This window comes from Epargyreus clarus, unplaced genomic scaffold (assembly GCF_041222505.1).
Source record: "Epargyreus clarus isolate Ecla_fem2 unplaced genomic scaffold, WU_Ecla_fem_2.2 ptg000002l, whole genome shotgun sequence".
Taxonomy (NCBI): domain Eukaryota; kingdom Metazoa; phylum Arthropoda; class Insecta; order Lepidoptera; family Hesperiidae; genus Epargyreus; species Epargyreus clarus.
Genome location: NW_027332210.1, coordinates 5,636,224 through 5,924,581, shown reverse-complemented (window position 1 = coordinate 5,924,581; position 288,358 = coordinate 5,636,224). Strand labels below are relative to the sequence as shown.

At 36.1% G+C, this 288,358-nt stretch overlaps 2 protein-coding genes across 2 annotated transcripts; one reads left to right on the top strand and one right to left on the bottom strand.

Annotated features, from left to right (window-relative positions):
• The first annotated feature begins 70,434 nt into the window (after positions 1–70,434).
• LOC140746631 (5-hydroxytryptamine receptor 1) lies at positions 70,435–254,700 on the top strand. Its single transcript, XM_073078756.1, has 5 exons — positions 70,435–70,728; positions 134,436–134,467; positions 190,609–190,639; positions 251,528–252,935; positions 253,437–254,700. The coding sequence occupies exons 4-5, from the start codon at positions 251,970–251,972 to the stop codon at positions 254,178–254,180; spliced, it is 1,710 nt and encodes a 569-aa protein (XP_072934857.1). The 5' UTR covers positions 70,435–70,728; positions 134,436–134,467; positions 190,609–190,639; positions 251,528–251,969; the 3' UTR covers positions 254,181–254,700.
• On the bottom strand, positions 94,643–99,958 carry LOC140744548 (uncharacterized). The gene has a single exon (XM_073076182.1). The coding sequence runs from the start codon at positions 99,956–99,958 to the stop codon at positions 94,643–94,645; it is 5,316 nt and encodes a 1,771-aa protein (XP_072932283.1).
• Positions 254,701–288,358: the final 33,658 nt, after the last annotated feature.

Sequence of the window (288,358 nt, the reverse complement as noted above, 5' to 3'; positions counted from 1 at the left end):
CCTCCAAGCGCGATGCCCCAATCCAGCTCTGCCCTGAGAGAGCAGTTTTCGCTCCTCCCACACCATCTGGTGTTCACGACAGTATGCAACCACACATACCGCCGTCCTTCCCGGAGTCGCTTACTGGACGGTTCAAACTCCCACTCTTGCCGCCCGCAACCCTGGAAGCCCCCTTTTAGTCGCCTCTTACGACAGGCACGGGATACCGTAGCCCTATTCTAGTCCCGGAACTACAACACTTAATACCTTCTTACTAAAGTGATAAGTGTCATAACAGTGATAGCCTCTTAAGGCTACCGATAAAGTTAAAAAAAGAGTTTTTTTTTACATAATAACATGTAATTTTCTCATGTTTTCTTTGACCTTTACCGGTAAAGATTTATTTAATTAATGCCTAGGATTTAAACCGCCTGTGAAAGGCCTAATTTTAAACTAATAAGCTTCAATAAAAATCCAAATCCAAATCGAGACTGAAAGCCAAATCCATACAGTTTATTTCAAGTTCCTAACATACTCTTTTAGAACGTAATGGAGTATTCGTTATGAAATAAACTCCATAACTCACGTCTTTTAAACAGTTTAAAAAACAATAATACTTAATTCCCAGTTAGGTTACCTACATCTCAAAATTCCATTAATTCAAGTCATTAAAAGTTAACCCTATCTAAGTCTTTGCAATATCTCCGAAAACATTAACATAAAACAAAGATGAATGTTGAGTAATATCTCTCGTCTGATTAATGGTGGGTTTGTTATCAGCTGGTAGATGGACGTGACAAGATTTCTGAATCATTAAATGCTTTATTAAGTGACATTTTGGAAATAAAGTGACATGTTTATCGATCGGAACTTGGGAGAACATCATTAATGATTTTGTGAATAATTGTGCAAATATTTTATCGTCGTCAATTGTTTTTAAATTTACGCGTACATGTTTTTCAATTAAATGGTTTATTATGAGACATTTTGGAAATAAAGTGACATATTTATCGATCGAACGGAACTTGGGAGAGTATCATTAATGATTTCGTGAATTTTGTGAATAATTGTGCAAATATTTTATCATCCGCTATTGTTTTTTTACGCTTACATTTCCTTCAATTGTTTTGTGATTGTGGGTTGAAAATTGGAAGATATTTATGAATGAATTGGTGAATTTGGTAAATAAGCAACTAATGTGCAATGAACGTATAGGCTAAAAACTCAGTAAAACAAAAATACTTTTACTAAAGACTGTCAATCTAAAAAATGTCGGTATCCAAATGACGTTTCCAAACTGTCGATCATCTATTTATCATAGATCTAAAGTAGTAAAAACAGCCAAGTCCGTTCGTTCGACGAGCTACGCGAAGCGAATACGGCAGCAGAACAAACATTGTTCACAAACATTTGCACACGGCTTCAGCGGCAATGCAGTGCGCATTTAAATGAATTGGCTCTGGGGAACGGTATATTCGTCGCTTGACTACTCGCTTAATATCAGCCTTAAATCGGCTTTAGGCCGATTACCGCCGTTATTAATAATGCATTAATTAATAATGAATTAATGTTAAGAAACTGCATGCAATTGCGTACCGATCGTTGGTAGGAAAACGTACATACACTCGGATCATGATCATCATCATCAGCCCATTACTGTTCCACTGCTGGGCACGGGTCTCCTCTCAGAATGAGAAGTATGAAGCCATAGTCCACCGCGCTGGCCAAGTGCGTATTGGTAGACATCACATGCCTTTGAGTATTTTTTTTTATAAATCTCTCAGGATTCTCAGTTTCCTCACGATGTTTTTTTCACCGTTTGGCAAGTGATAATTAATTCCTAATACGCACATAACTTTGAAAAATCAGAGGTGCGTGCCTGGGATTTGAGCCTTGGAGCCCTCGATCGAGAGGCCGAGTTTCTTAACCACTAGGCTATCACTGCATACAGTCCGATAGTGAGTAGATTATACTTATATACTGTATACTCGCTTCCTACTTCAACTTTTTACAAAAAAAACTGAAGCTACGAGTAGCTGTATTCCTCGTGAATTCTCTGAGTCACTCCTTTATTTATCTACCAACTTTTGATCAGGCAATGCTAGCAATAAACCGAATCTCTTGGCAGCGAGATATCAAAAGCTTGTATAATAATAATAATAATAAATCTTTATTTGCTTAAATAAGGTACAGTAAATTAGGTGTAATAAATAATATGACTTCCACTTATTTAACCTTAAAGGCATGCAAAATTACAATTTTATAGTCGCTAATTTTTAATCAATTATACAAAATATACAAATTATTACAATCATGAATGTCAATTTACAAATTACATATTATTACAGCAATCATATCATATGTCCTAATCATAATGTCAATTTACCTTAGTCTACATAAACCTATTTTCCTAAAAATTCATCCACTGAGTAAAAAGGTTTCGTAATAAGCCAATTCTTTAAGTCCTATAATAATTTTAAGTTTAAGTATTGCAAAGAGCTTTCGATATAACGAGTTTTCGATGCACTTTAGTGTACTTACTTTGTAGTTAAGGGTAGATACTATCTTGTAACTACACTATTGTATAGTATTTAGACTTGCGACTGCGACACGATTCACGACAGAGATAAGTGGTCGTTGTAGAATCAATAATTTAGGCAGTCGCGCTACACGGTTTTATGTCGTGATGATCTGTCATTTTTTTTATAATATAGGAGTAGCAGATGAGCATGCAGTTCACCTGACGGTACATGACTACTACCGCTCATAGACGTCTGTAATCAACCGCACATATTAGATTAAATTCCTACCTGACGACAGCCATAGATACGCCGCTACCCCTGACGACTAAACTGGAATGCCTCAAAAAAGTATATCTCCCTTACCACACCTTTCAAACCAAAATACAGCAGCGCTTAACACTGTTGTTGCTGCCAGATCCAATCACCTGTGATGTCGTATGTCGTGAAGTCTGACGTATGTCGTGATCGTATCGTCGAAAAGCTCCTTTAATAAGCATAACATGGTAAAATATTTGCCTCATATACGTAATTAAGTAATTGTTTGCTAACTCTGAGTACAACGTAGACTTGAGTAAATGCCGCTTGGATTAATTAATTTTGGATTTAACTCGTATTTTAAAGTGTATTCCGAGAATCTGACTAGTATATTTACTATTTGAAAGAGAATGGGAGGAAACATTGTTTGGAAAACATGTAAAGAATTACAAACATTAAATTAAACTTAAAAAAATATTGAACCATATTTTTTATGCGGGTTGGCGTCCGCAGACTTCTTCCCCATGTGAATTTATATTCTACTTCATGTATACTTACTGTAGTGACTCTGGCTCTGTTAGCAATACTATTCAGCTTGCTAACGCACAACCGCACGTCCACTCGTGCCGACGGTCGCAAACACACTGACTCACAGCCGGCATTCAGCTAATGATCGTAGTGCCGTATGCGCTCGAGACAAATACCCACCTACCCACATACAATAGTTTACTATTCCTGTCATGTGTGGCTCACGCATCATGGATCTTTTTAGGCGTGTGGGTGAGACACGCGTAGACACGCGTGACAAATAATCCTAGGGGCAGTCTGATGCCGTAAAACTTAGCTATACATAATAATTAGCCAAGTACAAGTCAAAACACTAAATTCTCAGTTATTTTTCATTTTAGTACCTCTTATCATAAAATTTACGTTTATGCAGTGTAAACTTTTAAATTAAAAAATAATTAAAAAAACAACTGTTAAATTAATACATAAAGCGAAAAATAGCGGTTTCTTAACTAGGTAACTTAAACAAGATATTGTTAAAAGTATAATCGTTTTCAAACGAATAATTAAGAGTATCTTATTTGCCAGCCCTTAATCTAAACGGAATTACACGTCGGAATACGATTACATTGCTACGTTTTGAATTATTTCGAGCGTTATAAATATTCTATTGTCTTGTTATGCCGACTTTGAATGTAGCGTCGGAATATTTCGGAATATACCACGGACAGAATTTTCAAAATAATAAGTAATGGTTGGTGAATATATTGTATCATAGAGTTCCATTAAAGGGATGATGTGTTTGATATAATTTAAAATAGACTGCTTTCGGCGTTCGACTCTGGAGACTTTAGTGTACTTACTTTGTAGTACTAGTAGTAGTATTTGGACGTACCTATGCCACACCTCTTTCTGCCTAATAACAACAGTGTTAAGTACTACTGTGTTCCTATCTGAAGGGTGTGGTAAGTGAGACATACGAGTACTTATCCGAGGCGTTCCAACTTTGTCCACTGTGGTCAATTTCAGGTAGGAATCTAATCACATCTGGGGTTGATCATGGAAGTCCATTCCGGGCACTTACCATCAGGTAGACAATATGCTCGTTACCTACTTTTATATTATGGAAAAAAAAGAATATCAGAGTAACATAGTTATAAAAATGCTCCCATTATAGGATCAAAAGTAATCATCATTTTATTTGCTGCTAACAGCAAAAATATTAGAAAATGATGAAAATTAAATATTTAATAAATATCTGTTATTAGGCAGCAAAAAAAATATGTATAACTCAGTCCTCCTTGAATTTAAGTAGGTACAAATATTATAGCCTAATCTTATCTGCACTGGGATGGATTTAGCCGGGTTTATGAATATAAATCGGGTTGCAGAAGCTGGCTTTGAGTGTAACACTTAAAATACCTTATCAAGGATTCTAGTGCTCTGGTTTGGTTCTAGGAAATCTGCGTAATGCAGTGTGCACTTTAATATGTACTATATTTCGGTATTCTGAACTAGAAGATGCCTAAGTACCATTACACCTGATAATAACATTTGAACTGCTCACGATTTGATAAGTGTGCAGATATTTTTGTTGAAATTTATTGTAGGCTAAATTTACCGTTATTAATAATTATCAATCTATCCTTTGTTTTGTAGCGACTTCCCGCTACTCGTCAAGAGATGGCGCTGCTGAATCACGCTATCAAAGTTTTCTCAGAATCTTGCATATATACAAGCTCCGATCTGAGACTGTTGGAGCACGCCCGCTCCCCAGGCGTGATCACCTAGCTCGGCGGGAGGTCTCCCTTCGCCAAAGTTTGATTGTTGTTTGGTTTCAATAATTACACAGCAGCGTTGAACACCGTTGTTATTAGGGAGAAATAACTGTGCTGATGGTGCTTTCGGTGTCAAACTGCAAACAGTTATATTACCTAAAATGTATTACACAGATTATAAAAGTTTAGATTTAATACACATAAGAGCTTTTACAACCCAAATACCGTTCCACCGACGTGCAACGTAAGTAAATTATTTTTTGATGTGGAAACTCCACATCGAAACTCATTTTATTTAGAAAAGAGCAAAACAAAGCGAAATATTATTATATCATTAGTTCAGCACAACTTAACGTGACATCAATAAGGAATCGATAATCACTTCCGCAACGCAACGAGCTAAAGAGTATTTCAGTCATTAGTTCACTCAACACCTCCCTCGTTAGGTTCTCTTGTTCATCTTTCCGATAACTGAAATAACGGTGGAATAACGGTCATCAGAATAAACGTGAATGAACGAAATCGCCATTTATAGGTGCTTAAGGCATTCTGTTCATGGACTCTTAAGGACCGGCCACACAAGACGCGTTATTTCCGCGCGATAGGGCACTATAAGTGGCAGGACGGTCACCATACTGTACTTACGCTACATTACATAACATACTTTACATTACATATGCTAAGTGTTCCGGCTTAGATCCCCGGGCAGACAAATATCTGAAAGATAAATTTAGATATCTGTTTTGGGTCAAAATGTTTGTGAATTCGTCTTTATGTGTGCTTTGTATAGAAAGCGCCATTTTTCTAAAGTAAAGGGCGCCCCGTAGCACCGACTTGTGTTGTACTGAGTTAGTAGTAAGCGGTACACGCACGGCGTTATTTTGTAAGTAAATTATGAGTGGGAAATTAAACGCCTACACACTCTGTGTGACCGCTTACTCTTACTACAACACAAATCGGCACTAAAACGCGGCGTCAGGATTTGCTTCTAACGCTTTAAGCCCGATCGCGTGTAAATAACGCATTTTGTGTGGCCCGACCTTAATGTAATGACAGTTTCGCTTAGATCTTCATTATCGTCCCTTTATTTTTTATTCAATATTGGTTCCACCTTATAGTTCTATTATTTTCAAAATACAATAAATTTAAACAGCAAAATTTTAAGTCATCAAGTCATGATATGTATTAGCTAATCTTGAAAATGTATAACATAGGTTGTCTCACAAGAAGTATTATTTTGTAATTGTACTTTTTATCATAACAATTTTGAAACACCAAAATGTAATCTAAGAACGACAAATGAACATCAAGAAAATTGGATTTGCTTGTTACTTATATCAAACAGACCTAATAGGTAAATCATACAAATAAAACCGCTATCTAAATAGATGGATAAATCTATGGACGGATCGGGCTGAAATTTGGCATGTAGGTAGATCTTATGACGTAGGCATCCGCTAAGAAAGGATTTTGATCAATTCTACCCCCAAGGGGTTATATATAGAATAGGGGTTGAAAATATTACTTCGTAACGCGAGCGAAGCCGCGGGCAAAAGCTCGTATGATCATAATACGGTACCTCGTTGTAACTAACCTAATAAGACTTATACCGTAATAAGTACGTCCATAATAAGTAACCCTAGTAATAACAAATTCATAACAGATGGTAACCCTACACCGCGACCCTGTTCAACCCTCATCATAGTGGACACGGACGAATTGGCCGTACACTCGGGCTAACAAGTCTTGATGGTATAAAGTAATAGGTAGTTATATTCAGGGATGACTATATATGATGCCTTTTTATTAAAATAAATGCGCACTTAAATTTATACTTCTACTAGCTGACCCGGCAAACGCTGTGTTGCCATATAAATAAAAAAAAAATGTTAAGGTTGAACAACCCTTATCACTGAGGGGTATGAAAAATAGATAGTAGCCGATTCTCAGACGTACTGAATATGCGTATAAAATTTGGTGAAAATCCGTAAAGCCGTTTCGGAGGAGTACAGTAACTAACATTGTGACACGAGAATTTTATATTACTTTAATGTTATTGAACATAATTCGGATCGGCTGGAATCAATACAGAGACGGTTCACAAGGTTTTACTATAGCGAATCTATAAATTCGGAACCCTGAAGTGAACGCCTAAATAAATTTAATTTAATTATATTATTGGATAGATGTAAAATGCAGGATTTGCTATTCTTATATAAGTTGCTAGGCAGAGATAGCCTAGTGGTTAAGAAACTCGGCCTCTCGATCGAGGGGTCCGAGGTTCAAAACCCAGGCACCACTGATTTTTCTACGTTATGTGCGTATTAGAAATTCATTATCACTTGCTAAACGGTGAAGGAAAACATCTTGACGAAACCTGCATACACCTGAGAGATTTATAAAAAAAACCCATAGGTATGTGAAGTCTACCAATACGCACTTGGCCAGTGCGGTGGACTATGGCCTGATCCTTCTCATTATGAGAGGAGACCCGAGCCCAGAAGTGGGACAGTAATGTGTTGATGATGATATAAGATGCTTAGCAACTTGATAGATAACACTGAGCTTCTAGGCTACTTTATTTTCCATTCCATCGCGCTTACCTCGACATCCACGGCCGTTACCTAACATAACATTAAATGCAATTGTGGTGTACTACCACCGTTTGTCTTCTAAGGCGTACTGTACTTAATAAATCCGCTTTATTTAATAAATGCGAGATAGAAAACCGCCGGTCTCTCACTTTTTTTAATAAAACCTTCAAAAGGTACCCGACGACGTGGGAGCGACGCCGGGTTATGTGGGATTTTTACCGCACTAAAACCCTCCCGGTAGCCGTCCGCAGCGCTTGTTGGAGAACTCCGGGATCTCCAACAGAACACGACCGGAGTCCTGGGGGAAGCCTGGGGGAGCGTTCGCTCCTTCCCCGACATCTAGTGATTACGACGGTATGCGACCACACATACCGTCATCCTTCTCGGGGTAGCATACTGGACAGTTCAAGCTCCCACTCATGCCGCCCGAAACCCCGGAAGCCCCCTTTTAGTTGCCTCTTACGACAGGCAAGGGATACCGTAGCCCTATTCTAGTCCCGGAACTACAGGGACAAGATGAGATTCCTACCTAAGGTTGGCCACAGATGCGCCGCTTCACCTGAGGACTAAATTGAAATACCTCGGATAATATGTCTTTCTTACCACACTCACGACAGCGCTTAACACTGCTGATATTAGGCAGAAAGATCTGGGGGTCATGCTGGGAACCACAAAGGGTTCTACCACCTTCACAAAAAGTTCTACCATATTTACTGTAAACATTATATGAAAACTTTCAAGTAACTCAAATATTTATAAAAATGTATGTATAATAATGTATATATGAACGTGTATGAACACGTACAATATAGGAATTCTGAGAGCTTTTTCCGGAGCTTTAATAGCGAAAGCTGTCGTCGTGTTCAATGTCATTTATACACAACAAGTGTGAAATTATTCGCTGAAGACATTTTATTTTGGATTATGAAACAATGAACGATATTTTACTTTTATTGCGGTCTTTGAGTGTATTCGAATTGTTTTATGATCTCGAAATACATTTGGATGTCGTGACAATATTTTCCGGTGGTTATTTCAATTTCATAAAAATGTTTGTCGTTTGATATTAAATGCGAAGAGATAGTGTATTTTTGTATTATTAATTTAAATAGAGTAAGAATATTTAGGCGTCCAGTATTAAAAAAAAATGTTATTACAATTTATATTATGCTAGACTAGTTTTTACATGCGGCTTCGCCTGCGTTTTAAAAGAAAATAATATAACATACTAACATACATAAAACTGAAAATTCGTACCTTCAACTTTGCTAAAGATCATTACTTGATCAAAGGCATAGTTTACGATTCAATCCTTACTAATATCGATTAAAATAATCGATCTTTTGGGTTCAAAAGATCGATTCTCCGATTAATCGATCTTAGATCGCCATCCCTAGTTTCCATGAGATTTCCGGGATAAAAACTATCCTATGTCCTTTCTCCGGTCTCAGATTATCTTTGTACAAAATTTCATTAAAATCGGTTCAGTGGTTTGGGCGTGAAGAAGAGACATCCAGACAGACAGACAGACAGAGTTACTTTCGGATTTATAATATTAGTAAGGATGAAGGGTATGTCTATCAGAAGCCATTCTAATTCGCTGCTCTACATTACTTTCCTTATGAAGGGATCTTTGTTATAATCAATCATCTTTCCAGGCCATTCGTGACGACAAATCACTACATTATTAAATATTTAAGACAAACAAGCTTTTAAGAATACTTTTTGGAAATCCTTTGAATTGGTTCTTATATTATGGGGGTGAATAAATCATTGGTCCGTCATCTTGGGAGTCCATATTGGATTTAGAACGACGTCACTAAGCTTATCATGTATTTTCATCCAAACGAAACATGTATGGAAAATATTCGCCCAAACAGTTTTATCTTGTTTACAACACAACAACTTGTTTTTTTGTAACAATAAGTTACATAAATAGCTCACATACATACGAACACAAAGCACAATAAAATTTCGCAAAAAAACTATTTTGTAACATTATTAATAATAGAGTCAATATAAATGAGCCCTAAGGGTGTGATATACCGCCGCCTTATGTTCTGAGACCCTTTCCATCATTACAGAGTCGAGTAATGGACGTGTAATAATGGATGAGTCAGTTATAATCCACTAAGGTTCTGGCCCGAAATAACTTTCATACTTTTAGCCATCGACTCATGATCTAGATGAAGACGTGGTAATTTACTATTTTCCTCACCAGTTTAGTATTGTATAATTATGTTGTTCGTGAGTATGTGTTGTCTTTTAAAATAAAAAAAATACGCTTTAAGTATACACTCACAGCCCCTTACTAGGATTTTATATCGTGGGTGCCATAGACACACAAAGACGAATATAAATATATACAAACGCAAAGACCTAGAATAGATACCCAAATTCATTATTCAAAAGATATTTGTCTTGCCGGGGATTGAACCTGGAACACTTTGCGAGTCAAACCGCTATTTATTTTCATTCGGCGTTAAAGCAATCCATAATTATTTTAATACGCGCATAATTAAAAAAAAAATAAGCTCCGTCTCTACTATTCGGACCAATTCTTTTAAAGTCAAACAAAAATGCCATGTCAACTAGCTCTACACATCTTTCGGAAAATTTCGAGAAAGTTTTATAAGATGTGTCAAAACTCTGCAGTTTGCTAGTTTGGCTGATCAAGCCCTTATTTTTTTACCAAGCTAGACTACCCGAAAAGTATATCTCCCTAACCACCTTTACACCCTTCCCTCTAAAACAAAAAACGCTTCACTGTTGTTATTAGACTGAAATACGTGTGGCGGTGGTGCCGCTAGAGTCGAAGCACAGCGCGCTCTACCACTTTAAAAAAATATAGTCTTTGTTCAGCACTGGAATATAAATAGTTTGATAAAATAAAACACCCGATGATACTTTGCGTAATCGATCAATCAAAAATCATTGAAGGCTACATCAAACTTTGCATAAACCAATCACGACGTGTTCATACGATCAAACTTCAACAATAGATTCAGCTGTTTACGCTCGATGCTCTTACCGGATGCCTAATGGCAAAGTAGGGATGCCGATTCTTTCCGAAATCGATTCGAAGTCTGATAAATAGATTCACAAAAAAAACGAAGCATAAAGAATCGATTTTCCTAATATCCTATTTCGATTTGGTTTATCAGTTTGTATTGTCATTACAATTACAAATCAAACTATGGAAAATAAAGGGCCACTTTAATAAACGATCTTTTATAGTTTTTAAGAAGTTTTGTAATTATACTAACTATACTAAAAGCGGCGAAAGAAATTGATTAGAAATCCATCTAGTGAGTTTTTTAAGTAAGTGAAAAAGTAGATATCGACTAAAAAAATAGTTTTTTGGACCCAAAAATGGTTCATCGATTAATCGATCTCAGATCGCTATCCCTAATGGCAGAGGCTGTCAATCATGTCTGGTGCGGTTCGCTTTTCCACAGGGTCGCGTCATTTGCATCTGCAATGCATGGTCAACTTTGATGTGCATGCCAAATGCATACGTTTGAAATAAATGCAATTTACGAATTGAGCATGTGCATAATAGATTTAATTTATGCGTGGCGCGTTCTTCGAAAGAGATTCCAAGGTTTGGTTAAAATTATGACTGCTACGTGCAAACTGGTGTTAAGTTATTTACTATTGTCATGTACACTTGTAAACTCTTTGGAGTTACTTTAGTTACATGGAAAACATGGAATAATTTATGAATTCATAGTAAAAAGTAACGACACCTATGGTCTCATATTATGTTTTAATGAAGCGATTACTAAATAATTAATAATAATATCGCATATTTTAAAATCCTTCACCGAATAGTAAGGTAACATGAGGAAATCCGTATACAGTGTAGTGAGTCATAGATATAACACTAATAACGTCTTTATTAGTAGTATATCTATGTAGTGAGTCGATGTGTAAAATTTTAGATGATCGAAGTAGAAAATGAGCAAATAGTCACTGCCGCAGTGCTGCCCAATAAACATCTGTAACTTTAGTATGAGTTTGTTTGAAAACGAATTCGCTCATAGAGCGACCCCGTGGTCTGTATCGGAACTAAAATTCCGCAGTATACGTTTTCAAAAAGGAACTATCAAAATTAAATAAAAAATGTAAAAATTATTGCATTCTATTTATATGTGTATAATTAAATGTCGTTACAATTGACTATTCAGTTTTAAAAACTCATAATGCAAAATTATAGTTCGGATATGGTCCACGGGGGCGCTGTATGTCCAAATACGTAAACGGTGAACTTTTTTGAATAAACGTAAAAACCTATACTAAGGATAGATAACTCTATATAAAACATGGGTTCTACCTCAAACCGATCAAACATGCGCAGGTACCCCTGACATATAAGTACTTATAGTATGATCGACTCATTTATAACTAAAATTTAGTGTTTTAGAGTTTCCGCTATTCTTGTTATTTACACCTAGAAACGAAAGTAATAAATAACTTTGACAACAACACTTTCAAACTCTTTGAAAATATATTGTTCGTAAACAAATCAAGCTTGAACTAGTTGTATTCGATCCCGTGAATTACGGTGCCAATCTGTATTTCACGGCAATATCCGTCAGGGTGTTGTGCTTTGTATTAAAAACTGTCGCATATAAATCACTCCTCTTTTATTTTTAGACCTTTTTTGAGTTCAAAAGGGGGAAATCCCTTCAAAAGGTGCCCTGTGTCATGTTAGCGACAGCCAGTTTTGGCCCCCGTGGCCGTCCTCAGCTATGTGAAGGAGTCCGTTGAAGATCCCGGAGTCCTCTACGCAGCGCCGAGGACGGCCACCGGGGGGGGTTTTAGTGCGCTAAGAATCCCACATAGCCCCGTGCCGCTCCCACGGCATAGGGTACCATTTGAAGGTTCCCCCTCGTAAACAAAAAAAAAATCTCCACAACACACGAGTCCTCCAGCTCCCACACCATCTGGTGCTTTCGACGTTATGTGGCTACACATACCGTCTTCCTTCTCAGGGTTGCTTAGTAGACGGATCGAGATCCAACTCTTACCGCCCGCAACGCTGTTATGGCAGGCAGAATCTCTTTTCTCGTCCCGTTAAGAAGGGAATTTCATTTTTATATCTACCACTGACACCTTCGATCGAAGTTTGGCACCGTTTTTTATTATAACGCATCACAGATGCGTTGGTATAAAAGTCGGCCACAGGGACTTTAGGTAGGAACCCTAATCCTATCTGAGGTTGATTACAGATGTCCGTAGAGGGCAGTGGCCACTTGTCATCATGTGGACGATGCTCACTACTTCAATATTATATTAAAAGTAAAATAATTGTGGGTAAAATATGTTTTATAAAACACTGCTGGTAACAATAACATAATTATGAATCCGTATGGCTCGCTTACAAGCAGAGCACTGTGTGCGTGGTGGAATTCAATTACAAGTTCTGCATCTGCTACAGGTTCCAGTTTAAATAAGTTAACATGAGACGTAGCACGATTACATACTCGTATGATACCTACAGAGGCTTCCTTTTCTACGATAATATTTAGGATCTTACTGTATATTAAAAAAGGATTGTGTATTAAAAAAGGAAAAGCAGTAAGCTTCTTCTTATTAACGAAAATTATTCCTTGAAAAGCCCTCTATCAAAATGTTCTGATGCTATTTTTCTGTAAAATAAGCAGAAAAAAATTATAACTGAAATGTTAATCTATTTTTCTGAATTAAAGTTATAGAATTAAAAATATCGCTGTAGATAATTTAATTTGAGATCGTAATTGTTCTTACATTTTTCTCTGCGACGAATACTTTTCTCGATGAAGCGTGGAAAAGATTTGTAGCAAAATGGCGACCGAGGGACTAGACTTGCAACCGTATACATTAGGATTTAGCTTTATATTTACTCCCCCTTGCCACCAAAAGTATAAAATTTCGTCCTTCTAACTATTCCAATCCAATTGTAAAATTTTAATGGACTGTTAGAGGCACACTACGAGGCACTACACTACTAGGACAAGTAACTTATTCATTAAGGGATGCGTAAAGTATTATATACATTATCTCAATTAATATCCTCATACCTCATACAGTGAAGACGTAACCGCTATGTCTATTAAGATGCCGGTAATGGCGTAATATAATTATTTTAAATGGTAATTACATACATATTTTAATTATCTAAATATAAACTTGTACCTTGGAACCTATCCATAGGAATCTAGTAAATACTGTAATAGATAAACACCTGAAGGTTATTTTGCGGATTAATTTTGTGTAATGACGTTTACAGTACTACCTGACATGTATCATCGTGAGCGAATAACTGATAAACGATGATCGATTTTATCGCGATATGGAATTTATATTAAATCAGAAGCAACAATTTTATATTAAAAAATAGTTTACGTAAGCACTAGTGAAAATAGGCAGATGTCCTGTCAAACAAATAAAATAAATTGATTTAGAAAACTACGACACCTATTGGTTTTCATAAACCGCATGGCGGAGTGGTCATCGTACCGGTCTGACGCGCAGAGGGTCCCGGGTTCGATTCCCGGCCAGACAGATATCTAAATGGTGAATTTAGATCTGTTTCTGGGTCTAAGTGTTCGTGTGGTGTTCGGAATCTTTGAACCCGATTTCTATCCACTTTGAACGTTCAGTTTAATTCAAAATTTTAAAGAATTATCAAGAACCGATGACAATACACAATTTTAATAATTTTGTACCATTGTCCTTATCAATATCCGCAGCGCTTTTCGAACCTGATAAATGGAGCACCCCACGCTTTTTCCACAACTATACTATTTACTGTTCCTTAATTGATTCTTAGATTGAAAATTATTTTCTACTTTTTAGTTGATTTTATCATAAAAGCGTGTATTATAGTTTTTTGAACTATAATTATTTTTGTTATTATTTCAGTTACTCGGATCGTGCTCACGGCGAAACAGTGGTGTTGAATCGGGGAAAAATACCACGTCACGTGACTACTAAAATGTATCAATTTTGCGATAATAGGTATCTGATAAGTTATTATAAGTTTAATTTATTATTTAAATTACTTTTATTAAATTTTAATTTAATTAGTATTATATTTTTATTACTGTATGTTTAAATATTAATAAAAAAAACGTAGTAGGTAGCTTATTTTGAATTATAAATTTATGGTATCAGAATATAATCATAAAATAGTGGTGAAACATTTACCTTATAGTCAATAAATTACGTGTAATGAGGTGTATGACTATTAGTTTCGAGGATCGCTTGTGCGTTCCCAAATTAATTTCCTCTCATGTGTGGATACAATTAAATATAATTAATTAAGTGTGTATTAATTTAATATACGCTTTACGATAATATTAGTTCTTGGATATATTAAAACAGACATAAATACAATTTAGGTGTTAGTAGTTAGAGTGAGGGTTCAACTTTTTTATGGTATTTGGTGAATACCATTAAGGCTAACTGCCCTTTAGCTGCTACCTCATAACTGAAAATTGACAGTGATAGCTATTTCTGCCTAATAATAAAAGTGTTAAGCACTACTGAGTTCTGGTTTGAAGGGTTTGTTAAGACTAATATGGGTAAATCCATGGGCGGCAACGGTCACTTACCATCAAGCTCGTCGCCTACTCCTATATTATAAAAAAGTAGGGTTGAAAAAACACCTGCTCTACAAATGGTGGCGCAGTAATAATTTTGAAATATGTCGTTTAGGTTTGTAGACTGATGAATTGAGGAGAAAAAAAAACAGGGTGAAGGTGAAGAAAAACAAAAAGGGTGTAGTAAGGGAGACATACGTTACCGAGGCATTTCAGTTTAGTCCTCAGGCGCATCTGTGGCCGACCTCAGGTAGGAATATCTAATCCTACCTGGGGTAGATTGCAGATGTCCATGGGCGGCCGTAGCCACTTACCATCAGGCGGACTGCTTGCTCGTCTGCTACTCCTATATTATAAGAAAAACCTTTCATCCAAGCGGGCGCCCCAAGCGACCACTCAAAGTCACAACTCTCCTTAGAGAAAGACTCTTCATTAGAGAAAAATCCTCACTGAATAAAGTTTACGGACATACATAGAGAATAACAGAAGAAAACGACATTTTATAAGCCAAGGTCGTAGTTTCAAAAACATGTTTTCTTTACCTTAAAATATCAAAATATCACGAGCGACACGGCACACAAACAGCTTGTACCGCAGATCATCAATTTTTCACTGCATGATAATGGTTTCACTAATAGCGAGTAGACGATACAGTTTTAAAGCCTTATCTTGTGTCCGTATTTTGAGGTAGAGTAGATTTTTTCATTGTACATAGTCTATGATATTTACATAACTACACGCTTGTAATTTTTGATAGTTTTACACAACAAAGGCTTTACATTAGGAAATACAGTAAAAAGCAACAAAATTTACCTTTATTTAAATAACATTATAAAAATTAGGATAACCGAAAGCCGATAATTTTTGGTAGTGTTAGAAAATCATGGAAATTATTTTGAATTTTATGAACGAACACAGGAATCGAATATTATATTACTTTTCAGGGTTTATGTAAAAAATAGCTATTACACAAGAATAGCTGTATTTATATAAGGTTAAAAATACCATAAAATACTCTAAATACAATTTTATCCCAAGCGAAAAACTCGTTTCTATCTCATCGTTTATCGCGCACTGTGGAACAAGACACTTATAGTCTAGGTCACGTTTCAAGAAGTGGAAACGTACGAAATCCTTTTAGTATCACAAAATAAATCCTCAATATATCTTAGGAAGCGAGGCTAACAGGAATTGCAGTTAAATGCGATCTCCAACATTTACGGGCTACGTGCCTCGACTTGGCAATTTTGTACAGTTTCACTGCTTTATAGATGAAGGTCAGGAGTAAATGGAAATCGGAAAGGAACAAAGGAAAATGCGACAAAGCATGGCGATATATTCGTGTGTCGATTATTTTGACTTTTTTTTTAAATTATTTAATATAGAGTAGCAGACGAGCATGCAGTCCACCTGATGGGAAGTGACTACTGCCGCCCATGAACGTCTGTGCTTTACTCCAGTTAAGATTAGATTCCTACGAGTACCTGCGGTCGGTAAGCGATGCGCCGCTACCTCTGAGGAGTAAGAATGCCTCGGAAAAGTGTGTCCCCCTTACCACACCCTTCAAACCAGAACACAGCAGCGCTTGACACTGCTGTTATAAGGTAGAAATAAGTGTGGTGGTGCCGTCGAAGTCGGGTAGAGGATTCTACCATCTTAAACTTATAACAGTAAGCCGCAAGTTTTAAATATTCTGTGTACAGGGTGTATTTTAATTATTTTTATAAGAATGAAGTAGTAACTGAGCTTACAGTCCACCACACACCACCACCACCACCACCATTTGTAACCAACTCCATACAGAACAGGGGTTCCATCTGTAGTCGATCACAGATGTGTTTCCACGCTTAGGAATACTCTACAAAGACAAAGAAGTTCGTCTGATATGTTATTTCAAAATAAAAAAAAAAAAAATCAAAAATCCCTTATTTAAACAGAAATAAATAAATTTACAAGGTTTTGGGACTCTCCTGGTAATTTATGTAAACTATGGTAGGAGAGTCCGCTCTTATAACAATATTTTAATTAATATTATAATAATTAAATTAGCAGCCCTTATCCTCCAAAATGCTAGAAATAGGTGTGGCTGGTACATCCACGGTGGAATTATACTAAGTTCATCAACATTCATCAAATTCAAAAGTAGACGCCAAACATTTGTTCGAAAAACATGACATTTCAGATTCCAATCCCCATGAAACAACTGTCAAATTAAAAATTACAGGCTTTGGCTGACAAAATTAAACCATCATTCATTCTTCAAGCCGTTCCAAAACAAACATCAGTAAATTCGGAAAAATCCCGAAGTTTCGGACAACTTACGGATTCAATGCATACAGATACTGTCAGCTCCCGCACAAACCACAAAACGTTAACCAAAACTTTCATAGATAAAACGTAGCAATTTAACAAAACTTTTTATCTCCGCTTATCCAATGACATCACTTCAGCGAACTACTACAGGTACAAATAGCTTGCAATAAGTCAGTTGGGTATAAAACGGGTGCCGTAGATACGAAGATTGCCTCCATTTCCTTAGATTCAACTTTCTAACTTCAATCTTTCGGGTTTCAGCTTAATGGTTTAAAATTAATCGAAGGGTCCATCTAAATAGGTCAAGCAATATATTTTACATCCAAATTCTGTCTCGCTTTGAATTTGGATGATAGAGAAAAAATAAATCAGCAAAGAAGCATGCAAAATGTAGAAAGAATTTGAAGTGGGCAGAACCCTCTGTGGTTCCACTACAGAGGTACCACCACCACTACAGCTATTTCTGCCTAATAACAGCAGTGTTAAGCGCTTAAACAACCTGCCCTCCGTCAAATTACTTGGGGCCCCCATTCCATGGAGGCCCACAGTAAAATACCTAGGAGTTACCCTTGACCCGGGCCTCACCTTTAGACCCCACGTCTCTAAGGTCACCCATACCGCCCGCTCTTACATGAGCCGCCTCAACGCCATGATTGGCAGACACAGCAAGTTGTCAGCCAGGAATAAGCGAACGCTGTATAAGGTTTGCATTCGACCGGTGTTAACATACGCCTCTCCAGTCTTCGCTCACGCGAATCCCACCATCCTAGACAAACTCCAGGTCATACAAAATCTCTTTTGTCGTCGGGCACTTAATGCCCCCTGGTATGTCAGAAACGCTGACCTCCACCGCGACCTGGAGCTCGCTCCAATACAACAAGTCCTCAGACAATTCTCTGAAGCGTTCTTCGACCGCTCAGAAAACCATTCCAACCCCTTAATCAAGGGTGCAGCGGACTATGCTGCCCCTCTTCCTACCCGTTACAATTGCCGTCGGCCAAGAAATATCTTGACCGACGCTCCTAACAAACTCTCCACCGATGTGGAGAATCTTCTGGCCGCCCACAGGGGCGTACAACTCTCCATAGAGAATCGTCTTCCCGACGATTCTAATCTTATTCATGATACGTTGACACCTTCAGTGTCATCTATCCAGCGGTAGCTCTCTAGGGAGCGCCGCTAGCGCCTCTCGCTCCGCAAACGAGAGGTCGCTATCCGATGTCGGCTGTACGGTCCCCTAGGACGAATGCCTTTAAAAAATAAAGAAAAAAGTGTTAAGCGCTGCTGTGTTCTGGTTTGAAGGGTGTGGTAAGGGTGACATATTTGGCACGCATCAGTACTTATCACTGCTAAATATAAATTATTATTTATATTTTGATATAAGCGTGAAACTAACAATATGTTACACATTAAAATAAGGACGTGTGATATGTTGGTTAGTTAGTAAGACAAAATAAAAATCCTCCTTCTCTTTTTGGTATAAAATATGTCATACTGTTGCGTAAACAAGCTCAGTGAAAGCTTTTAAGAATGTTAGTATAAAAATAAAGACATAAAAATAGTATAATTTTATAAGTACGATCGCGGCGCCACACTAATTTCTGCCTTATTATAGCAGTGTTAAGCGCATCTGAAGGTGAAGGAGGTAGAACCCTTTGTTGTTCGACTCCGGCAGCACGACCGCCACACCTATTTCTGCCTAATAACAACAGTGTTAGGCGCTGCTGAATTCCGTTTTGAAGGGTGTGGTAAGGGAGATATACTTTACCGAGGCGTTCCAGCTTAGCCCTTAGGGGTAGCGGCGCATCTGTAGCCGACCTCAGGTAGGAATATCTAATCCTATCTAGGGTTGATTACAGATGTTCATGTGCGGCAGTAACCACTTACCATAAGGTGGACTGCATGCTCGTCTGCTACTCCTATATTATAACAAGTAATTAATTAACAAAATCAAAAACCCGACTGCACCAAAAAGGCTGAAGTAGAATTTCCAAAAGCAGTGAAATAGGCATTTCGTTATTTTTATCCAGAAAGCCACATACAAAGTTTCATAGTAGGTGTCTGCTTCAAAAACAAAAGATGTTCAAACAATATTATCCTATTTTATCCTCGTAGTGTTCATTTACGCTATATAATAAAGAACCTAAAAAATGTGTAAAATTCCAGCACGCTTAAGTTCAGCGGTTTCCCTTTGCGTCGGTCTCTGGTACAGCAACTCACTCATTTAGTCAGACAGTCATCTTGTGTATATACGAGTATATATGTACTAGCTGACCCGGCTTTTTTTTTTATAATATAAGAGTAGCAGACGAGCATACAGTCCACCTGATGGTAAGTGGCTACTGCCGCCCATGGACATCTGTAATCAACCTCAGATAGGATTAGATATTCCCACCTGAGGTTGGCCACAGATGCGCCGCCACCCCTGAGGACTAAGCTGGAACGCCTCGCAAAAGTCTTTCTCCCTTACCACACCCTTCAAACCGAAACACAGCAGCGCCTAACACAGCTGTTATTAGGCAGAAATAGGTGTGGCGGTGGTGGTGCCGGAGTCGAACCATAAAGGGTTCTACCACCTTCAAATAGATAGTGGCCGATTCTCAGACCTACTGAATATGTATATAAAATTAAGTGATAATCGGTGAAGCCGTTTCGGAGGAGTACGGTAACTAACACGAGAATTTTATATATAAGATATATTATATAACGTATGTGTAATCTACTCTTAATTTCCTGTATTTTGACACCCTACTCGATAGGTTTGGTTAACTTTTTTTAAAACGTGTTACTACTCGTATTTCGCGAAAAAATCCACCATTAAGGGTCTATAAAATATATAACTTCAGTAAACCAAGTTTCGGTCATTATTTTACCTCCTTAGAGGTAGAGTTTCATTATTTTTATCTAACAAGCCTGATGCAAAAGGAGATGTTTCATTTTCGGCCATCTCATGTACACTATATCTAAAAAACACGAATAATTTGTATAATTGAAGAAAAATACACATATATTTTGATAACCTAAAGTATTCCTGTTTAAAAATATTTAAAATAAGCATTCCTCATTGAAATATTAAATATGGCGGAATACTGTCAATGTCAAGTTTTCAAAACTGTCGATGTCGGTCAGGGAACCTATGTGTACCCCACACATAGGTTACTATACTCTTTGAATGTCGGTAATTCTGCATTTCGCTGTTTTTGTCGTAAAGTTATTGTTACCTTAGTACTTTACAACCTGGCTTTTGTTTTGGGTATCCCGTCATTATTTCTGAATTAAATTAATTATTTATATTAATAATAACAAAACCACCTTTTTAATAGTATCTGGTTTTATAGATGTAAGTGACATGTCAAATTAAAAAAGAAGAAGTTATCAATTTGATATGTGAAAAATTGGATATATACATATTATATAATAGTGGACTCCAATGTAAACGTTGAATAAATATGTACTGATGAGAAGATTCCATTTTAATCCTGAATATCTTTCTGCTCTGTGCTGCTTACGATTTTGGAGTGATTCTACCTTACTTGTTTACCCAGCTTATATTTTATGGACTCTTGTGATTTTCGTGCGATCGCTGTGGATTGTGTTAACAAGGATTCAATATCATCAGGTAAAATATACATCAGTTAGTTGTATTAATCGTGAAATAATCGTTAATAATTTTAAACTAGAGAAGCTAATCTTTTTACGTATCTCTTTTTTAGATAATTACATTAGCAAGACAAGGACATTCTTGGGATGACAAAATAATCAGTTATTATTGCAACTGCATCGCTGGGCAACGAACCGTACTCGTAGGTAGTTGCGCTCACATTATGACCATTGTTTGATGTTTGGGCTGAGCTCGTTACAGGATATTACAGAACCTGCTACATGATTGGATGAAAATATTGATAAGGGAAGATATTTAAAATGAATAAATAATGTATATAAGTGAAGAATAAGTAAAATATTATCAAATGTGTACTTAAAGTTGTTTTATTTACACACTTAAATGTTTTAACTAAAATATATTGGTATAGAAGTACATTTTGGTTTATTTTGGTATGTTTGTTTTAAGTAAAGATTTATGAAACTAAATATAATTAATGCTTATAAAATATAGGTATTGTTTCTCAATACATACCTATGTATTGAGAAACAATACCTATATTTTACCTATATTTATATGGGCGTAGATGTATAAATATTGTATTGTACCTACAATACAATATTTATACATCTACGCCCATTCGCGTAAAAATATATTAAAAAGTATATAATGTATATAGTAAGTTAAACTAGAATGACAGATGACATAATTACGGTAATCAATACCGCCATGATGTTTTTAAGTAACAAGTTTAAGTGTAAATTATTGTTTTTTAACAATTAAACGAACATGATTTGAAGAAAATGAACCCCTACGAATTGTTCTTTGCAAGTTTTCTTAGTTTTTAGTATAGTGTACAAAAGGTGGCCGGGAGCCCATACATTTTGAAACATCTCCTTTCATAGTATTTGCTTCAAAATTGACGATTGTTCAAATGAACTTCAAACCCTTATTTTACCCTCTACGGGGTTGATTTTTCGGAGGGCGATAAATAAGTGCGTCCTTGTTCCTATCCAGAAAGCCAAATACAAAATTTTATAGTAGTTGCTTCAAAATTAAAGGATTTCAAAAAAACTGTTTTACCGTATTTTACCCTCTTTAGGGTAGAATTTCCAAAAGGCTTTTCTTAGTACTTATTCACGCTATATAGAGAACCTATGTGCAAAATTTCAGAAGTGTAAGGTCCTTGGTTTAGGCTGTACGTTGATTTCTGAAAAATGAAAAAGTCATTTAGTTAGTCAGTCAGTCAGTCACCTTGCTGTTTTATATATATACAAATATGTTTTTATATACTCCGTTTAATTTCCTTTCATTTGATACCCTACACGATAGGTTCGGTTAACTTTTTTTTTTAATTGTGTTACTATTTCGCGCCAAAAATCCGCCATTTTGACTTTTTTTTACTAACACCTATCTAAGGACACTCGGGTCATTGAAAGAAATATAATGACACCTTAACTGTTGAAATTCATCCACCCGTTTGTTAGATCGGATCAAATAAAGAAAGACAAACATACAAGATACGCGCGAAAAACATAACCCTTCCTTGGCAGTCGGGTAAAAAAACTGGTTTAAGCTACTAGTCGTTTTTGAGTCCACTGCGCTGAACAAATGTTACTGTAGACTTCCATACATTCCAGAAGAAAGTGATAATTAATTTCTTATAAGCACGTAACTTTGAAAAATTTGAGGTGCTAGCCTGGGGGTTGAGCCTCGTTCCCCTAGAGCAGAATTTCATATCTTTAATAAAAGAGAAGTAAATCATAAAACGTAAAATACAGTTATTTTAAAATCATAGTCATAGGTGCGTCAATAATACATTTGTGTACATTGACACAAGCGCATAAATTTCCCATATTTTACATCCAAAAATATATGAAGGATATTACGCTATAATGTCTTACATTTATTTGGAGCTCGCCCAACTGTCAACTATGTGGGAATTACGTATGTAAATATTCGCAGCTGATTTAAACGATAATTTTAATGTACCGTCAGTAAAATTAATTGGCTTTTGGTATTCATATCTGTTTCGCTCGATTTAAAATCCCTAGACGAGATAAATTATAATAATATTTAATTTTGTTTGTGATATGCATGAGATATACGAGGTAAATATGTTGTTTCGTGTTTTGGCACTTTAAAAAGAATATGACGTAAAATATTTTGTTTATCAAATGCCTGACTGTAAGTGGTAACGGCAGTGACAGCCTAGTGGTTAAGAAACGCGGCCTGTCGATCGAGGGGTCCGAGGTTCAAATCCCAGGCATGCACCTCTGATTTTTCTGAATTATGTGCGTATTAGAAATTAATGATCACTTGCTAAAACGGTGAAGGAAAACATCGTGAGGAAACCTGCATTCCTGAGAGATTTATAAGAAAAAAAAAACTCAAAGGTGTGTGAGGTCTACCAATACGCACTTGCGCAGCGCGGTGGACTATGGCCTAATCCTTCTCATTTGAGAGGAGACTCGTGCCCAGCAGTGGGACAGTAATGGGTTGATGATGAAGTGGTCACTACCAGACTACAACCCATGGACATGTAATCAACCGTGGATAAGATTATAGTCCTGTCTGAGGTCGGTGATGGACACGTTGCTATTGAGGATTAAGTAGGAATGCCTTGTATAAATATATCTCTCTTACACACTTCAAACTAAGACACAACAGCGCTGATCACTTGTGTTATCAGGGGGGTTACCACCATCTCTTAAAACAATATTATTTTAATCATACATTGAAATTTCGTACCACGACCTCGTTAAAGTAAGATTGTTTTTATAACATTACAATAAGGAGTTTTGTATTATGTCGGTCGAAATTATTCATTATTTTTATTAAGGTATTTTTTTAAGGTAAATAGTATATGGTAAGGTAAATAATTTCAGTTGGTTTTATAAAATGGATAAGCGAAAATTGAATAAGGGTTTAAGTTTGTTCAACTGCGTATGACGGAATATTTTACTGTTTTAAGGAGGTTGTGGTACGAAACAAAATAATGTTGATGCAATATTGAAATAAAAGTTTCCTGAACGATGGTGGGTTTTTAAAGATGTTGGTAGGCCCCCAGACAGAAAGTACTGAATCATAAAATGAAAATAAAACTTTCTAAATTTGTCAAGTACATTTTAATGAAGTCGGCGTTTAACAGTAAACTGAACTACTCTTACTTTTAAAAATACTTTTACATAGAACATTGCTGAAGTACAACGTAAACGGTTACTATCACCAATACTATTAAAATAATGTTCTGAAGGTAGAACTTTTTGTGGTTCGACTCCCGCGGCACCTCCGCCACACCTATTACTGCCTCATAATAGCAGTGTTAAACTAAACGCTGCTGTGTTCTAGCTTGAAGGGTGTGGTAAGGGAGACATCTTTTTTCCGAGGCGTTCAGGCTTAATATTCAAGGGTAGCGGCGCACTTGTGGCCGACCTTAGGCCCTATATATTCTACATATTATATATTAGGTTCTATATATATCTAATCCTATCTGGGTTTGATTACAGATGTGCATGGGCGACAGTAGCCACTTACCATCAAGTGGGCTGCATGCTCGTCTGCTACTCCTATATTATAAAAAAAAACGAAACTTATTAAGAAAGAGATTCCGTTGAGAATTTGGTTAAAACTTTTATACTACCAAACTACAAAAGGAAACAAGTTTATTATTCGACTAACCCATTTATGTACGAAACAGTAACTTTAGTACAAGCACAGAAGTTTCGACTTCTTGAACAGTAGTTGTTTAAACAGCTTAAGTTGACGTAATTACCAAGTTTCAGTGGCAACTCGTAAAATGCATAGGGTTTTAGTGACTGCATTTCATTTGAAAATTAAGTTTATTACTTATATAACTTCACTGTTTATATTTATTTCACAAATAATCATTATTCAAAATTTGTAGTGATAGCCTAGTGGTTAAAAAACTTAGGATTATTCGAGGGTTCCGAGGTACACATCTGATACTTCAAAGTAATGTGTGTATTACAAATTAATTAGCACGTGGGGAAACGTGAAGTGCACGTGAGGAAACCTGCATACCTGAGAAATCTTAAAAAAGTTTTCAAAGGTACGAGTATGTGAAGTCTTTCAACACTCACTTGGCCCGTGCGGTTGACTATGGCCTAATCCTTCTGAGAGGAGACCCGTGCCTAGCAGTAGGACAGTAATGGGTTGATGATGAGTAGAAAATCATCGTGATATCGCTAGTGTCTCATATGTGTTTCCATCGCTATTTTTAAGGTGGTAGAACTCTTTGTGATCCGACTCACAGCAGCTCCACCGCTACTCGTATTTCTATCTAATAACAGCAGTGTAAAGCTCGCTGAGTTCTGGTTTGAGGGGTGTGGTAAGGGAGACTTTTTCCGAGGCGTTCCAGCTTACCCCTAGGGGTAGCGGCGCATCTGTGCCCGATCTCAGGTACGAACATCTAATCCTATCTGGGGTTGATTACAGATGTTCTTGGCGGTAGTAGCCACTTACCAACAGGTGAACTGCATGCTCGTCTGCTACTCCTATATTATAAAAAAAATAACGAATGTCAAACTATTGTCATTATGACGTAACGACACTAACGACGCACTGGAGGGGCAGTCGGCTAGTTATACTGTCATTTCGATATTGGAATTTCCATATGTAAACGTGGATAGCTGCTAAACCCTATCGTTATTGACAATCAATTTGTATTTGTCAGCCGAAAGATGATTGATTATAACAGATAGCCGTGTATGATGGCTAGACAACTTTTTTGCTTAGACAACATAGCACTATTGTATGTATCGTACAATATTTTTATATATACTTTATTGTACTTATGTTTATAAATATTTTAAAGTTTAATAAGTAAAGGAATAAAAAATAACTCATCATCATCATCAACAACCCATTACTGTCCCACTGTTGGGCACGGGTTTCCTCTCATAATGTGAAGGATTAGGCGATAGTCCACCGCGCTGGCCAAGTGCGTATTGGTAGACTTCACATACCTTTGAGATTTTTTTTTATAAATCTCTCAGGTATGCAGGTTTCCTTACGATGTTTTCCTTCACCGTCAAAAAACAATTAAATCGCATAAAATGGTTCGTTGTTCGACTCCAGAAGCATGATCTGCATATATACAAATAAATAAAATTGTAATGTCTGTTTGTAATGTTCATATTAACAATAATGCATGTAAGTTAATGCAGTACTTATGACACGATAACAATTATTAACATTTTTTGTCTGTTGGTTGGTCTGTCTATTTGTTCCGGCAAATCTCCGAAACGGCTGGACTGATTTTATAAGGAGTAAATTAGGTTCCTTTTTCACATAAAGAATCAGGATTCCGCGCAAAAAATAAGACCCTGAAATTTTCGGAGTATTTGCACTTGAAACGCGAGATCAACATTTTCATATAGAATCGCTAATTTAAAAATTAATTTTAATTACCAAAAGATTTTTCATTCACGAATTCCATTTAGACTCGTAGATATCTCCTTTCTTTTCAAAAGATAAGTATCATATCTTTTAGTGGAAAGTCTCGGTTCTTCGCTTAAAATATTTCCAGTCTATTCAGAAGTTGAATATTTAAGAGATTTACCTGAGGTTACCTAAGATAGTATGAACACAAGATGTTTTGTTAAGAAAAAACAGGTATTTTGGAAAATTGTAAGATAATATCGCTTGATTTTTTAATATAATTTTGATCAACACCTATAAAATAAATGTAGCAAACGATGTAAAGGATTCTGGGTTATATCCTCGGCGATAAAATATGTGTGATCTAGATTTTATTAAGAGGACGAAGATGATCACCTCTTATGTAAGTTACCAAACATCCTACCACCTAATTTCAGAATATATAGAATGACATGATGACAGTATTCAAAATCAAAGAATAAATGATTTAAGTAAAAACAATATTCTGAAAAGATTCTCAAAATGACAAGTATAAAATACTGTAGTCGGCCATCTTGTCTGAAACGCTAATCGGGCGCGAATGACGTCATATTTGGGTATGTCACTGAATGGCTTCAAATTTTGTATGGGATGTTCTAGTGTGACGTCACGAACGGACGCCATGACACCTGCGAGCGTTTTCGCGCTTAATTCAAAATAGATATAAAAAAGATGCTATTGTTTTCGTGATACAGAATTTATTTCCCAAATAATACGACTTTTGGAATCAATAGACATGTACGTACATTATAGAATTGGTTTTCAAAATTTGTCATCATGCCTATTTCTTCATGCTAAAAATTTGTGTGGAACCTCCTCGGTTGAATCATAGTGGCTCTACGGCTATCTGGGCATGGGTATTTATGCACTTTGTTCCTGTAGAGCACGACGGGGCAAAGCGCTAAGTGGACTCCGGTTGCGTTACTTTGGAGATCCCGGAGCCTTCTACGCAGCGTTGAGGACGGCCACCGGGGAGGTTTTAGTGCGGTAAAAGTCCTACATAACCCTGTGCCGATCCCACGGCACCGAGTGGTTTGAAGGTTTCCCCCTTGTTAATAAAAAAGGGTGTTTATGCACTTGCCACTAATTCTTATTTAGAACTATGTGATAAAAGAAGGAATTTTATAATGGGGTTATGAATGGAGAAAAGCTTTTGACGGGTTTTCCTCAATTAAATTGTGCGCTCTGTCGCCTATAAACATCTCGTGGAGCTGTCACTATTCCGGTCTTAAGCGTACGAGGTTCTGGGTTCGATCCCCACCCCAGATATATAAATAATTACTTTTGATTTCTGTACCATTAGTATGAGTTGTTACGGTTTCAAAAATGACTGTGTTTCAGCGCCCTTAGACTGTATCAGAACTGATTGGAAATGTATGGGAAATACGTAAACAAATACATAAAACAGACATTTTTGTAAAATCGTAAAAACTCATACTAAGGGTACTGTTCGTTCCTATAGTCGTCACAATTTAATAGGCCCATTTTGACACATGCCATGGCTAGGCTCTAAGCATGTGACATACAAATCGATAACCAAAGAAACCAATTTTTACGACAAATCGATTACAACCACACATCGTATTGTATAAATTACTTAATATTTTGCAAACAGAATATTTATTCTATATTTTTCTAAATCATCTAAATATTCAATAAATAAAATAAAATAAATTGTAGTGTATTTAATTTTTTTATCCTTTTTAGAAGATTAAATAAAGTATCGGTCGTAAACTGTATTTTTTTTCGTTTTATCATTCACTAAGAAACAAAGTTTTGATTATTTTATTGTTGTTATAGTTATTGGTAATTCTAAGTTTCGATTATAAAAATCAGTTTCTTTGGTTATCGATTTGTATGTCACATGCTTAGAGCCTAGCGATGGCATGTATCAAAATGGGCCTATTAAATTGTGACGACTATATAGGTATTTGTGTATTCGTGTTTGTATGTGTCCCTGGCAACCGAGACACATAGAATACTGTTGTGGTGAGCCTGTGAGTGTAAAAAGCATATCGACGGCGAATTGGCAATAACTCGTATCTCAATTTTTTACGAAAAAGCGATTTTTGCATATTTGGACTTAAAATGACGTATCACAGATCGTCCTTAAGACGCCAGGTCCTTAGGTTCAAAATTGAGCAAAATATTAAAGTGTGGCAATACGTTCTGTCTTTTTAAAGTAGCGTTTCTTCTTATTTAAAGTAGCGTTTCTCCTTACGTAAAGTAGCATTTTTTTTGAGTTACGAGTTATTGCCAATTCGTCGTCGATATATAACATTAATTATGTACGCATTTCCACTAAAACTCAAACAATGAGGTAATAATGATTATTTACAGTTACTGTGGGGAATTTTCATAGAATTTAATTTATGAGTGGAAATCGTAAATCGGGTAATATGTTCAGTATTACTGTATGAAATTTTAAATACATGAATAATTCATTTACACCGTATTTAATGTATACGCAGTATTAATATTATAACTTTTCGGAAATGATACTGACCCATATTAAATTTCGATTATCATATTGTTATTATATCCGAAGTTCAAATCCCCAGCACGTTACCTCTGATTCTTCATTTATGTTCGTATTTAAAAATTATTATCATTTGCTTTAACGGTAAAGGAAAAGATCGCGAGTTAACATGCATATCGGAGAAATCTAAAAGATATCTCAATGATATGTGAAGTCTACCAATTCGTCTACCAATGGCCTAATTATTCTCATTCTGAGAGGAGACCCGTGCCCTGTATTATTTTTATAATATCGGAATAGCAGATTAGTATGCAGTTCACCTGAAGGTAATTGGATACTGCCTTCCATATACATCTGTAATCATTCCCAGATAGGATTAAATATTTCTAACTGAGGTCGGCAAAAGATCCACCGCTACCCCTGAGGACTAAGCTTCGGAATAATATGTCTATCTTACCACACCCTTCTAACCAGAACACAGCAGCGCTTAACACTGTTTATATTTTGGAGAAATAAGTGTGGCGGTGGTCGAACCACAAAGGGATCTACCTTTAAGTTGTGGGACAGTAACGGACTGATGATAATATACCAATCCCTTACTAGTAATGAACCCACAACACTAATTAGAACAAATGAAAGCAAACTCCCAACGATAATAATTAGTAATTAGTATCTAATCCAAACTAATGTTGACAATACAAACAAAGCTAGTATTGCAAATGAGCGGACCAATGTCCTCACAAAATGTCACGGGGAGTTATATGACAACATGAAAGCAATTAGTATATACTCGTAGGCTACAAAACATTTATATTCTAACTTGTAATATAATAATTATACGAATTCTGAAGATAGAATACCCTGTGGTTGAACTCGGGCGGCACCACCGCCATACACCTTTCTGCCTAAAATCAGCAGTGTTAACCGCTGCTGTGTTCTGACTTCAAGGGTGTGATAAGGGAGATATACTTTTCCGAGGCACTCCAGCTTAGCCTTCTAAGCCGAGTTTCTTTGTACTGGTTCTATCAAATTTGAAACCTTCACCAGTTTGCAGTGAATGAGGTGGAGTATACTTAAAACCTGTCGGGTTATGGAAAACCCGTACCAAACAATGACACAAAAAGGTTTGTTAGCATCGAAAAAAACCACAAAGCTGTACAAAATCTTACTTAGTTAAAACCTAAAGAAACTTTTATTAAAGATGCCAAAATCAGTACTTTCATTTTATACATCAAGCATTTTATACACAAAGGGTTAAGTCGACGAAAGTTCGTAATTAAAAAGTATTTACCAAAGACGTTAATACACAATTAAATACATAAATCACAGTGGATTAAAACGAACTTAGTATATCAACAGTTGCAGACGAGGATTATTGGCCCAGGCGCCCAACTTTCAAACTTTAATCCATCTTCAGCTCAGTTTAATGAAATACGTTTTCGTCTTAAATATCCGTTCCTATAGGCTTGAGGGCTGTTGAACATTTGTCAGTATTTTTTTGTATCGGGTTGAGTCTTATATATTTTTATAATATTAAAGTAGCAGACGAACATTCAGTCCAACTGATGTTAAATGGCAACTGCCGCCCATGGGCATCAGTAATCAACCACAGATAAAATTAGATTCCTACTCGAGGTTGCGCCGCTACCCCTGAGGAGTAAACTGGTGTGCATCGACAAAGTATAACTCCCTTACCACACTCCTCAAACCAAAACACAGCAGCGTTTAAAACTGCTGGTTTAGGCATAAGTACGTGTAGGAGACACGTTATATGTATATATAGAGTCATAACGTGGAAGACTGGTGCCTTAGAAAAATAGTCATCAAATTTATATCATGAATGTATTTATATCTTCCGTAATGACCGTGAGACAGAGCGATTCCTAATAAAATATTGTATTGAAAATATGTATTTGTCTATCGCGACACGTTTAATGTCTGTAGATTAAAATAGGGTCTATTAGAGTATACGGTAGAAGACATTTGTCACATTGACGTTCTTGTCGCGAACGTGTAAGATGTGGAATGAGCTTCCTCCTGTGGTATTCCCGGAACGCTATGACATGCGGCTCTTAAAAAAAAGGTGTAAAAAGAGCTTTCATATATAGACGGCGATGGATTGACGACTCTTCTAGTGTTACAAATGTTACTCCACCACACTGCCTTCTTGCAGATAGTGAAGATTGTGAAATATAAAATTTGTTAGCACTATTCTGAAGGTGGTAAGTCCTTTTGTGGTTCGACTCCGGCGGCACCACCGCCACACCTATTTCTACCTAATAACAGCAGTGTTGCGCTTCTGGTTTCCGGTTTGAAGGGTGTGGTAAGGAAGACAAACTTTTCCAAGGCGTTCCAGCTTAGTCCTCAGGTAGCGGCGCATTTGTAGCCAACCTCAGGTAGGAGTCTAATCCTATCTGGGATTGATTACAGATGTCCATGGGCGGCAGTAGTCACTTACCATCAGGTGGGGACTCTATACTCATTTGCTACTCCTACGTTATAAAAAAAATCATATCTGTCTTATAACCTGTATAATGAGTTTCAGTTTTTCGAAGAACACTTATTCGGTGACCTCAAGGTATAGGGTCAAAATCTTACTGCAATTTTTCTTTTTCAAAGTCCATAATACACTTGTAGCAGTACGTATTTTAAATATTATTAAATATTCTTCAAAGATAACTTTAATGTCAAATGGTGTAACACCCCAAAATCCAGTTTCAGTAAAAAGTAGGTAAGACTTATTCGTACACTGAAAGTAATGAGATTTAATAACTGAAAGTTGTCAAAAGATAAAACATTTCGATATCTGATTTCAGTTCAATCTATAATGCTATCCGATCTTTTGTTACTTCGATTATCCTCCAGTAAAATTTTATGACGTAAAATTTTTATTTTTATATTCACATTCAATTTGCGATCTATGTGGAGATTTACAGTGCGGGAAGGTCTTTTTCTTGCTCTTTTAGGGTTCCGTGCCCAAAATGAAAAATAAAACGGTTAAATGATCACCTTGTCCTCTCATCCGTCCGTTCGTTCGTCCGTCCGTCTTTTTGTCTTTTTTTTTGTTTACGAGGGGGAAACGTACCCTATGCCGTGGGAGCGACACCGTTCGTCACCGTATTCTGTCTGTTTGTCTGTATGCCCGTTACCCATTTTTGCTCACCCATTTTTGAAACTCGTAAAGGTTGAAATGTTTTAAATGAATTTTAACCCTACGATCAAATATTACAAACTATACAAAATTAAAATTATAAGCCATGTTTTTGATATATTTTGAATAACAAAAAAGCGTAGTGTCTATAAAGTACAAACATATTATTTGCGATTCGTGCTTGACTATGACTACGTATCGTTCTACAATGTTAAGTTTGACCTTTATCATCTATCATTTACTTTGTACGGAATACTTAGTGCGCGCTCAACTCGCACTTGGCTTATTTTCATTTTCTTTGCTGCTTTAACTTTATAAAAAACAAGTAATTCAATAGTTTTTTGTAAAGCGTGTAACAGTGGCAACCCATCGGTCTTGTCTTGTCTGATTCTAGAACTAGATACATTATCGCGTGACAGTTCAACTGTAAACAAGGACGAAGTTGCTTAGGAAATTATATAATGGTAGAATTGTTATCATGGATTTTTGTTTCAGCTTAAACCAAAAACATTCAACTATAAGTTTTTTTTTTTATAATGTAAGAGTAGCAGACCAGCATGCGGTCCACCTGATGGTAAGTGGCTACTGCCGCCCATGGACATCTGTAATCAACCCCAGATCGGATTATATATTCCTGAGGTCGGCCACAGACCCATAGACCCACAGACAAAGTAGTAATAGATCTTAGACCTTAATTAGCCATGGGGAGAAAAAGAGTAACCCACGACTTATTACTAATTGTTAAATAGTTTTTCTGAAACGTTAAACGGGAACCAATCTATAATGGTGTCTGTATGAAGCGAGATTAATTTGTGAATATATTGACAATGTCCCTATATGTATGAATACGTGGGTATCTTATTTCATTGACTAGAACAGAAACTATTTAATAAAACTAAGAGTTTGGTTTGTTCCAAATCTCTTTTTTAATTAAAATTTCAGATAGACCCAGGCATGTTATCTTCATACAAATCTGTATCTAATATGGTGTTCGGGCTGCCCATAGACGTAACCAACTCCATACAGGTGTAGGTGTCTCTGACATTTCTACCTGATGTCAGTTACAGATGCGCTGCTACCCCTGAGAATAAGAGGAACTAAGGTCGTACGCCTCGGAAAAGTATGTCTCCCTTACCACACCCTTCAAACCGGAACACAGCAGCGCCTAACACTGCTGTTATAAGGCAGAAATAGGTGTGGCGGTGGTGTCGCCGGAGTCGAACCACAAAGGGTTTTCTACCACCTTTCTACTAAAACACAAAAACATCTCCAAGCTAGAAAGAAGTGTAGCGATGGTCGAACTTTACTAATATAGTTGTGCCAAAATGGGAAACTGCCGTGCTCTTTTTGTTCATTACACATAAATAAATAACCTAAACTACTCCACACTGAATACTACTCTACACTTAACTGTAGCGGTTAGAATCGCATTTGGAATGTCTGAAGTTATTTTAAAATGCAATTCAAAACAGAAATTCCAACGTACTTTATGTATTTTATATAGTGTTGGTACAAGTCACAAGTTATAAGAGTAGAAGAAATAATATTATTTACCACAAACATCAATCGTATCTCTTTGTTTCGAATTTTATTTTCCATTTCTACCACGCTTTTATTAGCTAGGGTTGTATCTATGTACCTGTGTATGTGTATATCTTTGAACTTGATTTTGCCCACTTTGAACGGTCCGATTAATTTAAAATTTAAAACATTGAACAAATTATCAAGAGCTGATGACAATACACGATTTTAATAATTTAATCCCATTCGCCTCATCAGCGTCGTCAGGAATCAGGATTAACGATTTTCCTTGTGCGATTTTAGCGTGGTTTTTTAACTATAATTATATAATTTATTGTTACAATCCGATTGGGACATCAACAGCTATAAACAATTTTGATGCATAAGCATAATAACTTAATATGTGATGAATAAGCATAGGGCAAGATGATATACAGCGCGGTTATTCTCTGAATATCACTATAATAATATTTTTTTTTATTCATACTTTTCGCATGGCTCATCAATATAAATTGGATAAAATGGAAATAAGGAGAGATATCGAAATATGTTTTCAAGCACATTCATTAGAAGCCCTGACAGAATGCCAACGGAGTAAGGGAGGTAATATTCCAGCGAAAAAAAGGTGACCGTCTATCACGGTCTCTAGCGACCGCCGACTGTCGTCACAAGCTACCGATCGTCAGTCGGCGCAGGCTGTAGCATAAAAAAGTCCTAACAATAATAAATCGTTTGTAACGGTGTAAAAAAAGGGGAGCTGATTTGACTTGCAAGCGGCGCTGGCGGTGGTCGAGGTGTGGAGCTGGAGGTGCATAAAACTGAATGGAGCTGGTGGTGCGGGTTCATTCTGTTCTTCTTTTGCGAAACATAACTACAAATTATTGAAATTATTAAATCAGTTAAAAAATATCGGAAGTTTATTTGTGCCACCCTTTACACGTTAATCACTAGTAACTTAGACCACAGGTATAACACATAATTCAGTTAACGCGATTAGCCCGACGGGGGAGCAGATGCAAACGAGTCTTCAATGTTTGAACTTAATTACTCGATTGCAACGTTAGCACGGCATGTAAATAATTGTAGCTACATAGTTCTGGTTAAGTAAATATGTAGTTTGACAAGCTAAAACAAGCTTTGAAATTCTGGCGTTTGTCTTTTATTTTATACCTTCGTTTTCACTACACGACACGACGTGTGGTGACGATTTTGAACATCGTGCTATGTTTTTAAAGAGCCTTTTTATATGAAACGACGCGGGAGTTAGATACGTTTTATCAGCTATTTTTTGGCTCTGTCTGTTACGTTGCGGTTACGATTTAATTACGTTTATTATGAAAGAGGTATGTACCTATTATGTAAACATTCACATCCGACGACACGTTCAGGGAACAGATGGTCGAAGACCCCACGCGGGTACATGAAATTAAGCGAAATAATGATACAATGATTGGACATTTATGTTAGCTACAATTGTAATAAAATGGTTCAGGCAATAATTTTTCTTTTTACATTTTTTTTCGATGTGCTACGGTCACTATCATGTCATTGATATGATGATGCATATTATGAACATACGTGAAGAAAAAATCCTCAAGTTCTTTATTGAAATGGATTATGAGTTACAGAAATCGTTGTGAAAAACGAACAAAAAAGCAATAGTATGAAGTCGTCGCGTAAGCCGTAGCTGTAAATCCTGTCGTGTCGTGTGTAATAAAAACCCCTTACTTATTTACATTAAATATTTGCGCTTGTACAATTTAGAACAATATTTATAGCATGTTAAATAAGTGTAGCTAAATATTATTGCTATCTATTTCTTACCTTAAAGAGCAGATCGAATAATCTGATAGGTAACAAATTTTGATGGTGGTCGAACCCTTTGCGGTTCGACTCCGGCGGCACCACGCCTCACCTATTTCTGTCTATTAAAATTAGTGTTAAGCACTGCTGTGTTCTGATTTAAAGGTTGTGGTAAGGGAGACATACTTTTCCGAGACGTTCCAGCTTAGTCCTCAAGGTTAGCGGCGCATCTGTGGTCGATCTCAGGAATATCTAATCCTACCTGGGGTTGATTACGGATGTCCATGGGCGGTAGTAGCCACTTACCATCAGTTGGACTGTATGTTCGTCTGCTACTCCTATATTATAAAAAAAAACATGTTTATGTCTGTTCGTCGTTCACCCATTACTGCCCTACTCTTGGGCACGGGCCTTCTCTCAGAGTGCGAGAGTTTAGGCTAAAGGCACTGGTGGTTTTACGTGATGGCTATTTATCCACACAAAATATTCACACGGACAAACATCTTTATTATCGTATAGATATAGACAGACAGATTAATTTAAGAAGCTAAATCTCATCTTGTAAACTCGACAGGAACAAATCTGTACCAAGTAGCACTACCATGAGTTTACAAAAGTATTACTCGCTAGCGACTGCGTAAAATAAATGTATGAAAAATTGTACAGCGCCTCTGGTGGTTACTCGTAGAACTAAAATCCGTAGTGTGAGCCACTACGTAACTCGATACGTAAAAACCCTATCGAAATCACATCGCTAGCGAATATCATTATGATCTATTGCCATACAAATTCGGTCCCATGAGTCATTAATTTCACAGACGTTGTCAAGAAATACCGTAACGATAGTAGTTATGTTATTCACTAGCAAAATGACAATAGTTTTCTATTTACAATTTCTATAGTGGCGTTTCTATGCCAACTCATGGTAGTGCTACTGTACCCAGTTACTATATGTCATACTATTTGTCATCACTTTTTATAATAAATCGTAATATTAATTTATGAGCATGTCATACGAACGGTAGCATACAAAAACTAAGTTAAAAATGTTTTACTACGTCATCGTAATAAATGAATGTGTTAAAATATTTATCAATATAGATACAAATAAATTGGGCGTCTGTGACTATGTGTAGACACAATTCGTAGGCATTAATTTTAAAATTATTTCCAACTACTATTTGTATACTTATATTTGTTATTTTTTAATAACTTAACCGATTTGAATTGAACTCGAAGATATTTTACCGAAAATGGTATTAAGGTACGTTCTTAAAAACATTTCTTGTAAAAACTAAAATACACACACACACGCACTTAAAAACTTCAACCCGTAAAATTCATGTAACACCCTTGTATGTCATATCACAAACAGAAGTCTTAATTACTCACGTAAATAATTGTTTGGCCGGGGATTAAACCCGAAACCCGGTTGAAGTCAAACCGGCATCTCCGCCCATCGGGTCACAATTACTGTAAACGTTTATAATAGTTTATAAAATCGTTATAGTCCGCGCCAAACTGCTGGTCCGCTCTGAAGTTGTTGCGAGCAGGTGTAGTCACACAAATTACCTACTATGGTGACGCGATTCATTTCTATATTCAGAGCGGACCAGCAGTTTTACGCGGACTATACCAATGTAATTATGTTACACAGATATTACTGAGATTATCGTTAACCATCCAATCATTACGTTACGTTAATAAACCAGTTAATCATTAATTGAACAATCAATTCTGGGTAATAACGTGTTAAGTTGCGTAATGATGCAGTAATGGGAAGCAATTGTACTATTAATTAGATCATTGACCGATAGGGCCCTTTGGGGGATGTTGGGGCCCCGTACACAATAATTTGGGGCCCCATAAATTACGCTCTTATTACGCTAGAGCTAAACGGCAAGCAATAATGAACATTACAATTTAGAAATATACGTAAAAACAGAAATAAATGAGCTTTATTTTCCGAGTAAACGAATATAATGGCCTGGGGCCCGTTAATTTCGGGGTCGGCTAAAACCTTTGACCTGATTATCTTAGTCCTAGGGTGTCATCGTGTCTATGATCGGCTTCAAATGTAGCCCTCGTCTTAAAGGGTTACAGATGTCCATGGGCGGTAGTGGTCACTTACCATCAGGTTGATTGCATATTCGTTTCCTACTTCAATCGTACTTATATCTTTATATATATATTTATATTTCTTACGTGCGTGTGTATGTCACTGAACTCCTCCTAAACGACTGGACTGATTTTGATGAAATTTGGTGTGTGTGTTCAAGGGGACTTGAGAATTAATTTTTAATTCGTAAGTAGTTATAGAATCGGAAACTATGCATTTGATCAAGTGATGATCTTTAGCAAAGTTGTTGTCCAAGAGCCCACGAGGGTTTGGGAGTTGGTAAGACCAATTTTCGACAGATGGCACCACTGTCATTCCAGTGCAGGTACAAATTTTCCGTTTTATGTACGTCATATTATTTGTTTAAAATGCGGGCGAAGCCGCGGGCACCACTAGTTATACAATATATTACTTAAGGATATTGTGTTCAGACCTTTTCTCAATAAATGTAGATGAATATGCAGATAGGCCATATCCCTCAATAGCTTCAAGAGTTATGGAACAATATATTATTTTATTTTCAATTTCTATTCTTTTTGTACCATTCATAGCACCAGGTGCATGATTTATATTATTACTTACCTTTGACCTTTATACGAGCGTAACTTAATACTGAGATATGGCTTATCATTAAAATTATATTGGAAAAAAATGATATATATTCGCCTGAAGAAACCTGCTAAGTGAAATGAAAAAAGATCTGACAATATTTTATAACATAGGAGTAGCAGACGAACATGCAGTCCATTTAGTGGTGAATGGCTACTGCCGCCCATGGACATCTGTAATTAACCTCAGATTAGATTAGATACGTACTAGATCAACTATAACAAGATCAGTTATAGATGCGCCTCCACCTGAGCACTGAAGTAGAAAAGAATATGTCCCTTACTACACTCTTTAAAGCAGAGCACAGCAGCGTTTAACACATCCTGTTATTTGGAAGAAATAGGTGAGGCAGTGGTGCCACCAGAGTCAAACCACCGAGGGTTCTACCTTTAGAGTTGGCCTAAGATGTCAGTGGCGGCAGTCACCACTTGGTAGACTACAATATGAATCGAAAGCTAGTCACTAATTATTTTAAAAAGGCAAAACAATGCAATACACAAGTATATTTAATACGTCGTAGGTATAACAAATCTGATAAATGCATTGAAGCTCGAAAGAAATATGAAGAAATTCCATAATCGGATTTAATGCCCATGTGGAAAAATCGAAGATTGTCGAAGCCGATTATAATGGACGGGGTTTGCGAAAGATCTTAAGAGATTTTCCTTTCCCGATGTAAGCTTTTAGTAAAGAAAATGGCCATCCCATCCTATATACCTAACTAAAATATATTTTAAGTAAAAATGTGTATGACTTTTTGTAATAACTAGCAGGTTGTAGTCAAAGAAAATATTTAAAAAGTTTTAATAAGGTTTTTGGTAGAAACTTAACGTAATTTTAACGTCGTAAAGTGTGTAATGGTAGACCACACATCCTTCTACTCGTAATTTGAGTATTTAAGACTCTCATGCGTGTAGGTTTCTTTATGATGTTTGAAGTAAGTGATAATTAATTTCTAAAATACATATAACTGAAATCTAAGACGTGTGCCCGGGATTCAAATCACACACCTCCAACTGAAACGTAAGGTTTTACCCACTAGACTATTACTGTTTATCGTGAGGTACCCCTTACATAATATAATATCCAATTCCACAATAATATCAGTCCAAAATCATCATTAAAAATATTTCGACGTGCAAGAATCTATAACAAAAATCTAACATAAATTTAAAGAAATCGATTCACTTTTTTCAAATTCCCGACGTTAGTCAACGGATCAGTCATCGCGCAGTTTTTCCGGAACATATTACAAACCATTGGCATGTAGCCATAAATTTCTCTAATTTTACACCGTTAGGTAACCGGCCATTGGAATCGCATTACGAATATGACATGTCTCTGTTTACGTTCTCGACAGGTTTACAATTAGCTGAGACGTTTTAGAAATAATATTCGTAAATAATGTGCTACGTCTTTGGTTTTTTTGAACTGTGAAAATTTTAGCGTTGGTCGAGGAATCTCAGTTTTTGACGTTACTAAATTAACGTCATTACATACCTACTACTTAAACATTTGTTAATCTATAACATATGAGATCTTGGCACGTAATTATGTTATATTGTCTTACAAAATAAATATTTTTAACAAAAAAAAGACATTCTTTAGTATTATTTTGTACCCTATTGATAGTGTCTATCTGATAGTGTCTCTAGCTGATAAGGATCAAACTTTGCGAAGTGTTGTTATATGATAAAATTAAAGAAAAGTCTTACGAGTATTTTCAGGAAAATAGGTGCTTTGATAATTTCACATACTAAGCATTTTTTTGTTGTAATTAATTATAGTCGGAACTTTTCAAATCAACCCACTCGTGATACAATTTTCACATACCAATTTTGATATAAAATAGTTTTCATTTATTAAACGGATTAAGTCCGACCCTAATTCATATCTTCTATAAAACTGTTCACACTCATAAAAATCATTGTATTTGGTTGAGCGATTACTGAGATTACTGTGTACGAACACGTGACACGCTATTTATAAATATTAATAAAAAACATTTAAATGTATAATAAGGGTTCACATTTTAATATGTAACGGGTACACACGATACCAATGGGTACTCTATGCAAATTACAAATAGTACAAAGTTCGGTGCGTAGATATAGTTAGTGTTGTGTGTCGTGATATGGAACCTAGAAAAGAAAAACGAACTAGACGTAGGGCTGATAATAATTTATTAGATGAATATCTACCACTAGTACTTGTCAAAGCTTTCTCCCCGCCACCGCAGTTTCTCCGTGTCCACGATCCATGCAATTGGGTCGAAATAGCGGCAATACAGAAATTAAAACCGCATATGGTGAGTACCCGTTTGAAATTAAAAATTTTCAATTAAGGCATAATATTAGGCTAAAGCCTTAAGGAAATCTCAGGTAGGAATCTAATCTTATCTGGGGTTGATTACAAATGTCCTTGGTCGGCAGTAGCCACTTACTATCAAATGGACTGCATGCTCGTCTATTTAAGTCCGTAGAAAATATCGACTTGGTTATTTCCATGGCTCCGTTATTAATAAAATGAGACTATTCAACATTTACTGATGATCACACATACCGCCATCCTTTCCGGGGTAGCTTACTGGACGGTTCCAACTCCCACTCTTGCCGCCTCTTACGACATGCACCGTACTGGCACCGTACAGGCACAGGCAGGGGATATCGTAGCCCTATTCTTGTCCCGGAACCACAGGGACAATTCAATATTTACCTACCAATTATTGATATGAAAATGTCTAGTATAAAGAAATTATCAAATAACAATCTTTGCTTAGTAAAACATTCGATAGATTGATTATTAACAATGAACGAAAATAAATTAAAACGTTTTTAATTACTATCGCTCACTATTTAAGACGGTTAATTATAGATTGAAATCACAATAAATTTATTTTCGAAACACAAATTAATGTTAGTAGCACAGAGCTATACTGTACGATTTCCATCCATTTCATGTACAATTTTCGCTCCAAAACCGCAAAGCCAGAAATCGTTACAAAACGTTAATCGATTTGTCGTTCAATCGAATGCTTGATATTGGCTTCGGGATTCAAATTCAGATGGAAACAATTACGGGTTAAGAAGGAAAACTGACGTGATCATAGAATTATAAACAAAATAGAATTCAGTGTCGCGTTTTCCGGTGTCGTGCCATGCCATGTCATGTCGAGCTATGCCAGCCATGAGCGTTATGGTCATAAGTACTAGAAGTGCGCAAAATATATCACTAAAGTGAATAGAGAGAGATATATCTTTTGAACTCAGTGATATATATCACTATTTTAGCTCAGTAACTCACTTTAGCTCAGTAGATCTGTAACGATACAAGCGACATTTTATATCAGTATTTCAGAGAATCAGACCAAAATGTTTTGACAACATTTTTGATTCCTATAATTAATACAAAACTGCTAAGAAATTATATATGAATTTCACAGCCAACACTATTTGTATATCCCTGTTTTCATATTCTTAGCAAAGAAAAAGATTTTAATTTAGTGTTTAATACGTAATGCATTTGACTCAAATCAGACTCAATTAGTCGGTCATTTGACTTATAACTCACTCTCGAGCGAGTATAGCTGTTGAGTTGAAGAAGATCTTATATCTGGAATCGTATGGACCTATGAACTCAATCATGTGACGCGGATATGAAGATATAATTCAAAATCGTCGGAGTTGATGAGTGATTAGCTCTTTGGTGAAGATATATATCTTTTGTGTCACTCACTCGCGAGCTACTCAATTCTAATAAGTACCGCTAGTAAGATTGAAATTTTGTACTCTCCCCGTATTTTTTTGGACAGATTGACTATATTTCGTTGTATGTATGATGACCTTTTTGTTCGTCGAGTCATTATAATATAGTTGTAATGTAATGTTGTAATGTATTTACTCGTATAAGAATGATTACTATTAAAAACTTCATTATTGACAAAAAATCGAAACTAAGCCCCCTCTACGAACTTTTCAAAAAATATTTATGTTTTCTCGTCTTATTTGTTACATTGCAACTACAAGAATGACATTGATGGAATTTATAAATCTCACGAAACAATAAAAAATTCTTATAATCTTCTTAATAATATTCTAATAATTGCATACTAATATTTTTTATTTTGGACTCTAATTTATATTTCAAATGTTTAAATTATTATTACTATTCTTAATTCTTAATTTACAACATGTCATTTCTATTGCTACTTATTTCTATGGGTATACAAGAGGAAGCCATTACAGTTCACGAGATTCCTTTATGCTATATAACCCTTTGTGCTGAAAGTCAAAATGGTCTGCTACGTTACTGAGGGTAGCGAGGGTCTGCCATTATATTGATCGAAGAACTCTGCAGTATTGGCACCATCGTCACATCGTAATTACTCTTTTATAGCTGTAATTAGGAAGATAAAAAAACAAGCTGTAAGATATAGTAGTTGATTACTGAACTTGACCTAACATTTTGGTTTTAATCGTCGTCAAACCATTATTGTCTCATTGCTGGACACTGATCTACTCTTAGAGTGAGTGAGGCTTAGGTCCACGGCGCTGGCCAAGTGCGAATTGGGACTTTTAGATTTTTTTAAAGAACTCTCCGGTCTGTAAAAAGCAAGTGATAATTTTAATACGCACATAACTTTCAAAAATCTGAAGTGTGTGCCTGGGTATGGACCTCGAACCATTGGGAGGCTGATTTTCAACTCCAGCTTCCCCGATGATCCGATCCACCAATTACACCCTACATATGACAGCAAATGGACAAATAAAGGCCGAACAGTTTGCAAAATTCAAAGCTGAAAACGCTATACTTAACGGATGAGAATTTTTGACAAGTATATTTATTTAGGACAGTATAATTCTCGGAGGTCACTTAGGGTTAGTCCACGTCAGCAAGACAAGAAGCATTAAATGTGTAATTTCACAAAATTCATATTGGATTGTTCGAGGCTCTTTCTACTGAGTCAGAGGGTCACCAAAATTGCTCTCAGAGCATAATTTGGTATTAAAATATTTTGAAAGGACATTACATCCTATCTTCATTTACCAGTTAATCTGTTTGTTACACACACAAGTCACATTTGTAGCAACTCCATATAGAGTCAGGGTCCCATTCAAAGCCGGACATGTGTTGCTACACCTGAAGGCTTAGATGATCGCCTCGTATGTACGGCAGCCGTCACACCTTTTCACCGATACGTAAAAACTACTTCACTATATAAATAGTTGAGTAGTTCTCCTAACCCCGGATAGGTCTGATCGAATCATTCCAAATTGGTTCTACCACCTTTTAAAGTGTGCCTGCCGTTGTACTTTTCTTCTATATTGATTATTTACAGAAAACCTAATTCCAGTATAATCTGATGTAATTAGTATTACAGATCTGGGTTGATATTAATTAAGTTCCGTTTGCTTTAGTAGACTGAGTAAACGTAATAATAAGAAAGTGCTCAAGTCTTTTGTCTGCCTCACATGTTCGCAAAAAAGAGAGACAAAACATAAAGCGCCATTTTGGCAATTTAGGCATTTAATGTCACTATAGTTCTGATACAATCCGCTAGGGGCGCTGATCGGAAATTGTATGAGCAATACGTAAACAAATACCAAAACAGTCATATTTGGCAAAACGTAAAAACTCGTGGTAAGGGTACTGATGGAAAGCAGTCGCCTATGGACGGTTGCAATTCGTGAGGAAACGCCAAATCATCGCCGACTTTGAAGAAGAGACACGTTTACACCTTTTTTGAAGAGTTCTTTGCGCTCCGAGAATACCTACCACAGGAGGAAGTTTAGCAATAAACATATAATTATTCTCTACGAACGATTAATTTCTGCATTCTAAAATCATTTGTCCTACTTTTGATGATTATTTCTATGAATGCAAATGAAAGACCCGATATTCCTAGAAAACCTTATGGAATGAGACATTAGGAGCATCAAACACATCAGTGGTTTAAATTAACACGACCTTAAGACAAGAGCTTACGCCAACGACCTCCAAGTGGTCGTTAGAAAAATAAACTAATTTGATACTCGCAAGTTTAGACTTTCTGAGCATTCAATATAATCGCGACATTTTTGACAATCTCACAACCTTTAAAAAAAGTAATCCTTCTTTGTACTAAATAAAATGTAATAAAATGAATTCCAAAACCTTTTCATTTTAATTTATAATAAAAAAAATGTTACTTTGTTGGGTTAATTAAATTTAAATTTTACATGATAAAATTAAAATATTAGGTATATACGGTATCCACTGCCTGTCGTAAGAGGCGACTAAAAGGGGGCTTCTGGGGTCGTGGGTGGCAAGAGTGGGAGCTCGAACCGCCCAGCAAACGGCCCCGGGAAGGACGGCGGTATGTGTGGTCGCATACCGTCGTACGCACCAGACGGTGCGGTAAGCAATAAGCTCACCTGGGCGGAGCCCGACGGGGCAATGCGCTAAGAGGACTCCGGTTGCGTTCCTTTGGAGATCCCGGAGTCCTCTACGCAGCGCTGAGGACGGCCACCGGGGGGGTTTTAGTGCGGTACAAGTCCCACATAACCCTGTGTCGCTCCCAAGGCATCGGGTACCTTTTGAAGGTTTCCCCCTCGTCATCAAAAAAAAAAAAAAGAGGTATATATTTTGCATATTAATATTATTGTTCATTTGTATACTTTTAACTTATTTGTAATATGTGAACACATCTAAATAACCAAAAAAAGTAAGTGAACTAAATTAAAGTCTCATTTATTCAAAATTGATTTGGGTACAACTCTTTCTGAATGTTTACAAGGTGCCACCGCTTTGGAAGGTGTTTCGGTATGAGGATAAAGTAGCGAAAGAAACACATGTGCAAATTGGCAATTTAAAAGTAAATAATAGTAAGTATATAATAATAAAAGTAAATAATAGTAAGTATATAATAACTATTTTGCATAAGTGGTACTTAAATAAAATATATTATTCGTGGTGGAGCTGGAGTTGTCACACCATATGCGTATTTATATTTTAATACTGATTTACATTATTTACCTTTTGAATTGAAATTAAATTTATAATCGACTTTAACCTTTTCTCAGGTAGCTCGATAATGTACTTACCGTTTTAAATTCAGTGAAATTTTAATCAAAACGATTAAGCAGGTGTTCCCCCATTATTTAAGAGTAATGTACTGTGCAAATAATTAAATATGCATTGAGACCAGCGGCACTGCCCTAAATAAATGTACCCGACCACCTACGTATTTGCTCTTCATTACTGCGTTTGAGGAGGTTATTTATATTATCTCAGTAAATACCATGTGAGCAGTTAGAGATATGCCCTAATTAATGTAGTGTAAAGTATGTCGGAGCGGTTGAAACTCGGCGTCTTAATCGAGGTGCCAGAATTATAGGCACGCACTTCTAATTTTTCAAGTATGTGCGTTATAGACATTAATTTTAACTTGCTATTAATATTCCTCCATCGCACCACTCGCCGAAGGATGAAGTTCCATCCACACCAACTGGACTCGTGGCGGTCCTCCACGGTTCGGTTTGCACGGACGTTCTTGCCACGGACGTGTAAGATGTGGAATGAGCTTCCTCCCGAGGTATTCCCGGAGCGCTATGACATGGGGCTCTTCAAAAAAGGTACAAAAAGAGCTCTCCTTCAAAGCCGACGATGCATTGGCGACTCCTCTGGTGCTGCAAATGTCCATAGGCGACGTTAACTACTTTCCATCAGGTAGCACGTCCGCTTTATCGTCAGGTTCAAATATATAAAAAACGCTTTCTACACTCACACTCACAGCCCCATACTAGGATTCCATGTATTGTGGGTGCTATGGACACACACAGAGACAAATACACAAACACCCAGACCCAGAAACAGAAGTCTAAATTCATCATTTAGAAATCTGTCCGGCCGGGGATCGAACCCGGGACCCTCTGCGCGTCAGACCGGCATGGTGACCGCTTCGCCACGCGGGTCGTCAAAAAAAAATAATAATAATAGTGAGTGAAAACAATCGAGGATATACGCCTGAGAATTCCTTAAACAAGTTCTTGCTCTCAAAAGTGTAAAATGTTTACGAATTCCAACTTCACCAGTACGGTATACTATACCTTAAAGCGCTTTAAATCTGAGGGAAGACCACTGCCCAGCAGTGGGACAGTTATAGGTTTCCGACTACACCCGATTGGCCGTCGGCCCGTGGAACGACACGGTCAATTGGAACACCATGTAATATTCAATAGTATTACATATGCGTCTACTTATATCATTGCCATCGTCATATTGTGCTGGTGTCGTCCCAATGAAGAAGAATCTATTTTCGGACCTCTAGTTGGTCTGATTTTCATAATACTGTTATATGACTACCTATTTCCTTTTTTATATTCGCAAAAAAGGTGCGATAAAACCAGCAAAATACAGGCAAACTGAACCTCTAAGAACAAAGTTTCGAATAAATGCCTGTACTTATTATACATTCTACATTAATGTTATTTCTTACCACCATTTTTTGATGAGCAAAGGTTACGCTGCGGTTGTTTTAAGAGGAAAAAACTCTATTAAAATTTTAAACAATAACCAACCTAATTCTCCTTAATGAGACAGTAAACAATTTTGTTGGAACAAACGGGATTATGTCGAAAACCGTCCAGAAAATAATTTTGCCGTCTTTTAAATGCCACGTAAAGTCCTGGGGAATATTTATGCACGAAAATGTTCCATTTCAAATGGTGCTATTTTGTTTAGAAGACCCCGTCTCCGCCTACACAAAAAGATCTGAATTAAAATTTTTTTTTGGTGCCAAAGTTAAAAATTTGATAATGAGACTAGAGGTACTCGTATTATCAAATTTTGAACTTCTTAATAAGTAATAACCTATCCAATGTTTCATTAAAATCCAATGTTTATAGTAAAGCAATCTTGTGTCATTAAGTTTAGCTAATATAAATATATGAAAATGTATTCAGTTTATCAAATTATTGCCTCAATAATTATTGCCTCACAATAATTTTTACTTACATAAAATTGTATTCAATTTTTAAATTTGTATTTTATTAGTTTTGCCGAGAAAATCTTCAAAAAGTAAGAATAATCAGCATTTCGTCTATAACCATAAATATAATAAATTAACCTCTTTTTCTTCTACAACTTCTAAAACATTGTTACAGCAACTAAGGTCCACATTCAAAAAAGTAATTGTTAAAGTATGGCGTTTCGTAAATAAGTGCTCATAAATAATAATAATTGGCAACAACATAAAAAATAGATACCTCGACGACGGCGACTGGTGAGAAAATTAAATATAATAACGACATAAAGTTTGTGGCATAAATTTCACTTTCCCAGGAGGGTAGGCAAGTGAGGCAAAACTTTACATATAAATTTATTAACCTTTAGAAATTGTCTCTGCGACCAGCCTCTTTCAAGGTTACTATCCTCATATCTTTTAAGGTCCTTTTTTATTCCGAAAGAATAAAATGGGACTTTGTTACTAAGCCAACAGCATCCTAAACCGGATTGTGCATAGGCTAGACTGCAGCTATGTGGGGCATTGCTGTGCTGTTTCTAGTGGAATGGCACGGCAATGAAACACATTATATTTTTGTATAAGATTAGATTATGTACTAACATAGGAAATAAGCATACTGTACTACTGTACTAACAAGTATGAGTCAACAGTCGCTCGAAATAAAAAGTTATTATATTATTATCTCTTGAACTGACACTCGAAATGTTTACAGGGTGTAGTATGAGCGCATAACAAGAAGTATTTTCGTGCTTTCCACCTGATAGCAAGTGTGTACTGTCGCCCATGGACATCTGTAATCAACCCTCGATAAGATTTCTACCTGACGTTAGCAATAGATTCGTCGGTGCTCCTGAGGACTAACTTGAACGCCTCGAATAAAAATATTTAAAACATAACAGCGCATTACATAGCGAAGTGTGGAATCGAACGACGAAGGGTTCTACCACCTTTAACTGTCATAATTATGTTAAAAATAAAAACCTGAAATGTCCATAAACCTTATCGCTGTATGTTTATCAAAAATATATTACGAATGATATTTAAAAGTATAAGTCACTAGTAGAATCTAAATATACCAAAAGTTGTTCAAATTCGAGCGGCCTTTCAAGCCTCTTCTCTTCAAGAGACCTCGTAATTCACGACGCTACTGAATGAAAAATTGACCCTACGATGTCGTTGGCCATATTTTTCATAATGAGGGTTCTTGCGCGTAACCAAAATCGATCTTTATTAGTCTTGATACTTCGTTCGCCGTAGCACTACAAATTGGCAGCCCATAGGAACGCATCGGTCAACTTTATGGCCCCATAAATTTTATTTAGCTAGACAGAGCGGCTAATAGTGTGTTTTTATCAGTTCCATACTCTAAATATAGTCCTTTTTACCGACTTTACCCTCTGGGTATTGCTGTTCGAGCATATGTAATATGTATGAATGTCTTATTATTTGATCCTACAGTTCAAATGGCCGTATTTTAGCATATGAGGTGTCGTTGGAATCGCCTAAATTGGGAAGTGACCATGGGCTTTTTTATATATTTAACCTAACGATAAGGCAGACGGGCTACCTCATGGAAATCAGTCACGGTCACCTATGGACATTTGCAACACCAAAGGAGTCGCCACTGCATCGCCGGCTTTGAAGGAGAGTTCTTTTTACACCCCTATTAAAGAGCCCCATGTCATAATCCTGAGGGAATACCTTAGGAGGAAGTTCATTCCAGGTTTTGCACGTACGCGTACTTGAAGTTTACTTCATGGTAAGTAATCACTAACGCCCATGGACATCTGTAGTCACCTCCATACAGAACAGAGACCTGAAGTCAACCAGATGAGATAGCAGTTCTGAGGACTAAGACGTCATCTCATATGTACTTAAGTTAGTCGGCATCTAGACCTCTCCACCGATGTCCCTGTAGTTTCGGGACCAGAATACGGCTATGGTATCCCCTGACTGTCGTAAGACCTTACTAAAAGGGGGCTTCCGGGGTTGCGGGTGGTAAAAGTGGGAGATCGAACCGCCCAGCCAGCGGCCCCGGGAAGGACGGCGAAATGTGTGGTCGCATACCGTTGTAGGCACAAGACGGTGTGGCGAGCGCCAAGCTCACTAGGGCGAAGCCCGGCAGGGCAACGCGCTCAGAGGGCACCGGTTGCGTTCCTTTGGAGATCCCGGAGCCCTCTACGCAGCGCCGAGGACAGCCACCGGGGGGATTTTAGTGCGGTAAGAATCCCACAACCCTGCGTCGCTCCCACCTTTAGGAGATCCTCCTTAGGAGATTCCCCCTCTTAAACAAAAAAAAATAAAAACCTGAACCTAACCGAAACGTAACAACTGCTTTCTGCTAGAAATAGGTGTGACAGTCGCTCTTCTTTAGTCGAATCATACTGTTCCTATCACAAAAACTGCCAAAACGTTATGCAATTTAAAATAATATGTTCAACCTTGTCTAGCAAGGTACTAAACATGTGTTTTACAAGAATATTAAATCCTTGCCTAATCCTGCTTGCTTAGCCTAACACCCAACTTGTTTATTTATACTAACTTGTTGGCTTTAGGCACAAATCACATAGGACATTCCACCAAAATGTAATACGAGTAAAATAGTTCAAACGGTGGTAAAATCATCTATGGTTCTTCGCCACCGTCACACCTATTTCAGCCTAATAACAGCAGTGTTAGGCGCTGCTGTGTTCCGTTTTTAAGGGTGTGGTAAGGGAGACATACTTTTCCGAGGCGTTGCAGCTTAGTCCTCAAGGGTAGCGGCGCATCTGTGGCCGATCTCAGGTAGGAATATCTAATCCTATCTGGGGTTTATTACAGAGGTCCATGGGCGGCAGTAGCCACTTACCATCAGGTGGACTGCATACTCGTCTGCTACTCCTGTATTATAAAAAAAAAACCTCTATGATTCGGCTCCGGCGGGACCACCGTCACACCTATTTCTGCCTAATACCAGCAGTGGTTAGTGCTGCTGTGTTCTTGTTTCAAGATTGTGGTAAGGGAGACATACTTTTCCGAGGCGTTGCAGCTTATTCCTCCAGAGGAAGCGGCGCATCTAATCTAATGTTATCCGGGTTTATTACAGATGTCCTTAGCCATTTACCATCAGGTGGACTGGATGTTCGTTTCATCATCATCATCTTCAACCCATTACTGTCTCACTGCTGCGCACGGGTCTCCTCTCAGAAGGAGAAGGATTTGGCCATAGTCCACCGCGCTGGCCAAGTGCGTATTGGTGAACTTCACATACCCTTTTTTATATAAGTTCTCGTGACTGTGATGTTCGTTTACTACTTCTATATTATCAGCAAAAACATACCTAAACCAGAAAGATAATGAGTGGATGACATAGTAAAGCCATATAAGATACATTTCATAAGGCATACACCTTTAGAAATTTGATAGTAAGTTTACTTATGCGATAGCACAGAACTATTTCAAGAAGTACAAGAGAAGTTACTACTGTTCCATTTAAACCAACGCTATCCCTACATCGTCGACATAGTTTCAGACACAAACTAGAGACAATGTATGTTGCTAACAATGTTTTGATTTATGAAAACCTTTGAACGGACGCTAATTTCAGGGATTTGTTGCTGTGATACATTGTTTGAAATATGTGTTTCGACCTTTTAGTTTTGTATTGGTTGATACAATTATGTCTTTTGTTTTACTGTTTTTTTGGAGTTTACTCCTTAAGAAACGATTTGAGTTATAAGGCCCGGTACGGAAATTTTATGAGGAGTAAAATCAAGTGTAACACGAAAAGTTGAGGCGTTACGTAGAAAGAGACAAACATATATATCTACACTTTACGCGCAACACCAGTGAAGTCACTGAATAGAAATGTCATAATTTTATTTTTTTGTACTAGTGACGTGAAGGAATGCGTTGTATCGGTAAAATAGGTTCACAGACTACATATTAAAAGTATTTTTAGCCACAAATAAAACATAGATAATTTAAAATAAGCCAAATACGAAGGTGCTAAACTCGGACATGTATACATGTCCGTGGACGGTTACGGTACATTTCGTTTCGGACATGTATACATGTCGCTGGGCGACAACGTATAATGATCCATTACAATCCCTCCTTTTTATTACAATCATCATATCCTCTCAAAAAGGAAGTAGCGTTTTTAACCAAAATATGAATCAAGAGTGCTTTTATTAATTTAAAATACAGTAAGTTCAAATCCCATATGAAAGTAATTGTTACAATAAAAATAATTAGCAATATATAAAACATTAAAACGTCATTAACTATTTTCTATTCGATATATATCATAATTATCGTTCTAAGGAGTAAACTCCAATCGTGCGTCGTAGCTGACACACACACACTTTTTTTATTTTAATTTAGTATCTTTGTTTATATTGTCTGAAATAAATGATTATTATGATTATGATTATTACTGAAGCAGTGATAGCTTAGTGGCTGAAACTCGGCCTTTCGCTAGAGGGGTCCTAGGTTCGAATACCAGGCACGTACTTATGATCATTCAAAATTATGTGCATGTTAACAATTAATTATCGTTTGCTTGTTGACAATGTATGTTTGCTAACAATGTTTTGATTTATGAAAACCTTTGTACAGGCGCTAATTTCAGGGATTTGTTGTTGTTGTGTACATTTTTTGAATAATACAGTTTTGATACAGTTAAATAAATTATTTTGTTGTACTATTTTCGTAATTAATAAATATACTTCGGGGAAGAAGAATATTTCACATATTTTACAAGCTTTATATAATTTGGTTTCTTACTTTTTTATTTATCCTAACGATAAGGCAGACGGACCAGAGGAGTCACCAATGCATCGCCGGCTTAACTTCATATGTATTTGAGGGTCAAATTTTGCAACTAAATTTTAAGCCATCAACCCCATCCGATTGAGCTGAAATTAAGCACACGCGTTTGGTTTTGATGACATTGCATCATTAGCTTTGGGACGTCATTATAAATCCAATATGATGGAGCAATTATTTTTTATGACATTGGTATCAAATGAAAAGATTTTCTGAAAAACACGAAAAACAAAAACTTTACTAAAAATGTTTTTGAAAACTTTTTTAATGAGAGATTTTTTGATAATCAATACCTAAGGGGATAATATAGAAAGTCGTCGCCGTAGGGATGCAGTCGCTAACAAAAGCTAGTTCATAATAAGACCAAGTAATTGTTAGAACCTACAATTGAAATTTGACCTAAAATAACAATACATAGTTCGAAGTGGTTCTAAGTCACATGAAATTTAATAAGAGACCTAATAACTTACGACATGAGCCCTACAAACCTTGTCAACAACTTGAACAACTTCAGTAAACAACATTAGCAATTAGTCAAGTTTAGTTTACTTCAGTTTCGTTAGTTTAGTTAACTTTACTAACAATAAACAAAGGATTTCGAGTTTCTGATGTCGTTAACTATTTTGATTGAGAGGGATCTTAGAGCCAAACTAAGTTAGTCATTAACTAACTTTGGTCTACTCGATTATGATATTTGCCGATTAAATCCAAAATCAAGTGGAACGTATCCTTCTTTGCTACTAAAGACATTGAAAGTAGTGTTTAAAACTCTGGTACTTTATCAACGGGTTCCAGGTTCGAATTCCAGGTAAATACTAAAACCCGCCCGATTTTTAAAAAGGTATATCTAAGTGAGATATACCGCGCTACCCCTGAAGACTAAGTTGGAATACCTCGGAAAAGTATATCTCTGTTACCACACTTTTCAAACCAGAGCACAGCAGCGCTTAATACTGCTGTTATTAGGCAGAAATAGTTGTGGCGTTGGTGCCGCTGGAATTCTACCACCTTTATTCTGATTTCAATGTAAAAGTTCACAAGAAATATAGAGGAACAAAGTTTACTTCAAAATGTATAGGGTTCCATAATAAAAGACAAAAATACGTGTTGTGAAATCGAGTTGTGCGGATAAACGAGCTCTCTCGCTAAATTTACCTCAATTTTATTTTTGCCCAGTTTTAACTCAGAATCGTTCAATGTTTGTATTCAATTGATATGTTGTTTTGACAAGCCCTGATGGATCTTTTAACGGTATTACGATTAATCTTATTCAATAACTGGATTGGTTTTGTGGCTTAAGGTCGATTACACACGCTCGATTTTACGACTAGCCGAGTTTGCAATGTCTTAAAAAGTAACAAAGTTTAAAATTTAGCAATTATAAATTATAGCAACTTAAAGACATCATTTAAAATCATAAGCAGTACCCTAACTAAATTACTAATAGTAAATTAATATCAAAAAGTATTTATTTTTAGTGAAAAGTCTGTAAAACCAATATATTTAATTAAACAAATTATTAAATTAAATTAAACGTTTCGGTAACCTTATATCTACAAGGAAGTAGTCTATTTTATTTGTTAGTCGTGTGCCGTCATCTTTTCATTTTCAGGGTCCCGTATATTCAATGAAAAATTGAATAATTTATATTATAATTCACGTGGTTTTAATAGTGTGGTGTAATTTTTTAAGCCGAATTCAGTATACGAATAATCATACAATTAAAATAGTTTTGGTAACCAATTATACGGAATTAACTTAGATAACAGAACTAAATCTTAACAACTGTAATTAGAAAATTAAAAATCAAACAATTAAGTGTAAGTATCATAGTAAACGAGATGACATGTTATAGTAACTGTAAATAAATTTAAAAAAATCGATTTAAAAATATGAAGGAATATAAACGAAACCTCTTTCATCATCTACCTCTCATCTACGAATGTAAAAAAGAGTAATATAACAATATCTCCGGAACTAAACGAAAATTCCTTTTTTAAACGAAAATATTTATTAAATTCTTATGGGAAACAGAGATGTCCGGAACCCTCTCGATAGTAATCTAACACATCCTTGATCGTTTCTTACTATTAATAGTTGCTTGTGATAAATCATTTTAAAGTGAATGCGTGGGTGTTCATGCGTAATGTTTGCGTTTTGTCATTTCAGTACGATTAGAAATGATAAATTTTCCAATTCGATATACCGGATTTTTTTTTGTAAGACAATATTGTCCATGACAAAGTGAGAAATACTAGTCCGATTTTTATAAGATTGTAGTAGATAAATGTGCATGCAATCCACCTGATTTTATGTGCCCACTGCCGCCCATGAACATTTGTAATTAACCCCAGATAAGATTAGATTCTCGCTTGAGGTAGGCTACAGATGCGTTGCTACCTCTGAGGACTATGTTATAATACCTGGGATAAATATGTTTTCCTTACTTCACTCTTCAAAAGGCAACGGAATTGCTTACCACTGCTATTGTTAGGTAGAAATAGAAGTGGTGGTGATGCCTTCAGAGTCGAACCACGGTTCTACACAGATTATAATGATTCTATCAATAGCAGGAGAGAAAGCTACTGAAATTTTCAACTTATTGCAACATATTCTACTACCACCCAGTCTCCAAATAAGTACAACAACAGCCTCAAAGGCTAGTATATAAACTTCCCTTCTACCGAACCCATTACGAATATACACAGTACCTTGTTACCTGCCTCGAGGTACAGAACAAATTGAAAAGTATGAATTTTGATTACAAGCGCTTTTGTGAAAACATTGCCGCCTGCCAGTTCCCGTATTGGCATTGTTTCGCTTACCTCCAAGCGAATTATAGGATTGCCATTTTTGTACAATTCGTGTCAGTAAAGATAAGAATCGAGATTGGCGACATGTGATTAATAAATTAGGGACAGTTTATTGGTACTTTAGTTATAGTACAAACGAAAACAACAAGAATATGCACTTAATTGCTAAATGTTAATTAACCAGTTCTTGAAAAAACCCTATATCATCGAGAATGGCTAAGTATCTATACAACTAATGCAAACTTCCCTACTAAGCCGAACCCATTACGAATATACATAGTACCTTGTAACCTGCCTCGAGGTACGGAACAAATTGAAAAGTATGAATTTTGATAACAAGCGCCTTTGTGAAAACATTGCCGCCTGCCAGGCCCCTGCTATTGGCTTTGTTTCGTTTACCTCCAAGCGAATTATAGGATTGCCATTTTATATTATCCGAGTCAGTAAAGATAATGATAAAAATGGTGGCATGTGCTTAATAAAATAGGGACAGTTAATTGGTAGTTTAGTTGTAGTACAAGAGAAAACTTATGAATATGCACTTAATTGCAATAAACATGAACCGATCCTTTAAAGCGTCCCAACTTAGACGAAGGCATTACGCAAAAACACTGTACCTTGTGATCCCGCTTCGAGGTACAGAACAAATTGAAAAGTATGAATTTTGATTACAAGCGCCTTTGTGAAAACATTGCCGCCTGCCAGGCCCCGTATTGGCATTATTTCGCTTACCTCCAAGCGAATTATAGGATTGCCATTTTGTAAAATCCGAGTCAGTAAAGATTAGAATCGAAATTGGCGGCATATCCTTAGTAGGTACTGACAGCATAAAATAGTTTATAAATAAAATTGTCTGTCTACGTAATAATTTTGTTTTGATAGTTTATGTATAAAAATAAATAAATAAATACGGATATCTCGAATATAGATAAATATAGGTGTTATATATCAACTATGACATACAGTAGTTTCTACGTATTGTCTTTTAAGTTGACTAGTAAATGTAAAGCTTTTGTATAAGAAAAGAAAATATAAAGCTTTTTTATAAGAAGCTAAGCCCTTTTTTTAATCGTAATTTAAAATATTTTTTTCGTCACACCGTCAATAGTAAAACAAAAAAATATGATTATTCTATAACGAATCGACGATACAATGTCCTTAATGTATATTATTTTTTCAATCTAATTTTGGAAAAGAGGTTTTTCCTTATTTGAATTGCTTTTACGGCGTAACGTGAAATGAACATTTTGTGCTTTTGATTTCTAAAAATTACACAGATTCTGAAAATCGCTTTTATTTTTATCGCTGATGTATAAATTGTTGCCTATAACGCGATAGAACCTAAATGCACCCGTAAATAAGCGCAATCTGATTTTGAATCTGAAAATGTATACAAGTAAATAATATGAGTATAATCAGTAGGTTAATTAATTTACATTAAAAATCTTAATGTTAAGGGCTTCTGTATGTACTAAATATGTTAAACGCACACATTTTCATCAATACATCTAATGACGTGCCTAGAAAAAAGTTCAACTAGATAATTTATATTTAAATAAAAATCTGTCTGTTTAAAATATAGTCTATGTTAACCGACAATTTAAACAAAGACAACGACATCCCATAATAAGGTTAAAATCCTTTGTGCTGTTCCGGCTACAGTGTCAATTAGTGAGGTACACATACATACTCATTAAATACTAGCTGACCCGGCAAACTTTGTACCACCTCAAAATCTATTTATCAAATATATTTCATATAAAATATAGCTTATGTTTGTTACTCGTGGATAATGTAGCTTTCGAATGGTGAAAGATTTTTTAAAATCGGTCCAGTAGTTTTTTAGCCTATTCATTACAAACAAAAATGCAAACAAATTTTCCTCTTCATAATATTACTGTACATGCCCTAAAAACATTACCCTCCGCAGTCCAACACACACATGGGTAAAGTAAAAATAGAAGCTCATAAACCTCACTTAACGGAGCCGTTCCGGGTGCAGTGTGAATTAATTAGGTACACATTTTGAAGCTGGTAGAATCCTTTGTGTGGTTCGACTCCGGCGGCACCACCGCCACACCTATTTCCACCTAATAACAGCAGTGTTAGGCGCTGCTGTGTACCGGTTTGAAGGGTGTGGTAAGGGAGACAGACTTTTCCTAGGCGTTCCAGCTTAGTCCTTAGGGGTAGCGGCGCATCTGTGGCCGACCTCAGGTAGGAATATCTAATCCTATCTGGGGTTGATTACAGATGTCCATGGGCGGCAGTAGCCACTTACCATCAGGTGGACTGCATGCTCGTCTGCTACTCCTATATTATAAAAAAAACACATGCTATATGCTATATGTAGCTAACATACATATGCTCGGAAATCATGTCTCTCCGCAGTCCAATAAAACATACAAGCACACTGTTAAGCGATAATTAAAAATTCGTAAACCTCAACCAAAAAATAAACTGTCATTTAAAAACCAAAATAGATAATAATTTTCGTTAAAACCACCTTTTAACGTCCAATAATAAGTGCTTAGCGCTAATGTCATTTAGTGCCACACTTAAGCCCTAATCGATGACCTAATTGTTCCGTGGGATCCCGGGGAGAACCTTTTAAAAGTAATTTAATTAATTTATTCCGTTAGAAATATATTAGCGCAAATCTAGGATATAGATAACGTAAAATGGAAAATACATTAGTGGGAATACGTCTCATTGGCTTTGATGGCAACAAAAAAATATTTTTGAGAAAACTAAGAAAATTCTGAATATATTTCTACATAAATATAAATTGTTAAAGGAACACTGGAAGGCCAGTTTTCGAACCAAAATTGCAGGCATTTATTGTAATTATGGGTGTTTTGTTTCATTTTAAAAATGTATATCTCTGTTTAAAGTACTCCATTTATGAACGTTTAAGCATACAAGCCTGTGTTTCTCATCTGGCGTGTGCTATCATTTACCTGAGCTGCTTCATGTGCTCTATTATTTATTAAGTAAGCATATTACGTAATGATACCCTAGTGCTTGTAAAACAGCCTCTCAATTGAAGGAAACCATGAAGACACCACCGCCACAAATATTTTTACCTGATAACATCAGTGTTAAGCGCTTATGTGTTCTGGTTTGAAGAGTGTTGTAAGCGAGACATACTTTTCCAAGGCGTTCTAGCTTTGTCCTCAAGGGTAGCGGTGCATCTGTGGAATTTAATCCTACCTGGGGTTGATTACTGATGTACAGTCCGGCAGTACCTACTTTCCATTAGGTGAACTGCATCGGTGGCTGAATCGTCTTCTACTCCTATATTATAAGACATAGTATCCTGAGATAGAAAATAATTTAAAACTAAAACATATTTGTTATTAAAATAATTATGTCTTTGTACTCAATTAAATTACAGAATATCTTACATGATTCGATTTACTGCATCACATATTTCATTAAATCTAAATTAGAAATGCCGAAACAATATTAAAGCGTACACCAAGAAATATTTTATAGTTGACGATAGCACTTGTGTGATTCTGACAGAGTAATTGAGTGTTATGTGTAAATTATTCGCCTTTGCTGTTGACAGATTTAGAGTAAAGGTTTATACACAACTACGCCAGATGATAATAATCAATCTAACCAATGTCTGCCAAAGATTGACATTTGACAAATGCTGCATAGGAAATTTCAATATTTCGTTACTTGGCTTATAAATTCTAATTGTAATCATTCTTCTTCTGTCATATGCCTAAGTATGTCTCCCTTTTCACATCCTTTAAACCAGAACACAATAATAAAGACAGAAATAGGTGTGGCAGTTGTGGTGCCGGATTCTTACCATAGAGCTTTCTATTACCTTCATTTAAACTGATTCCTTCTGATTTATTTACAGATGTGTTACTCCTGAGAAGTAAGGAAAACTTCGAATAAGTAAGTACTCGTATGTCTCCTTTATCATATTCTTTAAACCAGAACACAAACAGCGCTTAACACGGCTATTATAAGCAGAAACGGGTGCGGCGGTGGTGCCTTGAAGTCGAACCACAAAGAGTTCTAAGACCTACAACGGCGATGCCTTAAACGAACATCAAAAAATTTCGCACCTTTAAAAATAACACGCTAAAACATAATTTTAATTTGCATTTGAAGTAGCGCAATTTATTCGTTGAATTCACAGAACACGAGCACGAAAGCTCTGTATGCATAAAGCTTAATCAAATTCCACTTATCTAAAGCGCGGATGGAGCTTTCATTTAACGTTAGTTAGGATAATATTTCGTTAATGTGAAAATTTCGAGTATAAAGCGGTTTTGCGTTTCAGTGAGCATGCTGGTTGATTTTTTTTTTATAAAATAAATTAGCAGATGAGCATGCAATGCTCCTGTAAATGGCTACTGCCACCCGTGAATATTTTTAATCAACCCCAGATAGAATTAGATATTCCCACCTGAGGTCGGCCACAGAAGCGCCGTTACTTTTGAGGACTAAGCTGGAACGCCTCGGAAAAGTATGTCTCCCTTACCACACTCTTCAAACCATAACACAACAGCGCTTAACACTGCTGTTATAAGACAGAAGTAGGTGTGGCGGTGGTGCCACCGGAGTCGAACCACGAAGGGTTCTACCAACTTCGAACGTACGTATTTACGTATGTGGCTACCATTTTAGTACTCAGGAGTCGCAATTTACCTTACCACAAAGTTATTAAAGCAGTTTGACATCACTCTTTCAAGCAAATGTATGTAGTAGCCGTACGAGACATATAAACAGTTTCCTGGAGTGAGAACGCATCCGTGACCGACTTATGTGGGGCTCAGTTGCATAAAAGGTTGATTACAATTTCGATCTTTAGGGCTCGAGATGTCATGAGGGAACCCTCATCTCATAACACCACTGAGAACAGCTCCTCTCTTTTGGGACGTGGCCGGCGTTTAAAACAGCGGCGGCTTATTTGGTAAGAGTCCGACATTCAACTTTCCGCTCCCTCTGGCAAGGGAATCCATGATGATTTTTCCACGTTAATATAGGGATACTTTACTATGGGGGTAGTGACAGATGTCCATTGACAATTACAATTTGGTAGATATCATGCTCGTCTGCTACTTCCAGAAATATGTGTGACGATCTGTAGTGCAGAAAATAATACTTTTAATCTCCAATAAATTCGAGATATATCCGATCGTATCCCAAAACGGTGACCACGTCACACACATCTTACAACAATAGCAAGAGACAATGCGAACATTTCTAGAAATATATTCATTTCTGAAATTCAGTTCTTTGTCTTATGCAAGAATGCGAAAAATAAATACAAAACGATACATCAAAGTCACTACACATTGCTAGACTCTAGAGCATTAGCATGTTTCGGTGCAGTTGCTAATTCGTTTCATCTGTAGGTATGAACTAATGGTGATTTCAACGTGTGTTTTACATAAATTTCACACTCGCTCGCGTGCGAAAATGTTCTACGGCGTTTCATGTTAGGATAGCTATCATTGACGGTTGCTTAAGGACACTATTTTAATTACATGACAGTAATAATGTCATGTGTGGCGCTAGTGTGCTCAACTACTATGTGATGTTTATACAAAATGTTCTACGGCATTTCATGTTAGGATAGCTATCATTGGCGGTTGCTTAAGGACACTATTTTAATTACTAGACAGTAATAATGTCATGTGTGGCGCTAGTGTGCTCAACTACTATGTGATGTTTATACAAAATGTTCTACGGCGTTTCATGTTAGGATAGCTATCATTGATGGTTGCTTAAGGACACTATTTTAATTACTAGACAGTAATAATGTCATGTGTGGCGCTAGTGTGCTCAACTACTATGTGATGTTTATACAAAATGTTCTGCAGCGTTTCATATTAGAGTAGCTATGGTTGACGGCTGTTTAAGGGCCACGTTTTAATTATGCGATGTAAGTAAGATGAAAGTAAGTGTTAAGTGTGCTCAAATGCGCTGTAATGTTTATATAGAAACCGCAAGATGTTATGTCGGTTTTATCTAGGAATAATAGAGAGCGTTTAAGGTTTTCCACACTTATAATGTCATACTAGAATTTCCTAATGCCACGGGTGTCTTAAACATACACAAAGACAAACACATAAACACATAAGAGAAATTCAAATTAATTATTTCAGAGGACAGACTTAAACAATGATTGACCAGTCTCCAGCCATCACCCGGAACACTTGCGGCAGACCTTTATGGTGACCACGAACAAACAAATTGAGCTTCAGAATCTTTGAAAACTCTTTCCACTTGTCTATGCGTGTTGGTAACATCAGGTAGATAGTTAACAGGAAGCCATAGCTGAAAATTGTTCGACTTTAATTTGTTAGTCATCTCCTGCAGCACGAGGAAGAATAGCAATTATGCTACTCAAGATCAATAACACACGAATTACATTTAATTAATTAAAATCAACACTAAAATTTAATTAGCACTCAAATTTATAGCTTATTTTATCGTAAGCCTAAATCAAAATATGTTTGTGTCATTTAATTTACAAGCTTTTATGTACCTGCCTAATGAAATGGTGTAATTTAAATGTTTGATATTGTTTCACGTCATACTAACCCCATGGTCACCCTACACGATGTCCGATATTTGGCACGTCACCGCACAACGTCGGGCTATCGTAGGAATTACAGCGATGCAAATTACTATGCTGTTTGCACTTTATTTTATTACGGGGTAATGTAATTCCTGGGTAATATATTATTTTGAAGGTGGTACGAGTATAAGCCCGTCATTTGACTAGGGTGGCATTGAATAAAGGTTTTACTACTTAATAGCCGTTGTATTTTCTGTGGTTTTTAGGATGAAAATGGTAAAGAAATGATTTAGTTATAGGCGATAGAACTCTTTATGGTTCGACTCCAGCGCCGCCACCGCCACACCTTTTCGACAAGATGGAATGCCTTGAAAAAATATCCCTTATCACACCCTTCAAACTAGAACAAACTATACCTAACTAGAACAGCTGCGCTTGACACTGCTGTCAGGCCGAAATAGGTGTGGCAGTGGTATCCTCGAACGGTTAAACCATCTTGAAAGACTATGTAGTAGTTTAATTTAATTTATTTCTTCAACCTATCTTTAAGAAGTTGTATACTAAATTAAATGAGGCATTACCTCATAACACTTATTTATATTTTTATGACATCATATTTTTCACGGAAATCATAACACAGTTAAACAATATTTAAACAGAGGTTATTAGCAATTAATGTCATTGTAACAGTTGTCATATGTGTCACTGATGTCATTCTATATGTCGTATACGACATTTTGGCACATAAAACATTTTATCTAATGATTTTAAAATACTAGTATAAGTGACTAGTTGGCGTCCATTATGCTATATTTTTGTTCGCATGTTATAATGAGGTAGAAATGTGTCTCGTAACAGATTTTTGAGAAAAGTTATAAATAGCCGCGAATGTGATTTCATTATTTCGTTTGACTGTTAACAGTGGAGCCATTTTTTATTTTATATTTTTTAAACTTAGGGATTGCAATCCTATTGAGTTTGTGGTTTTTGACTAGAATCTAGAAATCTATTAAAATGTTATTAGAATATTATTTTCATTAGTTATTTTGTGCTATTTTCATGATGTGTTATTTTTATAATAATACGAGTAAGTTTTCATTTATATATCACTGGCTGGTGAGTCTTTATGACTTAGCATTTTTAATAATATAGGAATAGCAGACGAGCATGCAGTTTACCTGATGGTAAGTGGCTACTGCCGCCCATGGACATCTGTAATCAAGCTCTGATAAAATTGATTCCTACCTGAGGACGGCAACAGGTGCGCCGCTATTCCTTGAGGGCTAAGCTGGAACGCCTCGAAAAAATGTGTCTCCCTTGCTACACCCTTTAAACCAGAACGCAGCATTTGATACAACTGTTTTGAACAGAAATAACTAGGTGTGCCGCCGGAGTCAAACCACAGTGTTCTACCACCTTTAAAAAAAAGAAACTAAAACCTTGGAAAAAGTACGTGTAGTACATTTGATTTGTATTAAGTTCCGCGCATTAAACTCGTTAATAACCAAATTGAAGCAGGTACTATAGATTACACCCTTCATAATAGGTACTCAATCAATGTTGATCGAACCGAAGCTTTTAACGGAAAATGGTATTAATGAAGTATTTGATCCAAATTCGGCAAGGTAAATACATTATGCCGTACAATTGCGGAGATATTTTAGGTGTTCAAATTTTCATATTTTTACTGTTTTTCGGAAATAAATTCTAGACACAGAAAATTTTCATATTCTTCTTTCATAAAACAATTGCTTGAACATTTTCTTAAGTAGAAGACGTGCATACGGACCAGACGACGATCACAAATATGTTACTACACCAGATGACTAAGTTTTAACGCCTCGTGTAAGTATTTCTTACCTCATTGTAAGGTACCATGATTCAAACGAGAACACACTGCTCTCTTACGTCAAAAATATGTGTAGTGATGGTGTCTTCAAAAACTATTCAAATTCAAATCATTTATTGCCTGAAAATGGATAGGTACAATTGATCGACGGTAATAGAATAGATTCGCCAAATTCCACCTGTCAAGGCATGCAATTTATAAGTATTAACAATCCATTAAAAACTACCATTAAAAATGTATTACTTACATTTTCAAGTTCAATATTTTTAGATATATTTAGTGATTGATTTTCCACGACGCATATTCCTTCTCAATATACTCCTATCTGACTTAAGAAGCGTATGTTTCCGATAAAACCCTGAAACTGAACCCTTTTTGTATCCACAACTATCTTTACGCGTTGTCAGTAGGGATTCACTAAGCAAGATTTGTTGCAGCGTCGAATTCGAAATTTATGAAGCTTGGGTTAAGGAACTTTGTGCAAGAAACACGACCCTATGCTATTTAGTTTTCCCTTGCGAAAAGGAATCTGAAGACGTTTTTTCTATGTCCACGCCATTCTCACCCCTACTAAAAGGGTATGATGGGTGAATTTCATTTCACAAAGGTTTATATTCAATGCATCTGTGGATTTATGGGCGTGCTTATTGTTTCTGTCGTTAATGTCTTTTCGGGTCCTTCGTTTTAATTTAAATGTTAACGTAGACAGAGTCAAATAATCTTTCGAAATTGTGAGCACTTAGTGGTTCGACTCCGTAGGCGCCACCGCCTCACTTATTATTTCTGTAGGACTACCATGAGTTTACAAAAGTATTACTCGCTAGCGACTGCGTAAAATAAATGTATGAAAAATTGTACAGCGCCTCTGGTGGTTACTCGTAGAACTAAAATCCGTAGTGACGTAACTCGATACGTAAAAATCCTATCGAAATCAAATCGCTAGCGAATGTCATTATGATCTATTGCCATACAAATTCGGTCCCATGAGTCATTAATTTGACAGACGTTGTCAAGAAATACCGTAACGATAGTAGTTATGTTATTCACTAGCAAAATGACAATAGTTTTCTATTTACCATTTCTATAGTGGCGTTTCTATGCCAACTCATGGTAATGCTACTGCATCATAATAGCAGTGTTAAGCGCTGCTGTGTTCTGGTTTGCAAAGCGTGGTAAAGCTGACATACTTATCCGAGGCGTTTTAACTTAGTCAACGCGTATGTGGCAGACCTCAGTTAGTCCCTTAATATTTATTGGGGTTGTTTATAGATATCCTTGGGCGGCAGAAGCTATTTGTGCCGTAAAATAATGTTAAACATTATGTGTTAACATTTGAAAAGTACGGTTAAACAGAGACCCGTAGAAAATACAAGGCGTTTCAATTTAGTTCTTAATAGCCCTAAATAATTCGTGAAATGTAGCCGATCTCATATAAAACTTTCAAGCCCCTGTCAGAGGTAGATTTCATATATCTATTCGGTAACAGTGAATAGTCACCAGGGGGCCTACCATCTTTTAAAAACCATCATAGTTCAGGAAAGTTTCATTTCCTCCTTAAAACAGTAAAATATTCTGGCATACACAGTTGAACAAACTTAACCACTTATTAATTTTTCGCTTATCCATTGTATAAAACCAACTGAAATTGTCATATTTTGCATGAAAAGTTAAATTTCCTGCAAAAAAAAGTAAAAGTATGATTAAAATAATATTGTTTTGAGAGATGGTAGTAACCCCCCAGTGCATGCATCCTCGTTTGCTAATAAAGCCATGGGAATATGAAATGAGCTTCGGGTTTTTAACATTTCAACCAAAATATAAAAAAGAGACATCAACAAGTCTTATGTATCAGTATCACAGTGTGATAACTGAAGCGTAGTGCAATACAACACTCAGGAAGTGTTACCTTCGTAGTTCCACTGACGCATGACTACAACATAATAGCAGCAATGTAACACAACTCTTTTTATAATATAGAAGTAGCTAACACACAATCCACCTGATGGTAAGTGACCATTGCCGCTCATGGACATCAGTCTGAAATGGATTTATTTTATATTTGAGTCTAACGATAAAGCAGACGTGCTATAGTCCGCGCCAAACTAGTAGTCCGCTCTTAAGTTGTTGCGAGCAGGTGTGGTCATACAATTTGTTATGGCAACGCGATTCATTTCTATATTCAGAGCGGACTAGCAGTTTTACGCCTTTTACATGATGGAAAGTAGTCAACGTCGCATATGAAGATTTGCAAAACCAGAAGAGTTGCAGAGGATTACAGACTATCTTGGATTACAGATTATCTGGAATGGATACCGGATAATAATAGGCTTGTCTGAGGTTGGCCACAGACCCGTTGCTATACTTAGGACTAAGTTAAAACGCTTCGGATAAGTATGCTTCGTACTACACTTTTTCAGTTGAAGAGTTCAGTGTTAAGCGCTGCTGTGTTCTGGTTTGACGGGTGTGGTAGAGATACGTATATTGCAATGTAGTGTTCAGGGGTAGTAGTCGTCAAATTTCAATCTATAGGAGCCAAAAATAGATGATTGCTCCCGTTACTAAAAACTACTTAAATCATTTTATTTACAAAACAAAATATTTTGAAATTCAATTCAACCCTCATAGATAAAACAAAAGGCTCTTTCACATTTCTAATAGTATGCTGATAAAAGTACTGGGTACAAAGATTTAAACTAGAGCCTTCGCAGAAGATAAAAGCAAATTGGAAAATGGAAAATGAATCATGCATTTTGAGACAAAATGAAATGATTTCGATTTACGAGTATATATTCAGTGTAGTTATATTATACTACTTTTCACCCGCGACTTCAGTCATGTAGAGTCCGCGCCAAACTGCTAGTCCGCTCCGAATATATAAACAAGTCGCGTCGCAAGGGAAAAAATTATCGGTACGAAGACAGTGCGACACGCCCCCCCGCCCCCCGGCCGCTCCCCGGCCGCCGTCCGCTGCCCGCACTCGCCTACGGGTTCATAGCTGCGTTAGTGTGCCCTTACTGTTGCTAGGGATATATGCTTGTAGTTGTGTTTGACCGCATTGGCTCTCTGAAGGACACCTGCGCGCATTAACTTCAGAGCGGACTTGAAGTTCGGCGCGGATTAAACACAAGTAATTTAGTCTTCATCATCGTCATCAACAACCCATTACTGTCCCACTGCTGGTCTCCTCTCGTAATGAGAAGGATCAGGCCATACATAGTCCACCGCGCTGGCCAAGTACGTATTGGTGGACTCCACATACCTTTGAGTTTTTTTTTATAAATCTCAGGTATGCAGGTTTCCTCACGATGTTTTCCTTCACCGTTTAGCGAGTGATAATTATTTTTTAATACGCACATAACTTTGAAAAATCAGACCCCTCGGACCTCGGACCTCAGACTCGGACCCCTCGATCGAGAGGCCAAGTTTCTTAACCACTAGGCTATCACACCTTTTTTTGTCTTCAAAAATCTTCAAAAGAGGCAAATTATTTGCGTTCGGGATCAGCTAGTATATCTATTAACATGTAGTTATATTGCACTGCTTTATTTGATTTAACTCTTTTCAGAATCGAAATTTGTCAATATTTGATGGCAGAAATGTTTTTCGATCTTTTATAGGCAAACATTTTATAGATTGATTATTAATATGGGCGTACTATTAGAACTTCTATTAAACGTATTTTACGATATCCTCCCTATAAAATAAATAACTTCAACAAAAATAATCCAATGGAAAAGTAATAAAAACTTGAGCAAAAAGTTTATATTTTTTCTACAACATTTGAAGAATATCAATTTTCAAGATACAACTTAGGAAAATTGCGGCATTTTATGGAATGCGATTATAAAAATACAGAAGAAAAGTTCTATTTTTTTGCTGTATCTCAAATTTCTTTTTGTTCAGCACAATAGGACTGTGCCTATCTATAAAGTGTATTTTTACGAAGGGTCTCAGAAATGTGTGTATTGTAGATCGATTTGTAGATTTATTTTTATTGGAGAATTGTTTCTACATTGAACTTACTATAATTCCTCACGTCTGCTATTGTGTCATATCCAGGGCCGGATGTGAAGGTTAGAAGGCCCTCGGGCAACGAAAGACCAAAGGCCCTTAATTATTTTCCGAATAAAAGGAACAATTTATCTTCATCATGTCTTTCAAAAAAATATTGCCAACATATAATTTTTTTTTATTTTTGAAGGTGGAAGAATCCTTTGTGGTTCAACTCCGGTGGCACCACCGCCACACCTATCTCTGCCTCATATCAGCAGTGTTAAGCATTGCTGTGTTCCGGTTTGAAGGGTGTGGTAAAGGAGACATACTTTTCCGAGGCGTACCATCTTAGTCCTCAGGGGTAGCAGCGCATCTGTGGCTGACTTCAGTTAGGAATATCCAATCCTATCTGGGGTTGATTACAGATGCCCATGGGCGGCAGTACCCACTTACCATCAGGTGGACTGCATGCTAGTCTGCTACTCCCATATTATTAAAAAAAAAAACTAAAAATAACGCGTACGTCGTGCGACGTTCTTTCTTGGAGTTAGGGTGGTTTGATTTTTTCAGATTTGCACCTTGTAAAATTACGCCTGACGCTAGGAACGTAACATCACAAAACCCTTACATTATGATAAAGTAAACGTGTACGATAGCATGCGCTCTGTATGACAGCTAACTACAACTCGACGCTAAAGCGCGGTGACATGATCTAGGTACTCCTAGCGCTCTAACGCCCTCTCGCGCATAAGTTACGCGTTCTGTGTGGCCGGTTCTTATATACTCTTTTTAACACGCTTTTATTAGCTTGGGTTGTATGTATGTATGTGACTATGTGACGGAATCTTTGAACCCTAGTTCCATCCACTTTGAACGTTCAGTTTAATTCTAAATTTTAAAGAATTATCAAAAACTGATGACAATACACGATTTTAATAATTTTGTCCCATTGTCCTTATCAACATCCTCAGGATTAACGATTTTCGAGGCGAGATTGTTCGAGCGCCTTAGAGAAAGTTCATCGCAAAGTTACTTGATTGCAACAATTATTGCTTTTTAGTTTCAATAACAGTTATAGTGTGGTTTTTAGTATTGAAAATAACAATGTTATTACACCTCAGCCCCACACTAGGATTCCCTGTAACATGGGTGCCGTGGACACACAAATACGAATACACAAACACCCAGGCCCAGGACAGAAATCTAAATTCATTTAGATATGTGTCTGGCCAGGAATCGAACCCGGAACCCTCTACGCCCCGGACCGCTATGGTGACCGCTTCGCCACGCGGGTCATCAAATAAATCGCTGGTCGTTAAATGAAAAATACATTAAATTTTTATTCCAAAGCCAAATAATGAATGATTAAATGGTTGTATTAATAATAAACGACATCTAATCGAGTCGTGGAGGTGCGTGAGCTTCGGTCCAAATTAACTTGGAAATGACTTCATTTTTTTAACAGAGCAATATATTTATAGAAATGCCATTAGTTAAACTATAGTGACAATTTAAGCGCATGTTAATACTTTTACTTTACTCCGGTGGCTCGCTGACCCGAAGTGAGTCTTGGCCTCCGATACGAGAAGTCGCCATTTCTCCCGATCCTGTGCAATTTCTTGCCAGTTGTGTTGTTCTAGCTCCCTGAGGTCCCTGACTGCTTCATCTTTCCAGCGGTATTTAGGCCGTCCAACTGGTCTTCGCCCGTCAGGAACACCTAGGTATGCGCGCTTCGGGGCTCGATCTTCTCCCATTCTCTCTACGTGTCCGAGCCATCGGAGTCTACTTGATTTCGTTTCTCCTATGACGTTAGGCTCGGAGACCAGATGTTTTATCTCGCGATTCTTACGTTTTCTCCAACGGCCATCCTCTCCTCTTGTTGGGCCAAGAATAACTCTGAGTATCTTCCTCTCTGCTCTTAGGAGCTTATTCTCTTCTTTCTGCGTAAGTGTCCAAGTTTCGCAGCCATATGTCAAAGCGCATGTTAATACGCATTCAAAAAGCTGTACAAACAAAATTCTTGATATGTTTAAGATATCGAATTCTAGAATTCAACTCTACAATTAAGGTGGCAATTTAAGGTGGTAGAACCCTTTGTGGTTTGACTCCGGCGGCACCACCGCCACACCTATTTCTGCCTATTAACATAATGTTAAAGCTGCTGTATTCTGGTTTGAAGGGTGTGGTAAGGGAGGTACTTTTCCGAGGCGTTCCAGCTTAATCCTCAGGGATAGCGGCGTATCTGTGGTCGACCTCAGGTAGGTAGGACCTCAGGTAGTAGGACCTCAGGTCAATCCTATCTGGGGTTGATTATAGATGTCCATGGGCGACAGTAGCCACTTACCATCAGGTGGACTGCATGCTCTTCAGCTATTTCTATATTATTAAAAAATCATGTGACAGGCAAAGCAACGATGGAATCTCTATAGATATATTACTCTATGATCCCACAATCGTCTATCAGCGCTTTGATCACAATTCGATAATAAAGCTACTTGTTTATGAGTTAATATCGATATTGCATGTTCGGTGTTCAAATACACGTTAGGACTTTTTGTTTGATACGAAACATTTGTTTTGATGACCAGTTATAGACACATATTTGCGTATGTGTCGAGTTTGTTATTTACATTGATAAGCAAATACCTAAACAATTTTGTAGTTAAAATTATTTTTTGTTAACTTTAAATTCTGTTAAAAACTATGTAGATATTTTTTCCAAGATTTGCTGTGTCGGTAGAGGTTATTTAACATAAATAATTTATGTGTTCTGAAAACAAAAAAAAATAATCGTTTTTGTTTAATATATTGCTAATGTATAACGAGTAATCCTACATAAATAGGTACAGGCGCTTAAGTTTTAAAATTATATATATAGATAGCATATAAATAAAATGTATATTTCTTTCGTTAATACAAGACAATCATATTATAAATACAGTTTCTTGTAGGTAGGTAGATGTAGGAAATAAATAAATGGTAAACAGTATGAGGACAAAAAAGAAAAAAACAGACAAGCTGCTTTAAATTTCGAATTTAAAGCGTTCGAATTTTGAACAGTAGAGCGTTCTACAGGTGCGCTGCGCTAACTCAGCCGGCACGTCACGTTAACGTCACGTTACACCGGCAGTCGACCCGCGGGCTTCGTGCTGTGAGGATGTACGTGGGTTCCCACGGAGCGCGTATAACGCGGGCTACAATATGAGTTTCGTAAATTCAAATCTCGTGAGGTGAAGTGATGGCAATGCTAGTGTTTTAGTGCCACAGTTTTTTTTTAATTAGACGGAATTAAATAGTGAAAAACTCGTGAAAAATAAATGTATAATTGCGAAGTGTTGGTTCTATAAGTATATGGTCAGTCGGTTTTGTGAAAAACTATTTTGGACACGCTGAAAATTTTGGAAATTTCTGGAAACGAGATTTTGGCAACTTCCGACATTGAAATGTATGTAAACGAGTTATTATTTCTAATTTTAACGTATAATAATATATTACACAAACAATATGTATATCAACTAGGTAGCTTATATGGGTGAGAAATATTTAAAAACTATATTTTTTGAAACACTTGACAATGACAAAACAATGAAATTGCATGAATGAATTAATTTTTAAATGTCTTTTTCAAAAAACAAAAGCATTAAAAACAAACAATAAAATTGGATTAAGCATAAAAATAAATAAGTAGGTCTTGTATAATCAAGACCTAGATAGATCTCTTGATTATATTTTAAGTACCTACAAGTAAATTGACAATAAGTACATTACACATTACGAAGGTATTTTAAAATCACGGCACGCAATTGTTTGCTAATCAAACAAATTTAATGGAATTCAAATAAAATAATTATTTGCCTTTTTGTTACATCCGTGAGAATAGCAATTAGGAACAGTACTTATGTAAATAATAATTAATTTAAAAAATCCTTTTAAGAACACTATGCGTGTTAATGATCTAATTAACCGGATATTTAATAATCATAGTTTAAAAACTAAAAACCACGCTAAAATCGCACAAGGAAAATCGTTAATCCTGATTCCTCACGATCCTGATGAGAATGGGATAAAAATATTAAAATCGTATATTGTCGGTTCTTGATAATTGTTCAAAATTTTAAATTATTCGGACCATTCAAAGTAGGTAAAAATCGAGTTCAAAGATTCCGTTACATACATACAAGTCAAGCTAATAAAAAGCGTGGTAAAAACGGGATATTCATGTGCGCATACCCTAATCTACAATAGATCTATACGTTTTGTAACCCTCTAAACTTCACATCAGTATTTCTTTTATCCTAGATGCCAATCCTAATATGATAATATAATATTTGTTGACCTAAAAATACAAATGACACAACTATACCTTCATTTTACAATCGATACGGTAAAAGGAAGCCGTACTGAGTCTGAATCAATGTTCTGACTAGCATTCGTTTCGAGTTGTTCTCATAATCCATATGTTATATTTATTAGTGATATCTCTCATCTCATATAAGTGATATGAGAACCGCCAGTCACTGAGACGGCTCTGCTGATTAATGAAATCCTAGTGTTGTAAGACTACGGATTGTTGCCTTTGAAATGTCGTGCTGGCTCAATTTTTTATATATTATAGGAGTAGCAGACGAGCATACAGTCCACCTGATGGTTAGTGGCTACTGCCACCCATGTACATATGTATTCAATCCCATATAGTATTAGATTCTTACCTGATGTCGGCTACAAATGCGCGACTATTTCTGATGACTACACTGGACTTCCCCGGTAAACTTTTTCTCCCTTGCCACACCCTTCAAACCAGAATACAGCAGCACTTGACATTACTGTTGTTAGGCAGAAATAGGTGTGGGGGTGCCACCGTAGTCGAATCACAAAGGGTTTTACCACCTTCAAAAATTATTGGCTATTTCTTGGACAGCACCTCAAACCAACTCATCAATTCTCTTAGAATTGGATATTCGTACAAGCCTCTCCATAGCTTACAACGTTCCTGATAATCTTTGGTCACTGTCACGACGAGACCCAGACCATTTGGAGAAGTTGATAGTGGTTGCTCAAGTGGAAAACGTAGCAGAGGGAGGTCCAATGGACAGATTTGGTTATGATGGTCAAGATCCTCAGCCATGAGGAATCGAACGAAGAAGGAGTTTTGTGTGTTTGTGTGTGCGTGCGTGTGTATACGATATGCGAGCATGGGTGTAGCTTTCTTAGGAGGATAAAGGCTGTAGCATAGTGGACATTAGTAAAAAGGTCGGTTATCCTCTTCCCCTCATTTTGAAGAATAGATTGAGAATCCGGAAAAGAAGGAAGTAAAGAAAGGAATCCGGAATAAATGGTCTCTGAAAACAAAAAGAACCCTCCATTCTCCTGAAGATTACCCCTTAAAAATTCGTTGCATTTTTAAGGGATGACTTTTAGGGGTCTAAGGTCTGTTCGCCCTACGTTGAGTTACGTTGTCATTATTGAGAGAGGTCTATGAAGGTTTAGGTCCTTATCTACTATGCCTATTTTTTTTCCTCAAACATAAGTTAAAGTAATGCTTTAAAAAGTATGAGTTAAGTAAACATTCTAATAGCGATGTTCAGAGGATAGTCTTGGTCAATTGGTATTAGTAAACTTTACCTATCTACCATTTTAGAACTCTTTTTAGAACTATCAGGCATGCAGGTTTCCTCACGAAGTTTCCTTCATCGTAAAGCAAGTGATAATTTTTAATACGTCCATAAATTTGAAAAATCAGAGGTAAGTGCTTGGAATTCGAAGCTCAGACAGAAATGGACAGTAATAAATGGATCATGTGTAGTAGCGAAGGTGGTAGAACTCTTTGTGGTTCAACTCCGGCGGCACCACCGCCACACCTATTTCTAGCTAAAAACAGCAGTGTTAGGCTCTGCTGTGTTCCATTTTGAAGGGTGTGTTAAGGGAGACAGACTTTTCCGAGGCGTTCCAGCTTAGTCCTCAGGGGTAGCGGCATCTGTAGCCGACCTCAGGTAGGAGTATCTAATCTTATCTGGGGTTGATTACAGATTTCCATGGGCGGCAGTAGCCATTAACTATCATTTACAATCTGCTACTCCTATATTACAAAAAAAAAACATGATTTATAGTTGTAATTTAGCATTGGGCTTATATTATGTTTTGTTTATATACATATGTGTTACAACATACATAATTACATGATAGATTCGGTCTGAAACTTGTTAACACATTTAGACCCGGAATACCTAAATTCATCATTTTATCTATTTAGGAAACGAACTTTGTACCTCGCCGTGGCAGTCGGTTATAACCAAACTGGTCATTTATTAATGCATATATTTATGTATCTTCTTTGTTAAGGTGTATTTATAGATATTATACTATTTAGATATACCTTATGTTTAGGTATTTATCATGGGAGCAATGTCTGCATTATGATTTATATGAGCTTATACATCGCCGAATACTATTTCGCCACTGGGGACCATGGACATATGTAATCAACCCCACGTTAGATTCCTACCTACGGTCGGCCACATACGCACCGCTACTCCTTAGGGTCAAGCTGAAACGGCGCGGAAGAGTCTCCCTTACCACACCCTTTAAAATAGAACAAAGCAGCGATTAACGCTGCTTTTATTAGTCAGACATAGGTGTTGATGCCTCAAGAGTTGAAACACAAGGGGTTGTACCACCTTCAGATATCCCACATACACATTTCAAACCTCTTACCATGAGTTTTCAAAACATCCCATAATTTTACGTTACGTTTACTCGAACCATTATTCTGTTCTGTTTGCTTTAGTACACTGAGTAAACGTAACAATAAGTAATTGCTCAATTCTTTTTGTCTGCCTCACATGTTCGTAAACAAGAGAGACAAAACATAAAGCGCCATTTTGTCAATTTAGACATTTAATGTTACGTTACTAACACTATAGTTCTGATACAATCCGCTAGGGGCGCTGATTGGAAATTGTATGGGCAATACGTAAACAAATACCAAAACAGTCATATTTGTCAAAACGAAAAAACTCATGGTAAGGGTCATAGATTAGTAAAGATACTTCGCCGCTTTGAAATTGAATGAAGCCACAAATGGCTTATTAGTAAGTTCTTTTGTTGAATTCTTGACAAATAAAAACTTTTTATAGAAAAAATACGAATAAATAACTAATACTGCGTAATTTACATAATAAATAAATAATAATTACAAATATTTCAGGGACATTTTAGCACGGAGACGTGGCAAAACTTTTTTAAACAACTATTTCAATTCTCAAAACTGGGTACATTTTCTTGTTAGGAGTGAGTAATCTTTACTAATCTATGGTAAGGGTACAGAACTACAGTGTTTGATCCTATTACTATTTTACTACTTTTTACTTACGTAACGGAGGTTTCCCCGGTGTCGAACCTGAAGGTACATTCTTCATCCTTCAGGATTCAAAAAGCAACGTATTTTCCATGTTAGATCCTCGTTATTTATTAAGGGTAGCATTTCCAACCCTTGATTTATGTAGGGTTCATTTCATATAGACTGCGACGTAATGTCCTAACTATGACGTGGGTTGGTCAGTAAAATCAAGTATGTAGGAACTAGGGAGGTTACCAGTTTAGTACCTATATCACGGTGTACATACATAATAGTTATGTTTACATATACATAATAGTTATGTTTACAGAAGTGTTTTTATAATATAGGAGTAGCGGACGAGCATGCATCCACCTGATGGTAAGTGGCTACTGCCGCCCATGGACATCTGTAATCAAACTCAAATAGGATTAGGTATTCCTGCCTGAAGTCGGCTAAAGGTCGCTACCCCTGAGGACTAAGCTGGAACGCTTCGGAAAAGTATTATGATTTAATATTGTCAGATGAACTGTAGCTTCTTTAATATTTATTATTAAATAAATAGAATAAATAGTGCTTTCTAAGTTCATTCTCCTCCGTTAGATTTTTCTTTCTCGTGAGATTCAGCACTCATTAAATATTTGTCTGGCCTGGGATCGAACCCGGAGTCCTCTGCGTGTCAGATAGGTTTGGTGACCGCTCCGCTACTCCGCGCGCATATACCATCGACGCAATCCGGTTTTTTTTTTTACCTGAGATAGGTAATATTAGGAAAAATCAAAAATCAAAAATCAAAAAATCAAAAATTCAGAGTCGTTGAATTTTTTAGAGTTTTGCAGGCCAGTCAGACTGAAACACAGTTGCATTGCGGTGTATGTGTGGTGGTGTGAGTGTATACACATGTATACGTACATATGTGGTTTAATCTGACACTAATTTTCCTCTGCACTGCGTATACTTTTTTAAATTCTAAATACTTTCTAAGTCTTTGAATTCCCTAGGATTTTTCTATGCAAAATGTGGTAGAGTTGTTTGAGTACTGCACTTTTTGAAGGTGGTACAACCCTCTGAGGTTCAACTCCGATGGCACCACCGCCACACCTATTTCTGCCTAATAATATCAGTGTTAAATATTGCTGTAGGTTTCTAAGAATGGCAGTTGCCACTTACAATTAGGTGGATTGCATGGTCGCTTGCTACTTTCAAATTTAAAAAAAAAGCTTACAGAGGTAATGTCGCCGTAATGCAGTTAAGATTTTGTCGTTTTAATTTGAAAGCTGCGGACAGGTGAACCATACTTGGAGACGTTCCAACTTAGTATTCAGGTGTAAACAACCCATGTGATCGACTTCCGGTAGTCCTGTCATATAATTTTGATTAATGATCATAACATTGAAGAAATGAACGAGCGTCTTGATCTGATGTTAAGTGGTCACTACCCTTGGACTTTAGTAACCATTTTTTTTATTTAATATAGGAGTAGCAGACGAGTGTGTAGTCCACCTGATGATAAGTAGCTACTGCCGCCCATGGACATCTGTAATCAGCTCCAGATAGGATTACATATTCCTACTTGAGGTTGGATTATGCGCTACTACACCTGAGGACTAAGCTGGAACGCCTCGGAAAAGTATGTCTCCCTTACCACACCCTTCAAAGCAGAACACAGCAGCGCTTAACATTGCTGTTATGAGGCAGAAATAGTTGTGACGGTGGTGCCGCTGGAGTCAAAACACAAATGTTTTGTACCACTGAACCGAAACTCCATAAAGAATTGCGGTTCTACTTGAAGCTAATCAGAGATTCGTGGTTACTCCTGAGGTTTAAGATTGTCTCGTATGTAAGTCAATCTGCACCCACACTCTTCCACTGAAACAAAACTGCTTCTCACTAGAAGTAGGTGCAACGGTGGTACCGCCCACATCCAACCATAATGCTTCTTTCCATAACCTTTCAAATATGATACATATAATTATATAATTATACAAGGGGTACATACATATTATTATTAAAGGCTAATTATCGTCAAGTCAACCCATTATTGTCCTACTGCTGGGTACGGGTCTCCTCTCAGAATGAGAAGGATTAGGCCACCGCGCTGGCCAAGGGCGTATTGGCAGAATTCACATACCTTTGAGATATTTTTATTATATTTATTTAAATCTCTCGAGTATGCAGATTTCCTCACGATAAGCCTTCGCCGTTTTAAGACTAGTGATAATTAATTTCTAAGGGTTAATTATATTAAATCTTAATTATGATTAGCCTTTAGCTACTTGACACTAAAATTATATTTAAAGGTCGTTTGATACTTATAAAATACAAAAAAATGTACCCAGGAATTAAACCGAAGCAAATTTAGGAAATTTATTTGCTATCTTCCTGATTATTAGCTTTCGGGAATATAAAAGAAAACCATAAATCAAGCGTGCCTTTAATAAAAATTCGTCGAGTGTTCCGTACCACTAAAGGTTTATTTTTTTATTTTTTGCTATTTGTTATCATAGCAGATATAGAATGCATGGCGTAAATTTGAAGTGTCGAACTATTCCGGTTCAATAAACCGATAATCGCCTAAGAAACCGGTTTCTTGAAAGGGGATCCCTCAGTATTTATTTTTAAAGCAACCCTAGTAACACACATTCTGTTAAAAAATCAAATGTCCGTTTGTTACAGTCCAGTAGAGCCCTGCGACAAATGAAGACGGACAGATAACTAAGTAGGACTCAATAGGGTCTCGTTTCTACATTTCAGTCACGGAACCCTAAAACACATTTATTAAGATAAATCGTCATCTAACATAGTAACGAAATGAAAAATGTGATTTAGCTGACAACCAAGGGCGAACGTTTTGCCAATTTACGCAGTTTCCTGTCTTCGCACCGAAATAGATGTAATGTCATTGTCTATTTCGATTGTTGAATGGTTAAGCCTCGTTTGGTATATTGGTATAGTCCGCGCCAAACTCCTAGTCCGCTCTGAAGTTGTTGCGCGCCGGTTTAGTTAGCATAGACTCCGTAACGTAAGGGCACACTAACGCAGCTTTGTACCCGTGGGCGAGAGCGGGCAGCGGTCGGGTGCCGGGGGGGTCCCGCGCCGCCTTCGTCCCGCTAATATCTACAATTTGCTGTTGCGAGTGCGACGCGACTCGTTTCTATATTCGGAGCGGACTAACAGTTTGGCGCGGACTCTACTTACTATTTGTCGCAAAAACGCAACGTGCTGGTACTATATTTGCCGCAAAACGGTAAGGTTATACTATAATCGGAATCGAAATGCCTTTTAAATCTCATATTTATTTGAATTTGTTGATTTTTCCGGGTAACTGTTACTGCCGCAAAACAGCAATGCTATACTAAAGTTTACTTTCAACGTCCATAATTCACAACCAAAGAAACTATAAATAACCAAAAAGTACAGTTATTCTGTACTAAAAATATTTTTTATCCAATTTCCTTACAAATGATGTCTTTGTTGAAACATAAATAACAGTAATGATGAAATGAAATGAGATCATTGGACGTAATTAATGATCATTATTTATCCGAAGTTTCCCTTATTAATTAACTTGACAATAAAATGGGTTTTTGGTCTCGTGCACATTCAATTACACATTGGATTAACGCAATTGTACTTTATCGTATGAAACATTATCGTGGTTTACAATGTTTTATGTCTGTCATTTACCTACTTTGAAATCATAATATTTTGGAGTTATACATTCTTATAAACGAAATAAATTTCTATATCTTCTTCCTTGGATTGTATATTTTTTCTTAAACCACTAAAAATATACCTACTTAAGAAAAAATTAAACATTATATCTTAACCAACATAAATATATTACCTTATAGGTCTTATATCTCTTTTTTATCTTCACTTGGAAATTATAAAAGTCAAAAAAATTTTACGGTATAATTATAAAACCGTATTTATTAATCTAAACGCACGGCGGAGCGGTGGACAAATTTCAGCTGTTCCAACCGAAGGCACTAGCCTATGTGTATACTAAACGAAAGGTTTCAGCTAGTTTTTCCTCTATCATAAAAATATTTTTCAAAAAATCGAAACAAGATATCTTATTTGAGAATATAATCGTATTACATATTAACATACTTAACCTTTTACCCGGAAAATATTAACTGTTTTCGAATAATCGAAAATCTTGCCCGGAAGCGTCACAAAATGTCATAGCACCCTGACATTATTTACGTAATCGTTTCGTGTCCTTTCGAACAATTAGCGCTACGACTGAACTAATTAGCGCTCAACAACTAAAATGTATCATTTCACGAACTACAAGTACCGTGAGATTCTTATAGTAGAACTATTTCTGTTAGAAATAAAGTGTGTACATAACTGTGTTTTATGAATTTAATGTAGCCAAGACGCATGCAATACAATTTTTAATAGCAGAAGTAGGAATGAAGCATGCTGTCCACCTGATGGTAAGTAATATTTTTGGCTCACAGACTCGTAATCAACCCAAAATATGATTGTAATCCTACTCGAAGTCGGTCACAGATGGGTCGCTAGTGCTAACCTTGAGGATATAATTACAATGTCGTGTAGAGTCACCACGTCTTGGAATCATAACACAACGTTGATTCCTGCTAGATAGAGGCTCCGTAGTCGAACCAACTTAGGAGTCTAACCTAAAATAATCTAACATAACTTAACCTAACTTATTCATATTACCTGCAAGTACTTTTTGCGTAATTTTGTAGCAATCGCAACATCAACCTACATATGAAATAAGTGAAGAAAAAACCATCCAATGCTAAAAAAATAAATACAAAATGTTACTGTTATTTAAATTTGCTTCGTAACGCATACCACGTAACAACTCCAAAACGAAAAGTTTATTAACTTCAAATAAAACAGAAGTTCTAATGTGTCCCTTGCTGTCCGTGAAAACTATGTTGGAACAGCTTATATAAGTTTAGTGTCACACGTCTACCTCGCCTTCAAACTAGAACACGAAAGTTCGGGCTTTCTATTTTGAATAGAAATCTTTTGATATCTGATTTTGTAACTGTTTGGACGTGGAAAAGTATTTTTGGATATTCCTGACTTTAGCTATTGCAAAGATATCTCCTAGAAATGTGTAAGGTTTACGCCTTTATTATCCATTGAGGTTTCTGTAGAGTGGTCTGAGGCATGTAGCTTTTCTTACGAATTTTTTCTTCACCATTTTTGGTTCGTTGCTAACCTATTTCTTTCCATTGCTGGACACGGGTCACCTACCAGAGTTTAGAGGAGAGCCGAGGGCGCTGGCAAAGTCCGAATAGGTGGTCTTCTCACGCCTTTGAGAACATTTTTAAAATAAATCTCCTCACGATGTTTTTCTTTACCGTTTAATCTTGCTGTAATTTCTTATACATAATTTCTAAAATTCAAAAATGCATGCCTTGTCTTTGCATCCCGTATGTCCGATAGATGCCGAAATTTATACTACTCTGACACAATTTGAACAAAATTGCATAAATATAAACCAAAATACCTGGTATTTTGCAAATAAAACAGTTGCGGCATCCGTCAATCGTACTCAGGCCAACGAGGGTTGACCTCGTGTCATTCGCTCAGCGAATTGTGGTTCTATAATCTCCCTAGAGTTTGGTATTTATTTATCGTATTTATAACAGCAAATAACAACTGTTATAATTGTACACCACGGAAAGAACCCTTTGTGATTCTTCTCTGGAGACACCACCGCTACATCTATTTCTGCCTAATAACAGCAGTGTTAAACGCTGCTGTGTTCTGGTTAGAAGAGTGTGGTAAGGGAGACATACTTTTTCGAGGCGTTCCGAGGCGAAGAGAATGTATGTTTCATTGCGATATGTGTATTGGAACGCACGTTAGAGTCGTTGTTTTAAAACAGTCGAATTTTAACCACAAAAAGATACTAGAAAACAAAACTGCGCCAAAGAAGTCGACTTGGACTTCATATTAATGGAACGTATTAAATAATATGATAATGTTACTAAACACAAGGTTAAAGTATATAATTATGGAAACTCCAGGAAATTCTGAAACAAAAGGGCTCTTAACCACTGATTATAACGTTAACGTTAAGAATGTTGTACCTTGCGTGATAATTTCCACTGAATCATTATAATGATACACAAATACTCATTATGTCGTGATTAGTCACAGATTAAAATTCCCCGATTATCTATATAAAATTATAGCAAATTATTTCTTTGAACTAGAAAGTGTATCAAAACATGTTATTATCTAAGAATCAGATAAAGTAGCAATAATAAAAACGTAACAGGACTGATTTATCGCTTTATAAAATATCTGAATATAAATATTGATCACGCGATATCGAATATGTTATTATATTCGAATTTGTTAATAAGCATTACTTGATAGTAATTAAGAATTTGAAATATACTTATTTTATGGTTTAATTTATGCTGATTTTCGTTGTTTATTTTAAAATTGAGAATATTCATAAAACAACAATGTGAATAAAGGTTAAATATATTCTTTATATGTTTAAAATGTATAATATAATGTAAATGTATGTTTTAAAATTTTCCTTAAAAAAAAAACTCAATTTTTGTATTTATTTAATTAATTATTTTTTGTATATTTTTTTTGTATTTCTTTCTTTCAAATAACCTAAATAAATATAAGTATAAAACTGCCTTTCAGTCTTACATACTAACAAGAAGTCCTTTAAAAGCATTAATGATTTTGATGGATGGCTTTATTTAAACCAATGAACACGTTAGTGGTTTTGCGTGAAAACCTATCAGTCAGTTTCTCAGCTTTATAAAGGTAGTACATAGTTCCGAATACTTTTATTTCTGTATTTTTTTATAATATAAGAGTAGCAGACGAGCATGCAGTCCACCTAATGATTAGTGTCTATTTGCCGCCCATGAATGTCTGTAATCAACCCGAGATAGGATTAGATATTCCTACCTGCGGTCGTATATAGATGTGCTTCTACACCTGAGGACTGAGCTGGAACGCCTCGGAAAGTTATGTCTCTCTTACCACACCCTTCAAACCAGAAAACAGCAGCGTTTTATTTAGCAGTTATGAGGCAGAAATAGGTGTGGCGATGGTGCCGCCGGAGTCGAACCACAAAAGGTTCTAACACTTCCAACTTGTTCTTTTTTACCAAACTATGGATGATAATTTCTGAGCGTTATGCGGGATGTATGTATGTTTCATACTTTTCCACACACAGTCGCTCAAACGACTTGACGGATTTTAACATAATATGAGGTGTCGTTGTTTCGTATACATTTTGGGATCTTTAAGCACTTTTTATTACATACCTCTCAGGGTTTCCTCGCGATTGATCACCATCAAAGGGCCTCATAATCAACGTAACTAAGCTCTTGACATGCAATCGTGTGTGTGCATAACGTGTGTGCCTGGGATTCGAACTTCGGACTTTATGTATGAGATTGAATTTGAAACTACTAGACAGTCACAGCTAATAAATTTGCCGAATATTCACGTGTAATTCACGTGTTTATTCTACAAATATTTGACAAAACTTTCCTTGGAACTAGAATAGCTACATAATTACCTCATTTCTATTCAAGATGTAAGCAATAAAAACAATTCATTGAATACTGATCACAACCAATAATCATTAGCATCTCCATAAAATATAACCTTGAAGGATTCACAGTTGAAAAGTACTGTCGACGTCAAAAATAACAAAACCAAAGAGATAAATGTCCAGTACCCTTACCATGAGTTTTTACTTTTTGACAAATATGACTGTTTTGGTATTTGTTTACGTATTTGCCCATACAATTTCCAATCAGCGCCCCTAGCGGATTGTATCAGAACTATAGTAAAGTAGTAGTAAACTACAGTAACGTAACATTAAATGTCTAAATTGACAAATTGCGCTTTATGTTTTGTCTCTCTTTTTTGCGAACATGTGAGGTAGACAAAAAGACTTGAGCACTTACTTATTGTTACGTTTACTCAGTCTACTAAGCAAACGGAACAGAATAATAGATTGAGTAAACGTAACGTAAAATTGTGGAATGTTTTGAAAACTCATATTAAGGGGGTGCTGTTACGTGACACTTCAATGTACGTGACGGAATTTGATGGAAATTAAATTAACACAACATTGTTTATAAATTGAGTAAGCTTCTTTGCACTCTACACATTGTAAAGGGCAATAGCTGACAGCTTAAGTATTATTGGTGATTTTGTACAAAAATATAAATCCTTACTAATATTATAAATCCGAAAGTAACTCTGTCTGTCTGTCTGTCTGGTTGTCTCTTCTTTACGCCTAAACCACTGAACCGATTTGAATGAAATTTTGTACAAAGATAGTCTGAGACCCGAGAAAGGACATAAGGTAGTTTTTATCCCGGAAATCCCACGGGAAATAGGGATGGCGATCTAAGAACAATTAATCGGAGAATCTATTTTTTCAACCCAAAACATCGATTATTTTAATCGATATTAGTAAGGATTGAACCGTAAACTGCATTTGATCAAGTTTTTCTGATGTTTAACAAAGTTGAAGGTACGAATTTTCAGTTTTATGTATGTAAGTATGTTATATTATTTTCTTTTAAACGCGGGCGAAGCCGCGGACGAAAACTAGTTAATGATAAGTTTAAAATATGCAAAGTAATGATATTCTAGTCGAGTGTAATAGAAGAGAAAAAAGTGGAGAACCATTAATATAGAAGAAAGAATACTACTATTATAACTTCACAGCGAAAAAATACTTAAAGAATAAAATATTTGACCGCTAATACATTACATTTAAAATTGTTTATCAATCAACTGTTAATTCGCTCAATTTAAACAGATCAGTTTAAAAATTCAACTCTTCACAACTTGTTTACATTACTGATCCGTGTTTACAAAATTATCTTTACTCAGTATAATCAAGTGATGAATAGATTTGACGTGATTTAAATTATCTTTGTAGACCGTTTATCAATTTTGTTTGTGACTGTACCTATTGAGTAAGTAGAGCCTAGCAACATTATTATTATTTAAACATTTTAAACGGTTATTTGAACAGGTGTGTTTTATGTTTAAAACTTTTCACGTCGTTGTACGTCCTAACTAATATTGTAAACTAGTAGTGCCCGCGGGTTCGCCCACGTTTTAATAAAATAACTTGGCATGTAAGTATAACTGAAAATTTGTAGAAAATTGGTCGTACCAACTTAGAAACCTTCGTGGGCTCATGCACAACAACTTTGCTAAAGATCATCACATGCTCAAATGCACAGCTTACAATTCTAATAATAAGTACATACGGACAAACATTCATTTTTATATATATACTTACGAAAGTGACTCTGTTTTTTTGCTATTTCATGCCTTAACTACCAAACCGATTGTCACGAAATATTGTACACACATTGTCTGAGATAAAAAAAAACTATAGTCTCTCAATCTCTGATAGCAAGCGAAGCTGCGGGTAAAAACTTGTAGTATAACATGTGTTTTTTTGCTTTTTCTTATAAGACTTATAACCCTGATATGGGGCAAAGTCTAGAAATATTGCAATAAGCAGTGAGAATAAATGAACTAGGGGAACACCAAATATAATAATGAAATTATACCAGTGTAATATATTTTTCGCATATGAACAAAATTACGTAAGTAATAATTATTTGGCAAATGAGATATTATCATGTGACGCATAATATGCTTTACGTCATTCGCAATAAATTATGATTCTGATTTTATTTAAGCTGATTTCATATTACAGAATATAAATTTTATATCAGAAAATATTGTTACATAAATTAACATTAATTAGCTTGCCTGATAGGCGAAATTCGATCATTATTATTATGGATTTGTAAATTTTTAGTGATAATGTGAAAAAATCTAAGTTATGTGAAGTCTACCAATACGCACTAGGTCAGCGCGGTAGACTAAGGCTTAATCCTTCTCATTCTGAGAGGGGACCCGTGCTCAGCAGTGGGACAGTAAAGGGTTTATATGGTATGGTATGGTAATACAAATTAATTATAAATAATAAAATAAATGCACACTCCACCTAAAAATTCTGCAATAAATTGGGACACACAATATATCGAAGGCTATTTCCCAAAGTAAAAACCCAATAAAATTGGACATACAAATTACAAATCAATGTCACTTCTTAAGCTGTTTACTTGCATGATACTGAAATATAAATATCTATTGCTATCTGTTTACCTATCTGTCTGTGTGGGCAAATCTTGGAAATGGTGGAACCAATTTTCACGGACAAAAATAATAAAAAATGTTTAGAAGTCTTCTTACCGTAAAACCAAAAATATAATCATTCAAAAATTTGTTATTCATCTATTATCATATATTTAAACTGATCGCTTAAATATGTCGTACTATAGCAATGTACGATTTAATTATTACAAAAAATAGAGCCAAAAATTATTATAAAATAAATCCAAACTACTTAATCTACCCTTAATTGTCACTCTTACAATTTAGACGAATCCAAGGCTACCTCACAATGGACTTCTAAGATCTATGTGAGCGATACAGAAACAAATAGTTACAAGAGAATAAGTATAGTCGACGTAAAACTGCTAGTCTGCTCTGAATATAGAAATGAATCGCGTCGCCATAGCAAATTGTATGACTACACCTGCTCGCAACAACTTAAGGGCGGACTAGCAGTTTGGCGCGGACCATACCTTTATACATAAACAATTCAGGTACTTTAACACATTGATTTGAATATTGTTACATCATATTTTGATTATCTGTGACGCGAAAGGTTGTTATCGTGTTATATGTCTAGATCACTTATCAAAAGCGATATTGCCTGTTACGTGTTATTTAAAAGTGGTAATACCCCTTGTGATTCGAATTCGGAGGCACCGCCGTCACACCTATTTTTGCTCAATAACAGTAGCTTATGGCCTGTTGTATTTCTAGGGTTTCGTAAACCATTTTTAATACGAGGCATCCTAACGTAGTGTTCCATAGTAAAGGAAAGTAAAGCATTTGTGGCCGACCTCAATTAGTATTTTTATCCTATCTGGGATTGGTTATATATGTCCATGACCACAACTTCGTATTTTTTTTGTATCTATACTTAAACGATGAGGCAGACGGGCTACCTGATGGAAAGTAGTCACCGTCGCTTATGGACATTTGCAACACCAGAGGAGTCGCCTGTGCATCGCAGGCTTTGGAGGGGAGCTCTTTTTACACCTTTTTTGAAGAACCCAATGTCACCTTACCATTAGATGGGCTACATGGTCAAAACGCTACTCAGTTGCTACTCCGTTGAACTCTACCTTTCAAAACCTATTTTTTTATAAATAGAGTTTTCATAAATAAACCAAGCTAGAATTGTTTTGCAAAAATCTGATAAACGATACCGTTTACCCAATAACAATTTTATGGAAGGTAATGTCGATAACTGTGCAGTAAAGATTTATGGCAAGGGTTGCATGCTGCACGTAGGTGGGTCATGGGGCACGATGATTACGTAACTATATTACAGATAAGTATATTATAGTTAGGTCGACCTATTATTCACCTTTATACTTTTTGAATGCTTTCTACACTTATAGCCGACACTAGTAGTGTAGTGATTGAATGTGTAGTGTGTACCATGAATACATACAAAGACAAATAAACTAACACCCAGGCCCATAACAGATATGGTAATTCATAATTCAGATATCTGTCTAGCCGGGGATCGAACCCTTCGCGCTTTAGATTGGTATGCTCGGTATATTAAAAACTTCTTTGGGGTTATATACATAATATTATTTCCATGGGTGGCAGTAATGACTTATGTTACAGGCACATCGCATTGATCCATTTATATTGCTGGTTGTTAATACTTTACGTCACTTATTAAATACTTTTCTATTATATTTTTTAGAATGTGGAGTCTTGCTTTGAGTCATGAAATGTCAGCTGATATTTGCAATGTCTTTTATAATGGAGATATGATAAAATAATAGTGGATAAAGATGTAATAATGTAAATGTTGATGATTATGGAAGAATATATTGTATTTCTGGAATTCCTTCTGAGCGTTTTAATAGCTCAGAAGTGGGATTACTGCAAAAATATACTGTTTTTGCAACGCCCACGGATGATGGATGCTCAAAGGTCATGTTATTTTTGCTATTTTTTGTAAACGATTTAAAGAAATAATGTAGAATACACGATAATTGAAATTATAGTCGAATGAATTTATGAAGTAAATTAATACTGAAAGAATGTTGAAATATATGAATATGTTAAGATGGTGAATATTCTGTTTTAAAATGTTCGATACAAGTTTAATCGTTTTTTCGCTTCAACTGATTTTTATTTTGTTTTGAATTACGTGATGTATTTTTGCATTTTTCATAAAAATCGAGGCGTCATAATTTCGCAAATTTCACATTTCACATGTAAATAAACATTTAAAGACAGCGAAATTGGAAGTATGTTTACCAACAATCGTTGCTTAGCAACTGATAAGGGGAATATAACAAAAGCCTTTTTTCGTCGGTCCAATGTATTTAGAAATAATATTGTAAAATTTTATTTGTTTTATATCAATATTGCTTCTTCTATTCGGCACATTATGTCTGTTTTGAATTAAATATTGTGAATAGATATTTGAACTTGACTTTACTTTTAGTTCTCGCGATTAATCTTACAAATTTTAATTTTTAATTCGTATTCAAACGTATATTAAGTAAATTCATACGTCTTGTACTTAAAATGCTGTGTGAAATTCTATTTTGATGATATAAATGCATACCAGTCTCATATTACAATGAATTTTAAATTGAAGATACTCACATCGTTATACAAGCCAGCTGGTGCGGTGTGCATTATTGAATAGTTTCATAAATTAATTGAAATTGTATTTAAAACACCATAACAAAATCAGACCAAATGTTCTAACAACCTGACATTCCTATGGCATGGCTTATTCTTAGGGTTATTACTACTAAACTTATTTGGATATTTTTTTTGTCTTTGTCTGAGCGCAATAATATCAATGTTGTAAAAGTGCGTCGTATGTAATGAGGTTTAGAAATAGTGGTCATGGCGAAATAAAATATCATCCTTGACTTATTACCACCAATTCGAAATGGTGTCAGTATGAACCAGGATGATCGTTTTTATGAAAATACTGATAAGGCCCTATCTACAGCCTTATATATTTAACTTCTTTGAAATAAACCCCATAAACGATAAATAATGTAAAATTAATTAAACGAACAATTACATAGGATTCATGTGTAAGTTTCAGATAAAGGAAGACAAACAAAGTGAAGTTATCCATAAATGCACTTTAGATGGTCTTCGTAGCCAACTGCAGAAGTTAAAAAAGCCAGCGATGATGAACAACGAAGCCGAAGTATTTCCACACATAGTCCGAGAACTTGTTATGATCAGCATCGCGGCCGAAGTCTCTTTAGAAAAGATCGCAAGCCATTAATTACGGGAAATGTGTTAAGTCCCAACGTATCTACGTGATAATAAAAGAAGAGGGAAATCGACAGACTACTCATTATTATAATTTAAGGTCGAATAATAACGAAAATCTTAATCAAGATTGCTTTTGTTAAAGAAAAACTGTTAAAGCAAAATGAACAACTCGTGTCTACGTTACTGCACTTCAATAATCACCTTAAACGAAAAGTATTCGTTCCTTACAGAAGTGATACTAAAAGTACAGTGCTTTATAAATCAAAGTACCTACTCTTTTTCTACTGATTATTTTTGGAAGATTTTGCAAGTCCTTAAGAGATTATGGTTTCCTATTCCGCACAAAATAATGTTCCTGAAGAGTTTTATGAACGTGAAAATAAGAAGATATAGATAAGAGAATATAGAGAAGAGATAAACACAGCAGCACGTTATCAAAAATAGACTAAAGGACAATTAGACTAACGAAGTAAAATATAATAGATTAGATATATGAAATATGTAGTGTATTTATATGATATAAAATATGTAAGTAGTGAAAACATTTTAAGTTAGACTTTTGTCAAGGTGATCACAATAGTAAATCAGGAAAATCAAAATATAACCTAAGTTTAGAGTTGATACTGAATTCAAAGTGTACTTTATAACAAAGAATACTTGGTACTTCACTTGCTCGAAATGGTATAACGTACAGAATTATAGTATGTGTAATTAAACCTTTCCTGATCCTGTTTTCTCTTTTAAGTGATAATTAACATTTAAAGACAATAGATAGTTTATATCTTTTTATTATTTCAAATAACATATTGTACTAAATGTTATATGAATGATGAGGTAGTAATGTTTTATTTGAATGGAGCATATAATTACATTTTACTTTTATAAGATGAGTACAAATAATTATTATAATGATATATACGATACGTGTATATAACATACGTATATATTCATGCAATAATTTTAATGAAATTTATGATATTGAATAATGGGAAGTAACAGTGTAAGGATATCTATACTGTCTACATATCACATGAGCTTGGTCCATGAGAGAGCATGTTCCATGCATGAGTGTTATGTGACAAATTTAGTTATCTCTTAACTGAGTAATTAAAAGTAGATATCTTATTACAAAGCCGCAGGGATAGAATAGTGGTAACGATATATAATTTCATAGCATCATAAAATACGTATGTTTATGTATATGTTTTCATTTTATTGATGTGAAATTGAAATGAAAGTTAAGTTCAGACAAAAATGTAATTGTATGATCCTCTTTATTCAATAATATTGAAATAGTGATTTAATTTTAAATAATTGGAAGACCATATTTATACGAGTATAAAATAAGCGATGTAAACAGTTAACACGTTAAATTAATTGACACAAATTACCTATATACCTTGACACAAATATCATGCGATATTAGTTAACTTATTCCATGACTAAATAGACGAATCAAACTCCAGGCCATATTACAAAGTCTACGGATATTGGGCTAATTAAAATATAGTAGGGTTTTAGATATATTTAACTGTACAAAATATTCATCGTAGGCTTATGGAATATTTATTTTTAGAAGCAAGTGTTTTTATGACAATTAATACGAATTAACAACGGATTAATTAAAAAAAATAAGAAGATCAATGACATCAGTCTGTTTGGGGAACGAAAGGAATGGTATTTATGTTACAGTTCTATGATAAAGATTGCGATTGTGATTTATGAACAAAATTATCAATAATTGAATCATACGCATCACAGTCTCATTATGAATAGACCATAGAAAGTTATTGTAAATATTTTCTATAAATAATGTGCTTAAGACAAAATTACTGACATGCACGCAAAACCCATTGAAATTCCCTGAGCAAATCGGAACTTACTTGCAATAATAAAAATTAATTCCAGCTAAATTATATTTTATCTGAAACATAAGAAGACTTAATGTGAAAGTCAGTGCTAATGATGAAATAATTAAGAGAACAGTTTTCGAGGTATTTCAAGAAGGCGTTGATGGATATAAGGAGTCAGGACACAAGTTTAAAAAAAAGTTGAAGACATAGATTTTATGTTCAAGGCGGAAATAATGATTCTAGTGGAATATTAGAAATGAACTTTACCCCTTAAGATAGGGAAGAAAGATGGGGGTTCCCACGGATCTGTTTCCTCCGAAGAGTCAATCCATTGATAGAGGTACATCATACTCAACATCGATAGAGGCTGTTGCGACGTCAAGTAGACATTCTATACCTATTATAATAAAAATGAAGCAAACATACGATTAAGTAAAGGTTGATAATGAAACTGCAGAATGATGAACACAAATAGAATTGTTTAATTTTAATCAATTTTTGAAGGAGGTGGTTTTATGTTTGGCTATATATATTTTTGGAGTTCATGCTGGACCGGCAAAACCTCAGAGGTTCATGTCAACTGTATATTTTAACGAGTCAGAGACGCCAATAAGTTAACACACAGTAGATACTTCGTGAGAGTGTGTATTCCAGAAGGCGTTATAAAGCTGACTGACGTGGGGAACGGGGAGGAATCGAGCGAATGCGTTTTACGGAAATTGTTAGTAAGATACGAGCGAACCGATCCAATAAGATAATTTGCTGGAATGGAATATGTGTCATATAAATTAAATGTGATTGCTAATGCTTATTCTAATACTGTGAAAAATCAAAAACAATACCAACGGCTAAGATTTGGATTGAATGTAAAGATGCTGAAGGCTTGTATCTTCATCGAAAATAAAGTAAATTCAAGATAAGTCACCAACGAAGAATCAACAAAATACTTTGAAAAAATTGTTGGGGCTCGAAATTGTTTATATGAGCAAGAGAAGAAGCGGCATTTAAGAACTTTAAAAATAGATTTATAGGATTTAAGACTTCTTTGGATATGGAACCATTCTTTGGATATGAACTAAACTGGGAGATTTAATTTTTTTCAGGACCTATCAGAGTATGAGTTAGGTGTAATAATTACATATGCCATGAAGAACCGTTCTGAACAACACTAGTTATGGCTTCACGCACTCTAGAGAATAATAATGTATGAATAAATTGACAAAGAAGCTTTAACCTTTGGATTAAAGTAATCAGTATTAAACAAGATATTAATAGTTAATGCCGATTTTCACAAATAGATGGACAATTCTTGCAACATCGATGGGTACCTTAGTGAGTGTTTTGAGGACATTAAAAGAACGAACAGCTGACAATAATTCGCTGGAAAATAGATTTATTAAAAATTATCGATGGAAATAGTAAAGATGAAAAATTAATAGCTGAATACTTCTATATTACGGAAAGTCATGTAGGTCAAAGTCATTAAGATAGAGCAATTTGTAAGTGAATGTAAGCTGCATCGAGTGATGAGAAACAATCATCCGGAAAATTTAGAAAACATTAATCGTACTGGACAGACTTTGAAATATATTAATTTTGCGAAATTTTATATGAAGAACCATTTTTTTGTACTGGTACTGATAGCTACAACAAAAATAATCTCAGAGGGAATCACCTATTTGTGGTAACATTTTTTTTTAAATATTTGCCTTGGTCTTTCAATAAGCTTTAGTTTCAGAGAATGAACTACTTCTAACCTAATAAAGTGGACACACAACCATGCAGATGGACGGACGACATCGTACGATTGTCTTGAAGAGATTGGATGAGAACAGTGCGAGATCGGGACTTGTGTAAGACCAATGGAAAAGCTGACATCCAGCAGTGGATGGTGACGGGCTGAAGAGAAAAATAAACGAGCATTTGTTTTGGAAGAGTCTATTAAACAGGAATAATAATATTTCACAATCTTACGAGTACTGAGTCAAGCGGAGATTACCATTAATATTCTTCTACAAAAAAAAAACAGCGGTTGAGATGCTGAATGGTCGAAAGTATTGCACTGCGATCTCAGATAGGTATACTTCGAGATGCACAATCAAATAACGCTAACCAGCAGTCAGAAGTTTGATGTATTGAATAACGAGGGGACTCGTTACTTTGTCGGATGGCCGAATGTTACAGGCACATCGCATTGATCCATTTATATTGCTGGTTGTTAATACTTTACGTCACTTATTAAATACTTTTCTATTATATTTTTTAGAATGTGGAGTCTTGCTTTGAGTCATGAAATGTCAGCTGATATTTGCAATGTCTTTTATAATGGAGATATGATAAAATAATAGTGGATAAAGATGTAATAATGTAAATGTTGATGATTATGGAAGAATATATTGTATTTCTGGAATTCCTTCTGAGCGTTTTAATACTTATTACTGTAATCTCATAAAAAATAACTTAAACAGTAAATGCGTTATTCCCATAAAATTTAACATGAAAATCAAAATAAATGTTACTCCAGTGTAAATTGCCCCGTAACAAATGAAACGCGATGTTGAGAACGTTACGTATTTAAGCGCCCGTAATGGCTCCACTTGACAGAATTAGCCCATTTACTGGGCTTCTTATTTAATATACTTCTTGTGGACTTACTTAAATTTCTTGGGAATATTTTGCCTTTTTAGTCGATGCTACTGCTACTGCTACTGGACTGTATTTTGAAAGAACATCTTTTTTACCGAATTTTAACAATTTCTGCTAACTAGAAATTGACAAATTGCGATCTTTGGTTTGCCTACCAAATTTGGACTTTTTATTATTTATTATTGAAGGGTCTTAATCCTTTAGGTTTACAGTGTATCTGTTTAATATAAGGTGGGAAATTCCCATAAATTTATCATGAAAATCAAAATAAATGTTACCCCAGCACAAACTGCCCTGTAACAAATGAAACGCGATGTTGAGAACGTCACGTATTTAAGCGCTCGTAATGGCTCCACTTGACAGAATTAACTCATTTACTGGGCTTCTTATTTAATATACTTCTGAAAGACTCCACTATCTTGGGAATATTTTTCCGTTTTAGTCGATGCTACTGGACTGTATTTTGAAAGAACATCTTTTTTACCGAATTTTAACAATTTCTGCTAACTAGAAATTGACAAATTGCGATCTTTGGTTTGCCTACCAAATTTGGACTTTTTATTATTTATTAATGAAGGGTCTTAATCCTTTAGGTTTACAGTGTATCTGTTTAATGTAAGGTGGGAAATTCCCATAAATTTATCATGAAAATCAAAATAAATGTTACCCCAGCACAAACTGCCCCGTAACAAATGAAACGCGATGTTGAGAACGTCACGTATTTAAGCGCTCGTAATGGCTCCACTTGACAGAATTAGCCCATTTACTGGGCTTCTTATTTAATATACTTCTGAAAGACTTCACTTTCTTGGGAATATTTTCCTATTTTAAATGATACTGTGACACTATTTTAAAATAACGACAAAATGCTATGTATGAATGTTTGTATGTATGTCTCTTTAGCACGCTCTACAGAGAAAATGGGTTACCGGATTTTACACATTACCTGACGTTGGATTTTGTAAACTGTGGGAGTAACATTATTTTAGTGCGATAACAATCTTACATAATCCCTAGAAAGTTTTCTCAGTTAAAAGGTGGAAGTTATAAATATAAAATATAAAATAAATAACTTTAATTATTTATTTTCTTTTATGTTAATTGTGCAAGCATCTGTTACGAATAAATTACAATGTTCGTTTTCAGAAAGTTTCCATTGAAATACTAATTGCAGAAACGAAAAATTCCAATTAAGCATCCATTTAAATGTATATCAATTTGCGTATTAATTTCAGAAACTTTCATTGCTTTTTATTTAAAGGGCGAAAAAATTATATTGTCTTACGTATTGTGACTGAAATTTATTGGTCCTGTAATTTTCTTCACAAAAGTTTAAATTGATCCACGCTTCGTTCGGTTTATCTCAATGAATTATTAAAATCAGTTCGGAATAAAATTTGTCTTCGATTCTCTGATGGTCATTATTCATTAATAAGAGTTAGAATTGGTATTTTTTGGAAGGTTGAAGTAACAAACAAGCTTTCGTCAAAACAATTTCATTTCATATTAAGTGTTTTTTTTTAAATATAGGAGTAGCAGACGAGCATGCAGTCCACCTGATAGTAAGTGGCTACTGCCGCCCATGTACATATGTACATATGTAATTGTGACGTATCGGGAGAGGTGCCGGTCGACCGAAGAAAACCTTCCAATGTTCTTATCTTTCAAATGCGTATATTTCCATAGAAGCTCAGAATTCGACTGTACATAGTCCGCAAATCGGACCTATATTTATACCCCGAATTAAGGTACGGAACGCGCGACAGGTCTCACTAGTAATATGCCTCTGTAGGCCAATGGCGTGCGAGCATATACCTATCTCGCTTCACGCGTCTCTTTCTGTCTTTCGGACCTGTCGCGACGTGTCCAAGGATAATTCGGGGTTCACAAGGTTACAAGGTTATAATGGTGACACGTGTAACTGGCACGTGTAACTGACACGTGTAACTCTTTTCGTTACTATTTATATTTTAATTATTTCTAAAACTATTCTAACTAATAAAACAACCTATTCTATCAAATTACATTCTTATAAATATCCCTAATACCTAATATAGATTATCTTTTATTAAAACTCTTATTATACATAACTAATTCTAACGGGTTGAAGACGTCGCTAACAATCTCCCCCCAGTGTTCGGCGGTCCGGACACTCCATCCTCAGGTGGCGGCGTCTGGTTCACCACGATGAGTCGGGACACCGGTCGGCGCAGCGTTCCGCCCCTTGTTCGCACGTCGACGATGCGGATTCTCCCGTCAGGTCCAGGGAATGTCTTCTCGATTTGCCCCCGCGGCCATGTGTTGCGCGGGAGCGTGGCGTCGGCTATGATGACTATGTCACCCTCGCGGAAGTCCGTGTTCTTGCCCTTGTCGGTTCGCCGTGGCATGAGGGTAGGGAGGTACTCCCTCATCCACCTTCGCCAGAAGTGGTCCGCCATGTGTTGCACGGTTTTCCAGTCGGCTCTCCCCACGAGACAGGAGTCGTCGAACTCCCCGAGGACTGCAGCTCCGCACGATCTACCAATCAAAAAATGGTTGGGGGTTAAGGCTTCTTCGTCTCGAGGATCGGCGCTCAAGTGGGTGAGAGGGCGAGAATTGACCGTATGCTCAACTTCGGTCAGTAGCGTGTATAAGACTTCTTCAGGCGGGCTCTTCTCCCCGAGGACGGCGACCAGTGCGACCTTCACCGATCGCACCATTCGTTCCCATGCTCCCCCCATGTGAGGAGCTCCCGGAGGGATGAACTTCCATAATATGCCCTCCTGTTCAGCGGCCTTGATGAGCTCTTCGTTTTTTATGTTCTTAATTTCGTTCTTCAGCTCGTTATTAGCCCCAACGAAGTTCGTTCCGTTATCACTGAATATGACACGTGGGCTTCCCCGTCGAGCTGCCATCCGTCGTAGGGCCATGATCATTGAACTCGTGCTGAGGGACGCAGCTAATTCTAAATGTATTGCTCTGGTTGTCAGGCAGGTGAAGAGAGCACCCCAGCGTTTTTCACGTCGCCGGCCAATGGTCACGTGCATCGGCCCGAAGTAGTCAACTGCTGCGCAGGTGAAGGGAGGCTGGTTGTGTGCTAACCGTTCTCGTGGTAGGTCACCTGGTGGTGGCATCTGCGGCCTGGTCCTTCGCATTTTGCACCACTGGCACTTGTAGGCGACCTTCCTCACGGCCTCCCGGAGCGATAAGATCCAATATTTCTGTCGCAGCTCGTTGATGACAGTGGCGTGACTGCTGTGCAACAAATGCCGATGATAGTGCTCTATAATGAGCTGGGTCGTGTGCTCCCTCCCATCAAGGATCGGCAGTCCTTTTCCATTCGTTTCGATCTTCGATGTCCGGCTCCGGAGTCGAAGAATTCCGTCATCGTTCAGAGTGACGTCCACATTTCCCAACCGGCTGGAACGTTCGATTGGTTTATTTCGTTTCATGCTATTTATTTCGCGTTCGAATGCTTCATCTTGACTGTTTCTTATTAATGTCGCTTCTGCCTTCTTTAAATACTTGCGGTCGATACACAGGTGAGTTTCATTAGCCTTCTTTTCGGAGTTTTCTTTGTTGCATTTCCTTCGACACATGTCTATAAACATATGAACCCTGGCCGTCGTCCTCAGAAGGCGCCACCAATTACTGAACTTGCGAGGGTCGAGCAACTTCTCTTTTTCATTAACGGCGGCGATGGTGCAGGCACTCTTTTTCTTTATTTCAGAGTCATCTTCTTGTTTCAGTATCTTCTTTACGGGCCAGTCAGATTTCGGACCGTAAAGGAACGCGGGACCTCTAAACCATCTTGCCTCTTCGTTGAAGTCTCGTGGGGTGTTCCTAGTCGCATCATCAGCTGGGTTGTCCTTGGTGGATACCCACCTCCATTCGTTCGGCTTGGAGAGTTCTTCTATGGCGGCTAGTCTATGTGCAATGAACACCTTGAATCGTCGTGGGTCCGCCTTCAGCCATTGTAGAACGGTCGTGGAGTCCGACCAGAATACTCTACTGGTAACAGTGAGATCGGTTTCTTCGCATACGGACGCAGCCAGTCTTGCACCCAACAGAGCAGCTTGTAGTTCGAGGCGGGGAATCGATGTGGCTTTCACTGGGGCCACTCGCGCCTTCCCAGCCATCAGCCTGATGTTGACCTCCCCGTTGTCAGCTGTTGACCTCCAATACACGGCGGCGGCGTATGCGGTTTCACTGGCGTCGACGAAGGTGTGTACTTCGCCCGATCTCGTTGTTGGTGCTAGACATCGAGGTATCTTCAAGCAGCTCAAGGACTTGACGTTCCCAGCGTATTCTTCCCAGGCGCGATGCTGTTCCTCATTGACTTCTTCGTCCCACTGGACTCCGGTTCTCCAGAGGTCTTGTATGATTCTTTTCCCCATTATCAGGACTGGGGTAGCGAGTCCAAGCGGGTCGAAGGTAGACATTACTGCGCTGGTGACTTCTCTCTTCGTGGGCTTCTTGTTGCCATTCTTGACCTCCAATGGTGTGTTTCTGAGACCGACGTTGAAGGCTAATGCGTCTTCTTGTACGAGCCACCTCATACCTAATGTTTTCTCTTCTTCTTGGCCAAGTCTTTTTTCTTTAATATTCTCGTTCGCGTCTATCTTGGCTAAGGCTTCTTCTTTATTGCTGGCCCATTGCTTCAATATGAATCCAGCCTTCTTGTGCACTTGATTTACTTCGTCAGCAACGGATGCCGCCTCTTCCGTTGTAGAAAAGCTCTGTAGGTAATCATCCATATAATGGTTGCGGATGATTGCTCGGGCTGCCCTCGGATGTTCCTTTGCATGTTGCTCCGCGTTGATGTTCTTCACGTAGATAGCCGTTGCTGGAGAAGACGCGGCGCCGAAGATTACAGACTTCATTCTATATTCTTTGGGCTTCGATCCTCGGTCTTCACCTCGCCAAAGAAAGCGTAGGCTGTCGCGGTCTTCCTCTCTTATCTGGATTTGCAGGAACATTTCTTTCACGTCAGCGACGACTGCTACGGGCCCCTCTCGGAATCGTATTAATACCCCAAAGAGAGATTGGAGTAGGTCTGGACCTGGTAGCAGCGCGTCGTTCAGGCTCTTCCCTTCATGCTTAGCGGCGGCGTCGAATACTATTCGAATCTTCCCTTTCAATGGATGTTTCACGGCGAAATGAGGAAGATAGAAAGTCCGGCCCATTGTGATGTTCTCCGGTGCTTCTTCGGCGTACGCGCTCGTCAAGAGGTTACCTAGTTGCTTGCTATATTCTTCATTGAGGGTTGCGTCTCTGTCCAGTTTTCTTTCAACACCCAGCAGCCTGTTGCGAGCTTGAGTGTAGTTATTGGGCAACCTCTCGTCTTCAGATTTCCACAGAAGCCCGGACTCGTATCTTCCATCTGGTAACTGCCTTGTAGATTCTTTAAGTATCTTCAACGCTCGTTCATCTGCATCGTTGCTAGGACGTCGTTCTCTTATTCCAATTGAGTCTAATTCGAAGTGCTTCTTAATTAATTCTTCAAGTGATTCTTCTTTATTATTTATACGACAATGGTTGATGAAGTGAACTGAAGCTATCCCGGTGTGGCCCCCGTGAAGTACCAGGCTTGTGAGAGAAGCCACAGGTTCGCTTCGTTTCCCTTTCACGATCTTCCTTGAGACTATGAGGTCCCAGTTGTCCTGACCGATGAGCAGTGCGGGCCTTCCTTTTTCATATACCAATTCATTCTTTAAATTCTTCAGATGGTCGCATCGTTCAATAGATTTCCCATCTACATATTGAGGTGACAACTTCAGTTCTTCAACGGTGCGCACGCCTCTCAAGGCTCGTTTGTCCCTCCTGTGTATGCCTCTTATCTTCAGATCCATTTTCTGTGACTTTTCTTTGGTGATTATTTTCCCACCGACGGTTTCCAATATTAATTCTTTTTCTTCCCCCGTGGCCCCAATACGTGAGGCGATGGAGGCGTCCAGCAGGGAAACCGTTGAGCCCTCGTCTAGTAGTGCTAGTACGCGGGCTGATCCTTTGGGTCCGTAGATATCGACAGGCATCATCTTCAAATAAATTCTTGCCCCATCCGCTGCGGCGTAGACGGGACGAACATCTTCTATTTCCTTTGCTTGATTACAGGGGGACGGTGCGAGCTTCTGTTGTTGCGTAGACGGTGCTGTTGTGCGAGTCAGCTCCGAGTGCAACAACGTGTGGTGCGGTCTCTTACATTTTCTGCACGGCTGTGCTTTACAATTTGTTCGTACGTGTCTCAGTCGCAGACACTTGAAACATAAACGCTTCTGTTTCGCTATTTCCCATTTCTCATCGGTTGTTGCTTCCTTAAAATTCTTGCATTCGGTGAGCCAGTGTTCTCCATTGCAATGGAAGCAGTTCTTCTTATATGGTTCCGATGACGTTGCTACAATGTGCGTTTCTTCTTCGTCATCTTGCGTTGTGTGGACAGGGAATCTTCTTTGCCCGAACCTCTTCTTAATCAGTTCGGGCGGTGCAAACGATCCACACAAATCGGCTTCAGAATTGAGGAACTTCTTAAGTTTCACCAGTTCTGGTTCATCGTGGCCCATGCTGGCGTTGAAGTCGAACCATCGATACCGAAGTATGGGTGACAGCTTCTCAATGACGACTCTTGTGATCTCCGGTGAATATAAATACTGGACTTTCTTCAAAGCTTCTATCGTTGTAACGGCGTTGCTGACTTGACTCGCGAATGCGCAGATGTCCCTGGGTGCGTCGCTAATACGGGGTAAGTCCTTCATCCTTTCAACTTCTGCGAGAACTAGTTGCTCTGGTCTCCCGAAACGACGTTCTAACGCGGCGAGGATTTCTTGAGGTTCCGACGATGCGAAAAGCAGGCTTCGTATTGCTTCTCTGGCGGCTCCCTTTATTGTTCTTCTTAGGCGAGCCATGTTCTGTACGTCGTTAAACTGCTCCGCGCTGTCCATATATGACCTCTTGAAAGGCAGCCATTCTTCGTTAGATCCGTTGAAGTCGGGTAAGTCCCATACCTTATGAGCCGCAGGCGTTGGTTGCGTTGTGCGCGCGGCGACGATAATGGCGTCGGCGAGTTCTTTAAGTTCGCTCTTGTGTGAAGGTACTTCCTTTTCATTCGGGGCTTCCACGTAAGACGCGGTGTGTTGGACCCATTGTTCGATGTGCGAGTGACGTTCAGCTTCGAATTCGTTGTCTACTTCATCTTCGGAGTCGCATTGTGCAAGTTCCAGTTCGGTGCGTGCGAGGGCTGCGGCGGTCTCCGCGGCCGCTAGCTGCTTTTTCTGAAGTTCCACTTGTGCTCTGAGTTCTGCCTTCCGTGACCTTGAGGATCTGGTCGTCCGAGGGACCACGGTGTCTGAAGACGCGAACGGAGGGACGCTAGGCCTTCCAATGTTCTTCAGATGCGTGTGTGGTTCCTGGTGCGGGATGCTCGCGGGTGCGGGCATCGTAGTCGCGGGATTCGTGGACACGCTGCGTGCGGGCGCAGTCGCGGTCGGTGCGGTGCGCGTAGTTCTACTCGTCGTTGTGGTCGCGGTCGCGGTCGTAGTCGTAGTCGTAGTCGTCGCGCTCGGTGCCTCGGTTGCGGTGGCGTCGGCGGCGGCTGCGGTCGCGGCCGTCGCGGCGCGCGTTCTTCTTCCATGCGTTGAGGCGGATGCCGCGGTTGAGGAGGTGGCGATCGTGTGACGAGATGTGGACGTTGACGCAGTCACGGTGTCCGTAGGTGTGAAAATCGACCAGTCCGTTCTTGATTCTTCTGAGCTTCGTTCTTCCTGCTTGGAGCGTGACGGTGACCTTGAACGAACGGTAGGCATCTTCGGTTTTTTCTTCTCTTCCCTATCCGACGTAGAAGGACCAAACAATGTGACGTATCGGGAGAGGTGCCGGTCGACCGAAGAAAACCTTCCAATGTTCTTATCTTTCAAATGCGTATATTTCCATAGAAGCTCAGAATTCGACTGTACATAGTCCGCAAATCGGACCTATATTTATACCCCGAATTAAGGTACGGAACGCGCGACAGGTCTCACTAGTAATATGCCTCTGTAGGCCAATGGCGTGCGAGCATATACCTATCTCGCTTCACGCGTCTCTTTCTGTCTTTCGGACCTGTCGCGACGTGTCCAAGGATAATTCGGGGTTCACAAGGTTACAAGGTTATAATGGTGACACGTGTAACTGGCACGTGTAACTGACACGTGTAACTCTTTTCGTTACTATTTATATTTTAATTATTTCTAAAACTATTCTAACTAATAAAACAACCTATTCTATCAAATTACATTCTTATAAATATCCCTAATACCTAATATAGATTATCTTTTATTAAAACTCTTATTATACATAACTAATTCTAACGGGTTGAAGACGTCGCTAACAGTAATTGTAAACCCCAGATATTTTGGTCTCTTAGTCCAGAAATAAAAATAAAGTCTTTGTATATTTCGTATTCTTTCTGAGTGTTCCAAGTCATTCCAATAGTCTCCAATATACCTGTCTTAAAATACAAAATCTAGAAAATCTTTGTTTCAGTATTCTATAAATAAACAAATAAGACTGGATAACTGCTATTTTGTAATTGAAGGCAAGTTCAAATAAATACAAAGTACGTATAAAACTACTTATAGTGCTTATACAATTTTATTAAACTAATAGTAATAGTATCTTATTCGCAGAAGAAGTCAAAAGCTTACAAATAAAAAATTAAGTAACTGACAGTCTAATCACATCATTCGTCAGTTAATTAGTATGAAATAGAACATCTACACAGCTGCTTACAAAAATAAATACTTGGCCGGCGTAGATATATTACACTTTCAGCAAGCGTCGAGAAACGTACACAAATACTAAACAGAGGAAGGATCAATTGATTCTAGCTGCAAATTGTGTACAAGTACTCGTAAGAACGCAAAACGTTACATCAATACCTATCTAGGGATGTCATTCGGCTTGAGTAGGGAAAATAGATGCTTTTAACGTGGGAAGAAGTAAAATACGTTTTGCTGTAACTTAAATACATAATACATTACATACTGACGTAAATACACATGTAAATAACTCTAGCGTAACATACACATCGAGATTTGCAATATTATCGGCTATTATCGGCTATAATCGGCTAAATTCGGCTGTCTTCGGTATATGTCATTTGTGACGTTTTCGTCGGACACTAACAGGTCGATATATTTTAAGAGATGTTACAACACTTTTCTTGTTAAAGATACTAACGTTTTACTTTTTTGCTAAACTACATAGTGTTTACAACTCTATGTTATATAATATACTGCAAATTGTGATATCTAAAAACTAAGAGTTGTTGCAACACTTTTTTGTTAATATAAGTATCTTACATTCAAGTTTTTTGCTAAACTAGTGTTTACAACTCTATGTTGTATCAATTATTTTGCTTTCAACTGTTCTCGAGGCAATTTTAGTGACGACTGATAAATTACCGATATTTATGTCGGTAAGAAAAGAGAGAAGAGAAGAAAAGAGAGAAAGCAAGAAGCGAAAGAGCCTTATGATTATGCCCAATGCGTAATATTAACTGACTGATATATGTTGTTTCCAACGAAGTAAAGAATAATCAAACCTCTTACACTAACTTTTACCAGCCGGACCACATATAGCCTCTACTGGTGGCCCGCGGACCCCTAGAACCCAATTACTCTTCCGCGTTACTTTCTATTTTTTTCTTGATTAGAGACAAATTCATTCTTGACGACCTTTCTTTTTGTCGTCCCATTTTTAGCGGATATTCATGTTTCTACTTGACAACCTTTTTTTACGTCATCTAAATTTCAGAGACTACTTCCGGACCGTCATTATCTCATGTACTCGTAGCTACTATGGGGCCCTTGTTGAAAAAGGGTCGCCGACCGCCGTCTTACTTAGTGGGTATGCAATCACTTCATGGAAATAACTTACAGAAAGAATAATCAAAGCATTATATTATTTGTTTTTCTGTACAAACAGACCCATATTAAATTAATTGCCCACAACTGACTGTCATAATAACTAATATATGGTACATACATTAAGGAGAAGTCTATATGACGTCGATAAATTTATGGCTGAAACCGATTTGTCTATGGATTTGGGTCGGCCATTATTAAATCCATAGACACATTAGCCTGATTCTTCCATATCTATAGCACTTACAAGTACATTAGAAGTTGATCTATCGTCATTTATATTAACATTATTTCAATAGTCATGCCGGTTCATATAAAAATATATCATTTATCATAAAAATACATTTTTTTTATATAATATAGGAGTGGCAGATGAGCATGTAGTTCACCCGATGGTAAGTGGCTACTGCTGCCAATGGACATCTAATCAACCCAAAATAAGATTTGATTCCTACCTGAGGTCAGCTACAGACTAACTCTGTGGACTAAGCTGGAATGCCTCGGATAACTATACCCCTTTAAACCAGATAACAGCAGCGCTTAACACTGAAGTTATTATGTTAGGTATAAATTTAATCAACACTTTAAATCTAAACAAAGACCGTTTTTGCTTTGTGGCAGAAATAGCTTTTATGGTGATAATAACCTAAGCAGAGATGAATACGCCATTGTTTTATACATACAATGTCCGGTCTTAGTGTCAAGTTCATCTCCTGAAAACAGCATTGCTTAAGCCTTAATCGAACGACGGACAGTAACTTGCTTAAGTACTAAGCAGTAAGTATTTGCGTCAGTATTGATGAGTTTACTTGTCGTATAGTCGTCGACTTATTGTTCCACTGCTGGGCACGGGTCTTCTCTTTGTAAGATGTGTTTCGTATTTTTTTTTTTATAATATAGGAGTAGCAGACGAGCAAGCAGTCCACCTGATGGTAAGTGGCTACTGCCGCCCATGGACATCTGTAATCAAGCTGGAACGCCTCGGAAAAGTATGTCTCCCTTACCACACCCTTCAAAACGGAACACAGCAGCGTCTAACACTGCTGTTATAAGGCAGAAATAGGTGTGGCGGTGGTGCCGGAGTCGAACCACAAAGGGTTCTACCACCTTCAGAGTGAATTGGTAGACTTCACACACCTTTAAGAACTTTTTCCAAAGAATTTTGGACGTGTTTCATCACATTCTTCCTTTTTTTTTTTTATTTAATTCAAAAAATTGGTACACATAAGATACATTTAACTATAGTTTGCCAAACTGTACATACAGTTTGTTGGCAAAGTATATGCTCAGTTTATATACACATGTTTTGTACCCCCTTATATTATAAATATAAATACTATACCAAAACAAAAAACAAAACAAAAAAATAGAAGAAAACAAAAAGAAAAAAAAATAATAAAAATAAAGTAAATAAGTAATCTGGCTACTATCACATTTTCCGTCCTTCTTTCACCGTTATAGCAACTGATAATTATTTTTTTAATTGTATCATCGTACTTAGTATAATATTATAATACAGCGTAAGTTTATAATTAGCATAACATAATCACCACGTTATTACTTCACTAATTGGATACGGGTTTCGGCTTTTGAAGGGTGAGAAGTGTTTAAAACTGTAAAGCTGGCATGACTATGGTTCAACTCCGAAATTACCACCCCTTTGCCTATTTTTGCTTTATAACATCAATATTAAACGCTGCTGTACTCTACTTTATATGGAATATAGGGTATGGTACGGATAATTACCTTACAATATGTTTTCTTCAGTGGTTACAAACGACCTATTATTGATCGATTTGTCGTTTTAACGTAAGATCGTTTTAATATTTAACGTTGACTTACATTTGTAAAAATGTGATTAATGGTAAAATATTATAAAAATAATAGAAATTGTGTAACTTATACAAATATACCCATTTTTAAGCCTCTTTAAGGTAAAAAGCTGAAATAAATTGTAAATTAAATAAAAAAAAGTTACGTTTTTAATAAGATGTATTATTTACTAACATGGAAATGAAATTGGAATCTCTATTCAAATATGAAATAAAGAATGAATTTAATATACAGAAAACTACTTGTACAAGTTACTAGACATAGTTTGCAAGTGACACAAATCCCTGTGATATCATAGTTGCATCGCCGCACTAGATGAAAAATAACTTTGAGACGCTGAACGTTTCAATCTTGAGACCGACGTTGCATTGTGAGTCTGGAAAGCCTGGAAAACATAATACAAGAACGAGAGTAATATAACAATAGAATGGCACCGCATATCTACATTCATCTGAATTTTATCAAAGTACATTTTATGGATATTTTATTGAAAAGGAATATACTTGTGCTAGGTGATCTTTCTTAGAAGAGCCGAAAGTAAAATGTGATATTTTATATAAATACTTTTATAAATATAACTGTTCAAAACAATACTGATCTATGAAATGACATGCTGTATTATAAAAATGATTTTGTTCTGTAAATAACTTAAATTTTAAAATAAGTTCATTTCTGGTCATATTTTTATGTGCAGATCCATTTAGAGACAAAATAAATTTGGGCGCAGTAGATTAACAAATATGGTTATATTATGAACAGCTTTTTACTAAAATGTTTTAAGTGTAAATGCTGGTATCGCCCGCAAGTAACAGAAGTATAATATATTATGTATATCGCCACGACGCTGGAAGTGAAAGATAACTTGATGTTAAGGGTTTTCAGTCTTGAGACCATAATCGTTGCATTGTTGAATCCTTGAAAGCCCGAGGACCTAGGGCTGGCAACTCTATGTAACATTATAAATTGTTTGTTACTCTAACTTAGTAGTATCGTCATAGTATCGCTTACAAATCAGTATCAATGTCACAAAGTCGCGCCAGAAGGGAAAGATAATTTTGTGACGCTAAGCGGTTTCAGTCCCTGAGACCACAATTGTTGCATTGTTTGATATTCTTGAATGCCTGAGGGCTTAGGGCTGGCCACTTTATGTTAATAAGCCGTTTGTTATAATAACTTCCATAGTGTATTCATAGCATCGCCCACAAGTCAGTAGTATCAATGTCACATAGTCGCGCCAGAAGGGAAAGATAATTTTGTGATGCTAAGCGTTTGCAGTCCCTGAGACCACAATCGTTGCATTGTGGAATTCTCTGGAAAGCTTAAGGCTTAGGGCTGGCGACATTATTATTAAAATTTTATTTACTTTTGTTTTTCCTTTTTCTACGTCTTTATGATATCATTGAGAATAAATATTACTATTAATAGTAGGAGTTGTGCGGGTACTACCAGTTGGTCGACAGTTTTTAATTCAACTAACCAACAAGTAAAGGGACAAAGGTAAAGAATAGACTCCTACTTGAGCTTGGCTCACTAACCCTGAGAACTAAGTCGGAACGCCTCGGAAAAGTATGTCTCCCTTACCACGTCCTTAAATCTAGATCATAGATACTAAATTGGAGCCAAAATTATTTGTATGAAGAAAAGCATCTCAGCTCGTTAGTGACAACCCTAGATAATTATGAACTAGCGTCGTGACGGCATGTCATCAGCAGAATCTACACTTATTGTCTTACAGTTATTGTAATAAAGGTCGTTATTGTACACCCGAGAACAGATGACAGCCAGACATCTTTTGTGTTCAGTATTGTAAAGGGATTTATGAGTATTCTCTTGATTGCGAATACTCCTAAGTTAGTCCAATTTAGGGGTCCAATGTAGTCTAAGTTTGATTTAGTTTAATGCTCAGGACCAAAAACCCATTTTTTTGCCTCATGTAGGAGACTCGGATAGGATATTGACAATGTTTTACGATTGCTGTCATACATTTTGAAGGTGGTAGAACCCTTTGTGGTTCGACTCCGGCGGCACCACCGCCACACCTATTTCTACCTAGTAACAGCAGTGTTAGGCGCTGCTGTGTTCCGGTTTGAAGGGTGTGGTAAGGGAGACAGACTTTTTCGAGGCGTTCCAGCTTAGTCCTCAGGGGCAGCGGCGCATCTGTGGCCGACCTCAGGTGGGAATATCTAATCCTATTTGGGGTTGATTACAGATGTCCATGGGCGGCAGTAGCCACTTACCATCATGTGGACTGTATGCTCGTCTGATACTCCTATATTGTAAAAAAAATGCAGTATGTAAGAAAAAAAAGGCAAATTTATTTAAAGCTTTCTCTCAGACAACCTTTATGCAATACCGTTGTGAAGAGTTCTGGGTTCAATTCACGGCCAAGCAATATCTTAGTTATTAAAGTTATTAAAGTCATTAAAATCTCTATTCCGGGTCTGGATTAGCCTACTGTTAGTTGTTACATAACACTCATGACAGAAAATCCTTATATCCTCATATACATAGTTATGCCAATGAGCGTTTATTAATATTTTTTCTACAGTATAAAATCTATGAAGTACTTCTATCAACAAAACAGTAATAAAAAACAAATAGCTAGCCTACGTAATGTCCATATTGTTATCTTATGATAATATTTGTACTCACGCGTAATAAAACATTTGGATATCATATAAATATAATATTTGGTTAGCCAAGTACGATACGAATGTATTTATCATCAGTATCAATTCTGTCCCACTGCTGGGCAAGTCTAATAACAGCAATGTTAAGCGCTGCTGTGTTTTATTAGGAAGGGTGTGGCAAGGGAGACAGACTTTTCCGAAGCTTTCCAGCATAGTCCTCAGGGGTAGCGGCGCATCTGTGGCCGAACTGAGGTAGGAATTTCTAATCCGATCTAGGATTGATTACAGATGTCCTTGTGCGGCAGTAGCCACTTACCGACAATGGTTGGATGCTCGTCTGCTACATCTTTTCAAAAATGCTCGCCTTGGATTATACTTACCGACTTACTTACTTACTTACCGTCAAACAAAAAAAAAATTGGCTGGATGCTCGTCTGCTATACCTTTATTATAAAAAAAAAATCGGAGGTTTTCCGAGCAAGTTATATAACTGTCTCATTCTTTGGCATGCCCTGTTGGCCTAATGGCTTCACGAATTTGAATATATGAGGCCACTGCATATTTCGTCTAAATTATGACAGTGACATACATAGGCTATAATTTGAAGCAGTCGGGCTCTTTTGTTTTCATAATTGCTAGTTACAGAAGTATAATGCAAGTGGTTTGATTTAAGATGTTTTCTTTGTTAAATAAGTAGTAATAATTTCTACTAGTAATTAATACGCAAATGAAAATTCGAAAGTTCAAAAATGCTCGCCTTGGTATATACTTACCGACTTACTTACTTACTTACCGACAAACAAAAAGAAAATGGCTGGATGCTCGTCTGCTACACCTTTATTATAAAAAAAAAAAAACATTTCGGAGGTTTTCCGAGAAAGTTATATAACTGTCTCATTCCTTAGCATGCTCTGCTGCCGTAATGGCTTCACGAACTTGAATATATGAGGCCAGTGCATAATTCGTCTAAGTTATGACAGTGACATAGGCTCTAATTTGAAGCAGTCGGGCTCTTTTGTATTCATAATTGCTAGTTACAGAAGTATAATGCAAGTGGTTTGATTTAAGATGTTTTCTTTGTTAAAATAAGTAGTAATTAATTTCTAATTCGCAAATGACTTCGAAAATTCAAAAATGGTTGCCTTGGATTCTAATCCTGGACTGCCAGCCCGAATTTGAAAATAATGCCTAAATGCTACATATAATAAATAAATAAAGAAAAATAAAAATATTTTATTGATCTTAACACAGTCACATTTACAAGTCGCAAGAGCCCTGTACTTGGTTCTAGACCTGTGTTACAGGTACTCCGCTCATCCACCGGAACTTCATACAGTGTGTTATTCAACAAACATGACATAATTTTTTTTTGTTTTTTTTTTTTAAATTACAAATTTCAAGCCTTAACTAAATATGAGGGAATGAATGTATTTGGGTTTATGTGTATGTATGTGTATGTGTGTGTATGTGTGAGTGTGTGTGTGCGTGTGTTTAAACATATGTAAACGACTTATGCCATACAATTATAACTAGTTAAAACTTGTTTTAATGGTGAGGGAAAACATTATGAGGGAACCCATATGCCTGAGAGCTCTCTAAGTTTAGAAAAGTTTTAAGTATACTAATGAGCACTTAACTCTTACGAAAACTTGTATCCAGCAGTGGGACATTAAAACAATTATTATGTAACCATTAAATTTAATGGTCCATTAAGTTCCAAGGTAGAACCCTTCGTGATTCAACTCTGGAGTTCCCGCTATACTTATTTCTGCCAAATAACAGCAGTCGAATGAAGGGCATGCTAATCCGAGGCAAGTTTTATCTTATATATAAAATTCTCGTGTCACAATGTTAGTTACCGTACTCCTCCGAAACGACTTCACCGATTTTCACCAAATTTTATATGCATAATCCGTTAGTTCTGAGAATCGGGTACTATCTATTTTTCATACCCCTAAGTGATAAGGGTGGTTCACCCTTAAGACTTTTTTATTTATATGGCAACACAACGTTTGCTGGGTCAGCTAGTATAAACATATTTAATTTTATTTCATTCTGTAATAACAAAAATAAAATCGACTCTCGATACAATACAATCTGCACATCTTAACATCCATTATTAATAATTATTCATTATTAATAATTAATTATTATCTATTGAATGCTTTGCCTACTAAAGTATGAACGTATTTGACACTTCATTTAAAACCGGTTTTATTTATTATTTTTGTATTGACAATAATTTACTATGTAATTGACAATAAATAAATGAATTCACATTAAAATTCCTCAATATTTGATCTTTTGGTTGGCAAAATTTGGATGGTTAAGTATTCATCACAGGCGTAAGACTTGAAATCATGACAACTGAATTCGTGTTTTCAATTTCTACCTAATAACAGCAGTATTAGGCGCTGCTGTGTTCCGGTTTGAAGGGTGTGGTAAGGATGAATGATGGAGAAGGATAGATTTTGTGGTTTGAAAGGTGGTAGAACCCAGGAAGTACCTACCACCGTCACAATTTTTTCGAGTGTGAAGCAGTTCTTGCGTTTTAGAAGAGCGGGGACACCAATTTTTTTGTTATTAAAATGAGTTGTTTCGCTTATTTTCACAAGGCTTGAATTATGGTTTGGGTTAACCTATGGGTTTGACATTTGGGACATTTCTGGTACATAATGGGTCGATCAAGAGCGTCATAGAGCCGCGATTGGATATTGTACTATGAAGAAAATCTGTGGATACCGGTTGACTTACATATGAGGTGACACTTGTCCTCAGGAGTTGCAGTATTACTTATGATCCAAAAATTATGGGGTGAAAAAGAGGGTAAAAAGAGGTTAAGAGGAAGGAACCGAGGAAAAAATACTTCTTGGTGAATCATTGAGAAAAAAAGTAATGGTTTAGCAAATATCTTTTTCATATCGTCATCAATCCATTATTGTCCCACAGCTTTGCACGGTCTCCTCTAAGAATGAGAAGGATTGGGCCATAGTCCACCGCGCTGGCCAAGTGCGTATTGGTAGACTTCACATACCTTTGAGATTTTTTTTATATAAATCTCTCAGGCATGCAGGTTTCCTCACGATGTTTTTCTTCAACGTTTAAAGCAAGTGATTATTAATTTCTAATACGCACATAATTTTGAAAAATCAGAGGTAGGATTAGAACTCGATCAGCCTAGGATGTGAACCTCGGACCCCTCGTTCGAGAGGACGAGTTTCTAAACCATTAGGCTATCACTGCTTTTCATATACCGACAGATAATAGTTTTCAAAAAGAAATAATAATAAACAACATCACAATTACAACATTCTGACGTGTTACTCCATTGTTTCCGTAAAATGCATATTCATGTTGACGTCAAGTAAAGTAAAGAAACTGTGACCTGCTAGTAGAACGACTAACTAGACGATCTTTGAACTATAGGGAATTTTCTGGTAGAATACGTTATAAGAGGTATTCTACGATATGTTGATAAATCTTTCCCAAAAGGAGATATTTAAATTGCGGGTATTTTTTATAATACAGGTGTAGCAGACGAGCATGCAGCCCACCTGATCGTAGGTGTCTACTGCGGCCCATAGACATCTGTGATCAACTGTGATCATCTGTGATCGATAAGATTAGATACCTAATTTTTGTTTTTGTTTTCAAAGGCACCCGAGGCCGTGAGAGCGACGCCGGGTTATGTGGGGCTTTTACCGCACTAAAACCCCTTCGGTGGCCGTCCTCGGCGTTCGGTGGAGAACTCCGGGATCGCCAACGGAACACAACCGGAGTTCTCCTAACGCGATGCCCCTGTCAGGCTCTGCTCTGGAGCAAAGTAATTTACGCTCTCACATCTCCTGGTGACTACAGCGATTTGCGACCACACAAACCGCTGTCCTTGCTGGACGGTTCGAGCTCTCACTCTCACCGCCAGCAACCCCGGGAGCCCCTTTTAGTCGCCTCTTACGACAGGCAGGGGATACCGTAGCCCTATTCTGGTCCCGGGACCGCCACAGTTTCATCGCTATCCCTGAGCAATGGTACGTGCAATGTAATCGATCTACTAGTGCCTATAACCTATAGGCTTATTATAACCAACTTCAACAAGACTAGGTGTTCTTGAGAAACTTGAGGAAGGTCAAAGATATGCTACCCCTGTATACAAAGTTTACAGACTACAAGTTCTAAGTCTTACTACATACATATTTGTTATGGGTAATCAATTAGGGATGTTATGGTTATGAAATTTCGTATCTGGATACGGATACGAATACGATTTCGGATACGATTACCGATATGGAACTATTTCGGATTTTCCTATAGTTTCATTTTCAATTTAAAGGAGTTGTAAATGTAAATTGAATACAAATAGGCAATGACTTAAGTTTTTTATGTATTTTTCATTTATTATATAAATTGAACAGTCTTGGCTTAGTGGGGCAAAAACTTTTCTTCATAGTGTTATTTAGACTCCATCCTTATCCGAAATGATTACAAACTTTTATATCGAAGTCGGTTACCGTTTTAGATATATTTTTATTTCGGATATCCGACAGTTTCGGTTCCCTGATAATCATAGTCAAACCTATACACGTTGAAGTGCGTATAGCCCCGCGGCGTAAGACTAACCGACGTACAAAGTTATGCAACGTCGTGCGCGGTCGGGAGTAGCATGGGTGACCGCTAGTGGTTAAACAGACGCGCTTCCGATCTTCGGTTGGTAACCTGCAAGTTCTGGTTTTATTGAGGCGATACCTGTTGTTCCAACAATCCGCATTGGAGCAGTATGACGGGGTATTATCCAGGCTTTTCTCCTAGTTGTAACGGATATACTTATCTAACAGTCGTCCACCGCGCAAACCTACTGAATTGGTAGACTTCAGATACTTTAGAGCATTTTTTAAAATCGCTCGGATATGAAGGTTTTCTACGATATATTACTTCAATATTAAGTTAATAATTTATTTGTATTATGCACAGATATGTGTAATACCTCTAATTTTTTAAAGGTATATTTAATAAGCACAGATAAACATTTTATATATACAATTCTCGTGTCACAATGTTAGTAACCGTACTCCTCCGATTTTCACCAAATTTTATATGCACATTCAGTAGGTCTGAGAATCAGCTGCTATCTATTTTTCATACCCCTAAGTGATAAGCGTTGATCACCCTTAACATTTTTTATTTATATGGCAACACAACGATTGCCGGGACAGCTAGTAACTTAAAAAATTAGAGGTATCTTTTATTCCAATATCGGACCTATCGATCGATAGGCCGTTTTCCAATCTAGGCGCTCACTGTTCTGTCACTGCAATGCTGCAATAGCTCTAACAAAATTCATTTTAGTATACGTAAGGGTAAACTAAATAAAAAGACCTAAGTAATTCTAGCACCTGTCAAAAGTAATCTCACAAACATAACAGGAAAAACCCGCTTATACCCGATAGGTATGTTAAAGTGTATATTAAAGTGACAATTTATTGTTTCACTCAAATCGGGACATCGATTTTTTTATGTCAACTACTTGTTACAATGAATAGTCTCAAAAAAGTTTTTAAAAATTTAGTACTATTTAAACTATACAAATATTTTTTTAACTAATTTAGAAACTTGCGCAATATATTTTTTTGGTATTTTTATATTTGTAAGAGGAAAGCATTTGTTTTATTACAGAATTTTCAAGCCTGTATGTAATTTGTTGGACGTGGGGGACTAATCTTGCAACTGAATTTGGAACTAGATAACTCTAACCGGTACTGCATTTTTTAAAATTTGCCTAAAATGCTCAAGGATGTCGAACCAAATGTATTTTATGCATCCCCAAAATTTGATTAGCAAATGAAAGATTTTTCTGAGAGGAATACGAAAAATATAAAGACGTTACTACAAATTCAAGACGGCAATCAAAATTTTCTTATCCACCCTATAACATGGGTATCAGATGGAAGAGCTTGCTGAAAATTACATGAAAAAGTTAGCTTTAAAACATATCAATTTTAAATTAATATTTTTTAATATTTAGTTACTGCTATTGTCCTTTGTGAAAAGGGGACAATTATGTGTCCTGAGGTTATTTTCGAGGACAGCGGGAGGAATAATCGAAAAACGGGACTGTCCCGATCAAAACGGGATGCATAGTCACTTTAGTTATAAGCAATCTCATATCAAAACATGCGCCTTTGTCTATGATTCTGATAAGCGCTAATAAATACATGTGTTAATCTCAAGATAAACGTGTTCCTGCGTAAGATCATCTCGTATCATATGACTTGTTATCAACACGTCATTGAACTGAAATTGCATCACGGATTAGTAAAAATGTGTTAAAGAAATAAATTAATTAACCTGATCGTTTTTCGAACGCCTCGGAACAGTCTGTCTCCCTTACCACACCCTTCAAACCAGAACACAGCACCGCCTAACACTGCTGTTATTAGGTAGAAATAGGTGTGGCGGTGGTGCCGCCGGAGTCGAACCACAAAGGGTTCTACCACCTGTAAGTGTACTAAGCGTTTATCTATTACGCTTCAAACAAACGAACAGCGTTTGTTTTGTGGTATTTTTGAATATCATTCGAAGTATAATTCAATCGTATAAGTAGTATGACGTGTTACCTAAAAAGGTTATGTTATGTGATTTTTAACTTTTCGTGTTTAGAACAATGTTTTTGCGGTCTCTTTGGCAAAAAGTGCCATAATTAGCAAGTCACGCCGTTTTGTAAGATCTGCTTTGATAAAAAAATGTACTTTGTACATACATAATAAGGATAATTAAACACTAGTATAACTAAAATTATGTGTTACGGTAGAACATACCGGTTTACTATTAAAGAATTATAATCCAAGATCCTTATTAAATGAAATCGGTAGCGTTTCTTTACGTGGCGTGGCTTTATTTATTTTTCCTTTATAACAACAATGTAGCTGATGTGGTCTGATTTAAAGAGTATGGCGAGGAAAACACAGTTATACGAAGCGTCCCAATATAGATCTCAGGGTAGCAACTTTTCTGTAACCGATCTCAGATTTGTGATCTCAGGACGTTAGCATTCTTATTGGGATTGATTACATGTTCATACACTGTGGATTTCACATGTGGATACTTACATGTAAGGCAGTATTTGCTTTTTTGCTTAAAACCTGAAGATGTTTCTGAAGTAAGTAATTAAATAAAAGTAATTTCAAATTAAGCTGTCTACAAAATTTGCTAAACATAAATAATGTACATTTTAATATAAAATAAGCGGAAACTAAAAAAAACACCTATTCTAAATCATAAAAAACAATATTTCATTTAATATACACATACGTCACGTCATCAACCCATTATTGTCCCACTGTTGGGCAGCGGTCTTTTCTCAGAATAAGAAGAATTAGGCCATAGTCCACTGCGCTCGCAAGTGCGTATTGGTAGACATCACATACCTTTGAGATTGTTTTTGTATAAATCTCTCAGGCATGCAGGTTTCCTCACGATGTTTTCCTTAACCGTGTTAAGCAAGTGATTATTAATTTCTAATATGTACCTTTGAAAACTCAGAGGTCTAGGATTTGAACCTCGGATCCCTCCTTCGAGATGCCGAGTTTCTGAAGCATTAGACTACTGCTTTTTTTACACATACATATTTATATAACTTATATAAAATAACAAATCAAACAAACATACTATGCAATTTCCTACAGTCAACATTACCGTTGTCAGGTGGGTATCCATGATGTGAACAAGCCAGTCATTGTATCCGTCATCCATTCAGCGTTCACGTAATCTCCTCACGACTTCGTTTTGTATTCAAATGTGTTTACTGATGCAGCTTCCTGTAAGTATTGTCGTGATCGCTCATTACATTCATTCATTCACTCGTGCAGTTTTATGGAGTTGCAGAGAATGAAATTGTAAGATAATTTTATATCTTTCCTACAAAATGTTGAGGTGGAAATGACGTAAATTAAACTCGGCAAGTTTTTTTACGATTGCATTCATATTGAATTGAATGGAAAGTAGTGAAAATTTACCAGGTATTACTAGTATGTTACTATCTATAAAAACTTACGTTAACTATCGGATATCCGAAATAAACCTTGAAAATTGAATATGCGTAACAATAATTTTACGAAACTACCGAAAAATCAGAAAAAAAATTATATCTGTTACCGTAACCGAAAACGATTTAATATTTTTCATATATCTGTATCCAGACCCGAAATTTCGAATTATTTATTGAAAATAAAATAAAATCAAACAAAATTACTATGCAATTTCCTACAGTCAACGTTGTCAGGAAATCCATGACGTGAACAAGCTAGCGCATTGTATCCGTCATCCATTCAGCGTACACGTAATCTCCTCACGACTTCGTTTTGTATTCAAATGTGTTTACTGATGCAGCTTCCTGTAAGTATTGTCGTGATCGCTCATTACATTCATTCATTCACTCGTGCAGTTTTATGGAGTTGCAAAAGAATGATATTGTAAAAATTCTATATCGTTGCTAGAAAATGTTGAGATAGAAATGACGTTAAATAAATTCTGAACTTTTGTTGTGATTTTTTATAGTTGAAGTTACAAATGAGCTTGCAGTGCATCTGATAATAAGTAGTCACTGCCGCCCATGGACATCTGTATTCAACCCCAGATAGGATTAGATATTCCTACCTGAAGTCGGCCACAGATGCGCCGCTACCCCTGAAACGCCTCGGAAAAGTATGTCTTCCTTACCACACCCTTTAAAACGGAACACAGCAGCGCCTAAAACTGCTGTTATTAGGCAGAAATAGGTGTGGCGGTGGTGCCGCCGGAGTCGATCCACAGAAGGTTCTACCACCTTCGATATTTTTCCCATAAATATCTTTCAAGGGATCTTTTTCTGCGCAAAAAGAAAAACGACACGTAGGGGTGATAAGTTATTCAAATTTAATCTCTTATTTCGGATTTTTAATCTTTAATTTGCATCTCATTTTCTGTATAAAAGATAAAACATGGGCGTTGCCTTAATGAATTTTAATTATGTGATATAGCGATCATATAGTACATACCTATTCAATGTTAATTCCTCATATCGTAAAGATAATGCTATAATCTTTGAGTGTCTACATTCCTACGCTAACCCAAATAATTATTGAAAGGCCTCTTTAACGCACATACTGAACCATTTAAATTGTTTTAGTCTAAAATAAAAAATCAAATTAATTATATGGTTTTGTGATTTTTAAAGATGGATCCCTTGGGGGTCCGACTCCGTAGGTGCTCATGCTGCACCTATTTGTGGCTAATAATAATAATATGAGCTGCAGTGGACGAAGTTTAAATGCTTCGAAAGTATGCCTTCCTTACTACACCCTTTCAACCAAAACACAGCAGCTCTTCACTTGTTATTAGGCCGAAGTCTACCGCGTAAAGCCTGCTTGAGAGCAGGAGAGAAGGCTGAGGCCTTCTACAGTTTTAGAATATTAAAAGAGTGACAATTACCGACCTTAAAAAATTGCAAGAAATCTCAATCTCTTTGTTGTTATGTAGACGAATTAATTACACAGCGAAAATTAAGTTTTATTATATAGGTTATTCATATGCTTTATCAAAACATCAGAATATAAGCATACTTCATTTTATTCGACTTAGTCTGTATTTTTTGTTCTGAGATCCCCGGGTAAAATACACAAGATACGCTGTAGCCTCGAACGGAAGTTTATAGTGCATAAAATAGCCATGTTTTATAAAAGACTTTCTTTTTAGTTTCGTATACCGAACCTTAATGGAGGAAAACCAATATTAGCATTGCACTTTCCAATACTGTTTTTAATATCGTGCGGTGTAGTGCCAAGGAAAATGTTTTTAAATATTCATATTTAGAACATTTTTCTGTTTTATTTTTCTATATTGAAGCTGTTTTTGCGGCGTGTTCTTTATTTTTTGTTCTTTGATAATGGTGTTTTAAGTATTTTCTTTTTATACAGATAGTATGGAATGCGTTGCTTAAATAGAATGAAGAGGTACTTAAAAAGTAATTGAAATTAGTTATACAAATATAAATTATTATAACCCTTTGTAGTTCGACTTCGGCGGCATTACCGCCATATCTATTCTGCTTAATAATAGCAGTTTAAGCACTGCCGTGTTCTTGTTTCAAGGGTGTGGTAAGGGAGACATACTTGTCCGTAGCGTTCCAGCTTAGTCCTCAGGGGTAGCGGTGCATCAGTGGCTGTGGCCTCAGGTAGGAATTTAATCTTATCTAAGGGTAGATTACAGATCTATGGGCGGGAGTAACCACTTACCATCAGGTTCATTGCAAGCTCATCTTCTACTCCTATATTATATACAAAAAAAATCACAATGTATTTTGGTTCGATGACGACGGTACCTTTTCACACCTACATGCTATTATAAGGCAATCTTCAATAAACTCAACGAATCATTGGTGGCTAACCACGTTCGCTTACTCCTCCAATTTTACATTAAAACGACTATATACACATATTTTGATCGCTAATCGTAAATATACAACACTTGTTTTCGGCTACATTTCAGTGGAAGATAAAAAGAGATAATAAAAAATGAAAGTGGGCACGTAATTACGATACCGTTTACAATTCACGCTAACTCTTTACGATGCTTGTACAGAGCCGGATTTGGTGGTCTGGAGGCCCTAGCCAACGAAGAAGTGGAGGCCCCCAATTATTTTCTGAATAATTGTGGGCTCTCCGCATTTGTTCTGCTCTGCTCTGTGGAACAATTTTCAGGTAAGCCTTAAAATATTACCAACGTATAAAAGTATTTCAATAAAGAATGTCGTAATTACTACAAAAAAGATTGCTTGAAAAAATAAGGAAAAGTTGCGGACACGTTAAATTTGTTCTTTTTTTTCACTAATGTGGGATCCCTCTCTTGTAGAGGCCCTAGGGCAGTAGCCTCATCTTTCCTGAATCGTAGAGCCATCTGCCGTTCCCTAAATCCGGCCCTGCTTCCATATAAACATGTAGAGTTTTACGCGCCCATCAACGTAATTCTTTACAATGCCAGTTCCTTCGCGCCGTAAATTTTCACGACTTTCATTGCTTTGAGCTCGTAATCTGGTGCATTCTGATGGATGAATACTTACTATTTGTAATTATCTTTTGATGTGAAACATCTATAGCCGCACGTAAAACCGATTTCTGGCGTGGCGACGCATGCCGTGGCTACGCTATACGCTATACGATGGTATATATATACAGTCTATATGCAGTAGTGTGTACGGTGTGGCGACGCGTCGCCATGCGCAAGAATCGTAATATTTTATTTTATTATTATGACATATTTAGTTCCTATCACAATATGTTCTTTTCTGCATATTACTTTTACAAAATAATGTCGATGTTTCACATCTGCTATCCGTGACGGCTCACATTGTTTATTTATGCTGCTATTCATTTAAAAGATGCACCGTGAAGAACAAATAGTAAGGTTATCATTCATAATCATAAATTAATTTCAGCTCACTACTGGGAGTTACCTCTATTATTTTTAAGTTTGACTGTGTGTAATAAAGAGTATTATATCTTTATATTTATAGTGAAAAGGGTTAAGACCAAAGTCCAACTTAGGACTGAACGTGGTAGAACGTTGTGGTTCAACTCTGGAGGCACCACCGCTATACCTTTTCCTGCCCATAGATTAGTAAAGATTACTCACTCTTAACAAGAAAATGTACCCAGTTTTGAGAATTGAAATAGTTGCGTAAAAAAGTTTTGCCACGTCTCCGTGCTAAAATGTCCCTAAAATATTTGAAATAATTATTTATTTATTATGTAAATTACGCAGTATTAGTTATTTATTCGTACATTTTCTCTAAAAATGTTTTTATTTGTCAAGAATTCAAAAAAAGAACTTACTAATAAGCCGTTTGTGGCTTCATTCAATTTCAAGGCGGCGAAGTATCTTTACTAATCTATGTTCCTGCCTAATAACAGCAGTGTTCAATCAATGCGCTGTTGTGTTCCGGTTTGAAGGGTGTGTAAGAGACATTCCAACTTAATTCTCATGCCAACGTATCTGTGGTTGATCTCAAGTACGATCCTATATCTAGTTGATTACAAATTTGCGGCAGTAGCTACGTACCAGTGTGACTACACTATTATTTTAAAAACACTAATTATGACTTTTCAGTATTTAGAACTGGTTGAAATACTGATGATAAATAAAAGGAGTAAATTCAAAATTTAAAAGGTTGACGTTTCTGTCATAACACACATTGTACATACAGTCGGTATTCAGATTTCGTCACGGGACGTATAATATAATTTATATTTATTACGGGGGTCCTGGGGACCTATTTGGACGTCGCGAGTGTGTGTGCATCACGGTCGATCGGTCGCCGAAGGGAGCACCGCACAGTTCTACGGTATTTATACATATATTCACCTACACTATCGTCACTAGCGCACAAGGGTTCCAAATTATATCTCGGATTAGAAACCAGCGACCTAAAACTCTACATTTTGGTCACTTCGAGCCGGATTCGGGTTTCCGTGCTCGCAAGTATATTCTTGTGTGTTGGTGAACAGTAGTGTAGACATCGGTACACGTCCACGTCGTTTGTAAATACTTTGCCGGATTATAAGTATTTACAGCGGCTGGACAAATTCAAAAAAACTGTGTACTCTACAATTATTACGTAGGGATACACGTATTTATTTCGGTTACTATTTTATTTATGTACATCGGATACTACAAGAAACGTCAACGGTTTTAGGCGTTCTTTCGGACTATTATTAGTGTTTCGGTCGGGTTTGTATTGAGCATTCTCCTGTTTCGGGTTGTGTCGGTTGAAGGTGGTAGAACTCTACGTGGTTCGACTCCGGCAGCACCACCGCCACATCTATTTCTGCCATTACAGCAGTGTTTGGAGCTGCTGTATTTTGGTTTGAAAAAGGTGTGGTAAGGGAGATATACTTAATCGAGGCGTTCCAACTTAGTCCTCAAGAGTAACAGCGCACGTGTGGTCATTTACACCAGGTGGAGGTGGACTGCATGGTCGTTGTTTACTCTATTATTTCGGTCGGTTTTATTTCGGTTTGGATTTTTATTATTGCGGATTATAATTTACATTCGGTAATATTTTGTGCTTTCATATTTGTCAAGTCGGTTGACATATAATTTTGTGACAGCGTTCTATCGGTTTAAATTTAATTTAATTTTTTCTTATTTCATTTTTTTGAAATGGCTCCTAAATCTAAACAAAGGTTGAATAAATTAAAATACGATTTAGCAATCCATAATTTGGATTCTATTTACGATCTTTCTCAGCGGGAACCTAAATCTGAAATAGATAAAAATAATTTTAAAATACGGTATCATGATTTGGATCGTAATTATGAAGAATTTACGTCGATGTTTTTGGAGCTGCAATCGGAATTGGACGAAGGCTCTGATGTGGATTATTCGGACGATTTCAAAAAATATAATGGAATATATTATGATATCAAGAGGAAGTTTTTAGAAATATCATCTTCGGAGACTGAACATGGTTCGGAGTTCAGGTCAATGGATGATGGTGACAAGCGGAAGCGGGTGGTTTTACCACGGATACAGATTCCTACATTTTCGGGAAAAATAGAAGAATTTGTTTCATTTATGGATTTATTTAATTCTTTGATATGTGAAGATAATGCTTTATCTGATTCGGAGAAAATGTATTACTTATTAGGTTCATTGGCTGGAGAACCAAAGGTTTTATTGCAACACTTATCTATTTCGGGAGATAATTTTTCGGTTGCTATGGATCTATTGAACAATAGATATAATAATAAAAGATTGTTAGCAGATAAACTATTTTATAATTTGTTTCATATTTCACATGTCACCAAACATTTGAGTTCTATTAAATTATTTTTAAATACATTATTAGAAAACACGAAAGCGCTAGAAAAGATGAATTTTCCGGTTGATCAGTGGACACATTTATTATTTTACATTAATTTTCAAAAATTAGATAATAGTCTAAAAAAAGGTTTTGAAGAAAGGTTTACAGGAAAGGAGTTTCCGGAATTTAAGGATTTAATAAAGTTTTTGGAAAACGAACTTAGGATTTTGGAGTCAAGTGGTGATTCACATCGGACATGTGGCACTACTAAAACTCATGAGGCATTTCAGGAAAGTAGGCAGGTAGGCTGCAAATGTTGTAAAAAGGGAATACATCATCTTTCCAAATGTAATAAATTTTTATCTTTAAGGGTGGGTCTTAGGAAAGACTTTATTAAAGAAGATAAACTATGTTTTAGATGTTTTAACTCTCATAAGATAGCGGACTGTCAATCTTCATGGGTTTGCTTTAAGTGTAAGTCACCTAAACATCATCATCTTATTCATATGGATTTACCTCACTACCAGACAGCATCGGGCAGTGCAAGGTCGGCGGCGACACCTACTGTGACCGGTAACAGTAGGGCACATGCCTCTAATGTTGTCGCGGATAGGGTGGAGGATAATCCATATACTGCATCTGTTAGCGGATCTAACAGGGCAAATATTACGGTTTCGAATCAAGGTGGTGCTTCGTTGACTTCTAACATGATTGAAGGTAACATGTTTAATCGTACGGTTCTTTTGTCTACGGCCATGGTGCATATTAAGGATGAACATGGTCAATATCAAGAAGCGCGTGCATTATTAGACAACGGTAGTCAAGGCAGTTTTATTTCGGAGAGTTGTGCCAATAGATTAGGTTTAAGGCGGTTTAAAACAAATGCTTCTACAGTCACGGGGCTGAGTGGCATACCAGTGGATAGTGGTAGAAATGGGGTTAATATAACGATTCGACCGCGGTTTTCAGGTCGACCGTTATTGGTATCTACTGCTACTATTTTAAATAAAATAACTAATCAGTTGCCTAGTTTCAATTTACCTCAAGAGATTTGTAGTCATTTCAAAGGACTACCTCTTGCGGATGAATATTTTTACCTTAGTCGGGAGGTTGATATTTTAATCGGTGCGGATTTATTAGGAGAGGTTATGCTCGGGGATATTGTTAAAATAAATAATAATTTGCCTCACGCTATACAAACTATTTTTGGTTATGTATTGTCCGGGCCTTTTTCATACGCGGTAAATAATGATAAAGGTGCCCAGAATATTAACGTTTGCCAAACTTTCACGAATATAAAATCGGATAATTTGGTACATAAGGTTAGGGACACTAACGACAATTCTAGTGCCATTGCGGATTGGAGACATTTGGATCATAAAATTTATAATAAAAATAATAATCAACGGGATGATACACGGCGATATGCGTTAGGTTCGCCATATTTACCAGATACGCTTACGGTAAATAGTTCTTTTTCATCTGTGAGAAAACGGTTCTCCATCATGAAAAGACAGCGTGCGGTAAACAAATTTCGAAAAAAGTTGTAAATTTAATTTAGCGGTTTTACGGTTTTATTTTAGTTATATTTTTTATGGCTTTAGTTCATTTATTATTTTGTTTTATTGGTATTTCATTGTAGAATATTTTGTTTTTTGGTCAAATGGATTGACACATTTAATGGTTTCATTACCTACGGATAGGGTGAATGTCACCGGGCTATTTCACATTGCAAACGGATTTTGCTTTTCTTTATTTTAAAGATTTTGGGGTTTCGCGGTTAAGGAATCCTAAAGCCTTATGGTGTATATCTTTTTGAGGTTTTGTTTGTTCTTGTGCAAAGGTTGTACAATGAACATTAAGTGTCAACGATTTGATGAAGGAAGCCTTTCTTGTAGCATTAACTACATTTATTTCTCGGCGGAGTCTTTCACATGTCATTCGGTTCGACTGTGGGACAAATTATACAGGTGAAAGAAAACAATAGAGTGAAGAGATGTCAATTGGCGCAAGCTCTTTATCAAAAGATTTTGGAGAAGATGGAGAAGTCAATCTCTTTACTCGCTTCAAACTAGAAGTTAATGGATAAAACCTGGAGGATTATTTAAAATTGGAGATTTAGTTTTATTAAAAGAAGAGAACTTGCCTTCTTTAAAAATGGAAACTAGATCGGTTTTTGGAGTTACTGCCTGAGAAAGATTGTATTATTGGGATAAACTGAAAATAACATCGGTTATATTTATTCGGCCTATGGTTAAGTTTTGTAGGCTGCCTTCGGAATAGGGTTGTCACAAACTTGTTTGTGTTAATTTATGTTTATTATATGTTCGGTGTAAGCCTTTATTTTTTGGATTTTGGTTGATAAAGGCTTGGCCTTTCTCGGGCGGGGGTATGTTCAGTATTTAGAACTGGTTGAAATACTGATGATAAATAAAAGGAGTAAATTCAAAATTTAAAAGGTTGACGTTTCTGTCATAACACACATTGTACATACAGTCGGTATTCAGATTTCGTCACGGGACGTATAATATAATTTATATTTATTACGGGGGTCCTGGGGACCTATTTGGACGTCGCGAGTGTGTGTGCATCACGGTCGATCGGTCGCCGAAGGGAGCACCGCACAGTTCTACGGTATTTATACATATATTCACCTACACTATCGTCACTAGCGCACAAGGGTTCCAAATTATATTTCGGATTAGAAACCAGCGACCTAAAACTCTACAATGACATTAATTTAAACTTCATCTTTAACTTTTAATGTCACATGTGGGGTTAAATTTATTAACACATGATTGTAGCAAATAGATAGACCGACAAAAAAACATTTTCTATATAATATATACTATATAATAATATTAATTACTGATTTAGAATTCAATTTGGTCGTCACGAATCCAAACTTATTACAACAATTGAATTCTGGATAACGATAACAGATCTGTGTTTGATCGGTTTACGAGGAATAGGCCAAATCAATCTGAAGTTCGAAATAATATTTCTTGGAAATCTATGTCTTGTAAATAAATTATTGTAATGATAATTGAAGTTACCCAAAGGAACCTTCTGATAGAAACCAACATAAATGAATGAATTTAAAGTATCTGTCCAAGAAAAACATATTCTAGTATTGACATAATACTAAAAGATAAAGAAATACCCTTTTTTTGTTGACGAGAGGGAAACCTTCTAAACGATGACGGGTTATGTGGGACTTACCGCACTAAAACACCCCCGGTGACCGTCCACGGCGCTGCGTAGAGGACTCCGTGATCTCCTAAGCAACGCAACCGGAGTCCTATTAGTGCTTTGCCCTGTCAGGCTCCGTTCAGATGACCATGAAGCTCGCCACTCCTCGTGAGGCGTACGATGGTATGCGGTCACACATACCATCGTTCTTAGAGCTACACTCTTGCCGCCCGCAACCCCGAAAGCCCCCTTTTAGTCGCCTCTTACGACAGGCAGAGGATACTGTAGCCCTATTCTGGTCCCGGAACTACAGGGATAAAGAGATACAGGTAGACCTAAATGTGTGTTATATAACGATAAAACAAAGTGCCAATTGTTTCGATAAATGAGTATTATTATTTAAGTTGGGTATAGGAAGAATTTGCATCTGAAAATTTTATATAAAACTAGCTGACCCGGCAAACTTTGTACCGAATCAAAATCTGTTTATCAAATATATTTCATATAAAATATAGCCTATGTTACTCGTGGATAATGTAGCTTTCGAATGGTGAAATAATTTTTAAAATCGGTCCAGTAGTTTTTGAGCCTATTCATTACAATCAAACAAACAAACAAAGTTTTCTTCTTTATAATATTAGTATAGACAACACAGATATTATTTTTATGTGACCAAGAACATATATATAATCCTAACAGACAATTATTTAATGAAAAACTTTGACGGACCGAAATTCAATCTTAACTTTACAATGTCCTACATAGTAACCTACTACCGTAGCAACTAAAGTTTGTACATTATCCTTCAAAGTTAGAAAATAACACATCTATTTTCGTAGTACCTGAAGTCGGTAAAAGTTAACGGTGACGTTAAACTAAATAGCTTTTCAAGTGGAGTCACTTGGATGAAACTTCGAAAAGGGTTTTCGTGTGTTGCTTATAGTTTTCAGTTGTATTTGAATTTTATCGTCTTAAAGGTGGATAAGGGCTGAAATTGTAAGTGAATATATCTATTGTAGTGTCAAACTTACGCGGTATATCAATATTAGACATTCGTATGTTATAACGCTCGAAAGGTATTCTAAAAAACAATATATTCTTCTACAAAAATCAAAATTTACGGTAATATATCTTTATATACCAATTTCTAACAGTTCCTTTACAAAATACATTGTAAAAGTCAGATAGTATTTCATAACTCAAAGTAAGACTGAATATTCTAAAATTATATTAAAATAGGAAAAGTATTTAATTGTGACGTAAATTATAAATCAGCTATTATTTGGTCTATACAAGTTACATTATTTAAATCTATACTAATATTATAAAGAGCAAAACTTTGTTTGTTTGTTTGTTTGATTGTAATGAATAGGCTCAAAAACTACTGGACCGATTTTAAAAATTCTCTCACCATTCGAAAGCTCCATTATCCACGAGTAACATAGGCTATATTTTATATGAAATATATTTGAGGCGGTACAAAGTTTGCCGGGTCAGCTAGTATATTATAAATTCTGAAATATTATTAGTCTAGTATCATAATATATTGTCAAAAAAGATCGAAAAAGGCAACAGTGGCAAAAATGTTAGAAGATGATGGAAATTATTTTCTTGAATTTTATTGTGCTTCTGTTATTTACTAAAGAAATACTAATATTTCTTACTTACTTACTTACTAAGTTACTTAGTACTATATATAAGTTACTTGGTAAGTAACAGTTTTTGGTCAGCAAACTTTTCGGTCCTCTAAATAAATGGTTGAATGTTGGATTGGGATAACCCCATCTGGGGCAAGGTAATCTGGAAATTCTAGAAAATTCTAGGGTAATCTAGAAAAAATTGAACCGTTTTATACCAGGTTCTATACGTTGCAACGTCGAACGTGAACGTTTCTCGGTTTGAATTTCCTACAAAAGAATTTTCTATTATACGGATTATAAAGGAAAATTGTTATTGACGCAAGGAAGCAAATAAGCCTTTATGCGCGAACCTTTTATACACAACTCAAGTTTGCGTCATGATTTTATTTAATTGTGGTAATATTCTTTGTAGTTTGACTGCAGCCATTATAACTATTCTATTATATTTCTATTTATATCTGCATATTTTTACCCGCTACGGAGGGTATATTATTTCCATGTATGTATCTATGTATGTATAGTGACATAGTTTTTATTTACTTTTATTGTAATAAGTTATAACTTGCTTTGGTGGGGCTTTACTACTTAGCATTTAAAAACAGATTTTATTTCCAATTACATTTTTGACTGAAGTATTTTACGCTAAAAATAATACAAAAATAATTGTACAACTTTATTGAAGATTTTTTAATAAGCCATGTACAGAAGTAAATATTTAAAATACATGTTCCTATATTTCATAAATCCTGTTATTATTTTTTTCATTTTTTTTTCAAAATAATTTATTTCCGTGTAATCTCTATTCTGGTTAATGTACTCTAATATTTATGTAACCTTACTTAGGCCTCATAATAAAAACGATAAGTTTATTATGGAAAAATGTGTGTTGAAAAATTTCAGGTCAGAATCACACACCTTCATTTCACGCATTTTCGAAATCTGGTCCCTAACAAACAACGGATGAACAAAAATCTACGGAACCATTTAAAACTTAAAAACTTGGAACTCCGCACAAATTCCCTTATATCACCTTTACGTTCCACCCTTATTGAATGCGAGCTTTCTCAGCGTTCCGGTTTGTGACAAAAGTTCCTACGGATAGTAAAGGAAAATTGTTATTGACGCACGCCGACGCAACGGCGCAAATAAGCCTTTATACGCAAACCTGAAATTCACTTTGCGTCACGATTGTACTTAAGTTTGTCAGTACTTTTCGATTGTCGTAACATTACTGTATTATTACAATAGTTTGAAGGTGTTAGAACCCTTTGTGGTTCGACTACTACCACACCTATTTCTGCCTCATAACAGCAGTGTTAAACTCTTCTGGTTTGAAGTGTGTGGTAGCGGAAAAATACTTTTCCGAGGCATTCCAGCTTAGTCGTCAGCAGTACAGACGCACCTGTGGCCGACCGCAGGTAGGAATATCTAATCCTATCTGGGGTTGATTACAGATGTCCATGGGCGGCTGTAGCATCTAACCATCAGGTGGACGGCATGCTCGCCTGCTACTCCTATATTATAAAAAAAAAAAACAAATTCCATATTTCTTTTAACTGTAAAGTATTTAATCTACAGAATCTAATTATCGCGTGCTTTAGCGGTGCAGATACATCTCGTGAGAAAATCTACTCTAAGAGCTAAAGATAAAAGATTTTCAAAGCGTGAAGTGTAGCAAATCGCACTTGGATAGTGTGATACTATCCTAATCCTTCTTATTGTGACAGAAGCCTCTTGCCCAGCAGTGGGACGATAATGGGTTGGCAACAATGAAAGCAAACTACTCATTAGTAGCCAAATTTTCCAAAGCTATTATTAAAAATCCAATGTTAATCTTGTTATTCAAATCTTAATTAATTTGACACTTTTAGCTCAAAATTAGAAAAACTTTATTTTCGATGTAATTTATTCTCTTATCACAATGTTCTCATGTCACATTGTTAGTAACCGTACTCCTCCGAAACGGCTTTACCACCGATTTTCACCAAATTTTATGTGCATATTCGGTAGGTCTGAGAATCGGCTACTATGTATTTTTTATACACCTAAGTGAGAAGCTGTTCACCCTTAACATTTTTTTATTTATACGGCAACACAACGTTTGCCTGGTCAGCTAGTGATTCATAAAAATGTTAACATTTTTTACTTGATTTCCTGAATTAATATTTCGTATTTAACAACATTAAAAGATAAACATAGGAGACCAATTAAGGTTAATATTATCAGATTCAATTGTGTGGTGATATAACTGATATAGCTATCGGTTATAATCTTACTACATTTACCACTGTATGTTATTACATTTTACGCTTACACATCTACTCATGTTTTTTTAATAAAAAATTAGGCTTAGTAATAGGTTTTCACATTTACCCTTTGAGTGCGGGACCCTAAAAAAACACAAACGTTTTAATTATTTTATACTTACCGAGAAAATTTTCAAATGTAGAACCTAATAATATTAACCAAACACAGGCGATTCAATATATGAGTAGATATTGAACTTTTATTTGAATGTTAATCGAAATTAACGCTGGAGAGTTCAGATTAGGCAGTTTTAAAGTAAACCTTGATAACGCTGTTAAAACATTATTGTATAGCCTCAGTAACGATCTGAACTGGTATTCACTTTGAGTTAGTTCTTGTAAAGAAAGGTTTCAAAGCTGGAATTTAATGAGGAAAGTTTATATGTATGTATTAGAAGCGAATGAGGTTCTATTGATATGTGGCCGTTTCAAAAAAGAAAATATATTTAGTTGCCTGAAGTTTATCTTCCCATGCAATGCCTATGAGGAATATTTTCCTTGCTTCGGAGGAGTCTGTAATATCTCTCTTATAATAACTCTATCTTTTGAAATTGGTACAACGGCGACGCTAGCGGTACCACTGCCACACCTGTCTCTACTATCAACCGTGTTAAGCGCTGCCGTTTTCTGATTTAAAGGGTGTAACGGAGACATACTAAGGCATACCAGTTTTATTCTCAGGAGTCGTTACTCCTGAAGATAAAACTCAGTCGTTACTCCTGAGGTCGGCCACAGATGCACCGTTGTGCATCTGTGGCCGACCTCAGGTAGGAGTTTAATCCTGTCTGAGGTTGATTACAAATGCCCGTGGGCGGCAGTAGCCACTAAGCGTCAGTTGGACTACATGCTCGTCTGCTACTCGGATATTATAAAAAATGTCTATCTGCCTAGAGACATTTAACTCTAGTTAAATGTCTCTAGGCAGATAGACATTTTTTAGTGTTCTAACACAGTAGCTTTCATCATCATCATCATCAACAACCCATTACTGTCCCACTGCTGAGCACGAGTGAGTATTGGTAGACATCACATATCTTTGAGATTTTTTTTATAAATCTCTCAGATATGCAGGTTTCCTCACGATGTTTTCCGTCACCGTTTAGCAAGTGATAATAAATTTCTAATACGCACATAACTTTGAAAAATCAGAGGTGCGTGCCTGGGATTTGAACCTCGGACCCCTCGATCGGGAGGCCGAGTTTCTGAACCACTAGGCTATCACTGCTTACCCTACTATACAGTAGCTTTACTCTACTATAACTTATAGGCCAGAAAGGAGCCCCTTGGTAAACGCTTAATCCTTTAATACATTTCATTTGATGAAATGTACAAATTAAATAAAATTTTATTTGTAAGATATTTTATATACTTTTGAACGTAACTTCGTAGTAGTGCTTCGTAGACCTCCTGATCATTAACGAAGCAATTAATTGCAAAGCTAAGCGTTTATTATCTTAGCTATATTCATTACAGCACCCAGTATAAAACGGGGTTTAGTGTTCAAGTTTTAATTATCAAACTTATTGTATTAATTAATATGTCTATATTAAATGCAATTTAATATAGACATAACAAAAAACAATCATCTACCTGACGTGGCCGTTAAGGCCGATGGACATCTGTCATTAATCCCAAATAAAATATTTATTTATTTATTTAATCAAACTTACACCTAACAACATACGTTAGTCTAGTGAAACAAATATTAGTAATTAAAACATTGATAATTAAATTAAATATGAATTGGTAATAAATTACATAACATTAATACATTACATAAATTACATTAAATAAATAAATAACATTTCCAACTGAGGTCGGCTACAGATGACTTGCATCTCCAGAGGACTAAATTGGACGCCTTGGATAGGTATCTCGCCCGTACCCATCCTCAAACAGCAGCGCTTAACACTGCTCCAATAACAGCAGAAATAGGTGTGACAGCGTTACCTCCGACATAGAGTACTACCGCCTTTTGTTTACAATTTGTCACATAAACAGGTTATTGTACAAAGTAATATTCCAACTATTAATTGGGCCGCTAGGACAACGTTTTACTTATAAATAGAAATCTGTTTCACATCTATTTCTATGTGGTAATTGTAATTTGTGGTATTGTAATAACTATAGCTACAGCACAAAATAGAACGTACTTGAATTCTTAATAAATCTCCATTTATTCCTAATTGGTACTTTAGCTGTCGAGTACGTGGGGAATAGTAATTAAATATAATTAGTGTTCGTTAACGGATAGGTTCTTATGATATAAATGTAAAATATTTCTATCTAAAACTATTTTTGGTTTGTTTATTTTTTTCTAATGGCTTTTTAGGTAAAAACTCAGTACCTACTCGTATTTAAGTTTTTAATTTATTAAGCTGCGAATTATTAAAAATATAATAAACTAGTGGTGCCCGCGGCTTCGCCCGCATTTTAAAGAAATAATATGACAGTGGTGCCATCTGGCGAAAATTGGTCTTACCAACTCCCAAACCCTCGTGGGCTTCTTGGACAACAACTTTGCTAAAGATCATCACTTGATCAAATACATAGTTTCCGATTCTATAACTACTTACGAATTAAAAATTAATTAAAAACAACCTTTTCCCACGGACTAAATTGTGAATCTAAACCATTCTCAAGTCACCTTGAACACACACCACAAATTTCATCAAAATCAGTCCAGTCGTTTAGGAGGAGTTCAGTGACATACACACGCACATAAGAAATATATATATATAAAGATGTGTGTGAAGTCTACCAATTCGCAATTTGCCGGTGCGGTGATCTATGGCCTAGCACTCCACCACGAGAGGAGACCCATGCCCAGCAGTGGGACAATAATAGGTTAACGACAATCGCGATTCATATTTTCGTAGGAAAAAACCAATGAAAAGAAAGTCTATAAATAAAGAAGTAGGTAAGGCATTTTATGACTATTTACGTTATTTATGACATTCTTTTTTGATACCTGTTTTTATATATGAGTATATAATAATGCAAATTAGAAATAATTTGTATATATTATTTAATTATCTTTGTAATTTTACAAAAAATAATTAACATAGATCTTAACTGACTTTATTCATGAAAAGAAAAACAAATCCTACCTTTAACTCATAGAAATCTATTGTTTTAAACGCAAAACTTATGTTCATATTTATGACTACTATGAACTCAGATCAGCAAAAATAAATGAGTATGTAATGTAGGAAAACATAAACCGAAATACGTCTAGCTAAACTATTTTGTTATTACTATGAGGATCAAATATACTAAAATTTATCTTGGTGCCATTCAAAATGTTATTTATGTGAATTTTGATAAATCCTGTTGACTTTGACTCGACTTTGACTATGTTCTGATATTTTTTACTCGACTGCGCAGCGCATAATGTGATTACCCGCGTATGTATGTATGTTTGTTGAGTTTTTTTTCTTTGTTTCGCTCTAAATTTGTCCGTTTTTAGGGTTCCGTACTCAAAGGGTAAAAACGAAACCCTATTACTAAGACTTCGCTGTCTGTACGTCGGTCCATCTGTCACAGGGCTATATCTCCGGAACCGTAATAGATGGCACATGATTTTTTACAGAGGATGCATAACGGTGTCCGCTATAACAACAAATACTAAACATAAAATAAAATTGAATATTAAAGAGGGTCTCCATACAACAAACCGGTATTTTTCGGCATTTTTCGATCTAACTATATAAAAATTAAGTATTAATCTATTACGGTTCAGGAGACAGGCCGGTGACACAAGGACAGAGGGAGGCTTAGTAATAGGGTTCTTTAGATGCAGAACCCAAAAAACGTTCCAAATCACAACATTTTATTTTATCGTTTAAAATCCGCATTGTTTACAATAAAACGATAATGGGGACCAATTTATCATAGCTTACCGTATCAGTTCGTAAAGCTATAATCCTACGATTTATGCAATCACAAACCACGGTTCGTTCCTTGAAATATTAATGCAGATAAGGTATTCGTTTTATCGCGTAGTAGTAAACGATAAAAATAAAGAGTGATTTGTTAAATGGAAAAATATTTTTCCGTTGAACGGTATACAATGGTAATTATGCTTGACAATGTTTAAGTCTGGGTTCGATTGTCGACTATGTACGAGCGATATAGCTTAAATATGAAAATGATAAAGTTACAACAACGTGTCAGAGTTGTGTGAAGGAAATATTATGTTGCATTTATTCTTAATTTTCTCAAGTTTGTTCCAATTTAGCAGAGCTTATTCTGCAAAATAATGATAATCCACATACATTCACTCCTGTTATTACGCAGAAATAGTAAAAAAACATTGTAGTAGTCTAAGGGTATATTTTCGTAACAACACTTTTTAGTTAATTTATATTAATAAGGGTCTATTTAATTGCTGGTGAGTAGCAATGTAGCGGTAAACTGTATAAAACGAAAGAAGTATATTATATGTTTTTTAGAGAATAAGATGTCATGGAATGAATTGTCAGAGAAAATAAATAATGGAGTTGTAATCGAATCTTTTCTAATATAAAATAGTAATTCAGGAATAATGAGCTTATACAACAACATGTCAAAGTTGTGTGAAGGAATATTATGTTACATTTTTTCTTAATTTTATCAAGTTTGTTCCAATTTAGCAGAGCTTATTCTGCAAAATAATGATAATCTACATATTTTCACTCCTTTTATTACGCAGAAATAGTAAATAAGCATAGTAGTAGTTAGTTGAAACGAGACCTCTCAATCAGGTGGTTCGAGATTCGAACACGAGCACGCAACCCTAATTTTTCAAAAATATGTATTACCAAATAATTATCAATTGCACTCGTACTTAACGGAAAAGAAAACATCGTGACGTAACCTGCATACCTATAAAATCTTAAAAAAAATCAAAAGCATGTGAGGTCTACTAATTTCCCAGCAGTTGATAATGATGATGATCTGTGGCGGTGGTGCACACAGAATCGAACCGTAAAGGCTACTTTCACCTGTCGCTTATCTGTGACGGTGTGACAGGGACACCGGCGGAACAAGTCGGCATAGCATTTCCCATCTATTTCTGAGTTGCGTCCATGACATGTTCGCATGAATTATGTAATGCAGCGGCACTCAACCTTTCACGTTTTGACGTACAGAAAGTACGATAGAATTGTAACGAAAGCAATTTAATATATGTATATCTGTATTCTGAACTTTTCCTCAATTTGAAATTTTATTGCTGCTCTTTTTGTTTTTGTTACGGGGTTTTTTTTAAGAAAACAGCATTAATGTTTGATATTAAGAGTGTTGCTTAGTGTTTAATACAGTAAAGTTGATATAAATGTCAAAATGTGATTTCAATTTACGTATAAAAATAACTACAGGAAAGTCAATCAGTATAATTTATTAACCTCAATTGGCTACTGAATGCACTATTTTTAAAACTGAATGTACATAAATATCGGTAGAACTACAAGTATTAGATAAATATTTTAGGTTATTCAAATATCACTGAACAAACATCATACAACTCAAAAAATAATTTTGAAAATAACTGATTAATATTGTAATAGTATCTAAACATCCTATTTGGCGTTTCCAATATAATTATATTCTTGTTATTAAATAATAAAAATAAAATGTTTAAGTTTTCTCTAAAGAAAATTCTATATTTTTAACGAGGATATCGCTACCGACAGAGTTATTTATTATTGTTGCACGTGCATGACATTTGGGTTGCCGCCAAGAAAAGGTTGAGGACCGCTGTCGGAACATTTATGTGAACCACTGTCTGTCATCGATTGGATTATTTTAAAATATTCAGCCTTGTATCGACCGCGGTTGGTTTGAAGAAAGTGGTTATTATTCTCTAGAATTATTTATTAGTTATTCCGCATTTGTATTTCATGTTACGTCTTGTTGTAGTTTTGTCGTCTTAAAGTGGAAACCGTCTACTTTTTATTCTCTCTTGTTAAACAGTGAAAGAAAAACGTTGAAGACTGTGATAAATTGTCAAAGTGTCTACCAATTGCTGGGGAAGTATGCTGGATTCAAACACTTCTCACTCTGAATGGAGGTCTCTGCCCAGTGGGACAAAAATGGTTCTAATAGTTTTAATAATCTAGTGGTAATTTTTAAGTTGGTAGAACCCTTTGTGGTTCTACTCCGGCGGCACTACCGACACACATTTCTGCCTAATAACAGCAGTGTTAAGCAGCACTGATGTCTTTTGATTTGAAGGGTGTGGTAAGGAAGACATGCTTTTCCGAGGCGTTATAGCTTAATTAATGAGCTCGGGGGTATCAGGGGTGCATCTGGCATGATCGACCTCAGGTAAGAATATCTAATCCTGTCTGGGGTTGATTACTGATGTCCATGAGCGGCAGTAGCCACTTACCATTAAGTGGACTGCATGCTCGTCTGCTACTTTTAGAATATAAAAAAGTTAATTCAGTATCTCTTGCTTAAACAGTGAAAGAAAATGTCATTTTCATCATTTTACTATTAAATGTCTGTATTTCTTCAAATTTCAGTAGAAATGCATGGAAACGAAGTACTGTAGTGTATCTATTAATTGACTGTGTATGTTCTTTCTATTTTCAGGTACGATATCACGTGATTTTATAAGCGACTGCGTAAGTAATATTTTTTTTTAGAAAAATCCACTAATAGAGTAGCTTACAGTACAAATAAATGAAAATAAATGAAATGAAATCCTCTGTGGTGTACTCCTACGGTACACCGCAAATCCTATGTCTGTCTTATAACAGCAGTGTTAAGCGCTGCTGTAATCTGCTATGAAGGGTGTGGTAAGGGAGACATACTTATGCAAGACATTCCAGCTTAGTCCTTAGGAGCAGCGTGTATGTGGCTGACTTCAGGTAGGAATCTGTTTTTATCTGGGGTTGATTACAGATGTCCTAAGGCGGCAATGGCCACTTACCGTCAGGTAGATTGCATGCTCGTCTGGTACTCCTGTATTATAAAACATAGCAATATTTTTGAAGGTGGTAGAACCCTTTGTGGTTCGACTCCAGCAGCACCACCGCCACACCTATTTCTACCTAATAACAGCAGTGTTAAGCCCCGCTATGTTCCAGTTTTAAGGGTGTGGTAAGAGAGACTGACTTTTCCGAGGCGTTCCAGCTTAGTCCTCAGGGGTAACGGCGCATCTGTGGCCGACCTCAGGTAGGAATATCATATCCTATCTGGGGTTGATTACAGATGTCCATGGGCGGCAGTAGCCACTTACCATCAGGTGGACTGCATGCTGGTCTGCTACTCCAATATTATAAAAAAAAAAATAGATATTCCGGAGGTTATTCAATAGCAGTTAAAAGTACTTATCAGTAACTAAATACCGGTTCGATGAAAGGCAGAAATAAACTTCCTCTCATTTCTTTTACTTTCCTGAACTTAAATTTGTTTAAAATTCCTTCAATTGAATGATTTTAACAAGCAAGAAACGTAATTTTTGAATGGATTGAAATTTATTTTCTTGAATAGTTTTCCGGGTTTTACAACGTGAAATAATTATTGCATTTCAATTGGAAGTTATTTCTTGAATAGTTGTTGGATTTTTTGAATTAATTGCAAGTCGATTGAAATTTCTCTCAAATTAATAAATGCGAAGAATTGGCTTTGAAACGTTTAAATTATTAAAGATTTACTATTTACTATATATTTATATTATAAATCCGAAAATAACTCTGTCTGTCTGTCTGTATGTCTCTTCTTCACGCCTAAACCACTGAACCGATTTTAATGAATTTTGTACAAAGATAGTCTGATACCCGAGAAAGGACATAGGATAGTTTATTATCCCGGAAATCCCTCGGAAACTAGGGATGGCGATCTAAGATCGATTAATCGAAGAAACGATATTTTGGACCAAAAAGTCGATTATTTTAATCGATATTAGTAAGGATTGAATCGTAAACCATGCATTTGATCAAGTAATGATCTTTAGCAAAGTTGTTGTCCATAAGCCCACGAAGGTTTCAGAGTTGGTACGAGCAATATTCGCCAGATGGCGCCACTGTCATTCCAATGAAGGTACGAATTTTCAGTTTTATGTATGTTAGTATGTCATATTATTTACTTTTAAACGCGGGCGAAGCCGCTGGCAAAAACTAGTTAGTAATAAAACATTTCAACTAGTAATTCAGGTCAGAAATTAAGTCTTCAAATAGGATTTGATCAATTCTTTATGTACTTATTACATTTGATATAAGGTAGTTAACTATGGATTATAATATTCAATGTAGTACTCGATGCTGGAAGGTCTATGCCCCTAGACATTATAACTAGCGCCCTATAGGATATAGATCCTAGCTGAGGTCTGTCACAGATGCGTTGCTGTCCCTAGGACTAAGTTGGAATTACGACAATATCTGTCTACGCATTTAAGATGCCTGAGGCATATAATTCGTAGGACCAAAAGAGACTTAGAATATCATACAACAGCATATACTTACACATAAAATGAAAATCATGAAAATCAAATCCCAAAATGGTCTTTTATTATCCCAGCATCGTTATCCTATTACTATCCCACTGCTGGGCACAGAGGTGTGCTATCAGAGTGAGAGCAGATTAGCTTAGATAATCCATCGGTGGCCAAGTGCGGATTGGTAAACTTTTTAAAAACTCCTAGATAACATTGTCAAAGCTCTTAGTAACGTTTCTCACGATGTTTGATAGCGACAATTAACAATAAAATTAAAATCATTATAAGTGACAATTAATTTTTAATACGCACATGACTCATTAAAATCCATAATGCGTGTCCGGAATCGAATCTCGGACCCTTTGATTTAAACACCGAATTTGAAACTACTAGTCTATCATACTTTCCATTCAAAGCAAAATATTAAAATATTCTACAATTACTACTCTTCATTTCTTTTATAAAAATAAAACGATTGCTTTGTACAGCAATATAGGAACACACCTATTGTTTCGTTTGTTTGTTTGTAAGACTTACACAATGCATACAAAATATAGGTCGAGGGTTCTGATTAGGTTCTTATAATATGTTATTTATTTGCTTATTTAATTTTATTTCTTTGTTTTCTTTTTTATATAATAATTGGCCAAGTGCGAGTCGAACTCTCATACAGAGGGTCCCGTACCACCAAATTTTCATTTGTATTTTTTTTCGCTATTAGCTATTTGTTGTTAAAGCGGCAACTGTTATGCATACTCTGTAAAAATTTCAAGCGTCTATCTATTACGGTTCCACAGATAGAGTCTTGTGACAGACGGACAGACACCGGAGGCTTAGTAATAAGGTTCCGTTTTTACCTTTGGGTACGAGACCCTAAAAAGGAAAATTGAATTAATTATTCTTCTGAACAAATTGCGGTTTTAACAAAGCTACCGAAAGCTGAATAACTCAAATAGAAAATCAAAATTTATGAAGTAATATAATCCACAGTAGTTCTAAAACAATTGGTTTATGGGCTTTGAACAGTTATCCCTTATAGACCCTAAAACATACCCCGATTTTGACCTTTGATATTAGCTAAGGGTTGAGTTATTTAATAATAATAAGTATTTTACAGCATTTATAGCTTAGTGATTAACTCGACCTCTCAACGGGCAGTCCTAGGTTCAAATCCTAGGCACCTCTGATTTTAAAAAGGTATATGCTTATTATAATTTCACTAGCTGACCCGGCAAACTTGTTGTCATATTAAAAAAATGTTAAGTTGAACAACCCTTATCACTTTGGGGTATGTAAAATAGATAGAAGCCGATTCTCAGACCTACTGAATATGCATATAAAATTTGGTGAAAATTGGTAAAGCCGTTTCGGAGGAGTACGGTAACTAGCACTGTGACACGAGAATTTTATATATAGGATAATCTTATATATGTTATAACGATGAAGGAAAACATCACGATGATACCTACATGCCTGGATTTTTTTTACGAGACGACGACGAGCATGCATTCCACCTTATTGTAAGTGGCTACTCCCTATGGACATTTATACTCAACTCCAGATACGGTTAGATTCCCTCCTGAGGTCGACCACGCCGCTATCCATGAGGACTAAGCTGGAACGCCTCAGAAATGTATGTCTCCCTTACCACACCCTTCAATCCAGAACACAGCAGTGCTTGACACTGCTGTTATTAGGCAGAAATAAAAAAGTTCTCATAGGTGTGTAAAGTCTTGTCCCTGTAGTACCGGGACCAGAATAGGGCTGCGGTATCCCCTGCCTGTCGTAAGAGGCGACTAAAAGGGGCTTCCGGGGTTGCGGGCGGCAAGGGTGGGAGCTCAAACCGTCCAGCAAGCAACCCCGGGAAGGACAGCGGTTTTGTGTGGCCGCATGTCGCTGTAATCACCAAGGGATGTGAGAGGAGCGTAAATGGCTCCCCCAGGGCAGAGCCCGATAGAAGGGCATCGCGTTAGGAGGACTCCGGTTGTGTTCCTTTGGAGATCCCGGAGTTCTCCACCAAACGCTGAGGACGGCCACCGGGGGGGTTTTAGTGCGGTAAAAATCCCACATAACCCGGCGTCACTCCCATGCCTTCGGGTACCTTTTGAAGGTTTCCCCCTCGTTAACAAAAAAAAAGGTGTGTAAAGTCTGCCAATTCGCACTGGGCCAGTGTGGTGAACCGTGCCTAACAATAGGACTGTAATAGCTAGATAACGAAATCAATTTCCCTATATAATTATATCTATCTATCTCCATGTCAAATTACATTGTCATTGTAAAATGCAAAAGCAGTGATAGCCTAGTGGTTAAGAAACTCGGCCTCTCGATCGAGGGGTCCGAGGTTCAAATCCCAGGCACGCACCTCTAATTTTTCGAAATGATGTGCGTATTAGAAATTAATTATCATTTGCAAAACGGTGAAGGAAAACATCGTGAGGAAACCTGCATACCTGAGAGATTTATAAAAAAAAAAAAAAAAAAAATCTCAAAGGTATGTGAGTCTACCAATACGCACTTGGCCAGCGCGGTGGACTATGGCCTAATCCTTCTCATTCTGAGAGGAGACCCGTGCCCAGCAGTGGGCCAGTAATGGGTTGATGATGATGATCTCCATGTCTATATCCGAATCAGTCATCTGACATAGGAAACATACTATCCTTAGTAATTAATTGTATGTCTCGTATCTAAGGGCAGAGGTCATATTGTGACTGTAGATAAGGCAAACGCTTATAGTTTAATAGGTATATTAACCTATTAATTATTATGGTGCTCTTTGTCATTTTACTGAAGCGATGCGGTATTTTTGTACTGGGGTTCTTATGTAGTTTTTATATGTATAAATACCTTATAGAGGGTAAGTTAAAAAAATGCGCATTTTTAAACTTTGTAATAATCGACGATGATTGTTTGAGTATGTCGACATTATAATTTCTACAATCAATTTAATTATTAATATCAGAGACTTATAATTCAAGTACCTATATCCGAATTAGGTATACCTATATAGGGTATCGAAATATTTTAAGAATAAATTTAAATATTTTCGCGGAAAAATAGCGTATTATTATAATATATTCTAAAATAAATTTTATTACAAACATAAAGAATATTAACAACTTGATTTTTGTTTTAGTTTCGCAAAAATATAGTTATTGTGAAAATAGACTAGACAGAACATTCATAACTTTTGAATAGCTAAAGCTAAAAACCTTGTATTATCTTATAAATCTTATCTTAGTTTTATTCAACTTCAATCTATATTTTAATAAACCCTTACATCACTAAGACACACACCACTAATGGGTGGCATAAACTACGATCAACTTCAGAAAGAACTTTTATTATATTTGCATTTGACAGTTCTAAGAGCCTACTTAAATCCAGTATCGGTTTAAGAAATAAAAACAAGATACGATACTCATCCCACGGGAACTGTCGTGAGAAGAACGGGACCTCGCCGGACGCTAATAAGCGAGACTGACAAACCGGACTCAAGGAAGTCAATTATGATGTACGGTGGAAATCAGTGTAGCTGATCACGCAATCGTACAATCAAATACGGGAAATTATTCTGACACTATCGTATATCCGCGGCTTTGCTCGCCGTCAGAGGTCGATACTAGTTGAGTTTATTTATTCCTCGGTAAAAATATTTTTTGGGGTAACACGTGGGATAAAAGTTACCCTATGTCCTTTTCTGGAACCCTGACAACGTGAGTGCAAAATTTCATGATAATTTCGGTGTTTCGGTTTCGTGGTTTAGGTGTGGCAAACAAACTTACTTTCCAATTAATAATATCAAAATTAAGATACAGATATATGAAAATACATTTTTTGTAACATAATAATTATAGTTTAAAAACTAAAAACCACGCTAAAATGACACAAGGAAAATCTTTAATCCTTATTGCTGACGATCCTGATTAGGTAAATGGAGTAACATTATTAAATTCGTGTATTGTCATCGATTCTTGGTAAGTGTTCAAAATTTTTAATTAATCGGACCGTTCAAAGTGGGTAAAAATCGAGTTCAAAGAATCCGTTACATACATGCATACATACATACAACCCAAGCTAATAAAAGCGTGGTAAAAATAGCAAAGGAGCATGCAGTCCACCTGATGATAAGTGACTATTGCTGCCCATGATTATCTGTCATCAAACCCAGATAAGATAAGAACTCTACCTGCGGTCGGCCACAGATGTGTTACGATATCTGAGCCGCTACAGAGTTCGCTACGGTAGGGATCTTATGTTATCTGTGGTTGATTGCAGATTAACTACAAGATTAAGTTGGAATGCCTTATAAGTATAAGTAGATAAATATGTCTCCTTTATTACATCGTAGTGCTACTGGATTCGAACCACAAAAGGTTCTAGCCCCTTTAGTATACCTTTTGTTTTTCTTTACGAGGGGGAAACCTTCAAAAGGTAACCTATGCCGTTTGAGCAATACGGGGTTATGTGGGATACTTACCACACTAAAACCCCCCTGGTGGTCATCCTCGGCGTTGCGTTGAGGACTCCAGGAACACCAGAAAACGCAACTAGAGTCCTCTTAGCGTGTTGACCCGTCGGGCTCCATCCAGGTGAGCATGACGCTAGCCACACCATCTGGTGTGGGTGATAATATGTGATCACACATGCCGCCGTCCTTCCCGCTGGCTCAGCGGTTCGAGCTCCCACTCTTGCCACCCGCTACCCTGGAAACCCCCTTTTAGTCGCCTCTTACGACAGGCAGGGGATACTGTAGCGCTATTCTGGTCCCGGAAACCTTCAGTACACCTGCAACTTGGAGTTTTTCCATCAGCCACTAAATACCATACAAGTTAAGTAACTCCTGAAGCTCCAAGTCTAATGAAACAGGCGAGACTTAGCGTCTCGGAAGATAACCCTAACTCATCAATGCTAAACTTCAAACTTTAATAGTTCGTGTCGAATAGTTTTCGAATAGTTGAATAGTTTCTTGGGATAGGTTAAATCCTTGTGATATGTTGGCGCTTGTTTATTTGGATATTTGGGAATTATATTACGTACTTGGAAATAGTATTAGTAGTCATTTGGCCTTGATGCTAGGTGTGCGGAGTTTGAGTCTTTGAGTTTGAGTCCATTTGATTTTACGAAGTCGTTAAAGCTAGTAGGCCTTATGCGCGGTTTAAAAACCTTTACCTAGGGCCTCTAAACTGAATCTTTCTCACTAATCCACATTGGAGCAGTGATGCTGTGTTTTGGTGGAAGGGCGTGGAAGCCGAATTACATAATATGAGGCGATTGTTTTAGTCTTCGGGAGTGACAATACATCTCCTAATGGTTTTAGGAAATACTCCAGTTCTACTATATGAAGATGGAGACAGATATCCACTGACGGCAATGACCACTCACGAACAGAAGGACTGCATGCTCTTTTTCTGCTTCAATTTTATAACAAATTCTTTTAAAACATAAAAATATGTACCAATGTACACCAGATATCTAATAAATATCACTAAATATAGCGAAAACCAATAAAACCATAAACAAATAGCAATATAAATCAGATAAACGACAATAAAAACATATTGTGTAAGTTAGAATGTTGTTGGAAATCGTTTTCGCTTGACGTAACGGCTTACAGGTATTACAATGATATAGTTGCATTGATAAATATCATGTTTACTTAGTATTGGACAGTATAATACGTTAATAAAACCAACAATTTCAATTTGATAACTAATTTGATACTTATACGTCTTACTTTATATCTTACTTTATAAAAATTGTTACTTGTATTTTCATTATCAACAACCCATTACTGTCCCACTGCTGGGCACGGGTCTCCTCTCATAATGAGAAGGACTAGGCCATAGTCCACCGCGCTGGCCAAGTGCGTATTGGTAGACTTCACATACCTTTGAGATATTTTTTTTTATAAATCTCTCAGGTATGCAGTTTTGCTCACGATGTTTTCCTTCACCGTTGAGCAAGTGATAATTAATTTCTAATACGCACATAATTTTTAATACGCACATAACTTTGGAAAATCAGAGGTGCGTGCCTGGGATTTGAACCTCGGACCCCTCGATCGAGAGGCCAAGTTTCTTAACCACAGTTCAAAGATTAGTGTCATACCTAGGGTCAGCCACAGATGCGTTGTTACTTCTAAGGACTAAGTTGAAACGCCTCGCATAAGTGTTTTTTTTTTTATATTTGAACCTGACGATAAAGCAGACGTGCTACCTGATGGAAAGTAGTTAACGTCGCCTATGGACATTTGCAACACCAGAGGAGTCGCCATTGCATCGCCGGCTTTGAAGGAGAGCTCTTTTTGGACTTATTTTGAAGAGCCCCATGTCGTAGCGTTCTGGGAATACCCCCCGGGTCTAACTTACAAATCGGAGTTCAGTAGCGCTTAATACTGCTTAGTTATTAGGCAGAAAAACTTGTCCAAGAGCATCTGAGCACCTCATCTGACAAACAAAGCTTCTTTTTTTTTTCTCTCTTATCACTTATATGTATATTTATTTATTATATTTAAAACATATTTATGTATGTATGTATAAAATATGTATATTATTTATTTATCCGTAATGTATTATATTTAACACCTGCCGCAAATTCTCTCCAATCACCAAGGGTTGACTGGTAGAGAATGCCATTAGGCATTAAGTCTGCCCTGTTGTAATTTAACTTTGTGTTACTTTTACAATAAATATATAAATAAATAAATAAATAAATGTGGCGGTGGTACCGCCGAAATCGAAATAAAGAGGTTTCTACAATCTTCAGAGGCCGTTAAAGTTGACATATAAATATTTTATGGACATTTTTATGTTGTCCGCTGTAATTGGTTCCTAGATGCACCTATTTCTACACCGTTTAACGATGTGAAAATTGGCATGCTTAGGTAAATTGGCCAAATGCGAGTCTAACGTGAACGTCTAACGTCTTTTAAATATGACTCAGACTTGATCAATTTACTTAGTCATAACGTAGGGTCCACGAAAACATCGTGGTCGGAAGCTAGCCAGATAAATCACATAAACGATGAAACCCAGTAGAAAATAAATAGTTTTCGATTAGGGTAATGGTCGCCTTAATAGCTTACAGGAAATACGAATGAGTTTCTATAGTTTTTTGTACACTGAGGTTAACTACAACTTTTTGATCTATGTAAATCGCGTTATTAAACATCTGTCATGCTGTAAATTAATGATCACTTGTTTAAAAGCTGATGGAAAACATCGTGAGGAAACCTACATACCTCAGAATTTTTAAGAAGAAAAATCTGAGGTATGTGTAGGCTACTATTTTGTTCATTTGGCCAGCGCGGTGTACTATGGTTTAATCCTTCTCATTACGAGAGAAGACCTGTGCTCAGCACGGACAGTAATGAGTTGATGGTGATAATGCTGCTATGCTCTAATTTGAATGTGTGATAAGAAAAATATAAGCCATGCATTTCAGATAGATAGATGGTAGAAGGTAGTGTGGTGAGCGTCAAGCTGACCTGCGCGGAGCCCGACGGGGCACCGCGTTAAGAGGACTCCGGTTGGGTTCCGTTGGAGATCCCCGAGTCTTCTACGCAGCGCCGAGGACGGCCACCGGGGGGATTTAGTGCGGTAAGAGTCCCACATAACCCTGTGTCGCTCCTACGGCACCGGGTACCTTTTGAAGATTTCACCCTAGTAAACAAAAAAAAAAGAACCTTTCTGATTCCACCTGCGAATACCAACACCTATTTATTTCGTGAATCAGTTGCCTTGGAATGTCGTGAATACTTAGTGACTTAGCTGTTTTACATATATCAAGTGAAAATCTTAGTTCTCAGGGGTAGAAAGACTGCTGTAATTGGATCCGTTAGAACCACAATTGTCCATGGGCGGCAGTGACCACCTACCATTACATGGACTGCTTGCATTAGCTACTTTAATAACATTTCAGTTAGTGATGCGAAAATACTTGTATAATAAACCTCAGGCGATTTAAACAGTGCAGAACTGCAGATACAACTTTCGTACCACTGAAGACAAATCTGCATTTCAAACAAACCACCCAATTTACGTGTTTTGCAGTTTCAAAATTCAATTCAGCACTAACAAGCCTCTCTAAATAAATATTGTGGTGAAGAGACCAATATTTGCATTTTACTTTTGTCATCATAGCGTAGTGTAAAAATAAACTGGATAGTATGTTTTAGCGTTTATCTTTTTTATCTAATAGAATAAACAAACAAACCTGTGTTATGTAGTAACTGATAGTTATACAGGCTGAATTTTACAAACGGGCCTTCAGGGCCAAATCCGAAACTATAAAGATTAGCGAAATTTGTCACAAAAAAACATTACTTCCCAGAATTTGATCCTTATAAGCGACACTATCAGATATTATAATAATATAGCGGTGTAATTTTTTTCAAAATGAACTCGTTCTATTCCCGGCTCAGGAAAAAGGTATTTTAAAAAACTCAACTAACTCACTCCTAACTACTTTCAGCATTTTTCGCTAATCCTTATAGTTTCGGATTTGACCTTGAAGGCCTATTTGAAAAATTTACCCTGTATACCTATACGTGTGTATTAACGTAAAAGCAGTGATAGCCTAATGGTTAAGAAACTGCCTCTTGATCGGGGGTCCGAGGTTCAAATCCCAGGCACGCACCTCTCAAAGTTATGTGCGTATTACAAATTAATTATCATTTTACCAAACGGTAATGGTAAACATCGTGAGAAAACCTGCATACCTGAGAAGTAAAAAAAAAAGGTTTTTAAAGATTTGTGAAGTCTACCAATACGCACTTGGCCAGCGCGGTGGACTATGGCCTAATCCTTCTCATTCTGAAAGGAGTCCCGTGTCCAGCAGTGAGACAGTGATGGGTTGATGATGATTACCGTATTGTATAGAAAAAAATATTTTATCTCTTACGACGCGTCTTTAATATTTTTAGCGTGTCGCATGACATTTAGCCACTAACGGTCTCCCATGCCACTCCCGACCGCGCCTGATATTGCTTAATTTTATATATCCGATAAGATCTATATATGCCGTGGAGCGATTACGCTTCTAGCTTATAATAAGCTTAAATAATTAATAAATTAGTGCTGAATATTGTACTATATTGTGCATGTTTTCTGAAAATCAGTTATTTGGATATTATTAACGAGCGGTTTCACTTGCATTAATATGTGTTAATACTCTGGAGATTTTGAGGTCCCTAATTCTTTTTTAAGACCTCTTTTTCTTTTTTAAGAGTAATGGGTTGATGATGATTATGCTGCTATGCTCTAATTTGAATGTGTGATAGGAAAAAGATAAGCCATGCATTTCAAAAAGATCGATGGTAGAACCTTTATGATTCCGCCTGGGAATACCAAGTCAACATCAAATTATTTCGTGAATCAGTTGCTTTGGAATGTCGTGGATACTTACTGACTTACATGAGGTGATAATCTTAGTTCTCAGCGGTAGAAAGACATCTGCAATTAGATCAGGGAGAACCACAATTGTTCATGGATGGCAGTGACCACCTACCATCACATGGACTCCTTGCTTATTAGCTACTTCAATAACCTTTGACCCGCGTGGCGGAGCGGTCACCATACCGGTCTGACGCGCAAAGGGTCCCGGGTTCGATCCCCGGCCAGACAGATATCTAAACGATGAATTTTGATTTCTGTTTCTGGGTCTGGGTGTTTGTGTATTTGTCTATGTGTGTGTCCATGGCACCCAAGACACAGGGAATCCTAGTGCTGTGAGTGTAAAAAGCGTTTTAGCGTTAGTGATGCAAAAATACTTGTATAATAAACCTCAAGCGATTTAAACAGTGCAGAACTGCAGATACAACTTTCGTACCACTGAAGACAAATCTGCATTTCAAACAAACCACCCAATTTACGTGTTTTGCAGTTTCAAAATTCAATTCAGCACTAACAAGCCTCTCTAAATAAATATTGTGGTGAAGAGACCAATATTTGCATTTTACTTTTGTCATCATAGCGTAGTGTAAAAATAAACTGGATAGTTTGTTTTAGCGTTTATCTTTTTTATCTAATAGAATAAACAAACAAACCTGTGTTATATAGTAACTGATAGTTATACAGGCTGAATTTTTCAAACGGGCCTTCATGGCCAAATCCGAAACTATAAGGATTAGCAAAATTTGTCACATAACATTACTTCCCAGAATTTGATCCTCATAAGCGACACTATCAGATATTAGAATAATATAGCGGTGTAATTTTTTTCAAAATGAACTCGTTCGATTCCCGGAAAAAGATATTTTAAAAAACGAATGATGCAGTTTTAGTTTTTATCAAAATCGGCCTCGTAACTCCTTTCAGCATTTTTCGCTAATCCTTACAGTTTCGGATTTGGCCTTGAAGGCCTGTTTGAAAAATTCACCCTGTATATACGTGTGTATTAACGTAAAAGCAGTGATAGCCTAGTGGTTAAGAAACTCTGCCTCTTGATCGGAGGTCCGAGGTTCAAATCCCAGGCACCTCTGATTTTAAAAAGTTATGTACGTATTACAAATTAATTATCATTTTACTAAACGGTGATGGAAAACATTGTGAGGAAACTTGCATACCTGAGAAGTAAAAAGAAATGTTTTCAAAGGTATGTGAAGTCTACCAATTCGCACTTGGCCAGCGCGGTGGACTATGGCCTAATCCTTCTCATTCTGAAAGGAGTCCCGTGGCCAGCAGTGGGACAGTGATGGGTTGATGATGATTAACGTATTCTATAGAAAAAAAATATTTTATCTATTACGACGCGTCTTTAATATTTTTAGCGTGTCGCATGAAATTTAGCCACTAACGGTCTCCCATGCCACTCCCGACCGCGCCTGATATTGCTTAATTTTATATATCCGATAAGATCTATATATGCCGTGGAACGATCGCGCTTCTAACTTAAAATAAGCTAAAATAATTAATTAACTAGTGCTAAGTATTCAAGTATATTGTGCCCGTTTTCGAAAAATCAGTTATTTGGTAATTATTAACGAGCGGTTTCACTTGATATGTGTTAATACTCTGAAGATTTCGAGGATCCTAATTGTTTTTTAAGATAAAAGTAGTTATTCCTTATTAACATCAACTAACTGTCAGTTACAGTCCTGTCAAAATCGGACCAGCCCTTTAGGAGATGAGCCAAAACACACAGACAAAGAGACGCAATTTTAACAATGTTTTTTTTTAATATAATTATCGTATATACTTTCATTCGTATTTAGACTTCTTACAAATTTTTTCATTACAAACAGACATTAAAATTTATTTGTACATATTCATCATCTATATACATAACTAACATGTCTATTTTCAAATATGCAATGTTCGTTTAAAAAATTTGGTATTTACATATTTATTACATTACACTTTAATAAGCGCTAACATAAGAATGATGTACAAAATTTTATTAAAACTTGATTAAAAGTCGCCTGCAATAAATCAGCTGATATTGTCCTCTTGCAGCTTTTGTTCTAAAGTATTTATTGGCGACGTTGCCCCTTCAAAAATTTCATTGAAAATCTGCAAGATTGCTGAAAATTAATTTAACAATATTGGTCGCTTCGAGAAACTCAGATTCTAGAATGTTGTATGCAATTTACTTGATTTCATAAACATTTTTGTCTTTATGAGAGCACATATAACTTTTAAAATGAGACACTAAACTGAAATAAAATAAAAGATTCAAGAACTCTTAACTAAAACTATTAACATAAAATAATAAAAAAAGTATTGTAATGAAAACACGAGTTAGTCCGTCGCGAATTTATATTTGAAATATGTAAAATAATATTTCGCGTACAACAACCACATACATTACATATATGTATGTATTAATTCAACAAACTAACAAATCTAAACCACTATTCACAGTGTAGTGCAAATATGGTTTCAGCTTTAAATTATTTTGTTCAGAATTTCGTGTAAATGACATTGTGGACTACAGGTGTCGCTAATTGCACTTTTGCATGCTGCACAAACCAGTGATGGAATTTATGCTTTGCGAAATTGTGTGGGAAATGCATAGAATGGGTTAGTACGAGTCGTTATATTCATATGTTGAAACATTAAGCAATTGTTCATATAAAAACTACAATGCAATGACTGAGATTTTTATAGATATAGAAATGGATAGAATGTTTGTAAAATATAAAATGTCAAGGATTGTTTTAAAAAATGGTCGTTTAAATAACGGATTGTAAAAAATGTTTGTAAGAAGTATTCACAAATTAAAATGATTAATATCAAAATTGGATGATGTTTACAATTCTTATAGAAACTAAAATCCGACTCTTACTCTACGTCGAATCCAACGACACCTCATATGTTAAAATGCGACAAGCGGTTCGCGCTGTAGATTGTGCCAAAAAATATGACATACATAGTATGTATTACATAATCACATACACAGTACATACGTTGGAGAAACATTAACCTCCACAATAATAATTTTGTTACTAGATTGGAATGAATTCCAACCTACTTAGCGTTAACTATCAAAGTCTTTTGTATTACCAATTCGTAGTCTTTCTTAAAATTTTAAAATCTGTCTAATTTTTAGTAAAAGGCTGAATTACCCTTGCTATCCTTAGGGCGCTTCTGCGCTTAAACTCATCTGCATATTAATGTAGGATAAGAGAAGATACCCTGGCTTTTTTCCAAAATTTCGTTGAGATAGCGATAATTACGGTTACTTCGATCACAAAATACTCTTTAAAAATAATTAACTTAACTTCAACATTTAAGTACAACATTTACATTTACATTTAAGTTACAACAAAAATTTTTTTATTACATTTTACACATTACACTTTACTTTAAGTTATTTACAAACAAATCTTATGATCATCGTAGGGGTACCAGCTTAGTTTAAATAGATCAACAAATCTGTGATAGACTTTAGATAGACATTTCACCCTATTTTCATGACTGGCTTTTAACTTCGCTTGGAAAATTATGTTAGTAAATCGGAACATTAACCACACGACAGCTAGTTAATTAATTATAATTACCAAACAACCGACAAATATATAAAAATGATTTCTATCTAAAAAGTCTACGTGGTACCAATAGATATTATATCTATTAGGGAAATCTACTAGAAATCTAATTGGACCCATGTCGCTATGCCCTTATCAGATCAGATATAGGTAATTGTGACAAGCTTAGATATTAGCTACCGGAGTTTACGTAGTAGCTGATAACGATGTGAGTGTTTGTGTAAACTTTTATCTTCAAATTATCTTCATTGCTATATTTACCTAGGTTGGAGGAAAGAGACACAAGAATTAGTTTATATTTTATAAGATTGAACTCACAAATGTGCATGCAGTCCACCCGATGATAATAGGCTAATGTCGTCCCTGGACATCAGTAATCAACCCCAGATAAGATTCCTACGTGAAGTTGGTCACTGATGCGTTGCTCTTCATGTATGACTAGCTTTTACCCGCGGCTTCGCGGTTAGAGGTTTTTGATGTGAAACATCTATAGCCGCACGTAAAACCGATTTCTGGCGTGGCGACGCACGCTATACGATGGTATATATATACAGTCTATATGCAGTAGTGTGTACGGTGTGGCGACGCGTCGCCATGCGCAATCGAATTCAATAAATAGTCATCGTTATCTGGAAAATTATCGTAATATTTTATTTTATCATTATGACATATTTAGTTCCTATCACAATATGTTCTTTTCTGCATATTACTTTTACAAAATAATGTCGATGTTTCACATCTGCCAGGCGTCCCGTGACGGCTCATTTTTTTTTATGTATACAAAAGGTCCCTATGTCTTTTTCTAAACCCCTGACGACATGTGTAGAAAATTTCGTAACAATTGGTTATGTACTTAAGACATGAAAGTGGAAAACAAACAAACAAAACACATTCACATTTATAATATTAGTTAGGATGTATAATAGAGACTACATATTTAAATACGAGTATAATATGTTAGGGCTGTAATATATCTGTCGTAAGCGACTATTAGAGACCGTCAGCGGCGGTCGTCAGCACGGGTTGTCGGTTACATATACGTACAGTAAGCTACTCGTATTACTGTCGCTCGTATCGTATGGTATAATCCGCGCCAAACTGCTACTCCACTCTTGCTATGGCGACGCGACTCATTTCTATATTCTGAGCGGACTAGCAGTTTGGCGCGGACTATATCCTAATATTTTAGCTTTAAAGTGCAATATCTGCAATGGCCTGACCTATTTTAAGGATATTATACAAAATTTAGAGATATTTATAGAGAGTGATGATAGCTATATTTACCCTAAGTTGGATTAGTAATAAATATCCTTCGATAAATGTTGAGTATTTGAAATGATATTATAGAAAGTGACGATAACTATTTTATCTTAAATTGGATTAATAATAAATATCCTTCGATAAATGAAAATTCGCGCATGGAGAGGTGCTAGCCAAAGATCGTAAAGTAATAAATCTTACGGTCCTATAATTGTCCTATAATTACTTCGGCTCAAAAGGAATGACCTCTAACCACTGATGCCTGACACGATTTATTTGTTTCGGACCGTCAGATTTACGATGTACCTACTTCCGAGTTTAGAAACAAGTTTTTTTTTTTAATATAGGAGTAGCAGACGAGCATACAGTCCACCTTATGGTAAGTGGCTACTGCCGCCCATGGACATTTGTAATCAACCCCAGATAGGTTTAGATATTCCTACCTGAGGTCGGCCACAGATGCGCCGCTACTCCTGAGGTCGAAGCTGGAACGCCTCGGAAAAGTCTGTCTCCCTTAACCATACCCTTCAAACCGAAACACAGCAGCGCCTAGCACTGCTGTTATTATGTAGAAATAGGTGTGGCGGTGGTGCCGCCGGAGTCGAACCACAAAGGGTTCTACCACCTTCATGTATCCTTACAACAAATCTACCAAGGCTTTTTTATGTGACAAATGAGTATGCAATTCACCAATGGTAGGTAACGCCATAGAATAGGAGTTCTTTCTAACCATAACATATGTGCTGCCACTCCTGAGGACTTAGCTGGATTCTCGCTAAACACAAGCGGCATTCACATCCTTCCACGGAAGCGCCAGAACTGCTTCATGTTAGAAATAGGTATGGCGGCGATACCTTCTCGTTTACCTTTCAAGGTTTTTAGATGTATCGTAAAAGTCAATGAATGAGTTACTGACCATTTGAGATAATTGACGACCTGGCGCATCGGTGGCTTTGCACAAACGGTTCCATATTCGATTCCAAGACAGACAAAAATAAAGAATTAAGATTCCTGTTCTGTCTGTGTATTTGTTATCTAAACAGTTATATTGGTTATAGTAAGGATGTTAATTTCCTGTCGTGATTGCCATGGACTAATAAGTTCCGATAGCACACAGACAGAACAGGAATCTATTTTTTTAAATTTTGTCTGTAAGTATTATAATGTTTTACTGTCTTAGACCTAGTCATAAGACAATAACGCAAAACAAGGTTGTAGGTAATATAGGAATAGTGACTATCCATGCCAAAATGTAACTAAGTTGTAACCAAATGTAAAGTGTAATAAAAATAACAATTAAGTTCCTTAAAAGTTTAAATGTGCCTACCTTATTTGTAAACGATATAAACACTATTTTGTTATAAGTCTATATATAGGTCTTGTATAGCTTATAAAGGTCTGTGTTATTCAGGACTGCTGCGTACTTTAAACTTCGGCTCCCTGAAAATTTAATTAGAACCTTTCAAGTAATGCATTTTAGAGTGAATTTTAAAGTAGATTGATCCATAAGTGGGGATTGTTACTGAGTTATTTTAAAATAGTATGAAGGTGCTAATAATGCTTTCTACACTAACAGCCCTTGTACACACTAGCATTCCCTCTGTTGTGGGTACCATGAGTACATAGAAGAATACACAAATCCCTAGACCCAGAACGGAAATCTAAATTCATCATTTAGATGTCTGTCTGGTCGGGGATCTAATCCGGGCCCAATGCGCGTTAGACTCGTATGGTGACCGCTACGCAACGCGGGTGGTCAAAAACTCTTTTTGGTCGACTCGTGGGGCACCGCCGCTACGCTTATTTCTACCTTCTTACAACATTGCCTAACAATGATGTGTTCTGGATTGAAGAGTGTTGCAAAGGAAACTAGGGGGTAGGAACCAATGATCAATCTTAAGTAGTACTCAATCGTCTCTGGGGTTGATTAGGTGTTTATGGGCGGTAGTAGCCACTTACCATCAGGTGGACAGCATACTCATTAGCTACTTCTGCATAAATAAAAGACAAAATCATTGTGAACTAAGGTTTACAACTTCGAAATAAAATATTTTTTTTTTTAATAATATAAGAGTAGCAGACGAGCATGCAGTCCACCTGATGGTAAGTGGCTACTGCCGCTCATGGACATCTGTAATAAACCCCAGATAGGATTAGATATTCCTACCGGAGGTCGGCCACAGATGCGCCGCTACCCTTGAGGACTAAGTTGGAATGCCTCGGAAAAGTCTTTCTCCCTTACCACACCCTTCAAACCGGAACACAGCAGCACCTAACACTGCAGTTATTAGGTAGAAATAGGTGTGGCGGTGGTGCCGCCGGAGTCGAACCACAAAGGGTTCTACCACCTTCAAAATAAAATATGTATGGTTAGCTTTGTCTCTCGTCTTTGTTCGTGTGGACTTTAAATTATTCATTAAAAATGGAAAAATATTCGGAGTTATCCAAAAAACACTTACGTGACTGTGCAAAATACATGTTTCTACTGCGCTAACTTTATATTATATGTTTTAGGATAACAGCACGAGTATTTATTTATGAATATCAACAAGCATTTTCTCCGCATAGTATTACTATTGGGATTGTGTGCTCAGTAAATATAAAACGTATTAGTATGAACGGTAAATATTTTAGCAAGCAACAACTGAGTTTAAAGAAATGTTCAAACATTTACATTGCGAACGTCATTCGTTATTTACACACGATTTATGCAGATGGCGTGGTAGTCGCGTGAAAATACGTTTGAAAATAGTTGCTAGTTGGACCCATAATTCATGTATTTGAAGCTCTTTTAGACTTTCAAAAAAGGTAATGTAATTCAATTTGCATCTCACTTATTCAAAACTAGCTTTTTACCCGCGGCTTCGCTCGCATTTATTTTTTTAACCGACTTCGAAAAAGGAGGAGGTTACTCAATTCGACCGTATATATTTTTTTTTTTTTTTTATGTTTGTTCGGCGATTTTTTCGCGATGCCGCGACCGATCGATATGATTCATACACCATTATATGCGGCTAGTTTCACAGGGAGTCCCATTTCGAGGAAATTTGAAAATTTCCGCCAGTTTTCCCGGAAAAGTGGAAAAACCAGATTTCATATAAACTTGAATAAGTCGAGTATTTCTTAACCAATTTTAATTTTCTTTTTTTCATATGAAAGAGAGTTTCGTCGCGGTACTTTCCTACCTTAACATTAGTATGCTCTGATGATTAGAATTTAAGTTATGGGGTGGAACTCATCATCACTACCCCTACTTTTTACATATTTTATGACAACTTACCTTCTGCCCACTCAATTCTCATGAAACTTAAAATGAACATTGAGTATCTAGGTTAACATGATATGATGGAAAATTTGACCTTCAACTCTTCAACCCTGGTAATGCAGAAGTGCCTCCTGCCTCAACCATACAAGTTAGGCATTTGGAACTTATGGATATTTAATAAAATCGATAAGTTGAGATATATGATGGAAAATTTGACCTTCTACTCTTCAACTCTGATAATGCAGAGGTGCCTCCTGCCTCAACCATACAAGTTAGCCATTTGATGCTTATGAATATTCAATAAGGTTGATAGGTAGAGATATATGATGGAAAATTTGACCTTCTACTCTTCAACTCTGATAATGCAGAAGTGCCTCCTGCCTCAATCATACAAATTAGGCATTTGGAGCTTACGAATATATGATGAGGTCTTTGAGTAGAGGCATATAATGGAAGATATGACCTTCAATTCTTCAATCCTGATGATGCAGACGTGCCTCCCATGTAAAGTATATAGAATATACATTTGTTGTAATGAAGTTGCTAGACAGAGACATATGATGAAAAATTTGACCTTCAACTCCTTTTTCTTTTCTTAACTATTGAATTAATGTAAATTGGACCAGTTCACTCGCAGAGTTTTACCACCTAGTTTAATTTATTTACTTATCTGTTCCTACCTAACCTAGCCAATAATTAGTATCTCATAAAGCCTCGCCTATAGTGTTTCGTATTGAATTGGTTAGGTTAGGTTGGAACATATAAGACAATATAAAACTAAGCGAGAAGGGCGCGGCAGCGCCCTGCGAGCGGGTGGGTCCAATCCGTATGAATTCAGACCTTACCTTTATTCATGATCACCTTTATACAATTTTACATAATATTAATACAAACGTTAGCATATCATCACTAAAAAGGGTGAAAAAAAAAATTTTAACAAAAAAATAAAACCGACTTCTATGTCACTACAAAGTAAAAAATAATTGAAATAAATGTTGGTTTAGTACATATTTCTGAAGTCGGCGCTCATATTGGACACGCTGTTTACGCAGTTATCAAACTAAATATATTGAGCGCCGACTTCAGAAATATGTACTAAACCAACATTTATTTCAATTATTTTTTACTTTGTAGTGACATAGAAGTCGGTTTTATTTTTTTGTTAAATTTTTTTTTTTGTCGTTTTTGTCTCTTGAACGGTATTTTTTATATAATATATAATATATAATTTTATATAAAACTCAAGAGTTTCAATTTTCAATCTTTTGCTTGGATTTGAAAACGCACTACTGATATTCCAAGTTACACAATATCTTGGAAATGTATTATTAAATATGTTAGTTACCTATGTAATAATTTATTTTCCTACATATTCAAGTAGGTACAATAATACTCATGCATAAATAATACTAAGATATGTGAAGTCGGCAAATTTAGACACAGCGAGCCCTCGATCACCTATGAAAGACCCGTGCCCAGCAGTTGACCAATAATGTTCTTAATTATGACGTCATAAAAAACATAGGAAATATGTCCCCAGCTCGCTGCCAAATGATCATTTGCATACAAAATTCTTTAGTACAAAAATAGCAACCATTAACCAGTTTGTACATCAGACACACCTCCAAGGTCGGCAGATGACGGGAAATGATGTAATTACATTCGTTTTGCACTCTATATCGCACGAGAGGATCGAATGACCGTTCAACTTCCGTATCATAAAATTCATGTATTGACTATTATTTACCCGAACGTTTTTGAAATCTTTGGAAAAAAAAGCTTTTTTTCCAAAGATACTATCTACAATCATAGCCTGTGACATTGGTGCCATGGACAAAGACGAATACACAAACACCTAGACCCGGAAGATATCTTAATTCATCATTCAGATATCTGTCTGGCCCGGGATAGAACCCGGAACTCTGCGCGTCAGACCTGTAAAGTGACCGCTCCGCTACGTGGGTCATCAATCTTGAGGCTAGAAAGCTAACAACAACATATGTACAACTCCAGCGACACCATCATTTATTTCTGCCTAATAACAGCAGTGTTTGTAATCCTCCTGATAGTAAATGGTCTACCTACCATCTATGTATGTACTCGTACATACATATGTAACCAACGCTATAGAACGTGTTCTCCTTGAACCCGACCACAATTTTTATTTATTACAACACATTTACGAATTTCCTTCCTATCTTCGGTCGCTATTATTGAATGTATTTTAAATAGAATTAATGAAAATGAAATAATAAAATCAATCAATTTCCATTTCCAATAAAACAAAGTTTGATTAAAATAATTATTTTTCATCAAAGGGACACTTACTAAAATTCTCCATCGACTTACGCCTTTCCTTGTCGACAATTACGGAGAAGTGACGCAAAAGTTTCTTCATTATTTTGGAGAAGCCTTTGTTGTCCGGTGATGTAATCTGGAATTAAAAATTAACTTTCCGAGATAGGAACAGTTTGTAAATGTAGTAAACAGTTTCATTTTACGACATTTATACTTCCTTCCTTTATTAATAATGTCTTTTTGTATGTCCGTTTGTGCGCTTATAACTTTCATATGGAATTTAGCTATCTGCCTAGGTTTTCAGCATTTGGTTACGATTACGGTAACGATCGAGGGGTCCAAGGTTCAAATCCCAGGTCAAGCCGACATGCTAAAATGGTGAAGGAAGACATCGTGAGGAAACCTGCATTTTTGAGGGATTTATTTAAAAAAAAACTGAATGGTATGTGAAGTCTACCAATACGCACTTGGCCAGCGCGGTGGACTATGGCCTAATCCTTTTCATTGTGAGAGGAGACCCGTGCCCAGCAGTGGGACAGTAATGGGTTGATAATGAATGAATGATGATGACAATATTAGCGGTGATAATTTTGTACGTATAAAAGACTACTTCTTTTTGCCTTATAACAGCAGTGTGAAGCGCTGTTGTGTTCTGCTTTAAGATGTATGTCTCTTTCTTACCATAAATATTTTACTAGGCGTTCCTATTTACTCCCAGGGGGTAGTAAAATCGTAATCGATTTCATGTAGGATTCGATTTTCATTTAGGAGTTTGACTATTCTGCCTATGAAAATTATTACATTTGAACTTCATTACTCATTTGAATTTTCTAGATATAAAATAGTTGGAAAATTAATTCAATATTTCAAATTTCATTTTTAATTTGCCGTTGTACTAGTTGATATCTGGCATATCTATTTACACAATCTAACGTTAACCAACATTACTGATAAAACAACGGAATGAGAATCACATGAAATAGGTACATAGGTACGAGTACATGTTGCTTTACATAATGTTTCGTACCTAGTGTTAATTTCCAAGCGTGTTTTAACGTCACACCATATTTATTTGTACAACGAAATAGCGTGAAATCTACGATAAATTTGTTGACAAAAACATTTTGTGAGGTTAAATAATTGCCAAAAGCGAGTGGAACGCACATACAGGGTTCTGTACCACCAAATGTTCACTATTTTTAATTTTGTGGTTTTGTTATTTGCAGCCATAGATGTAAATGCATTGTGAAAATTTGAACTTTCTGTCTAATAAGGTATAGATAAAGCGACAAATGCCAAAAAATAGAGGTTTTTTGTATGGGAACCACCATTTATTCTTCAAGCTTTTATATTTTTAGTATTTCTTGTCGAAGGTGGTAGAACCCTTTGTGGTACGACTCCGGTGGCACCACCGCCCCACCTATTTCTGCCTAATAACAGCAGTGTTAGACGCTGCTCTGTTCTGGTTTGAAGGGTGTGGTAAGGGAGAATTACTTTTCCGAAGCGTTCCAGCTTAGTCCTCAGGGGTAGTGGTGCATCTGTGGCCGACCTCAGGTAGGAATGTCTAATCCTATCTGGGATTGATTACAGATGTCCATGGGCGGCAGTAAACACTTACCATCAAGTGGACTGCATGCTCGTCTGCTACTCCTATAAAAAAGCTGCTACCGTTATACATATTCTGTAAAAATCTCATGTTTCTATCTATTACGGTTCAAGAAACAGACTCCTGTGACAGACAGACAGCGGAGGCTTAGTAATTTTTAACCCATTGGGTACGGAACCCTACAAATTCGTCTTATAACCATGATTGATACCGTGGCTTTTCCCGTGTCCATGAATAATTTACGTGTCGATGACTGTAAAAATAACAGTTCTAACTTGTATTTAATATTTTCGTATCAATATTTATAAAGTAACAACTAAATTAAATTAGGTTTTGTATAAGTATTATATAGTTATCAAATACCTCGTGAAATAGTATCCTTAACATTATTATTTGATTCAGTACTATTTCCAAGTAACACATAATTAGATGAACATCCTATACACATATTTAAAAAAAAAATCAATTTGATTTTGTTAAGAGAAAAGATTTTCGTGTAATTTGATAAGGACTATTTTTAAGAATATTACCGTACTCTCAAAATGTATAAACTCTGTTTAAAAAACTAATATTTTTAAAGCCGGAAAAGCATGTTTTCTAGTAATACAGGAAAAGAGAAACTAAAATTAGAATAAACATAATAACCATGCTTGTAAAACTAAAGTAGACTAAAGAAATGTATAATTAGCATTTCAAAGTAACGCCTTACAAGTGCAACAGAGTTAATTACTTTATGAAGTTTTGCTTAGCTAATAAGGAGAATATGATACCGTGAAAATGTAAATAGAGCCAAGTTCGTGACTAAATAGCAACTTAAATGGTTAGGTAAAATTCTTTGTAGGAGTTTGTTTTACACGTAAGAGGTGTTTTTTTTTAGTTTACTAATAATTATTATATTATTACTAATTTATACCAATCGTGTTTCACGGTCGTAGATATACGATTTACGATGCGTGTCGATTTTGAGATTCGAAGCCATTTTTTCAAACTTCGTGAAAGATATGAAAAATAAAAAGTCGCAACGCACCATAATAATTACAAGCTCAAGTTAAATCCATCGCTACGTAGTTGTGCATGCTACCACAAACAATGTATTTCCGTCTGTGTATAACATGGGCCGTGGGAAGTCAGCATTATATATAAGTAATTATATATATTTATATGTAATACGAATGAATTGATACGAGTTTACGAATGTTTTAAACTAAAATACACAAAACGAGGTAATTATCTATATAATAAAGTATAATTACGTCACTTGTACTTGACAACATATTATGTACAGATAAAGTTAACTGACGTGTATCCACATTTATATGTATGAGCAATAATAATCGTGTATCAGTATTTAGCTTTAAAATCTATTATCATACATGATAAGGCAATGCTAACTACCATTGATTTTTAACCTATATTGCTACTAGCGAATTACACATTCTTGAACTTGGCCCGACGCACTGTCTTTCCCTTGTACTTTGTATGTACTGGAATAAAAAACTTAATATTATATCTTTCGAAGGCTATTTTTCATTTCTTTTAATTTTTATTTTTTCTTTTTACTTATTCGATCTTTTCAAATTTATGCATATAAGACGAAAACACGTTTCAATCAAATTAGTTATGAAAGTAATAAAGGATTGATGAAACTTATAAATACCTGAATCCAAACACATCTGTCTGAAAAGCCTAGTCAAGATAAAACAAAGAGCCGTAATGTGACAAGGCTAACCAAAATTAATGGGTCCCTTGGCTTAAGGTTGCAAAAAGACGTCTAATTATATTTTACACCGAAACATTCTTTCATAATGTTATTTTTTATATATTTTTATAATATAGGATTAGCAAACAAGTATGCAGTCCACCTGATGGTATGTGCCTACTGCTACCCAAGGATATCTGTAATCAACCCCAGATAGGATTAGATGTGCCACCACCCCTAGGACTGAACTGAAACGCCTCGGGAAAGTATGTCTCCCTTGCCATACTCTTCAAATCAGAAGACAGCAGCGTTTAACACTGCTGTTATGAGGTAGAAATAGGTGTGGCGGTGCGGTGGTGCAGCCGGAGTCAAACCACAAAGCGTTCTACCACCTTCAAACACACAAAGCAACACCCTTGGCTTCATACATAAATTTTCATACTAATCGAGGAACTTTGAGAATATTTTTCATAAAGAAAATGGCTTTATTCCGACCGGAAAAGTGGCATAAATGTACAAAACTTTTCCGAGCGATTTCGTACATGTTTTTTCAGTTATGAAGGAGCCGAGGTAAAGTGGCCTATGTATTGTACAATTTACATATGTAAGCAAAGTGAGTGAGTATGTGTACGTGACTTTACATACCTGAGAAAGGCGTGGGGATTTTATTACGTTTTCGATTCATTAACCGCTAGATCAAATAATACATGTAATAAAGTAATAAGCAAGACTTAACTTAGAGCACGGGACCGGGTGGAGTGGCGCCAATTAGGGGAGGCCTATGTCCAGCAGTGGACCTCAAAAGGCTGATAGATGAATGGATGGAAGCAAGAACTTTGTAACATCAAGCTTGGAAGAGAAATCTCCGACCTTCATTTATTATTATCCGAAAAAATAAACAACTTGAGATATGTATGTATGCGATAGCTACAATCCACATACTACATTAATAATAATACATTGGTATTTCCATAGACTTGGAATTTTTTCGCTATGACATCCTATATCTATGGGTATTTCCACCTTATTGAGACAGTGTTTAACGCTATTTTATCTATATATCGATCTCTAACAGACGTTTCAACTTAGTCCTCAGGGGTATCAACGTAAGCCTTGTCGATCTCAGGTAGGATTTCAATCTTCATCATCCTCAACCCATTCCTGTCCCACTGCTGGGCACGGGTCTCCTCTCGTAATGAGAAGGATTAGGTTATAGTCCACCGCGCTAGCCAAGTGCGTATTGGTAGACTTCACCAATACGAATTGGCAACACCTTTGAGATTTTTTTAAACTCTCAGATATGCAGGTTTCCTCACGATGTTTTCCTTCACCGTTTAGCAAGTGATAATTGCCTGGGATTTGAACCTGGGACCCCTCGATCGAGAGGCCGAGTTTCTTAACCACTAGGCTATCTCTACTAAGCTTTAATCCTACCTGGGGTCAGTTACAGATCTACAGCCAGTAGCAAGTAACCATCAGTTGGATTGCAGATTTGTCTTCTACTTCTATATTACAAAAAATATCTTTTTTCGTAAATGTATGAAAAATCTGGTTGTTTGTCGTTTTGCGAAATGTCATAACTGAAGGCATAAACCCACCCTGTCGTAAATATTCAGTCCTAGGGGCGCGTTGAGCATAATAATATAAAATCGCTAGTTTAAAGTCGTACTCATAAAACAATTTTCACAAATTAACGTTTATGTGCAAAAACATATGAATGTTTTTTTTTCATAATAAATAAATAATTTAATTTAAATACAGTTTACACGCGTAATTTTATTGGATTGTATATATATGTATAAGATCTTTTATTTTAAATATAGGTAATTTAGCTTTATTAAACCCTGAGTGGGTTATATAGCTATTTTATAAGCTTTCTGGTTAGACATAATGGAAACCTATTTCAATTTTTTTTAGAGCGAAAACCTATTTCTACGTGTTTAGAAAATTAACCCTTAGGGGATAAATGAGGGTTTAAAATTTTATAATTATGGTATGATGAGCATTTGCCCGCGGCTTCGCTCGCGTTATGAAGTAATATTTTCATCCCGTATTTTACCCCCTTGGGGGTAGATTTGATCAAAATCCTTTATTAACGGATGCCTACGTCATAACATCTACCAGCATGCCAAATTTCAGCCCGATCCGTCCAGTTGTTTGGGCTGTGCGTTGATAGATCACTACGTCAGTCAGTCACCTTTGAGTTATATATATTTAGATGGTATGATTTACGCGTATGATGACGCTAACAAAAGCTAGTTAGTCAAATGCACAAACACTAGTCTAGTTCTAGATTCCCGGTATAACTCATTTGTCAACATTTAACGTCTTGACATTGGTCGTCTTTCTGCGAAATGTCGTAAATAAGTTTGCTGAGTGACTCACGCATAACATGCTTGGTTATGGGCTGAAGCAAAAGTTACGACACGACTCCGTATTGTGGTCGTCTAAGTTGCGTCGCGTCGGGGAAAACGACGTACATAGAAAAAAAACACGACGTCATGAAATTGGTGGTGCAAACTTGCGTTATTTTTAATGGATTGCAGAGGGTAATGTTTTTTGAGAATGTGTATGTTGTTTTATTCCTTGGTACGCCATACAGCCCAAATGCCTTGACGGATTTCATCATGATAATATGAGGTGTCATTAGATACTTCGATATTGTGGGAATACATAGGCATTTTTTGGGCTTTTCGTTTTCATAATATCGTTTACGAAATCCATCAATTTCCTTATTTTATGAATTGAATCAGTAATTATGTAGTTTTACTCTTGAAGTATCAAGAATACATAGGCTTCCCTCACTAATTTTCAAGTCGTGATTTTTTGATACATTGTCGTATATTTTCACGACGCGACACCGCGACATTACACGATGTCGCAACGTGCAACGATACGACGTCGTGTCGTAATAAGTGCTCAGCCCTAAGCCCGCCTGGTTAAGGAAATTGTAGGGGTGTGTTGAACGTAAAATTAAAATGAAGGTAAGGTTTAACGATTTTCTTTATGGTTTCTGCTTATGGTGCTCTATAGTCTCGTTAATGCTAGAATAAAGCAGGTAGTTAAATTTGTAATAACTGAATTTTTATGTGTATAATTCGATTATTTTTTTTAGTTTAATTAGTATTTAATTTTATTGTTTCAAATATTGTATATAACCTTATTATTATCCTATAAATTGAGTACATAGTAGGAAAATTATGTTAAAACTCAATAATTAGGGTTTTCTGAGTATAAAATTGGAGTAAAATCTTGAGGATATTTATCCTTATTTTTCAGATATTTGTGCTATCAGCACATTATATTTATCCTATTACATTAAAAGAAAACAAAAAATAGAAGATATTTATAAAAAATGTCTTATTATAACGCTTCCTACATTCAAGCCGCCATCCCAAATAGGTTTGATTGAATCATGAAGATATATAATGACACATTACTAACACCCAAATCAAGAACAAAATTCTAAAAATGCAAATACAATATTTATATTACATTAAACGGGAATCGAACCGGGAACGGACATGTATGATTATAATGCCCATTGCAAGGCGGGTCTAACATGAAAAATATCTTCTCAGCTAATTTACGGACAAGATAAATTATGGTACATATTTCAAACTTTATATCTACGTTTTTTTCCTTTTTTTGATTTCGAAGGGACAACCTTCGAAAGATACCCAGTGCCGTGGGAGCGACACAGAGTTATGTGGGATTCTTACAGCACTAAAATCCCCCCGGTGGCCGTCCTCGGCGCTGCGTAAAGGACTCCGGGATCTCCAATCAAATCAAATCACTACAGGGACATACACTTTATATCTAACTAAAAGTCAGTTATCTATATTAAAGCCTCTAGTTCAAGGTAAAGTTCAAAGTAATTTACTTCAATCAGTGTATTTGGCTGTTGTCCAGACAAGACCACATGTTCGCCAAACTTCGGTTGCTATACAACTAATAACAGGAAGACATGTGTTGAGGTTCGTGACCGAGATTTAGGTATGGCTTACACGATTTTTTGTGGTTTAATAATATTATTCAGGTATTTTTGGAGTTTACTCCTTAAGAAACGATTTGAGTTATAAGGCCCGGTACGGAAATTTTATGAGGAGTAAAATCAAGTGTAACACGAAAAGTTGAGGCGTTACGTAGAAAGAGACAAACATATATATCTGTAGGATTGAACGTGTAAAAGAATGAGATGGAATACATTACACAGCGTATCTCATTCTCGGGGTCTCCTCTTTGCGCGATACTTCGTAGTCTCACTGTATAGTTCACTACCTCCAGTCTGAGAGTTGAATGTGTGCGTATGTTTGTACGTGTGTGTTGGGCGCCTGCGTATTACGAAGTTCTGCCACAACTTGTATACTGCTGCCGAGTACAGGGTATGCATGCTGTATAATAAATGCATATAGTAGCATCTATTGTATACATCTATATACAACGTACATAAACAGCAACCTAACCATCAAGTTTTAATGTTTTTATTATTATTATTATTTATATTATTTTGTAACATACTTTATGTAATACGCATTATTGAAGTATCTAATATAAATAATCCGAATAATTACAGATATATGTTTGTTTCTCTTATCATTTTAGCAGATGCGTTCATTTACCCTTTTTTTCTATTCGATATATATCATAATTATCGTTCGTAAGGAGTAAACTCCAATCGTGCGTCGTAGCTGACACACACACTTTTTTTTTTCATTTTATTGGTATACAAATAAATTAAAATATTTTTTTTTGCCTCATGCAAAGCCTGCTCATTCTTTGGCGTGCCTGTAGCTCAAACGGCTTAACCAATTTTAATATGTGAGGTGTCATAGGATTCTAAAAAAATTGTATTACATAGGCATATTTTTGAAGCAGTAGAGTATTTTATTTTTATAATAATTAGAGCCAATAAAACATATTTTTATATACTTTTTATGAAATTCAAATATCGTCATTGCTGTAAAAGTCTTCTGTAAACAATTTTAATAAAAAATTGAGACCTAAAGTACTAGTAAAGATATCCTTACCACCCGTGATTTGTATGATGATCAATTTATGTCCATGAAGTCGAAGCAAAAAGGGTTCCGCGTCCTTATAATATTGTTTATGATCATTTATTTATGTACCGTATAGATATCGTTTAGCTTTGTGAACAGATTTTTGTCACAAAATATAAATAACTATTTAATCAGTAGTTCATCACTGGCTGACTTCCAGAGATTATGAGATAGCGACAAAAGTGTTTGACAAAGTTTGGCCCAGAACGCGAGAGGCCAAAATTAATAATAAACGACCAAGGATCTTCTACAAAGTTGTTTCTGGTTCCGTAACTGTTATAGTTATTTAAATGTTGTAGGATAGAAATTAATTATCACTTGCTTAAACGATGAAGGAAAACATCGTGAGGAAACCTGCATACCTGAGAGATTTATAAAAAAAAAATCTTAAAGGTATGTGAAGTCTACCAATACGCACTTGGCCAGCGCGGTGGACTATGGCCTAATCCTTCTCATTCTGAGAGGAGACCCGTGCCCAGCAGTGGGACAGTAATGGGTTGATGATGATGATGATGATGATGATGAGGATAAAAGTTAAGGGCCATGTATGATCATCATATGAGAGGATTAATGATATTGATATTAAAATGCGAGTCAAACTCGTACGTAAACGGTTTCGTGCCAGCAAATGTTTAATATTGTTTTTTTCGTATTATTATGGTAGCTAAAAAGTGACAAAAAACCCCAAACCACAAAGAGCTAGTAGTGCCTTCACACAAATCGTCAACAGATGGCGTTACTAGTACTTCTGAATCAAGCTATCGAAGTTTTCGCAGTACATTTCATCTCCGCTCTACAATCTCCGAGCTAGGACTATCGGAGCACGGCTTTTTCCCAGGATTAACTTGCCGAACAGGAAATTTTCCTTTGCCAAAAGGTCTGATCTGAAATGACATCTTAAAATCTATTTTATTCACTATCCTCATCATTCTATTTCTAATATGAGTCTCGTATCCAATAGTGGAACAGTACTCAGTTAATTGGTGTTGTTCTTGATATGTTCGATTATGTTAAAATAATTACGGTACCCTAGAATTGGTTCCCGTATAATATTAGCGTCGGCCATCGCCGTGACAGCTGACCTGGAATGACGTTAGCGTGTCGACAGCTCAGGAGTGAAGAATCGAGGTGTAGTACAGAATAATGGCGTTCAACTATATATTACTCAACCGGTGACGTCAGTTCACATGATTTAGTAGTTAAGTTTAAACTTTAATACAGTGGTTTAAATATAAACGTAGCGTCTACACGTGTAGGTTATTAATAATCAATCTAGGATATATTCTTGGCTATCATAGATCGAAATTTGACAATCTTTAGTAGGTACTTAAACTGTCAAATTTCAATCTGTGGTGGGTCAAAGATTGGATAGATTGCGACCATAAGCATAGACTAAAATTTTAGTTTCTTACCAAATATAATTATTATATATAAAATTCTTGTGTCACATTGTTAGTTACCGTACTCCTCAGAAACTTTACCCATTTTCACCAATTTTTATATGCATATTCAGTAGGTCTAAGAATCGGCTACTATCTTCACTATCTATCGGCTACTTTTTCACCCTTAACATTTTTTTATTTATCACACAACGTTTGCCGGGTCAACTAGTAATAATATAATATTTTCTAATTCGAATACTTATAGGGAATCGGGCTAGTCAGTGCTGGCGCAATCACATTAATTTTTAAACCATGGACAAATATTACAACGACATAATGTATTTGACTCTATACTGATACAACAATATGAATTAACCGTTAATTGATATAAATGAAAAAATAATTATTATTTATGATCTCTAAGGTTCGTACGCAACAATTATACGAATCAAAGCTTGTTTGGAAGTTTGTCATGCTCATTAGTCTCAATAAACGAACCGACGGATGAATTGTTTGTAACAAGATATGTTATTGGCCATTGTAGGTTAGTAGTGTTGATGAGTTAAAATCGATATTGATAAGGAAGCAAAAGACATAAATTTATTTTTTGGACGTTAAAGGGTTAGTGTAAAGCGAATTTCAAGAGCATGGGGTTGGGGACGCACAGAAAATTTGTAACGGGAATAACCGTCTCAAATGAATTTTCTTCAATTTTAAACTCTTAATTTTTTGTCGAAGACGCGAGAATAACAAAGTTATTAACGCAAAATATTAAAATTTGGGACCAAATTTTCTTTTTCTATTAAGTTTTTAGAAGAAAATGTAATATATAGGTAAGCATATTGACTGAGGTGTTTTCAAGTAACATTTTTTAAGTGATAGAGAGCTTTTTAGCGTATCATTTTCACTATATATTTTTAAATAATATTTTTAAATACGACCGTCGCCGATCGTCGGAAATGGTCTTCGACTGTTACCGTCTGTCGTCAGCGTCGTCACGATTTCCGACACCAACTGTCGCACACGAATTACGTCACTGCTGTTCATGTCTTACCTCCCTAATAACTTCTATTTGACAAAAACTACATATACCATCTTAAATTACAGTATCAAGTGACCACAATTGTCCTTTCAATTGCTAATTGACACAGTTATCAAATTCTGCAAGTCAGCGCAATACTAAACAGCTGGGTATGACCTACTTCGAACAATGCTCCTGATATAATATTATGGAGAGCTGTAGCATTATCAGATGCCACTAGTATGCAGATTGCTTAAGCAATGTATATATTTATTAGACCTTTATCGAATATTTTTGGGTTCCCTTAGTCTGTTCTTAATAGCGGCGCATCTGTAATCGAGCTCATGTAGGAATATCTAATCCTATCTGGGGTACATTACATATGTTCATGGGCGGCAGTAGCCACTTACCATCAAGTGGACTGCATGCTCGTCTGCTACACCTATATTATGTAGAGAAAAAAACGACGATGACATAACTTCTCATTGAAGGGAAATAGTATTGTGTTGACGACAATAAAATAACAATACGGAATAGCATGGGAATTTAAATATAAACGGTAACAAAAGAGCATTAATATTTCATTCCATTGTAAAATAAGTTTGTTTTCTTAGCCGAAATCTAGCGTGGACGATGTTCTCAGCGCTTAATAAAACACATGTGTTATAATAACAAGTGGGTCAATACTGAGAAATTGTATAGTTTAGCCGCGCGGTTCCATTCGTGCAAACAGTCCGCGGATTTTAGATTTTACTCAGGAACCCTGCTAATTTTGGGTAATAAAATATTTTTCTTTAGGTTTCTCGGGCCTTAAAATTGTCTCTAATGTGAAATCAGCGTAATCCTAAAGAGTTTTTTAATTTATGCGTCGAAATTCTATCATAATAATTTTAGTAATTTCAATGCACATTTAGTATGTATGAAATAAAAATACGGCATGATCCTTTCATTTATTTCTTCACTCCTTTCCTTATTATTTACAAGATTAGTTTACTTGATAAACAGACATGTAAAAAAAATGTATGTATATAATAATAAATTAGCCCACAGATAAACAAACAGACAGCTTAAAAAAATAGGCCAAAATGTGACGAAAATATCGTTTTGCAATTGCAGATGAATTTTATTCGTATACACAAAAGGGCTTTCCAACTAAAACATTCTTCGTTCATCATAAGCTCTAAATTACTTGAACGTTGTGTCGTCGTTAATTTAAAAAAGCAATTAGAAAGCTTTATGTTCTAAAGTTGATTGTGATTTGTGAGTCGTTTTAACGGCTAACTTCTGCTCTCTTATAAAACTTTGACTATTTATCCCGTAGAATTGGTATTGGAAGTAATGATTTCATTTATAAAGATACTAGTAGGGCCGGAGGGTTCCAATTGCGTAAAAAAATCATGACATATATATAACTGAAAATGTGTACCTTCATTGAAATGATAGTGGCGCCATCTGAAGAAAATTGGTCGTACCAACTCAGAATCTTCGTGGGCTCATACAACAACTTTGCTACCGATAATCACATGATCAAGTGCATGGTTTACGATTGTATAAAGGACATACCTACAAACAAACATTCATTTTTATATATTATACTAGCTGACCCGGCAAACGTTGTGTTGCCATATAAATAAAAAAAATGTTAAGGTTGAACAACCCTTATCACTTACGGGTTTGAAAAATAGATAGAATATTTGAAACTGCGATGGTAGCGAAGTCTGCCGAATCCAATGTGAAACATTCCAAAATCAACAAGTACTTACGAATTAAAAATTAATTAAAAAAACCTTTTCCCACAGACTAAATTGTGAATCTAAACCATTCTCAAGTCCCCTTGAACACACACAACAAATTTCATCAAAATCAGTCCAGTCGTTTAGGAGGACTTCAGTGACATACACACGCACATAAGAAATATATATATAAAGATAGATACAGGTCTTAAGAAAGTTTGGTACAAAGGGCAAGCTCAAAAAACAGAAACAGATCTCAACAACTTTGATAAAATTGCTATACTACCAAATCTCAAACTTATTGTACTTTTTTTTGTTCACGAGAGGGAAACGTTCAAAAGTGCCGGTGCCGTGGGAGCGACACAGGGTTATGTGGGATTTTTACCTCACTAAAACTCCCCCGGTGGCCGTCATCAGCGCTTTTTGGAGAACTCCGGGACTTCCAACGGAACACAACCGGAGTCCTCCAAGCGCGACGCCCGGATCGGGCTCTGCCCTGGGGGAGCGTTCGCTCCTCCCACGACATCTGGTGATTACGACGGTATGCGACCACACATACCGCCGTCCTTCCCGGGGTAGCTTACTGGATGGTTCGAGCTCTTACTCATGCCGCCCGCAACCACGGGAGGCCCCTTTTAGTCGCCTCTTACGACAGGCAGGGGATACCGTAGCCCTATTCTAGTCCCGCAACTACAGGGACAAAGTCATAACGTACCTATAATACTTTTGCTAGTTCGAGGGTACAATTTCCAACTAACTCTTTGTTACACAAAGGGATTGACTTTTTTTGAAATGCCACCGATGGAAACTTTTAAAACGCTAGTGACCACTCTCTGTGTTAGTGGCACTCTCTTTGAAGCTCTTTTTTCGCTTTGTTGCGCATTTTTAAATATTTCAAAAAATATAATTTATTATAAAATTGAATCGACTGCAGCACTAACGCTGTATCCACTTCCGCTTTATAAGCGTAGTGTATTGTTGCTCAGTACCCAAACCATGAGTTTTTACGTTTTGACAAATATGACTGTTTTGGTATTTATATCAGTAACGTCTAACGTAACCTTAAATGTCTAAATTGACTGGAATTAATAGGTCAATGTGTGAAAGGACCATTAAAAAAAAAGATTTATACATTATAGATCTAACTAGTTTTCCACGTATTATGAGAGCTATGACAATAAAACATCGTATTATACAAACACTGTATAGAAACTATTTAATAAGTTCGCTATTTAGATGTACCTATAAGCGATTGAACATCTAACTCTGCATCCAGTACTGTGTTGATTATTATAATATACGCGATGAACACAATTTACATGATTTAGATATGCATGTGTGCAATTGTAAACTGTGCAAATCACCATGATTTGGTACGCTTCAGTAATTTGTTTGAGTGGATTTGTTTATCTTTTGGTCTGTGTTATATTATATTGAATCATCATCTACCCATTAGTATGCCACTTCTGGATATAGGTCTCCTAGAGATTTTTTTATAATATGGGAGTAGCAGCATGCAGTCCACGTGATGGTAAATGGCTACTGCCGCCCATGGACATCTGTAATCAACCCCAGATAGGATTAGATATTCCTACCTGAGGTCGGCCACAGATGCGCCGCTACCCCTGAGGACTAAGCTGCAAAGCCTCGGAATAGTCTGTCTCCCTTACCACACCCTTCAAACCGGAACACAGCAGCGCCTAACACTGCTGTTATTAGATAAATGAGGGTGTGGCGGTGGTGGCGCCGGAGTCGAACCACAAAGGGTTCTACCACATTCTAAAGTCGAGTGAGAGTGAGTCGAGTTTGAAGTTTAGTCCAAAGACTACCGCGCTGACCAAATGCGAAATGGTAGACTTCAAGTTTCTTTAAAGTCGGTTTAGTACTTATAATATTAAGACACATACAATGTTTTTCTCCACGTTTATAGCGAGTAATAATTTTTAATACGCACATAACTTTAATAATTCCGTGGCCCTTGCCTAAGATTCGAATAACAGATACTCTGATTGAAAGATCAAGAATTTAACACTCCTAACTGAAATACTATTCAAAATATTGAATATTGAACATAATTTTGTCATTATATTAGACCATAACTTCTTGGAAATACCAAACTGTCTCAGTTTCGATCTTGGTCTAGATCTAAAATGTCTCAGACATAATAGATACGTCCGTAAATAACCCGTCCAGCTAATTAGTGCCAAGTAATTGACGTCGCAAGTACTGGAACGACGTATCAGTCACGAGAGACATTACGTTGTTTTTATGAAATGAAATGAATCGATACGAAAAGATACGGAACGGAACGGGACGGGATGTATTGGAATGAAATACGGATGGATAAGACGGAACGAAACGGATGGAAATGAATGGATATGGAACTAAACGAATTATTGGAAGGATTCTAATAAAACCATTTTGTCGTATGAATTTAACATATTCTATTTCTACATATATATAGTTTTAAGGTTATTAAAAAGTTGTCTTCTTTTTTGAATAATATCAATTTCTTATTCTGTAAAATATTGGCCATTTCACCATTATTGTTCCATGTACATTAATATCCAAAACGTGTTCAATCTAATTGCTTCCATGTCCTATATTGCTTGCGACATCACGACGTTGTAATGTTTATTTGTTAATTTACAAAAACAAACTAATTAGATTTTTTTCTATTAAAGAATTAATTAATTGGTAGTCGATTCCTAAAGCTATCTACGAGGTAACAAGCAAGCATCCAATTTTATACCTGATACGAGTCTTCTATGAATGGATTCCAAAATTTGAAGTATTCTCCACCACGCCACTACAAAATGGAAATTGTTTCAAAGCAAACACAAAAATTTCAGTAAAATTGAATCTACCGGGAAAAATATTCACATGGATTTTGGGGGTTTATTTGTTTTGATATTCTTGTTCGTTAGATATTCGTACATATTTATCAACTAAAGGGAGAATATGTTATTTCAACTTAGTTCTTCATTGATAACACAAATGATTTATTTCGTGGGGTTTTTAGTTTGAAGAGTTTGTTAACTAATAATTAACACAATATTAATATATATTTTAACAATAGCCAATCTATTCTTATTTTGACTCCTAGCAGGTACTCGAAATTTGACAACTCCTAGTAGGTAATTTGAAATTGTCAACATTTTTACAAGGTACATTGATTATGAATAAAGGATTTTTTGGATTGCAACGCTCATATCGGTGGACAGCAGTGTACTACATCCACAAATTAAAATACAGTATCACGACGAAAATAGGTATGAGCTTCTAAATCCGAACTGAGTGCTATTAATCTCAATCACACTCAATTTTATCTCAGAGTATAACACATTTTTTTTTACAAAAAAATACAACCGACTTCTACGTCACTACAAAGTAAAAAATAATTGAAATAAATGTTAGTTTAGTACATAGTACGTAGTATTTTGTTGGATACCGGCATAAACAGCGTCTTCAATATGAGCGCATAAAACTTACAAACGCACTAGCCGCCCCTCCGATTTGTGAATGTTCACCAACGTTTTCTTTCAATGTTCTTTTTTCCAACAAAAAAATATCATCCAAATCGGTTCACAAACGACGAAGTTATCCCCGAACCTATGCCCCGAACAAACATAAAAAAGAAAAAAAATATATATATACGGTCGAATTGAGAAACCTCCTCCTTTTTTGCAGTCGGTTAAAAATTATGTAAAATAGACGTAACAAAGATATTAGGTGGATCGCAAATAACCTTCATTTAAAATACTTAATTAAAATGATTATGAGATGAATACTGATGTAACGCGTCGGGTACAAGTTGTTAAAATCCCTTGAGGGCTTATTCGAACTTCGAGTAGCTTGGTTGAGTTGAAAATTTTCATAGCTTTGATAAACTATGATTAATTTGAATTGCAGATTTTATTTTAAAAACATGGACGGTTATGCAAGTAATTAAAACTTGGGAACGTAATACTCAGTAACCATAAACACAGTATAAGCCTCTATACAGTATTCTATCTTCATACAAACGCACGGAACTCTACGCGCCTCGATTTCGGTATGCACTCGGTATGCGAACAGATGCGAAAGTGATGAGCGATCGGTGTGACGGTTTTTAGACAGTGTTTTTTTACTTAAATAGTTATATAACGTCTGTACTAGTAGGTACCATCATGATTTGTTTCTGGGTTTTAAATATTGGTATTTTTATTTTTTTTTTGAGAAAAAAACCTGGAATTATGAATATAAATAAATAAATGCATAGGACGACGGAAAACGACATAGATACGAATGATAATTTAGCAAAAGCTATTCTCGTTGAATAAAATAAATTATAACTACACTTTTTATAGGTACTAATTTGTAACTTATTTATTATAACTTTTTAATTGACTTATTATTTCCCACTAAAACATAATGTCAGTCGATCTCTCGTCTACTAAGAAGTGGCTATGTAAAATGTAAAATATAATATTTACAATAAAAAAACTAGAAGAAAGTCAGACGTAATTAAAATACTGTAGGCGCGGAGCCCTAATGCGAACTCTCGCCCAGTGCCTCTGTAGGTATATAATTCAAGGACAGGGCCGAGTTACAATACTGTATAGATTCTTATACTGTGTCATAAATATGTGCCACAAAAAGATCTCAGGTTCAATTTCCCGTGAAGTGAATATATCTAAGTTATAACTTTATATATTGGCTTGCTAAGAGTCTAGGTGTTTAAATATATGCTTTGTGTGTGTTCAGTGTCCCTATGATACAGTGTATCTATGAATGTGAAGAGCGTTGGGGAAAACTAAGCAGAATTATGTAAGAGGTTCCAAATCTTTTTAGAGGTGCTTCGCTTGCGCTATATCTACTTTGATTGTATTCTACCTATGATTGAGTTACTATATGCCAATTTAGGTTAAAACTAAGACACTTATGTGAAGCGTTCTGAGATCTCATGTATAGTAAATCTGTGATCCATTTCTGAGACTCTGTTTATTTTGAGTTGGCTGTGCACACCTATTATTTCTAGCGTGATGTTCTGCATATCACCTAGTTCTGCATTTTGATGGAAGGGAGGGAATGTCGGCTAACTTTCATATGAAGCGATCATCTTAGACTTCAGGAGTACAAACACATTTGTGATCAGCTTCAGGTAGAACTCCCGTACTATATGAATTTGATTACAATGACACAATGATCCATGAACGACACTGAGTACGTACTATATTTTTGCATTATTTTTTGGTACTTCGGTCATATAAAATATCCACAGGCGACAGTCTCCATTCCAAATTAGGTACATTATGCTATCTTTATAAAAATCTGTGAAATTTACGAGCACTTAGCACTTTAATTAAAGTAATAAACGTGTTTATATTTTGATAATGTGCTGTAATAACGGAACGCGTGGGAGTAGTAAGAATTTCTGAAACATTTCACGTAGAACGTTTGGTTGGATATTAAGTTATTACTGGAAAGTAAAGTATGATACACGCTATAGTGTGAAAGTTTTTACGTCCTAATATCATGAAATGTTGTATTTAAGGAACTAGAATTTGAATTGTGACAATTTATTTTATAAACTAAAGAGACCCGTCGCGACATTTGATTACAATATTGAAGTTTTTACATGGATTCCTAACACTTTTGGAAAAATTCTATAGCCTATGTTCATTGCGGATAGTCAAGGATTCTACTGGTAAAATAATTTTTCAAATCGGTCCTGGACCGAAACGACTGGTAGTTTCGGAGCCTATTCGATACAAACAAACACTCAAACTTTTCCTCTTTATAATTGATATTGATTGGTCACTAATCTATATTATGTGGCTGATATACGATAGACTAGTAAGTCATCCAGGCTTTATTTACAATATAGGAGTAGCAAATGAGCACGCACGGGACCTGATAGTAAGTGGCTAGTGCCCTCCCTTGGACATCTGCAATTAACCCCAAAGACCAGCTTCCCACCTGAGGTTGGCCACAGATCGACCATTACCCCTTAGGCTTAGGACTAAGCTGTAACGCCTCGTAAAAGTATGTCTCCCTTACCACATCCTTCAAACCTGAACAAAGCAGCGCTCAACACCGCTGTTATGGGGCAGAAATAGGTGTGACGGTATTGGCACCGAAGTCGAACCACAGAGGGTTGTACCATTTATACTCGTGCTCAGCAATGGTACATAAAAGGGTTGTAAAGCACTTAGCAACTGCTACGAATCCGTCAACAATTTAGCGTAGTTTCAAAACCCGGGTAAACCGACGTTGAAACCCGGGTAACTGTGGCCGGTTGAAAATGGTCTCCGGATATCCGGGTTGCGGTGGACGATGCGGGGAAATGGGCTCCGGGAAACTAAACCTCTAATGTTAAATAAATTACTCGTTAGTTAAGCTACGATTATGGAGCAATTCGTTAAGAATTAACATTCACGTAATTCGAAGTCACATTTAGTTGAGTTTTTGTGAATGGTTAGAATGTGTTATTATCTAAATATATATTCTACAGAATATAAATATAATACATAATGAGTAGTGTATTAAATAAAATTATTACATTAACTGACTGACAATGTATAGTTTAAACAGGTATAAAAATAGGTCATATATCATTCGTCGTTCGGATTACTGTGTAAGCAAACGTACTTTTACGTGTCCCGCTGTTTTTAAGTGATTTATGTGCATTTTTTTACGAAATTCGTTATAAATTGCATATCGTTAGAATCGTAATTGTGAGTAAATTAAAACAACAGTAACAGTATTGCAAAAAGTGTCAAACTGTGAGTGCAACAGGCAAAATCATACTCAAAACTTTCCGTTTCTCAGTGCAAAAATCGTGTTCGAGTACAGTGACTTGGCTCAAAAACAATAGAACTTAATATATACCAACAACTATAGCTTAGAAATATTACAAGCAAAGTTTTAACTAACATCGTTTTTCGGACCTCATCGTAGTCTGCTCCGTGGTGTTGTGGCTTCAGAGTGAACATTGCTTTCGAGCGCAACTGAGTTCAAACCTCTAACATTACAATTTTTTTTTTTATTTATTTTTTTTTTTTTTTTGTATTATTATTTTTATATTTCCTGCTATCTTGTTACAATTTTATTTCTTATTTTATTTTAATTTTTATTCATTACATTTTTTTCTTGGCAAATTTAAAAACACGTTTAAAATTTTTTATTTTTATTTTTATTTTATTTTTTTTGGAACAAGTGCAACTAAATTAAGCTAATAGTGTCTTGGACTATATACAAGAGACATTCAGACTTTACCGCTATTATGTCCACCGGTGCTTGGGGATGTTGCAACCAGAACACAGCTACCGAAGAATATATTGAATGTGTAACTTGTCGTAAAAAAATTCATTTGGCCTGTCTAAACACCGCAGAGAATAAAGTTGATGACAACACTGTTACCAACTGGGTATGCCCGCTCTGTAATATACAGCGTCCCAAATATGGTAAAAACGACAGTACCCCTGTGTCTTCCAACTCGAATATAACAATCAGACCATCAAAAAGGCAAGCCTTGTACTCGCCTCCCACTGCCGTGTCAACTTCAGCATCAGTAAATGACATTCACAATATTGTACAAGAAATTGTTAAAAATGAGATGGAATCCTTAATTACAAAACTTCATACAACTATAAGCTCTATTATATGCACGGAGCTAAGATCTGTAACAGAAGAAATCAAAGGAGTTAAAAATTCGATAGAGTTCCTGAATTCCAAAGTAGAAGCTATATCCAAAGAGCACAGTGAATCCACAACTGTTTTAGCTGACCTGCAAGAGCAAAATTCTAACTTAACCTCCACAGTCGATGACTTAAAGCATCGTATTAATATTTTGGAACAAAACGCCCGCTCAAACAACATCGAGATACAATGTGTGCCTGAAAGGAATAATGAGAATGTAATGAGTGTTATTCTACAGCTAGGAAATATGATTAATTGTAAAATCAGCCCAGATAACATCTCACACTGCACAAGAGTCGCGAAAATAAACAGAAACAATAGCAGGCCGCGGTCTATAGTGGCTCAATTTACCAACTCCAAAATTAGAGACGAGTACTTGGCCGCAGTTATCAACTTTAACAAAAATAAGACTGTTCATAACAAGTTGAACACTTCGCATCTAGATTTTAATGGTGCTAGATCACCAATATATGTTGTGGAACACTTATCTTCTGCGAACAAAGCTCTGTATGCGGCCGCCAGGACTACAGCAAAAGAAAAAGGGTACAAGTACGTGTGGGTGCGCCGTGGACGTATTCATATAAGAAAGAGCGACGATACTGATTACATAATTATAAAAGACACTGACACTTTGAAGAAACTTAAATAATTATATCTTATTATATTTCGTTGTTACTACTTACTACTTTAATATAATCAACTACTGTTATTTTACTCTCAATTTTTCTCAAATTTTTCTCAAATTTTATGTATGGTATAAGCACTAATCCTGTTACAAACGTTCAATTATCTATATACTATCAAAATGTTCGTGGCCTTAGAACAAAAACTCATAATTGTTATTGTAATATTTTAAACTGCAACAATGATATAATAATATTAACCGAGACATGGTTAAATGGTAATATCTTGAGTTCTGAGTTGTTTGATGAAAGATATACAGTTTACAGAAGGGATAGGAATGACTCGTGTTTTCAGTCCAAGGTGGATGGTGGTGGAGTTTAAATAGGGGTTTTAAAATCACTAAAATCCACCAAAATTACCTTATCGAACAGTAAATGTGAAGAATTATGGATTACGGTGGAATTAAATACTGTCAATAAGCCTTGTTTAATTACCTTCTGCGCGGTATATCTTCCACCACCAGTTAGGAGATCGGAGTTGGAATACTTCGCAGACAATGTGTCAAAAATGTCAGAGCGTCTTAAGTCTCACATTTGCGTTGTAGGAGACTTTAATTTAAGTAATATTAACTGGGTAAGAGCAACTCAATCTGAAGCTTACCAAACTACTCCTTTGTATCAATACTTTATTGACTTCTTGAACATAAACAATTTAAGACAATATAACCTTATAACCAACTATATGGATAGAACTCTAGATTTAGTGCTGGTAGATTATCCATCTTGCAGTGTATCTCGTGCTATTGATGTTTTATGTCCCGAGGATCCACTGCATCCGTCGTTAATAATCACTTTACCTTTAGTAGACGAGCCTAGCTTACCTTATAACTTAGACAACAGAAAATTGAACTTTCGTAAGGTTGATTACCCGTTAGTAAATGAAAAATTAGGCACTATAAATTGGGAGGACTTATTTTCTGGTTTAACAGATGTCAACGAAATGGTTGCCATTTTATACCACAACATACGAAACATTATAAACACGTTTGTACCTCTAACTAAAGTGACCAAAAGAAAGTATCCACCTTGGTTCTCACGAGATCTAATTAGACGATTAAATGAAAAAAATAAATATAGAATCAAATACAAAAAATATAAAAATCCATTAGACCTAATCTCCTATCGTTTACTAGCCGAACGCTGCTCTAAACTCACTACTAAATGCTATCATGATTATTTAAGCAAAACAGAGAACATAATTTCTACAAACCCTAAATACTTTTGGTCATACGTGAAGGAGAAGAGAGGCGGTACTAGCACATACCCAGCATTTATGACTGATGGTGTAAAAAGTTGTAGCAATAACAACGATATATGTAATATGTTTGCGTCTCACTTCTGTTCCGTATACAATTCACATTCCAAATCAAGCTTCAATGTACCCAAAGCGGACTACCTCAGTTCAAGAGCTGGTACACATAGTGATATTTTCTCCCCAATACATATCAGCCAAGATGAAATACTCAAAGCTCTTAAAACTTTAGATATTAATAAGAGTGCTGGATCTGATGGAATTCCTCCTATTTTTATTGTTAACTGCGCATCCAATCTTTCAACTCCATTGTACATTATTTGCAACTCGTCGATCCGATCTGGGATTTTCCCCTCTGTATGGAAAACTGGGAAGGTCGTACCCATATATAAATCGGGCGATGCTCACCTTGTGAGTAACTACAGACCTATTTCTATTTTACCCACATTAGGCAAGGTATTTGAATCTCTTGTATGTCCGTACATACAAAGACACTTTGAGAAATACGTATCTGATTGCCAGCATGGTTTCTTAAGAGGCAGATCCACACATACTAATTTGGTGACTTACGTTGAGGAGTTAGCTGAACAGGTAGACAATCACAAGCAAGTAGACGCATTATACACTGATTTCAGTAAGGCATTCGACAGGATCGTTCACGATATCTTAATAAATAAATTAGTATTGTACGGCTTTGTGGGAACATTTCAAAAGTGGCTGATTTCTTACTTGAAAGATCGTTCGTCGTTCGTGGTTCTTAATGGTTTTACTTCCAAACCATTTCCAATATTGTCAGGTGTCCCGCAAGGATCTCATTTGGGTCCAGTGCTATTTAATATATTTATTAATGATCTTCCCCAGTACTTCTTGTATTCGTCCCCTTTATTGTTTGCCGACGACCTCAAATTATACAAAACTATTGAAACATGGGAAGACGTGGCTTTATTTCAGGCAGACATCAATTCTCTTGCCAAATGGACGTCTGATAATGGAATGGAACTAAATGTGGATAAATGCTTTCACATCAAGTTCACCAGAAAAATTAACTTAATTCCATCTCGTTACCATATTAACAACACAACGATCAGCGAAGTGAACACAATCAGGGACTTGGGTGTCGTAATTGACAGCAAACTTACCTTCAACCCACACATCGACGTAACTATTAAAAAAGCATCAAAAATGTTAGGCTTCGTTATGAGAAATGGAGAATTATTTAAAATGGCAACCACCAAAGTGACTCTGTACAACAGTTTAGTGAGATCGATTTTGGAGTACGGTAGTGTGGTTTGGCGTCCGCACTATGCGACGCATACACTACGTCTGGAAAGAGTACAGAAGCGGTTTATGAGGCATCTGTCATACTTCAGTGGTAAGACGAAGCGTGAATTTTCATATTCCAACATGCTCAATTATTTTAAAATGGAAGATTTAGAAAGTCGAAGAAGAAATGCGGATTTAGTTTTTTTGTTCAAACTTATAAATAACCATTTATATGTTCCTCAACTTCTGCCAAAACTGTCTTTTAGAGTTCCTGTGAGAATGCCTCGTAAACCTCTTCAGCCGTTCGTCATTCCATTTCGAAGAACTGTGCTGGGTTCCAATTCACCTATATGTAGAATGGTCCGTATATACAATGGATGCAGTGGGTCTCCAGATATGGATATTAACCATGTGTCTCTGGATAAATTTAAAAAAATGCTTAAGACTGTAGATTAGTCATTCGTAGATTAAAAATATATATTGGTCAATTCTTAGATTAATTAATGAGTATAAATACAAACTGTACTTTTGTTTATTGTTATAATGACGTCTTACTTTTTTGTATGCTTACAAGGAGTCTTTGATACTCACCTATAAGTGATTATGCATTTATTGTTAACTGTATTCCTAGTTCTTAAGTTATGGTGGCGCATGCAAATGTAATAATCGTTGGTGATGTTAATAAATAAATAAATAAATAAATACTCTAAACAGGTAATTTTTACATGGTCATTGATTAAGTAACATATACTTATTGTAAAATTACAGTAAATGATTATTTTATCCTCTTTGATAGGTAAGGGGATCAAAGCATGTAATGAAATTAAAATTGATTGCCTGTAATTTGTAAATTACAGTCACTTATTAAGGAGAAACGACAATTTCTCTTTTTTTTAAAACATACATATTGACGTTATATTACAAAAAATCAATATATTTAGTTGGATAACGATGTAAAAAGCGTGTCTAATATGAGCGCCGCCTTCAGAAATATGTACTAAACCAACATTTATTTCAATTATTTTTTACTTTGTAGTGACATAGAAGTCGGTTATATTTTTTGTTAAAAAAAATTTTTCACCCTTTTTAGTGATGACATAAAAACATTCATATTAATATAATATAAAATTGTATAAACGTGATCATGAATTAAGGTAAGGTCTGAATTGAATTTACATTGATTGGAACCGCCCGCTCGCAGGGCGCTGCCGCGCCCTGCTCGCTTAGTTTTATATTATCTTATATGTTCCAACCTAACCTAACTAAATAGTCAATGATGAACTGACTTTGCAATTCCATTCGAACCTACACCAAATATCTTCAAACACAACTCAATTATTCCCATCGGTTGAGGAGTTACATATTTTGTCTCCGAGCCACATTATCAGACCCTTAAATAGTCAATGATGAACTGGCTTTGCAATTTCATTAGAACCTACACCAAATATCTTTAAACACAACTCAATTATTCCCATCGGTTGAGGAGTTACATATTTTGACTCCGAGCCACATTATCAGACCCTTAAATAGTCAATGATGAACTGGCTTTGCAATTTCATTAGAACCTACACCAAATATCTTTAAACACAACTCAATTATTCCCATCGGTTGAGGAGTTACATATTTTGTCTCCGAGCCACATTATCAGACCCTTAAATAGTCAATGATGAAGTGGCTTTGCAATTTCATTAGAACCTACACCAAATATCTTCAAACACAACTCAATTATTTCCATCGGTTGAGGAGTTACATATTTTGTCTCCGAGCCACATTATAAGACCCTTAAATAGTCAATGATAAACTGGTTTTGCAATATCATTAGAACCTACACCAAATATCGTCAAACAAAACTCAATTATACCCATCGGTTGAGAACTTACATATTTTGTCTCCAGAACCCACTCTGATCCTCATCATATTTAAATGGGAACAACTTGTAGCAATTGTCCACACACGAAATTAAAGGCATTAAAATAGGTTCATAAACGGCGAAGTTATGGCTGTTATATTTACATGGGTGGAGGAGTTCCCCTCATTTTCTCCAGAACCCATCGATGGATTCTAACCATATTTAAATAGGACCAATTTCCAGCTCGTCCCTACACAATAAAAAAATAATTATTAAAATCGGTCCACTAACGGCGGAGTAATTCGTGTACATACATAAAAAAAAAATACCGGCCTAATTGATAACCACCTCCTTTTTGAAGTCGGTTTTTCTTTATCATAATTTTATTTCATGAACTTACACGTGTATGTAACTAAATGAAATTAAATTGTTTCTGTTGCATCATTGCGTAGAATGCGGACATTCTATATTTATTTTTCACGAAACAAAATATGGTCCAGAACATTAGCCTGCTACGTATTTTCTGATTAAAAATTCACTTTCCGCTCTCCGCCCGTTTCGTACATGTTTTGAACTAAATTACCTTGGTCAAGAAAATGGTACAAAACACAAACATAGCGGGTATATCTACAGTAATATTATAAAGAGGAAAACTTTGTTTGGTTGTACTGAATAGACTCAAAAACTAGTGGACAGATTTTTAAATTCTTTCACCACTCGAAAGCTACATTATCTACGAGTAACATATGCTATATTTTTTTATGAAATATATTTGATAAATAGATTTTGAGGCGGTACAAAGTTTGCCGGGTCAGCTAGTGTGGTATATTTTGCAACGTTTTATTTATTTTTGATTTTATTAATGAAGCATGGACGCCTTCTTTTCCTAAAATTATAATATTAGAAATAAACAATTCTCTACAAAAGTAAAAGCAGACTTGTTTTTTTGTTTGTGACAATAATTCAAAATATCAGTTATTTTAGAGAAATGAATTTGATTTATATGTTCATTCAGCTCAGCTGGCATTTAATTAGACAATCCTTGTATAAAATAGGAGTATTTATTTTATGATGTAGGTAAACGTTTAGTGAATTAATTAACAAAAAAGTGATATATTTTTTTTTGTTTTGAATTTGTGGTTTAACGCTGTCTGCATATTAGAGTTTAAATTTATTATACGATCAAACCTAACGGAGTAACAGTTTAAAAAAACGTGACGTCAGCACCGCTGACGTCATAATTATTGTTATGATGTTGATGAATGACTCGATGAAACCTTCGAAAGCAAACCACACGAGAATTGTTGAGCTTCGTTTATTCTTCGGGCAGCATAACGACGTCCTAAGGAGGTCCACACTGTTCCACAGCTCGAGCAGTAATGTCCCGATGTCGCCAGTACGGCCCTTTTTATAGGACCGGCGCACGTGCACTTGTTTTCCTATTTAAAATGCAGGTAGTTTTACCTCAGGTGTTTAATCATTTCATTTTATAATAGGGGAACTGCCGTATTTGCTCCGACACGGCCATTCTGACAGGCGGCGCGTGCTCTGCGCCTGCCTGCGTTGCGAAGTTCAAACTCTGAAAGAAAATAATTTCTTTGAGGCAGGTATCTGTAAGCAACACATGTTGCCATTACAGATTACAGATGGTGTTATAAAAGCGGCACATTAAGACATTTCCCATGCACCTGTCTTGTAAATAAATATGGGTAGTTTTTATGAGTTCTATCCACAGAACTGTCATAATGTTTAGGTTATTTAAAGTTTCTCGGCGATCTGTGGTGAATACGTGTCTACCACGGGCTCCACAAGGGGTCCCAATGGTATCTCATGGTTCCTTTGTGGATACATCATGGACCCATGGTTAGCACAGGGGTAACGCGTGGATAGCTCAGAGGTATCACTCTCCAGATTATGGTGTGTACGTGTCTGGTCACGGTTATACCCGGCTATCCATCAGTGTCTCAAGGTTCTCTTGTGGATACATCAAGGACCCGCGGTATAGCTCAGGGGTAACACATGACCAGCTCAGAGGTACCACTCTCAAGACGGTGTGACGCGGCATTGAAAACCCATTTTTAGCACAAGCGTAGCACATGACTAATTCAGAGATAACACTTTCGTAGATATTCAGAGAAAGCAAATAAATTGTTTTCGACTCACACTTTGTTCAGATGATGAATGCTTCTTGTCGTGGACCACTGACTACGTGTTTCCTCGACCATTCACTTGTAGTAGGTATTCTTTAATCCGTTGAGTGCTCCTTGTCCTGGACCACTTGGATTACGTGCTTCCTTCACCATTTACTTGTAGTAGGTATCTGTAAACACATTTCAATAAATCGTTAGAACACTCAATAATAATGAAGAAGCTAAAACTTTTTTTTTTTTTTCTTTCTTTTTTTTTTTCTTTTTATTTTCTTTTCAAAGCTGTTATTACTGGTGACTCTCTCCGACTCGGCCATCATGACAAGTCACACGTCCTCGTGTGCTGTTCCTGTAAGTCAGATAAACAAATTGAATGTTAAAATTTCCACTCGGCTAGTCCTGATTAACTCTTATTAATCATTAAGGTTATTCGCCACCGAACACTACGGTATCGTATCTCCACATCACAAACACCTTTAATGAGCAGTTAGAAATAACGAGGGTACCCGCAACTTCATTCAAACACTAAATAATTCTTATCAAACAGTGATCACATTTTAGTGATTAAATTCTTAAACCGTGAAGTACCTCAAGTATGTTAATCTTTTAAGCGCACAAAGTCACTTACCGAAACTGCACTTACTAACTCACCACCTTGGTTTTACCACTGTCAAAAAGTGTCCTGCCTTATGACCACCCGTATCATTGGCCACTCAATCTGTTCGCGGTCAACACAAGTCCAATGTCGTTGAAATACCACCAATAAGCACCTATACTAGTTTCTTATCCTGTGAACACTCAAACATTAGGTGAACATTAAAAAAATGAAATAAATTGAAACAATAGACCACACAAGTATCAAACGTGTCGCCCGTATGCAATAATGAAGCGGATCATGGGCCACTTTTCTGGGACGCCCACTACCGATGTGCCAGGTAGTAGGTGTGAAGTGCCTATTGTAATAGCAGCTCGTAATGTGGTGCTATCTAGTGATGATCCTGGTGTGACAGGTGGAAGGATGCCGCAGCTGATGAGGATGTAGGCGAGATTGGAGCTTGTTCCGATCCCAATTCTGATAACGGAGTAACAGTTTAAAAAAACGTGACGTCAGCACCGCTGACGTCATAATTATTGTTATGATGTTGATGAATGACTCGATGAAACCTTCGAAAGCAAACCACACGAGAATTGTTGAGCTTCGTTTATTCTTCGGGCAGCATAACGACGTCCTAAGGAGGTCCACACTGTTCCACAGCTCGAGCAGTAATGTCCCGATGTCGCCAGTACGGCCCTTTTTATAGGACCGGCGCACGTGCACTTGTTTTCCTATTTAAAATGCAGGTAGTTTTACCTCAGGTGTTTAATCATTTCATTTTATAATAGGGGAACTGCCGTATTTGCTCCGACAAACCTAATAGAAAAGGTCTAACGTATTTGAGGTACGTTGCAAAATCTACCTTCAAAATCTAATAGTTTCTTCTACCTCCTTAAAATTTAGTAACAAAATAACATTACCCGCTTCGCTTATAAATTACACCGTACTTTATAAAGCGGTTCTTCCCTGTTGTATTATCTCTCGACGCGCCCTCGAACGCCCTCCACGTTCTAGAGTGGTTCGTAGTGCTCGAAAGGAATTAAACTTCATATAGTTACCGTGAGTATAAAGTATAATGACTATTTGTGATAAAGGTTATGACTGTATCTAATTTAAAGTGAGTGATGTGTTTATACGTAGTAAATATGTGATATCTTATATATAAAATTCTCGTGTCACAATGTTAGTTACCGTACTCCTGCGAAACGGCTTTACCGATTTTCACCAAATTTTATATGCATATTCAGTAAGTCTGAGAATCGGATACTATCTATTTTTCATGCCCCTAAGTGATAAGGTTAACACCCTTAACATTTTTTTATTTATATGGCAACACAACGTTTTGATCTTTTAGATTTCTGGTGTTTATTATTGCTAGATTTTATGCTAGGTGGTACAACCGGTTTGAAGATGGTAGAACCCTTTGTGGTTCGACTCCGGCGGCACCACCGCCACACCTATTTCTACGTAATAACAGCAGTGATTATAGATGTCCATGGGCGGCAGTAGCCACTTACCATCAGGTGGACTGCATGCTCGTCTGCTACTCTTATATTATAAAAAAAACATGGGTGTCCCTGCAATCCTGGGACTAGATTAGGCTACGGTATCCCCGGCCTGTCGCAGGAGGCGACTAAAAAGGTGCATTGCACAGCAAGAGTTAGAGCTCGAATCCATTAAACGACCCCTGGAAAGGACGGCGGTATGTGTGATCGCATACCGTCGTAAACACCAGATGTGCAGAAGGAACGTAAATTGCTCCCCACAGAGCAGAGCCAGATGGAATTTCACCTACATTTCATTTATGCATTGTTATAAAAAAATATCTCTCTACACATCCAAAATTGCCTTTTGCACCTCTGCTTATCTGACTTTTATGAAAGGGCTTAATCAATTTTGGGTACATTTACGTGAAATTAAAAACAAAATGTGATTACGAAAATTTGTTATTTATATACAAATTCTGCCATCTATTTCATTTTTCATGGAAATTTAAATACAAAGATCACCTGGTCGGTTACAAACATATTATCGTAACAATATATTAGGTAACAAATATTTTATTGTTATTATAAGAATACATTATTCGTAATAAATATGCATATGGTAGTAATTTTGTAGATTTACATCGAATTTCATAAATACCTGTAAAATAACACCTGAATTCAATGGTAGCGTTGGTGAAATCTAGGTCGAGATTGGTCGCATATCAAATTTACTTTTGCGTAAACATTTATTATTTAAAAGTATTTTATTCAATATATTATTATATTTTTAAATACGTGAAATATGTTCGTTAGATCAATATTGGTATTGATAATCCAATATACAGAATATTAAATACCTAGTTGTAGTTGTAGTAGAATGTTACAATATATTATGTAGTAATATACTTTACAATATTACAGTATATTCGATTACCAATAGCATAGTCGTTTTGTACAATATGGGAGTAGCAGACGAGCATGCAGTCCACCTGATGGTAAGTGGCTACTGCCACCCACGGACATCTGTAATCAACCTCATATAGAAGCATTCCTATCTAAATATTCCTACCTAAGGTCGGGATATCTAATCCTATATACCACAGATGCGCTGTTACCCCTGACTGACCTGGAACGCATAGGGAAAGTATATCTCCCTTACCACACTCTTCAAACCAGAACACATCAGTGCTTAACACTGCTGTTGTTAGGCAGAAATAGGTGTAATGTCAAAGTCGAAACATGAAGTTGTACCTTTGTGGCAACTTCCCGCTTCTCGTCAATAGATGACCTCACGTGTCGCGTCATCACGCCATCGAACTTTTCACAACATCTCCTTTAAATACAAGTTCTGAACTGAGACTGTCGGAGCACGGCCGCTCCCCGGCCATGATCACCTAGCTAGCTAGCTAGATATCCCATTTCCAAACCTTTAAATATAAATAATTTGTATATAAACAATAGTTTAAATATTACGAACAATTAAGAAAAGTCTTTCGTGTTTACCTAACGAACGAATTCTGTATTTTGTACTAAGTGCAAGCCATTCTTAAGATGCCGCCATCAAAATAACGACACGCAATTACTTTGAGACAAGCGTATGGAATTTCCTGCCCTGTTATTAATAAAGTCATATATCGTACGTTATATGTGCAGGTGCGTGTATGTCATCTGTCTTCGTTCCTTTGTTGTAGGCTGCGATATATAAGCAACTTTTCGCACCTTCGAACATGGTTGTTCATATTTTGACGCGGTACGCCAGATATTTTTAGGCATAAAGAAATTTCATTGAGTTGAGTGATTTTTTAGCAGCAGTGCTTAACGTTCAGTTTTATTTGTACTATGTAATGGCAATATTGTTTGTACCTGAGCCGACATAAGACATAGACTTTTTTATAATATAGGAGTAGCAGACGAGCATGCAGTCCACCTGATGGTAAGTGGCTACTGCCGCCCATGGATATCTGTAATCAACCCCAGATAGGATTAGATATTCCTACCTGAGGTCGGCCACAGACTAAGCTGGAACGCCTCGGAAAACTCTGTCTCCCTTACCACACCCTTCAAAACGGAACACAGCAGCGCTTAACACTGCTGTTGTTGGTTAGAAATAGGTGTGGTGGTGGTGCCGCCGGAGTCGAACCACATACCTAATACTGTCGTTGAATTCGTCTAAGTTGTGGCAGTGAAATTGGCTATTTCACTGCTATTGGCTATTTTCTGGCTATTTTCAATTAATCATTTTTAAACAGTCCGATATTTTATGTTTATACTAATTAGTAGTTAAGGTTATTATTTAAAAGCAGTGATAGCCTTAGTGGTTAAGGAACACGGCCGCTCGATCGAGGAGTCCGAGGTTCAAATCCCAGGCACGCACCTCTGTTTTTTAATTTTATGTGCGTATTAGAAATTAATTATCACTTGTTTAAACGGTGAAGGAAAACATCGTGAGGAATGCATACCTGAGAGCTTTATAAAAAAAAAACTTAAAGGTATGTGAAGTCATCCAATACGCACTTGGCCAGCGCGGTGGACTATGGCCTAATCCTTCTCATTCTGAGAGGAGACCCATGCCCAGCAGTGGGACAGTAATGGGTTGTTCATGATGAAGGTTATTTGAATTAATTAAGACACGTTCTGTTTCATCATGGACGAACTCAAATTAAACTTCAAAGTAAATCGTAATTCAAATATATACATTATACATGGGTACGTTGATACAATGTCGCTTGAACATAAGAAGCCATTATCCACATATGCGATGCCTTCCGTATTCTGCGCCCTAAAAACTTCGCAATACTTTGTCATATCCCAAAAAAGCCAATATCGGTTACCGTTCCTCATAACTTCAAACGATACATCACTCGCTCGAGCGGTTCATGTAAAATTCAGAAGTTTGCGGCCTATCTTCATATTCTTGTAAGTTTAGAAGCGACCTTTTTAATATTAGAAGTGTGTTTGTGTTGCAACATTTTATGAGAACCGATGACGATGTAGGTGAAAACTGACATGGGGTTGAGAGTAAGCGATTAAAGTCATAAACTGAGATAGATTTAAGTCCACTATCAATAGTCAACCTTTTTTTTAACGAGGGGAAACCTTCAAAAGGTACTCGACGACGTGGGAGCGACGCCGGGTAATGTGGGATTTTTACCGCACTAAAACCCCCCCGGTGGGCGTCCTCAACGCTTGGTGGAGAACTTCGGGAACTCCGACGGAACGCAACCGGAGTCCTCCAAGCGCGATGCCCCGATCGGGCTCTGTCCTGGGGGAGCAGTTTTCGCTCCTCCCACACCATCTGGTGTTCACGACGGTATGCGACCACACATACCGCCGTCATTCCCGGGGTAGCTTACTGGACGGTTCGAGCTCCCACTGTTGCCGCCCGCAACCCCGGAAGCCCCCTTTTAGTCGCCTCTTACAACAGGCAGGATACCGTAGCCCTGTTCTAGTCCCGGAACTATAGGGACAATCAATAATCAACCTATACAATTTTTGCCTACCAAAAATGGATACTTCACAAATTTTAATATGCAGGAATTGTGAAATTTCATAAATTTAGGAGGCAAATCATTGGATAGATTAATATTAAATAACGTGCATAAGGGCGTCAAAGCGGTTATTAGTTCGATCCCCAGTCAGACAGATATCTGGATGATGAATTTAGATATCTGTTCTGAGTCTGGGTGTTTGAGTACTTTGTTTATGGAACCACGATATGTGGGGGCTGTAAGTCTAAAAAGGGTTTATATTTTAACTAGCAGACCCGGCAAACGTTGAGTTGCCATATAAATAAAAAAGTTAAGAGTGAACAACCCTTATCACTTAGGGGTATGAAAAATAGATAGTAGCCGATTCTCAGACCTACTGAATATGCATATAAAATTTGATGAAAATTGGTAAAGCCGTTTCGGTGGAGTACGGCAACTAACATTGTGACACGATAATTTTATATATATTTGGTCAGAGTGGTACCAGTGGTTCCACTACCAATTAAAACTGGTTTGCTATATTAAGTTTTATTTTAACTCCATTCCATTCCTCCATCGCACCACTCGACGGATGAAGTTCTATCCATATCAGTTGGACTTGTGGCGGTCCTTCACGTTTCGGTTTGCTCGGACGTCCTTGCCACGAACATGTAAGATGTGGAATGAGCCTCCTCTTAAGTTATTCCCAGAGCGCTATGACGTGGGGCTCTTCAAAAAAGGTGCAAAGCTCTCCTTCAAAGCCGGCGATGCATTGGCGACTTCTCTGGTGTTGTACGTCCATAGGCGGCGATGACTACTTTCCATCAGGTAGCAGGTCTGCTTAATCGTTAGGTTCAACAATAAAAAAAAAACTTGTTGTCATATGTTGTCATAGTGTGTTATCTTCCTAAGTAGATGCAACTGCATACATAGTACCTTATAGTTAGAAAGGTGAGCTCTTTCATAATACATCTGCTTCATATAAAATTCAGCAACTTTGCGCCAATCTCCATATTCTCGCAAAGTTCTAAGGTTAAAAATATAACCATATTTTTGAGAAAATATTTTTAAAGACAAAAGTTAGCTAGAGTTGACGTTAGCTTCTTTGACCTTCACATACATTTTCAATCGTGTCGGTAGCATCGTATCGTGAACAACACCTGTGTTTATCAACGTTCGATGTCCTTCAATATTTGATGTCTTAGATAGATTTTTTTTTTGGATAAAGTCGTCTTTAGTACTCCTAAGAAGCTCTTTGAGTAAAATATGTATCATAGTTAGTTCAGGTTTCATTTATTATTAAATTTAAATGAATATAAAAACTCTATCGAACACATAGGATAGGCTTCCGTTTTCCGTCAAATGGTAACATACTCGTACTTCCATTCGTCCGTTCTTATAAACTATCGCGTGTATACACTACATTTTTCACTACTCATTATTCATGTGTATATCTGAGTCACTCAATTCGCTAAACAGACAATTTTAATTATCGTGTTATTCCCTAGAAGGAAAAACAAACTTCTCCAGAGTGGAATCTTCCATTTTGTAAAAACTTGAAAAGCATTAAAAAGGTTATTTTTTTGCAGGTGAAGACAAAGCAGTGGCGAATGTGAAGTGGTGAGTGAAGAACAAAACTTCTCCATTTTCCTCCAAAATTTGCGTTTATTTAGATTTTTTTATCGGGCCTATAATTTCTTGATGATACGTATATTATACGATGGTTGGCAAAGAGAGAAAAACATAAAACTACTTATTTCAATAAAACCATCAAAGTATAACCATTACACCGGTACAGTCCGCGCAAAACTGCTAGTCCGCTCTGAAGTTGTTGCGAGCAGGTGTACTCATACAATTTGCTATGGCGACGCGATTCATTTTTATATTCAGAGCGGACTAGCAGTTTTACGCGGACTATAATACCCTAAACTACAGATTCAATAGGCTTCTGCAAATTGATAATGTAACGATCTTAGAACGCTACTATTTGCTTAGTATGTAAATGTATTTAATATTTGACGTAGAACCTATCAATGCATAAATTATCACAGCTTTCAACAGAGGCTTAGGCCAGGCCAGTGTTTCTCAAAGTTACAACTGCGAAATCCTGATGAGAAAAAAATAGCAGTAAAGTTGCCCCAACAGTGTGGTAATGGTATTAAATTAAAAGAGACAAAGTTATTTAAAGATCCCTATTTGAGGATAATACTTATAACAGTTTATTTACTTCATATACTAGTACAACATACAAACATTCACGCAATGATATGCATTAATTGAAATTATAGTGTGCTGCATTACCACTTTAGTTATATATAAACGTTTTATTTATAAGTTTAGTCCAGTAAATTCGGGCTTACACACTTCATCATCAACCCATTACTGTCCCACTGCTGGGCACGGGTCTCCTCTCAGAATGAGAAGGATTAGGCCATAGTCCACCGCGCTGGCCAAGTGCGTATTGGTAGACTTCACATACCTTTAAGATTTTTTTTATCAATCTCTCAGGTATGCAGGTTTCCTCACGATTTTTTCCTTCACCGTTTAAGCAAGTGATAATTAATTTTTAATACGCACATAAATTTTAAAATCAGAGGTGCGTGCCCAGGATTTGAACCTCGGACCCCTCGATCGAGAGGCCGCGTTTCTTAACCACTAGACGATCACTGCTATATTTTCCATTTTATATCGTGCTATTTTGATCACTTGGCTCTTTCCACACGAGAAACTTAGCTGCGTCTCTAATATTACCTCCAGAACCCCTAAGGACACTTGTTTGAGAAACAATGGTCTAGGCTATTAGCGCCCGTTGAATAATTCGAGCCTTAACCGAGACTAAGCCGTCATCGATCTCTAAAGGTACTCGTATTTGACGCACGGAATTATTGAAAGGAAAGTGATTCAGCCATTTTCCTATATTTCAACATTCTGACAGTGTTGGTTCACTTAAATTTGTTTATTTTGTTCAAAATAAAAAGGTTCGATCTTGGGTAGAATTAAAATGAGTACTGCTTCTATCTTGCAAGTACTTTATAACGTCTTTTTCACCCATATTTGTCTATGACGCACCCAAATAATTCTGAATACCTAAATACATTATATTATCCTGTTGCTAAATGTGTCTACTCGATGTTTTTTCTGTCACTATTTTATTTCTCTTATTAATGTTTATTTTCTGTTTCTGGGGGATCATAGTTTTACAGCCACTGACCAGCTATGATTGATTAAATTTGAATGTATCAATAAACTCTTGCAATCATTTTTTCTACCTTTTTCGTATCAAGTAGGTATTTATCATCAGTATATATTTTATCATCATTGTTATGTACAACATATTTATTTATATTGTTTTTAAGTATTTTATCTTTAAAGCTGCAAAGATCTGTACCCTTAGTATGAGTGTTTACGTTTTTACAAAAATGACTGTTTTTCTATTTGTTTAAGTATGTATGGGAAATCCATACATTTCCAATCAGTTCTGATATAGTGCGCTAGGGGCGCTGATTGGAAATGTATGGGCAAATACGTAAACAAATACAAAAACAGTATTTTTTTAAACGTTAAAACTCATAGTGAGGGGAATGAATATTCACAAATACTTTTTTTGTATCCAATAGTTGTGTTTACGTTTATTTTCACTTATTGTACGGTAATGAAAGTGAGTAGGTACCTATTATATCTTATCGCCTAATCAGTATTGCATATGAGTGGTTTGCTTATCAACAATTATGAATCGGCAAAATGAGGTTATTTCGAGGAAATCTGGTTCGAATTATTGTTTGTTCGCGATGTTTGTTTAAAGGTAGAACGGTATGGGGTTCGACTCCGGAGGCACCACCGCCACACCTATTTCTGCCCAACAGAAGTGTTAAGCGCAGCTGTGTTCCGCTTTGAAGGGAGAGGGAAACATTCAATCATGGCCATTACAGACCTATTCAAAGAACACACTTATTTTCCAAAACCGTAATGTAAATCTTGTAACAAAATGTAACAATATGTAACTTATCGGATCATGTAGGCAATTTTGAGTGAAAATTCGAAAACATGAAAAACATGGCCATGTTTCTGAAAAATAAAATGAAAAGTAAAATAAAAAATACGATACAATTCAATATTTAAAAACTAGTAAATTGAAAGTAAAAGTTAATAAATCACAGTGCTATTCATCCCTCTTAACGGACTTTAATCCGAACGAACTTTAATTTAATAAAAGTGCTATTCATCCCTCTTAACGAACTTTAATCCATGCAGAACAATTAGAGGTCCGGTCTTAAATTTAAGGCACACACCTCTAATTCCTTACTCTGAGACAGACTAATAAATAATGTGCAAATAGCGTAGGAAACACGCTGTAAGATAAAGTAATGTTATTTCGTAGGCCTTACGTAGGCCGACTCTGTGGCCTTAACCCTTCTCATTCTGAGAAAAGACCCGTACCCAAAAGATAATACTGGACTGATAATGAATAAGCTTATTTCGCTAAAAGTAGTTTGTTGTATTGGCTAAACACTTGATCGTTCGAAATAAAAAAAAATAAGGGTCAACTAATACTAATGATGTTTGAATTATAAATAAGCAATCTTTTTTTTTTGTTAACGAGGGGGAAACCTTCAAAAGGTACCCGGTGCCGAGGGAGCGACACAGGGTTATGTGAGACTCTTACCGCACTAAAACCCCCCCGGTGGCCGTCCTCAGCGCTGCGTAGAGGACTCCGGGATCTCCAAAGGAACGCAACCGGAGTCCTCTTAGCGCTGTGCCACGTCGGGCTCCGCCCAGGTGAGCTTGACGCTCACCACTCCGTCTGGTGTGCACGACGGTATGCGACCACATATACCGCCGTCCTTCCCGGGGTCGCTAGCCGGACGGTTTGAGCTCCCACTCTTGCCGTCCGCAACCCCGGAAGCCCCTTTTTAGTCGCCTCTTACGACAGGCAGAGGATACCGTAGCCCTATGCTGGCCCCGGAACTACAGGGACAATAAATAAGCATTCTAGTAAATGTTTATCTTAAATGCTCTAAGTCTATCATTGCAGTAAAGGTTCGCCAATGTACCCCCAGTTTATACATTTTTAGACAGAGTAGCTCAAAATTAACACAAATACGCGAATAATCAAACTCAGAGACAGAAATTTTATAAAAACTAACATTATCAACAAAATAAACTGGAGAACTTTTTTATAAATATTCGTAATAAATGTGTAATTTTAGGCAGGAAACGCACGAGCGACGATATCTCCCAGAACTAAAAAGCTGCAAATATATTTATTCCCATTCGAAACTTAACTTTAGCACAATTTTTGAAGGTGGTAGAACCCTTTGTGGTTCGACTCCGGCGGCACCACCGCCACACCTATTTCTACCTAATAACAGCAGTGTTAGGCGCTGCTGTGTTCCGGTTTGAAGGGTGTGGTAAGGGAGACAGACTTTTTCGAGGCGTTCCAGCTTAGTCCTCAGGGGTAGCAGCGCATCTGTGGCTGACCTCAGGTAGGAATATCTAATCCTATCTGGGGTTGATTACAGATGTCGATGGGCGGCAGTAGCCACTTACCATCTGGTGGACTGCATGCTCGTCTGCTACTCCTACAATATTAAAAAAAAATCGCATAAATGATACAGTGTGACATCCCCCTTATCCCAGTGGCGCAGCGGTCGGTCAAGCGAATTGCTCACATCGACTGCCTTTTTCATTCGCGCCCTTTCAAGCCTAGCCTTTGAAGCATTAACTCGTTCTTTTGTACAGCTAATAGCCTTGACAGCTTATATTGTACTGGCATGCAAAATATTATAATCTGTATGAAACAATCATTTTAAGCTCACGTGATACATGTTCTTGGAAAATACTGAACCATTTTTTATGTAACTTACACGATATAAATTTGACGCAGAATAACATTCGATATTTAAATGGGAGGTAACACAAGTGAAACCCTAAATCATTTTATGATACCCACGACACATGTATGCGGCTGTGGGTAATTGAAAGCGCCTTTTTAACCAAGCCAAGGAAGGGTTATGTTTTTCGCGCGTATCTTTTATGTTTGTATTTATTTATACTCTGATCTAACAATCGGCTGGATGAATTTCGTCAGTTAAGGTGTCATTATATTCGTCTCAAACACCCAAGTTTCTTAGATGGATCTCAGAAAAAAGTAACACGTTTGTTAATATCTAGGTTTAAATATAAAGACCACCTAAAACATTTCAAGTGAAAATCTTCTCATTTCTGTTACAAAGAAAGATAATTAATTAAATTAATTTAACCTGAATTGAAAGCTCTTAATGTAACGCTAAGGATTCGGTTAACTCTTGTTGAACTTCTACAGCGATCGGTCAAGTATTGCCCTTACGTCGACTGCCCTTTCAAGAGTACTAGTAGTCGCTCTTGATCATCTTGTGTGACTTCAGTACAATTAAGTACTCGTGGTATTAAGTCAATTTTCTAGTAACTTATTAAGTATGTCGATCTATAGGAGTAGAACATTCTATTCGCGGAATTAAATTGTAAAATTCGATTACGATAAATATGTAGGACAATTTTCGAAAGGCCTAATACATGAGCCAAAAGATTTTTGGGCACAATAAGGTTTAAAATAAATATAAAAAACTGCTCAAACATTTCAGGTGAAAATCGTCTCATTTCTACTACGAACAAAGATAACACGTTCTTTAATATCTAGGTTTAAATATAAAGACCATCTAAAACATTTCAAGTTAAAATCGTCTCATTTCTGCTACGAACAAAGATAATTAATTAAATTAGTTAAACCTGAACTGAAAGCTCTCAATGTAACGCTAAGGATACGGTTAACGCTTGTTGAACTTCTACAGTGATCGGTCAAGTATTGCCCTTACGTCGACTGCCCTTTCAAGAGTACTATTAGTCGCTCTTGTGTGACTTTAGTACTCCTAAGTACTCGTGCTATTAAGTCAATTGTCTACTAACTAATTGAGTCTTCGCATCTATGGAACATTCTATGCACGGACTTAAATTGCAAAACTGGATTATGATAATTTTTTAGGATTTTTTTTACATAGATTCGCGGATTGAGGATCTTAAAAAAAATATGTGTGATTAATTATTTGTTAACTTAATAAGTCTAAGGTGTATGCGATAATCTATTAATGGACTTAAATAAAATAATGTAAATTTGATCATAAAAATATAAAAGGTTATTATTAAAATGGAAAATATTCACAAATAATATTATAGTACTCGATGCCAATTTACGGCTTTTAATAATTGAACACCATATTTATGTATACAAGTAACAAATTTAAATCAACTCAGGTACCTTGCATACCTGTTATGAACAAAGGGAATTAATTCATTAATCCCGAATTGAAAGTCCTCATTGTAACTTTGAAGTTACGGTAACAGTCGAACTTCGCGAGAACGACCAGTCAATTGAATTGCCCTTTCAAGTATACTAGTAGCTCTACTAACTGGGAATGGAATAAGATGGCTTTAGTTAATAACGAATAAAACTTTGTAATAATTATAGTTAAAAACTAAAAACCACCTAACATCGCGCAAGGTAAATCGTTAATCCTGATGATCCTAATGAGCGAAATGGGACAAAATTATTAATATCTTGTATTGTCATCGGTTCTTGATAAGTGTTCAAAATTTTAAATTAATCGAACCTTTCAAAGTAGGTAAAAATCGAGTTAAAAAATCCGTTACATACATACATACCTACATACTCAAGCTAATAGAAGCGTGGTAATAATCCACTAACATGAAATATGACGGGACTATTTTTTCGAAAATTGAAATCCGAAACTATAAGTATTAGCGAAAAATGCTGAAAGAAATTTCGATAGGACGTGCATTTCAATTAAAACTAATACTAAATCCTGACATGGTATAAAAATATTTCCCTAGTCGGGAATCGAATAAGTTTATTTTGAATCAAAATACTTCTGTATTATTGTGCTGTCAAATAAAATTGCTTATAAAGATCAAATTCAGGAAAGTAATGATAAACAAAAAATACTGAAATCGATGCCAGACACGTTTTTACCTACCTCGGTAAAATTAGATATATAATTATGGAAAACTTTTTACGCATAAAATTGCTAATCCGCTCTGAATATAGAAATGAATCGCGTCGCCGTAGCAAATTGTATGACTACCTACACCTGCTCGCAACAACTTCAGAGCGGACTAGCAGTTTAGCGCGGACTATTCATAACTGAGTTAATTTAAATTGGTTAAGATACTACTGTAAATTTCAATTAAAATATTTTTATTAAGTAGTTGATTAAACGCTCTCGACCTGAGAGCTCTTAGTTACTCCAAAATTACTAGTAACGGCACTTGAACTTCCATAGCTGGTCAAGTAATTTGCCCTTTCAAGTATACTAGTAGAGTCGTGACTTTGTGAAAGAGCCGATCCCTAGATTAAGTTTGATACCGCGAAACTGTTAATTTTATTCGTAATTGTTAACTTATACTTGTGTATTTAAAGGTGGTAGAACAATGTGGTTCGACTTCTACACCACCGTCATAGCTATTACTGAAGGGTGTGGTAAGTGAAACATAGTTTTCCGAAACATTTTAATTAAGTCCTTGGGATTGATTGCAAATGTCCATGGGCGGCAATGACTGACGGCAGATTATATGTCTATCTGAGGTCGGCCACAGGTGCTCCTCTACCCCTGAGAACTAAATTGGAATGCCCCGGAAAAGATTTTGTCCCTTACCACACCTTCCAAACCAGAACCCACCAGCGCTTAACACTGCTATTATAAGGCAAAAATAAGTGTGCCGGTGGTGCCGCCGGAGTCGAACTACAAAATTCTAACTTCAAATTCTCCAAAATAAGTAACGTTTTCCCTTATGCGTCATATAGTACATATTCCTTGTAGCATCCACATCCATTTTATTGTTCCCAACTGAAGAGGCCATAAAAGGTACGAGTAATTGACGTGTTATTGATTCGACATTCTGCTGTCTCGTAAACCCTTGTTACTGCGTTACTGTAGGACAGTGTGGGATAAATAAAATAAATCTCTGTTGTGAGTTTTATAAACTGAAAAATCTTAGGGGAGTAGTTGGAGATAACAACTGACGGCTTATCTTTAGTCGTATCAGTGTATTCAAAATTCAAATCTCAGGCAGGTCATTTGAGAGAATTTTGTCTATAAATGTTCTGGGTCTATTTGCATTGTTTTGTGTATGATACCGGAACTTCCCATGGGATATATGTGAAAAACAGGGGTAGTGATGATGAGTTCCACCCCATAACTCAAAGTTCTAATCATCAGATCATACCCATGTCAAGGTAGGAGAGTACCGCAATGAAACACCCTGTCATAAGGAAAAAAGGAAAATTGAAATTGGTTAAGTAATACTCGAGGTTTTTCCAATATATCGGGAAAACTGGCGACAATTTTCAAATTTCTCCTAAATGGAACCCCCTGTGAATCTAGTCGCACACAATTGTATTTGAATCACGTCGATAGGTCGTGACATCGCGAAATAATCGCTAGACATCCATAAAAAAATATGCGTCGAATATCGATACCCTCTTCCTTTAGGAAATCGGTTAAAAATGTATGGTGTTTCACCCATTGCCCACTATACAGGGTGAATTTTTCAAACGGGCCTTCGGGTACTTCAAATACTTCTAAGAAAAAAATTATTTCCTCATGTTGTAAAATTACAATATCTATTACCTTTAAACGAGAAAATTTTATTTATAATATATATTTAATCTGAAACTCGTAAACGGCTCCATTTTTTTCCTGAACTTTAGAACGCAGGGTTTTACGGGGACGATTAATTGATCTAACTTTTATTTCTGTTTACGAGGAGGAAACTTTCAAAAGGTACCCGGTATCTAGCTAGGTTTCATTTTAATAAAGCGTCGTTTAAAAAATACCGAGCAAGGATGACCATCCCGTCACTACCCGCTTGGTCATACTTATAATATTTCAACTAAACTTATAGCAACTATCAGAAAAAGGCAAAAATTAGTTCAAAATATTAATACAATATTTATTCCACTCAATCAAAAGCGGGTAACGCCGTGGGCGGCAGTTATCCTATGATCGCTTACATCAAACGCTCTCTAAATTTAGTTACGGAGTGATGATCGACGCCCTTTGTTTATGCTCAATATGCTTGAGCGGATTTTGTTGGGTTTTGATGAAAGATATGGACGCATTGAACGCTATTTTCGAGTTCTTATTATGAGATAAGCGTTTTGTCATGGCTGTAGCCTTTAACGCTTTAATTATAGTATTTAATTATTCATCAAAGAGATGTAACTGATATGAAGAATGATGAATTATCAGATAAGAAGGTGTAAAATACAGATGGATAGATTTTTCTACAATAAACTCGTAATAGTGATTGTTTATATGTTGCCATGTGGTTACCTGACTGTTAACGGTAATGATTTGTTTTTCGAATATACGAGTATGTATGTATGTGTTTCTTTAGCACACCTCTAGGCCCAAATGGCCCAAAGTTTTACATAGTAGATTTCGTTGGGTTCTTCTTAATTATAAATAATTAACGTAACATAGTAGGTACATTACTTCTCTTTTCAATTATTTATTTTTGAGAAGTCTGTTTTGTTTCCATCATAATTACTAGTAAGTATAACGACATCTTTCTTACATAAAAGTAATGAAAACTAACAACTACTAACTACTAACTCTAACTCTACCACTACTAACTACTAACTCCACTAACTACTAACTCTACCTCCAAAAAGAAACGAACAATCTTGTAATTAACCCACTATCAAACAGTAACACTTATCTCATAAAAATATTAGCAAATGTACCATAAATTACTTGATAGAACAAAACTACACTCCATATGAGCGCGGTGTTCGCTCGCCCGGAGATAATGTGAGTGGATGTGTTCAATCAAAACATTTGCACTTAACACATTTATAGTTTCTATTTTGAATATGTTTTATAGAATAATCTATAGATTTTATTATTTAAAAGTATCTATCGTCGTCAACCCATTACTGTCCCAGTGCTGGGCATGAATATCCTCTCAGAATGAGAAGGATTAGGCCATAGTCCACCGCGCTGATCAAATGCGTATTAGTAGACTTTCCATACCTTCGAGATTTGAATTTATAAATCTCTGAAATATTTAGATTATGAGCAAATGTTTTCCTTCACCGTTGTCGCAAGTGGTAATTCATTTCTAATACGTACAAAGAGATATAGGCACCCGCAATGCGTCTCTGTGGATTTTAATAGACATTAGTCTAGTATTTAGGTTTTCTCTGAGGAATAATAGGTCTAAAAAATCTGTCATATTGTTTTCCATAACTTATTAGTAACAAATGAGAACACAGTCTACCTAATGGTACAGTTCGAGACATACTGCTAGTCCGCTCTGAAGTTGTTGCTAGCAGGTGTAGTCATACAATTTGCTATGGTGACGCGATTCATTTCTACATGTGCGTGTACTCGGCCTAATTGTACCTGAGTTAACACTGCCGCTTCTGGAATCTGTAACCGACTTAAAGTGTAACGGTGGCACCTCCAGGGCTGAGGGTTCTACCATCATTTGTTATTTACCTTTATGATTATCTAATTCAGTACTAACTTAAAAAATAATTGGCCAAGTGCAAGTTGAACCCGCACCCGGAGGGTTCCGTACCAACATTTTATTTTTTATTTCTAGTATTTGTTATTATAACGACCATGGAAGTACCGTCCCGTCTTTACCCTTTGGGTACGGAACCCTAAAAATTAGTTCACCCGTTCAATATTTGACAGTTTATTCGCATTGAAAGCAGTAAAGTGGCAATGTAATATTTTATTCCTCACAATCCCGCCTCTATAGCCTGACCTGTTACTGTATAGTAACAGTTCACTGATCTGTGCCGAGGGGATCACAGAATTGAGTAATGGGAAAATTGCTGACACGAAGCTTGCCTCGCGGTGTGATTGAGCGAACGTCATTACGCAAGGAAACTGTACTAGGTGAGAAGTACATTGTCTACGTATGTACTTGTGCTAGAACTAGAGAATTATAAAATAAAGAAAAGTCAGTCTATTAAAAAAAGTCTGACTATTACGGTGGTAGAGCCCTCTGTAGTTCGACACCGGCGGCACCACCGGCACACCTATTTCTGCCTAATAACAGCAGTGTTAGGCGTTGCTGTGTTCCGTTTTGAAGGGTGTGGTAAGGGAGACATACTTTTCCGAGGCGTTCCAACTTAGTCCTCAGGGGTAGCGGCGCATCTGTGGCCGATCTCAAGTAGGAATATTTAATCCTGTCTGGGGTTGATTACAGATGTGAATGGGCCGCAGTAGCTATTAGGTGGACTGCATGCTCGTCTACTACTCTTATTATTATAAAAAAAGCAATCTTATCATAACATCAGTGTTAGGCGCTGTTGTGTTCTGACTTGAAAGTGTGGTAAGGGAGACATACTTTTCCGAGACGTTCGAGCTTAGCCCTCAAGGGTAACGACACAACTGTATTCGACATCAAGTAGGAATCTAATCTTATCTGGGGTTGATTATACATTTCCATGGGCGACAGTAGCAACTTACCATCACGTAGTCACCTATATTATAACGAAACAATTCAGACGCTTTTAAATCTAATAAATATAAAATCATAGTTTAGACATGTGCCTGACCGAAGATTGAACCTGGGATTTGCGTCGCATATCGTATCGTAATTATCAAGTTTTAATTACTAGCAAACTGTTCTTTTTAAAATAAAATCTGCAATTTAAATTCATCATAGTTGATCAAAGCCATGAAAATTTTCAACTCAACCGAGCTACTCGAAGTTCGAATAAGCCCTCAGGCCTCAAGGGATTTTAACAACTTGTAACCGACGCGTTACATCAGTGTTCTCATAATCATTTTAATTAAGTATTTTAAATGAAGGCTCTTTGTGATCCATCTAATATCTTTGTTATATCTATTTTACATAATTTTGTGTTAAACTCTGAGATAAAATTTAATGTGATTGAGATTAATACATCAACATTCATCGTATTCATTTTAATTATGCACTTAAAGTACCAGAAATTAATTATAAAAATAATAAACTTACCATATAAAAATTCAGCCTGTGTCATTCCCATAATTTAGCCGAATCCAACGGTACTTCCTATGTTTAAATCCCTCAAACTGTTTCGGCTGTGGGCATGCCAAATAATGAAATAATTATCATTATCATCAATTTTATCATCATTACTGTCCCACTGCACGGGTCTGCTCTCAGAATAAGAAGGATTGAGACATAGGCCACCACGCTGGCCAAGTGCAAAATGGTAGACTTCACATTCCTTTGAAAACTTTTTTAAGATTTCTCAGGTATGCAAGGATGACGGTATGTATGATGCTGCCGTCGTAAACACTAGATGGTGTGGGTGGGGCGAAAACTGCTCAGGGCATCGCGCTTGGAGGACTCCGGTTGTGTTCCGTCGGAGATCCCCGAGTTTGCCGACAAGCGTTGAGAACGGCCACTGGGGGTTTTAGTGCGGTAAAAATCCCCACATAACCCGGCGTCGCTTCCACGTCGTCGGATACCTTCTGAAGGTTTCCCCATCGTAAAGAAAAACGGTTCCTTCACGACGTTTAAGTAAGTGAATTATCACTTTAATTCGAGAATTAATTATCAATTTAATTAATTCGTAAATATTGACATACATACATTCATATCTACATACAAACATACGCTCCAAAACCATCCGCAGTCTGGTAAAATCTAAAAACTAATAGATTACCTAAGAAAAGTTATTTTGCAAGACAGACGCTTATGTCAACAAAGTAGTGAGTATAGTAATCTTATCTGATTTTTCTTATCTATTAGTATAATTATGTGTTTAACGTCAATATTGCGTACGCATGTATTAAGTGTACTATGCACGTCATATAAACATTGTGTGATTAATATCGATACGTAGTAGGTATACGGTAAACGGTTCAGGAGATAGAGCCCTGTGACAATACCGACAGACAGACAGACGGCGAGATGGACAGACGGACAGGCAGCGGAGGCTTAGTAATAGGGTTCCGTTTTTACCCATTAGGTACGGAACCCTAAAAACAGACAACGCTTCTAAAATTACATTAAAGCGTTGTTTGCACGTGTTATATAATATCCGAGTAGCAGACGAGCATGCAGTCCACACCATGTTAAGCGTATACTGCCGCCATAGATTAGTAAAGATTACTCACTCCTAACAAGAAAATGTACCCAGTTTTAAGAATTAAAATAGTTGCGTAAAAAAGTTTTGTCACGTCCCGTGCTAAAATGTCCCTAAAATATTTGAAATAATTATTTATTTGTTTTGTAAATTACGCAGTATTAGTTATTTATTCGTATATTTTCTCTAAAATTGTTTTTATCTGTCAAGAATACAAAAAAGAACTTTCTAATAATCCGTTTGTGGCTTCATTCAATTTCAAGGGGGTGAAGTATCTTTACTAATCTATGACTGCCGCCTATGAATTCCACACATCTGTAATCAACCTCAGATAAGAATCGTTTCCTTGCGACCTATGTAGCGGAGTCAGATTCCGGCCTGTAACGTAGAAGGATCGGATTCGATTTCCAGCTAGGGAAACATTTAGGCAATAAATATTTTATATTCATATTCTGGGTGTGCCATGTCCCCATCTGTGCCCATGTCAATGAGTTTAGATTATAATCCACGCTGATATAAAACTGATAATTAGCATTTACGTGTAAAACGTTTATTTTTAGTTACATTTTTTGTTAGAAGACTGCAATACATTTTCGTCCAAGGCCATGCCATTCAAAATCCAGTATTTATTAAACACTTCATACGAGATCGTAATGGCTCTCATGATATCAAAGTTTAATCAATCTGTATGAAAGTTAAACTGTGAATAAACGTTTTAATATTTACATTTAAACCTGTAGAAGTTTTATTTTTAAAAACTTTTTTGTAATATATTGTATTGTAACTAATGGTTATGCAGTCCATCTGATAGTAAATGGCTATTGTCGGCCATGAGCCTCTGTAATCAACCCCAGATAAGATTAAAATTCTATCTAAGGTCGGCCACAGATGCGCCGCTACTCTTAAGGACTAAGCTGGGACGTCTCCGGAAAAGTATGTCTCCCTTACAACACTTTTCAAACTGCTGTTATAAGGTAGAAATAGTTGTGGCGATAGTGTCTCCGGAGTTGAACCACTAAGAGCTCGATCTCATTCGAGATTTGAAGGCTTTATAGTTCGACTCTGGCACCACCGCCACAACAATTTCTGTCTAATAACAACTTTGTTAAGTGCTGCTGTGTTCTGGTTCAAAGAGTGTGGTAAGGGAGACATACTTTTCCGAGGCGTTCCAGCTTAGTCCTTAGGATATCGGCGCATCTGTCGCTGACCTCATGTAGGAATATCTAATGCTATTTGGAATTGATTACAGCCGTCCAGGGGTGGCAGTAGTCATTTACCATCAGGTGGACTGCGTGCTCGACTGCTACTCCTTGTTATAAAAAAGTCTACTACGCTTGTTAATTGCAGATTCACAGACTGACTGACTGACTTACAGACATTTTTGAAACCTTATACAAAATTCATATCCAGGTTTCCTCATGTTTTCCTTCACGGAATTTGTCTCATAAAAATTCGCTCCAAAAATGTAATACATTTTCCATTGCTCCCAAAATGTAAATCACATAAGCAAGATAAGGAAAACGTCTGGGAACAATTTATTGAAATACAATTTTAACAGCTCCTTCGTAGGGATGGCGATCTGAGATCGATTAATCGAAATCGATCTTTTGGGCCAAAAAAAAACGATTATTTTTGATCTCGTAATGGATTGATTTAGCGAATCGATCTTTCATCCTATTTAATCGAAAGTCGATCATTTCGAAGTTGATTGGATGTGTTATAAACATTTTTTGCTGACGGATATGTATTTCTTTTTTTCGCTATCTTCGCCCTTTTTTTTAAAAAAAGGTCGAAGATCGATTTTTAGAGAATCGATTCCTTGGCCCTCGATTTTTGTGAATCGATTTATTACACTTCGATTCGAATCGAATATTTTTCGGAAAGAATCGCCATCCCTACTTCGTCGGAACTCAATAAGGAATCAAAAGCAAAATGACTTAAGGGCCTTATTCCTAAAATAGGTTTATTGCCTCTCGAGTACTGTTTGAATACTTTATTCCCTTTTATCTCGTGTACAATTCGATTGCTTTTAGTACAATCAATTTAGTCTGGTGTGGATTTTTAGGGTTCCGTAACCAAAGGGTGAAAACGGGATGCCATTATGGAGCCTTCGCTGTAGATACGTCTGTCTGTCTAGCCGTCTGGCCGTCTGTCATAACTCATAAGGCTATATATCTTGAACCGTTATAGATAGACACTAAATTGAAATTACACTGGGTACCTATATTACCATTACCTACATTACTATCACCGCTGTAACAAAAAAAAAATTTAACAAAAAAATAAAACCGACTTCTATGTCACTACAAAGTAAAAAATAATTGAAATAAATGTTGGTTTAGTACATATTTCTGAAGTTGGCGCTCAATATATTTCGTTTGATAACGGCGTAAACAGCGTGTCCAATATGAGCGCCGACTTCAGAAATATGTACTAAACCAACATTTATTTCAATTATTTTTTACTTTGTAGTGACATAGAAGTCGGTTTTATTTTTTTGTTAAAAATTTTTTTTTCACCCTTTTTAGTGATGATATGCTAACGTTTGTATTAATATTATGTAAAATTGTATAAAGGTGATCATGAATAAAGGTAAGGTCTGAATTCATACGGATTGGACCCACCCGCTCGCAGGGCGCTACCGCGCCCTTCTCGCTTAGTTTTACATTGTCTTATATGTTCCAACCTAACCTAACCAATTCAATACGAAACACTATAGGCGAGGCTATATGAGATACTATATACTACTATATTATTGGCTAGATTAGGTTGGAACAGAAAAGTAAATAAATCAAACTAGGTGGTAAAACTCTGCGAGTGAGTCGGTCAAATTTACCTTAAATTAATAGTTAAGAAAAACTACAACGTATTCATTAATCATATTTTATATTTGTAAGAAGTAATTGTCAAGTTGAAGAGTTGAGGTCATTTATTTCATTACATGTACCTGGTTAGGACCTGTAAAATATGTGTGAAAGCACTAAATAGCTTATTCATGTGGTTTAGGCTGGAGGTACCTCTGCATCATCAGATCTAAGGAGTTGAAGGTCAAATTTTTCATCATATATCTCTGTCTAGCAACTTCATTACAACAAATGTCTATTCTATATACTTTAGATAGGAGGCACATCTGCATCATCAGGATTGAAGAATTGAAGGTCATATCTTCCATCATATGTCTCTACTTAAAGACCTTATCATACATTCGTAAGCTCCAAATGCCTAACTTGTATGGTTGAGGCAGGAGGCACTTCTGCATTATCAGGGTTGAAGAGTTGAAGGGAAAATTTTCCATCATATACCTCTACCTATCAACCTTATTGAATATTCATAAGCATCAAATGCCTAACTTGTATGGTTGAGGCAGGAGGCACCTCTGCATCATCAGAGTTGAAGAGTAGAAGGTCAAATTTTCCATCATATATCTCAGCTTATCGACTTTATTAAATATCCATAAGTTCCAAATGCCTAACTTATGTGGTTGAGGCAGGAGGTACTTCTGCATTACCAGGGTTAAAGAGTTGAAGGTCAAATTTTCCATCATATCATGTTAACCTAGATACTCAATGTTCATTTTAAGTTTCATGAGAATTGAGTGGGCAGAAGGTAAGTTGTCATAAAATATGTAAAAAGCAGGGGTAGTGATGATGAGTTCCACCCCATAACTTAAATTCTAATCATCAGAGTATACTAACGTTAAGGTAGGAAAGTACCGCAACGAACCACCCTTTCATATGAAAAAAAGAAAATTGAAATTGGTTAAGAAATACTCGACTTATTGAAGTTTATATGAAATCTGGTTTTTCCAATTTTCCGGGAAAACTGGCGGAAATTTTCAAATTTCCTCGAAATGGGACCCCTTGTGAAACTAGCCGCATACAATGGTGTATGAATCATATCGATCGGTCGCGGCATCGCGAAAAAATCGCCGAACAAACATAAAAAAAAAATATATATATATATACGGTCGAATTGAGTAACCTCCTCCTTTTTCGAAGTCGGTTAAAAATAAAAATAAAGATAAGACCAGACTTCACACAAAAACAGCTATTTTTGGATATTTTTCCGTTTATCTAATGAAGCTTAAAAGGTAGACACTTGTAATTTGCAATGAATGTTTTTTTTTGTAGTTGATGTGATAACGATTTCTTAAAAAAATTATACGGAACCCTTCGTGTGTAAGTTCGAATCGCACTTGGCGAATTTCAGGGCCAAATGCGAAACTATAAGGATTAGTGAAAAATACTGAAGGTAGTTACGAGGCCGATTTTAATAAAAACTATAATCGCATCATTAATTTTTTTTAAATGTCTTATTCCTTAGCCGGGAATGGAACGAGTTCATTTTGAAAAAAAATACACCAATCAAATTGTGGGAAGTGATGTTATGTGACAAATTAAAGGAAAAGCCTCAATTTTAAGAAATTACATATTTTTTTTCTTATTAATTTAGTAGTTAAGTTCCAGCCATTCATCAATTTAAACATTTCGCGTAATAATGATGAAGCACACACCTACTTGATGTCAAGTGCTTCTAGCTAACTAGGAAAACCATACTGGTTGGACCACCTTTCGAACTGTGAGTTTAGAATTAATTTGATACAATTAAAAAAATAAATTTTTAACATTTAAAAAAATGCCTTTATCACTTATGTCATTTTACTTTCATCGAAGACCCGAAATGGTTCGACATAATCGAATACTTTATGTAAAAATATACCAGAACATAAAACATGCATTAGGAGCGTTGAAAAAAGGCGTACCGGCCGTACGGACGTTTTTTAATACATTACATAAATTATAATGTAATTTATAGCGTGCTATCGATGCGATATATCACGTTATATTCAGTACGCTATTAACATCAATAGGATGATGTGTAAAGTAGGAATGGCGATTCTTTACAAAAAAGTTCGATTCTTGAGTCGATTCTTATCGAAGTGTGACAAATCGATTCATGTATTCATTCATTTGGTAATGTTCAATCAATTTCGAAAAAATCGAAGTTTGATTTTCTAGGATGAAAGTTTGATTCATTGATCGATCAATTACTGGAGATCGATTAAAATAATCGACTTTTGGTCCAAAAAATTGTTTTTTCGATTAATCGATATCAGACCGCCATCTCTAGTGTAAAGGACTTTTTTCTTTTTATAACATAGGAGTAGCAAGCAAGCATGTAATCCACCTAATGGTAAGTGGCTACTCCCCATGGACATCTGTGATCAATCCCAGATAGGATTAGATTCCTACCTGAGGTCAGCCACGGATGCGCCGCAACTGCTGGGGAGTTAGCCGGTACGCTTCGGAAAAGTATGTCTCCCTTATCACACCCTTTAAACCATAGCGTTGAAGAAAAACATCGTTAGGAAACTTGTATGTCTGACTTCTTGAAGAACCATTTGTCTTGTACCCGTGAGAGATGCAACTTCTCAATGGCAACTGTGTATGATGTCTACCAATCTACCCTTTGCCAGTGTGGTAGAACCTGGACCCATTCTTCTGAGAAGAGATCCGTGCCCAACAGTGGGACAGTAATGGGTTGACGCCAACTATTAATAATTGTATTATTTGTATTTATTAGTAATAACAAATTGTAGACAAAATTAAATAAAACCTGTTTAATCATATAAATATATTTTATAGCTCCTAAGTATATTCAGAAAACGTAATTGCAAATTTCAAACGTGCAGGAAATACATAAATATAAAAGATACATAAATAAATATGTAAGATATACTAATATAGATAAGATATACATACTAGCAGAACCCGCGGCTTCGCTCGCGTAAGAAATATAATATGACATACAAATAACTGTAATTGTAAATTTGTAACTTTAACAATTTTAACGGTAAAGTAACATTAATAAAAAGTTTTTTTTTATTAATTAAATATTACTATTATTATATTGTATTATTGTAATTACGTATACTAAAAGCTGTGATAGCCTAGTGGTTAAGAAACTCGGCCTCTTGATCGAGGGTCCGAGGTTCAAATACCAGGCACGCACCTCTGACTTGTCAAAGTCGTGCGCGAATTAGAAATTAATTATCATTTGCTTAAACGGTGAAGGAAAACATAGTGAGGAAATCTGCATACCTGCGAAATCTTATAATAAAAAAGTTATCAGAGATATGCGAAGTCTAGCACTCGTCTAGCGCGGTGGACTATGGCCTAATCCTTCTCACTCTGATAGGAGACCCGTACCCAATGGGACAGTAATGGATTGATAATGAAAATTAAACTCAGTTTTATATTTGCAAACAGCAAAATGTAGCACAACATTCTCAGTGGCAATCTTGTCTGTTTCTATTTTGAATTTGTGGTTTGGATCAGGCAAAACGTGGATGGATTGCGGTTTCAAAAACGCTGCATTTAACTCACGTACTCCTAAAATAACGAATAAATAATGAGATGTTAGAAATAACGTGGTGGTTATCTAACCAAATGGTTGGTTAAATTAAAAATGAAATTCCTGGTATTATAAGTTTTTGTGCGATTTGAATTGCGAGTCGTAATTTGGTATAGGAGTGAATCCGTTTTATATCTACCATTTTTAATCCTTACTTCCTTACTAATATTATAAATCCGAAAGTAACTCTGCCTGCCTGTCTGACTGTCTGTCTGTCTGGTTGTCACTTCTTCACGCCCAAACCCACTGCCCAAGCCACTGAACCGATTTTAATGAAATATTGTACAAAGATAGTCTGAGACCCGAGAAAGGACATAGGATAGTTTTTATCCCGGAAATCCCACGGAAACTAGGGATGGCGATCTAAGATCGATTAATTGGAGAATCGATCTTTTGGACCCAAAACATCGATTATGTTAATCGATATTGGTAAGGATTGAATCGTAAACTATGCATTTATATGCAACTATTTTCTTTTAAGCGCGGGCGAAGCCGCGGGCAAAAACTAATGCAATATACGTTCAATAAACAAGCAGTTCACCTGATAGTAATTGGCCATTGCCACCGATCATAAACCCATTACTGTCCCACTGCTGGGCACGAGTCTCCTCTCAGAATGAGAAGGATTAAACCATAGTCCACTACGTTGGCCAAGTGCGAATTGGTAGACGTCATATACCTTTCAAAACTATTTTTAAGATTTGTCAAGTATGCAGCTTTCCTCACGACGTTTTCCTTCATCGCTTAAGCAAGTGATCATTAGTTTCTAATATGCACATAACTTTGAAAAATTAGAGACGATGATGATGAGTCATGATCAACAGGCCGAGTTTCTTATCCACTAGGCTATCACTGCTTCTCCCCAATAGATATCTGTAATTACCCCAGAAATGATTCCTAATCGTGGCCAGTAATACACATTTATACGTTTGAGGTTATGACTGCCTCGTACTAGCAATTTCCCTTTCTACACCCGTAAAACCAGAATATAACAGGACTTAATACTGCTGTTATAAATGACGAAAATACGTGTGGCAGGGTGCCGGAGATCCACAAAGGATTCTAAAAAATGTGAAAGCAAAAAATGTATTTTTAAATGTTTTTATTTCTTGTAATATCATTTTTATTTCTCGTTTAATTAACACTTTATATCGCTTTTATTCCTTTAAAAAAAATGACTTGGAATGACTCGGAAAAGTACGTCTCCCTTACCACACTCTTCAAATCAGAACACAGCAGCGCTTAACACTACTGTTATTAGGCAGAAATAGGTGTGGCGGTGGTGCTGCTGTAGTCGAACCACAATTGGTTCTACCACCTTATCATTATCATTAAAAACGGTGCAGAAATCAGTTGGTCTAAACAAAAACATAGTAGTGAAGATGAACACGAAAATCCATCTCAGAGTTACGGAGAATGAAAATTTGTTTATCCAATCAATTACTGTGTCAGATATTCTAGTCTATAATCCATTATCGCTGAACCACTAAAATTTAGTTGCGAATTATTCTCGTAGTGTTTATAAAGTACTATCGTTTAAGAGGATTATTTTAGATTGTATATAAATATTTACGATTATCTCTTTACTGTGGAAAATCACGTATATATTTTAGATATTTGAATATTAAATACCTTAATAGTGAAGTTCTAAAGAATAGTTTGAAAAACTTCAAAGGAATTGTGTCTTAAATAAAGTTATAGTTTTACGAGTGTTTTATTAATTTTCAGAATTCGAAAATGTGTTTTGAAAATTTATATAATGTATCACATCACTTCAAACGATTCAAATGAAAATTAATTTCATATTCGGCTAGGGTATTGAAATCTTTATAATTCCAAAACATCTTGGAATAAAGACCTTGGGATAAGCTTATTGGTGCAAAATATGAGTTTTTTAGAATAAGGCTTATATAATACAAGGGCTTATATAATACAATTAGGGCTCTTACGTACGAGCGACACTACACCGGTAACCGTTGCGTTTGTCGTCAACGACCAATAACGAAACACGATATTAAAACCGGTTAAAGCCGGTTGTGTTTTGTTTTGTTGTGTGTTGTTCGGTGGCTAGCGATATGTGGCTACAGTTGACTACTGTCGTTACCGGTTAAAGGATTTTTATAATATAGGAGTAGCAGACGAGCATGTAGTCCACCTGGTGGTAAGTACTGCCGCCCATGGACATTTGTAATAAACCCCAGATAAGATTAGTTTCCTATCTGAGGTCAACCACAAATGCGCCACTACCCCTTAGGATTAAGTTGGAATGCTTCGGATAATTATGTCTCTCTACCACACCCCTCAAATCAAAACACAACAGCGCTTAACATTGCTGTTATTAGGCGGAAATAGGTGTGGCGGTGGTGTCGCTTGTCGAACCATTGAGGGTACCACCTTAAAGATTATTAGCTAACAGTCGCACGTGTGTTACCTCCTTTATATAACACGATAAGTATCAAAATAGTCATTACTTACGAATAGACGTCATTTCGCAATTGGGATTCCCCTTACAACGCATAAAGTATTTTCGCATTATCTGTTTCATAGAAATTCTACGTACAATATAATGGTTTAAATATATCTTAGCACAGAAATAACATAATATCCTGCATTTATGATTAAAGTTCAAGGATTTTGAAGAACAAATCTGATGCATGAGTGAGTGCATAGTCCTCATTAAGTTTTTGCTGAGCATAATTATAAATTCCACGAATATTATTATGAAGTACTAAATATGCAATACTGCAATAAAATACGTATTATATATAATTTATTATGTAATAGTTTAATTATAGTTATGAAGTTAGTTATTACGAAGCACAAGAACTGCTTTTCACTAGAAATAGGTGTGACGGTGGTACTACAGTGATGGTACAGAAAAAACTTTAGTTGGATGTAACAATATTTCTAATTATAGCATAGATTAGTAAAGATTACTCACTCCTAACAAGAAAATGTAAACAGTTTTGACAATTGAAATTGTCAGTCATCTATTTTCGTGTTTGAAAAATAAAAAAAGAGATTTTTAGAGCATTTACGAATGAACCATTTTTCTCCGCTTACGAATGAACTTTTTCGTGGATGTGCAAGTGGTGGTGCAAAAACAACACGAAGTTTTTGCACCACCTAATTGCACATGACGGCATTGTTCCGAGTAAATTACACCAGGACAGTCGGAGACGTAATGGGAAAACAGTCAACCATTTTACGTATGTGTCAGCCATTTAATGGCTTCCGTCAATTACAAGGCGTTAAGATATCTATACTTATCTATAAATTAAAGTTAAATATTTTTGGGATGAAAATTATGATATTTCCTATAAAGTTTTCAAGTACCTTTCTTTAAAAAAAATATCTAAATAAAGTCAGTAATGTAATATGTACAGACCTATGTCTTAACGCAATTCTAGTGAGTACTAACAAAACTTAGATCAATTGACGTGCTCATAAGAGGAGATGCATTAGTATAAATGACCTCTGACGTCACAATGTTAACAATGGGTAGCGTCAATAACGATAATGGGCTCTCCTTTAATGGGACGACACGACACCGTAAAGAACGACATCGCCATATTCTCGGTGCCGACTGTCGTCAATGACGAATCGGCAACGGCATGCCGTTGTCGTGCTGGTATCTTCATATACGTGTTGTGTACACGAGTATGTTTTCATGTGTGAGGATATTAACCTTTAATTAGGAGTGCCAGTTACGTCATTAGTCGCGTGAGGTCGTTAGCGACCCCAATATCACCACCACCATCACCAACCCCTTACTGTCCCATTGCTGGGCACGGGTCTCCTCTCATAATGACCACAATATATTGCTCATTAAATCGAAATACATAAATAAAATAAGTAAATATTTACTTCATTCATATTTAATTGACAAATTAACTACAGAAAATAGCAAGAACTAAATTAATTGTCTTTTACTTATAAGTTAAATAGTTAAGATTCAAAGCTATGCCGTGCCGGTGTCGTCTCGTCCTAATGAAGATCCCAACGACTTCAAGTGAACGAACGGCACTTTAATTACCTGTTGTTTTTACAAAGTTTTGTCGTGTTGATTGGCGTCGAGATGTCGTGGGTTTTTATAAAACGTCAACAAATACAAGATTATAATATCAAAGTAAATTAAGAAGCAATATTTTATATGTATCATTTGGTATATACACGTGTATGTATTTTTATTAATACATATACACATTTTTGACAATAGCTATAAAAAAATTATTTGACAAAAAAATTAAAACCGACTTCTATGTCACTACAAAGTGAAAAATAAATATTAGTTTAGTACATATTTCCTTAACTAACATTGTGACAAGAGAATTTTATATATAAGATATCGTATTACTATTTATGGCCAACTGTTCCCTTCCCTCCCTCTATAATTGGACAAGCTGCAGCATTTGATTAATCTGAAATAAAATTTTGATAGCACATATGTCCCTTGTATATTTTAACCCGACTGCTTGGGAGGATGTTTTGAGCGTATGTAATATTATGTATCTATTATTACCCGCTTCAGTTATTTATAACTTTTTTATAATAATTACTAGATATAAAAGGAATTATAAGCCTTATTTTATTAAATTTGCGCTAAAAATATACAATTAAAGATTATACTTTTTATCGTAAAAAGTCAATATATTATTAAAATAACCAGCTTAAATTGAATTATTTAAATTAACTTTGCTTAAACTCACAAATAGCAACAGTCAATATTCATTAACAACAGAATTGTTAAAGATGAAATCCCTTATATTCAATTTTCTCGTTGAAAAGCATTCAAGCCACCATAACCCCATATCAATTCAAAGCCAAAACTTTATCAGTAACATTTAAACCTCTTTGTGCACCATCCTTAAACTCCTACGGGATCCATAATAACCGTATCACGATATCTAGCCATTGTATTCCCTATCAGGTAGAAGTTGCTATGATCCCGCCAAGTTAAATCCCCAGGGATTACGACCCCGGGTACATATTAACTTGTATGATCCTGAGGGATCGAAAGTCAAATCTCTTATTATACCTATGGGGGATTTCTGAAATAATTCAATAAAGCTTTCTGTGGTTTGTTTTGATTTTCAATTTTACATAAAGTACAAACTCTACTTTACGTTTTACTTCTAAATTCATATAATTATACATATAACCTGAGATAATCGCAGCTCTTAAGGAGAATATTCGACTGGAATGGAAAGTGTTACCGGCGGAAAACTTAAGGAAAGTCGTGGAAAATATGATAAAACGGGCGCAAATTTGTATCAACGCTGGTGGAAGACACTTGACAGATATGATATTTTTTAAGTGACAAAGAAAAGTTACAGGTCCTGGTAAAGATTTCTGATACTCAAAATCACTTTTTTTATTCAGTAGAAAAGTTATTCAAAAACAAAATAGGGTAATTAATGTTGCGCCAACTTGTATAACCTCCATTATATATTTTGACTATTGAGGACGGTAATGTTTTTCGAGCGTATGTATGTTGGATCTTTGGCACGTTTTGCAGCCCAAACGTTTCGACGGATTTTAACATCTGATATTTCGTTGGATTTATCTTAATTATGAAAGCGGCATACCCTTTATACCCTATTTTTGTTTCAATTGCCGTTTCGTCTATTATATCTGTTGTCGATTCCTTGGAACAAGAATCCCACAAGATCGATCACAAAATATATTACCTTGATTGTCCTCCTATAGCTCTACTTTAGCCTAAAACTCCAATGTATCACTTCTCACTGGTGCATCCATCCATCCATCAACTTTTAAGGTCTACTGCTGGACATATACCTCCCCTAATTGGCGTACTTCCAGTTTACCGGTCCAGTGCCCTTTGCAACTCGCCGTCTTCTTTAGGTCATTAGTACTTGTACTGGTTATGAAGCAGAAATAGGTACAATATTAATTCAACCATCATCATCAACCCATTATGGTCCCACTGCTCAGAATGAGAATACAAATACCTTTAAGATTTTTTTTATAAAATCTTTCAGGTGTGCAGGTTTCCTCGCGATGTTTTCCTTCACCGTTTAAGCAAGTGATAATTAATTTCTAATACGCACATAACTTTTGACAAAATCAGAGGTGCGTGCCTGGGATTTGAACCTCGGACTCTTCGATCGAGAGACCGCGTTTCTTAACCACTACGCTATCACTGCTGTTATCGGTCAACCTGGTTATAAAGCTGAAATAGGTATTAATTCAACCAGTTACAAATAAATCCTGTGGTAACCTCGTTCCTTTGAAAAACGGTTTAAATAGGAATTAGTTTATAAAATACAATGAATTTAGGTAATATTTTATAGCTAATGATTACGCGACTTAATAATTTGTAAGCCAAATGGCGACGTCTCGGGCCTCCTTTAAATATTTGGGTCAACCAGCAGGGTGGGTTCAAGTAAGTCGAAAGTACGGTGACTATTTTACATGGGATTTTTGGGACATGACAAACGGGAAATCTTTGATAAAATATTGTTTTGGAAAAGAGTAAGACATAACGATACTATACTATTTCCATTTCTTTATTTTCTCGATGACAGTTCTTTGTAGTGTTGTGACCAAATAAGCATTGATATCGATCGCATATATTTATTATATGTATTTCGAACAAAGACAAATATAACAAAGCTTACGCTTAGAACTCATCGAATGACATCGATTCATCAAATTTTGATTAAAATAAATAAATAAAGATTACCTGTCGCAATAATGGAAATAGTATAGTTATTCACATAATGTGCTTCCTATTCATTCTGCCAAATTAGTTTTTTTTTTTTTTATAAATAAAAAATGTTCAAAACAAAAATATTTATTTTCGTTTCAATATTCTATTGAAATGTGGGATCTAAAAGCAAAATTTAAATTAATACGAAGCAATATGAATTAGAATATGAGTTCTGAAGTATAATTGACATATACATAACAGATAATTTTTCACATTGTAATTTTTTCTTTATTTTTGGAAAGTGAAACAAAACTTCGTAAAACAATAACTTGTTCTTATCAAAATACATGTAATTTGTTAAATAGTGTGAAATAAACATGTTTATAAACAACAAAATAAGAATACGAAACCAGGTTCTTTTTTGCGAAAAACACATAAAATACACCAAAAAAGCAATTGAGAGGTAAATTTGGAAAATCCGTTGATTAGCAAATACGTGGTTATAATATCGGAGCCCAGCTGACTAGGATTATGGAGTAATTAAGCTTTAGCTAACAGGTTAATAAATTAAGTATCTTTTCTCAAGTACAAATTTTATTCAGAAACCCCGAGATAATTATAAATTTTGAGCGCTTTGTTATTCCAAAATTTTATTAATAGTAACTAATCATATGAGGGCAGTTAAGTAGGTGATGTAAGAGACGAGATATTTATCTCTAAGTGATATGTGAAAATAAGACGCTTTCTACACTTGCAGCCCTACACTAGGATTTTCCGTGTCGTAGAAGCTATCGACAAACCCAGAACAGAAATCTTAATTCATCAATAAGATATCTGTCTGACCGGAGATCGAATCTGGAAACCTCCGCACGTCAGACCGGTATGGTCCGCTCCACAACGCGGGTCTTCAAACGTCTCAAGTACTCGTCATTTCAAGTTTTTAAAGGTGGCAGAACTTCCGTATTATTCCGTAAGATTCCGTCAAATCAATAAATAATACAACAAGTGTTCTGATTTTAAGGTTATGGTAGAGAAACTTAGGTATACGAGGCGTTCCATCTTAGTCCTCAGGGGTAACAACGCTGTGGCCAAGATCAGGTAGAAATCGAATCTCATCTGGATCTATTACATAAGTAGTCAACGCCGCCCGTCCGCCAGAGAGACTAATAAGTGACCACACTTATTACTTCAAAAATTAAAAACTGTGTATTTTGATCGTAATGACCCTCATCCAGATTTACAAGATCGTTTTTGTACAATTGATTTATCGTTCAGTACCATTTTATAGTTGCTTTTAGTATGCATTCAAACTTATCTTCTTATTCTTCAAATACCAGACTGTCAAACAATTCAAATAAGTAAAAGCCAGTATAGCCACATTGGAAATAGCTAAATCCTCACTGAATACCCAGATTTAGTCAGCCGGCTATTTCTGAACCCCGGCCGGCAATTTGAATGTCAGCGATGGATTCAGAAGAATCGCTTATAAATTGTCTCTTTTAACTTGTCTGTTTGAAATATTGTTAGTGTCTTCAGATTGATAACGTTTTTGCGTTTCATACGTCCGTTGAAAAACGTCACTTTTAAGCCGGTCATGAGCTACTATCCCATGTGTGATAGTTGCGTAAGCTACCATACCTATAAGCGTCCAATATGATTGTCAACATCGATTAACTGCGCGTTTTTATAGATGCATGAGCTACAAAAGTTACTAGGAACTTTTGACAAGCGCGTTAACCAGTACTTCGATGCGGAATCTACTGACCGTCGAAATCTATCGAATAATTGTGTACTGTTTTTGATGTATCACACTGTATTTCCATGAATTTGCCTCTGTTTTAGAAGTTATGCACGTATTAAAAAAAAAGAAATTATATTTGTTATACCGGTGAAGAAATACATAGCAATGAAACATATTAATAGTTTTGTAAAGAAATAGAAGGTATGTAAAGTCTACCAATCTCCACTTCATCAGCGCTGTGTACTAAACTCTTTTCATTCTAAGAAGATACCCAAAAAAAGATTGAAGTCGAAGTAGGGAGGAAGCCTCATTGTACTAATGGTATCCGACGGTTCAACCGCTCTCCGTCTATTGACATCTTTATAACATTAGGTTCAAGGGCAGAATTACACTATTATTCATCGTTAAACTTCGGCAGTGAACTTGAGAAGTAAGTACTACCAATCTATTCATTGGCAACTATTTGTGTTGAGTAATAATTTAAAACACAAAGGATTTATAATATACGCATCTAAATAATAATTATAATATTTTTAAACATATTTTTATTGTTATAAAAAACTTTAAAACAAACTTTATATTTACACTAATGATATTGTTTAAATAATATTTAGGTATAAAATAAATATAAACACATTTTATTTTACACTTGGTAAATAATAAAAGCAAATCTTTGATCAGCTTCCTATGACCATTATACTTGGAATATAGCGATGTTGCTTAGATATAGCTAATAGCTATCTCTAGGGTTTAATTACACCCGTTCCATTAGACACGATACTGACGATATCTGACGGATAATCCAATAAAACCTCCCGTCGGTCCACGAAATGAAATATTACGTTCCCCGCAGATGGAACCTCACATACGTTGGTATCTTACCTATGCTATGAAAGAATACTCTTTTTTGTTTTGAATGTGGGTGAAATTTGAAGCAATTATTTGTTTTACTTTTCCGGTACACTTACTACTAACTATCCTTAGGGTTTAATTACGTCCGTTCTATCAGACTCGATACAACTGACGGACAAACCAATAAAACCTCCTGTCGGTCCACGAAATGAAATATTACGTTCCCCGCAGATGGAACCGCAAATAGCCTGATCGCCGCGTTAATGAACCGTTCTTGTTTGTTCTCGTTTGTGCTAATCAATGTGGATGTGTTCTTGTGTTCTTTTTAGAGTCCATTCCCGATTTTGCTATTTTTAAACTAACTGTTTTCAATAATTTGTATCGTTTTAAAGTACATTGAGAAAGATTTACTGTTTACCTGAGGACTGACATCATTTATATTTTCCAATTATAGTTTCCAGTACAGTTAGTGTCCAGTTAGTGTCCAAGTATTTAGTAGATTGTTTTATGAAATAATAGTTAAAATAGTAATTATTTATCATTATGATTTTCAACTTTAAAAAACTCAACAAACAAACAGAAAAAAATACACATGCCAAATTCACATTATTTTTTTAGTTTGATCGAAACATTTCCTAATTTTCCAGCCATCATTTTACTTACATACTACTAACATTTACATTTTAAATTAATTTCTTAACTAGCCAACCAAAGTAAATACATACAAGGTTCAACTCCACACGAGTTGCGGACAAAGTAATAAAATCGATCGTCGCAATGAAATATCACGTTTTCCGCAGATTTATCCGCAATACCCTGGCGTTAATGTCCCGTTCTTATTTGTCGGTTAAGTGGTAATGAATGTGAGTAATTTCTTATCTTCACCTTTTATTGTCCAACCGCGTCGTCACTATACTAATAATTTTCATTAGCTTTCTCTAGTATTGTTAGATGGTTGATTAGTATTTGTAGTTGTGACATTAATCCTATCAAACTTGTATTAGTATAACATAGTGTTGGTTAAAGATCTATACGGAGTTTCATCATCGTCAAAACATTACTATCCCACTACTGGACACGGGTCTCTTCTCAAAGTAAGAAAGGATTTGGTAGACTTCACACACCTTTGAGAACTTCTAAGAACTTACAGCTGTGTAAATTTCTCCACCATAATGTTCCTTTACCTTTGCAGCTAGTCATAATTACAAAATCCGAGGTGCGGCTGGGTTCGAACCGTGGACCCCTCGATTGAGAGACCGAGTTTCAACCACTAGCCTATCATTGCCTTAGATTGGGTAATCAATTTATAACAAAAACATTGTGCATGCTACATTGTAAGACATAACGTGTAACGACCCGTTTTATACCGGCAGTATAAACGTGGAAGAACGGAGCTTAAATTTCGTCCGTAACTGCAACAAAGTTCTCTGTGATCTATAACAGAGCGCATTTTATTTTATCCTCCTAAAACTTCACTTCGGGATAATACTGGCCTTCTGTATTCGGTATTACTTTTTCCATTTTTCTAGTAGTTTCAAATGTATAAATAGTTTCAAATTCTTCATACATAAAAATCCAAAAAAGATCCATAAAAATGACAATTGACAGTATTATTTCGCTAACAATGCACAAAGAATAGAAAAACGTTTCCAGTTTTTGTCTAAAAGCGGTTTGAACAAATTAAAGGTGAAGCAAATTAGATAATAATTATTCAGAGCTGTACAAAGTCTGTGACACAGAAATATATTTTTATTCTGTCCGCCCGACACTTCACACTTATAATTAAATCGACAACAGACGTGAACTAAACTTTCCGTTCCTTGAATTAAGTATCTTCCGAGTCTTGTTATCCGTATCAAACTGGTAATTTAAACTGGTATAATTAGAAATACTTAATTCGCGCCTGCAACCACAAAGCTGGCCACAATTCGTGAAATAGCGTTCATACTATCCGCCCGACACTTAACACTTATAATTAGACCGAAAAACTGGACTAAACGTTATTAATTTCGAACAGGTAATTTGACTGATATAAGCTAGTCACGATGCGTTAAATAGCGTTCATTCTATCCACGGACACTTGACACTTTTAATTAGACCGAAAGTAGACGTGGACTATTATTCGTTTCTTGAATTAAGTATTTTCCGAGTCTCGTTATTCGATTGGAACAGGTAATTTAACTGACATACCTTAAAATACTTCATTCGCGTCTGCAACCACGAAGCTAACCCACGATCCGTGAAATAGCGTTTATTCTCCAGACATTTTACTGCTTTTGTTACTATCACATAAAAATAAATAAAAACCTTTTTTATTAAGTACAGTACTTATACTAATTACCTGTTTGACACCAGCTGCTATAAACATAAAATAACCAACTCTAAAATTTCTCATATGAAACTGGAACACACTTGCCTGTCATCCATAAAACAGCTGTTGCTCTGAAAAAATTAAATAATAAAAATGTTTAAACATAAAATAATACCCGACGCTCGTTAGTCGTTTCACTCCGGTCGGGACATAAACTAACAAAGCTTGGAATTTTTTGTCTGCGACACAGTTTATGATCGATGGAATAGCATTATTCTGCTTACCAGACTCTCATCAGTTTTCGTAATTGTAATAAGATAGAAAATATGTTTTTTTTCTAATATTACTATAGTAGTAGGCTTCATATACCGGCCGTCGGGACCACGGACGAATACTCTTTACCCACAGCCCCGACAAAAGGCTTCCAGAGGAACACCATGGAACTTTAGCCGGTAGGAATCCGGTATATCCTCTCCGCTGCGGGTGAGAAGAACCATTGCAGGGTTTCCCCTCATAGGAAAAAGGCTTCATCTACCAAAAGTATATGGGAAAATTACTTAGATTAAAGTTTTTGTCAGTCAAAAAAGCAGTGATAGCCTAGTGGTTAAGAAACTCGGCCTCTCGATCGAGGGGTCCGAGGTTCAAATCCCAGGCACGCACCTCTGACTTTTCAAATTTATGTGCGTATTAGAAATTAATTATCACTTGCTAAACGGTGAAGGAAAACATCGTGAGGAAACCTGCATACCTGAGAGATTTATAAAAAAAAAAAGAAAAATCTCAAAGATATGTGAAGTCTACCAATACGCACTTGGCCAGCGCGGTGGACTATGGCCTAATCCTTCTCATTCTGAGAGGAGACCCGTGCCCAGCAGTGGGACAGTAATGGGTTGTTGATGATGAAAGTTTTTGTCTACAATTACAACAACTACTTAGTAAACGACGAAATAGCGCTTAATCTGTATACCCGTCTCTCAAAAAATTTTGTCGAAGTGACAAAACAAAAAGAAAATCATTTGGATATAAAATAACAGAATAAATTTTGCCTTCGCAATTGCAACAGAGTTGTCTGCGATCCACGAATACTGTTTTCATTCTATCCACCCGACACCACTGTTGTCACATTGACAATGGAGCGCGAATAAATAAACGTTTCCCGTTTTTTGGGTTACTACCGCCCTTTGTTTAGAGGTGTTAGGTATTTTAATAGTTATTTTCTGAAAACCTTTTTCAATTGTTAAACAAAATGCAACGATAACGAAAAATCACTTTTTAAAAAAAATGTCTAAGTTTTGAACTATTTAACATAGCTACTTAAAATTTTCTATTAATCGTTATACCTCATCTAAAGTAAAAATACGTAGAAGTATTATGTTGTACTTTATCACGAAGATAATCTAATAATTTGTATATATTTTTAGCTATAATTGTTCTTTGTATTATTAAAATCCTACTATACTATGTGTAGAGTTTTAGGTCGCTGGTTTCTAATCCGAAATATAATTTGGAACCCTTGTGCGCTAGAAACAATAATGTAGGTGATTAAATGTATAAATACCGTAGAGTGGTGCGGTGCTCCCTTCGGCGACCGATCGACCGTGATGCACACACACTCGCGACTTCCAAATAGGTCCCCAGGAACCCCGTAATAAATATAAATTATATTATACACGTCCCGTGACGAAATCTGAATACCGACTGTCTGTACCATGTGTGTTATGACAGAAACGTCAACCTTTTAAATTTTGAATTTACTCCTTTTATTTATCATCAGTATTTCGACCAGTTCTAAATACTGAACACTATGTTATATTTCAAAATAAAAAATATGTGAAATCTATGAACTCACGCTAGAATATTATGGTTCAAAGCAACAGCATGACTTTTAATATTACAGATTATGTTATCTTAAATGTATAGAGCCGCCTCGCATCCGGAGTGAAGTCATAAATATCCCAGATTTTCTTTACAGGCACTATCATTGGTCCATTATCTATATGGCTTTAGGAAGCTACATAGTTTCAAACTATTCATCATATTTTGGAGTTACGTATATTACTTAATTGTATCACAATATTCCAATAAGTAGACACCCAGACATAAATAACTAAGAGTTCAACTACATTAGGCTGCAGTATATCATATTGTACACCTAAAGACCTACCGATAGGTATATAAATTTAGATGATCTGTTCCAAATTACATCATCATCTACCTACTTACGAGTATTATTGTCTCATTGCTTGGCACGAGTCTCTACTCAGAGTAAAAGACTTTAACTCATACGAGTATTTGAAATGATTTACAAAACTCTCAGGCAAGTAAGTTTATCTCACTTACTACCTCACTGCATGCTGTTTTTCTTCTTCAATGTTACAAGAATAAGTAATGAATTTAACAATGTTTTTGTATTAAGAAAATATTTAAACAAAACAATATTCCTCATTATTATAGTAACATGATGCCATCTTTACCCAGAAAATCCGGATAGCCTATTTAAATAGCCTATTTGAATATATTTTAATAATGAGCCAAAATATATTTGTTGAGAATGAGAATCATTGACCTCGAAGTTTGTAACCGTCAGAATTGGCGTTCCGAATGGATTTATCAAGTTTCCGTGCCAATAGATTTGGGGTCTGTATTGTAAGATTTGTGACTTCAATTTCATTCGGGAAAACCAAAAAAACAGCGATACTGTTTTATTTAAAATGTTTTGTTTTTACATCTGTATACGCTCTACCTGATGGTGTTTGGCTACTGTTGCCTATGAACGTCTGTAATTAAGACTAAATAGGTTTTGCCACTAATTTGTACTATTTATATTGTAGTTGTATTGACTTTCAAAAAGTGCCCTGTAAAGAACCTATTTTGAATTAAAAAAATGATTTGATTTGATTCTCATTGAACTTAGATAATATGCAACCTTCGAAGACTACTTTGAAATCTTTCAATGTCTCTCACTAATTTCATTCAAAATATTTAAAAAACCCTGAATCATGAACTTATTTAATAGAAACAGTTATGGCGATGGAGCCGCCGAATGTAAAAAAATCAATAAGCTACTCTCATATTAATTTTCTTTATAATATATTTGATTTTAATTCTAAAGCCGCTACCATAATTTGATAGCACATTTTTTCTTTTTCTTAGTTTTTGAATTTCTCCCTGACTAATCAATAAAACTCCCAAAACATAAGCTTTCTTTATAATGTACTAGTATAAATACGTAATAAATAAAACGTATTCAGTTCAGACGTTCTGTTCCATAATTCCACACAAAGAAAATACTTACGTAGCCCCCAACCCTTCAATACAAAGGCGTATTTTATTCTTTTCCGTGTCAAAATCTTATATCGAAGTGCCGTTAGCCGGTTCAAAAGTATATTGAGCTATTACAATTGCTAATAGGGACTGCTAGCCGAATTAGGGTTGCTACTCGACCTATTTTTTTATTAATATAGAAGTAGGGAATAAGCATGCGATCCACCTGATGGTAAGTAGCTACTGCCGTACATAAACATCTGTAAATAATCTCAGATAAAATTAAGAGTCCTACTAGAGGTCAGTCACAAATACTTTGCTATTCCTGAGTAAGTTGGCTCCCCTTGGACAAATATGTCTCCATTAAAAGTGAGTACAGCAGGGCTAAACACTGCTGTTATTAGGCAGAAATAGGTCTGACGGTGGTGCCTTTGTAGTCGAACCACAAAACTCAGGGTGCCATAATTTCATCGGTAATTCAAAAGTCGGGACTTTGAATGATCCCTACCTGACATACTTATGAGTTACTCATAATATACAAATATCTAATAAGTCTTAGTGTGTATTATAATAAAATTGCGAAAAACGCCTTTTCCTGCATTTCCCAAATTAGCTGTATATTTTTACAAAACCACAACTTTTCTTTAAAATAAGCTGGCAACCCTAAGCTCGATATCGCTCGATGTAACACTTTGATATGTATGCGATGTGTACGGTTTAGCATTTTCATTTCATATTGAAATATAGATGCTTAATATAACGGAATAAAAGACGATCATGAATCTGAAATTATCGCAATCAATATTTATGTCCTACTAAGAGTAGTTCTGCAGGGGCTATACAATTATGTACATATACTCGAAAAACATTCCCCTCTGCAGCTTTACGCATTGCAGCCAAAGCATTTTAAACAGAATTAGGGTTACATTGGCGCAGAATTGAAACCATGACTCTTTAACCCAGCAAAACGTTAAAACTGAAAAGATTCCACGAAAAAACCGAACAAAATTCGATACAATTACAAAGTTCTAGGTTTACAAAGAACTTTTTCGAAGCGGAGCACAGTAATAAATGTAGGACACATCTGTCGCCGGCGATATTGCTTTCTGATACCGTCACATATCCAATGTTTTAGTATTTGGTACATTATTACTTCTGTTATATACTTTTACATTTTTATTAATGCACGAGCTTTTACCCGCGGCTTCGCTCGCGTTACGAAGTAATATTTTCGTCCCCTATTTTATCCCCTTGGGGTTAGAATTGATCAAAACGTAGGCATCCGCTAAGAAAGGCTTAGCGGATGCCTACGTCATAACATCTACCTGCATGCCAAATTTTAGCCCGATCCGTCCAGTGGTTTGGGCTGTGCGTTGATAGATCACTATGTCAATCGGTCACCTTTGAGTTATATATATTTAGATAGTTTTCTTAAGTAGTGCGTTTTTTTGGGATGTTGTAGTAGCAAAAAAGATTAGGACCAACAAAATGGTCTCTTATGCTCATAGACATCTGTATTAGACCTTAATAAAGATTTGAACTTAACCATGTTGCCTATAGATGCATTGCTACCCTTGTGAACCTAATGGAACACCTTGAATAAGTGACTCACCCTTACCACACCCTTTGAGCCAAAACATAACACCAATATCTCAGTATAAGACTAATATATTATTATGTATGGTCTTAAGAACGGAAGCCTTACAGGAATCAACCACCTTTTACGCAATTATGTTAATGTAGGGGAGAAATGGATAATGGAATACTTGTTAAGGTTTCATTACTTTCGTAGACATATATATATATATATTTTATAATATAAGAGTAGCAGACCCTGATGGTAAGTGGCTACTGCCGCCCATGGACATTTGTACTCAACCCCAGATAGGATTGGATACTCCTACCTGAGGTCGGCCACAGATGCGCCGCTACCCCTGAGGACTAAGCTGGAATGCCTCGGAAAAGTCTGTCTCCCTTACCACACCCTTCAAACCGGAACACAGCAACGCCTAACACTGTTGTTATAAGGTAGAACTAGGTGTGGCGGTGGTGCCGCCGGAGTCGAACCACAAAGGGTTCTACCACCTTCGAAATAAATATTTATGTCCATAGTAAGAAAACCGTGCAGATACTGGTCGCTTTTAGAAGAATATTATATTATATAGAACAATACGATTTTGTCCGCCAAGGTTTTTTATAATATGGGACTAGCAAATATTCCTACCTGGAGTCTGCAACAGGTGCACCGCTACCCCTGAGGACTAAGCTGGAACGCCTTGGAAAACTATGTCGCCCTTACCACACCCTTCAAACCAGAACACAGCAGATCTCAACACTGCTGTTATGAGGCAGGTGTGGCGGTGGTGCCGGAGTCGAACCACAAAGGGTTCTACCAATTTAATAAATAACGTGAACCACATAAAAAAGTCTTAATTACAAAGTATAGCATTTCTATTTACCTATCGCTGGTTATCTACAATTTGTGATCGAATAGTACATCAATTGATTGTTTAAGCTATCTTTTTTTAATAAATACATTTTAATATTGAATACATTTAGTACATTAAGACTGGTATTCAATTTGATATTCGTACAATAATTGTTACCATTCTATGTTACCTACAGAAAACTTGAATTCAATTACATCATGTTTCAGAATACATAAAACAAGAGTTTGAAATTTAAATATGAGTAGCTCCAGACAGATTTATATCGGTCTGGGACGAAGTAACAGAATAGACGTCTACTAAATAATATTTGTTCTTACGTCGTTGGGTCTAACATGAAACTATAGCGTGGAACATACGAGTATTATTATAATGAAATAACGAGATGGAATTCGAAGGCATATCTTTCTCTTCATCTATACATACGAGTATATTAAGCCTTAAATTATAAATATAGGCCTTCTCTAATTGGCACTGCTTCGATCAATCCCATGCTTTCTGAATCCAACTGTTTCCCAGGGTCTTCCACATATGCTGCTTTTTTTATCGCTCCCTTTTCAAAGTTTATTATTAGTCCTTTAAATAACGTCACAAGCCCATTAACACTTTAAATCTCTTATTTCCAAACCTTTGTTGATTAGGTTATTAATATGATATGACGATAATCAATTTTATTGTGAGATATTCAGTCATATTTTATTAGAAACCTCAAAAATACAAAGCAATATCTCTCGGATTCCTGATAAGGTCTCCAGTTAATAAATCAACTTGAAATCTCTACTTAGACTTAGCTTTATACTGGATGAAACTGGTGTAATGAATAAATTAGTATTTCTTTCGGAGTCTGATTTATTAGCTCCTCTATGATGTACATGCACGTACATAGGGGATAAATTTCAAACAATAGCACTGTATCAGAGGCGAGACGAGCTTTTTTACCAAGAAAATGGCTTTTTTTATCAAATGTGGAATACTTCTAAATATATTTTTTTTCCTGGAAACATTGTTTTATTCAGTGGAAACTTTGTTTACTTGTAAACCACTCAAAAATTAATCTTTACGAACAAACCAGAACTCAGCAGAACATGACATGACAGAACATGACAGAAATCGATGTTATGGTACCGTCTCTATAGGTCAAAATCAATGAGTTCTACCATTTATAACTCCCGTTTTTTAAATTAAAACCTTCTAAATTTTCCCTATCAAACATCGAAATTTGATAATCTGTAGTATGATTATCATTGTTAAAAATTAGAGCGTTTAGTAGGCAAAACGTTTAGATTTATTAATAATGTACGAGTACGTAATATGTATATGTAAGTAAACAATTTTCAAAAGACAATACTAATTTAAGGTGTAACTAAGTTTAACTTAATCAAAAGTTTCTTTCTCAGGAAATATGTTACAATTCGAGTACATTTCTTCCATAACAACAGTAACACGCGATAAATTAATTAGGAGTTCTTTCCCATGTCCCATATTGCAGGTAAAGTTCAAACAATGGGGAAATTCCGCTGAGATGGGGTTGTTGCGGGAAGTTCCCATTATGATCAACTTGGAGTTCCCGACCGCGATGTGGCCGCGTCTTCAACTTGTAATGGATCGAAGAGACAAGTTTCGCTCAAACTTGCGATTAAAATTTAACATACTGGACGTATAACTTTTCCTATTGAACTGAAACCAAAAGGTATAACTTAAACAAAAGCAAATGAGCTTGTAGTCGGATCTTATGTCATCGATTCTGGACATTGCAATAAATAGTTGAATCATCATCATCATTCCAATATTGTCCCACTCTCGGACCCAGATCCTCTCTGAATGAAGTTTTAGGCAATCGTCACTCTAGTCAAGTGCTTATTCGTTGGCTTCATACACATTTGGAAACCTTTTACCATAATTCTCAGTGCTCTTTCACCGTCAAAGTATACGATAAATCCATTACTCACATAACTATCAACATAAATCTGAGGTACTTGAGTAAATCATCTCGAAGTAAAAACCCAAAATTAACTCAAAAGTTATATGCGTATTATAATCTCCACTCCAAGTTTTTAGCCAACCCTTTCAAAACCAAACTTCTAAAGCCCCACATGAAGCCAATCATAGAAGTGACGTTGTGAAGATATAAGTTAGACAGCCTCGTTTAAGTTAGTCCGTTTTTCTTCACATTCAATTCTAGAGACGACACAAAAATACTAATTTCAAGCAATGGGTTGATGACAGTGATGTATTACTTGGAAAAGACGTGTGCGCTTGGGATGCCCATTAATTTATTTTCATTGATGATAATAGATACATTGTAGAAAAACTAAAACACGAAAGAACTTATTGTGATTCAATTTCGGAGGCAATATACTACTAGTTTTAAAAGGGTGGTAAGGGGGGAGCACTTATTCAAGGTGTTCCAACTTACTTTTTAGGAGTAGCAACACTGTGGCTGATCGTCTTCTGAACTCTGATAAATGTAATCGTTTCTGTGGTTAACACAGGCGCCTATGTTGCAATGGCTATCTGCCGTCAGATGGACTGCATGCTCACTACTTTTACATTAATAAAAAAAACGAGATAATAACCGTAGTTTTCCCTCGATTTTTCTCAATGTGACAAACTAAATAATAATATTACAATAAGCTTCAGCAGTATCTGTAAACCTATTTTACTTCTGTATAATCCCAAGTTGGAATATCAGTCAAACAACAGAACCTTAGGAGACGAATAAAGTATCAAAAAGGAGGCCTCAAAGGAACCTTTAAAAACAGAATAAGATGCTACGTCCATCTTATGAAGAGTACTTGAAAATAAAACCGTTATTCACCCTTTGAATAATTCAGCCGTTATGTACAATTCTGAGGGTTGTTATTGCGTATGTAAATAAAGAATGCGGTTCTGGCCCTACAAAGGGCTAACTGGCCCTTTAAATGTTGCGGCCGGCTGTGGCCTTTCAGAAAGGGCTCAGCGTTCTACCAAATGCATTTTAATGAGGACTTTTTTGTAAATCCATGCTACATTTTTAACATTTTAACGTAGTAGTGAGATTTCATCTCGTGTAATAAGGAATTCTGTTTTGACCCCGTAAGATGCCTGTTAGCGCTTTTTGTGTTGTTTGGTGTTGCTTGTTGGAGTAACGGTTCAGCTCTCATTATCTTTTTTATTATATAACAGCAGCAAACAAGCGTACAGTAGAGTAGCAGACGAGCCTACAGTCCACCTGATGGTAAGTGGCTCCTGCATCCCATAAACATCTGTAATCAATTCCAAATAAGATTAGATTCTTACTTGAGGTCGGCCACTGACGCGCTACCTTCGAGGACGAAGCTGGATTGTCTCGGAAAGGTATGTCTCCCTTACCACACCCTTGAAACAAAAACACTGTAGCGCTTAACTGCTGTTATTCAGAAAAAATAAGTGTGACGGTGTTTTCGCTGAACCACAGTGGGTTCTACCACATTCAAGCTGATCAATGCAGCTTTTCAAGACAATCAAAAATGGGGTTTTCAAAAACTTCAAAATATTTAGACAGTGCTAATTTCTGCGGAATGAATGCGTATGAAAGTAAAGAATTCGACCGTACTCCCACAAAGAGCCAGTTAACGCCAGCTATGCAGTCTTTTAGGATGGCTTTGGCGTTTATTTCAAACATGCCTGCAAAAGTTACCCTGTTTTAAAATTAAAAGCATTGAGGAATATTTCAGTGTTCGTGTAAAATTCTAGGGATTGTTGTTGTGTTGTCGTTGTTGACAATTCAATAATGTCCCATTGCTAGGTACGGCTTTCTTCTCAAAGTGGGAAAATTTAGGATATAAGAGTTAATATTATTTAAATAATGAAATTCAGTTACCTAGCTAGCAACGTAACGATGGTAAAATTGATATTTTGATTTTAATCGATATACAATTATTAAATTCGATGTAACGAGTATTATTGAAGTAATGAAATGAATATTTGCTTTCGCGTTAGTAATTTGGTAATTTTATATAGCAATACAAATAGGTTAGGTAAAAACGATCGTCAAAAATAAATTAAATAAATTTTGAATGATCGATTTATGGAAAATGTCGCGATGAATCTCTCGATGTTATAAGTTATTAATATTATACTAAAATATCAATATTCTTTCAACTAAAATTTAACTTTTAACCCTACACCCTTTTATACCAATGTTTAAGCTTCGAAATAAGTGGCGGATATACTCGATAAATAATTCAAGTGATGTAAAATTTGGAGCGTTGTTATCATGTATGTAAATAAAGAATTGGGTCGTGATCCCCCAGTTACGGGTCTTAATGTTGTGGTTGGGTTTGAGGTCTGTTTGGATGGGTCCAAGGGCAACGCGCAAATGTGGGTGGCAAGGGAATTCGAAAGAGAATGTGAATTAAAAATAAGTACGAAGATAGCGTTCCGGGATGAGAAAATATGCTCTTTGAAAATTACATTAAAATTTGATGTTCTCTGTATTATAGTTGATTTTTATTATGGTTTATTGTTTCGTTTACATCGACTTAGAGCGTGTCAGACACACGACGTAACAGACAAAAAATATTGTCATATACTCATGCAATATATATTTCTTTATTAATATTTATCTACTGGAAGACAGCCGCGTGCACACTGTCTATTCAAATATTGCTACAAATATGATTTTATCTGACACGTTCAAAGTTTGAAGATAGAAACAAGGCCTTATCGATTCGTCTTTTTTCCCATAAAAAAATATTTACCGCCATTCCTTACACTATGCGTCAGACTTATTAAAAACCCAAATAAATCATTACTGACAGTTAGTTAATGATGTTTTATATGGACACATATTTTCAATTACCTAAAAACAGTTGAAATAGATGAGCATGGTAAAATTCATAAAAATTCTAGAGCAAAATTGTTCAAAGCTTTCCACGATAAGTTAATAGTTCGTATTTTTCACCTGACTAAAACAGATTTTGCTTTAGCGAAACTTCCTTTCCGTACATTTTTAACTGACACTCTGAAAAGAAACGAGTTTTATATCACCAGCTATTTCTGTCTTAGCTCAGCTGTGTTTTGTGGCTTGGTTATGAATTTACACCCGATTGCTTACAGTTGTCATAGAAATTGCTAATTTTTGTCATAAGTTTTTGTCCCCTATTTTTGTTTTATAATAAAAGATTAGTAAACGAGCGAGCAGTACACCTCATGGTAAGTGATTGCTGCTGCCCATGGACATATGTAATCAACCCAGATAGGATTAGATATTCCTATCTGAGGTCGGCCACAGATGCGCCGCTATTCCTGAGGATTAAGCTGGAACGCCTCGGAACGGTATGTCTCCCTTACCACACGCTTCGAACCAAAACACGGCAGCGTTTAACACTGCTGTTATGAGACAGAAGTAGGTGTGGCCATGGTGCCGCCAGAACCACAAATTTGTTCTACCTCCTTTAAATTATTGGTTTTTGTTATTAGGCAAAAAACGTGTGTCGGTGGTAACATCGAAGTCGAACCAATAAAGGTCCTACCATCTTAAGACAGATGTTATTATTCTATATTTTTATCTTTCTTATTGTTCTTCTTGTTCTAAATCATTCTTGTTATCTTTCTTGTTGTTCTAAATTTTGTCACAGATTTTGCTATTGTTAATCAGTTATTTATAGCTATTATTAGTGCTAAAGCTCTTAACGCGATTGGCGTCACTTATGACCTAAATAGACCATTGAAAATTAATTTTGGTTATGTAGATACATGCATAAATAGGCGATAGAATGATTAAATGAACAAGGGTAGTGTCATAGAATTTGTGTAAGAATTTTTGACAGAATTTCCATTATGGAATGGTACGTATTTTACCTACCTGTAGAGGGTAATGTTTTCCGATAGTATTTATGTAGATATATCTTATTCTTTGGCAAGCCCTGTAAACCAAACGGCTTAACGGACTTTAATACATGAGGTGTCGTTGTATTCGTCTTAATTATGAAAGTGACAAGTAATATTTTTAAGCAGTCAGTTTCTAGTTTTATCTTTTTTTATTTGTTTTTCTTCACTTCTCTTTACGCTTTGTTCTTTTAACATTACAACAAATCTTTCGTACCTATTTCTAACCGACTTTACAAAGAAACGAGTGTTACAATAGGTATCGCTATATTTCTGTCTAAGAAACAATTTTGTTTTATGTTCGAGTTTGTGGTGCGATGCTTATGAAATTTACACATAATTCGCTACACATTTTAGTCACAGATATTAATTGTTGTATTTAAATGAATTTTTATTTTATGTAACAAATGAATATTCATGGTTCTTAAGAAAATTTCTTTTGTGTAATATATCTACAAATTATTGTCCAGTCTGCATTTAAGTCCAAGTGAGGTCACTGCCCCTTTTTTGTTTACGAGGGGGGAAACCTTCAAAAAGTAATTTATGCCGTAGTAGTGACACGGGGTTATGTGGGATTCTTACTGGATTTGGATATCTGTTCTCATCAGTGTTTGTATGAGTCCCTGGTACCCATAACACATATCCATGGCTCCGGGACAAGAATAGGGCTACGGTATCTCCTGCCTGTCGTAAGAGGCGACTAAAGCTTCACACAGAAGCAAGAAGCTTCTGGGGTCGCGGGTGGCAAGAGTGGGAGCTGGAACCGATCAGCCAACGACTCCGGGAAGGGCGGCGTTATGTGTGGTCGCATACCGTCGTACACACCAGACGGTGTGGCGAGCGTCAAGCTCACCTGGGCAGAGCCCGACGGGGCAACGCGCTAAGAGGACTCCGGTTGCGTTCCTTTGGAGATCAAGATGTCCTCTACGCAGCGCCGAGGACGGCCACCGGCGGGGTTTAGTGCGGTAAGAGGCCCACATAACCCTGTGTCGTTCTCATGGCATCGGGTACCTTTTGAAGGTTTCCCCCTCGTGAACACAAAAGTAAAAATGGTACCCACAACAGAATTAATCCTAATGTAGGCATGTGTGTGTAAGAAGTGTCTTTACCGCTAGTTCGTATATTACTTAATTATCACTTAAAATTATTACACAACACATAACACATAAGTTATAATAAGAAGCATCTTCACACCGACGCGAATTTCAAAATTGCTCCTAAATTTCAAATTGCGTATAATCTGTCTTTGTATCATAATATTATGAGAATATTCAGAATTTTCATGCAAAATTTCAGGCATGAGGCTCGTGAAAGGATTAAGCTTACTGAAGCAATCAACTTTATGTAGGTACAAAAGCTTCTGTATATGCGATGGAATATTAGTGATAAATTGTGGACGTGGTGTTTTTGAAAATGTGTGCGTAAGTATGTAATTATGTGATGTAGGTGTGTGTGAGTAGGTGGTTATGTAGATACATAAGCTTTTGTATATGTGATGGAATATCGCTTCTTTGCAAGAATAATAGCATAAGTAAAAAAGGTAATTTTCCAGGAGAGCCAGTTTAAAATTAAACAATGTTTTTGTTTCGAAACCTTTTATTTAAATGAGAATTAAAATAATGATGAATACTTATAAGTAGTTATTTATATAACCACTGTTAGGACACATTAAAATAGGAAATATTTGGGATTAAATTGTATCTTTAATAGAAAAATGAATTTTGAGTTGTGCCATTATTCTTGCAAAGCAGCGATATTAGTGATAAATTGTGGACGTGGTGTTTTTGAGAATGTGTGAATATGTGCTTATGTGATGTAGGTGTGTGTGTGTAGGTGCTTATTTGTGTGTGTGTGTGTGTTAGATTAATGAAGGTGGTAGAACCCACAACATCTGCCTAAACACAGCATTTTTAAGCGCTGTTGTGTTCTGGTTTAAAGGGAGTGGTAAGGGAGATATACTTTTCCGAGGCATTCCACCTTAGACCTCAGGGGTAGCGCTGCATCTGTGGCCGACCTCAGATAGGAATCTAATCATATCTGGGGTTGATTACAGATGTCCTAGGGCTTTCTTAAACTCTCGTATATTGTTAAAAATAAAGAATCCGACCTTAGAGAAATGAATGGTTATTATAGTTGTTTTTTTATGAAATTGCAGTAAATGTAGTAAAGGAGCACATAGTTCACCTGATGGCCATAGGCACCTATACACCTATACCTAATGATCAATATAGAAAAAAAATAAGTCCTACCTAAAGTTAGCCAGAAGCTTCGGTAGAAGGACTGAACTTATATGAGGATGTTGAAAATATGTGCACTCTTTCAAGTGTGAACATGCCCTATACTTATGAAAACATAAGGTAAACTCCACACAAAGCAAATGGTAGAGTCGTGTTTCGTGTAGCTAAGCTTATAAGCCGCAGATTAGCAATGTCAAGTACATACATGTACGGTTATATATGTAGATACCTATCTATAAAAATAACATTCTATAATATTCCTTGTACTCGGAAAGGTTTTTGTCGAAAATATGACAACACGTGTGGCGGAGCGGTCACCATACCGGTCTGACGCGCCAAGGGTTCCAGGTTCGATCCCCGGCCAAACAGATATCTAAATGATGAATTTAGAAATCTGTTTTGGGTATAGGTATTTGTGTATTCGTCTTTATGTGACGGTCACCCATCCAATTTTTGGCCACGACGTCGCTCAAATGTACATAGATCTGTTGTGATTTACAACTGTTTTGCGCAAGTCTAGGAGTGCGAATGAGGTGCCTTATTATAAGTTAGGTTTCTTAGGGTGGATTGCATCGAAAGCCTGTTTAAAGTTTGCGTTAAAGTCATAGATGTATTACCTAAAATGTCATTGGTTAAAGATAAACATAACAATGACTAAGACGGTAGCCATTCTGTGTTGCACCAATTTATATATTATTCATGTTATTTGTATCACTGTCACCACAATTTTAGTCAACGTTGACACATACGGAAGTTGATAACTTTAATCGATCGAAATCGAGCGGTTAAAGTTAAGTATTAGTTATGACGTAATTTCACCCTCAACCTAAAATTGTGCAACTATTGGAGTTTACTCCTTAAGAAACGATTTGAGTTATAAGGCCCGGTACGGAAATTTTATGAGGAGTAAAATCAAGTGTAACACGAAAAGTTGAGGCGTTACGTAGAAAGAGACAAACATATATATCTGTAGGATTGAACGTGTAAAATAATGAGATGGAATACATTACACAGCGTATCTCATTCTCGGGGTCTCCTCTTTGCGCGATACTTCGTAGTCTCACTGTATAGTTCACTACCTCCAGTCTGAGAGTTGAATGTGTGCGTATGTTTGTACGTGTGTGTTGCGCGCCTGCGTATTACGAAGTTCTGCCACAACTTGTATACTGCTGCCGAGTACAGGGTATGCATGCTGTATAATAAATGCATATAGTAGCATCTATTGTATACAACTATACCTATATACTATATCTATATACAACGTACATAAACAGCAACCTAACCATCAAGTTTTAATGTTTTGATTTTAAAGTTTTCTTGTACTTCTATGCATTGATACGTGTATTTTTATGTACTATTAAACAAATCATCAAGTGATTAAAGTTGAAAAAATATTTGAAAATATGCAAGAAATTGATTTAGATGATAATGAAGAAGAATCCAAAAAACACATGGATGCGGTTAATTGGTAAGCTTATCGTTTACATTTATGAATAATATACATTTTAAATACGAACAGCTAGATCTTTTATTTAGTGTTTTTATTATTATTATTTTTAATCAATTGATTAAATATATTTGAAGTAATATAAATAATCCGAATAATTACAGATATATGTTTGTTTCTCTTATCATTTTAGCAGATGCGTTCATTTACCCTTTTTTTCTATTCGATATATATCATAATTATCGTTCGTAAGGAGTAAACTCCAATCGTGCGTCGTAGCTGACATACACACACTTTTTTTGTTTTTTTTACCAAGGATTTGACCGTTAGTTAGGCTTTTGTAAATGTTAAAGTTACATGATGCAACTCACCCTTACTGTCAAAATCATCCTTACAAAACATGACGTACTACGTCTTGCAAATGTTGACAAACATTACACCATTATCCTGAAACTAAACCACCCATTGTAGCAAACCCGCGACTAAGCCACAAACACAACCTGCTACGTAAATAGCCAATCTTATTTACATAATATAAGCTCGCCTAAGCCCTCTGCCCTTTGACTTTTCGAGATTAGGATGAACCGTCCCGTATGTCCTCGCTTGAATAATTTAATACCGAAACTAAGGCAATTTCAGTTCTCACAAAACATCTAAAGGGAATTATTAAAAAACACGGCAGCGTAGTGCATGATATGAAAGTTACAAGAGTTGCGACTCAACGAATTAGAATTTAGGTTTACACTGACAAATCAAATCAAATCAATTTTTTTTATTCAAAATAGGTTCTTTACAGAGCACTTTTTGAATGTCAGTAAAATGATCACCACTTCATAAGGTGTTTTGTTATGGAGAAGAAGAACCCCTTGATATCCAAAAAATTAAATAGCCCCCTCTGACTTTTGCACTTTTAAGTGCTGCCGCAGCGCAAGTACTGTGGGTAGCGCAGGTACTTGTTCCTGTAGTCCCGGGACTAGAATAGGGCTACCGTATCCCCTGCCTGTTGCGGGCGGCAAGAGTGGGAGCTCGAACCGTCCAGCAAGCAACCCCGGAAAGGACGGCGGTATGTGTGGTCGCATCCCGTCGTGCTCCCCCAGGGCGGAGCCCGATCGGGGAATCGCGCTTGGAGGACTCCAGTTGCGTTCCGTCGGAGATCCCGGAGTTCTCAAACAAGCGTTGAGGACACCAGGGGGTTTAAACCCACATAACCCGGCGTCGCTCCCACGTCGTCGGGTACCTTTTAAAGGTTTCCCCCTCGTAAACAAAAAAAGCACCAAAATTTGTAACATTTCAATGGACAAGCATTATTTTTTTGATATACCTATTGGTGGCGGATTATTGCGAGGTTATATTCGTGAATTTCCCGCAAAACGACGCCTATAACTATTAACTATTTACAACTCCAAAGGCTACTCTTACCCATAAAATACTTAAGTAGCGTATAAGAAGAAACCTTGATATTTTTCGTTCCAGCTAGGGTTGCCTCATTCGTAAGAAAAAATGCATTTCTTACAAAATTGCAAAATAAATCCTATAGGAAAAATTATAGTACCTACTAAATTATTCTATACTCGTTATCTTATTTTAATTAAGACTATACACATCTTTGATGACGTTTTTTCGCCCAAATAGCGATTTCGGAGCAGGGCATTTAAAATTTAATTTACCGATAAAAATATTGTTCGTAGAAATAATTTTCTGTAAAATATAACTAAGTACTATAATTGACTCAAATATTAGTGGTATTCAATATCTATAAATATTACTAGCTAACCTGGCAAACGTTGTATTGCCATATAAACAAAAAAATGTTAAGGGCGAACACCCTTAACACTTAGGGGTATGAAAATGCGTATAAATATAAGATACTAAATATGCGTATACAATTTGGTGAAAATCGGTAAAACCGTTTCGAAGAAGTACGGTGACTAACATTGTGACACGAGAATTTTATATATAAGATTATATTGGTGGCAACCCTACGTCCAAGCCCTTAATTTTAGACGTCTACCAGTAAAAAACATAAGCGTTGAGTACTCAAACGTTTCGTACTAATTACACATCAAAGAAAATCCTCTATTAAGTTTTTGTGCTCATTTCCATTAATTTTTTCCCTCTTAAGTGTACTTTGAAGATTCCGGCGATGTCTTTAAATCTTATTTGTGCCACTTTGATTAATTACTGTTTGCTAATTAAATTGATAAAATAACGACACTTTGATCGAAAAGAAATTTCTGTTCAGAAAGAAAAAATGTTTGTTTAGATAGGAGGAAGACCAGTTCTCGGAAAATGGTAAAAACCACGGAGTTTATTTTTCTACCTTATGTATTATCTGTGAGCGTTTACGTCATAATTATACTAGTTTGTATTTGATATAGAGCACCAAAAATTGTACATTTCACTTTAATTTTACACACATTAATTTCATACTTTTTATTCTGACAACATAATAATCTGTGAATATTAAAACTGGCTTCCAGTAACGGTTCAAAAAAACCTTGTTTACCAATAGATTGGACAGACGGACAAACGTACGGACGATAATACGAACGGACAGGTAGTTGGATTTACGCAAAGTAATATTGATAAGGGGCTTCCATACAGGACCCTAACAACCGCCTCCTATGCACGCGGGACAAACATGGTGAAATTAATCTTTTTATTTTTTATTTTTACAATATAGGAGTAGCAGATGTTATTGGAGGATTTGGGAGTAGTAGGATTGCAGAGCATGCAATCCACCTGATGGTAAGTGGCTACTGCCGCCCATGGACATCTGTAATCAACCCCAGATAGGATTAGAATTTCCTACCTGAGTTCGGCCTCAGATGCGCCGCTACGCCTGAGGACTAAGCTGGAACGCTTCGGGAAAGTATGTCTCCCTTACCACCCGCACCGCACGGGTAGTACAGCCAAAATAGATTTAATATCTAAATTTAAATCAAATAAATTGAAACCCAATTTTAATCGCAGAATGGGTTTCCATTGTATACCTAATAATGGGTGAATTAATTGTAATGGAAATTAAATCACTCATTCAAATACTAATAATGGTGTTTGGAGCACAATATGGAAATGCGATAACAATAATCACAATTGATTATCAAATCAAAATTATTATCGTTCAGTTATTAAATTTCGCGAGTCATTTTATTGTTCAGTTGAGCAAACGATCTCATTTCCAATAATTGTTTATAAGATATCCATTTCATTTACTTGTGATAGGAAAAGGAAGTTAAATCTACCATAATTAAATTTATTATAACTATCACTTGCCTGAACGATGAAGGAAGAGTTTATGAGGATACCTACACGCTTGAGAGGTCTTTAAAAAGTTCTCAAAATTGTGTGAAGACTAACCTTACCTTTTTTATCTTCGACCTTCAAAAGGTACCCGACAACGTGGAAGCGACGCCTGGTTATGGGGGATTTTTACCGCACTAAACCCCCCCCCCAGGTGGCCGTCCTCAGCGTTTGTTGAACTCCGGGATCTCCGACGGAACACAACCGAAGTCTTCCAAGCGCGATGCCCAGATCGGGCTCTGCCCTTGGGGAGCGCTCGCTCCTCCCACAACATCTGGTGATTTCGACGGTATGCGACAACACATACCGCCGTCCTTCTCGGGGTAGCTTACTGGACGGTTCGAGCTCCCACTCTTGCCGCCCGCAATCCCGCAAGCCCCTTTTTAGTCGCCTCTTACGACAAGCAGGGGATACCGTAGAACTATTCTAGTCCCGGAACTACAATGACAAACCTAACCTAACCTATACGCATTTGGGTGTGGTGGACTATAGTCTAAGCTCAGCTCTCAGTCTGAGACATTTGTCCAACAGAAGGCAATAATTCTAATTATGTGTTGACGAATATAAGGCATAATATATGATCTATCCGATGGTACGAACTAATTTCAATGTCTGTAAAAAATATTACAAAATCATATTATCATTCGCTACGTATTGTATTATATCTTATTATATCGTATTATACCTATAAATCGACAATAAAAATAAAAATATAACTAACTAATTAGGTACTGTTTAAGTTACAAAAATCGTACCACCCTTTATATTTTATTCTCTCACAGTGCGCTAAAATAGCCACGTAAAGACTTTCAATTTAAATATGGCTTGCACAAAGGTCTGAACAATTTACGATACGCAAATCAAAAGTTTTAATCACATCCAAACTTATTGAATAAGGTTTACCGGACCATGATTCAATCACGAAGCGGTTTCCGATATTTGAAAACCCTTTTAAATACATACTTCCGTACCTAAATAATCATTTACAATTTGACGGTTCATATAGACATTGTTAGATATTGTCGTGTACAGTCTGTGACTGGATGGGTAACCACTAGTGCTGCCATACTTCGGAAGGCACTGTAAGTCGATAGTACCGATTGTTATCAGTGGATAGCCATCAAATCTTGTCTTAGGTAGGTTAAGGGTGTCCCTGTAGTCCCGGGACTAGAATAGGGCTACGGTATCCTCTGCCTGTCGTAAGAGGCGACTAAAAGGGGGATTCCAGGGTTGCAGGCGGCAAGAGTGGGAGCTCGAAACGTCCAGCAAGCGACCCCGGGAAGGACGGCGGTATGTGTGGACGCATACCGTCGTAAACACTACATGGTGTGGGAGGAGCGAAAACTGCTCCCCCAGGGCAGAGTCCGAACGGGGCATCGCGCTTGGAGGACTACGGTTGTGTTCTGTCGGAGATCCCGGAGTTCTCCACCAAGCGTTGAGGGCGGCCACCGGGGGGGTTTTAGTGCTGTAAAAATCCCACATAACCCGGCGTCGCTCCCACGTCATCGGGTACCTTTTGAAGGTTTCCCCCTTGTAAACAAAAAAAAGGTAGGTTAAGGGGCCTTATGGGGTAGGATTGAAAATATCTGGCATGAGTCGTATCTGAGATGGTTCGAAGTAGTCGAATATGCTTTTTACCACCCTTAGTAGCAGTACATCGTAAATAACGTGTTTAAACACATTTTTAAAAAAAGCATTTGAAATTTACGTTTTAAATAAACTTATCCGAATTTTCAAGAAAAGTTTATTGCAACAATCCCAAATAAAGTTCATGAACATGTGTGAAAAATTGTTGTAACTACTGTGTTACCAGAAATTTTCACCGCAAAAATTTTCAAGTCAACAAATTTTAAATACAGATTAAAACTAAAGCGATGTTATCATAATTAAAACTTGAGGATCAAACTCATGTACATCTGTACAACGTTGCTATGAGAGAGTTTTCAACAAAACAGGGGGTTCATTAAAAGTTGGGAAATGCTGGAGTACTGACGAAATGAATAAATTATGATTCTTATAAAAAGAAACAGTAAGATTCCAACAGGAAGAGATAATAAAACAGAAAAGAATAAAACAAACAAAAGAAAAACAATTTATTTGTGTAAGCAATATAGTACTGACGTTTATTCCACACATGACTATAATAAAAGGTGGTAGAATCATTTGTGGTTCGAATCCGGCGGCACCACCGCCTCACCTATTTCTACCTAATAACAGCAGTGTTAGGCGCTGCTGTGTTCCGGTTTGAAGGGTGTGGCAAGGGAGACAGACTTTTCCGAGGCGTTCCAGCTTAGTCCTCAGGGGTAGCGGCGCATCTATAGCCGACCTCAGGTAGGAATATCTAATCCTATCTGGAGTTGATTACATATGTGCATGGGCGGCAGTCGCCACTTACCATCAGGTGGACTGTATGCTCGTCTGCTACTCCTATATTATATTAAAAAAAACATAAAGCTGTATTATAAATATGTATATGTATCTCTCGATCTTTGGCACACCCTGCAGCTCAAAACGCTTGACGGAAGTGCTGTGGAAGCAACATAGGATATGGGTTTATCTATATAAAATAGGAGTAGCAGACGAGCATGAGCATTCCACCTGATGGCTACTGCCGCCCATGGGCATGTGTTATCAACCCCAGATAGGATTAGATATTTCTACCTGAGGTCTAAGCTGGAAAGCCTTGGATAAGTATGTCTTACCACATCCTTCAAACCAGAACACAGCAGCGCTTAACACTGCTGTTATGAGGTAGATAGAGGTGTAGCGGTGGTGCCGCCGGAGTCGAACCACAAAGGGTTCTACCACCTTCAAAAAAGTTCTTGTATTAAGGAAGTCGGGATCTTTGTTTTCATGATAATTCTCTTGTTATAATTAAGCAAAATATATTTCTTTATAATCAATTTCAATAAACGAATACAGTTTAAGTTACTTTTAGATCGACTTAAAGGATTTAAGGATATTTTAAGAATTTTACACCATATTGCTTTTGTTTTACTCGGGTAACAATAGAGGGCGTTATACGACTACATAGTAACATAATGATTTCATTGTTATAGCATCCATATACTTATAATGCTCTTTATTCTAAAAATATGCAGCAGTTATTGAAAAAATATTCCCTCTGGCTTCTGATGGAGCCATCCCTGAATATCAATCATCATTTGAATAACCACGAATAGCTCCTATCGTCATATTTATCTTTCTCGGTCGCTTGAATTATTTGCTTTACTACGCTTTTCTTTTGACTTTGTTTGAATTTTTTGATATTTTCTTAACAAAATTTATGTAGAAAATGAGACTGCGGTCTATATAATAGCAAGTTGTTACTGCCGCCTGTGGAAATATGTATTACCAATTTCATATAGAAGAAGATCTGCTTAAAGTCAGTGATAGATGCCTTGCCACTCCTGAGGACTAACATGGTAGCCGCACATAAGTCAATGAGCATCCACACCTTTCTACCGACTTCTGAACAGCTTCATACTAGAAATAGGTGTGGCGGTGGTAGTTCGCTGTCGAGCCGTACTGATCCTGTCTTCCCTTCTTCTTCTTCTTAGTCGTTCCTTCATAGCTGTGTGCTGCATATCCAACCAGTGTGCTCGTTCGCATGCTTTTCTAAAGCACTCCGTAACAGACATCTTGGTGAGGCCTTTGATTTGGTCAGACCACATAGTTGGTGATCTTCCCCGAGACTTCCCCGATACTTTTTTTTATCGTCTTCCATTCTATTTGATATTAATATTCTTAAATAAATCAAAAACAAGGAATAGGATTCATATTATTATTTATTAATTTTTTTTCATACAGTACATTTCAATACGGAATCACAGTTGTCATATATTTACGACTTTTATCAAAAACGTGGCACAATCATAAAAATAATTCAGTACTTGACCGACAAAAATAACTTTCCTTTCATACAAACATTTATCAATTGTCCATTGAATCTTTTAGGAAATGAAATTCGAGATTACTTCTTGCCGGAGGGTGGTCTGTGATGTATTGCATTTTGTTGAATAAATTCTATTTTGTCGAATAAATACTGTTTTGTCGAATAAATTCTGTTTGTATTTCCCCTTCGTGGCCTTTTTTGTTTGTGGAACGTTGTCCTATTGATAAATTTCATCTCGAAAGTTTACTTAGAGAATACGTTGCTATATTTAGACCTTTGAGGAACCGGATGGTACCAAAATACTCGTATTTAATAAGGGTTCATAGGTCAATGTATACTTCATCTTCATAGATGTTGAAGCTCTACTCGTAAATTCACTCAATTTGACATCTTTCAGCATTTTATGCTAATTTTTGAAGGTGGTAGAACCCTTTGTGGTTCGACTTCGGCGGCACCACCGCCACACCTATTTCTACCTAATAACAGCAGTGTTAGGCGCTGTTGTGTTCCGTTTTGAAGGGTATGGTAAGGGAGACAGACTTTTCCGAGGCGTTCCAGCTTAGTCCTCACGGGTAGCGGCGCATCTGTGGTCGACCTCAGGTAGGAATATCTAATCCTATCTGGGGTTTATTACAGATGTCCATGGGCGGCAGTAGCCACTTACCATCAGGTGGACTGCATGCTCGTCTGCTACTTCTATATTATAAAAAAAAAATCCTCATAGTTCCGGATTAAGTCATCCACGCATCCTAAAACATCATTTTATAGCCATACTAAGGTAAAGTCACCTATTTCCGCGGTATTTTCACTAAAACTAGAAAGAGCGTCAGATATTAAGCATTTGCTACGGCTTAATAAGGAATTAGATAATTTTATCAGAAGCTTTATTATCTGTACTCTTGAAATAAACTCGACATTTTACGATTAAATATTGATTTAAATGTGTATTTTAAATAAATATGAACCAAGGCAGAAAACCCTAATTCCGATGTAAAAATCCTTATTCCGATGTATTTGGTTCCTAATTCCGAGTATACAAAATAAGGGAGTGAAAGAGATAAAACGACTGCTACATGGTGTATAAAAATAAATGTTATTTATTGAATTTAGTTTCAATTTCGATTCAATTTTCAATTTCAATTTTTTATTAGTTAAAGAGTAGCTTTATCAAAATTGTTCTTAGCTATGATTAAAGGGAAGCTGCCGAAATAAACATTTTTATAGTATAGTTTCTTAATTGGTTAATTTTACTAATGTATATCATGTATTTTTTTAAAACTGCAGTCAATTCGTGTATCTGCAATACAATTTTGGACATTCTTCTTCGTGTACTTTACTAAGGTTTATTATCGTACACCATAAATAATAATAATATGGAATACCGTCATGAGGTTTATATATTTAGAGTATATAGACATAGAATTATTTCATTTCAAATAATTTAATCAAGTGAAAACGTCGTAAAATGTTCTAGTTCTTATTTAATTATCCGTTATAATCGTATAACAATGTTAATTCTTCATTAATTAGGATTAAGCGAATTACGGATACAAATAATAGAAATGTTCTTAAAAACCGATGAAAACTTTAAACACCCTTTATAGTATTTTTCGGTTATGCCGCGGATTAACGTGCCCATATAACCTAATTCCGACTTATATACATCGAAATAGCGTTTCATAACTAAAAATCACGTTTCCAAATTCCGATTATTAAATAATAAAAGACTTTTACACAATTTAGAGACAGAAACATGCTTTATCAAAATATGTACATAATAATATACAATACTTGTTCAATATAACATACATATCTGGATGAACTTCATTTTGTCTCCTTAGTTGTCCCATAGAAGAAGTTAGGAAAGTACATAAATAGGTCATCTTTGATATTATATAATTAGGTAATGCAGTACAATGCAGTACCACGGAAAATGATTTCGATATTAATTGAGTATTAAATTTGTCAAATCCGAAGCAAGACGTGCTTATTCATAAAAACAACTACATAAATTGAAATTAAAAACAAGTCTATGAAATTGCTATTCCGTGGTATACCTCAGTTTTAAGGACAGCCCAAAATATTTGGCACCTAACGCCGCTGTATTTTTAAACTTATTTTTACTCTTATCTGTTAACAAATAAGCACAAAATTTAAATGTTATCGATTTCATATATATTCAATATAATGTTTTCATCGAAACACTATCACACACATGCAAATTTACTGAAAAAATCACTATTTGCGAAATCGTGACATTCACGTGCAAAAGGCCCAAAATGTATGAAGCATGCGTTTGATGGAGGCACTAATGCAAAACTATGCGATTATTCAAAAACCATACACATAATACTATTACGATAGCCATATGACAATAGAGTGATAAATTATCTATTAAATAACATACCTTTTATTAAAAATGAGTTGGTAAATAGTTTATAAAAGCCGTTTTTTTAAATACCACGGAATATGGTGCCAGTTTCAGTACCCCTCGGCATTAGGTGACTTTACCTTACATCTTTTTGTTATAGAAGGGGATACCTTCAAAAGGTACCCGGTGCCGTGGGAGCGACACAGAGTTATGTGGTATTCTTACCGCACTAAAAGCCCCCCGGTGGCCGTCCTCGGTGCTGCGTAAATAACTTCGTAAATCTTCAAAGGAACGCAACCGGAGTCCTCTTAACGCGTTGCCCTGTCGGACTGCGCCCAGATGAGCATGACGCTCGCCATATCGTCTGGTGTACACGACGTTACGTGACCACACTTAACGCCGTCCTTCCGGGAGTCGTTAGCCGGACAGTCCGAGCTCCCACTCTTGCCACCCGCAACCCCGGAAGCCCCCTTTTAGTCGCTTCTTACGACAGACCGGGGCTACCGTAGCCCTAGTCTGGTCCCGGAACTAACGACACAATAGCCTTACTGCCTAACTAAAAATTATGTTTTTCTAATACAATATAGCATATATGTATATATATATATATATATATATATATATATATATATAAAATATATGTATATATATATATATATATATACATATATATATATACTAATACAATATAGCATAGGCTTTTTTTTTTCTCGAGGGGAAATCGTCAAAAGGTACCCGGTGCCGTGGGAGCGGCATGGGGTTATGGGTCGCTAGCCGGACGGTTCGAGCTCCCACTCTTACCGCCCGCAACCCCGAAAGCCCCTTTTAGTCGCCTCTTACGACAGGCAGCGGATACCGTAGCCCTATTCTGGACCCGGAACTACAGGGACAATATAGCATAGCCTACATTTTATATAACCATGTAAGGTAGGTTTTGTAGAGAATCCGTTTTCATAAAAATCCACCTTTTTATCTCCGAGATGTTTCACCTCATGACGGATAAATAATCGTCGAAAAGGCTTGATCTGTATGATTTATCGCTGTACTCGTCCGTTTCCGGCGTGTAGGGACCCTCGTCATCTGAATGGTGGAGTTTTGTTCGTTGGAGGTTTTTAGGACAAAATGTACGCTGCCCTATGTCTGTAGCAATAAATTTTTTTTGACTCCAAATAGTATATCTGACAGTCTAAGTAATAAGAGATTAGCGTAATACCAAATTATAAAATTAATTTTCAAATTCCTTGTCGGTCTGTTTAGACTAATCTGTTTTGTTTTGTGTCCCACTGAAACTGAACTGAACTGAAACTGAAATTGATTTGTACCCTTACCAGCTCTTTGCCCATACAAATTCCAATCAGCGCCCCTAACGGATTGTGTCGGAACTAGGAAATCGTATGGGATAATACGTAAACAAATACCAACACAGTCATATTTGTCGAAACGTAAAACCTCCTGGTAAGGGTACTGAACTGAAATTCTCTTAAGATGACTTTTTAGGCCATAGTTTATCAATCAACATGGATCAATCAATCATACTAAGTCCTCACTTGGTTAGGAAGGTAAATTCTATTTAAGTAATTCTATTGATTAAGAACTCTTTACAAGATTTTTTTGCTTTACAAAGCTCTTAGTCATTTCAGTTTTCTCATAATATTTTCCAACTCTATAAAATAATTATAGAAGCTTTTTACACTCACAGCCCCACAGGATTCCCTGTATCGTGGATGCTATGGACACACATACAAACATCTAGACCCAGAACAGATATATAAATTCATCATTCAGATGTCTGTCGGAACGGGGATCTAACTTCCTGGATCCCTTTACGCGTCAGGCCAGTATGCTGACCACTCCGTCAAACGGGTCGATCGAAAGTATGTGATTATTAATTTCGAAAATACTACATATTCTAAACTCGGTGGAATAAAAGGAGATGTTTCATTTTCGGCCATCAAGAAAATGAACCCCTACGAATTGTTGCAAAGAACAATTCGTAGGGTTTTATTTTTTCTTAGTTTGTTTTCTTAGTTAGTTTTTAGTATAGTGTACAAAAGGTTTCCGGGAGCCCATACATTTTGAAACATCTCCTTTAATCTTTAACGAACGTTTCTAAATACATAAAAAAATAGAATTAAAATGCAGAACAGTTCGCCAACAGTTAACAATTAAAATCTTGTCTAATGTAATCTAACAACAAATAATGTGTTTGACAAAGGGTAATAAAATCACGTCATTATAACATTAGGCGTTGTCCAAAAACTTACATCCGATGACTATCACTAGACAAACCACCACCAACCAACAAAACACCAGATCAAAAAAGATAAGATAGAGCCTCAGAAATAAATTGATCCATCCATCAGCTTTTAAAAGTCTGCTTCTGGACATAAACCTCCCCTAATCTGCAAAGTAGTTACTCATATAGCTTAGTAGTTGAAACTCTCTCTCGATCAAAGGGTCCGAGGATCGACTCCCAGGCATGCACCACATTATTTCCAAAAGTTATGTGCATTATTTATGATTGCTGTAACGATGAAGGAAAACATCGTGCACTTATAAGTCAATATCACACAAAAGTTTACATCAACAGCTAGTTTCTCGAAATATTTTTAATAATAAAACCATCCAGTTTTTTACCACACAAAGATTGACAATTTGCGCATACTATTAATTATCAAAATTAATAACGGGATTTAGACTTCATTCAAAAGCAAGTTACGTTTCAATCCGTGAGGCCATGTCTATCTTTTTAGTCTAAGGTATCACCTATGTTAATTGTATTCTCACCAAATATGGTGTATAATGGGCAATTAATATTTCTGTCGTTGACTTTCCTTATTATGTTTGTATCATAAAAAGTAGAATATGATAGATATATATTTATAACATATCCGGTTGCGATTACACTTGCGCATATGAATGTCGAAACTTTACAACAATCATTGGAATTATAATAGATAAATATAGATATATCACCGCCTTGTAATTGAAGGAAGCCATTAACGGCTGACAATGCGTCAGCCATTTAATGGCTGTTATAGTGTATTTTACGCGGAACAATGCCGACATGTGAAGTGCCAACCCTGAGAACTAAGTAGGAACGTCTCGGATAAGTATGTCTCTCATATCACACTCTTCAAATCGGAACACACCTGCTCATAACACTGCTGTTATGAGGCAAAAAAATATGTGTAAATAGTGCAACTTTAAACCAACCACCACAAAGAGTTCTTCAACCTAGTTCTAATATAGAGGCATGGAATTCTGAAAAAAAAAATTGTAGGTATACTTTACGTTATCCCTGTAATTCCGGGACAAGAATTGGGCTACGGTATCCCCTGCCTATCATAAGAGGCGACTAAAAGGGGGCTTCTGGGGTCAAACCACACATACCGCCGTCCTTCCCGGGGCCGTTGGCTGGGCGGTTCGAGCTCCCACTCTTGCCATCCACGACCCCTTCTTTCACACACCCAATATTTTAACATTCTTTTCAATTTTATCAAATAAAAAAACGTTTTTACTATACGCCATCTGAAACCTAAAACGTATTCATAAATAATCTATGAATATTTTTCCGAAGAACGTCCTCGTTACTCAAAATTTAAGGTATTATAACTCAATAGCATATATTTCAGAGACTAATTGCCTTACATGATATTTGTAAAGTTTGACATCAAAACGAGTGCCAAGGAATTGAATATTCAACAACTCATCCTTTCTTGGTATTTATTATGAAGGGCCTTTACATCTACATCAACATTTTTTTATTGGTTTCAAATCCAATTAATACAAATTCGAAGCCTCTCAGCAAATTATTTTTGAAACTGTCATACTAAAAACGTTCTCTGTCAACGCAGCTGTGGCCGCCCTCAGGACTCTTATCTTATATGGAGTTGATTACAGATGCATCTAAAATTTGCATTTCCTTCCTATGAAATTATATTGTTCGTAAAATTATATTTCTTTAAAATGTACTATAATTGATATATATTTAGTAGTTATGAAAGTGGTAGAACCCTTTGTGGTTCGACTCCGGCGGCACCACCGCCACACCTATTTCTGCCTAATAACAGCTGTGTTAAGTGATGCTGTGTTCTGGTTTGAAGGGTGTGGTAAGGGAGACATACTTTTCCGAGGCATTCCAGCTAAGTCGTAAGGAGTAGCGGCGCATCTGTGGCCGATCTCAGTTAGGAATATCTAAACCTATCTGGGATTGATTACAGATGTCCATGGGCGGCAGTAGCCACTTACCATCAGGTGGACTGCATGCTCGTCTGCTATTCATATAAAAAAAAATAAAAAAAGTGCATGCCACTTTACTACTTCCATACATATGTTACGCATACATCCAGTATGAAATATTTTTACGTCACGGCGGAAAAGTGTATATGCCAGCAGATTTATATATGAAATGAAATGGAATGAAATATATTTATTTTGTATAGGCCAACGACGGCACTTACAAATTGTCAGGTACAATATTTTTCTTAAACTACTACCGGATCGGAACGCGACCTCTACTGAGAAGATCCGGTAAGAAACTCAGCGGATTTGTCTTTTTAATAATAATTATTCTCTTTTTTTAATGCCATCATTTTTACATATAATTAATAAAGCATTAGCTCCAGTATCTTGCTTTACATTTATCTTGCTTATATGAGGCAACCATCTAAATTTTCAGTAGTGGCAATGCATTTGTGATCGGCTTCTGGTAACACCTCTTTTCTATATGGAGTTCATTACAAATGAATATGGCATTGATCACTTACCATCAGGTTGACAACATAGTCGTTCACTACTTTAATACAAACATCAATAGAATTAAAAATAGGTTAACAGAATTTGGTATGTCCATTAAATCGAAATGTCTATTAGAGTTGACATCGATTTATGATAGCTTCATTCTACAAATGGTTAATTAGATCCGATTAGAATCTAGTGATAACAAAAACAAAACGAAAAATGTTTCAGAAATGTCTCGAAAATGTTTCGTGATACATTACACTCTGCAGTCAACACGGTTTGAATCTAGATTCTTGATAAGATGTCTAGTTTGCATGAACATAAAAATTTTATGGCTCCACCAAAGTCAAGGTGAAAAGCCCCAAAAATACAGCCGGTATTTTTATGGTTATCGTAAAATGAGAGTTACAATTCTTCCTAATTGCAACAACTGGGTTACAATAATACTTTTTCCACAGACCTGTGTTTTTTTGTACCCATTACCTACTTTCAATTAGATTTTGAAGGTCTAAACTTTCACCATTTAAGCTAGGTCAACAAAATTTTATAATTATTGTAGAATCCATCAAGTAAGTAGCATTTGCCAAAGAATAAGATTATATGCATAATTATATAAATACATACGCCCAAAAAAGATCCTTTGCAGTCGCGAAAAAATAATTCTACGACGTTCTCATCACATATTTTTACAAATCTTCTTTCTACAACAACCGTAAAATATTACGAATAAAAATCTCCTGAGAAAACATGTGAATATTTTTATTAGCCCGCGATCTCACAACAAACTAAAATACTTTTCTCTTTCCAGGTCGGGAATTTCCCCATCAATCAAGGCACTAATGAAGCAATCCGCAGACGGGATATTGAACTAGCAGCCACTCCGAGCGCCTTCAAGTGCAATAAAACAAAACACCCCAACCAAAGATTCAGTGCAGGCAAAACCAACCCTTATAACCACGAACGAAGAGGAGAAATTCCCAAACGAGACCCTCAACCCAATGGCTCTGTCCGGAATTGCAAAGTCGATCCAGACGATATGTCAATTAAATCCCGTTCTCGGTAATCGATTGCGACATTCCAAGACCAGGCAACTCCACGACGAAGTGGTCTTTCAAACTTGACTCGCTCCAACTACTGTTCGAGTCGAGCATACCTAAGTTACGAGAGTTTAAACCTGGACACATCGAAACCAATGTATGGTAACGATCAGAGAACGAACCGAGTAATCGTCACCCAAGCCAGGGACTCGTATGGCGGCTCAAAATCATAACTCCCACTGTTCACGGCCTAGCTTTGTTACTTTACCTTCGTGTTTTCTCATACTCGTATCTTTAGTATTGCAAGCTAACTTGGCACTCGGCTCGTTCGATTTTAACGACTCTGCTTTCTCTGGCTTCAACTTATCCAACCCGAACTCGACGTTCAACTGGACTTTCTACGACAACGCTACCGTTGTCAAGCACCCTAATATAAAACATACAAAGTATTCAACATTGGCAACTATTCTTCTGGCCACTATATTTATGGTAGTCATATTCGGCACTATAGTGGGTAACATATTAGTTTGTATAGCCGTCTGCTTAGTGAGAAAACTGAGGAGGCCTTCTAATTACCTCATCGTGTCTTTAGCCGTGAGCGATTTGTGCGTTGCAACCATAGTGATGCCGGTGGCCATGGTGTACGACTTGCTTGGGACGTGGCCTTTTGGACCTGTCGTCTGTGACTTCTGGGTATCGAGTGACGTTTTGTCCTGTGCTGCTAGTATTCTAAATCTGTGTATGATATCCGTAGATAGGTATTACGCTATAACCAAACCGTTAGAATACGGGGTGAAAAGAACTCCGAAGAGGATGCTGTTTTGTGTTTTCATAGTTTGGATGAGTGCGGCTTTTATATCCCTCCCACCAGTTTTAATATTGGGAAACGAGAAGACAGATACGTCGTGTTCGGTGTCACAGAATCAAGGATACCAAATATACGCAACGTTTGGTTCCTTCTACTTACCTCTCACAGTGATGGTGGTGGTGTATTATAAGATTTTTAGCGCAGCGAGAAAGATTGTTAAGGATGAAAAGCGAGCTCAGTCGCATCTAGAAACCCATTGTTACTTAGAGATAAACGTGAAGAATGGTGGCGCGGCGGAGGCGAAGTTATTAGGAAGCCAGCCGACACAGCCGCCGCCTACGAGAGGCTCGACTGCGAGTACAAATACTACAGTGAGTATTTCTTTACCTTTTTAGGTATAGTTTGCACGCACTCATGTATTATTTTATTTAGATTCTATGAGACTAAAGTCTTTTTAGAATTACGTACAGAGTATAGTGTTAAGAAAGATATTATTGAAGAATTTTGTTGAGTTATTATATTACCTACATTAGTAAATCATGACTGAATAAAAAATGGAAGCATATATCATGTTATTGGTAGGTAGTTAGTACGTAAAATCATAAAATGATTATACATTTTATGTACATCATTTTCTTAAACAATATGAGACATATCAATTCTGTATACAATTTGCGAAAAATGATTTATATTACGCATTAGACATGTTTGCATTTCAAGATTTTTAATAGATAATAACTATATTTATATCAATGTAGTAGCTATCGGATCTCCCTTTCACTCAGCAGTAAAACAAAAATGCTACCCTCCCATCCTAGCGCCTATTTATTACCAGATTAATACAATTTCTAATCAAATCTCTTTTGTTACAGTGTAGTGTGGATAAAGCGGAAAGCGGCATAGGAAGATGTTTTACTGGCCAGCGGAAGTCTAACGAATCACAGTGTCCAATGCTGCAGCCAATGAAGACCCCCACGAAACCAATTCACACAATCAACAAACCAAATATTCAAATTGGCCTAACACCTGACAATAAACCCCAAGTGAAAGACAGACGAAGACAGTCATCAGAGAGCGGTCCCAAACTGACGACTAGTAGAATCAGGTCTTCGCTCTCAAATTTTGCTCACAAAAGCCATTTAGCAAAAGACTTGCTACATCCTACGCACTCACCACATCAGAAGAAACTAAGGTTTCAACTCGCGAAAGAGCGCAAAGCTTCAACAACGCTAGGAATCATTATGTCAGCATTCGTCATCTGCTGGCTACCGTTCTTCGTTCTCGCTTTAATAAGGCCTTTTGTCAAGGAAGACACTATTCCAGACGCTGTGAGTGCTTTATTCCTCTGGTTGGGTTATATAAACAGTCTACTTAACCCGATTATCTACGCCACTTTGAACAGAGACTTCAGGAAGCCTTTCCAAGAAATACTGTTCTTCAGATGTTCGAATCTGAATCACATGATGAGAGAGGAGTTCTATCACAGTCAGTATGGGGGTCCTGAGCAACATTACTGCGGGAACCATTCTTCCAAAGTTCAAAACTACGAAGAGGGTGTCGAAATAGTTTCGGCTGTGGATAGGGAAGAGACTAGAGCGTCTGAAAGTTTTCTATGATTGTCAATGCCCGAGGTCGTGCCTAGAGACCTAGATACTGTGATCTAATTAAGACTAAATGTAATGTGAACAAACGTTAATAGTGATTGATTTCGTAATGTGGAGGAACTTGAAGTTACCAATCGAACTAGTCTCAACATCAATAATTTGTTTCTTGACACATTGTACTGATTGTCTTGTAAAATAAGCTACTGTAAATCTTACACTTGTGTTAGATAATGTTACATACCAACTGAAGTGTCATAAGTCAGAATTCCATAGAACTCGTAACCAGTTTATTCTCACTTTTATTTGAATAAAACGAGATTTCTTACGGAAATAGACACTTGAGTTTTGGCTTTAGACACTTGAGTAAGTTGAATGTATAGAACGAATTTTAACAAGCTCATGTATCAGATATTAAGCTAATCGGTACATTGCAGCTTGACCAAAGATTTAAAAGTAATAAGCTGTTGTGAATTTATAATGTTGTCAAAGCGTAAACCAAAATCGTACAAAATTTTGCTCCTCAATTTTGTCATGTTTGAAGTGACAAAAAGATTCCTACGAAGCGAAATGGAACTGAAAATTTTCTTTTTTTATATGTAACCTAACGATAAGGCAGACGGGCTACCTGATGGAAAGCAGTCACCGTCGCCTATGGACATTTGCAACACCAGAGGAGTCGCCAATGCATCGCCGGCTTTGAAGGAGAGCTCTTTTTACACCCCTCTTGACGAGCCCCATGTCATAGTCCTGAGGGAATACCTTAGGAGGAAGTTCATTCCACATTTTGCACGTACGCGGCAAAAATGTCTATGCTCCGTTTCAGTTTGGAGTTTTTATATGTACAATGTTTAAAAATCCTCGATAGCGTGTGTCACGATTTTATGACGTGATCTCTTACCGAGTTGCGGTAAATCACCATATGAATATTATAAAACCGAATACAGGTAAAACAATGAAACACATATAAATAGGGCTAAAAACATTTTGGAAGAATAAATGGGACAGATTGTACAGGTAGTTATGTAAATATTTTCGTTTCATATTTTAATTAATAACGTAAAAATAGTTAAATGTAATTTCAAAATGGAAAATAGTTTGCAAGTTTCTGTAAATACGGACTTATTTAAACTGAGATAAAAAAACCAACCGGTGATGGGCTTATTATAAGCGTAATTGAGATAAATATGGCTAAAATTTTAATGAGCAACTTTTTAAAAATAATGAGTCTGCGAGAAGATGGTGATGATTTTAGTTTTTCCTCGTTTTTTATATTAATAAACTTTTTTCAAATAAAGCTGTTTAAAGTGAAATGCAAAGAGTGTTTAAAAAAGGCCACACTTCTAGTGTTTTGTACCCGATTAAATATAAATGTGTTCGTTAAGAAACCACATTGAAACAGTATGATAAAATATACTTTCGGCCAATCCCAGCTGTGGGAAATGATGCCCAAAAGTGGCACATCGTGGTATAAAAATAGTTGCATCTTCATATGCTAATTCCTTTTGTAACTTTTAAATTCCTTGAGAAACATCTTCCCAAACGTTCATAGTATGATTCTTGAAAAAAATCGGTTTACGTTTTGACAGCATTTACAAATAAATTAGTATTAAATTATATTATATTGTTATAAGTGTATGTGTACTGACATAGTAGCCAGTATTTCAATACATGTGATAGTAGTTTTAGACATTTTGTTTTGTTTGACCTTTGAGAAGTCTACATTTCGTTAAAATATTTCGCGAAAGCACCTAATTATTGGTTCACTTTAACTATCATAAATACCTCTTGCCGCTTTTTATTAATTATTAATAAATGACCTAAGGATATAATAACCCGTAATTAATAATAATAATCGGCACTGCCAGGCAAAGTAATAATTGTAATCAATTTAATAATTGTAAATTATTTGAAAGTAAAATTTCGTCTTGAATTGTGATTCTGTGTATATTTTCTATTGTGAACCAAAATTGCTGTCTAAAGGTTTTAAAAAAACCCTATTTACTTGTGTGTAGCTATTATGTATGTAGTTACTTTAATGTGGATGGATCCTGTAGACAATGAAAATAATTCAAGCTAAAATATACACTTCTATGTTAGTTAAATAGATATTACGAAAAGTCACTTCTACAAAGTTGAGTTTACTTCAAATAAACTATAAGAAGATACATATATATATCCATAAAATTTTCTTTTTGACTGTTTGAATCTTGCACACTTTGGATAATAAATTGTCTCTAACTATTTTCCTTATTACGTGACTTGTATAATTGTATATATTATGCTTGATTGGCATTCAATATGAGTTGATAGACTTTTCAGTAATATTTTCAATTTGTATATAATGGGTTCCTTAAAAGACCAAAGAACACTACAGTCAATATTACATCTCTACATATATATTTACCGTCAAGTTCTTGTAATATAAAATAATTTTAATTTCGTGTTATTAAGAAATTTATTTTTTATAATGAAACTCACAAAATCCCGTCTTCAAGGACTTGCTTTATCAAAATATACATTGAGTATATAATTTTCTTACTAACAAATAATCCTCTTATTAACTACCACAGTAATATATATTTTGTATTAAAATTTCTATTGTATCGATTATAATAAAATATTGTATTATATTGTTGTATTTTCATATCAAATAATGCAATCATTTATATACTTTTAGAGTATTATGATTGAAATTTGGTTTTGTAGTTTGAAAATTATATAAATTAGTATCCAGTATTGTAAATATTGTTAACATAATTTAATCTAGTTTAATAATTGAAATTGTATATACGTAATAATTAATCTATAATTAATAATTATAATTAATGATAATTGTAGGTGAATATTGCAGACACCGTGTGGGGAAACTACGCTTGGAAAATAATTTGACACTTCAATTTGATGTTCTATTAATTGATATATAAATATAAATTGTTTTTGGTGTAGTTTCTTTCCATAGAAAATATTGTGATCAAGTGTGAATAAAATTAAGTGTACGCCACAGAATTATATTGACGTAACTGCAAATATTATGCGCTTGAGAATCGCATGTGTTACTTTCAATTCGCTTTCAATCCTACGTTGATACTACTTGTTCAAATGTTGCCTAAAGATGGGGGTACAGATGGTTGTAACGTAACATGCAATGTAACATGACCGCAGCGCGAACGCACGAAGCACGAACTAAGCATGTACCCACTCGCATCTCTATCCAGTATGCTCGCGACGAACATTGCTCAGCCTGTCAAGAACACCAAAAAGAGTGGATTGTGACGACCAAATATTATAATATTGTTAATGTTCGAAAAAAACAGACATATATCGGGTCGTGGCGCGCACGAGTTGAAATGCTCTGTTCGCACGCATAGTACTCATATGCACGGTTCGTGCGCGTAAGGTACCTACACTATGGGAATTCCGTTACATTGCATGATACATTGCGACAATGTTGACGGTAAATTGTTTCACTACGTGTTACATTGCATGTTACGTTACAGCAGTCTGTACCCACTTTAAAGTAGTTTGTCATTTTTAAAGGCAACCGCTAAGTGACGCGGGGTCACGCTCGCCCTAAAGTGTTTTTGTACATAAGTTTGACCTTTTTGCACTTACCTCAATATAATTCCTAAAGTGCGTATTGTTAAATTAATTTCAATGTATAATAAATCTTCTGTAGTGAATATACTTGTAATATCGATGGATACGCGTAGAAATGACAATGTTAATATAGTGTACATACAATTTGATTAACAAATTTCGTTCCTGTAAACTTACAAGTATTAACCTCTGAACTGTCCTACAGTGTATTGTAAATATTCTTCAAATTAACTTCAAAGTAAACGGACGCCAAATATAACGCTAATGCACGTATATTTTATACTTATCGAAAACTCTTCGTATAAATATATATATATATATATATATATATATAAAGAATTTTAGTTACGTGGATGCAATATGTTATTTTTTACAGTATTCATTACAAACCTCGTATAAGTATTTTTGTTATCAAATTTATACACTTAAATACGAAGTGTATTTCGCAATGTTTTTTCTTGGAAATTTGTAAATATAAAATAATATTATTTGCAAATATAAAAGTTGAATAAAATATTATTATTTATTAACTGTTTGAGCAAAACACAATTTCAAATAAAAAAATTAGCGAAGATGAATACCGCCTACTACATCCAAATGTACGCAAACTTTAGTTTTAAAGGTCATAATATCTTTTACAGTCTTCAAAATACGCTATGAAACGAAATATTCTGAAATTGATGAGTTGATTTTAAGTATCTCACTGATTAGCACAATTTGGCGTTCTTATTTTTAATTTAGTAGAAAATGTCTTATTACTGTACGAATTACTGGATAAAATGTATATAAAACACTCTTATATACAATTAGAAAGTTATTTAAAAATTTCAAGTTAATCCAAATACGATTTAATTCACGAGATAAAAACATGCTTCCATATAAGCAGATTTACAGTGATACGTGTAAAATGATGTATAATTTTAAATTTAATTTTACAAAGCGGTAATATGTAAAAATAGATGAACACTTTACACGTGTAAAGATATTACAATGGCGTAGTACACTCATGTTATTGTTAACTAAGGAGTCCTCTGAAATTCTAATATTTTACAGAAACTATTTTACTATTTTTGGACGACATTTTCTTATTTTACAATGAAAACTTCGGCTTTCCCTTAAAACCGTTTTTGTGTATCTTTTTTGTATATTAATTGATCATAAAGGAGCTACGGGATCGATTTGGACAGAAACTAAAACCACAAAATAAAACTTTTTATTTTGTTCTGAAACTGTGTAATTTGATTTTTAAAACATATTTGCGTAGTCGGCGTTCGAATAAGTTCATTTTGAAAAAAAAAGCACCATTAGATAATTTCGCTCACAAAAATGAAATTTTGGGATATAATGATAACTAAAGAAAGTCATTTCTGAGAAAATACATTTTTCTACCACATTACGAGTAGGTATATTGTATACGACCTCATAAAAAGTATTTTTTATTGTTCAAGACAGTCACTGTAATTTGATAATATATATTAGAACTTCAGGGAACTACATCCCATCTTGTAATAGAAAAAATATTTATTACTCATAAGTAAAATAAGTTACTAAAATGTATAATTGTGGAATTGACACGTTGTAAATAGTATAACTATAAATTATTATAATTATTAGACATCACAAAGAGCTCTTGAATTATGTACAAAATGTATTATTTATTGTTATTACCTCATTATGTTAATTATCATTTTCATAATCATTTCTGTAATGTAGACCCACATTAGTATAACCAATATCAAAATCAAAAATTCTGTAACAGGTAAATTAATATGTCAAGGATATTTTTTTTAATTTTATAATAGTCATAGTCGTGGTGGTGGAGCATGGTGGAGTGTGCTTCCACGTCTCACCCAGTTGGAGAGAAACCCCTGTGCAAAAAATGATATAAAAAGTATTTATATTATTGTGTCCAGTAGTGACTCTTATAAAGGGGTAGTTTAGTTTCAGGCTGTATAAACTAAGGAAGGTTATACGAGTGACAGCTGTAGTCGAGTGACAGTTCTTGTTGGCAGTTGCCAGGGACTGGCGGCAGCAGTTGCTGGCGACATGCCGCGACATTCGGTGTTGATTGGTCGAGCGACCGTAGTCGGTCGTTGGTAAATGACGATCGACTACGGTCGACAACCATCGGCAACTGTCGAATCCGACCGTCAGCGACTATCGGCGGCTTAGAGTAGACTATCGCTCGTGTAGCTTACTTTTAACAATGCTTTAAAGCTGCTATGTTCTGGATTGTGTATTAGGCCAGTGGTATTAATCTGGAGCGATCCAATCTAACTCTCGGTTTGAGCATCCTATCTGTGTAGGAACTACGATACTAGGCAGAATAAATCAAAACACAGGCATAGGCACTTCTATCAAAAAAGGTTCTAACACCTTAACCATTATAATTATGCAATCAATACAATAACAGAGTAGATAAATGCGAAAAAACGCGAGAAATATTTAAATTTTATCATATGCCTAGTTTAAATATTGTTTGTCAATTTGAATTTTTGTCATGCGTAAAAATGAATAATTGTTACGTTTTATTTTGTTTCGGTCTCCAGGGGGTCATATTCGTGGTTGAGGAACAATGCCCTAATGATCAGTTCTAATTTAGAACTTTGTTGACACGAGTCCCGTATGTCTAATTTAGCATTTCAAGCTAATGTGGGTCTAAAACCACTGTAACTAAGTCTATAAATCAAAATGTTTTACTCGAAATGTGTTATATTCATGAAAATGTGTAAACTCTTGTGCAATATGTAGTTTTTTAAATCTATCATTGTATTTTTTTTAAGTAGGGTCCTAAAAGTGATGAAATAAAATTAGATTTCGGGAATATTTGTTTCTATTTCCCTCCCTTTTTAACCGACTTCAAAAAGGAGGTGGTTATCAATTCGGCCGGTATATTTCTTTTTTTTTTCATGTTTTATCTCAAGATGATTTTTGATGTTTCGCATATTTCTGAAGTCGGCGCTCATATTAGACACGCTCTTTACATCGTTATCCAACGAAATATATTGAGCGCCGACTTCAGTATATGTAGAATATGTACTAAACCAACATTTATTTCAATTATTTTTTACTTTGTAGTGACATAGAAGTCGGTTGTATTTTTTTGTTAAATTTTTTTTCGAAGTAATGAAGTTGTACTTTAAAAGTAGCAGAAATACTAACCTAATATGTATCAAGTGTGGTAAGGGAAACATACCTAACCGAATAGTTCCAACGTTATCCTCAGGGGTTGCAATGCACCTGTGGCCGATCTTAACTAGGCCTCTAATCTGAGCTTCATTACAGATGTCCAATAGTAGCAATAACTTACTCTACTAAAAAAGGATATACTTTACAACATAAACAGACTTATTAACTAAAAGTTTACTTTTAGCATGTTATAACTTTTGTATTATTTTAAAATCAAAGTAACCTTTTGAGTTTATGATGAATTAAGAACTCAATAGCCCGGGTTCGAATCCCAGATATGCATATTTGTGAAACATTGTAAGTATTAAAAATAAAAAAACTCACTAGTCTTAAAGCTACATGTATCAAACATTAACAATTTCTAGAAGTATCTAGAAGTAAATGTTTAGTAAAACAGGTCAAAATGACAATGTAGAAGATCTTGAGCGTAGAAATAATGTATTTTATTGTATGTAATTTAACTAAGAGCAGGTATGCGATGCATTAAAATAATTATAATAAAATGAAACGACTACAAATATGATGCTTTCTACACGTATAATGGGGATGGCGATCTGAGATCGACTAATCGATCTTTTGGGACATAATAATCGATTATTTTAATCGATGTCCAGCAATGGATCAATTCAGAGAATCCTATCACCCTAGAAGATCGAATGTCGATCTTTTCAAAGTTAATTAGTGTTGCTGACATAATTTGCTGACGGATACACATTTCGGTGCTTGTTTGGTGCTGATGACCGATTTTCGCTATTTCGCCCTTTCTTAGCTGAAAAAATCGAATATCGATTTTGTAGAATCGATTCTTTGGGCCTCGAATTTCTGTGTATTGATTTATTACACTTCGATTCGAATTGATTCAATAATAATTCCATCTTTTTCGGAAAGAATCGCTATCCCTAATGTTTATTTAATGTTTTATTGTCCCACACATGAGTTCATTGTATCGTGGGTGCAATGCAAAGACGAGAAATGCCCAGACGAACAGAAATTATTTGGGTGCTGCCTGACCAGGATTCGAATCTGGATCCCTCTGCATACAGGCCAGTATGATGACTGCTGCCGAGCGTATCGTCATATGAAGTAGGTAAGTACATAAAAAACGTAAATAAATAATTATGAATATAAAAATACGATGTATTAATTAGTGAATTATCTACCGCAAATGATAATAGTGGCCTGAAGCTTCTGCTTAAAGTTCAAATTACCCTTGATGTATATGACAGAAATTAATATAAACTTGCTTAAATAGTCAAGGCCCATATCGCGACAAAACAGTATAAATAAAGGTATGTAAAGTCTTCTTTTTTTTATATATTAGAAGTAGCAGACGAGTATGCAATCCATCTGATGGTAAGTGGCTACTACTGCCCATGGACATCTGTATACAACCACAGATAGGATTAGATATTCCTACCTGAGGTCGGCCACAGATCCGCCGCTACCTGAGGACTAAGCTGGAACGCCTCGGAAAAGTATGTCTCCCTTACCACACCCTTCAAACCGGAACACAGCAGCGCCTAACACTGCTGTTATTAGGTAGAAATAGGTGTGGCGGTGGTGCCACCGGAGTCGAACCACAAAGGGCTCTACCACCTATAAATAATAACTCGGCAAGTGCGGTGGACTAAGTACTACAACCTGTAACTTTGAGAGGTGATACGAGTATGTGTAATAAATTTCAATTATTTGTAACACATAGCACGTGTTCCAAGTAATTAATTAAAATCTATTACATTAGGTACTTAATAGTTACAAGGAGTTATATTAAGTCAAATTTATTACAATAAATAATTAAGTTACATTAGACGTATTTAACATATTAACACGATGAATTAAATTTAAATTTAGATTTTCGATAAAATAAACATGAAATAGACTACATTTGTATCCTTAATACAACTATTCTAACTAACATTATTTATCATATTACGTAGGATACAGACTGCAATATCACGTTATGCCACGTCAAGACGTTATGTAAACTAAACAGTAGAATTTACAATCTGTCTAAAACATGCTAATGTGGAACGTGGTACGTGCTGAGATATACAAGACTGTGATATTACTGCTATTATATTCTCTGTTCTCTCATAAGTCGTATGTAAAATATAGGTTGCGGTACATAGATGTAAACAAGACATAAACAGTGTTTAGATGGTGGTAGAACCCTTTGTAGTTCGACTCCGGTGGCACCACCGCTACACCTATTTCTGCCTAATAACAGCAGTGTTAGGCGCTGTTGTGGCGTTTTGAAGGTTGTGGTAAGGGAGACATACTTTTCCGAGGCGTTCCAGCCTAATACTCAGGGGCAGCGGCGCGTCTGTGGCCGACCTAGGTAAGAATATCTAATTCTATCTGGGGTTGATTACAGATGTCCATGGGCAGTAGCCACTTACCATCAGGTGGACTGCATACTCGTCTGCTACTCCTATATTATAAAATTAAAAAAAAGTGTCCACTGTCAAAATGTTTCAATTATGATGATATTTACTTTTCCTACTGTTGGGTACACATTAAGAATGGAAAATTCCAGTCATTGGTGCCCAAAGTCAATATAACCTCCAGGGTCGTCGGTCATCTGCGAGTGGTCTATTTGAGCTAATAAATATTGGGATTCGGTGAGATGAAACAGGGGCTGATCAGGCTAAATTAATTTTCTTAACACTTTGACAATTACACAATGCTCGAACAATCCAACACTGCCTGCTAATTAAATTGTAAATTACATTATAAAGTTTAAATTGCTTCCTGATCAAGTAATCAATCACCTAACATGCCTCCGACGTCATTGCGACGAAAGTTATTCTCATAAGTTAATTATTTTAGGCAATAACTTGTATTAAATTAACCCAGAATCCCTTCAACTGCAGACTTTTAGCTAATTAGGAAATATGAAATGCAAATCTTGCAATGTTAAGCACTGCTGGCATCTGGTTATAATTAAAAAAAAACTTAATAATTCTTATGAACATATTTAGGATATCTCAGAGCAAAATCTGAAATAACCGAAATACCCAAATCGATTGATGAAAAAAAACGTAAACTTTTCACCTTAGAGCATTTTTCTTAAACCATTTAGTTTCTAAAACCATTTTATTTTTAATGTTTCTATAATTTGCCTTATCAGAGGCAAACTTTGCCTTCGTGTTAAGCTTTAAGCCTCGTCAGACGAAATTATCGAATTGACTTAGAAATTCCCAACTTCCCGAGTTCATTTATTAAGCCGTCAGCATACCTCGCGTTATTAGACGTAATCAATCATAATTGTAAATGTTAGTTACTTTATCTTCCTCTTCACACTACTCAATTATGTAGCTACAACGGTTTACTTATTTAAGCTTCAAGCCTCGTCAAATATAACACAGTCACTTATCAAGTTTGAAATTCCCGAGTTCATTGATTAACGTTTTACTTCGCGCCATTAGATGTAATCAATCATCTGTGATAAGCCGACACGTCACTATATGTTTATGGTTCGTATCGATCCGTTTTATAAGATTCTCAAGTTTTTCTGACATGTCAAGGCTTTTCTGGAACGAGAGTGAAAATGTTGGACATGCTCCAATTTAAACATCCATTAGTTCTTTGATGTACATAGGCTTTCTGTAAGCAGTTTTACCTTGGCCCCAGGGCTTGGTTGTGCGTCTTGATGACTGTAGTAAATATATACCTTCGAATTAGCAGCGTCATTTTTTATGTACTGCTGGGCACGAGTCTCTCTTCTCTACTAGGGGAATGTACCCCACCAGGTGATTGATGGAAGTGTTAAATGATCAGCCAGTGACGGATATTTTGAAATCGTCCATAAGCGCTTCAATAAAGCTTAAAACTGCAGATATGCTCTATGATCACAACAAAGATTAACGACTTTAAAAATCTTACTTTACTTCTTATTTTAACACAACGGTTCTTGAACACAAATAGAAAACGCTTTACACATTGTTGCAAGGCGAACCTGCGTGTACAATAATAAAACATCAACGATAACAAAACTAATTGCCCATTATGCACCTTACTTGGTGATGATACAACAGATGATAGCCATCAGATCTACATAGAATTACGTTTGCCTTAAAGGTAAACGACGACGACGACGATACGACGTGATTTTATTACTATTTGACAAACATATTAAGTTCAGCTAACCTATTTGTTTTTTAGCTAAATTTATTTAAATTCTTCATATCATTATTATATATATCCCACATTTATCGTCGTTGTATTCTTCATTACGGTCGTAATTTTTTTCCTACTACAGCGTCATGCAGCGCCTCTAGTGGATCGTTCGGAAATTTAAATTTGTCATTATACTCATTCTAACGGTACTGAATATTGACCAAGTGCAAATTAATACACTTCACACACCTTTGATTTTTTCACAAAGCACTGAAGCATTTAGGTTTCCTTCCAATATTTTCCTTCAACATTTGTGAAATGACATTTTACTTCTACTAAGCACATCTCTTCGAAAAAGTATGTATGGCTGAGATTCAAACTTCAAAACGAATTCCAAACCACCGCTATCACTGTTTAAATTACAAAAGGGGACGCAGAATAATAATTATAATCATGAATCGCAACAAAAAGGCTCACGAGATTTCTAATCCCTTTTATTCTGTACCTCGAGGCCCCAATCAACTAAAAAGAGTTCAAAAGAGTCAATTAAATTTTAATAAAGACCTTTTCCTCGGAGGGATAAGCCGGGACCCTTGTATGAGGTCGGGAATTGCGGGAATATATATTTATACAATGTTTCGTTTTTTGAAGTGTAGTCGAGCGGACTCTATTATGTTGGTTGTAATCTTTTTCGGATTCCCGGTATTATTGATTCGTGCTTTGTACTCATAAATCTGTACTTTTCTTCATATTTAGTGTATTGAAAAGCTTTTGGTCATCCCGTTTTTGAAGATCTGCTCTTCAGGAGAAATCGATCGGGCGGAAGTTGTGTACTCGTCGTCAACCTATTACTGCCCCGTGCTGGGCACGGGTTTCCTCTCAAAATGAGAAGGATACGACCATAGTCCATTACGCTGGCCAAGTGCGATTTGGTAGACTTCACACCTTTGAGAGCTATTTTAAAGCCATTTTTATTCTTTAACCTACATAGCTTACTTTACAATGTTTTCCGTCAACGTTATAGCAAGTGATAATTATTTCCTAATACACCTTTATTAGGTACTTTAAGCTTTAAAAAATAAAACCTCGTCCACTGGATTGTGAGGCCAATCTTAACCACTAGACTATCATTGCAATTACATCTTTTGCGCCACAAATGCGCCACTACCCCTGAGGACTAAGCTGGAACGCCTCGGAAAAGTCTGTCTTCCTTACCACACCCTTCAAACCGGAACACAGCAGCGCCTAACACTGTTATTAGGTAGAAATAGGTGTGGCGGTGGTGCCACCGGAGTCGAACCACAAAGGGTTCTACCACCTTCATTGTTTAGTGGAATTTTAAAAAATATAAACGAACTCAATTTCCAATCTTACTGTTTTTATAAAAAATAGTTGAAACTGGGATTAAATTAGAAATTTTCTAAAGTCAGAACCAAATGAAACGTAATGAAACGGAACAAAATGAAGGGAAACGAAGCGGAATGAGACTAAATGAAATGACCTGCACTTAAAAATGAGTAAAATAGCTGAAGAGTTTTAGTTTGATGGAAATAGTAAAGCAAGAAATAGTAAATAGAATTTGTGTATTTGAATCTTTAAATGGGCATTCTGGGCCAGATCCGAAATTATAAGAACTAGCAAAAAATGCTGAAAGGAGTTACGAGGCCAATTTGGATAAAAACTAAAAGTGAGATTATTTTAAAAAGCCCTACGAACTGAAATTGTTCTAAAATCGAACGAGTTCATTTTGAAAAAAATACTTGCCCTGTATTATTCCCTCATCGGATAGTGTCGCTTATAAGAATTAATTTCTGAGAAGTAAAGATCAGAGACAAACTAAAGGAAAAAGGTTCATTTTCAACTATCTAATCCTATCTGGGATTGATCACAGATGTCCATGGGTAGACAGCATGCTCGTCTGCTACTTCTATATTAATAAATATAGTTCAAAAAACTAAAAAACACGCTTTTATGATAAAATCAACTAAAAAAAAAATAGAAAATAATTTTCAATCTAGGAATCAATTAAGGAACAGTAAAGCTCCATATATCAGTTTTCGAAAAGCAAACGGGTACAAAATTATTAAAATCGTGTATTGTCATCGGTTTTTGATAATTCTTCAATATTTTGAATTAAACTGAACGTTCAAATTGGATAGAAATCGGGTTCAAAGATTCCGTTACTTATTTAGTTACATACATACCTACATACATCTATACAACCCAAGCTAATAAAAGCGTGTAAAAAAGTACCTAAAACCATGACTTATTTTTCTTGGGTGAGTCTCCATACAGATACCGTTTAACCATTATGATATAAGATTTGCTATTTGTTATATTTAATAGAAATATTCTCGTTTATATTTCCGAGAACCACTGGAAGATGGTAGCTGAATTTATTATAAATGTATTTTGCCTTTGGGTAACAGGGGGATTTCAAATCATGTTTGTTCTAACCGTAATTGGTATATGGGTATAGGCGGTTTTATAATAACTGATTCAGCACAAGTCGATCGAAAAACGGTGCTGCCTTAATGATTAAGCTGCAACATCATCATCTACTCACTACTGTCCCACTTCTGGACACGGCTACTTACCATAGTAAGTGACTACTGCCGCCGATAGACATCTATAATCAACCCTAGATAAGATTAGATATTCCTACCTGAGTTCGGCCACAGATGCGCCGCTACCCCTGAGGACTAAGCTGGAACGCTTCCAAAAACTATGTCTTCCTTCTCACCAGACCGCAGTAGCGCTTAACACTACTGTTATTAGGCAATAACCACCACCGTTATATCTATTTCTAGGCAGAAATAGATATAACGATATAAAAATAGATTGCCGCTGGAAACGAACCACAAAGGGTTCTATCACCACCACAACATACATCATATATTTACTACTACTTTATAAATACGTTTTCCTACCTGTCTCTATCTCTTTTCTCTTAGAAGCTATTAACTGTCGGAATTTATATCACAAAGGCGATAAGAGATGCTAACGGGAGCTGACTTATTGCCTCATTGCATATGCATAACTCGGTCTCGAATGCATGTCACGTAAGTGTCGTGCATATGCACTCAGCTATTACGGAGAAAATTATTTGTAATATGCGTCAGTTCTACACAAATCTGTAATACAACCTTTAGTTTATTGTTTGGAAAATTATTTGTGGCAAGCTTTTATTTTCTTACAGCTGGTTTATGTATTTTTCTCAAAAAATATAGAAATAGTAAACGGTCATGCAAAGGTCTTGAATATTTCTACCTAATAACAGCAGTTTTAGGCGCTGCTGTGTTCTGGTTTGTAAGGTATGGTAAGGGAGACATATTTTTCCGAGGCGTTCCAATATAGTCCTCAGGGGTGGCGGCGCATCTGTGGGTAACCCCAGGTAGGATATTTAACCTATGTGGAGTTGATTACTCACACTGTTAGTTACCGTACTCCTCCGAAACGGCTTTACCGATTTTCACCAAATTTTTTATGCATATTCTGTAGGTCTAAGAATCGACTACTTTATATTTTTCATACCCCTAAGTGATAAAGGTTGTTCAATTTTAACATTTTTTTTTATTTATATGGCAACACAAAGTTTGCCGGGTCAGCTAGTTATTATTTATTATTTGATGTGGTAAGGAGCCATCCTTACTAAATCTCAAAGAAAAGTTTAACATACTACAATACTACACAACCCACAAAATGGAACAATGGAAGCTATTTCCTGTATCCAAAGTTTAACCAGTACATCAAATGTTTGAGTTGAACAAATACTTGTAAGCTGACGTCACTTGATACCGCCTTCTGCCATTATGCTTACTGTTACGAATTATAGATGTAAATGCTGTGTTTAATCTGTCTAATTACCTGATTAGAGACTATTTTACGTCCTACGCTGATTGGGTGGTACCCCACCATGCTGTTTCAATACATATTGTTATATAGAGGGTTATATAGTGGCCATCCGTGTTGAATGTTTTAAAACTATAAGGCCTTTTTTTGTTGACGAGGGGGAATCCTACAAAAGGTACCCGACGCCATGGGAGTGACGCCCTTACGACAGGCAGGGGATACCGTAGCCCTATTCTGGTTCCGGAACTACAGGGACAAAATCTATAAGGGTTGCAACGAAGTATAACGACAGTTATTCAAAGATACTCGTAGCTACCAGAACGAAGACTTATAGTGTTCTCCCAAGCTCGGAATCGCGAATAAAGTTTCGCCACTGGCGGTCAGCCATCCAATTTTCGACCTCACCCGACGTTGCTTTACTTTGTACATCGTTTCAGGTATATAACCACGACACACAGTGAAAACAGGCAAGCATAGAACGTGTCAGGGACGGCCCGTGCCAGACAAAATACTATTATTCTAAGCAATGGTTTAGTTATATACAGCATGTATAAATACACCTTAAAATGGTACAGAGTAACTGCCTCAGCACATGTAAGGGAGGTGGAACTCTCAGTGGTTCGACTCCGGCCACCGACATGCCTATTTCTGACTAATAACTGCAGTGACAAACACGGCTGTGTTATGGTTTAAAGGGTATAGTAAGGGAGGCAAACTTATTTGTGGCATTCCAGTTTAGCCCTCAGCGGCGAATCTGTGGTCGACCTCAGGTAGGAACATCTATTCCTATCTGGGGTTGATTACAAATGTCCATGAGCGGGAGTAGCTTACCATCATGTAGACTGCATTCTCGCCTGCTACTCTAATATTATAAAAACTATTTTTGTTTATTGCTCAATGTCTGAGAGAATGTCTTTGAAGGTGGTAGAACCCTTTGTGGTTCGACTCCGGCGGCACCACCGCCACACCTATTTCTACCTAATAACAGCAGTGTTAGGCGCTGCTGTGTTCCGTTTTGAAGGGTGTGGTAAGGGAGACAGATTTTTCCGAGGTGTTCCAGCTTAGACCTCAGAGGTAGCGGCGCATCTGTGGCTGATCTCAGGTAGGAATATGTAATCCTATCTGGAGATAATTACGGATGTCCATGGGCGGCAGTAGCCACTTACCATCAGGTGGACTGCATGCTCGTCTGCTACTACTATATTATAAAAAATGAACCTTTAGATGTAATTTAGCCATGTTTAATCTGTCTAATACGTAGATTAAACGTTAATTAGGCGTTAAAAGCGTGTGGTATGAGAGTAACGGATTATTTTGCCTAGACATTAGGCTTAGTACGGATGTCAGGTTTAATACCGTAAATGTTTGTCAAACAAAAATAACATGTTGTAAACACAAGATTTGTAGTACGATAATAAAATGTATTTTACGTCTTTTTGTGAATAAAAAAATTAAATATAGCAAGCTTTTAAGTCTAAGTTTAATGTAGATTTTTTTTTTAATAAAGGAGTAGCAGACGAGTGTGCTGATCATCTGATGGTAAGTAGCTACTGCAGCCCATGGATATCTTATTCAACCCCAGATAGAATTAGATATTCCTACCTGAAGTCGGTCCCAGATGCGCCACTAAGGACTAAGCTGGAACGCCTCGGAAAATTATATCGGCAGAAATAGGGAAAGAATGCTTTGTGGGTAGATTCCGGACACACCAACGCCACACCTGGTTCTGCAAAATAACAGCAGCGTTAAACGATGCTGCGTTATGTTTCGATTGCTATGGTAATAATGGATTTATACTTCAAACGAGGCGTTCCAACTTAGTCCCCAATGGTGACGCATCTGTGGCCGACCTCAGGTAGGACTTATCTTACCCGGGGTTGATCAATGATCATATATCTTCATGAGCGGCAGTAGCCATCTCATATTAGATGGACCGCATGCTTATTTACTACTTGTATATCATAAACTATAGTCTGATTTATAATTAGGTGTCCAAAATGTAAACAAAGGTGTTGACCTATCAAGAAAATACGTTTCAAATGGTAGTTTCTTATTTTTGTCAATATTAAATTAATACAACAATAATAAAATAATAATCTAAATAAATTAAGATTAATTCACATTTTCTTATATTTATATTATCTCAATTTCGTTCCATACATTCATAATAATAAAAAACAAGGTTTATGGTAGAAAATTAAAATGTGATAATGGTAACACAATCGGAACCCAAAACATTTCTTGTGCCGTCATTTTTAAGTTTCGTAGCTGATATTATTCATTTTCGTGATTGTAATCGAACTCGAATGTATTATCGTTTTCATAGCGCGTTTGTTAAATTGTGAATAATTGTAAAGTTTTAGTTTATTGTTGAGTTTGTTACAGTTTTTGTTTCTTGTTAATTTTGACAGTGACATATGTTTGTTTACATTTTGGACACCTAATTATGAATCAGACTATAGCTGACACGGCAAACTTTGTACCGCCTCAAAATCTATTTATCAAATATATGTCATGTAAAATATAGCCTATGTCACTCGTGGATAATGTAGCTTTCGAATGGTGAAAGAATTTTTAAAATCGGTCCAGTAGCTTTTGTCCATTTAAATCAAACAAACAAAGTTTTCCTCTTTATAATATTAGTATAGATTACAAAGAAATACAGTTTACATTGGAAATACAGCTTTACATTTGTATATATTTACGAATATTGTGCTCAAAATGTCACTTTAAGACCATTTGTCTAATTTTCAGTTTAGTGCTGACGTCATTTCAACTCTGTTCTACCAAATGAAGATCAATATTTTCTCAGAGAAAACAAATTTTAAATAAGAGAGTGTATATATGTAGCTAGATTGGCAAACGGTAACTCTTAAAAATATTCATTCAGACGGAAAAATTAAACTTTACATATTTAAATAAAAGAAACCACAGACTAAAAATAATATAGATAAAACAAAATACCAAGGGAAATTTAAAGTTACGTGAATGACTGAGAGGTAATAAAATGAAAAGTCATAGAAGACAAAGGACAAAATTGGCCAAGTGCGAGTCGACCTCGTACGCGGAGTGTTCTGTACCACCTTATTTTCATTTTTTTAATGTTTAATATATTGAGGCATTTTATTTCGTAAGTTTTTGAACAATGAATTTATATCAACATGAGTTTTTTCCCGCGGCTCCGCTCGCGTTACGAAGTCATATTTTCATCCCCTATTTTATCCCCTTGGGGGTAGAATTGATCAAAATCCTTTCTTAGCGGATGCCTACGTCATAACATCTACCTGCATGCCAAATTTCAGCCCGATCCGTCCAATGGTTTGGGCTGTGCGTTGATAGATCACATTGTCAGTCAGTCACCTTTGAGTTATATATATTTAGATAAAGTAAAATTAAAATAAGTTTAGTATTAGTTATCATAGCAGCCATAGAATTAAATGGATTGTAATTTGAACGGTTTTACCTACTACGGTTCAAAATAAAAAGCAAAAATTCCAACAGATTGCGGTCTCCCATTTGTTTTCAATATTTTTATTATTTCCTGTTATAGCAGTCATCGTTATACGTACTGTGTCAAAATTTCAAGTATCAATCTATTACTGTTCAGGAGATAGAGCCGTGTGAGAGATGCACAGACGGACAGACAGCGGAGCCTTAGAACAGAACACTATTAGTGTTCTGTTTTTATCCTTTGCATACAGGACCCTAATAAAATGGACCCGTAGACGACTGACACAAACTGCGAATAAGATAAAGTCCTGCAATGCTATTCTGTGAGATCTTTGTCTTGAGTGCTGAATTTGCAGAAATATCAAATGCAAGCATAGGATTAGTAAGGATTACTCACTCCTAACAAGAAAATGTACCCAGTTTTGAGAATTGAAATAGTTGCGTAAAAAAGTTTTGCCACGTATCCGTGCTAAAATGTCCCTAAAATATTTGAAATACTGATTTATTTATTATGTAAATTACGCAGTATTAGTTATTTATTCGTAAAATTTCTCTAAAAGTATTTTTATTTGTCAAGAATTCAAAAAAAGAACTTACTAATAAGCCGTTTGTGGCTTCATTCAATTTCAAGGCGGCGAAGTATCTTTACTAATCTATGAATGCAAGTTGAAAGATCTGGTGGCGCCGTATTTTCTTATATGGAGGTGGGTTAAAATTAGATTCTCGCCGAGTGCAGACATCAGTATATTTGGTATTCGCAGCGAATACTCTGGACAGGATTCTAGGATTATAAGTTTTCGTGCGCAGCGTTTACATATTCGTCATTGTTCGGCAAGTTATTTGGCAGATTTTTCGATTTTCTAAGGCCCGCTATTGTTAATAAATTTCTAATTGCCTACCATACATCGAAATTTGTCAATTTTTGCCCATAAGACAAATTAAATTTCGAACGTCAGTAAACAAATACAACTACCATTTTCCAATCTGTTAACTAAAGTAATGGAGGAGAAATCACGAAATAACAACGAAAACAACACTCTTTCGGGTTACAAATACACTTGTATTTTCAGAGAAAAACATTTCGAAATCAAACCCAGTGTTTTGACATGTTTTCTGCCGCTGACGGATATACTGATATCATGTTGTACGTCGTTATAACATGGAGCATTAAAAAACCAAAAAAAATGGCTTGCAACTCCCGATATTTTTGTGTTTTTTATATGAAACGAGCTTTGCCCGTGGTTTCAGTCGTATTTAAAAGTGTTAATAGTCTGATAATTCCATGGGTTCGTTGCACGGAACCACAATTTATTATTAAAAGTTACTCCTTATAACATAAGCTAATTTCCGGTGAAAGTCTTGTCAAAATCAGTCTAGCCTTTTCTTAGATTAGCCGGAACAAACAGACAGAATGTTTTTTGTTTATTTTATTAATCCATTTATGCACACAAAATATCAATTCGAAATAGTGCTTATATTTAAAATTTAGTGCAAATGCACTTGTTTTTATTATAAATAAACTTTGAAATACATGTAGTATAATGCTTACTATTTTAGCATAACAAACAGACATTTCTATTTTATATATTTGTACAGATTGTATTGCAAATGAGCATAGTTTCCAAGTAATTGGACACTACCCGTAGACATCTGTAATCAAGCGTAAATAGGCTAGAAGTCTTATCTGAACACAGTAGCATTGTGGGAACAAAATTGGAATGTCTCTTATAAGTCGCTCAAGCTTAGTAGCCTAGTAGCTTGTCTAGGGATCCGAGATCCGAATCCCAAGCACATGGAGTTAGGGATTTGGGTCATAGTCCTTCATGCTGGCTTAGGAATTGGTAGACTTCACACATATTTTACTTTTATTTAAGAACAAAAAATCTTTTATTATAGAACTCTGAACGTGTAGGTTTCCTCACGATGTTTTTCTTCACGGTTTTAATAAGTGATCTCTAATACGCTACCAATTACCAATACTCAGAATTTTGAAGGTGGTAGAACTTTGTGGTTCGACTCCGGCGGCACCACCGCCACACTTATTTCTACCTAATAACAGCAGTGTTAAGCGCTGCTGTGTTCTGGTTTAAAGGGTAAGGACGACATACTTTTCCGAAGCGTTCTTGCTTAGTTCTAATGGTAGGGACGGATATCCATGGACAACAGTAGCCACATACCACACAACATGGTGGACAGGTGGACAGCATGATCGTCTGCTATTTCTATATTATAAAAAAAACTCAGAATGACAATTCACTCTGAGAGAAGATACGTGCCCATTTTTTTTTTGTTGGCAAAGGGAAAACCTTCAAAAGGTACCCGATGCTGTGGGCGCGATGACGGATTATGTGGGACTTTTACCGCACTAAAAACCCTCCCCCCCCGGTGACCGTCATCGGCACTGCGTAGAGGACTCCGGGATTTTCAAACAAACGCAACCGGAATCCATTTTCCGCGTTGCCCCGTCGTGCTCCGCCCAGATAAGCATGAAGCTCGCCGCTGCTTGTGAAGTGTTTGACAGTATGCGGACACACATACTATGGTTCTTCCCGGGGTCGCTAGCCGGGCGGTTGGAGCTTCTATTCTTGTCACCGAAAGCTACCTTTTAGTCGCCTTTAGTATGACAGGCAGAGGATAAAATCTAGATAGAGACAAGGGGATCCCTGCCCAGCAGTGGGACGTTGCACATATTTTTGAAAAATTAAAGAAGCGTCGGGGAGTCAAACCACAGGCGCCCTGGTTACGAAGCCGAGTTTCAACCACTGGACATGTATGTTATTGTATATATTAACAATGATATATTATTATGTATTAAGTGAAATCGTTTGTCATGTAAGGCTTAGCCGTTAACTCAGCAGTTTACATGATGAGCTAAATTAATTGTGCCTAACGAGCCGTAAAGCCTTCATGTGTACAATTAGCAAGTTATGTAGGCCTTTAAGGCTTAAAAATGGCCCTTCAAATAATTAATATGTGACCTATGTTGAATACGATGAATCACGACCGGCGTGGTAGCAGTATGCAGTAGGTCCCGGGTTCGATCACCGGCCAGACAGACTAACGAGTTTAGATATCTGTTCTGGGTCTGGGTGTTTTTGTGTCTTTGTTTATGTCATGGCACCCTCGTCACATAATGTGGGGCTAAGTGTAGAAATAAAAAAGGTGATAACATTCCTTGTGGTTCGTCTTTGAAGGCACCAATGTCGCACCTATTTCTACTTAACACTGTTATGATGTGGTTTGAAGATTGAGAATGTCGGAGAGATACTTATACGAGACGTTTCAGTTTAGTCCTTAAGGGTAGCGACGTATCTGTTGCCGACTTCAGTTAGACCTCCAATCCCACATAGGATTGATTAAAGATGTTTACGGACGACAGTTGCCATATCATTTGGACTGCATATTCATTTGTTCCGTCTATAAAAACATACTTAGGGTACGTTACATCGAAAGCCCGGTTAAAGTTTGCGTTACCTTAACGCAAACTTTAACCGGGCTTTCGATGAAACACAATATAACAGTAACTAAATATAACAGTATAACAGTAACTTTGACGGTAGTGATGGAATGTAAGAATTCTATGATGCACCAATTAATTTGTCATTAACGTCATCTGTGTCGCTGTCACCGCAATTTTTAGTCGAAATTGACAGATAGGGAAGTTGACAAATACAGTTACTTTAACCGATCGAAATCGAGCGGTTAAAGTTAAGTATTAGTTATGACGTAATTTCAACCTCAATTAAAATGGTGCAACGAATTATTTTTTAACCATTGATTTGACGGTTGGTTAGGCTTCTGTAAATGTTAAAGTTACATGATGGAACCCACCCTTACTGTTAGATATTACCATGCCGTTAAACCATATAATAAATCATCATTAAATAAATGCCTCATAACGTGACTTAGTTACCTCGGTATATTATACTTTCAAATAGGTCGCTAAATGTCTCCTACATATTAATGGCTAGAATAAAGAAGGCATATCTGATGAATCACTTGTGTGCTTTGACCTAAAAGCTTTGGCTTAGCTTTGCCTGCGAATTTGGTTATATTTTACTGCTAAATGGTCATTAGTTATAATATTAATATTGACATATTACGATTTTCTATCTAACAGGTATGTCGGTGAGGGAATCTTTGTGGTCGACTCCGGAGGTACCACCGCCACACTTATTTTCGCCTAATAACAGTGTTAAGCGCTGCTATATCCTGGTTTGATTTGTGTAGTATGACATACATTTTTCGAAGGCATTCCAAATTAGTCCTCAGGGGTAGCAACGCAAAGTTTATCTGGGGTAGATCACATATGAAAAATAAGATCTTAAAAAGACCCATGTGACGAAGTGGTAACCGGTCTAACGCACTGAGGGTTCCAGGTTCGATCTACGGGCAGATTGATGTCTAAATGATGAATTTAGATTTCCATTCTAGGTCTGGTAATCAGGTAATCCTAGTTTGGGTGTTGGCGATGCAGGCTGACAATAGGGATAGTTTTATATATTTTTAACTATTTATACTTTTTTGTATTTTTAAAATAAAATATATTATAAGACACTTCTGACTACGTAAAATAAAGGAGCGCTGTTTTTCTCCAACCTTCCCAAATATAATTAAAAATCTTCGATTAGTTCGCATAAGCCTTCACCTTTTAAGACGCTGCGAGCCCCCGGAGCCCTACACTGAGGTTGTCAATGTACAAAGAATACTTTATAAACAGACAAACCTAATAATATTCCATATACTTGTATTATGCGTATTACCATAATGCCTCCGAAAGTGAACGTGGCTCTTTTATACGTAATAAGCACAATGGCTTTACCCAAATAATGGACGAATTCATTATATAACACAATTCCGGACTTTTATTTCGGACAAAGGACAAATAGGTGACAAAAGAACAAACGAAATGGATGTCACTTGAAGACGCTGGTGGTTGGACGCAGGTTTAGTATTGTGACGTCATAGAGATTAATAAATAAAAATGTTTTTTTTTGCAGTAAATAGAGAACTCGTCCACATAAACTTTTAAACCGCTAAATCTCTAATCCCGCACTGCTCATTACGCTTAAGACAGGGCATAAAGTTTTTTCTTCACATTTATAAATGTAGATTTTTTTATTATTATCTAGAAGTAGCAGACTAGCATGCAGTCCATCTGATGGTAAGTGGCTACTGCCGCCCATGGACATCTGTAATCAACCCCAGATAGAATTAAATATTCCTACCTGAAGTCGGCCATAGAATCGCCGCTATCCCGGAGAACTAAGCTGGAACGCCTCGGAAAATTATGTCTCCCTTACTACACCCTGCAAACAAGAACACAGCAGCGCTTGACACTGCTGCTATAAGCCAGAAATAGGTGTGGCGGTGGTGCCGCCGGAGTCGAACCACAAAGGGTTCTACCACCTTTACCGCCTTGCGCGCATTCAGCTGTTTTTCTTCAAATATTTATGTAGACTTTATTATTTTCAATATTTTAGTCCAACATAGCCCAAATTTACAAATCAATTTTAATAATAGTTAAAGAAATGCCTTCTTACTAGTAAAATACAAAATAATTTTGTCTCACAATACCAGATGAAAATCTATTTAACCTCTTCCATAAACGTTTTCTTCATTGCATTAAAAGGTTGAGCCTTTGGGAATAAAAAGGAACGCTCCCTTTGATAGACCTTGATTGTATTTTTTTGGGATTAAACTATTCTGTTTCAATTGTATATAAGTAAGTTTTGCAGGATTTTTGTAACAAAGTAACTTTTTATAATGTTTTAGAATTTATATATTTTTAGTATACTGGAAAATTTGAGAGCAAAAATCTAAAAAGATAGAATGGATTACACGGTTGAACAGAGTTTATTTCATTATTATCTTTGCCGCAAGTTAATACAATTATATTTGAAGGGAACTGAAAAGGTTTACACTGTAATAATTTGGGTACTATTATTGTTTTTAATCCATTCTGCAATTTAGGATCTATCCTTACCTATCAAAGATCAAAGTTTAACATAGTCTAATATGAATTGTAAATGTATGTTGGATAAAACTTGATATTTATATGATAAATTGATTATAAATTTTTTTATGGTCGTAAAGCAGCAAGAAGTTATCTCAACTAAAATACAAAAAATACCAACCTTTTTATATCAAAAATACAAAGAACATGCTGTATACACCCGTTTTTTTTAACAAAGCACTTATTCCTTTTATTATCTTTGATTATAAGCACAATCTCTTATGTTCGTACTATAACATTTCTCCCAAAGATTTCCCAAAATCTTATTAATCATCCATTATCCAAACCAATATAACTGAATTTCACTAACAACATGTGGGTGCTGTGTAGGTGGACTTAGTAAACTTAAAACCATCTATCACCAGTAACAAGATAAGTCTATAATTTGATAAGCATTAGAGTAATCTGTTAATAGTTGAGATCCTAGATTGGGTGGGCGCAACCTACGTGTTAACACAATCAGCTAACTTCATGACATAATAGCTATTTCGGTAATCTAATCCCACCCTTGTACGTCTAATTTTGAATGTAAATCTTTAGTACAAATTGGTTTTGTCGCAGTCTGCATTTGAAGGGGGTACAACTCTTCATGTTTTAGCTCCCGAGGTACACGTACACCTAATTCTGCTTTTTAATCGCAATGTTAAGCGCTGCTGAGTTCACGAATTAGGGATGTGGTAACGTAAAGAATCTTACACGTTTACTTAGGAGATTATATGTGGCCGATCTTAAATTCTATAATGTGTGAAATCTATCCTATACCTAATTCTATTTTTTTCCCAAAACCTCTTCATCATTACCTAAAAGAAATTACTGCCTGCACTGAAACGATGACAAATTTATTATCTTATATATAAAATTCTCGTGTCACAATGTTAGTTACCGTACTCCTCCGAAACGGCTTTACCGATTTTCATCAAATTCTATATGCATATTCAATAGGTCGGAGAATCGGCTACTATCTATTTTTCATACCCCTAAGTGATAAGGGTTGTTCACCCTTAACATTTTTATTTGTATGGCAATACAACGTTTGCCGGGTCAGCTGGTATGTATTTAAATGTGATTGTCGCTCGTAGGACACACGAAAGCTCTAATTCACCACTGAAAACTTCGAATTGAAATCGATATGAAAATAATTAACCACTTCATTTTAATATTATTATATTTACGCGTATATATAAGAGGGACCTGGAGAAAGCTCCGATTCGCGACTGAAGTTTTGAGCTGACCTTGATATGAAAAGCAAGCAGTCTAGTCTGGCATCTGATTCATGCGAATCCATTAACGACCGCAAATCACCGCTGCATTATTCATACAGACGTTTCCACTGTCAGTCATATCTGGACGAGATGCAAAGTTGTATAAGCCATTAATCTCAAATTTGTAGCTATGCATATATCATGGGTCAAATGAAAAAATGGGGTTCTGTTTTAAAGATATAGTTTTTCAATATTGACCGACTGATATGTTTTTCGAGTGTAATCGTATGTATGTAGGACTCATAGCAGTGATAGCCTAGTGGTTAAGAAACGCGGCCTCTCGATCGAGGGGTCCGAGGTTCAAATCCCAGGCGCGCACCTCTGATTTTCAAATTTATGTGCGTATTAGAAATTAATTATCACTTGCTTAAACGGTGAAGGAAAACATCGTGAGGAAACCTGCATACCTGAGAGATTTATAAACAAAAAACTTAAAGGTATGTGAAGTCTACCAATACGCACTTGGCCAGCGCGGTGGACTATGGCCTAGTCCTCCTCATTCTGAGAGGAGACCCGTGCCCAGCAGTGGGACAGTAATGGGTTGATGATGAATGAATGAAAAAAAAGGTGTTCTTTATCTGAATTGGGGGAGTTACAGAGGCTTTATTTTTAAGCAGTCGATTTTTTTATATAAATTGATACTTTCATTATTGTTAAACTGTAAGTGACAGCGCGTCACAGTAATCGACTTGATATCGCTATGTCATAGATGTGATTTTACATACGAGTATATCTACCCTCATAATGACAAGTTTTATACTCAGTTCGATCGTAACCTCCTACCGATACGCACGCGGTCGTACATACTTGGTGAAAGGTTATCGGGTGTTTTAATTATAATGTTCTAATTACAAAAACATGTTCAGTGCTCAGTGTTTAGTGCAATAGTTTTCTATTTAATCGACCAAAAAATTTGTACGTATTCTATTGTATCAATAATTCTAAAAATAGAATATTTAAAATGAATAGCGAACCTTACGCGATGGGATTTAGATGTGATTTAGATTATTATGAAGTCGCTTTCGCCGCTTCTTCTCCATAACGAAACACCTTGTGAAGTGGAAAAATTGATTTGATGTCGGTATAGAATTGCAGTCTCATTTTTCCAAATGCCACAAAAAAAGTTATAAACAACTTAAAATCAGACTTGTATATTTTTCGTCGGGATGTGATAGGAAGCACCCTTGAACCGTGACATTCTAGCGTTCAAGGCGCTTCATGTCATTGACTAATGATTCTGAACAAAACAGGGGTAGCTTTGCCGTATAACATTTGACTATTCTACTTTTACATTCTTTTGCTTTTACAGTTACGAACTTTGTCCGTTAAAACACGTCATAGTTTAATGTACAAAACTGGATTTATGTCTGCAGACATAATTCTAGAATTAGAAAATCATCAGAATATCATTTATTTATTTATTTAATTATTACAAAATCCACAGCTCTTAAAATCATACAAATGCATTTCTTATATAGTATTTCTTACAGCCAATTACGGATTTACAATTTTTAAAGAACTCATAACAGCACGAATAAGGGTTTTATAAATAGGTAATATAATATAAATACAGGTATAAATACTATAAATATATAATTAATTTCAAAGATAAACACACACATATGAATAATAATTTATATACCAAAGATATTATCATATAATTAGAATATCATTCTAAACATGTTGACGTTTATGAACATATTTATATCTTACACCATAATAAAAATGATTTATTTTGATTTGATCTTCCGTTATACATCGCGTAGATACCGGTTATGTCTGTCAAAATATTTGAAATAAAAATATAACACGCCACGTTGAATGACTGTAGACATAAATGGGGTACGCCAGTGTAGTTAGAATCCATTCGAAAATTTACCAGGAATAATGTAGGAATAAATATTTATATTAACCCTATACTTGACATTGTGCACTTAAATGCACATTAGAATCAGATTTTTTTTTTCGGATAATGCGACATCGAATCTTACTAATAATAACTGAAAGCGAATTAGCAAACGTTTCTTTATGTCAGAAAATGAAATCAATATCTGTCTCGTTCACACATTGTAAATGGTAAACAAAATAGCGAGCCGTCATTTAGCGCCTGCGCAACGCTCTCTAAGAATCTTATTTTATCTGAATGAAATTAAGTTATATGTACGAAATTTATATAATCTTACTTTCTGCAAGCTTTATGCAATGTTTTGGTGATATTTTTTTGAGATATAATGTTTTGAATATATAGTAATTCATGACTTTTGTTATGTGTGCATTAAAATGCACACTGCCAACGACATACAATATTACTGTTTGTCAATATTGTGTCTTTAAATGCACACTGCCAACTTTGCTACTATATACTATGGTTCTTCACACAAGGTAGGGGGTTGGGTGAACAAAGTTAAGACAGAGTTTTTTTTTTTATAATTCATGAATGAAATTAATATTTCCCCGTTTCCACTAAATTCCCAGTCCTTAGCTTGCAATATTTTTTTCAGATGACTGGAGGCCGAAAAATTTTAGCTTTGGTATCTAAATTGCGTAATTAAATCGGATGTAGAATCCAGCAAATCCCTAGAAAGATGAATTCCAGATGTCTAGGTCTCATAAAGACGTCCCTGAACTCAAGTCCTGCCCAATCAATAGCGTCTTCTGTCAAAAATGTAAACATCTCCAATAATGATGATTCCAGAACATCTGCAATATCAATCCCAGATAAGACCAAATTCCCACTTGAGGTTGGCTATAGATGCGCCACTAGCCCTGAAGACTAAGCTGCAATGACTCAGAAAAGTATATCTTCTTACCACATCCTTCAAACAAGTGGAATAAAGTCCAATCATATGCTCAAATTTAATACAACATTCTAACGGAAACATGGATGCAGGTCTAAACAGACAAGTCGCTTTATAGCGTACAAATGTGATAGGCCATTGTTAGTATTGTCCTCACAGATCCTGGACATCTTCGTTTGTAATTCCTGGTTGCTGTTTCGTCATGGGAACAGCGGTAAACAAAAATTATTGCCACTCAAAAAGTTTCGAGTCGCTTTATGTGGGAACTGTGTTTTTTTGGGAGGAGGTCTTCTAATCTCTCAACTCAACTAAAATATCTCAACACTTGTTGACATGTCATAACTTCCGAGACTTTTATCTTTAGTATTTTCAAAATGTATGATATTTTTTATATTTTTTAATTATTTCTTAGTTTAGTGAGTACTTGGCGGTGTGCATTTAAAGACACATATTTTTTTTTCTCGTGAACCTGGCAGTGTGCACTTAAAGACACATACTATATTCTGAAAACTGAAATTCAGAGATTTTTTATTTTATTTTTCCTAATATCCTTATAACCCAATTAACGCAGGGAAGTAGCAAAAGTATAATTTTTTAGGATAAAATTATCTGCCAAGTATAGGGTTAAAAACACCATATTTTGACAGGCTGTCTGCGCAGTCGCGTTACGAACTGTTATGAGAAGGAATGCTTAGGATGCAAAACTGGGAGTGAGGGGTCAGCCAATAAGTATACACGGAGAGTCTATAACAGAACGATATAAATACGTTCGATTCGATGGATTTATAAATTCACCAAAAGCGTGAAAAGCCCAAATCCACAGCGACCTATTAAAACTAAAATAGAGACAAAATACTTCCTCGACATCATGACAAATTATTATGTTTGCACGTAAGAAGCGTCCTTGAACTACTACTTTTGCGTTCAAGGCGACTGATGTCACTGATAAATGATGCGTTCATAAAACAAGGGTTGTTTTGTATGTCGTAATAATCGCTACGAAACACAACAACTGAGACGGTAGAAATATGTATTTTTTAAGATTTATTTTGGTGTATTTTGGGAAAAATTTTGAGGGTGATTTTTTTAAACCAACATTTAAATCCACGCTCTAAATATGGCAACCAATTGTTTTTATCGTTTTGACGAAAAATCTACCAACAAATTTATTTTTTCAAATATACTATAAGTGTGAAAAGCCGAACTTCACAACGACGTATTAAAAACTAAGACAATTAAAATATTTGCATGTAAGAAGCGTCCTTGAACTATACTTGTTTTGCGTTCAAGGCGGCTGATGTCATTGATAAATGATGCGTTCATAAAACAAGGGTTCTTTTGTATGTCGTAACGATCGCTTCGAAGCACAACTGGCATGGTAGGAAAAATAGGTTTCTCTAGTTTTATTTTGGTACGTTTGAGAAAAATAATGCTAGTGTTTTTTTAAGCTGGCAACTAAGATCTAAAGACTACCAACAAATGTATTTTTTAAACCCACTATAAGCGTGAAAAGATGAAGTCCACAACAACATGTTAAAACTAAGACAGTAAAATATTTTCACGAAAGAAGCGTCCTTGAACTATACTACTTTGCGTTCAAGGTGGCTGATGTCATTGACAAATGATGCGTTCATAAAACAAGGGTTGTTTTGAATGTTGTAACGATCGCTTCGAATCACAACTGGCACTGTACGAAAAATGTGTTTTTGAAGTTTGGGAAAAATGGGATTTTTCTACAAAACCGACATTTAAAATCGACACCATAAATCTGGAAAGTAAATGTTTAAGACGTTTTCTAGTCTTTTGATGAGAAGGCTACTATTTTTTTTTTTAATATACATGTAGCAAACGACCATGCTGTTCACCTGATGGTAATTGTGAATATGGGTAGTAGAATCCTTCACGGGTCGACAATAGAGACACGGCCGCCACACCTATTTCCGCCTTACTAAGTGGCAACTGCCACCTGTGGACATCTTTAACCAACCACAGTATGTATTAACTCATAGAACTAAGTGGGTACGCCGCTTAGGTACAAGTGTTTCATACCACACGTCAAACGAGAATACAGAAGCATTAACACAGCTGTTATTAGTAAAAAAATATTTTTTTAAAACGCTAAAACTAATTTACGCTAGAAAAAGTATCGTTGGTACCTCCGCGCTGTAACTATACCGATACCACCTTTTCAAATCCTTTTATAACCCAAACTATACAATACAAAATATTCTTAATACGGCCAAATGCGTAGAATTCATTTATCCTCACACGTTAACAAAATAAACAATAAGCAACGTCCAAAACAAATTTCCTACAAAATGATCATGTCAGTTGCCCGCCCGACATCTCATTGTCGGCCATCATTAATCTGTGTCACTATGGTCACTGAGGGCACCGTTACAGATAAAAAACAAAACGGTTACAGAGGAAAAATAAAATTGCTTTATCTGTGAAAAGGTAATACTGCACAATATATGACGTTATTTTTTAATCTGTGATGTTAAGATTGGTTTAATCTGGGAAATATTAATTACTTGTTTCCATTTAATATTTATTTCAAAATATTTCTTCCAAATCTTTTTTTACTGTTACTTTACTTTCACTTTTACTGTTTTTTTTTACTTTTACTTTTTACTTATAGTCTGGTCAATTTAGACATGCAAAGGTACATTAATTCACATCAAGCTGAAAATTAGTATAATTATTCAAAATATAATTAAAATAACATTTGAAAATTCCCCGTCATTCCGCTACTTACAAAAATTTTATTCCAAGGTCAAAAAAAATATTTTTCGCGATTTTCTCCGAAGTTGTAAGTTTTATCATAAAATTGCCTTAAGAATTTTAGATTATATAATTGTACATAAATCGATGTTTTTTTTTGTAAGAACCATCATTAAATATCCAACAAAAGCAAATAAAAGCAACTTCTCAGGGATATGTAAATCTTGTGCCTATAAATATCCATAAGTGGCAGTAACTCAATATCAGATGAACTGCAAACCCATTTATTTGCTACTTCTACGAAAAATATTGACTCTGAAGCACTACTAGAAAGCTCTAAAAGCTTCTTCATATAAGATTTTAAGTATGAGAGTTTTACGATCGTAAAACTTTCAACTCATAATATGAAGTATGATATTAAGAAATTCTCCGTTGTTTTAAAAAGTCTTATATCAGCGCATATTTTACTTTTATTTTGACACCTCAACACATCAAATAACTCTCATTTGTTTTTCAAACAAATTGCGCGAAACCAATGATATTTAAAACTATAGATATGTTACCTGCCCACTAAATAACATAAACAAGTAATTAATTAAAAAATAAAAAAACCCGACTGCACTATAAAGCTAAAGTCGAATTTCCAAAAACTGTGAAATAGGCGTTTTATTATTTTTATCCAGAAAGCCAAATATATAGTTTTATAGAAGGTATCTGCTTAAAAATCAAAAGATCTTCAAACAATATTATCCTATTTTATCCCCGTAGAGCTCATTTACGCTATATAAATACCCTATGAGTAAATTTCGAGCACTCTAAAGTACAGCGGTTTTCCTTTGCGTTTATCTTTATCACAGCAGCACTACTCATTTAGTCAGACAGTCATCTCAATATGTGTTATATATGTATATATTATATAATGTATGTGTAATATCTTTTAAGTTCCTTTATTTTGATACCCTACTCGATAGGTTTGGATTTTTTTTTTAAAACGTGTTACTATTTCGCAAAAAAATATCCACCATTTACGATTCATAAAAGATCTATCCGGTGGTTATATTACCTCGTTGGGGTAGAATTTCATTATTTTTATCGAACAAGCCTGATACAACATTTTATAGTGTTTGCTTCAAAATTGACGGTTGTTCAAACGAACTTTTAATCCTTATTTTACCCTCTACGGGGTTGATTTTTCGGGAGGGGATGGGGAGGTGTGTTCTTGCCCTACCCAGAAAGCCAAATACTAATTTTTATAGTAGTTGCTTCAAAATTAAAGGATTTCAAAAAAACTGTTTTTCCCTATTTTACCCTCTTAGGGGCGGAATTTCCAAAAAGCTTTTCTTAGTATTTATTTATGCTATATAGCAAACACATGTGCAAAATTTCAGAACTCTAAGTTGAGCGATTTTGGCTGTACGTTGATTTCTGAAAAATGAAAAAGTCATTTAATTAGTCAGTCAGTCAGCCATCTTGCTGTTTTATATATATACAAATATATTTTTATAATCTACGTTTAATTAACTTTCATTTCATATCCCACTCGATAGGTTCGGTTAACATTTTTTTTTAAATTTGTTACTATTTCGCGCCAAAAATTCACCCTTTTGATTTTTTTTTTCTAACACCTATCTAAGGACACTCGGGTCATTGAGACGAATGTAATGACACATTAACTGTCGAAATTTATCCAGCCGTTTGTAAGATCGGATCAAATAAAAAAAGACAAACATACAAGATACGCGCGAAAAACATAACCCTTCCTTGGCAGTCGGGTAAAAAGAGAACCGCGAGCGCTGATACACACACGTACATTTTCCATTTTACTCACATATTACTTGAAACACAAATATTCTATATAAGGGATAGAGCTATTTTAACAATATGATAAAAGTATGATAAAAAAAGACAAGTAGTGTTGGACATTGCGTTTCTAGTTTCATCCATACGTAAACATCGACGTAAATTTTAGTAATAACTAGTAACTTTTTTTTATAATATATGAGTAGCAAACAAGCATGCAGTCCACCTGATGGTAAGTGGCTACTGCCGCTCATGGACATCTGTAATCAACCCCAGATAGAATTAGATATTCCTACCTGAGGTCCGCCACAGAGGCCGCTACCCTTGAGGACTAAGCTGGAACGCCTCGGAAAAGTTAGTCTCCCTTACCACACCCTTTAAAACGGAACACAACAGCGCCTAACACTGCTGTTATTAGGCAGAAATAGGTGTAGCGGTGGTGCCGCCGGAGTCGAACCACAAAGGGTTCTACCACCTTCAAAGTATTAGCCTTAACCTATCTTTAGTTTATAGATATCAATGAGTGGAACCAATAAATAACAAATAAATAATGTGTAATGTTTTTGTAATGTAATTGAGATGTAATTTATATGTAGATTAATATAAAATTGTGTAATCATTTTCGAAATGTTTTTAAATGCAATTTATATTTACAGTAATCTACTGTTGTTAAAAATATATTGCTGTAAAATTTCTATTTGCGTGTAATAAATTGGTTGAGTGACGTTATCGAACATTTATTGGGTTGTTTAAAATTTTCCAAAAACATTTTTGTCTAAACCTTTGTTTAGAGGAATACTATGACTACATAAATCTGCTAGTAAATACAGTTTTTTGTTAAGCCTAAAGAAGTTAAGAGATGTTGTAGTAAAATTTTTGAAAATATTTTTTCTTTCATTTGAATAGGAAGAGATCCAGGAGATTCTTATGTTTTCAATAGCAATGTGTCACTTTTAGCAAAATCTTTCTTCTAACCTAACTAGGTTACAGTGTGAGGTATGTATTATAGAGTGTGAGGAAAGATATAAATCTTTCCTCTTACCTAACTAGGTTAGAGGAAAGATATAAAAGACATTACAATAATCAATTGACAATTAATAAACAAAGCAAGACTTATATTTAAAAAAAATGAAAAAACATTTAATAAGTGGCATAACTTAATAACCAGCAATTTTGTGATTTTTACATTAATCACTGTGATGTGTCTGTAACAGATCATCACTTACCTTTCATACACAACGTAGGTATACCCATATAGTACTAAACCCCATGAAACTAATGGTTCTGCGGCACTCGGGAAGGTCACTGCAGCGATGTAATGGCCGTCCTTTAATGCCCCTCGACCTACATCTGTAATGGATTTCACTCAAAGCGTGACTGGTC

Coding starts and splice junctions, on each gene's coding strand:
- LOC140744548 (XM_073076182.1), bottom strand. CDS start 99,958: ATGCCCGCACCCGCGAGCATCCCGCACCAGGAACCACACACGCATCTG.
- LOC140746631 (XM_073078756.1), top strand. CDS start 251,970: ATGGCGGCTCAAAATCATAACTCCCACTGTTCACGGCCTAGCTTTGTT. Junction 252,936..253,436: donor CTGCGAGTACAAATACTACA/GTGAGTATTTCT, acceptor CTTTTGTTACAG/TGTAGTGTGGATAAAGCGGA.